This window comes from Schistocerca cancellata, chromosome 2, assembly GCF_023864275.1.
Source record: "Schistocerca cancellata isolate TAMUIC-IGC-003103 chromosome 2, iqSchCanc2.1, whole genome shotgun sequence".
NCBI classification, from domain to species: Eukaryota; Metazoa; Arthropoda; class Insecta; order Orthoptera; family Acrididae; genus Schistocerca; species Schistocerca cancellata.
The window spans coordinates 476,900,343-477,188,700 of NC_064627.1; the positions used below are offsets into that span (position 1 = coordinate 476,900,343).

The 288,358-nt window shown below is 41.4% G+C and overlaps 2 protein-coding genes, 1 long non-coding RNA gene and 1 other non-coding gene across 7 annotated transcripts; 2 read left to right on the plus strand and 2 right to left on the minus strand.

Annotated features, from left to right (window-relative positions):
• Nucleotides 1-10,648: 10,648 nt before the first annotated feature.
• Nucleotides 10,649-18,853, plus strand: LOC126146257 (uncharacterized). Its single transcript, XR_007529772.1, has 3 exons — nucleotides 10,649-11,035; nucleotides 11,294-11,445; nucleotides 18,312-18,853. It is a non-coding gene; the product is annotated as an uncharacterized LOC126146257 (long non-coding RNA).
• Nucleotides 18,854-55,146: 36,293 nt separating this feature from the next.
• On the minus strand, nucleotides 55,147-55,220 carry Trnaa-ugc (transfer RNA alanine (anticodon UGC)). The gene has a single exon. It is a non-coding gene; the product is annotated as a tRNA-Ala (tRNA).
• Nucleotides 55,221-57,186: 1,966 nt separating this feature from the next.
• LOC126161997 (N-sulphoglucosamine sulphohydrolase) lies at nucleotides 57,187-176,710 on the minus strand. Its single transcript, XM_049918200.1, has 11 exons — nucleotides 176,573-176,710; nucleotides 158,789-158,918; nucleotides 158,531-158,667; nucleotides 150,956-151,106; nucleotides 129,843-130,081; nucleotides 112,422-112,541; nucleotides 104,046-104,246; nucleotides 103,063-103,232; nucleotides 73,537-73,683; nucleotides 71,615-71,824; nucleotides 57,187-57,350 (listed from the first exon to the last, which is right to left on the minus strand). The coding sequence occupies exons 1-10, from the start codon at nucleotides 176,679-176,681 to the stop codon at nucleotides 71,681-71,683; spliced, it is 1,548 nt and encodes a 515-aa protein (XP_049774157.1). The 5' UTR covers nucleotides 176,682-176,710; the 3' UTR covers nucleotides 57,187-57,350; nucleotides 71,615-71,680.
• LOC126161998 (phosphomannomutase) lies at nucleotides 176,694-204,394 on the plus strand. 4 transcript variants are annotated; one of them, XM_049918201.1, is made up of 6 exons: nucleotides 176,694-176,824; nucleotides 177,113-177,206; nucleotides 179,703-179,820; nucleotides 179,900-179,976; nucleotides 192,816-193,083; nucleotides 203,898-204,394. In XM_049918201.1, the coding sequence occupies exons 1-6, from the start codon at nucleotides 176,724-176,726 to the stop codon at nucleotides 204,119-204,121; spliced, it is 882 nt and encodes a 293-aa protein (XP_049774158.1). In that variant the 5' UTR covers nucleotides 176,694-176,723; the 3' UTR covers nucleotides 204,122-204,394. The 4 variants fall into 4 exon arrangements, with proteins under 4 accessions (XP_049774158.1, XP_049774162.1, XP_049774161.1 ...); XM_049918205.1 differs by having other exon boundaries at nucleotides 176,810-176,848; XM_049918204.1 differs by lacking the exon at nucleotides 176,694-176,824 and adding an exon at nucleotides 176,907-177,040.
• Nucleotides 204,395-288,358: the final 83,964 nt, after the last annotated feature.

Below are 288,358 nucleotides of genomic sequence, written 5' to 3' on the forward strand. Positions count from 1 at the left end.
TGGATGCTGGAGCAGCGGCAGTGGGAGTGGCAAGAGTGACAGCAGCAACAGCTTCCCACACTTACACGGTGGAGTGTTGCCTCACTGGATCCTGCTTTGGCGAAGGAGGCTTCACCACCTCCAGTACCCACGTTATGGCGCATTATGGGAATTGTTCCCCTGATGCAGCTGCTGCAGAAGAGAGAGAGAGAGAGAATAATGAGAAATAAGTACATAATTCCCGACATCCCTTGCTGCTGCAAGAAAAGAAAGAATTCTGGTTTTTTGTAAGTAGAATAAGTATATATATATATATATATATATATATATATATATATATATCACTCTGTCGAATTGGTATTTCCCTATGGTGACTGACATCTCCTCATAGCAACACAGCTCTCTCCATCTCCTCCACCCACTGTGGCATTTTGTCCTCGGATGAACTGGTGTGGAGCCCCAGATCGATCTCATTGATAATACCTACAACATCAAAATATTGATTTAATAAAAAAAGTATACACACAAAAAACTACGAGAAAAATATATTTTTTTAGAATATGCTCTTACAGGAGATCAGCGATGGCTCCTGTATATCCTAGCACATGGCTCTCCCTGCAAGGCATCCCAGATACGTTCAATAATGTTCATGTCTGGGGAATTTAGTGGCCAGCAGAAGTGTTGAAACTCAGAAGAGTGTTCCTGGAGCCTCTCTGTAGCAATAATCGACGTGTGGGGTGTCGCACTGTCCTGCTGGAATTCCCCAAGTCCGTCGGAATGCACAATGGACATGAATGGATGCATCTGATAGGACAGGAGGCTTAGATATGTGTCACCTGTCAGAGTCGTATCTAGACGTACCAGGGGTCTCATATCACTCCAACTGCACGTGCCCCACAATTACACAGCCTCCACCAACTTGAACAGTCCCCTGCTGACATTTGGGGTCTATAGATTCATGAGGTTGTATCCATACCCGTACATGTCCATCCACTCAATACAATTTGAAACGAGACTTGCCTGACCAGGCAACATGTTTCCATCCATCAACAGTCCAATGTCAGTGTTGACGAGCCCAGGTGAGGCATAAAGTTTTGTATTGTGCAGTCATCAAGGGTACACGAATCGGCCTTTAGCTCTGAAAGGCCCTATCGATGATATTTTGTTGAATGGTTCGCACACTGACACTCGATTCTCTTAAGTCGTCGTTGGTCCAATTCTTGGAGGATTTTCTTCCGTCTGCAGCGATGTCGGCGATTTGATGTTTTACTGGATTCCCGATTCTCACAGTACACTCGTGAAATGGTCGTACGGGAAAATCCCCATTTCATTGCTAGCTCCGAGATGCTGTGTCCTATTGCTCATGCGCCAGCTATAATGCCACACTCAAACTCACTTAAATCTTGATAACCTGCCATTGTAGCTGGACCAATGCTAAGATAATAAGATGACATGTATTCAAAAATATGTTCTTTGTGAAAAACAGTTGCAGTTTTGTATTTGAACCTGTACTTACCAGGTAATTCCCTATCCTCCTCTAACAGTCTCTGCCGCTTGCCACCACTGGCACTGCTGCTGCTTGATGCTGCTGAACGCTTCATGTTAGATCAGGGATGAACCAAACTAACGATTAACGCACACAAGAGAGAACAAGACAGTCGACCTCACACAGTGGCGGTGGATCAAAACAAAATCAGACTGGGAGTGGAAGGGATAGCGTTTATATACTTCTCTGATTCAGTGTCAACCAACACGAATACAGTATTCTGGAATGCATGACTCACCATTAGCCCATAGGTGCGCAGTATTCTGAGTCACCCTGGTCTGCTGGTTCAGGTGCAGTTGCTGCAACCAGAAACAGTCACTTGAAGTGGCAAAGGACGCCAGTGTGAACAAAGTAGTCGCAACCGTGGGGTGGCCTGGCTGCTGGACGGTCAAAAAAATGTAGCTTTTGTCTTCTGTTGTGGGCCGCGGAACTCTCTGGATATCAGACATGCATCATTTAATTTTAACTGTTATCATTAAGTCATGTTGTCACACAAGTAACAAACAAAATCTTTGTATCTACATCTACATCCATACTCCGCAAGCCACCTGACAGGTTTTATTTTGATAAAAACTCATTTTTTCCACCTGTATCAGATCCCTCTCAGAGTATTCCTCCTCCAAAGTGTTTAATAGGTACAGTGCTTAGCAAGAGGAATTTAAAATATGTGTACACTTGATGCAGAATAGTTTTGCGATATGCAAACATTTCTCTACCTGTGTGCTTGCATCCTGAAAATTAACCCGAAATATATGTACTCTAGTATATTGCACTCACAGTGATGTATTAGTTGAGAAATTTGTATGATCCAGGTGTTATGTCTACGATAGTTGTGCATTTAAAAATGGCATAAGAGTCAAACGCACTAACACAAACTCCAACTTGGCGATCTGAATATATATGACACTATTGTCTTGTCTGCATTTACAGGTACCAAAAATATTAAAGGGTTTTGTGGAAGTGGCGAAATCGTGAAAATAACAGAGGCAAGTGCTTTTTTAGCTGGAATTACACCATTTATGTGATAACCACAATTGCTGGGGGGTTTTGCTACTGGGCCATGCGAAATGATACGCAGCTGCTGTGAATGTAGACACACTGTAATTTTTTTTCTGACACTATACGCCTATAAATGATAATAGGAAATATGCTGAAGTTACTGTGGCTTATGTTCCTGAGATTTCAAAAAAACAGATTATGTCCAGTCATAAGGGAGGTATGAATTTGATGTGGAACACTGCAAACTTCAGTGCATCGATAGCTGCAAGAGGGATGAAAGATATTACTTGGAAAATTATGCAGAGTCTTAAGAAGGATATCAATTCACGTGGGCAACTGATATTTCCAGAGCCACAGCTATCAGGAGGAGGTATTTCTGATACTTTGCTCATTGTCAAATGTCACAAGACTGACTCCAACTGTAAATTTAATTGAAATTACACTGATAAATATGTAGTTGGTTTCTGAGCACGATTCTGACTGTCATTCAGGTGAGTGGCGGAGCTGGCTGGTGAGTGGAACGAATAGACAGTTCCAGCTTAGGATACGAGCCTGCCGAACTGGACAGGTTGGGAATGGAGATGCAGTTGACCTCACCATGTGACCCTCTTGGCAGGAGAATAGAGAACTAATACTCAGTACACATTGGTCGGTTTCCTCAATCTCTTGTGTTGCAGATATTCTCAGTAGAAAATTGAGCAATTTGGTATTGATCACTGACAGGTTTGGCACTGGAGGTATTGATAACATCCGAATTCCTACCACCCCAGTCATCTCCAGATGCCCCCCACAGCTGGGGTGGTGCACTCTGGTAGACACATGCGTCCAGACCTGCAGTTACAGACAGAGCAGCAGTTTTCTCCAGCCTCTGACCATTGGCCCTGGTGGTGTACAAGGGGGTGTGAGTGCTGCACATGGACATCTGGGAGGTGAGTGGGGTGTACATTTTCAGCCATCTCAGGTATCTAGCAATGACAACTACTAGGATCGTAGTTTAGTGCTTCTCAGTACCCTGCAGTGCATTCTGTCTTGCAGTGGTATTTGTTATTGTTGCTATCCTATAACATGGTAGACTCTTTCCTCCTCCTTCTTCGTTCTGGTGCAGCTGAGAGAACAAACATAGGGATTCTACAATGCTTTGTAAAAAACACTTAACAGACCTGTAAGGGTTAGGAATTCCTCAACTACGATGGTATAAGTTCACACCGAAATTTGATAGTCCATCTCTCATTTTATACATCACTACTTCCAATCAAGATGTTAAATTCCCACTGAAGTATACCAGTCCTAGTATTCACCATCAGGCTGCTTGGAGAAACTGTCCCACATATAGGTTATCGATTTGATTAATTAGTCAATCAGTGTGATAGAGTGAGGGAATATTTCCAAGACATCATCCTCAGCTCGGCATTTTCAGAAGGGCTGGGAATTTCCCAGGTATCCGCTGCTTTTTTCAGGATGGTTAGTGTAGACCACGACATACACTACCTACTTCTTCTCGAATGTCTTTGTTGATACCAGTGGAAGTGTGAGAGCAAAGGGATGCACTGACTACCAGTACCAGGTCAGCATGAGGGGCGAGGGAAGGATGAAAGGCAGGAACAGTGAGGAGGAGATCTTGGTCTATGTCTAAACACACATGTTGATCCACACAAACAGGAAGTAACTGCTTGAGACAGAGAGAGGGAGGAACTGAGCCTGGTATCAAATTTCACAGGAAGCGAACATCCCATATCACTTGTTCCTCAGGTGGATTAAGTTTTGAATGTGACTGATGCCCCCTGTACAGCACTCAGGACTCAAATGGCTGCCGGCATCCCTGTGCATGAGGTACAGATTGGCACAAGTACACAAAAAAGCGACCAGCACCACTCCGAATCGAGCCGGTGTACCAGCTCACCTCAGTGCATGATCTTCCAAGCAATGCATGTTTCTTCTTCTGGGATCAGAAAGAAGTGCCATTGCACGCTGTATCTGAGACATGTGTGATTGTCAAACTTGTAAGATCTCTATTTCGCCAGATAAGTTTTGCATGATATCTAAGGAATAGGATCAAGTCTGTCAAACAAAAGAGTGTATTTGAAGATGGTGGAAACCAAGGGATCGAATCCCAAGGCAGTACTCTAACATAACGAATTTTGACCTAACTGTCTGAGGTGGATGAGCTATTACCTACCAATGATTGATCAGTTTAGCTAATTAGTCAGTTAATTATACATCTGAAGTGATGCAGGATTTCCAAGAGGAGAGGGATGGGGTCCTGTGTCGTTCCTCACTGACAGTTCAGTGACATGTCCCTCGAATTTTTTCTGGAAGGGGTGTAGGGATGTGATGATGGGTAGAACATCCTCTGGTGGTGGCATTGTGCACTAGCTCCTTCGAACTCTGCATATCAAGGTGAGCACACACATGTGAAAAATTTTCCAACAACACAGCACCTTTAATCTGCAGAAGTGTAATTATATAATTAGGACATGTAGTTACTGGACAGGGTAATACTTGCATCTTCCACACTGAAAGCTCTGCACAGACTGAGCAATTTTCCCGCCAATTTTTTCTGGGTGGGGATGGGGAAGTGCTGGGGTTTCCCAGGAGGGGGTAATTAATTGATCAATTTAATTAATTAGTCAATAAATTTGACATCAAAAGTGTGCTTGTATTGGTGAGGGGGAGATTTAGTGATTTCTCAGAGAGGTGGGGGTTCTCAGATGGATGGATTACTACCATGGGGTCATAAATCTAACCCAAGGGTCATAAATCAATTAGCATAACAACAGGTTAAGGGGAGAGGGTCATAAAGTTGCCCCTGAATGTATGCAACCCACACTAACAAAAGGCACCAGAAATGCTTTTACCTTTTAACTATCTGTAGCTTCAGTTTGCTGCAGAATCCTTGAACATATTCTTGGTTTTAATACACAAAACTCTCTTGAGACTGAGAAACTTATGTTCGCAAAGCAGCATGGTTTTGGAAGGCATTGCTGATGCAAAACTCAGCTTACCCTTTCCTCACATGGTATAGTGGGAACTTTGAATGAAGGGCAACAGGCAGATGTCATACATATAGATTTCTGGTTGTTTGATATGCAGGCTGTGAACGAAGGTACAAGCATATAGAATAATTTCACAGATGTGTAAGTGGCTCGAAAACATCGTAATTATTTTTTGCAGATGCTTTCATTGAAACTTCAGCACCAGAAGAGCATGCCAAACCAACAATCACAGAACAGGAGCAACCCTTACCTGCACCAGCCATTTTCCCCAGAACTGGCATACAAATCAATTATAAGTTCTCCAATATTCCAGGGGCTCAATTTCGAAAAAGGGGCCTGATATGGCGACATCACTAATCCACTTCACAACAATAACTGGGCGAACTTATTGCTGACTATGCAGTAGTATCTTCACTGCAGTTGTAATGGTTACAAGTATTTACATTTGTTTACTCTTGTTTCTGTTTTATCTGACCAAAGTAAATTGGATGTTATATGTTCAATAACTGAGCAATTAGTTTATATGGATAAAATATAATATATGAGTTTCCAGAGAATTATTCTCTTTAAAAATTATTCCTTGCTGCACTTAATTGATGATATAATTAGCTTCTGTGCCTGTTTCACAATCAGATAGAGGAGGCGTAACATTGATGGTACAATCTTCTTTAGGAGCGTATATGTCAAATATATATATATATATATATATATATATATATATATATATATATATACACCTATTGTTATCACAGATAGGTAACCTATCCATTGGAGATAACATAAATGCAATCTTCTAAGTAAACTGGAGTATTTTCAGGTAAGTCGCGTTTCATGCTTAAGACTGTGAGTAGTTCTACTGAGTAGTGACTTTGTACTGGGAAGGAGAGCTATATAAACTGAGAGCTAAAGGGCGTACCTTTCGCACCGGTACAGTTTCTTTCGAATTTGGTTTTGATTGTGGTTACCATGTGTCATTATATATAAAATATTTAGTTAATGATAAAGAATCACTGGTAATGTTAATTACATTTACTGTTTTCCCAAGTTTGATTCAAACTGGATGTCACAGAATAGAGTGGAAGGGACATCAAAAGATGCTACAGTTTATTTCAAATGACAGACTCTCAATAAAAAGGAAGGAAATGGTCCTTCATTGAAAAGGATTTGTAGGGGAATGGTGGTGGTGTCTGTTAACATTGAGAGTTCCCAGTAACGTACCCTCATTGTGGTTCCTTGTGTTTAGTATTGGAGGTAATACTTTCGTTATATCTCAGTTTTTATTTTTAGTGTGATATTTCAAAGATTCCATGAGGACTTGCATATGTTCATGACATTTCCTCTGAGTGTTCTTGCACAATAGAGGCCTTATGTCTGAAAGCCAAAACCGGTTTAAATTTTACATTACTTTATATAAAGTAAATTCCTCCACTGCACCTAAATTAAAACATAAATCGATGAAACAGTTTCCATGTAAAAGCCTTTTTAACAGTGCAGATATTAGAGCTATTGAAGGAGAAAAATGTAGACTTTTGGACATTAGTAAATATTGCACAATGGATATGTCTGCCACCAGCAATCATCATTTTTTAATGGACACTATATGAAAGAGTCATTTTACAAATACTAATGCACTGAATTCAAAATAAAGAGTTTATTTATTTATTTATAAGGTAATAAACATGTAATACAACTACTACAATACTTATTTACAATGAACACATTACTGCACTGAAATGGTGCAGAAGTTAGATTGTGCTTACACACACACACACACACACATATATATATATATATATATATATATATATATATATAATAGAAAGAAACATTCCACATGGGAAAAATATATTAAAAAAGATGTTGAGACTTACCAAACGAGAAAGCACTGGTAGGTAGACACAATAAAAACACACACACAAATTTCAAGCTTTCGCAACCCACAGTTGCTTAATCAGGAAAGAGGGAAAGAGAGGGCAAGACGAAAGGATGTGGGTTTTAAGGGAGAGTTTAAGGAGTCATTCAAATCCTGGGAGTGGAAAGACTTACCCTAGGGGGAAAAAGGGACAGGTATACACTTGCACACACAAATATCCATCTGCATCTCCACATATACAGACACAAGCAGACATAGCTTGATACAAGTCTCTTTCCTAATAACACCCTTTGTTTCCTGTTACACTATAATATTCTAATTTAGTTACAAGGATATTGTGATTTACACAGTCAAATACCTTTGACAGATCACAAAATATACCAGTTGCCTGCAATTTTTTGTCTAATGAATTAAGCACATTTTCACTGTAAGTGTAGACAGCCTTCTCAATATCAGAACCCTTTAAAAATCTAAATTGTGACTTTGACAGTATGTTATTTGATATAAGATGGTTATAAAGCCGACTGTACATTACTTTTTCTAAAAAAATTTAGAATGCTGGCAACAGTGAAATTGCATGGAATTTTGAGGCTATTTATTTATCTCCCTTCTTAAACAGTGGCTTAACTTCAGAATATTTCAACCATTCAGGAAATATTCCACCGATAAAACACTGGTTTCACAGATAGCTTAATATGTTATTTATTTCAGAATCACATTCTTTAATTAACTTTGTTGATATTTAATCATAGCCACTACATGTTTTTGATTTTAAAGATTTGATGATGGACATTATTTCTGCTGGAGCAGTGAGGATCGAATTCATATTATGGAAGTTACTTGAAATGTATGGTCTGAGGTATTCCATAGCAGCATCTACCAAACCTGACAACCCCATCTTTTCAGTAACAGTTATAAAATGTTTGTTAAAAAAGTTCTGCAACACTATACACATCTGTCACCAATGTATCATTTACCCTTAATGCTATTTGTTCCTCTTCATGTCTGGCTCTACTGGTCTCCTCCTTCACTATATCCCATATTGTCTTTGTTTTGTTATCTGATTGACTATCCTTTCCTTGCAATATATTTGCTTTGATGTCCATATTACAGTCTTTAATATTTTGCAGTATTTCTTGTAATGTGCTATAGCATCAACATCGGAACTGCTTCAGATTGACAAATACAGTTTTCTTTTTGTTTTACAAGATACCCGTATTCCTTGAGTGATCCATAGCTTCTTTGTAGACTTTGCTCTAACCTTTGTAAGTTTTGGGGGTAAACAATATTCGAATAAGATAAGCAGTTTATTAGCAAAAGTGTTATATTTTTCATTCATGCCATGAGCACTGTAAACATCAGTCCAGTGAATGTCTCTGATGAGTGTCCTAAAATAATCAATTTTTGAGCTCAGATTTAACAGATTTTATACCATGTTCAGTATTAACATTTAACAGAAGGAACTGCATGTCATGATTTGAAAGGCCATTGACTATTGATTTTGTAATATAATTTTGTTCATTGGACTTTTCTACAAACATATTATCAATGGCTGTTTGTGAGCAATTGGCTACCCTAGTGGGGAACTTTACAGTGGGAATTAAGTTGATTGATTGTGTTACTAACTCAAATAAGTTCTTATTTGGAGAGTCTTTAAGGAAATCTACATTTAAATCACCAGCAACCACTATTTCTTTGTTTTCGTTTGTTAAATGGGCCAGTACAGCTTCAATGTGGTTTACAAACAGATTAAAGTTACTTGCAGGTGCTCCATATACACTTAATATTATGAAGGATTTTTTGTGAAATTCTACTTCTGTTGCACATGCTTCCATATGCTGTTCTAGGCAAAATTTATGAATGTCTATGTTCTTAAATTTGTGACAGTTCCTAATGAATGTGGCAACTCCTCCTTTCTCCATTTCTGATCTACAAAAGTGAGATGCTAACCTAAACCCTGTAACACTTAAAAGTTCTATACCAGTGGTCACATGATGTTCAGAGAGGCAGATTATGTCAGATGGGTTTGAAGACTCTAATTCATCTACGCAGATAGTTAATTCATTAATTTTATTTCTTAGTCCTGGAATATTTCGATGTAATGACAGAGAATTCCACACGCTATACAAAGAGCTCAAGGAAGAGGAACCTGCACTTCAGATTTTAAAAGTCGAAGCATCAGAGTTTCACTTGTTACATCAAATTGAATGCAGAATTACGAAAAGAAACAAAGTTTTATGAGCTACATTACACCCAAGGAAAAACTGCTTTGTTTAAGTCTAGTTGCTAACCCAGTGGACATTTTTGTGCAGCAATCATATCTCCCTCAATACCTTTCGCTTCAAGATTTATAGGTTTCCTTCATATCTTGTATTTGGCCTTATTTGTACTGGGCTCATCTAGTGAAACCTCACAAATATTGACCACTGATGCTTGCAAAACTGTTTCACACACAATACAGAGAGAAACTTAACAATAAATATGCATGTACAAAGCCATTTAAACAGACAACTTGCAGTATCTGAAGGTTTCAGTCTATTTCTTTATGAACAAATGCCTGTCAACACACAAATAAATTCCCCCTACTAACCAATCTTATTCTACCCACTGTACTTTTTTCACTTCAAGTTGCAGCCATATTGCAATCTATTTCATTGTAAAATATTAAATAAGGTACCAGTATGTTTAGAAATCCACTTTATAAATGTAGTGCGGGGAAAGTAATTTAGTATGTTCACGTCATACAATTCAGACTGCTGCCTCACTGGTTCAATTAATCGTTCGTCACTTACTATAAATTTAAAAAAATAAATAACAAAACGAAACAAACAAGTTATAACAAATAACGAACAACTGATATCAATCACGAAAACGCCGTCGAAACGAAATATGGAGTTGTGCGTATTATCGTTACCAAGAGGGAATGAGTTGGGGGCACGTGATCAACAAAGGACAGATGACTTCAGCCATCAAAATTTCTTCCCAAGAAACCTCGACAGTGCCGTGACGTGACGGCCAGTGTAGGCATCTATGAGACTTTACATTCTTGAAGTTTACAGAAGGGAAATGATAAAATGTAAAATATGAACAGGTGTACCTGGAGATGGCTCGACAACATGAACATCTTTACATGGAGTTGGTTGTATAGCCCACAGACTGAAAGTAAAAAATGAAATGATAAAAAGCACTGGTCGATCCGCTCCACCACGGACATGCTTCGACCAGTGTTAATAGTATCTGTGGAAGCTCAATTCGGTGTTAAACCTCTTTGCCGTTAGTTGTTGTGAGATATTGTTTACTATGGTTTGATTAGTTGTGCAAAGGGTTGCGAAGGATGTCCGTGTGTGAAGTAGTTGACAGACGGCGAAAGATTGAAACGTTAGATGAAGTGTCATGAGTCAATGCCTCGAAGAAAACGGCTGATATTTCCTTATAAAGTAGGCGAATAAGGAGTAAAGCAAACAGTTGACTGGAATAGCCCAGTAAAAATGTGGCATCGTCGGCACAATGTTTTTGAGACGACGTTTACCCAACACCCTTTCCATTTTTCTGGTATCTTGTGGTTTCACTGTATTAATATTCATGTTAAAACACCTTTATGACATGCATCAGAAATGCCACAGACTAGAAACTTACAAGCAGTACGTAAGTATGCCTCAGCAGTAAGATGCGGAACAGATTCCCTGCATGTGATGTCATTTCTTATAACAGTCAGTTTGAAATACATCTGGTGTTCTCTTTATACCTCGTAGTTAGTTATTAACGTAATGCTAATACACGTCATGGAGACGAGTTTCGTACTCATGCCTGTGTGATCCGTCTGCATTAAAAGTTTGTTCCGGTTAGAACAAAAGAAATAGTGATGTGACGATGCCATTTTGTAGCAAGCACTTTCCAATGCAGGTCCAAGAACTTTCTGAGTACATGCAGAACGTTGAACAATCTGCCAACAAGTCCGCTCGAAGTCTTCATCGCTTGAGTAGTGCTCTACAGCAGCGGCTCAGCATTCTAGCTGATACGGAAGTTCACAATGAAGCTGGGAGGTAGCAATGAAGGTTTGTGCCTCAATTTAGATGATTTATTTTAAAGGTTTTATTGGTGTATAAAGCATAAAAAACGAAAATTATATATTATTAACTATCTACTCCATTTTGTTCTCGTCGTAGGATTGCATTTAGTAGTTATTCCCTGTAGGTGTGCAGTGAGTGTTCAATGAACAGGTGTAAATATCAGCCCCAAGACTTGTTTATTATGAACATGCTTCAGTAACTACCATTGTGCACTCCAGGTAAAATGTTCTTTATTCAGAGAATTCGGATAGTGTTTTAATTCGCACGTTGGCAAGGATGAAAAAAATATTAATTCAGGCTTGAGTTGCTCATTGAAAACTCAAGTTGCTTGCTAGCAAGTAACATCTTGGTTAGCAAACGAGCCTCAGTTGTATAGACATCTACACAGAAGTAATTTTACCTTTTGATTCTCATAGGAACAAAGTAGTTCCCACTTTTGCAGCTGAAAATTCTCTCAGAATGATGAGTGGCTTAGTAGACAGCATTTTCCTTTATATATCTCATTCTTAATAGGTGAAAGGCCTGTTCTGTCATTTCATTTACTTATTGCTTATTAAGCCTGACCAGATTGGAGCTTTAAGGCCCTCACTGAATTCAGATCAGGAACAACAAATCCAAAAAATATTAGATAACAATCACAGTAATAATAATAATAATAATTTGCATTATTAATAAATGATAATAATAAGGCTATTGAGGCGTTAAGAATGATACTGATTTGTTGATTTTAAGAGACTTAGTAATAATAATTTGCTACAATATGCATTCACATGGCAAATTAATTTGTACATATAGTTACATGCTGAACATTTCAACCCCCCCCCCCCCCCCCATTATCCAAGTTCCAAACATGAGTAGTGCAACACTACAAACAAATGCTTTCACGATCTGTTTCCTTATTTCCAGCCTGGTGTTCTTGCTCGTAAGTACTTCCTTGATTTATGCAGTTTTAGCCTGTTGTAATTTGCTTACAATTTCTTTCTGGCTTCTGTCATCCCTTGTGTTCCTGCTTTCCAAATAGGTAAATTCTTCTTATCATTTCTAGCTCCTCTCTTCCAATTCTTACTCTTAAACGTTCACACTCTTATGCAGCACTGCATACCATTACTTTAGTTTTTCATGTCATCTTCATCATCATCATTCATACCCATTATGTGTGGAGAAAGGCAACAGCAAACCACCTCCATTAAGACCTTGCCTAATATGGCAGTGCACATTGTTCCCCTACACTCTGTCAAGAAGCGTGAGGCCTCATTTCCATTCCATTCTCATACCATGCCATCTGCAGAAAATCCTTTCTATTGTTTTGAAGACCTTCTCTAGATCTTGTTTCATGTCCTTGATCACAGCAATATCATCTGCATAACATAGCTTGTGTATCTTAGATTCTTGCCTCAGCAGTATCACAGACTTTGCCTATAGCTTCCTGAATGCAAGCATTGATTATATGAGGAGAATGAGCATGTCCTTGTCTCATTGCGTTTCCAATTTTTGCTTCTTGTTCTGATGAAAATACTTAATCACAGCCGCTTAGTTCCTATAGAATCTGTGTGTCATCCCAAAGTCTTAGACCTGCTTTCTTTAATAGTCTGCATATTTCATGGCAGATAAATTATCAAATACCTTTACTATGTCTGCAAAGGCAATATAAGTGGTTTACATTTCTGTATTTGTTTTTCAATAATAATCTTAAGTGCCAGAATTGCTTCTCTTGTTTTCCCTAATCCACTCCTGAATCCAAACTTATCTTCACTCAGTATATCCCCTACCTACTCTATAATTCTCGTCAGAATTATCTGTGTAAGAATTCTTGACATGTGATTGTAGGTGTAAGGATCAGTACCGTTCATGTTTTACAGCTGCTGCCTTCTTCAGTATAGGAACCATGATGCATTTGTGGAAGTCAGTTTGTATCTCTCCTGTGCTATAGATGGACCTAATCAGTTTCGGCAGCATTGTTTTGATGTTGTCACCAATATTCTTGATTAGTTCTGCAGTAATGACATCAGCACCCATTGCTTTGTTCTTCTGTAGATCTTGAAGAGCTTTCTGAAATTCTTCTTCCAGAATGTTGTCTCCTTTGTCATATTTGCTACTTGCTCTTCTTTTTCTGTAGCATCATCCTGTTCAGTCATACTGCTCCACAATGTGTTCTTTCCATCTCTTCACTAAACACCATTTTTCGCTCTTTATCTTCTACTCTACCGAAGTTTGTTGTCTTGCATTTGTTAAATTTATTTGGTGTTCTGTAGGCTATATCAGTTCTGCCATTTCGCTTATTTTCTTCCACTTCTCTGCACATTTCCTCAAGAAAATTTTCTTTTCTTTTGCTAGCTTCTTTGTTGACTAAACTCCTAAATCTTCTGTATTCAGTTCATCAGTTGTATTTTTGTGTAGTCTTCTGCTTTCGATGAGCTGAATATCTGCTGTGATCCATTTCTTTTGGTTTTTGGGTTTCATTTTCCCAGCTATCTGTTCTACTGTTTTATATATGCCAAATTCAGTTTGTTGCTAATTTTCTTTTACTCTGACATGTTCGAAATTTTTAGTTAGGTTGTGTGTTTCTTGTCATAATGCCTTGCCAGTTCTTCAGTTTTTCTATTTCCCATTTTTGTTTCACTGTTCTTTCTTCAGACATTTGAATTTGAAAAACTTTTTATCAGGACCAGGTTGTGGTCACTGTATGTCTACATATGGATGACTCTTGCAGTCTTTTACTTGGTTTCTGAAATGCAACTAACATGGTGTCTCCTTCAGTCTTTTGGGCCCTTCAATGTGTAACTTCTTTGCTTGTGGTGTTGGAAAAGTGTATTGCAACAACTAATTGGTGCTTGGAGCAGAACTCAATTAGTCAGGCTTCTTTTATTTCTTCTTCAAACTCTGTAATTGACCACAATCCCCTATTCAGATTCTCCACCCACTCTTGCATCCCAGCCCCCATTAAACTTGTGTTATCACAGTGTCCTTTTGTTTGGTTTCAAGTTTGACCACTATTATCTTAGAGCTGTATTGCACGTATCCCATGACAGATGAGCCAGTGTTTTTTTCTTAAAATTACTTCATTTCCTCCCACTCCAGGTTTGTCTTGATCAGTTCCAGTGGGAATGACTCAGTATATCTGGACCAGATGTATCCTGATTGGGGCCATTTCGTGTCCGATGTGCTAAGCCTATTGACTTCCAGTTGTTCCATTTCAAGTTTAAGGTTTTCTAGTTTTCTGCACTGCAGCAGTGTTCTTGCATTCCAAGTGGCTATTTTAAATAAAATTGAGATTGTTTTTCTTAACTGTGTCTGTATCTTTTGCAGCCCCACCCCAAGATCCAATGGTGGGGAGGGGGGGGGGACTTCTTTATCTCCAGGAAATTTTACAGAACCCTATGCTGTTTACCATAAATTGGTTTATCATATCCAGAACAAGAGGGTGCCTTGCCCAGCAAATGCCGTGTTGAGGACTTGCCCAGTTACTTATCCTGGGACAAATACCTTAGGAAAATACAGAAAAACTGCGTGTGAACTGATTTTGTCTATTATAACTTTTTTTTTAAGCTTCTGACTGTGAGAACAGTGGGTTTATTTGTAAATAACTTTTGTAGACTGATTTACATTTATCAAAGTCTACCTTCTTTACCCATGACTGAGGCTATGTGATTGTTTCATTTAATATCACCATAGAGTTATATCGATTCCAGCTATGACTTGTTGATTTTATAGTCACAATGTACTACATTTTTCTGTTTTGTAAAGTGCACAGTTTCGTATTTATGAAAATTTAAAGCTAGTTGCCAACCTTTGCACCAATTTGAAACCTTACAAAGACCTAACTGAATATTTATGCAGCTTCTCTCAGACTGTACATCAGTGTACATAACTACATCATGTGCATAAAAGTCTTAGATTACTGTTAATATTGTCTGTAGGGTTGTTAATATATTACATGAACAGCAGAGGACCGAACATACTTCACTCGAGTATTTCTGGAATTAATTCTGCATCTGTCGATGTCTCTCCATTCAAGATAATGTGTTGCATCCTCCCAACCAAAAAATTTTCAACCTAGTCATAGCTTTCGCTTTAGGCCCTATACTACATACAACTGTACTTTCAGTAATAACTGTGAATGTGGTATTGAGTAAAATGCTTTTCAGCAATTGAGAAATATTGCATCTTTCTGACTCTTGATCCATGGCTTTCAGTATGTCATGTGAGAAAAGTGCAGGCTGTGTTTAAAGTGATAATGTTTTTTTTTTAATCTATGCTAATTGGTATGGGGGAGATCATTCTGCTAGAGATACCTCATTCTGTTTGCGCTCAGAATACATTCTAAGATTCCACAACTAATGGATGTCAAGGCTAGTGAGGGCTAGTTTTGCGAGTTCTGCTACCCATCCTTCAGATTGGGTAATGAATCTGACAGGAATTCCATTGTGGCCCATTTCTCAATGACATTGACACTAACACCTATCTCACTCATCTTTTCAGTGCTGTGAACATTATATTGGGGCAATAATCTTAGATTTTCCTTTGTAAAGTAGCATTTGGGAACACAGTTAAGCATTTCTGCTTGTTCTCTACTCCTTTCAGTTTCAGTTCCTGTTTTGCCCATGAGTGACTGGGTGTTAATTTTAGTGCCACTAAAAGCCTTCACACAACGATCAAAAGTTCTATAAGTGTTTGAAAATTTTTTCACTATATTCTGCTACAGTAGTCACTGCAGGGTTCACACATTGCTCTCTTGACAACCAAACACACTCCATTCAACATCTTTATATGCATAGTGTTATGCTTTGCTTTATACCTATTACACAGTAGTCTGTTTCCTTAGAAGTTTCTTTACACTATATCCTGGTGGATCCCTCATCATGAACTGTTCTATGGGGTATGGTCATCTATTCTTATAAACTTGAGCCGTAGTTCTCCTATACGCTCATATCCTGAGCTGAAAAAGAGTAGATTGTGACATTACTGTTTCTTCGTCTTGTATGCTGAACAGGTAAATCTTTCTACTTTTTTTAGTTACCTTTTGTACTTTGTATTTATTGTCCCTGTAATTGCCTGGTAGTCACTGATACCAGTTTGGATTGGCATCCTCAAAGAGGCCAGGTCTGTTCGTTACCATTAGATCTAATATATTTCCATCATGAGTAGGATTCTGAACTGTCTATTCTATGTTGTTTTCAGAAAAAGCATTTAGCAATGTTTCACAGGACGTCTTGTCATTCCTACCACTAACAAAAGTATAATTATCCCAATTGATTATTGGATGATTAAAGTCTCTTGCAATGATTGCACTACAATTAGGGAACTTATGCACAAGTGAACTGATGTTTCCTTTAAAGTTTTTGGTTACACCAGGAAGGAAGTCTGTCGGTCAGTAGAAGAATCAAGTTATAATTTTGTGTGAACCAGTGATACTGAGTCTTGCTGAAACAGTTTTGCATGCAGCTTCAATTTCTATCTCACTGTGTTTGAGTTTCTTCTCTACTGCGACAAATACACCATCTCCTTTTCCTGTTAGCTTATTTTGGTGCCTGCTTAAATTTTCCTCTGAAATATCACTACTGTCAAACTCAGTTTTTAACGAGCTTTCGGCGCGTAGTATTGCATGAGTTTCGTTGCTTCTGAGGAGTGCTTCAAATTCTGGCACTTCATTGCAAATACTTTGGCAGTTCACCACTAGTATTTTAACACTCTCACCTATGGAGTATTTCTGTAGATCTGCAACTGTTATTCCTGAGCTATCTTGATTGGATGGAGAGTCACCTACATTTATCATACAGATGGTAAAGGTTCTGTCTGGTCATTCTTTTTTGTTACAAATATTGGAGATGGGCTGGATTTTTATAAACACCCTTTGTGGTGTTACCATGATACTCATGTTTTTGGATTGTTGGTCATCATAAATCTCTTCAGATAGTTGACATGAAAAACCATTGGAGACTTTTGCCTATTAGAAGAACAGACAAGTAAGTCCTTTTGATGCTAGTTGAACAGAAAGATGAAAAGATCTTAACAGTGGCTTTGTCGAGATCCTCTTAGTATTTCTCTGAGATGAGTAGGGAAACCCAAATTAACTGTGTCAATTTAATGGAGTGTTCATGCAGAAGTTTTAAAGTAAGGAAATGAGACCATGTTAACCTTTTCTAGGAGGTGTTAAAATTATTCTGAAATTACCTCCTTGCCGCTTTAGTAGTTACAGTGGAAATAACCAAATTTTACTAAATTGCAAGGGTTAACCTGTAGCCATTACTGAATTGCTCTGCTACAACATTCAAATGTGCAATGTATACATCTCACTTTGTGTATTCATTGTAACATTTATCTTTCCTACCTGTTGTTTTTATTAGTTTCAGATTTAACTCTGTTATTTAGATTTGGAAGCTTTTGTTTCCGATTTCTGTAAAAAAAAAAAAAAAAAAAAAAAAAAATTATATGAAGTAGATAATGAGGAAAGAAAGTGAAGGGATGGGTGGAAATTCATTACTTCCAACCCTACAGGGCATTGTTTTAATGTAATGGCAAAAGTTAAAAATTTGTGCTGCACCAAGACTGAAACCCAAATTTACTGCTTCTTATGAACAGTTGCCTTAACTGCTTTGGTCAGCCAGAGAGTTCCTGAGAGACTCCAGTTTCCAACTTAGTGCATGCTGCAATGCAATGTCCCTCATCCTAGTCCGGCACAAATTTTCATCTTGATTTGCGTTACCACAATGTCCTTTGCAGCTGGAAGTCAAGAATGCCTACGTCACTCTCTATTTCATAGAAATGTATGCATCAGCAGTGCCATCATGAGTGGTAGAACACACACCACTCAAATATTTAGATACATTTTTAATAAAGCCTCTCTGTTCTAGGAGGTGAGATGCATTCTCCAAGTTACCATATCAGCGAAGTTCTCCAACATACCGTCTTATGTAGAAAAAGAGGCCATGCATTTATTAACCAGCAGGAACTGGGTTTTTTCCTAAATTAAAGTATGCATGAAAGTGTCAGGCAGATATTACTCAGTTTGAAAACCTTTTACTCAAGTGTTCATGTTCTGTCATTGTGATGCATTATGGTATGGACCACACAATTCTACAAATACCAATGTATTTATAGTGAGTTCAAATATTTGGTACTATTTAGCCTGTCTTGATTCTATCCTTGGGATTATGAGTTAAGTGAGTATATTTGTCACTAATTCCTAGTCATTTCAGCTGTAACAAAAGAAATATTTTTATATAAAAAAGTATTTGTTGAAGATCTGAGTGTATAACATTTATGTCAATAGAACTACTTTGCAATGTTAAGTTTCTTGAAAGTTAAAGATGTTGATAGCAAGTATAAACATTGTTTGTCTAGTGTTGTTGTATTAGTTGGTTGTTTCCTGAATAAATAAGAGTATTTTTGTTTCCTTTGTGGTTGTTGTTGTTGTTGTTGTTTTCGCAATGTTATATTAGGAACTCACTGTGGGAAATATCATTAAGTTTATGACACTTTTCGTTTTAAAATATCCATGTGATAAAATAATTGCGACGTTCATAAGAAAGATTACTCTCTTGTTGGAAGGAGAAGATTGAAGAAACGCAGATCTCCACAGTAAAATACCCAAGTTTATTTTATGTGAACATTTGCCTTCTGAAGTTTCACTTAATAATTCACAGTTGAATTATACTGTAAGACAATCATATCTGTTATTAAATCCATAGTAAATGACTTGTGCAGAAGGAAGACAGTTGTGTCACAGCAAATTGTAAAGTTGCTGGTAGGTTGTCACTTGTCTGGAGAGGTGCCAGCCATAAATGCATTTAACAGTTGCTAGAGATGATGAGGTAGATGATACATGAAGTGAACTGAACAAATTGTTTTCTCGGCCAAACCCACCTAAATAATCGCACCAGAGAAATATAGTGGTGAAGCAGATATACAGAAGTCTGTTACATGTTTGTGTGGTTAGTAATGTGTTTCCACTCTTAATATTTTGCGGAAGATGGTGTCAGCATCTGGGAAGATAATCATTGTAGGTGTATGTCCAAAGTGTGTGAAGTCAGTGGGTTCCAGATCTGATAAAGAGCCCAGCAATTTATATTATAGATTACAGTTTTCTCATTACCAAATTACTTTTATGGGTATGTTAATTGTTCTATTGACAGATTAATTTTTCAGCTTTTGCAATCCTGGCTGCTTCTCAAACACTTTTACATCCAGCTGCCCCAGAAGAGTTAGTGATATTTTTCAAATATTGTGTTATTATAATTAATAACAAAAATCTGTTTTGCATCTGAGGAAAAAAAAACTGGTCATAACATTTGTGGCAGATACTCTACTTCACCTTTTATGGCGCACTGCCACCAGTTTTCACCTACAGCCTTGATTAGTGTTCATTGTTTGCATAAGGTAACAAATCAGAGTAAAGCTTCAGTTTCCTTTTCAAGTGGTCCAAGTGTTTTTAAGAATTTTTTTTCACATTTGCTTTTGGTCAGCTTTCACCATACGCACATCTGCGTTGCAAAAGAGCTACACTCTATTCTGGTGTGCCAATGGCTTTGACTCTTTGTCACCTTTAACTGCCAATTCTTTACCACCACTTTATTTGCTTTCTTGATGTTTTCTCATTTCTTTGCAGTTTTGGCACTCGGTTGGTTCATTTTTCACACATTTGAATTTAGCCATCCTCGTTTCATAATTATTGAAAATTAGGAGGCAGACCCTTATAAATCTCTACTATCTTACAGTGAATTATTGTGATAAACTGCCCACATATATTGCACACAAGCTTTATTATCAGTCTGTCCTTTCTGTATCTCTGACTTAATAGCAATTTCTAATGCATAATTTTTCAGACGTCTGTTGCTAGCATTTTATTTTTAATCTCTCTCTCTCTCTCTCTCTCTCTCTCTCTCTCTCTCTCTCTCTCTCTCTCTCTCTCTCTCTCTCTCTGACTTTTACTGTGCCAGTTTCACTTATTTGTTTAAAAGATGGCGTAAAACTGAAACTGCTGTCTTACGTAAGGCTAAGGCTATTGATCCAGCGAAGACAAATATCCGATAGAACATAATCTAAAAGAAAAATTCCCTCGGCAGTTCTGAATATGTCATCGTTTTCTAAGGAGAGAAAAAAAGCAGGAAGGAAAACATGAGAAACACAATAGTTAATGAAGGAAACAGTTAATTTTGCTCACTATTACACAGTAAAAATATGCCTGTTGAACAAACAGCACATTCAGGGTCATTCTATCATTTACCTCACCTTCACTTCATTTGTTATAGGTACTGTTGATTGGGAAGTGATTACTTCACTGCATCTCCCTGAAACAACAGTACCAGAGGGTTTACATCCAACGTGAGTCCTTAGTAAGGCAAACTGGACTTCACATCACCAACTGTGCATCCAAACAACAGAACAATATCCAGAACTGGACGTAGCACTAAACCAATGTAATTCAGAGGTGTCCATATGGAAATCTTAAGGGTGGCGTAGAACAACTCCCATCCCTTGATGAAATGAGCAACATCATGCTGCAATAAGAAAAAGCAGACAGTGCTGAGGAGAGTTACAAAACAGTTCATCTACTGAGACAACCATCACTCCTCAGCCATTCAAACAGCAATGGAGAAGATCTGTAGTACAGTATAATCAAAGATAATATGAAGTCATGGTACAATTTCTTAGTGTCATTAACCACTCTACTTCAGCTGATAGTGTGGGAGGCAATAATGAGAATTTCAGGAAATGGTTGGACAGTTTTATTGAATACCTGTGTGTTTAGAGAGACACCACAAGTGGCAGCCCAGACAGTGGCGAAGTATTTCTGCAGTATAAGATCTTAGAACCAGAAGGAAATTTTTGCATGTGCTGTGAAGCCAAGGAGAAGAATAAACCTAATTATATGTCTTAAAACACCAAGGCCTACAACCAGACATTCCGCCTGTAAGCTAACAAGTTCATGGTGCATTACTGACCTCTCACAACACGTAGCAGCAGTAGTGAGGTAGCTCCCAACATTGGCCACAGAAAGACCCTTGGGTTATCTAGTCTAATCTTGCGAATAAGAAACTTTATGAGCTGTTTTCAGTCTGGATCTAAAAAGTGCCAACTCACTCTAGACAATCTAGCATTACTGTAAGTTGCTATACGAGACTTGTTCTTATGCAAACACTGTTCTATGGAAGCTATGCTAGCATGTTGACTGCTTTATGCATTGTGATGGATAGAGACCAGACTATATGCATTTGCATATTTCACTCCTGTTCACTGGTTATTGCAGACTTCAACTAAGAGCTAGTGACGGTGCATATTTTCACTCTGTTTACAATATTTTAAAAATTTAGACGGGTGATCTCTAGATCGATCTAGTTTTGATGTCCCTCAGTTTGCCCCCTTGCGGGTCCGGAGGTTAGAATTGGCCCGAGGTATTCCTGCCTGTCGTAAGAGGTGACTAAAAGGAGTCTCGCACATTTTGGCCTTTATGTGATGGTCCTCTTGTAGGGCTTGACCTTCATTTTTCAAAATTTTCCCAAAGAGCGATCCAACTGGGGAAGGGCATTGAGATCTTTACCCAATTTCTCGTCATCGCATTGCAGTCCTGCTGCATTGAGATCTTTACCCAATTTCTCGTCATCGCATTGCAGTCCTGCTCATTCTCCATCTGTTGGGCAAGGACACCTTCCTGGGTGTGTTTTCCACCATGCACTATGCAGTGTCACTTTCTGTGCCGACGATGACCATGGACTTCTTTGCACCTCATATCCAGCACAGTCACCAGTCTGTTGTGGTGGAGCTGCCATGTACCCTGTTCGTTGTAGCCCCCTGGCAACATGGGGATTACTCTGCTGATACCTGCGCCGTTAACTCCCCATGTATGCCAAGGAGTAGATGCCCGTCACCCTGGGGCATCGGGACTCCCAACAATGGCCTTCCTGCCAGGTGGCCTGTGCTGTGGCTGGATGGCGCATGTGGGGAGGTCCCCTGGTCGGAGTAGGTGGCATCAGGACAGATGACACACCATGATGCATAGTACATCATCTCTTGCTGGTGGTCTGCCACCAGCAGTCTCTAAGTGGGCAGAGTCTAACTTCAATGCTAAGAAATATGACCCCAAGTCTTTTCCCTCCCGGGCCACACCATGGGAGGAATGCCAGGCTAAGGATGGCAGTGAAGCTTATTCACCCCAGTACCTCGTATGTACAAGAGTTGATAGGGAATCTTTCTTGTCCATGAAGCCTCAGTTTTTTGTGGAGCATTTGGAGGACAAGTTTTGGGAGGTGGAGGGCTTGTCCAAAATGTGCTCTGGGTCAGTTATGATAAAAACAGCATCCTCTGCCCAGTCGTGGGAATTACTCACTTGTGACAAGCTGGGGAATGTTTCTGTTACCATCACGCACCATAAGAACTTAAATATGATCCAGGGTATTATATTCCACAGGGATTTAGGGATTTAGTCTGGCGCATCCATCAAGGTCCGAGGGATAATCAGGTTGCCACGGGTGCCTGCATCTTGGCCTTCAAGGGTGATACATTGCCCGAGAAGGTCATGGGGATAGTATACTGCTGTGACATCAAGCCATAAGTGCTGGAAGTTTGGCCATATATCTTCTCGCTGTACTTAAACAGCCCCAACTGTTGAGATTGTGGACGTCCATCGCATCCAGCTGCGGAGAACATCATTCACCTTGCTCGCCAGACTGCAGGATTTTACAGAAAGAGAGGAAACTCGTGGAATATAAGACCCTGGGCTGACTGACCTACACTGAGGCTAAGAGGAAATTTGAGCGCCTACATCCTGTGGCTATGACCACTTCATACGCCGCCACTACGAGAACAGTTGCCGCCCCATCAGTTCTAATTCCTGTCGCCTCTCAGAATCGGGAGACTACACCTGCCCCCTTGATGGTGGGGGACACTTCCTTCCCTGTTGCTCCTGCACAACCTATTTCAAGAGCAGCAGACCCTGGGCTGACTGACCTACACTGAGGCTAAGAGGAAATTTGAGCGCCTACATCCTGTGGCTATGACCACTTCATACGCCGCCACTACGAGAACAGTTGCCGCCCCATCAGTTCTAATTCCTGTCGCCTCTCAGAATCGGGAGACTACACCTGCCCCCTTGATGGTGGGGGACACTTCCTTCCCTGTTGCTCCTGCACAACCTATTTCAAGAGCAGCAGACCCTGGGCTGACTGACCTACACTGAGGCTAAGAGGAAATTTGAGCGCCTACATCCTGTGGCTATGACCACTTCATACGCCGCCACTACGAGAACAGTTGCCGCCCCATCAGTTCTAATTCCTGTCGCCTCTCAGAATCGGGAGACTACACCTGCCCCCTTGATGGTGGGGGACACTTCCTTCCCTGTTGCTCCTGCACAACCTATTTCAAGAGCAACAGCCCCCCCCTCCCCCCCCCCAACCCCCACCCCAACCATCGGGGATGTCAGTCGCCACTTCTCAGCCAGAGAAGCATAAGCCTTCTTCGGCTCCTCTCGCTAGGAAGGGGCCCCTTGCGTCACTCCCTTCCCAGGCTTCTGCTAGTGGGAAAGGTGACACCCAACAGTGGCTGAAGAGCCCAAAAGCAGCTGGTCGTAGGGCTTCATGCTCATCCTCATTCCCACAGACTGATTCAGTGAAGTCCTCCCAGCCAGGGAAACCCAAGGAACAACACAAGATATCGGAAAAGACCACCAAGAACAAGGAACTTGCGGTGGCACCCAGACCACTGCTATCTACAAGCGCTGCATCTGAGGATGAGGATGGTGTGGAGATTCTGGTGTCCGCTGAGGACCTTGATCTCTCTGGACCCTCAGACACAATGGATATAGACTGCTCAGGCAATAAGTCGGTGGCAGCAGGTGACCCTGAGGCATAAACTGCCTCTTTGAATGTTCCATGCCTTCCCAGTCTCACAATGATGTCATCCTCCAGTGGAATTGTGACGGTTTTTTCCACTGCATGGCTGAGCTACAGCAACTGTTAAGCTTTACACCTGCTTTCTGCATTGCCATCAAGGAAATCTGGTTCCTGGCAATGTGGACCCCTGCCCTCTGTGGACATAAGGGATATTACAGGAACCGTAGTGACTGTAATCGAGTGTCAGGTGGAGTTTGCGTTTAGGACATAAACTCAGTCTGTAGTGAAACTGTGTCCCTTCAAACCAATCTTGAAGCTGTGGCTGTCAGAATATGGATGATGCAGGAAATAACTGTATGCAATGTATATCTTCCTCCAGATGGTGCAGTACCCCTGAATGTATTAACTGCACCGATTGATCAACTCCCTAAACCTTTCATACGTCTGGGATATTTTAATGCCCATAACCCCTTGTGGGGTGACACCGTGCTTACTGGCCGAGGCAGAGATGTCGTAACTTTACTGTCTCAGTTTGATCTCTGCCTCTTAAATACTGGGGCTGCCACACATTTCAGTGTGGCTTGAGGTAGTTACTCAGCCAGTAATTTATCAATCTGCAGCCCAGTACTTCTCACATCTATCTACTGGAGAGCCCATGACAACCTGTGTGGTAGTGACCATTTTCCCATCTTCCTGTCACTCCCTGCCCAGATGGGCTTTAAACAAAGCGGACTAGGAAACTTTCATCTCTGATGTCACTGCTGAATCTCCCCCACATGTAACATCGATGTGATGGTTGAGCAAGTGACTACCACAATCTTTTCTGCAGCAGAAAGCGTGATCTCTCACTCTTTAGGGTGCCCCTAGCGAAAGTCCTTTGGTGGTCACAGGAAGTCGCTGATGCAATTACAGAGCCATCAGTGAGCTGTACAGCGCCATAAATGGCACCCTTCCCTAGAGCATCTGATGGCCTTTAAGCAGCTCCGTACCCATGTACACCAGCTTATAAAACAGGAGTGTTGGGAGAGGTACGTGTCGACCATTGGGCACCATATGTCACCTTCCCAAGTCTGGATGAAGATCAAACAAGTTTTTGGGTACCAGACCCCAACAGGTGTCCCTGGCATTACCATCAATGGCATGCTATGTACTGACGCAAACACAATTGCCCAGCGCTATGCTCGAGCCTCTGCATCGGAGAACCACCCGACAGCGTTTCGCACCCTCAAACGGTGGATGGAAAGGAAAGTCCTCTTGTTCACTACACACCACAGTGAACCCTATAATGCCCCAGTTACAGAGTGGGAGCTCCTCAGCACACTTGCACATTGTCCCAACACAGCTCCTGGGGTGGATCGGATCCACAGTCAGATGATTAAACATCTTTTGTCTGACTACAAGTGCCATCTCCTCATCTTCAACCGGATCTGGTGCAATAGCGTCTTTCCATTGCAATGGCAGGAGAGCACCATTGTTCTGGTGCTCAAAGACAGTAAAAATCCGCTTGATGTGGATAGCTATTAGCCTCACCAACGTTCTTTGTAAGCTGCCGGAACATATGGTGTGTCAGTGGTTGGGTTGGGTCTTGGAGTCACAAGGCCTACTGGCTCCGTGTCAGAGCGACTTCCACCAGGGGTGCTCTGCCACTGATAATCTTGTATCCCTCAAGTCTGCTATCTGAACAGCCTTTTCCAGATGACAACACCTTGTTGCTGTCATTTTTGATCTACACAAAGTGTATGATGCCACTTGGCGACATATATCCTTGCCGCATTATAAGAGTGGGGTCTCTTTGACCTGCTCCCAATTTTTATCCAAAATTTCCTGTCACTTCGTACTTTCCGTGCCCAAGTTGGTGCCTCCCATGGTTCTCCCCATATCCAGGAGAATGGGGTCCCGCAGGGCTCTATATTGAGCGTATCTCTGTTTTTAGTGGCCATTAACGATCTAGCAGCAGCTGTATGCAGACGACTTCTACATTTCGTACTGCCCCACCAGTACTGGTGTTGCTGAGCAGCACCTATAGGGAGCCATCCACAAGGTGCAGTCATGGGCTCTCACCCACGGTTTCCAGTTTTCTGCTGCAAAGTCGTGTCATGCACTTCTGTCGGCGTCGTACAGTTCATCTGGAACCAGAACTTTACCTTCGTGATTATCCACTCACTGTAGTGGAGACCTATTGATTCTTAGGACTGGTGTTCAAGGCCCGATTGACTTTGCTACGTCACCTTCATCAGCTTAAGCAGAAGTGGTGGCAGCACCTCAGTGACCTCTGCTGCCTGAGCAACACCAACTAGGGTGGAGATCACTCTACGCTGCTGCAGCTCTACAGAGCCCATGTTCAATCCCGCCTTGACTATGGGAGTCTGGTTTATGGTTCGGCAGCACCCTCAGCATTGCTTATACTGAACCCAGTGCACCACTGTGGTGTTTGCTTAGCGACAGGAGCTTTTAGAATGAGTCTGGTGGAGGACAGAGTCCCTCCATTGCAGATCTGACGTGCACAACTGCTCGCCAATTAAGTTGCACACATTTGTAGTTCTCCTGAGCATCCGAATTACTGTCTCATTTTTCCACTTGCGGCAGTTCATCTCCCGCATCGGCGGCCCAGGTCAGGGCTAAAGATTGCGGTTCGCATGCGGTCCCTACTGTCTGAACTGGAGTCATCCCCTTTACCACCTCCCATCCAGTTCCGTCTGCATACTCCATGGTGTACACGTAGGCCACAGATTCGTCTGGACCTTTCGGAAGACCCTAAGGACTCAGTTAATCCTGCCGCTCTCCACTGTCACTTCCTCTCAATTCATGATGTGTTCCGGGGCTGTGAAGTGGTTTACCAGGTGTACTGGTATGAAATGAGTGTTAAGATACAAATGTGAAAGAGCCTAAATTTTTTTTTGTAAGGTTGGTATGACCTCTGTCAAAGATATTTAGTATTCATCAAGTCGTGGAAAAAACATCATCATATGTTTTCATCGTGTTAACAACGTTGAATTTTGTACCAGAAAGTGATGATTTGCGGAAAGCATTAATTTTTTGTTTTAATTTGAAAAAAAGTGCTGCAGAGTCGCATCGAATGCTTGTCGAGGCATATAGTGATCATGCTCTATCAAAAGCAACATGCAAAAGATGGTTTCAATGGTTCAGAAATAATGATTTTGATGTAAGAAATGAAGAACGTGGAAGACCACAAGAAAGTCCAAAGACGCCGAATTGCAAGCAATATTGGATGAAGATGATACTTTGAGTCAGAAGCAAATGGCAGCAATGCTAAATGTTGCACAACAAACAATTTCTGACCATGGGAAAGACTATGGGAAAGATCCAAAAGTGTGGAAATCCGAAAAACCATTTGTCAAATTTTGCTTCAAAGACATGAAAGAAAATCAATTTTGCATCTAATTGTTACTGGCGATGAAAAATGGATTTATTTTAAGAATCCTAAACAGAAAAAAATATGGTTTAATCCAGGACAACCATCAACATCGACTGCAAAACCAGATAGATTCGGAAAGAAGACAATGCTCTTGTGTTTGGTGTGATTAGAAAGGTGTGGTGTATCATGAACTTCTAAAACCCAGTGCAACTGTGAATACTAATCACTACAGACAACAAATGATCAATTTGAACCATGCATTGATCGAAAAAAGACCAGAATGGGCCAGAAGACATGGCAAAGTAATTTTATTACAGGACAGTGCACCTCCACACAAAGCAAAAATGATTCAGGATACAGTCAAAACACTTGGCTGGGAGCTGCTACCCCACCCACCATATTCACCAGACTTGGCCCCTTCCGTCTACCATATGTTTTCATCAATGGGACACGCATTGGCTGAGGAACAGTCGAAAATTGTGTGTCTGATTGGTTTGCTTCAAAAGACGAACATTTCTATTGGCATGGTGTCCACAAATTGCCAGAAAGGTGGTCAAAATGTCGCCCAAAAAAAAGAAATGTTGTTTAATGGATAGTTGATCGTTCTCCAACATTTACATATGATGGAATTGTTTTATATTGTTGAGTTTGTGAGAAAAACGTTTTGTGCAAAAAAAGTTTCAAATAGACCAGCATGTCAAGTCGTCATGTCGCAGAAATGCAGAAAAAAGGACCACAACAACAACTTCTGACAACAGCAAGTTGCTGTAGCAGGCATTTGTCCAAAGGTAACCAAAAAATTCCATTTAACATGGATCTGTGTGAAGCATTCATTGCAAGCAATATTCCTCTTCACAAACTTACAAACCCTACTCTCAAAGGTTTCATGCACAAATATTGCGTAAATCAAAATATAGCAGATGAATCAACATTTCGTAAAAAATACATACCGACAATTCACGTAAATGTTCTGGAAGAAATACACAATGAACTCAAGGACACCATTATCTGGATTTCAGTTGACGAAACTAGACACGTGTGGCCATTACATTGCAAAATTAATTGTCGGTGCTGTAAAAGAACCACCTTCTTCCTAATTAGCAGCCTGCAAATGACTTGAAAAAGTAAATCATTCTATGATAGCCAGATTTGTGAACAAGGGTATTAGAAAAAGATTTCCAGAGTCTTTTGCAGATGAAAGTGTTTTTGTGTTTATTAAAGCAGGAGAAGCCCTCAGAGTATTTTATCCCAAATTTATTCATGTGGCATGCGTTGCTCATGGCGCACATTGCCTTGCTGAAAAAGTATGTTTCACATTTGTGAATACAAATAAACTGACTTCATCCATAAAGGAAAAATTTTTAAAGCCTCCTGCTCGCATCAAGACCTACAAAGAAAAACTACAAAATGTGCGTTTACCTCCCGAACCGGTGGTAACTCGGGTACATGGGTCGAAGCTGTGTTGTTCTACAATGAACATTTCAATGCCATTAACAGGGTAGTAAATGACTTAGACAGTGCAGACACTTTGGTAGTTTGCCAGTGCAAAGAAGTGTCTAATGATTCCAGTATTAAAAAGGTACATTGCCATGATTAACACTCATTTTTCCCCCATACCTGCAAGTATTAAAAAGCTTGAAACTCAAGGTTTGGCGTTTAATGAATCTATTCAGTTAATGAATAAAATTATTCTAATGAACTCCTCATTGCTGGAAGTATTCCCAAGAAAACATAAAGAAAAGAATGAAAACTTTTTAAACAATGACCCAGGCTTTGATCCCTTGTGCCAAATTGATAGTTTTATTAATGGGACAGATGAACTTTTAATAGAAACAATAAGTGCCAACGTAGCACCCAAATTCAAATACTGCCCATTTACCTCAGTTTCCTTTTCTGATTTGTAAAGTTATGAGTGATTGAAGACACAATCTTACTGCTGAACATTTGGAACAGTACTTGGTTTTTTAATATTTACAATAACAGAAGAATATAAAATGTCAATTAAAAGTTAATGCTGTTTAAAAAAATTGTGATTGTATGTTGTTTTTTAAATAAAATATTAGGGTTTTTCAGTGTGCCCCTCTGTGTTGGTCCTGTACATATCGAATGTTTTGCTGCAACTCCCTTGCAATTCGTCTGCTTGTTACCAGCAACAGTAGCAAAGAAGGAACAATTCTTGAAACACAGTATGCGTCCCCATTTTGCAAATTTTTAGAGAATAATTTCTACCAGAAAGTATTCAGAATATATCAGCGTTCTAAATGTACTGATTTTTCGCGTGGCCAGCACTCTTGCTTCTAATTGATATGCACTTGATTGACTTCGAGGAATAATGCACGCAGTGACGACCATGTTCTATTATTATTTGATCTTGCATGTTTTGACACTTTTCATGCATTTTTAAGCATTTTTCATGTGTATTTTAAGGTTTTTATGATACACATAATCCGGTCTCTAGTGATGGATGTTTCACGTCCATGCCAGGTATACCATGTCAGGCGTGAGGCCCGGCTATTCTCATTGCAATCAAATGTATTGAACATTACCAAGCATACAACACTGCATGGTAGTACTGCATCATACTGCAGGTATGTGAATTGGGCTTTTGTGGTCATTTTCCTAATTACGTGAGAGCCTTCATCAGACTCTTATTTTTAGGTAGATCTGGGCAACAGCGCTCAGGCAGTTTACATTGTCCACATCAGACATTCTGTTTGCAAATGACTTCTTTACTTTAGTCACCACAGAAATCAAAATATGGTGTGTCCTCAGTGTTTCCAACTTGTGCCAGGTGTGTAGAGATACTAAAACTTTGGAAAATTCCTTATTGTCTCTGCCACCAAATCTTAATCTCACATCATGGGAGCTGAAGAGTGCAGTCAGTATAGAATGCAACTAATGGGAGAGGGTGAAAAGGGAGTACCTTAAAATGGAGGCACCCTAGCTGGGAGACTTAAGGTGGCAGCTTCACTACGTGAGTACATAGCTAGAAAATGATAATCTTTGTTGGTGAAATCTAACTCCTTAGAATTCCCAGTCAAACCTGGATGGACCTTAAACATGATGACCAATGCATGGTAAAAGATACGGAATTTCAGATGTGTTGGAAATGGCCACATGGAATATACAAGAAAGGGAAATATGAAATGCAATGTATTAGGCTACTGAACGATAGAGGGTGTTAGCATAGCAGTTGTGACAGAGACAGAAAGAAATTAAAAAGTGCAAAAGAACTACATCATTACCTAATGATATATAATGATGTACACCTGACAAAGAGAGTCCTTCTAGCCAATAAATGGAAAGACAATATACAGTGTTATACATACATACATACATACATACTACATATATACATAACAGTAATAACAGTAAGAATGAAAATAACCAGTGGGTTTTTAATAGTAATAGGTGTGTATGCCCGGGAGACAGAAAGAAGCTCTTAACATGATGAATAATTGAAAGACCAAATCAAAATTAAAAGATTGACTACTTTTTTTTTAATTGGTGGTGATCTAAATGCAAGAAAAGGTAACTCATCAATAAGAGATGCAGTAGGACAATTTGGGGAAAACAGTAATGGACATGAGTTAAGACACTTACCATGGCTTGAAGATAACAAACAGCTTCTTCAAGTCTGTTTTGTTAAGCCCTTTAGTCTTAGGTGCTGTTTTTTTTTTCTTTTTTTTTTAACCTTAAAAATGCAGTACCTGTTTTGGTTATGGCAAAGTAAAACACGTGAACTATTCAGTGAAGCAAATCTCATAAAGATGTTGCAAAGTATTTTAACTCCTTAATGCCAGACATAGCAAATTTGCATATCACCTATGCAACTCTAATAAGCGGAAAGGTAACTGTTTTTGAGTACCACTGCCAGTAGGTGCAGATTCTTCAAGAAGCTACCAACACTTCTGATGTGCTGTGTTCTGTATACTTCTAGAGTGACATAATTTGAAATTTTTTCTTTCATGAAGAAATTTATTCATGTACTAAGGGGTTTATTTAATATTTACATCTTTTGTCTTTAGCACATTGCATAATATCATATCACATGGACCAAATAAATAGTAGTTTGATAATACTGGGTTGCAATAAATGTTCCATTCATTTTCAGAGCTCTATATTTTCCAATGTATTACATATGCAAATATGATTGATTCAGGAACAGAACCATAAACTTACCAAGTTTGCATGTTGTACCCTACAAAAGTTCTATGAAAGCCCATGTAGTCACATGACACACATCCAGAGTCAATTCCGTTCCATATCTCATGTAGCAACATTCTCTCAATGGTCGGCACAGCAGTATTGATGCTTTCTCTGAGCTGTTCCAGTGTTCTTGACAGTGGAGTACATAAACATGGGCCTTAATGTACCCACAAAGGAAAAAGTCGCGAGGCACTAGGTCAGGCAAATGGTGGCCAAGGGAACACAGCCAGGTGATCACCACTATGCCAAGTCCAGTGTGGTGAAAGTTATAGTCATTTAGGTAGTGACTAACATTGGTGCTCCAATGAGTGGATGCTTCAGCTTTTTGGAAGGTGAAATTCTCAGAATCGGCAGTCACTTGTAGAAACAACTACAACTGCAACATTTCAAGGTAAGAGGTAGCCATCACACTCTCTCACAGAAGAAATAGACTCCATACAGCTTTGTCTGTAACACTGTGTAGAAAACAATCTTTGGCGAATCTCATCCATGCACTACAATTTCATGAGGAGTTTTCAGTTCGGAGATGAAATGTTCATCCTCAAGTGGTTCCTTCATTGTGATGCAAAATTTACGGCTCCAGACATAATCTTCCAGTTTAAATTGTTGCACGAGCTGAAGACTGTACAGTGTGAAATGTAACCACCATCACAAATTCTTCCACACAGTTTGCTGCAGTATTTCAGGTTCATCGCTTGCACAGGCCGTTCATTTTTTTAAACTGCTTATGAAACTCCCTCACCCCTCCACTGTTGCATCTGGCCCAAAGAGTTGACCGGTACTTTTCTGTCTAAGGAGACAACGAGTGTTCCTGAATTATCAATACCAGTGCACAGCGCTTTGTCTACAAGGCAGCTCTTTCCCGTAATTCTTTCTGAATGCTTGATGCGCCACTGTAACAGATAAACATCTCACCTATTTCATTGCACAAAAACTTTTTTGTTGCTTTGTCTCCATTTCGTTAAGGCATTGTACTATTAACACCAACTGGTGGGCACAGTGCAAACTTGGTGGATTTGCGGTTCTATTCATGCATCAATGACACGTGTATATGTAATAATTTGGAAAACTTAGAATCCTGAAAACAAATGAATCATTTGTAGTAGCCCAGTAGATTATGGTTAATAAACTGCTAATTTGCTTTGTTCAGGATGCAAGAGTCTACAGAGAAAGCAACATCTACTCTGACCACTTCCTGGTAATTGGAATGATACTGTAGGTCTCCTCTCCCAATGGAAGAACACCAGTCAGAGACCATTAGTTGATGAAATCTATGAAGTATCTTTATTGCAAGGTGAAAGTGTAAAACATCTTTATCAAATGCAACTAGAGGTGTACCTAATGAATAAAGTGGTGAGTTATAACATCAACAAGAAAGTGTAAGAGAAATTATCGAACAAGCACCAATGGAGGTCCTAGAAGAGAAGAAAATGAATTAAAAATAGAAGTCTAAGAATGTAAAATGAAGAGGTCAACAGCTCAAACAAGATGAGTGCCGTGCAGCCAAAGCATATGGCTGTGTTAAGCTGCCAGCCTCGTGACAGTCAATGTGTTAAAGGAAAAACAAAAGGCATACTTCAAAAATGTACAAAGTAAGACAGAGGAGGCTAGGTACAAAGCAAAGTGTAAATATGCTGAGGAAGAAATCAGACAAGCCTACGATGAGTCCTGGGACAAGTTTAAATAACAGAGGGACTGATATACAGGGTTGGTAGGGAGCAAGGTTACAAACTCGTGAAGTAGTTGAACAAAGCAGAAAAAGAAAATACTCAACTGCACAAACTGATGAGGGTACTTGGATTGTATTGAGTATATTCTTAGTTTTAATACAATAAATTCCTTGAGACAGAGAAGTTCCCATTCATAAATCAGTTTAGATTTAGAAAGCATTGGTTGTGCAAAACTGAGCTTGCCCATTTCTTGCACAATATCCTGAGAACTACAGATGAAGGGCAACAGGCATTTTCCATATTCCTTGATTTCTGGAAAGCATTTGACATAGTTTCTCAAAGACTTCTTGAGTAACAGAACCTAGTACATTGTCCTGGATGGAAAATGTTCATCAGAGACAATGGTATCATCAGGAGTGCTCCAGGGAACTATGGTAAGACCACTCTTGTTCTCTATCATTTTGCAGTCATGATAGACATAAATATAAAGACTAGTGATTCAGTGCAGAAGATATGGGAGATGAGAAGACAGAACTACCCACATAACATAAATCTGCTAAAAAACATGTTAGAGGCAGAAAACTGGGAAACAATATATGCAGCTAAAGATGCAAACACCAAATGGAACCAGTTTTTTTCTTTATTCAGTTATTATTATGATGTTACATGTCCTGTTAGTAAAAGGCTTGTCAGACAGCAACAAAAAAAGAAAAGCTGGGTGACTGGAGAAGTAACCAATGCCAGAAATAATCTGAGAGTGTATTATGACCTCTCCAAACAAAAAAATACTGAGGCCTACAACACACTGTATAAAATAAAAAAAGAAAGAGTACTGTAGTTTTATCAGAAAAACTAAAGCATCATTCATCAGGATGTCTATAGATAAGGGAAAGAACCACTCAATAGGTTTATGGTCGTTCATTAATGAAGAGAGAGGAAAAGTAACAAATCGGGCGGAGGACATCTGCCCACTGATGAGTGGGAAAAGCAACGCAAACCCTCTAAAAGTAGCCCATACTTTTAACAGATATTATATTACTGTAGCAGACGAATTAATAAGTCAAAATAAAACAAATGTAGCAAGTAAATTGTTAAACCCCCCACATACAAATCATACTATGGTTTTCATACCTACAACGGATGCAGAAGTGTCAATCCTAATAAAACAACTTAAAATTAAACATTCATCTGGCTTGGATGGTGTCACATCACATCTCATAAAGGAATGCAGAGAATGTATATTAAAACCATTGACACACATGCTGAATGCTGCGATAGAAGAAGGTATATTTCCAGATTCACTGAAAGTAAGTAAAGTGAAGCCAATATTTAAGAAAGGGAACAGGGATGAATTAGGAAATTACAGGCCAATATCATTGATCTCAACATTTGCTAAAATCTATGAAATGATAATAAAGAATAGAATTGTAAGTTTTATAACAAAGTACAGTATACTGCATTCATCACAACATGGTTTCAGAGAAGGGAAGTCAACAAAAACAGCATCAACAGATATAATTGAGCACATTCTTAATTTACTTGACAGGCAACAAAAGACTTGTGGGATTTTTATGGACCTATCTAAGGCATTTGATTGTGTGAATCACTCAAAATTAATGATGAAATTATATCAGTATGGAATTAGAGGAAAATGCTATGACATACTTAAATCATACATTACAAATAGGAAACAATGTACAGAAATCACACATACTAGTGGGGGAAATATAACAAACTACAGATCAGAATTACAAACAGTTAAACATGGTGTGCCGCAAGGGTCTGTGCTTGGGCCAATACTATTTATACTCTACGTAAATGACTTCCCTAGCTATATAAATCAAAAACTTATAATGTATGCTGATGACACAACAATCATTTGCACAGCTGACACAAAGGAGGAGCTTGAGAAGGAAGCACTCGTGACTATCGAAAATGCAAATAAATATTTAACAGAAAACAACCTGTTTATGAATCAGTCTAAAACAATGAATGTAGTATTTCAGACCAAGCATAGTGAAAATTATAATATAAATGTTAATATAAATGGAAAGACTATTAAAGAAGTAACCAGCACAAATTTTCTAGGAACTATAATAGACAAACATTTGGCTTGGGGGGAGCACATCGATGCACTGTGTAAAAAGATAAACAAACAGATCTTCATCATGCATAAAACAGCTAAGACTGTGGATGATAAAGTCCTCAGATCAATGTATTATGGACTTGTCTTCCCACATTTGTCTTATTCAGTTCATATATGGGGAAGTGCACAAGCTGGCTACCTAAAAAGAATATTCACAATTCAGAAAAGGACAGTGAGATGCATTGCAAAAATACCACCAAGACAGACCTGTAGGCAAGCTTTTGTATACTATAATATTATGACAGTATATTCACTGTACATATACCAAAGCATAATGGCGGTAACGACAAGTGATAAACACCTCCTAAATAAAGATATACACAAACACGGTACAAGAGGAAATGAAAATTACTACATGATAAACAGAAATCTAAAACTGTCTATGACTGCCCCAGAAGAAACAGGCAAAAGGTTTTTTAATAAACTCCCCAAAATCATTAAAAAAGAAACAGACCTAAAATGTTTTAAAAATCATTTGAAACTATATCTCACAGAGAAATGTATATACAGTTTGAGTGAATACTAAGATGGTGTTCAATATGTTATATCATTAAAATTATCATGTATGTTGTTTGGATTTGTATGTACATATAATGTGAAACATGTAATACCTTTGTATGATTATGGACTATTTCTGTTTAATCATTTGTTTCATTTATATATAATGAAATCAAGTTTGATGTTAATAGCCTATTGTATGACACACCCAATACTCTCAGCTGGATTTTCAGCTGGAGTCCATGGGCAAAGAATAAATAAATAAATAAATATATTTATACAATTTGACATGGGGTGAGCAGCAATCTGTGACTGTGCTTATGATGCTGTAGTCAGGTACATAATACACAAAGAAATTACATACCTTGGCTCTAAGTGGGCATCGATTGAAATCAAGGGGGGAAATCTAAAAATTTATGCCAGTCTGGGATTCAAAACCGGTAGGAGACCCAGGTTGGAATCCTACTCCTGCATGAATTTTCAACTTTAACCATTGATTGCAATCACAGCCCACTTGCAGCCAAGGTATGTAATTCGTTATGTATTATTTCATAATGGCTGCTGGATCAAAACATTGTGTCTGTTCTTTTCAGGCATATGCAAAAGAACTGTCACCACATATATGTATGGGAAGGTCACTGTTGAGTGACAGAGTCTACAGTATGACTTAAACAAAATTTCTGTTAGGTGTGATGAATGGCAGCTTGTTCTAAATGTGAGAAACATAAGCTAATGCCGATGAGTACGAAAAAAATCCTTTAATGTTCAGATACAGTATTAGTAGTATGTTGTTTGACACAGTCACATCGATTAAATATTTAGGCATAACATTGCAAAGCGATACGAAATAGAATGAGCACATTAGGTCAGTCGTAGGAAAGGTGAGTGGTTGACTTTCGTTTGTTGGGAGAATTTTAGGAAACTGTAGCTCATCAATAAAGAAGGCTGCATGCAGAACATTTGTGCGACCCATTCTTGAGTGCTGCTCAGGTGTTCGGGAACACAACCAGGTCAGATTAAAGGAAAAGATAAAAACTATTCAGAGGCAAGCTGCTGGATTTTTTGCCAGTAGGTTCACTTAAAACACAAGTATTATGGAAGTATTCCACGAACTCAAATGGGAATCTCTGGAGGGCTAAGATGATCTTTTCACAAAACACTATTGAGAAAGTTTTGAGGACCATCATTTGTGACTGACTGCAGAACTATTCTGCTGCCACCAATGTATATCTCACATAAGGACTGTAAGGACAAGACATAAGAGAAATTAGGGCTGGTATGGAGGCATATTAGACAGTCATTTTTCTCATGGACCATTATTTGTGAGTGGAACAGGAAAGGAAATAAATAGCAGTGGGTTTAAGATACCCTCTGCCATGTATTTTATGGTGACTTATGGAGTATATGTGGATGTACACCGCCACTAGAGACTATGCAATGAAGAAAATGAACTGGTGGATGCAAGAAATACCTCTGAATGAGCAGTGAAATTTTCCAAGAAGACGAGATAACCATGGACAAACAACAAAAAGCCCTGTAAAAGAGAAAATCTAAAGTACTGGGTGGAATCAACAGAGTTGCTAAAATATGGAGGACCACTGTTGGAACTGTGAAAGACTCAATGAGGAGGCTTCCATGCCAATCTGCCAGTATTCATTCAGTCATATTAATGGGACCACATACAGCGCATTGAATAAACATGTGAGGAAGGCTGCCCTAGCACGGTTATACAAAACAACAACAATACTATCTATATCAGAATCACTATTTTTTGGGCACTACTATGAAAATAGCTGCTCTGCCACAGTAGTTGCGAGAAGCCACAGGAGCCAAAACACCATCATATAAGTTATGGCAACTGGCCTATTTACACATTGCAAGCAGAGACGAGCCAAGCATCGCAATACTGATGACACGGCAAAAGGACAGGACTACTGCAGGACTGGCTGGCTGGCTGGCTGGCTGGCTGGCTTCCACACCTACAAGCAACGACTTCTTAAGCTGTATGTTGTTATAAATGGTACACTGCCATAACAAATGACCACCTAGCCAGTATAAATCCCTGTTATTTCTAACCAAAGGTGTTCCAGTCCAGCAGTGCCAACAACAAGATGAAGGCTATGCCAGGCATGGGGCAACATTGTCCTGAAAGCAATCACCACGAGTCTTGGCCTTCACCACAATCAGTCAGACTGCAGGATCTGAGTCCAACTCATTGGACTGGGCACCTTGCCACTGGTGAGCCAACTTCCAGCTCACTCTGGCCACAGCACACTTCTGCCCTGGAGGATGGCCATTCGAGACAAGGGCACTGCTGCCACTCACCCTCCCATTCTGGTATGAGTGTCTTGGTACCACACACTTTCACCCATTGGCGAGTTCCACTTCTTAGGGCTGACATCCGCGTCAAGAATTACAGTAGGCCTCCACACTGCTGTTGCACCTCACTGCAAGCAGCCGCAGCATGCATAGGTGGTTCACGTACTGCTGAGCGAACTCTGTGTGCCAGCATTCCTTCAGTCACTCATGTCACAGGAGACCTCTCATTGCCTGCTATTATCAGCTCTCCTCCACATGCTGTCTTAGCACCCACCAAAGAGTGGGATAGTACCCAAAAAGCAGTGCTAAGAGTGTGTAACTTGAGTCTGAATATAATGTTTGACTACTGGTGCCATTTTTGTGTGTTATTGACAACCAACATCCTGACAGTGACACACTGCCACAACCAAACCCCACCATCATATAGGTGATCCAACACAGGCCATTACACATCTATACTTTATGGCAGTGAGACTTTGACAATAAGAGTTGGAAATGAACAAAGATTACAGGCTGAAGACGTGAGATTTTTAAGGGCGGCTGGCTATAATCTATCTGGTACAATAAGCAATACAACAATCACACAAGAACTGGAAATTAAAAGCATAAATGAACAAATGAAGGGTTATAGAAATAAACTGAGGGACCAGGTCACAAGAATGAATAAAAAAAATAGAATGTTTAAAATAATAATGACTTTTCGACTAACAGGTTCAAATGGCTCTGAGCACTATGGAACTTAACTTCTAAGGTCATCAGTCCTCTAGAACTTAGAACTACTTAAACCTAACTAACCTAAGGACATCACACACATCCATACCCGAGGCAGGATTTGAACCTGCGACTGTAGTGGTTGCGCGGTTCAAGACAGTAGCACCTAGAACCGCTCGGCCACCCGAGCCGGCCTCGACCAACAGGGAAAAGAACAGTAGGTAGACCAAGGTAGAGGTTGTTGTTGTTGTTGTTGTTGTTGTTGTTGTGGTCTTCAGTCCTGAGACTGGTTTGATGCAGCTCTCCATGCTACTCTATCCTGAGCAAGCTTCTTCATCTCCCAGTACCTACTGTAACGTACATCCTTCTGACTCTGCTTAGTGTATTCATCTCTTGTTTTCCCTCTATGATTTTTACCCTCCATGCTGCCCTCCAATACTAAATACTTGATGCCTCAGAACCTGTCCTACCAACTGATCCCTTCTTCTAGTCAAGTTGTGCCACAAACTCCTCTTCTCCTCAATTCTATTAAATACCTCCTCATTAGTTATGTGATCTACCCATCTAATCTTCAGCATTATTCTGTAGCACCACATTTCGAAAGCTTCTATTCTCTTCTTGTCCAAACTATTTATCGTCCATGTTTCACTTCCATACATGGCTACACTCCATAGAAATACTTTCGGAATCGACTTCCTGACACTTAAATCTATACTCAATGTTAACAAATTTCTCTTCTTCAGAAATGCTTTCCTTGCCATTGCCAGTCTACATTTTATATCCTCTCTACTTCGACCATCATCAGTTATTTTGCTCCCCAAATAGCAAAACTCCTTTACTACTTTAAGTGTCTCATTTTCTAATCTAATTCCCTCAGCATCACCTGATTTAATTCGACTACATTCCATTATCCTCATTTTGCTTTTGTTAATGTTCATCTCATACCCTCCTTTCAAGACACTGTCCATTCCGTTCAACTGCTCTTCCAAGTCCTTTGCTGTCTGTGACAGAATTATAATGTCATCAGCAAACCTCAAAGTTTTTATTTCTTCTCCATGGATTTTAATACCTACACCGATTTTTTTTTTTTTTTTTTTTTTTTTTTTTTTTACTGCTTGCTCAATATACAGATTGAATAACATCGGGGAGAGGCTACAACCCTGTCTCACTCCCTTCCCAACCACTGCTTCCCTTTCATGTCCCTCAACTCCTATAATTGTAAAAAATCCTGTTGCTCCCTGTATTTGACCCTTGCCACCTTCAGAATTTGAAAGAGAGTATTCCAGTAAACATTGTCAAAAGCTTTCTCTAAGTCTACAAATGCTAGAAATGTAGGTTTGCCTTTCCTTAATTTATCTTCTTAGATAAGTTGTAGGGTCAGTATTGCCTCACATGTTCCAATATTTCTACGGAATCTAAATCGATCTTCCCCGAGCTCAGCCTCTACCAGTTTTTCCATTCTTCTGTAATTCATGTTAGTAGTTTGCAGCTGTGGCTTATTTAAACTGATAATTCGGTAATTTTCACATCTGTCAACACCTGCTTTCTTTGGTATCGGAATTATTATATTCTTCTTGAAGTCTGAGGGTATTTCGCCTGTAGCGATGAAATAGCAACTCACTACAGATAACAATCGAGGAAGAGGCAAATGTCTAATACTTGAAGAAAGAAGAAGAATTGATAAAGCTCTGTCTGTTAATTTTGAGCAGGAAAACGGAGCGCATCAGGGAAGTATCTTAGTTTTATTCTCTTATCCATAACCATCTATAGTATAACAACCATAGTAAGGACTCCTGTGGAATGATCATTATTTGTACACAATTTTGTAATTAACTTTGTTCTTCTCCAGCATCACAACAGCAACTCATCAGTTGCAACTCACAGTTATGGGATTGGAGGAGTGTGTTAGGCTGTGACTGCACAGTGTACGGGCCAGTGAAATTATTTAATTCAAGATTTGTGACACTACTCACCATGAGAAAATCAGGTTTGGTTCAGCTGTCTACAGGACCAAGCCCTGTTCCCAACCTCAGCTGAGGCTGGGGATGGGGCATCATCTTGTTGCTGCTCTTCATGGCAGACCAGGCTTGTAAGGTTCCTAATGTTTCACCATCACCTTCATTGCCAAATAATTGCTTGTGAGACTAGTTTTCATCAGTTTTCAGCAGTCAGTGAGACAATTTGGGGTCCTCAGTTGAGACTGTACTAACCTAACTCAGGGTTAGAATTGACTACCATCCGGGTCATTGAAGGTCCCCAGAATAATTTTAGATTTAGTTTTTAATTTGATGCACACTGCCTGACAAAAATGTGAAGTACCCAAGAGACATGTCCAGATGTCAGTGCAGTTTGGAACACTTATACTCCATTGGTGGGCATATAATTGATTAGGCTTGCAGTTCTCCAAGACAGATAGAATGGCCACCACCAGAATGCTTTAGTTTTGTTCATGTTTAGTGTTGTTACCAGGCCTGGTAGAGTGTACAGGGGACATAAACAGCATTAGATGTTGAGTTGTCACTGAAGGACATGTGATGCTGCTTACTTATGTGGGAAAGCTATGTCAGCAACTGGCAGAGTTTAAAATAGACCTTATTGTGAATCTCTGTCTGTCCATTTGGTTGCATTGTGTAATATCCAGATTTGTAGGTATTTGGATGTGAAAGTGGCCCAGTGTTGGACAACATAAGAATATAAGGACAGGTACACTGTTAAGGTTCTGGTGGACTACATCTGACCAGCACAAGGGAGAACTGCCATATTGTGCACTAAACCCATTGTAATCCCATTGCATCAGTGTCTGCCATTCAAGAACAAAGACTCTGTGCAACATTCCTGTGTCGTCCCATACCAATGGTCCAAGACTAGCAGCAGGCAGATTAGGGAATACCAGTCCATGCATAGGCTGCTGCCAACAGCACAATACAAATGCCTTCATTTTTGCTAGTGCCATGACCAGGAAGAATGGGCTGCCGATGAATGGCATTGCATTGTATATGGCGGTAACCTGGGAAGGGGTCCCATTCTTCCAATGTTCTAGAGAATCGCAGTGATTTTACTCCTGCCATGGTTTGGGGAGCCACAGTTATAACTTTAGGTCACAGCTGGTAGTGATTGACAGAACTCTTGACACAACGCTATGTCACATACTGTGGCGCCCCCCCCCCCCCCCCTCAAATATTCAAACATGCATTTATCACTGCTCTCACCCCCCTCCCTCATCCTTTACTGGGAAATTCGTTAAAACTTGCACATACATTTTTGCATAATAGTATGTAATGATTATGTAGAAAAAAATACCACTTTTACAAGCTATTGCGTATTCCTTTCTGCTACTCCTCCAACCTCTGCATATGACGAACTGTTGTGACAGGGTTTGCACACTTTTACTGCACGGAGGTATGCGGGGAACGAAAGCTCACCATGAGCTCGCAGCACTTTGGCTGCTAGGATGAGCTCCACTTCCTCCCACAGCAGCCTGCTGGCAGCTTATAAAAGAAACTAATGAGCAATAGTGACACCGAATTTGACGGTGATCACTAGAAGGACTAGGTAACGTTAAAGACTCTTCATTCATTTTTGTAAATTCTATTGACAATCACTAGGAACAACACCACACAAATCAGCATCAGCTCTAGGGATTTTGCCGCACCGCGCGAATATGTCAAGTGCCCCCCATCCCCTTTTTCGACATAGTCAACTTTTCCCACAAAATATGATGCCTTATTTTCACACATCACACTCATTCGTCTCTTTTTTGTGAATATCTCTTTAAGATCAAAGCAGCAGTCAGTGATACATTTACAGTGCAATACATTTTACGCCATTTTTGTTGGAGGAAACGTTTCTTTTGTAAATCAGAGCACACTGTTTCTGTACCATAGATAATTTTCAATAAGACCCTTGATTTTATGAATAATTTGTATTTCCAGTTTATTCTCACATTTGTTCATTTACGCAAGATGGATATGCCGCCCCCAAAAATCTGCCACCCTGGGCGATGGCACGGTCCCCCCGCCCCCCTGACAATAATCAACACTATTGTTACATGGCTACTTCTTGTTAGGCGCACAGTACTGTTACGCAGGCCACAGCTAATGTTGGCAGCGAACGTAACTATACCTGAGCTGGGCATCACCAGTGGTCAGTTAGTGTTACTGTGACTCGGTTCAGTTGTTAATCTTTAATCCTTTACTGTCCAGTTTAAAATGGACAAGTTTATAATTAGGAAGAAATGTGACAATGTAGCAAGTGTTAGCAATGGCGAAGCTAGACCCAGTGTTAGTGGTACTGTGTGTGACAACAAAGACACAGATAGCGACAGAACTGTGGCAGTGACAAAAAACACTGTTCCCAGAAAAAAACAACGCTGTTATCAGCCCTCTTGGAAACAGCAATTTGCTTGGCTCGATTACAATAAGGTAAAAGATGTTATTTTTTGCAAAATTTTCAGATAAATGTTTGAAGAAAATCATTTTCAGTTTTCTCGCAAAATGGAAAAAACTTTCATGGAAACTGGTTTTTCGAACTGGAAGAAAGAGGTAGAAAAGTTGAAAGCGCATGAAGCATCGGGCTGCCACAGAGAAGCTGTACTGAAATTCAAATCCTTAAAATCGAATGTCAATGTATTTAGCCAGATTTCCGAAGAAAACCTGACACAAATGAAAGAAAACCGAGGTGGTTTACTAAAAATCATATCTTCCCTCCGTTATTTAGCAGTGCAGGGACTTGCAATACGTGAGCATACAGATGAAACAAGTAACTTTGACAATTTATTACGCCTTCAGTGTGAAGATAACCAGCTACTTTTAGTATGGCTACAGCGCGAAACTTACAAATGGACATCCCATGATGCGCAAAATGAAATTTTGGCCATTTTAAGTCATACACTTCTTAGAAAATGATTGGAGGATATCAAGACTACAGAGTATTTTGCAATAATAGCAGACGAAACAACAGACATAGCCACCAAAGAGCAATTTAGTATCTGTATAAGATTTGTTGATGCTTTGCTAGAGATAGAAGAATATTTTTTAGGGCTATACTCAATACAAAGTACCACAGCTAAGGCTCTGTTTGATATTATTATTGACATTTTAAGACGATTTGATTTGCCTACATCTAATTGTAGGGGCCAATGCTTTGACGGTTCAGCTAACATGGCCGGATTATATAATGGTGTCCAGGCAAAGTTCATGGAAATGGAGAAGAGAGCTATGTTTGTGCACTGCCTTGCACACTGTTTAAATCTAACACTACAAGACACTGTGAAAGCAGTTCCAGAATGTAGAAATGCATTGAATGTTATGAAGGACTTAATACATTTTGTTAGAGATTCACCTAAAAGATTAGATCTTTTTGCTGACCTGAAGGCCGATGCCTCTACAAATTTGAAACCACTCTTTCCTACAAGGGAAGGGAGTGAGACAGGGTTGTAGCCTCTCGCTGATGTTATTCAATCTGTATATTGAGCAAGCAGTAAAGGAAACAAAAGAAAAATTCGGAGTAGGTGTTAAAATCCATGGAGAAGAAATAAAAACTTTGAGGTTCGCTGATGACAATGTAATTCTATCAGAGACAGCAAAGGACTTGGAAGAGCAGTTGAACGAAATGGACAGTGTCATGAAAGGAGGATATAAGATGAACATCAATAAAAGCAAAATGAGGATAATGGAATGTAGTCGAATTAAATCGGGTGATGCTGAGGGAATTAGATTAGGAAATGAGACACTTAAAGTAGTAAAGGAGTTTTGCTATTTGGGGATCAAAATAACTGATGATGGTCGAAGTAGAGAAGATATAAACTGTAGACTGGCAATGGCAAGGAAAGCGTTTATGAAGAAGAGAAATTTGTTAACATCGAGTATAGATTTAAGTGTCAGGAAGTCGTTTCTGAAAGTATTTGTATGGAGTGTAGCCATGTATGGAAGTGAAACATGGACGATAAATAGTTTGGACAAGAAGAGAATAGAAGCTTTCGAAATGTGGTGCTACAGAATAATGCTGAAGATTAGATGGGTAGATCACATAACTAATGATGAAGTATTGAATAGAATTGGGGAGAAGAGGAGTTTGTGGCACAACTTGACTAGAAGAAGGGATCGGTTGGTAGGACATGTTCTGAGGCATCAGGGGATCACAAATTTAGCATTGGAGGGCAGCATGGAGGGTAAAAATCGTAGAGGGAGATAGAGAGATGAATACAAAAAGCAGATTCAGAAGGATGTAGGTTGCAGTAAGTACTGGGAGATGAAGAAGCTTGCACAGGATAGGGTAGCATGGAGAGCTGCATCAAACCAGTCTCAGGACTGAAGACAACAACAACAACAACTTTCCTACAAGGTGGGCTGTAAGATACTTGGCAGTGTGTTCAGTTTTGTCCAGCTATACAGAACTTCAGGAATTTTTTCTAAATGTTTCAAGAAATGACAATTCAGACACTGGGGCCAAAGCAAACGCCTTTTTGATTAATATGCAGATATATGATTTCTTTTTCATGTTATCACTTTTGGTAAAACCGTTTGGTCACATTGATACTGTAAACATAGCAGTACAGAGGAAATCCCTACACTCAGAGGAGGCCAATAAGATGATTTCCACTCTTGTAACTTCTATTAAATTTATGAGAAACAATTTTGAATCATTCTGGGGTGAAGTAACTTCAAAATGTCAAGATATGGATGTTGATTCCCCAAAATTACCCTGTAGAAGAAAAGTCCCTAAGAAATACGACGACTCCATCAATTCATTTGTAGAAACATTCACTGAAGTATGTGACGACTGTAGAAGATTGTATTATGAAACAATGGATACGTCCATCAGCTTCTTGGAATCACGTTTCAAAACTCAGTCATCCATGTTTGTAAATCAAATTGATCAATTTCTTCTTGGTGATAACAAACATTCATTCGATATTTTATCTTTCTACAAATCATATATAGACAAATAGACAAAGAACGCTTGTTTGTCCACCAAAGCATGTTTCATGAGATTATCCAAAGTAGTGATTCTGTGAATATTAGTTAGTTGGATGACACAGTGAAATACCTAAAACAGGAAAACCACCTGTTTGACCTACTGCCTGAACTAGTGAAATTCATACTTGTAGTGCTGACGATTCCGGTAACGTCCTGCACCGCTGAGTGATCGTTTTCTTGTCTGCGGAGGATGAAAATGTATCTTCGTTCTATAATGGGGCAGGATCGCCTTAATGCCATTGCCCTTCTCAACGCCCATAGAGATGAATCGATGAAACTTGACCTTGATGCCCTTTATGACGAGTTCATGTGGAGTACATTTGCCATCAAACATGAAGGTATGTTTCTTCAACTTTATTTATGTATTTGTTTTGTACCATTACTGACCTATACTATGACTGAAATGACATTGTGATTGACGTTCCAGCGAGTCGAGGGGTAGGGACTAATCGCCAGCCAATCGTAGTTTGCATGATTTTCAGCTGTTTGCATTTTTCATTATCCTCACAATCTTTTTTTTTTTTTGTTTCTTGAAAGTTGTTATGCTGTGAGGGGAATTTCCTCAGAGTATGATGTCATAACTCAAAAGGGAAAGTGTGCATGCATAATATACAGGGTGTTTCAAAAATGACCGGTATATTTGAAACGGCAATAAAAAAATAAACGAGCAGCGATAGAAATACACCGTTTGTTGCAATATGCTTGGGACAACAGTACATTTTCAGGCGGACAAACTTTCGAAATTACAGTAGTTACAATTTTCAACAACAGATGGCGCTGCAAGTAATGTGAAAGATATAGAAGACAACGCAGTCTGTGGGTGCGCCATTCTGTACGTCGTCTTTCTGCTGTAAGCGTGTGCTGTTCACAACGTGCAAGTGTGCTGTAGACAACATGGTTTATTCCTTAGAACAGAGGATTTTTCTGGTGTTGGAATTCCACCGCCTAGAACACAGTGTTGTTGCAACAAGACGAAGTTTTCAACGGAGGTTTAATGTAACCAAAGGACCAAAAAGCGATACAATAAAGAATCTGTTTGAAAAATTTCAACGGACTGGGAATGTGACGGATGAATGTGCTGGAAAGGTAGGGCGACCGCGTACGGCAACCACAGAGGGCAACGCGCAGCTAGTGCAGCAGGTGATCCAACAGTGGCCTCGGGTTTCCGTTCGCCGTGTTGCAGCTGCGGTCCAAATGACGCCAACGTCCGCGTATCGTCTCATGCGCCAGAGTTTACACCTCTATCCATACAAAATTCAAACGCAGCAACCCCTCAGCGCCGCTACCATTGCTGCACGAGAGACATTCGCTAACGATATAGTGCACAGGATTGATGACGGCGATATGCATGTGGGCAGCATTTGGTTTACTGACGAAGCTTATTTTTACCTGGACGGCTTTGTCAATAAACAGAACTGGCGCATATGGGGAACCGAAAAGCCCCATGTTGCAGTCCCATCGTCCCTGCATCCTCAAAAAGTACTGGTCTGGGCCGCCATTTCTTCCAAAGGAATCATTGGCCCATTTTTCAGATCCAAAACGATTACTGCATCACGCTATCTGGACATTCTTCATGAATTTGTGGCGGTACAAACTGCCTTAGACGACACTGCGAACACCTCGTGGTTTATGCAAGATGGTGCCCGGCCACATCGCACGGCCGACGTCTTTAATTTCCTGAATGAATATTTCGATGATCGTGTGATTGCTTTGGGCTATCCGAAACATACAGGAGGCGGCGTGGATTGGCCTCCCTATTCGCCAGACATGAACCCCTGTGACTTCTTTCTGTGGGGACACTTGAAAGACCAGGTGTACCGCCAGAATCCAGAAACAATTGAACAGCTGAAGCAGTACATCTCATCTGCATGTGAACCCATTCCGCCAGACATGTTGTCAAAGGTTTCGGGTAATTTCATTCAGAGACTACGCCATATTATTGCTACGCATGGTGGATATGTGGAAAATATCGTACTATAGAGTTTCCCAGACCGCAGCGCCATCTGTTGTTGAAAATTGTAACTACTGTAATTTCGAAAGTTTGTCTGCCTGAAAATGTACTGTTGTCCCAAGCATATTGCAACAAACGGTGTATTTCTATCGCTGCTCGTTTAGTTTTTATTTCCGTTTCAAATATACCGGTCATTTTTGAAACACCCTGTACCTCTCTCCTTCAGCACTTGTGTTATTCCATATAATTCTCAATGCATAGGTCATTTTAGATAGCTTAGACTTTAAGAATGTGATGTGGGAATTCCATTTCAGATTGTCTTGTAAGTAAACAAAGCAATTTTGTTTCAGTGACGCTTAATTTTTTTTGGTTTTCCAAATAAATATTTGTTTTTAATGGATTTTTAATTTTGCTGTGTGTGGAATTGTATAGTGGCAGTGTTTTTTTTAAAAAAAAAGGGTTAATCAGTAGCTTATTCCTCACAAACCACTCTGAAATCTTTTCATTTGTGACTTCAGCATACAGCCTAAGAGCCTTTCTATTTCCACCTTCAATCAATACACTGGGTCATCTGCAAATAGGACTGGTTTGGAGTGTCGAACATGTAGATGGAAATGCAAAGCTATCTGTCAAAATTAGTACCTAATAAAATGATTCTTGCCCCCCCGCCCCAAAAAAAAAAAAAAAAAAAAAAAAAAAAATTTCATGTTGGTGCCTCTAGTCACATACATCCTTCATCCTCATGTGTGTTACTATTCATGCAATAGTATCATGGTGACATTTTCCACTATGATAATGCTTATTCACATATATTCATGGACCGACAAATTGTCTGTGTGTTGTTGAGGTTTTCCCATGGCCAACAAGATTCTGTGATCTTTCCCTGATAGAACATATGTGGGACCAGCTTAAACATCAACTCCATCCTATTGTCAGAACCCAAGATATCAAGGGCCAATTACAACAGTTATATGCCAGTGTGCCTCAGGAGAGAATATAAAGACCTTATGATTCCGTTCCCAGAAGAATCGGTGCATTGATCCAGGCCAGAGAAGGTGCAACATCATATGGAAATGTGGGTTCATACTACCATATTCTTTGTAAATTTGATTTAATTTTATCATAAGTTAAATAACATCACATACCCTCTCAACCTGTGAAGATTCATTTGGTTTCCTGTTCCACTTCAAGGTACTTTACTTTTTTGTCAGACAGTGTTTTGTAAAATAAGCTTTATTCAGAGACAGATCAGAGCAAGGGCATTCTTTTTGTTATTGTATAGTCTTCCCCAAATGTGCCCTCAAATCTATCTACCAAATGAATTTACCATGTTTGATGAAAAGTTACATGTTATCTTGAGGATACTGGAGAATATGAAATGTACATGTGCAGAGAAATTCTTCATCTGCTCTGACTCCCAAAGTGTCTTTCAATCTACAAAAAGCTCTTACTCAGCAGATTTAGCAGTCTAGAATATTGAGGGCATCTTTCACTGTGTACAAATACTGAGGAAGAAGATGTCATTCTACCAGCTACTAAGGCACAAGAGAATTCGGATGAATGTATTAACAGATTTGGCAGCCAAAGAAGTATGTACTGATAATCCAGTGTCCAGTGTGTCATTCTGCTTCATGCTATGATCTAATTGTAGAAGTACAAAGATATATTTAAATGGGACGAAAAGTGGCTGGAAACTTCAGATAGTAGACAAAACATTTACTTATAAGGCGTAGTCTGATAATTAAAGGGCAAATTTACCAGAAGATCTGAATCTTATTTAAGCTAATAATAAGATAAACATGGCACAATACTGAGAAATGTCCATCTTGTTCCCTAAAATACGAGGAATGAGTTTTTAATGTATTATCAAGGTGGCTGGCTCATTCATGGTTCTGTTTTTAGTGTTTAGCCAACCATATATCACTGTGTATTTATTTTAGCCTCCTTGTTACATATCTATGTTTTAATATGACTTTAGAACATTTTATGAATATTACAGTCATTTGTAGGATTGAGTGATAGTGTAAATGTGCAGGCGGACATGGGTATGAAAGGGACAGAGTTAGTGCAATTTCACCTGTGATGGTATTTTACATTTTTTAAAAGTTTTTGACATTTTATCAACATTCAGCACTATTTTAGCAAGGGCACTAATGACTCCACATTGTTAACTGGCTACGCACACAGGAGATTAGCACTGATTTCTCAGTATGGGATTTTTTTCAATGCTACTTTTTCTTCGTCTGTTTAAGGCTCAGGCTATTAATGAGGACTTTACTCTTCTCAGGAGGCACTCAGTTTTGATTGCAGTGTTTCATAATTTAGTAGCTTATTCACATAGAAATATTTGGCCAGCCACAGAATTCCCTATTTATGACAAATTGTACAATGGAGACTAAATTTTTCAAAACTTTTCCAAGAACTCAAAGTTTCAGTTTTTCTTTGAATGCATTTTTCAGTTTACTTTGTTGCTGCACATCAGTATACCACAAACATAAAATATTTCGATCAATATATTCTTCTCTTTCCTCCTCTGATAAATCAAAAATCTACTTTTGATGTCTTGGAAATCAAACTTATGAGTGTATGAAAGGACAGATTGCTACTCACCACATTGAGGAGGCATTGAGTCACAGACAGGCCCAATGAAAAAGACTGCCAAATATTTAAGCTTTCAGACAAAAAGTGATTCTTCTGCAATAGAAAACACACTCAAAAATTCACGCAAACACAACACCCTCACTCATGGCTATTGTCTCCTGGCACTGCGGCCAAAGTCCATACTGGACTCTCCAGTATTCGAAACTTACAAGTGTCTTGTCCAGCTTAATATTTCAGCAACAGCTTCCTTACTTTGAACCACAGACTGCCTTTTCAGTATGTGAACATGTAACTTTATCTGTTAAAGAGAATACACAGATTTCTAGAATTTTAACATAAATAATTTTATTAAAGTTGCCTTGAATAAATACAGTAACTATGTCTACATTCTCAATAACCATATGATACCACAACTATTCAATATATAAGACATATTTAAAAAAAGAAGGGCCATTTGCCTGGTTCTATTTGCTTGATTTTTTTAAGTTGCACAAATGCAGCAACATTTAATGATTGTTATTATGCCACATAAGACATTTTTTTTCATTCAGTAGTCACTTGACTATGGATGAAAGCAAACAACAATGGTTTCAAGAATCATTGCCCTCTCAGTTGCGAATTGCATGTTGTAACGGTCTCTTTTGGATGATTTCATGGAATGTAAGTCAGAATTACAGCAGACACTCAGCAAACTGAGATTTGCTGTCCAGAATTGATGGAGTGTGAAAACTGTATTTTCTTGTACAGAATTCCTCAATGAGAACACACATCCCCACAACCACTACCCATACAGAGGTAACATTTAGTTTTCCGTTTGGAACTTTTCAACAACCCACCTGATCTTGCATCCTGCAGCTGTTTCCTCTTATTGCACTTAAAACAATATCATGGTGGACAACAGTTTAAAGAAGATAAGCAACTGAAGACTGCCATTGTCAACTGGTTCAATTCTTTATGCAGAGGCATTGAAAAAGCTAGTGCAACATTATAAATAGTGCTTAGAAGTGACCAGAAAATACATAGAAAATTGAAGTAGGTTTGTAGGAACCCACTATCAATAAAAGTGTTTTCTTTTAAAAATATTTTTTTGGCCAAGCTGACTTTACTTTTCAAATACGCCTAACACAATAAGCGCACATTTCATGACAATCAGTTACAATGTACAATGCATCCTTTCAAACCTTTTTGAGTTTAAAAATCTGAGGAACATGGACAGCTTTCTTGGAAAACCACATTTTCCATTCATTATATGCTTTTGTTGGTGTACTGTAAATTGTTATTGTAATGCTTGTAGCCACTCATCTTCACAACCTTGTGACTGTAATGCTTCTCCCAATGTCAACAGATCTACGTGAGGTAATTCTTCAGTGTGTTAGGAACCATGTTCATCTCTTATCTTCAGTCCAAGTATATTGGACAATTCTATTTATGAATGACTTCCACATTACCACTGTTGGGACAGACGAATCAGTTTCTTTTGTGGCAGTCTCATTTGACGCTGTGTCTAAAACATTATTCTTGTGCAGTGGTTTTCAGTTTTGGTTCAGTTTCTTCTGATATTGTTTTAGGTATTAGATCTTAGACCTTTATTCATAAACAGATTAAATACTCAGTTCTGTTCTAGAAAATTAATGGAGCTATTACATTTACGAGAGTCTTTTCTTATGAATGGTAAGAATTGTTTGTGTTCACTCCATCCTTATGAACTATTTCTTTATTAGCAATATTCTCTCTTCCTTTTTTGTCCATGGAGAAGTTTACTAAAGTAGTTCATACATCATTAACTTGATTCTGATCACACTCTCGTGGACTCTTGAATGCCATGGTAGTGTGTTTGTGTGTCTTTTCACTTCTGCAAACTCACATAATATTTGTACCCATGACTGTTAGGCAATGCTCATTTTTTTATTTCTTCATGTGTTGTTTCACCAGCCATGTTCAGATGGTTACTTTCATGGTTTCATGTCATGCTAATTAATTCCTGCCACATCTTAGTTATAGATGGTGATAATATTATTCTAATTCTTAACACAAATAGTAGATTGATATGAAGTGTAAAGTGGTGCAAATTATTCAACCGTGGCAACTACAATTGCAAACACTGCAAGACATTACTCAACAGCAAACAAAAGTGTACACTAAGATTATAGTGTAGGTACTTAGTGCATCATTTCACTCACAACTGTTGGCAGTAAGCCCAGCCACACCTATGTCTCTCTCCATTCACTTCAAGAGGTGAGTCAAGACTGAGGATCTCATATATACGAGGGTTGAAACTTAAGTAGTGGCAACTATTTATTCAAAATCGATACAAAAGAGTTACATGTTTGCACCTGTTACTGTCCTTCAAAGTAGTCACCAGTGTTGTGTAGAACCCATTGCCAGCAATGTGGAGGGCCTAGTATACCATTAGCAGATTCTGTTCTCTTGATGGTGTGAATGGAGCGGTCTACTGCCTGTTGAATCTCTGGAACAGTTCTGAAGCGAACGCCGTAAAGTGGTTCCTTTATCTTCAGAATCAAATCAAAGCCACAAGGACTTAAGTCATATTATTGTTCGTTTTTGGAGCATCACCTGCAACCAGCTTTGCGAAAGAAGCGGCAACACTTTCTGCGCAACCCACCCATCATTTTGCACGACAATGCGTGGGCGCATACAGTGCAAGTTGCGGCTGCTCTGTTTGGTCGATGGGACTGGGAAGTACTGTACCATCCACCATACTCCCCGGACTTAAGTCCTTGTGACTTTGATTTGATTCTGAAGATGAAGGAACCACTTCGTGGCATTTGCTTCAGAACTGTTCCAGAGATTCGACAGGCAGTAGACCGATCCATTTGCACCATCAACAGAACAGGCTCTGCTACCGGTATACTACACCATTCACATTGCTGGCAACAGGTTCTACACAATGCTGGTGACTACTTTGAAGGGCAGTAACAGTAGCAAACATGTAACACTCTTATATTGCTTTTATATTGGTTGTGAATAAATAGTTGCCACTATTTAAGTTCCGGCCCTCATAACAATTATATCTGTACCTTGAGGCTCATATTTGCGTGATCTGCATACAAAAAAATCTTTCTTTGCATAATGGATTGGTTTGGAAACCAGTAGCTAAAGAAGTTTCCTCTGGAAACATTTGCATTTCATTCAGTTTGTGTTATTTCAAGAAGAGACAAATTTTTGTAGCCAGACTAGAGCTCAACCAGATGCAAAAGGAATCAAGACAGGTATGCAAGACCTGGGTCATTGACTGACATTCATTAAGCCACAAGTGCAATTTTGTTTAAAAATAAATTGTCATTATTCATAGACTGACCTTCTTGTATGTGTCATTGTTGTCTGTTCTGCTTACAGGGAAATTCATGATGAAGTCTTATGATTCGATAACCCTCCAGTAGATGATTAATGGCTATATGTTTGATAACTGAAGTGTTGTAAGCAGCAGATCAACAGTTTGAATCTTTATTCAAAGTAGCAGCAGAATGTTCCACACTGTGGCAGTAGGAACAGTCCTTGATGGTCAATTTACTTACAATATGTGGAAGGAGCATTAGCATATTATTTCTACTGTAAATGTGTATTATTAATTTTTGTTTTTCTGGCAACTTTTGCAATCTTAAATATCTCATTGCGATGGGTCAAAAGTGAAAGTTGATTTCCAGTTAGATAAATGCTTACATAACTGAGTATCTGTTCATTTAGGACTTGTTAAGCTATAGGATACTACTACTCCAATGAAAAAATTACAACATAGTTAAAATTACAAGTGAGTGTTATGGTTGCAAATCGTTTCTTTTAATTAATAAGTTTCAAAATACCCCAAATTATCATTTGCATTACTTTTCACTACTGTGTAACACAATAAATTCCTTAATGGAAATCTGAAGATTTTCTGTTGGTGCAGTGTATAATGTAGTAAGTTCTACTCAGTGGCAGCAGTTCATAATCACATGCTGCTGTGTGTTGGTCCATTCTAAATGTTTCAGTAAAGTCACATTGTGGTTATTTTTAACATGTACATATCACCATTACCCACATTTCTCCTTCAGGTATAAGTTGCTAGTTTATACTAATCTATACACTACATGTAGGTTCAATTGATTAAGTGTCATTCAGGCAGCCACAATTAATCAGCTTCCTGTTGACCCACTACTTCATGCAAATGGACGAGAGTTAATGAATTAAATCTTTTGAGCCTCCTATATTAAGACACATTTTGTAAAACCTTCTTTTGTGAACATTGTATTTAATATAATCTCATGTACTCTATCTCAATGAAGTGTTAAGCATAAACAAATGATGCAAGGCTCACTCCAGTAATTACATGAAATTACAATTAAATCCAGACCATTAGCTGCATACAGGCATTGATATATATCAACGGGGACAGTTGAAAATGTGTGCCCCAACCAGGACTCGAACCTGGGATCTCCTGCTTGCATGGCAGATGCTCTAACTGACTGAGCCATTGAGGACGCAGAGGATAGTGCGACTGCAGGGGCTTATCTCTGGCACGTTCCCCATGAGACCCACATTTCCAACTTACTGTCCACACACTACATTTGTAGTGCCCCTGACTACAGCAGTTAATCTCACAGGGAGCGTGCCAGAGATAAGTCCCTGAAGTCACACTATCCTTTGTGTCCTCAATGGCTCAGTCAGTTAGAGTGTCTGCCATGTAAGCAAAAGATCCCAGTTTCAAATCCCGGTTGGGGCGCACATTTTCAACTGTCCCCATTGATATATACCAATGCCTGTAAGCAACTAATGGTCTGGATTTCATTGTAATTTCATTCTTCGAGAGCTAAAATCACCAATGGTATCTGTTCTTTCATACAATGCCCATCTTCATATAGTAATTACATGAGTTTGACTGCTTTTGATAATCTCCTCCCCTTTTTATGCATATTTTTACTTTCAGGTATCACTTCTGCTACTATGTATATCTCCCCGTGTTGTTAGTGTATTCTCCTTGTAGTAATGTGTAAAACACAAAACTGTGTGAAGTATACGTACATTGAGTTAGCTCAAAATTGGCAGCTGCTCAAGATGGCTGATGCTGTAATATAGAAACACAGTTTGCTTTATTGGTCTACCTTCAGGTGCTGCAGTGTGAGCTTCTAATCATTACAGGTCATTCAGCATATGTTTCCATCTATAACTTCTAGAATGAATGCATAAATATACACTCATGAGCTAAAACATTATTACCACCAACTATTACTTAATAGTGTGTTGGAACAAATTAGTATGCAATACAGCAGTGATTCTATGTAACATGGATTCAACAAGTTCGTGGTAGGTTTCCAGAGGTATGTGGCGCCAGATGTCTCTGCATTGGTCAGCGTAATTTCCAAAATTACATGTCAGTGGTTTCTGGTCACTGAGCTGGCACTTGATAGCTTCCCAGATGTTTCCCGTGGGGTTCAGACTAAACGAAAATGGTGGCTGAAACATCAGTGTGAGGTAATTATAATTCTACTCAAAGCACTGCAGCATGATTCTGGTCTTGTGACACAGATAGTTACCCTACTGGAAGATGCCATCAATGGCAGGGATGACATTAAGTGTGAAGGGATGCTGGTGGTCCTCACTAATGTTTACATTGTCCGCAGCTGTCATGGTAGTTTTAGTCACTATTGTATATCCCATTGAAACCTAGGTGTCCTTCATATTATAATACTGCTCCATCTGCCTGCATCCCTGGTGTGCTGTATACTACAAGCAACTGTCCAGCTGTATGGTAACATACCTGGACATAACCATTGACCAGGCTTAACAATTCATCATGATGTCTGATCAATTTAGGAACACATTGGGGTCATTTGCTGCATAGCCCCGTGTTCAACAATGTGGGCTTAATGGTGTGCTGCAAAACATTTGTTTATGCTCCAGAATTATACTTTGTCATCGGATTTGCCACTGATTGCCACTTACCCTGCTTTGTAGAGCACGCAAGCCTCTAACTTCTACATTCCGTAATGATGTGTGGATTCCAACACCTTGTCACCTACTCATGGTTCACTATCCTTAGTCCCTTCCCACAAATTCTCATGACAGTGGCACATAAACAGGCAAACAGCTTTGTCATTTCTGAGATGCTCATTCCCAGGCACAGGGCCATAGCAATCTGCCCTTTGTCAAAGTCAGTTATATCAGTTTTCCCCAATTAGGGCCCATATTGTCACTAGAATAATTCCCTGTTTGTCTCTGCTCCATTTCTGTATTATCCTTACTGTGTCATGTGTCCACATTGCCACCAGGTGGCATTCGGTCTCTTAGAAGGCAGTGTGTTTTGGCTGTCAGTGTATGTCATTATTCTGTGTTTAAAGAGCAATGATGTGAATAGTGTCACATTAATGCTATACATTTTTACAGCCTTTGGATCAAGGAATACTAATATTACAGAAACTGCAATTTCAAAATGTAAATTATATAAAATGTGGTTTGAAACTTTTCACATCATATATTTTCAATTGTTTTCGTGATATTCCATTCTTAACATAGTCAGCTCTCACTCCTCTGTTGTATTTCAATTTAATGTCATGGACAAATCCTCTGGATTCAACTTCCCAGATGCGTACACATAATCAGGTAACCAGCACCTAGAAAATATGGAACAGAAAGATCACTGTAGCAGCAGCGTTTGACATACACATTGATATTAATAACATCTGGTACTCTAATCTGTAATCTATATCAACTCATGGATATCAAAACACTGAATGTGCTATCTGCTAGGTTCCAGATATAGGTTACTGAATGTTTTAAAGGAGTTTAAGGAATCATTTTGTGTCTAGTTATTAATACCATGCTTTAAAATGTTAAGATAGGAGATTCATAGCTGTGCTTCTCCCCAGTTATAAAGACTTACTGGATTTTCACATACATATGACAACTAAATCATCAGACATACTGGCTGCCAGTTTCAATTTATTTCTTCAAAATCCTTTTTACAGTGTGAAGAATCAAGGGAGGCTACAAATTAAAGAGTCACTCAACAATTACACTGTAGACAAAAATTGTAATTCACATAATACATTTACTTTGCATCAGTCTTCAACAGCTGGTTTAGGTAATGCATCATACACAGTTCCATCATGCAATAACTGTGGTAGCATTCATGGGATTCCCTTATAATCATCTTTTTCCCCACACACTGAGAACAGATCTTTCAGTTTTGCTGTTGCTGTGTTTTTGTGTATGTCTTGGGAACAAACAGATACACTAAAGATTGCCTCTTTCTTTTCAAGGGTACTTCAGCAATACTCCCACCATATTCTGTTTTGTTTCTTTCATAGTGGATTATGCAATCATTGTACACTGGAATTTTGGTGATGCCCTGGTCGCTTTTATAATTGAGAAAACTGTCATACAGCATACTGTGGATGATAAAAGAGAGAGACTTTCTCCTGTCACTTTGAATTATTTGCATCTTTAAGGAGATACCTAGCACATACCTGATTTTCTTCTTTATATTGGAGCAAACAGAGTCACAATCCATTTATGTGTGGCCTACTTCAAAAATTATGTGATCAATAGGCCATGTTTGGATGTTTCGTTCACAGGAAAATACACATATGAACATACATAAAATTGTTCTGCTTACCCCCACATCCATCTGAGATCATTTTCACTTGTGTGACGCCTGATAATACTATAACACAGTCACAGACACATGTTATGATTTCAAGTGGGTTTCCTTTACTCCCTGTCTTATTTCACAAGTAACAAGTGACATTTTGATTTCCAATGTTGTATATGGCTACTTTATTCAGTGCCAATTTTCTGTGGTAGAATATTTGGCAATAAGGTTCTTTTGGCATGTTCAGCACTGTGTGTAGTTCAAAATTTTACAGCTGTAAGATTTGAATCACTACATGATAGATTTCTGTCTTCAATACTGTTCTTTTGGGTGAGATTCCTTCTCTGTAAATGCTTGTCATGATCTTCTCGCTTCAGCATCTTCTACTTTTATGTTAGCAAAATAAATGCAGAGCATTTATAACACTGATCTTTCTTCTGTTTAACACGTTCCATGCCCTGTCCCGTTGGGTGTGGTAGCTCAGGGACTGGCAGGTAGCCAATGTCACACCCAGCATGTTCTGACTATCGGCACCGTCAAATCTAAGTTTTATTTACTGTGCAGCTCAAATTTGCCTCAGTCCATTCCTGGGCACTCTGCAGTGAATGTGGGCTGAGATTTAGCAGTTGGTTTATCTTTCTACATTATGTGGTGAAACTTCTGCAGGTAAGTGTATTTGTTTTCAATTTATCATTCTTTAACTATAAAATAATTATTTTTAGAATAATTACACATAAATTTTATTTTTATGGACATGTCTCAAAACAGGCAATGATGTAAGAGGAAATTAATTCCTGTTGAAAGTAATTTTAATTTGTAATTATGCTGAAAAAAAACACAGAATGGTAGAAAGATAAACCAACAGCTAAACTGCAACTGACATTCGCTGCAGTGTGCCCGAGCATAGACTGAGGCAAATCCAATCCACACAGTAAGCAAACCATGGACCAGACAGTGCCCATAGTCAAAACACGCCAGGTGTAGCATCAGCCACCTGCTGTTCTCTAAGCTACCATGCCTGGAATTGCAGGGGCACCAAATGTATTAACGAACCGCAACTTGTACTTGTGGAATATGTGGCTGTGTTTTGGAAGAGATACTGGTTTGCAATTTTCCTTTTCATATTTGGCTTTATAGCCTTTGTATGGTACGTTACTGTAATAATCCAGGTTTGATTCAAAATATGTTCTTGATCATTTATATCTACAGTTGTGTGATTACAGTGGAAGAATAACTCAAGATGTGCTGTCTTAACATTACTGTGTAACTTTCTTACAGTTTATGTGGTTGGGGTCTGTCATGTTTGTCTTGCTCAGTAATACCATCACAGCATTTTGGAAGGGCACTTATTAACATAACTCATGTCACATTTATGATAGCTAAGAACAAAATCACAGCAAACACACATTTCTTCACCTTTTATTGTCAGGTAATAGGAATGAATGAAGTTCCTGCAAATATGTCCTGTATTCCTTGTTAGATGATCTTTTAGCCTCTTTTGGATTGATTTTCAATAAACTGGCATTGTCAAATGAACCTTCCATGTTCCTGAAAGCACTGCATATCTTGATTCAACCAGCTACTTAAATCATTTGTGTGCATCTTTAGTCTGGCATGGACCACATAGCAAGGGCCATTTAGTCACTCTGGATCTAATTTATTATGGTTCTCCATTCTGCTTCTTTTATTTCCTCAAATTTTACTATCAGTTTATACTTTCAGTTTTGACTTATGGCAGCACAATGTGAAGACTTAATGCTAAAGCCATTCAAAAATTGATGGTTTTTCAATGAGCAAAGGAGAGAAGTATGTTAGAAATTACTAGGAAAGACAGGACAACAAAGAAGTAAATCAGTTAAACATGGATTGGAAGACATAATTACAACTGTAATGAAAATTAAATCAAGGTGAATGGACATGTTGCCAAGCAGACAGGAGGTAGGCATTCCATGCTGTAATTCAAGACATAAGAAAAGACCAAGGCGGTGATGACCTAATGAAAGATGGGTAGATGCCATTAGAAAAAATACAGGGGCAATATTAAGAGATCTAACTGAAAATCACCATTGTGGAAAAATCAGGATGAGACCTTAGTCCAGAAATAGCTGTTAAATGGCTGATGACAATGGTTATGAAGATGATATATAATATGTTTATTTGTCAGGACAATTAATCAATGTGTTTAGCACACTCGTGCTTGTGTAATATTCCAAGGGCATTCAAGACAGCACCAAAAGAACAAATGTGGCTCTATGAGCCAGAATCATTAATATGCCACATTGGTGGTTGTGTAATTACAAAGTTCACTTCTTTTAAACATTTGTAATAGTGAACTTTGCATTTTCTCTTGCACTATTACAATACCACATTCAACATTTTGCCATAAGAAAGAAAAAAAAATGAAACCTGCCAATGTGTGTTTTGGGCAATATATTTGTAGAATGGCTGTAAATAAACATCATACTTAAGTGGCAGAAATGCCACAGTTTTTGCTAAACAAGAGAACTCAGTGAGTTCATAAAAGGGCACTCAAGTTATTCATTATAAATACAAATGTGCAGTTGTGTTGCAGTACATCATATAAATGCTAGCTGTATGTAATTAATCTTACAAGTATTTCGATGAAGACAATGATGATGATCTGTTCATGTGAAGGCAGGCTTCAGCTCATCACCTCACTGATGCCCACACACGTGTTCTAGATGGCTTGGCAACCATCCACAATCCATTCCCAAGTTCATAGACAATATCAACAAGGCTTGAATACAACATAGCATTTAGATACCACACACAAAACAACCTAACAGGTTCAAGTTGGGAAAGGCTATGGTAATGGCGAGCCATGACCAATACCAATGTCGTCGAAAAATTATTTACCAGTATTAAGGTATCTGAAATGATGATAAAATCAAACAAGAACTGTTTATTACTTTGTATTTTACACCTCACTTTAGTTTTTCAAAATAAATGTAGCCTTAGTAGTAGTGTTGTAATACTGACATGACTGCATCTGTGCATATGTCATATTGGGGAAACCACTGGTTTCCAGACCATGTGTATGAGGATTACTTGGCTGTTTCATTGTCTTCTACTTGCCCCTTTCATCTGTACCTATAACAGTCAAACCTCCTGTATAAAATCAACCACCAAAACACAATAAAAAGTAAAACAATATCTAAAAGAACTGTCTAAGAAACTAAAGAGGGGAAGCGTGTATGAGTGGGTCATTCCCAAAATGCACTAAAGTCTCACTCATAACAAATTTTGGACTGAGATCAGAAATCACACAGAATCTTAACCACACAACATTCATAGCATCATCAGTTGAAAAAAAGATGTGGATCTGTAAACGACACCAAGACATTTTCTCTTCAAAATATGAGATTCGTGATATTTACACAGGGAATTGCCAAAAGTAATATGGCACAGTGTGTCACTCATTTGCCTGTTGTTGTTGTGGTCTTCAGTCCTGAGACTGGTTTGATGCAGCTCTCCATGCTACTCTATCCTGTGCAAGCTTCTTCATCTTCCAGTACCTACTGCAACCTACATCCTTCTGAATCTGCTTAGTGTATCCATCTCTTGGTCTCCCCCTACGATTTTTACCCTCCACGCTGCCCTCCAATACTAAATTCATGATCCCTTGATGCCTCAGAACATGTCCTACCAACTGATCCCTTCTTCTGGTCAAGTTGTGCCACAAACTTCTCTTCTCCCCAATCCTATTCAATACTTCCTCATTAGTTATGTGATCTACCCATCTAATCTTCAGCATTCTTCTGTAGCACCACATTTTGAAAGCTTCTATTCTCTTCTTGTCCAAACTATTTACCGTCCATGTTTCACTTCCATACAGGGCTACACTCCATACAAATACTTTCATATATGACTTCCTGACACTTAAATCTATACTCGATGTTAACAAATTTCTCTTCTTCAGAAACGCTTTCCTTGCCATTGCCAGTCTACATTTTATATCCTCTCTACTTCGACCATCATCAGTTATTTTGCTCCCCAAATAGCAAAACTCCTTTACTACTTTAAGTGTCTCATTTCCTAATCTAATACCCTCAACATCACCCGACTTAATTCGACTACATTCCATTATCCTCGTTTTGCTTTTGTTGATGTTCATCTTATATTCTCCCTTCAAGACACCATCCATTCCGTTCAACTGCTCTTCCAAGTCCTTTGCTGTCTCTGACAGAATTACAATGTCATCGGCGAACCTCAAAGTTTTTATTTCTTCTCCATGGATTTTAATACCTACTCCGAATTTTTCTTTTGTTTCCTTTACTGCTTGCTCAATATACAGATTGAATAACATCGGGGAGAGGCTACAAACCTGTCTTACTCCCTTCCCAACCACTGCTTCCCTTTCATGTCCCTCGACTCTTATAACTGCCATCTGGTTTCTGTACAAATTGTAAATAGCCTTTCACTCCCTGTATTTTACCCCTGACACCTTTAGAATTTGAAAGAGAGTATTCCAGTCAACATTGTCAAAAGCTTTCTCTAAGTCTACAAATGCTAGAAACGTAGGTTTGCCTTTCCTTAATCTTTCTTCTAAGATAAGTCTTAAGGTCAGTATTGCCTCACGTGTTCCAGTATTTCTACGGAATTCAAACTGATCTTCCCCGAGGTCGGCTTCTACTAGTTTTTCCATTCGTCTGTAAAGAAGTCGTGTTAGTATTTTGCAGCTGTGGCTTATTAAACTGATTGTTCGGTAATTTTCACATCTGTCAACACCTGCTTTCTTTGGGATTGGAATTACTATATTCTTCTTGAAGTCTGAGGGTATTTCGCCTGTTTCATACATCTTGCTCACCAGATGGTAGTTTTGTCAGGACTGGCTCTCCCAAGGCCCTCAGTAGTTCCAATGGAATGTTGTCTACTCCGGGGGCCTTGTTTCGGCTCAGGTCCTTCAGTGCTCTGTCAAACTCTTCACACAGTATCGTATCTCCCATTTCATCTTCATCTACATCCTCTTCCATTTCCATAATATTGTCCTCAAGTACATCGCCCTTGTATAGACCCTCTATATACTCCTTCCACCTTTTGCTTTCCCTTCTTTGCTTAGAACTGGGTTTCCATCTGAGCTCTTGATGTTCATACAAGTGGTCCTCTTATCTCCAAAGGTCTCTTTAATTTTCCTGTAGGCAGTATCTATCTTAACCCTAGTGAGATAAGCCTCTACATCTTTACATTTGTCCTCTAGCCATCCCTGCTTAGCCATTTTGCACTTCCTGGCGATCTCATTTTTGAGACGTTTGTATTCCTTTTTGCCTGCTTCATTTACTGCATTTTTATATTTTCTCCTTTCATCAATTAAATTCAATATTTCTTCTGTTACCCAAGGATTTCTACTAGCCCTCATCTTTTTACCTACTTGATCCTCTGCTGCCTTCACTACTTCATCCCTCAAAGCTACCCATTCTTCTTCTACTGTATTTCTTTCCCCCATTCCTGTCAATTGTTCCCTTATGCTCTCCCTGAAACTCTGTACAACCTCTGGTTCTTTCAGTTTATCCAGGTCCCATGTACTTAAATTCCCACCTTTTTGCAGTTTCTTCAGTTTTAATCTACAGGTCATAACCAATAGATTGTGGTCAGAGTCCACATCTGCCCTTGGAAATGTCTTACAATTTAAAACCTGGTTCCTAAATCTCTGTCTTACCATTATATAATCTATCTGATACCTTTTAGTATCTCCATGGTTCTTCCATGTACACAACCTTCTATCATGATTCTTAAACCAAGTGTTAGCTATGATTAAGTTGTGCTCTGTGCAAAATTCTACCAGGCGGCTTCCTCTTTCATTTCTTAGCCCCAATCCATATTCACCTACTACGTTTCCTTCTCTCCCTTTTCCTACACTCGAATTCCAGTCACCCATGACTATTAAATTTTCGTCTCCCTTCACTATCTGAATAATTTCTTTTATATCATCATACATTTCTTCAATTTCTTAGTCATCTGCAGAGCTAGTTGGCATATAAACTTGTACTACTGTAGTAGGCGTGGGCTTCGTATCTATCTTGGCCACAATAATGCGTTCACTATGCTGTTTGTAGTACCTTACCCGCATTCCTATTTTCCTATTCATTATTAAACCTACTCCTGCATTACCCCTATTTGTTTATAAACCTGTAGTCACCTGACCAGAAGTCTTGTTCCTCCTGCCACCAAACTTCACTAATTCCCACTACATCTAACTTTAACCTATCCATTTCCCTTTTTAAATTTTCTAACCTACCTGCCCGATTAAGGGATCTGACATTCCACACTCTGATCCGTAGAACGCCAGTTTTCTTTCTCCTGATAACGACATCCTCTTGAGTAGTCCCCGCCCGGAGATCCGAATGGGGGACTATTTTACCTCCGGAATATTTTACCCAAGAGGACACCATCATCATTTAATCATACAGTAAAGCTCAAGGTGTCTACGACCCGGGACAACCGGGAGATCCGGGAAAAACCCGGGAATTTTTTCATCCGGGATAAAACCGGGAAAAACCCGGGAATCTTTTTGAGTTCCGGGAATTTTTCATTGTTTTAGTTTTCAGTTAAATTTTTGTGATTTTGACTGGTAAGAACCAATACTCTAACAAAAAAATTTACCATATCCCGCTTCTGCAGAATAATACTGCAGCAACAAAACATGAACGAGAGAAAAAAACGAAAATAAAACTTACGTCACAAAGAAAATGCGCCATATACAACAACAAAACACAGTGCTCTTACAAGCATCTGCCAACAGAAAAGTGTGTCAAAGGCTTTAGGAAGACTGTGCAGTGCTTCTTAACAACAAATTGCCTCCAATGAGCGTGACGTGACAGTTTCTTACATTAGATTCGTTTTAATGCAAGATCTTTTATGTTTCACACGCACGAACATGCGGGCTTCCTGCGTCATCGTAGCTGCGCAAGCGCAGTGACGCCTGTTATCTGGCGCTCTCTGGCAACTGCTGAAACGTACCTTTCTAACAAGTCACGGAAAAATATTGCGAATATTGCTTTGAAAAGCGTTACTTTCAAAGTAAATTTCCTTTTATGTAAGATAAACTATTTGAGAGAGTGTACGACGAATTTCTTAAATCACAGAGCGTTTGACTCTCATTTAAAAATCAACTGTTTGGGGACGACCATATGAAGAATTTCGAGCCCAGAAGATCAGACATTTACGTCGTTATTAAAAAAATTTACTGGCACATTTATGTGATGTATGACGCGCAAAAAAGATCAACAATACATGTGGAAGCTTAGCTTCTCTTGCAGCTTATTAATCTTAGAGACCAATATTATATGTGATACCTTTGCTTTTCGTGTAGCAACAATTGTACATTAATTTAATCCATTAATTTTTCTTATTTGTGTGTTCACGCTACTTCAGAATGATCTGAATACATCATGTGTCAAATGCTGTCATCAGCTGGCGAGATCAGGTGACATGAGCTGTGACTCGCTTACAAAAGCGCGTCGCAATCTCGATTTTAATGCTTTGGAAAGCAACATGCGGTGTTTGATGGAATTCGAATTTATACCTTCGTAACACGGAAATATGCAGTGCATATGTTGCTGCACATCAAAGATCTTTCCAAAACGTGTTTTTTTTCCCCTGAGTTTCATTTTCTAAAGTGCCGGGAAATTCTACACAGGTGTATAAAACCATAAACCATAAAAGGACTGATAAGTGGCGAGAAAAAGTATACTGTCACTTAACACGGAAAAAGTGTATTTTCACCCGGGAGAAAGTGTATTTTCAACCGGGAAATCCGGGAAAATCCGGGAATTATTTTGCCTTGTCCATGTAGACACCCTGAAAGCTGCATGCCCTCGGGAAAAATTACGGCCGTAGTTTTCCCTTGCTTTCAGCCGTTCGCAGTACCAGCACAGCAAGGCCGTTTTGGTTATTGTTACAAGGCCAGATCAGTCAATCATCCAGACTGTTGCCCTTGCAACTACTGAAAAGGCTGCTGCCCCTCTTCAGGAACCACACGTTTGTCTGGCCTCTCAACAGATACCCCTCCGTTGTGGATGTACCTACGGTACGGCTATCTGTATCGCTGAGGCGCGCAAGCCTCCCCACCAACGGCAAGGTCCATGGTTCATGGGGGGGAGGACTCATTTGCCTGTTTAGACCTATTGCTCATCAACAGGAAGGTAACACGATGCAAGTCAAGCACAATGAATCATGCTGTCAAGATGTTGATGTTGATGTTGATGTTGATGTTGTCTTCATTCCAAAGACTAGTTTAAAGCAGTTCTCCACACTTCTCTGTCTTGCACAAGTCTCTTTCTCTCTGCAAAGATATGGCAACTTACATCCATTTCAATGTGCTTACTAAATTCAAGCTTTGATCTTCCTCTACAATTTTTATGCCCTCCCCCCCCTCCCTCCAAGTTCCCCCATTAATAAACTGATGTTTCAGGATGTGTCCTCTCAACTAACCTCTTCTTTTCTTTTGTCAACCAACCTCTTCTTTTCTTTTGTTCAGGTTGTGCCATTAACTTTTTTCCCATTTGATTCAATAACTCCTTACTAGTTATTCGGTCTACCTATCTAATCTTCAGAATTCTTCCATAACACCACATTTCAAAAGCTTTTATTCTCTTCTTGTCTGAATAATTTATCATCCACATTTCACTTCTGTATAAGCCTATACTCCGGACAAATAACTTCAGAAAAAGACTTCCTAACTTTTGAATTTGTATTTGATACTAATGAATTTCTTCTTTTTTTCCCATAAACGCTTTTCTGCTGTCCTCAATCTGCATTTTACATCCTCTCTACCTTTAGCCATCATGTGTTACTTTTCTGCCCAAATATCAAAACTTGTCTACTGCTTTTAGTGCCTCATTTCTTAATCTAATTCCCTCAGCACCATCACCTGATTTAATTCAACCACATCTCATTACCACTGTTTTTCCTTTTTTGATGTTCATCTTATAACCTGTTTTGAAGACATTACACATTCCAATCAACTGCTCTTCCAAGACCCTGACATCTCTGGCAGAATTACAACATCATTAGCAAACCTCACAGGTTTTACTTTTCTCTCTCTCTGGACTTTAAATCTCTTCCATATTTCTCCTTGGTTTCTTTCATGACTTCCTTAAAGTACACAGTGAATAACATTAGAGGCAGGCCTATACTCCCTTCTCACTCCCTTCTCAAAGACTGCTTCCCTTTTAAGCACTTTAACTCATATAAATATAATAGAGGGAAACATTCCACGTGGGAAGTGCGAGTGTAAACCTGTCCTTTTTTCCCCCTAAGGTAAGTCTTTCCGCTCCCGGGATTGGAATGACTCCTTACCCTCTCCCTTAAAACCCAATCCTTTTGTCTTTCCTTCTCCTTCCCTCTTTCCTGACGAGGCAACCGTTGGTTGCGAAAGCTAGAGTTTTGTGTGTATGTTTGTGTTTATTTGTGTGTCTATCGACCTGCCAGCGCTTTTGTTGGGTAAGTCTCATTATATTTAACTCATATAAAAGCATTCTGATTCCTATACATGGTGTGAATAACCCGTTGCTCCCTGTGTTTTAATCCCTTTCAGAATTTCAAAGAGTGAATCCCAGTCAACATTGTCAAACACTTTCTCTAAATGTACAGAAAAATTGGTTTGTCTTTCCTTAATCTGTCTTGTAAGATATGTCCTAGAGTCAGTATTGCCTCACATGTTCCTATACTTCTTTGGAACCAAAATTGACACCCCTGGGATCAGCTGTTACTAACTTTACATCCTCCTGTAAATATAGCATATCAGTGTTTTGCAACCTGATTTATTAAACTGATAACTCAGTAGTACCTACACATCTTTAGACACCTGCTGTTTTTGGAACAGGAATTATTACATTCTTATTGAAGTATGAGGATATTTCACCTGAATCATACATCTTTCACACCAGGTGGAATATTTTTGTCATGGCTGGCTCTCCCAGAGTTCTCAATAATTCTGAGAGGATGATATCTCCTCCAGGGTTTTTGTTTTGGCATAATTCATCAAGAGTGAGAATGAATCATGCCATGGTCATGCTGTCAATTCCCCACCAAGTGAAGCTTCTTGTACCTGTCAGCAGTTCAGTGATTCTATTATTCATACATGTCACCAGAACTTACTTTACCTTTCAAATTCAGTGATTACTACCTCAAAGTGAGAGCAAATGTTCCTATTGCAGACACTTCATGCATCACTAACAGACATTAAATTCAAAAATAAATCAACTATGGAAATTATAAAATTCACTGGATTGCTAGAAAGTAATCATTCTACAGGCTATAATGGTGTTTCTAGGCTAACATTAAAATAACTGTACTAAATTGGTATATTCTGTGACTCATAAAATTCTAATTGGCAAATCAAACTGTTATGGCATTAATGGCATTCATTTTTCATGGGCAGAATCTTACCTACACAACAAAGAGCAGAGGACCTTATTAAGGGATTGTATTTGTAGACTTAGAGAAAGCTTTTGACAATACTCTCTTTCAAATTCTGAAGGTTTCAGGGGTAAAATACTGGGGGTAAAAGGCTATTTACAATTTGTGCAGAAACCATACGTCTGTTATAAGAATCGAGGGGCACGAAAGGGAAGCAGTGATTGAAAATGGAGTGAGACAGGATTGTAGCCTATCCCCAATATTATTTAATATGCATATTGAGCAAGCGGTAAAGGAAACAAAAGAAAAATTTGGAGTAGGAATTAAAATCCATTGAGAAGAAATAAAAACTTTGATGTTTGCCGATGACATTGTAATTCTGGCAGAGACATTAAACGACCTGGAAGAGCAGTTGAACAGAATGGACAGTGTCTTGAAAGGAGGATATAAGGTTGAACATCAACAAAAGCAAATGGAGAATAATGGAATGTAGTCAAATTAAATCAGGTGATGCTGTGTAAAATAGATTAGGAGATGAGACATTAAGGTAGTAGATGAGTTTTGATATCTAGGGAGCAAAATAACTGATGATGGTCGAAGCAGAGAGGATGTAAAATGTAGACTGGCTCTGGCAAGGAAAGTGTTTCTGAAGAAGAGAAATTTGTGAACATTGAGTATAGATGTAAGTGTCAGGAAGTATTTTCTGAAAGTATTTGTATGGAGTATGGCCATGTATGGAAATGAAACATGGATGATAAATAATTTAGAAAAGAAGAGAATAGAAGCTTTCGAAATGTGGTGCTACAGAAGAATACTGAAGATTAGATGGGCAGATCAAGTAACTAATGAGGAGGTGCTGAATAGAATTAGGGAGAAGAGAAATTTGTGTTACAACCTGATTAAAAGAAGGGATCAGTTCGTAGGACACACTCTGAGGCATCAAGGGGCACCAAGTTTAGTTTTGGAGGGAAGTGTGGAGGGGAAAAATGGTAGAGGGAGACCAAGAGATGAATACACGAAGCAGATTCGGAATGATGTAGGTTACAGTAGTTACTCAGAGATGAAGAAACTTGCACAGGCTAGATTAGGAAACTTGCACAGGCTAGAGTAGCATGAAGAGCTGCATCAAACCAGTCTCTGGACTGAAGAGCACAACAACAACAACAACAACAACAACAACAACAACAACAATAAAACCCTCAATTTCAGTTCCTGTGCCATCCACGAGTGCCTAGACACTAACTTTTGTCACCTTTACATATGACAGAATTTATTTCAGATCTGTTATATGTCTTTCAATAAGTTTCTGCTAAAGTAGTTGTTGAAGGCTTCACAAATTTTCCTTTTGATAGCCAAATGCTGTCTGTTTACATTGAAATACTCCCCAATGTCATTATGTGTCAGGAAGTAGTAACAGGCTAACTGAAATTAATGGTGCTGTACTGATCAGATTTTATAGCATATTTACTGACTGATAATCTTTCAGTAACAGTAGAGCCTGGTAGTCTATCAGTGTATCACAAGAAAAGTTCCACTCAACATTTTTCAACAGGCTTCTATTTCTCTTCTATATGTTCATCTTTTAGTTATTCATTCTGTCTCTTCATGAATATTCACAGGCTTTCAATGGAAGGCACATCATGTTACTATTGCACATCACACACAGTCTATATTTAATATGGAGTACCTGTTTTCTGGATTCCATACCATGAACGTTGATTCACAATAGCCCACCAAAATGCCTGGATAAAGTTTACAAAACTGTGGTTCAAACATGACTATTGGTTTCTATGATAATGTATGCATAACTTCAACACCATTTACCTCCTAATGCATTATTAAACTTCAGTTATGAGATTTTTAGAGAGATTTATGGCTTTACTGTACTACTAGCTACAATTCTATTAGTCTTGTTCTGTGTGACGTATGCTGTCCATATCCCACACAACAATGAGCACTGAAACATGTTCAGAATTTACAGTGTTTGGCTATACCTCCCAGACATCACTTGAATTTGCCAAATTTGTACCCCATCAGAAATGGTTGCTCTTATTAGGTTGATTGATAATGCATGCAGTAATTGTTAACTGGGATATGTGTTCAAACAAAAGAAGTATCAAAAATATCAAGGAGTGAAGGGAGCAGGTATGAGTTAATACCATACTTGGATAAACCAGTATAAAATCTCATCCTATGAGTTCAAGCCTAACACACAGTTTTAATCTGTTAGAAAGTTTCATACAGCACACACACCACTGCAGAGTGAAAAATTCATTCTGAAAAGAATCCCCTAGACTATGACTAAGCTATCTCTCCAACTTATTCTTTATTCTAGGAGTGCTTGGAATGCAGGAGACCTTCCATTACATCTGGAATGTATGGGAGAGGTACTGGGGGAAGTAAAGCTATGAAGGCAGTTTGAGTCGTGGCTTGAATGTACAGATGATAAGTGTCGGGCCATGAAAGGCAAGCTTCCAGTTTTGAGTCACAGCCCAGCACACAGTTTTAAGCTGTGAGAAAATGTCTCATCCTAAAAAACACAAATCAGAATTGGCAATGGTAACAGATCAAAATGTCATAGATAAAGAAAGCTTTCATGATAGTGAACAGTAGTAATGTGTTAGTATTAGCAACAACCCAATTCTCAAATCTTTCTCTATGAACAGCTGTATTATATGCCCACTAAAGAGTATAAACTAATTTTATTTTGAATGCCAGCAATAAAGGATATCTCAAATGAGCTAAAATGAAAATGTTAATACCTGACTGAGCTACAAAAATGGTGTCAAGAAAAAGAACAAAGATGCTACACAAGAAGTCCATACAAAGGTATTAATAGACCAATTCTTGCAGCTGCAAATGGTTCAAGGTACTTCTTGGACTTAATAACTATAATTTTATTACCTTTGTGTTGTTTCTGGTCTTGCAGCTCTCTCATTTGCTACAAGTCTAAAATCTGAGAAAATCGGATTATAAGTTGTATAGTGGTAGGCACTGTGGATGTTGCTGATAATCTCCTTTGTCTTCAAGAACCCCAGAAGGTGCACAGATCCATGGATCAGCTGTATGCTTTTGCCAGTTGAAAAGATCCTCTTTTAGCTGACTAAGGATTTTCTAAAAATACACAAAAGTGAAATATGTTATACCAGCAGTAAAGGTTATAGATTTATGTAATATTACTTGTTCTCCACAAAAATTTTTTTTACATACACACTGTACTTACAATAGTATGTCTAAACAAAAATGTGTCTTGCTTAAAAGGGTTAAGGATGTTAATGGTTAAACTAGTAGGTGCCAGTGACTTCCATTGACATATATGAAATATACTGTGAAGATCTAACTGTTGCATGGGCTAAGGTGTATGGGATACAGTTCAATCTTATCAATTAAAATGTCTTTTTTTCTGTGTTCTTCAGCTATTTTAAAACTGGAGTATGGGTAATGTTAAACACAAGAGCAAATAAACCTGTGATTTAATGAAGTGATAAAATAATTACTTTATGTGACGCCAACAATCTTCAAATTGCAAGGTGTTGTATTTAAGATCAGTTAATCTTCTTGATGTTTGCATTAAGTAATAGCTTTGTAATGAAGTAGCAAAAGGTCACAGCATTGGTAAAAGTGTGCTCAATACAAGACACTACGCACTTGCAATGATATCAGCTGTTCCATGGAGCTAATAATTAAATGCTGTGTAACTAGTGGCTGGCCACATTAGAGAACATGTAAACAACTTGCAGTTTTCGCTACTTTATATGATACCTTACTAATTATGACGAGACAGCTGTTAATTTTAAAGTAACCATCACCTATGACAGTTTTTGTTTGCCTACTTTCAAGTCCAAGTTAATTGTGTCAGTGTTGTTTTCTAGTACAAGGAGGACTGCTTGCAGTGACACTAACTTTTCCCAGCTGAGCTGTTTCTGCACATATACAAGTAGCTCAAAGTTGACTTAAACTGTAGGTCACTTATAACTGGCAGGTAAATCAGTTCAAAGGTCAGAGGAAGACAAAGGCATATCACCTCCAATAGGAGCACGGCTGGCTCAAGCGCTGCTGAGATCAAAGCAACCTTCAGGTAATTAACTACAACTGAAAGTGTGAACTAACTGACTATTTAATCTCTATCATTTCAAAATGAAAGCTTTAGCAGCAAATATAATGACCCTTTTTAAGTGGTGGTTCAACTTGTTTCATGCTTAATAATCCTCATATTTACATTTTGATACTGTTCAGCTTGTTCTGAAGACTCAGCATTTTCACTGCTTTCTTTTTACACAAAAAATTCGTACTGTCTCATTTTGCAATGAGAAGGCATTTAGCTATCTATCTGATTTTGCAGTATAATTTTAAAAGTCAGTACTTTTCAAGGCTTACAAGTGTCAAAAAATGTTAGTTCTCTTTAATATTCACAATAAATTAACAGCTCGAACAAACTAACTTTGTAATAAGAAGATAAAGACCACGTGATCGCGACCAACCATCATATCATTCTCTTCCAGAAGCATCCTTGGCTGCAGTATGGAGCACCATATGGTGAACTTATCACTCTCCCATCCACTGTCTGCTATCCTACCCTTGAGTACATCTCATTCAAGTAGCTCCTTAACTTTTCTCATGGGACTTATCCTCCCATGAGGGATAACTTCCTGGCACTAACAAAACTGAACTTTGGTCCTCAGTATGGCAGTCTAACATGCTATCTTGTCTGCTTTGGAGATTGCACAGATTAACAGCTGCACTGCTTAAAATTTTTACAACAGGTAATTAAAAACTGAAGTTCTTGCTTGATAGCAATATATGTAGTTGATTTCATGGTAGCTCACCTTATACTGCTTTTTCTTAACCACATTTGTTCTCTCCTCTGGATCCATTTTGAGATCATATAGTTCCCATTCATCACGATAATAATAATCATTCAAAGATTTATACCATCCAACTGGCTCCTTTTTATGTGTTCGGTTCAGAATATCCTGGAAAAAAAAGGAAAAGAAGAAAAATGTGGTACATGGACAATTCTAAAACATATTGATTGACTTAACATTTTGACAGAATGAATACTATAGCATATTTTTCAGTTAGGTGCAGTCGAGAACACATGAAGTTCTCTTATTATCACAAACACTTGAACACATGTTAAAACAAATAATAAGTGTGAACCTTTACAGAACTTACCTACAGACAAAGCATCACAAAATAGTGCATTTATCTATAACACACATGGTTGCAGTGATTACTCTATGAATACCTTTCATAAACATACCAGAACTTAAATACAGTCTGACAACTCACTTACAACTTCCATGTTTAAAAAAAGAGGTCTACTGAAATGAAGAATTTAGTCTGCGAGTAGCCGTGTCATTAAACTGCAAGAGTCAGGATAGGAAACACATTGCACCAACAACAACTGGGCCACTCTGAATTCATTGTTCAGAACATGTTGCAACCAATGGACAAGTAAGAATACTTAGACACAATGAAATGACTATGAACAAACTGATCATAGAGCCAGGTTTGGGAGAACCATCTGATGGACAAACATTGACAGAGTGGTGGTCTTGTTTAGCACCCAAGATAAATAGTCCTCAAACAAAAGAACTGTGCCCAGTAGTTGGAAGAGAGCACACATCTCACACACTTACAAGAAGGTTTGGAGCAGTGACCCACAACACTACTGTCCAATATCCTTGAAACTGATTTGGTGTAAAATCTTAGAACATATTCTGAGCTCAAACATAACGAGGTCTATTGAACAGAATGATCTCCTCCATGCTAGCAAGCATAGAGTCCAAAAACATTGGTCATGTGGAACCCAACTCACATTTTCTTGCATGACATACTGAAAGCTTTGGACCAAAGCAGTGATTGATGCAATATTTCTTGATTTCCAAAAAGCATTTGACTCAATACATCTATGCTTAATATAAAAAGTATGATTGTGAAATTGAGTGAAATTTGTGACTGGATTGAGAATTTCTTGTTAGGTAGGACACAGCAAATTACCTTGGATGGAGAGTCATAAGAAGATGTACAAGTAATTTTGCCCCAAGACTGTGTATTGGAACCCTTTCTGTTCATGCTGTATATTAATGATGATGTGTACAATTATTTATTTATTTTATTTACTCATCAAATTCTGTAGGACCAGATTGCAGAGCAAACATTCAAGGCCGTGGAATGTGTCAATATATGAAATTACAACATAAAAGTAATAACAGATAAAAATAAAATGTTTATGAACCCAAAAAAAGAGTTAAGGAAGTCCGATCCAAATGCAGGTTTAATTTCTGCCAAGTATTAACTGAGTGAAAGCTGCTTATTCTTAGGAATAAGCTAATATTGTTAACAAGAAATGACAGTAAGGTATATATATATACTACTACTACATACTACTACTACTACTACTACATACTACTACTACACACACATATCCATCCACACATATACAGACACAAGCAGACATTCAAGGCCGTGGAATGTGTCAATATATGAAATTACAACATAAAAGTAATAACAGATAAAAATAAAATGTTTATGAACCCAAAAAAAGAGTTAAGGAAGTCCTATCCAAATGCAGGTTTAATATGTCTGCTTGTGTCTGTATATGTGTGGATGGATATGTGTGTGTGTGCGAGTGTATACCCGTCCTTTTTCCCCCTAAGGTAAGTCTTTCCGCTCCCGGGACTGGAATGACTCCTTACCCTCTCCCTTAAAACCCACATCCTTTCATCTTTCACTCTCCTTCCCTCTTTCCTGATGAGGCAACAGTTTGTTGCGAAAGCTTGAATTTTGTGTGTATGTTTGTGTTCGTTTGTGTGTCTGTCGACCTGCCAGCACTTTCATTTGGTAAGTCACATCATCTTTGTTTTTAGGTATATTTTTCCTTCGTGGAATGTTTCCTTCTATTATATATATATATATAGAAGGAAACATTCCACGAAGGAAAAATATACCTAAAAACAAAGATGATGTGACTTACCAAATGAAAGTGCTGGCAGGTCGACAGACACACAAACATACACACAAAATTCAAGCTTTCGCAACAAACTGTTGCCTCATCAGGAAAGAGGGAAGGAGAGGGAAAGACGAAAGGATGTGGGTTTTAAGGGAGAGGGTAAGGAGTCATTCCAGTCCGGGAGCGGAAAGACTTACCTTATGGGGAAAAAAGGACGGGTATACACTCGCACACACTCACATATGTGTGTGTGTGCGAGTGTATACTGTTCGAATAGTAAAAATGATAGCATTAAGTCTTTGAACAAGATCCTGAATGTGGGCTTTCCATGACAGTTTACTATCTATCTGAAAACCTAGAAATTTGAACTGTTCTGTTTCACTAATCATATGCCCATTCTGCGAAATTAAAATGTCAGGTTTTGTTGAATTGTGTGTTAGAAACTGTAAAAACTGAGTCTTACTGTGTGTGTGTATATATATATATATATATATATATATATATATATATATATATATATATATATACAGGAGTACAGGAGTCGACAATAGGTTCGTGAACTTACACCACTTATTGCCCGACCGCCTGTTCCTAAGCCAAAAATATCCTTTTAGAATGGGAGGAGTTACCCCAAAATATAATACCATACAACATAAGCGAATGAAAGTAAGCAAAGTAGACTAATTTTTGTGTTGAACGATCACTCACTTCAGATACTGTTCGAATAGTAAAAATGATAGCATTAAGTCTTTGAACAAGATCCTGAATGTGGGCTTTCCATGACAGTTTACTATCTATCTGAAAACCTAGAAATTTGAACTGTTCTGTTTCACTAATCATATGCCCATTCTGCGAAATTAAAATGTCAGGTTTTGTTGAATTGTGTGTTAGAAACTGTAAAAACTGAGTCTTACTGTGATTTAGCATTAGTTTATTATCTACAAGCCACGAACTTATGTCATGAACTGCACTATTTGAAACCAAGACAATGTTGCACACAACATCGTTTACTACCAGGCTAGTGTCATCAGCATACAGAAGTATTTTAGAGTTACCCATAATACTAGTGGGCATATCATTTATATAAATAAGGAATGGGAGTGGCCCCAACACTGATCCCTGGGGCACCCCCCACCTGACCGAGTCCCATTCAGATCCCACATCACAGCCATTCTCAACACTGTGAATAATGGCCTTTTACTGTCTGCTGCTAAAGTAAGAGGTGAACCAATTGTGAGCTACTCCCCGTATTCTGTAATGGTCCAACTTCTGGAGCAATATTTTGTGATCAACACAATCAAATGCCTTAGTTAAATCAAAAATATGCCTAGCATCAAAACCTTTTGTTTAACCCATCCAGTACCTCACAGTGAAGAGAATATAGCATTTTCAGTTGTTAAATGACTTCTAAAGCCAACTTGTACTTTTGATAGCAAACTGTGTGACATGAAATAATCAATTATCCTTACGTACATAGCCTTTTCAATGACTTTAGCAAACACTGATGGCATTGAAATAGGTGTAAAATTGACTACATTATCCCTTTCTCCCTTTTTATAAAGTGGCTTTACTACTGAGTACTTTAATCATTCAGGAAACTGACCGTTCCTTTAGGAATAATTACAAATATGGCTAAATACAGGGCTAACAGATGCAGCACAGTATTTTAATATTCTGCTAGGCACTCAATGATATCCCTGAGAGGCCTTAGTCATCAGTGATTTAATTATTGACTCAATCTCACCCTTGCTTGTATCACAGAGGAGTATTTCAGACATCAGTCTCCGAAAGAGAGTTATATGATTTCCTGTAGAAACTAAACTTTTATTTAATTCACCAGCAATGCTCAGAAAATGATTGTTAAATGCTGTACATATATCTGATTTATCAAAAACAGGAATATGTTTACCAAGAACTGACTTTATATCGTCAACCTTGTGCTGCTCATCAGGCACTTCCTTCACAACTGACCCTATGGTTTTAATTTTATCCTGTGAATTAGCTATTCTATTTGCATACCACAAACTCTCTTCCTTCCTAACAACATTTTTAAGCACCTTACAGTACTGTTTGTAATGGGTTACTGTACCTTGTTTGTGACTACTTCTAACATTTTGATATAATTCCCACTTTGTTCTACATGATATCCTTATCCAATTAGTCTGCTACCCGGGTTGCCTTTTACTTCTAGCACTCTGTTTAGAATGCTTTGATGGAAAGCAACTCTCAAGGAACATGAGAAATGTGTTAAGGAAAGCATTATATTTGTCATCTATGTTATCGACACTATAAACATCTTGCCACTCTTGTTGCCTGATGAGGTTTAAAAAACTCTCTATTGCTGCTGGATTAACTTTATTACATAGTTTGTAATTATATGTGACATTTGTTTGGGTACAAAAGCCTTTTAGTGTTAAAATTTGTGCCTCGTGGTCTGAACAGTCATTCACCCTTTTACTAACAGAATGCCCTTCTAGTAATGAATAATGAATAAAAATATTGTCTACAATTGTGCTACTGTTCCCCTGCACCCTAGTTGGAGAAAAAACAGCCTGCATCTGATCATTTGAATTTAGGAGATCCACCAACATCCTTTTTCTTGCACCATCATATACAAAATGTATATTGAAGTCGCCACATACAACTAATTTCTTGTACTTCCTATAAAGTGAATCAAGAAATCTCTCTAGCTTGAGCAGAAATGCTCTGAAGTCAGAGTTACAGGACCTATAAACAACAACAACAATTAGAAGTTTAGTTTCACTAAATTCAACTGCCCCTGCACAACATTCAAATATTTGTTCAGTGCAGTGCTGTGATACATCTATGGACTCAAATGGAATACTGTTTTTTTACGTACATGGCCACTCCCACGCCCTGCAAGGAACTCCTTGAAAAACAGCCAGCTGATCTGTATCCTGGTAAAGGAAGCATCTGAACTGACAAACTATATTTTGATGAAATATGCCAATTCTTCTCTACTTGGAGACATGACATCCTCTGAAGGTGAGCCCTTAGTTACAGGGACTTCCTTTATGCAGGTATACCTATCAGCTGATTTCAATATAAAAGTGCAGCTCTAACACCAACTACTACAAGAATTTTTATATTCCCCGTCCCTATCAAGACTGTTCCCTGCCCCACCCACTATCACTACCTGATTCTCCTTCATAAAATTCCTACATAACTTCCCTATGCTGTCAGTCACCTGAGCCAACACTGCACTAAGCTTCACAATGCTGTTGACCTGGTATTCACTCCCCAACACTTCCAGTAACTGCTGGCCCACACCTCTACTGTGCGAACTACCTAGCAGCAGAACTACCTAGCAGCATCACCCTTCACCCTCCTCAACCTCTCTAGTTTCTCCTTTGCGTGCTATAAGTGCACCTGAAGGGCGCAGATTTTGCTCACCTGCTCCTCTATCAACTTATTCCTACTACAGATTCTGCATTGCCAGGAGAGGATCTTGCTAGAATGCACGCTGGCTTCCCCACTGCATTCCCTCCTATAAAAATACTTTGAACAAATCCAACAACATAACCCACTACTTACAAACCTATGACAGAGCCCACATTTCTCACTCAGGGTAAAATTTTACAGTTACTGAAAAAAACTATATGTCTACGTTACCTAAGTTCAGTTACACCAGAACTACACTTCTGGAAATTGAAATAAGAACACCGTGAATTCATTGTCCCAGGAAGGGGAAACGTTATTGACACATTCCTGGGGTCAGATACATCACATGATCACACTGACAGAACCACAGGCACATAGACACAGGCAACAGAGCATGCACAATGTCGGCACTAGTACAGTGTATATCCACCTTTCGCAGCAATGCAGGCTGCTATTCTCCCATGGAGACGATCGTAGAGATGCTGGATGTAGTCCTGTGGAACGGCTTGCCATGCCATTTCCACCTGGCGCCTCAGTTGGACCAGCGTTCGTGCTGGACGTGCAGACCGCGTGAGACGACGCTTCATCCAGTCCCAAACATGCTCAATGGGGGACAGATCCGGAGATCTTGCTGGCCAGGGTAGTTGACTTACACCTTCTAGAGCACGTTGGGTGGCACGGGATACATGCGGACGTGCATCGTCCTGTTGGAACAGCAAGTTCCCTTGCCAGTCTAGGAATGGTAGAACGATGGGTTCGATGACGGTTTGGATGTACCGTGCACTATTCAGTGTCCCCTCGACGATCACCAGTGGTGTACGGCCAGTGTAGGAGATCGCTCCCCACACCATGATGCCGGGTGTGTTGGCCCTGTGTGCCTCGGTTGTATGCAGTCCTGATTGTGGCGCTCACCTGCACGGCGCCAAACACGCATACGACCATCATTGGCACCAAGACAGAAGCGACTCTCATCGCTGAAGACGACACGTCTCCATTCGTCCCTCCATTCACGCCTGTCGCGACACCACTGGAGGCGGGCTGCACGATGTTGGGGCGTGAGTGGAAGACGGCCTAACGGTGTGCAGGACCGTAGCCCAGCTTCATGGAGACGGTTGCGAATGGTCCTCGCCGATACCCCAGGAGCAACAGTGTCCCTAATTTGCTGGGAAGTGGCGGTGCGGTCCCCTACGGCACTGCGTAGGATCCTACGGTCTTGGCGTGCATCCGTGCGTCGCTGCGGTCCGGTCCCAGGTCGACGGGCACGTGCACCTTCCGCCGACCACTGGCGACAACATCGATGTACTGTGGAGACCTCACGCCCCACGTGTTGAGCAATTCGGCGGTACGTCCACCCGGCCTCCCGCATGCCCACTATACGCCCTCGCTCAAAGTCCGTCAACTGCACATACGGTTCACGTCCACACTGTCGCGGCATGCTACCAGTGTTAAAGACTGCGATGGAGCTCCGTATGCCACAGCAAACTGGCTGACACTGACGGCGGCGGTGCACAAATGCTGCGCAGCTAGCGCCATTCGACGGCCAACACCGCGGTTCCTGGTGTGTCCGCTGTGCCGTGCGTGTGATCATTGCTTGTACAGCCCTCTCGCAGTGTCCGGAGCAAGTATGGTGGGTCTGACACACCGGTGTCAATGTGTTCTTTTTTCCATTTCCAGGAGTGTATTTATAGAACTAACAATAGTGGTATTGAAATTCTCTCTCTACTAAGAAAGCAACTACTTGTATTAATACTATTAAGCCACAACTAATCCCAATACCAACTGAACTACACAAAATTATTAGCTAAAACCAAAAATTCAAGTGGCCACTAGAACACTCAACAATGTTAAAACACTGAATGAAAATTTTACTGAAATATTTTACTTGAAACAATAAGAAATGTCAGCTGAAAACTAAAACACAAAATTTACTAAATGACTTCAACACACAGAAAACTCTAAAAAAAACACAATGAGCAAACGTTTCCAAAAGTTTATTAAATTGTTATTTCACCACAAGCAGCATGAAACACCACTGAAAACTATTACATTTAATAACTGTATAACAGTGCATTAATAACTTTGGCAGTACTTAGCTTTATAACCACTACAGCTGCAACTGCACCCCACAAAATGTATACACATTACAATATTAATAGTAACCTCCGGTATTTTTACAGATGATGCATTTATCTTTAATGAAGTACTGTGTGAAAAAAGTTTCATAAATATTCAGTAAGATCTTGAAAAGATTTCAAAATAACATAGTATTCCATGACTATAGTATCAGTGAGTCATGGTTGAAAGTGGTCAACTCACACAAATACATGGGTGTGACATTTTGTATGACTATGAAATGGAATGATCACCTAGGCTTAGTTTTGGATAAAGCAGATGGCAGGCTTTGGTTTACTGGCAGAATACAGCTCTGCTTTCCATATCATTCATATTCTAGTGATGTAACTTCTTTTTGTTACCAGCACTCAAACTGGCTGGTGCCATATTGAAACTGAGTGAGGTGGTGCAGTGGTAATACTCTCAACTCAGATTCAAGAAAACAGTGCTTGAAATTCCTGTCTGACCATCCAGATTTAGGTTTGCTGCAGTTTCCCTAAAATGATAAACAAAATGCTGGAATAGTTCCTCTGAAAATGAGACAGCCAAATTTCTTCTTTCTTCTTCCCTCGTCTAAACTTGTGCCACACCTCTAATGACCTCACCATTGGCAAGCTGTAACCCCAGTGCCGCAACACTGTGACTATGTTCCCTCACTCATAAGAAATGTGAAATCACACCTGTAATTGGCATAACATTCTGTCGGGGACTACAAATTGCACTTCTAAGTAACCAAATCATTAACATTTCATTATTTTCTTTGTGTATCACTCCTGCTACATCTTAGCTAGTATTTGAGTTCTGTTTACTCATATAGAAAGCAGTTTTTGTGTGGGCTTCTAGCTCCAAGGTGAAACCCTTAGACAATTGTATATTACTTTGGTAATAGTTTTACCTCTATCTTTCTATCTTTAGCACATCAACAATAGTGCATTCATAAATACTGTTTCAACTTTGAAAAGGTGTTACTATGTTCTGGATATATGAAATTTAGTCACTATAAGTTCCATCTACTATTATTCATAAGGTGTGTAAAAAGGATTATAGTATTTATCTGCTTGACATCATCACACACATAGAATGAGTGAATATATCAAGGTACAGTTTTTACTAAGTTATATTGGGCAAAGTGGCTAGTTTTCTTATACAGAAAGAATTTTTACCTCTGCAGTGGAGTGTGTGCTGATCTGAAACTTCCTGTGTGACTGGCTGGGAATCAGACCTGGGACCTTTGCCTGATTTTCCACTACAGAGTGAAAATTTATTCTGGAAATTACTTCTCAGGCTGTGGCTAAGCTATCAGCAGAAGAGTATGGTGTACAGTCCTCTCAGTATTGAGCAAAATTGCATAGGTGGGCACACCTGCCGGTTCGAGTATAAATCTGACAGTGCCCAGATGACAGAAGCAAGGAGGTGGTCTCTTTACTCAGGATGCAGACAATGGTACTATCATGTGTCTCCCCAGAATGATTTGCTGAGAGACATGCCTGTCAAATTAACAGCTCAGGAGGTAGCAAAGTTCCACAGGAAATATGTAGTTTGCTCCTTTGGGTGCACAACAGCCGAATGTAGTCACCTAATGGATGGTTTGAAACCACAATCATAATACCATGTACATTATGAATTAATGCCTCTCTTCAAGACAAAACAGATGAGCCTGAAATGTAAGTTTCGAGAGTGTCTTTGACTTTGTGTCCTTCAGCACATAACATTGTTGTCAGCAGTTTTTGGAGGTCTAACACAGCATGAACAGCCAGAAACAAATATTTTCACAAAGTTGTGTTACTGTTGCTATTTGTAGAGTGTAATTTTGTGTTAGTGAGAGGTGGCAATAAATAACTTTAGTTGAAATTTAAACCTGGGCTTGATCTTTCACTCTGTTGATGAGCGCAGAGGGAATGATGGGCAGTGAAATTATATTTGAAGTGGATAAGCTAGCAACAATATTAACTGGTTAGTTTACAAGCCCTTGCCAAATCTTGTTGCATAATTAGTTTAGCAGATGCAGAGCTTGAAGGATGTACCCTTTATCACAAATTTAGAAAAATTATAACTTTCATTGTACTAACAAAGCAAAACAAAAAGGCTCAAAGAACACTAATCTAACTAATCTAATCTAATCTACCGTAAAAACATATTTAATTTTTATTTATGTTTTACTGGAAGTTTTCTGTATTTTGTATATAATTTTAGTAAAAACATCATAAACACAAATTACAATTAAAAACCCATGGCAGCCTGAGGAAAAAGATATTAAGGTAGGTCAATGGAAGTACTACAACTTACACTATGTGATCAAAAATATCTGGACACCTGGCTGAAAATGTCTTACAAGTTCATGGCGCCCTCCATCGGTAATGCTGGAATTCAATATGCTGTTGGCCAACCCTTAGCCTTGATGACAGCTTCCACTCTCACAGGCATACATTCAGTCATGTGCCATAAGTTCAGTCAGGTGCTGGAAGGTTTCTTGGGGAATGGCAGCCCATTCTTCACAGAGTGCTGCACTGAGGTGAGGTATCAATGTAGGTGAGTGAGGCCTGGTATGAAGTTAGCATTCAAGAACATCACAAAGGTGTTCTATAGCATTCAGATTAGGACTCTGTGCAGGCCAGTGCTTTACAGGGATGTTATTGTCATGTAACCACTCCGCCTCAGGCCATGCATTATGAACAGGTGCTCGATTGTGTTGAATGATGTAATTGCCATCCCTAAATTGCTCTTCAACAGTGGGAAGCAAGAAGGTGCTTAAAACATCTATGTAGCTCTTTGCTGTGATGTGCCATGCAAAACAATAAGGGGTGCAAGCCCCCTCCATGAAAAACACGACCACACCGTAACACCACCGCCTCCGAATTTTACAGTTGGCACTACACATGCTGGCAGATGACGTTCACCAGGTATTCGCCATACCCACGTACTGCCATCGGATTGCCACATTGTGTACTATGATTCGTCACTCCACACAACATTTTTCCACTATTCAATCGTCCAATGTTTATGCTCCTTACACCAAGCAAAGCGTTGTTTGGCATTTACTGGCGAGATGTGGGGCTTATAAGCAGCCACTTGACTATGAAATCCAAGTTTTCTCACCTCCACCTAACTGTCATAGTACTTCCAGTTGATCCTGATGCAGTTTGGAATTCCTGTGTGATGGTCTGGATAAATGTCTGTCTATTACACATTACAACCCTCTTCAACTGCCGGCAGTCTCTGTCAGTCAACAGATGAGGTCGGCCCGTACACTTTTGTGCTGTATGTATCCCTTCATGTTTCCACTTCACTATCACATTGGAAACAGTGGACTTAGGGATGTTTAGGAGTGTGGAAATCTCGCTTACAGACATATGACACAAGTGACACCCAATCACCTGACCTCGTTCGAAGTCCATGAGTTCCACGGAGTGCCCCATTCTGCTCTCTTGCAATGTCTAATTATTACTAAGGTCGCTGATATGGAGTACCTGGCAGCAGGTGGCAGCACAACGCACCTAATATGAAAAATGTATATTTATGGGGGGGGGGGGTCCGAATACTTTTGATCAGATAGTGTATATTGCATCTCAGCCTGGCAATCTACCCTCCCTTAGCATATAAGAATGTAATGACCATGTAGTAATTTTAAGTAAATTGTCTTTGTGTCAACATGTATGTTGTTAAGAATCTATAATCTTTAAAATAAGATTGTGGGTGGAGTAATAATAGCAGATAATTTATAAATGCCTAGCAAGATGCACTCTGGGAAGACATTCATGTAATGTAAGATCCTTAGATTTTGTACAGGAGCATGTGATACAAGATCTTTCATGAATTACTTGAAACATTGTACCTTTTATTGTTTAATTTTATACTCACAATTGTTTTTATTCGTTTCACAGTTCTTACTCATTATCAAAATGCTATTTGGAACAATTGAATGTTCTGTAAATCATCAAGTTAGGTGTACTATTTCATTTGCAAGTTCATGAAACTGGATAATTTGTAATTCTGTGTACACACGTTTCCATTCCATTTCAAACAATAATTTCAAATCCAAGAAGATAATAATGTACTAATGTAATACAGTTTACATATGCAGATCACAAAATTACTGAATAGAAAAACACTACCTATTGTTGTTACAGTTATTCAAATTGTAAACAGTCCAGTGGTTAATAATCTTTAACGTGGTTTTCAAGGTATGTGATTGTATCAAATAATGTAACTTTAGTACTGAAATCTCTGTAAATATTAATAATCACAATAATTAAGCACTTAAGCAGAAATTTGCACATTCCATTAAAAAAACTATGTAAGAAAACATACAATGTTGAATAGCTTCTTAATTATGAAACTTTCTGTTTTCTTGAATATGCAGGTACCCATTATAACATTACAAAAGCATTACTACTAATATTGAATATGTCATCACTGACCCATTTGGATAGTTACATGTGTCAGCACGCCACTTCCAGGATTTGAGGATGTGCACCTACCCCGAACTGAATCTGCATCGAGGATTAACGACGAGGGCCATTGTATGCCGGCCTGCCTGTCTGTGGCTTTTAAATGACTTACCACATCCAGCTAGGTGTGTATCAGATTGATACCCAAGTCCTTCTTCAATTACATGACTCACAAACATTTTGAAAAATTCTCCACTCTTTCACATGAGATAACATTACACACAGACAGATGGGGTATACAAATTTTGTCTCTTGGGCGAGGGACTGTGACCAAAAGCCATCTGACTACCCTCTGTCACTATCACAGTCAAATCCAGATTAACTTCCTAGGCCCCTGAAGATGCAGGAAAAAGTCACAAAACAGAAGAATGAATTTTTTTCAATGGTTCTTGGGTGTTCTGTCATGTCAAATTGTCGAAAGCCAATGATATTTCAGCGGACAACCATTCCCGCCATCATCAGGTGGTGCTGATGGAATGAAGTGTCTGCTGTGGACTCATGGTATTCATATCTTCTGCTACAGCCCCACACCATACATTGTTGTGGGGCCACGTGCAGCTGCCACGGTGGAGGGGAGAGTACCAATCGCATTCTGCCCACTGTCCTTGTTGCATCTCAAATCCAGGTGTCACATTTTGCTTTGATGGAGTATAATATTGCTTCCAGTACCTTGCTCAGATGGAATCCAGTGTCCCTGTTGCTTAAATTATCAGTCACACAAATTTAAATTCCTTCTTTGAAAATGCAGTCCCAAAATTTATTAGTGGTGGCCAGGACTCTTGTTCTCTGGTAGTTCATTTTATGTCCATTTTCAATGCAGCAGTCTGCTAGTCCAGACTTGTTGGGCTGCAGTAAGCAGGTGTGACACTTACGTTTATACAGTAAGCTCTTCAGTTGTTCCTATCATTTGTCCAATGTAAGTCTTTGTGCATTAACACAGAACTCAGTACACCACCATCTTTTGGAGACCCAGGTCACCTTTCATTGTTCCTAATAAAGCTGATGTTTTGGCTGGTGGGCAGGAAACTGGCATTATATGGTGTTTTGCAGTAGTCTGCCAATATTTGATGATATATTGTCTGCAAATGGTATGAAAGCAGTCTTATTATCTTCTGCTTCTGTGTTTTAATCTTCTGTGTTATTCTTGGGACTCTTGCACTGCAGAGGTATCCATATCTGTTGGTGCTATATCCATTCTTGTTGAACACAGATTCCAGGTGCTGTAGCTCTGCACTCAGACTTTGTCTGAGGCGGAAATGCCCTGTGTACTAGAGTGTTAAACTCACTGTTCTTCTGTGAGGGATGGTTGCAGCTGGAGACAAGGAGATAAAAATCCGTTAGAATTGGCTAACAGTATACATTGTGGGTAAGGAAGCCATTGGGCCTATGCTGAACTAGGACTATGTATGGATGTTCTAAGAAATTATGTAGTTTTTTGGGTCTATGTAGCCAAATGACAAAAGTGTCATCAACATACTGAAAGAAACAAGCAGGTTGTAGTTCAGTAGTATCCAGTGCTCTATCCTTGAAGTACTCCATGAACAGATTTGCTACAACTGGCACCAAGGATCGGCTCATAGTACTGTCCATTGAAAACAGTATAAGAATGGCAGAACATGTCTAAAGCACTACATCATCTCAGGGCCGAACTTTTCACTGATTCGTTTTATGAAGTCTTCCAGAGGGTCTTAAGTGAAAAGTGAGATGACATCAAAGCTGATCATCATGTCAGACTCCCAGAGCCTTAGCTTCTATAGCCAGCAGATGAATTCACTTGAGTATCATATGTGTGGGGATTTTCCAGTGTGAGGGCCCAAGAGATAAGCCAGATGCCTCACCAAGGAATATGTTGGTGCCCTAATTTTGTTCACTATTGGTCACATGCCTTCTGTTTGGGTCTTTGACAGGCCCTACACTTTGAGTTGTACAGCAGTGTGATGGAAAAGTGATTTGGTGATGTCATCAGTGAGCACCCGATTCTTTAAGAGGGCAGAAGTGATTTCCTGCATTTTCTTGGTTGAATCTGCTGATATTTTCATGTATGCTGGATCACCCAGAAGCTCTAGCTCATAATAGTTGCACTGGAGGAGAACCACAGCATTTCTCTTATCGGTTGGAAGGAAAACAATTTCTGTGTCTTCTCTGAGGATGTAAAGTGCTGTCCTCTCAGTTTTGGAGATGTTGCTTCATGGTGGACTGGGTTGTTTAGAATTTGCCAGGTTTCCTGATCCTTGGATACCCTGCTCCACAGTGTTAACAATCTCAGTGGATGGAAGAGATATAGTTGTTGGTTCAAAATTGAGTCCATTCTCCAGTAGTGCCTTTGCTGTGCCATCCATTGGTGTTCCCATGATACTGATCACAGTGCATCTGTTCACACCATCTTCTTTTGACTGTATAGCTGGAAACTGAGAAAACTTGGTGATTTGTCTCTCAGCTGGTTTCTTCTACATAAAATCCAATTGGGCCAAGCTGCACCATTGACACATTCCCATGAATCTGTAGAGAGTATAGAGGATATCTGCAAAGAAAGCATTAAGAGCTTTCTGGTGCTAATATTGAGCTATCATTGAGTGAAGCGAATCCTTTTCCTGACCAAGACCAGGCTGGCTCTTCATTTGATGTGGTAAGCTGCAAGGGTATGGGTGTGAGGCACCACTTTGGTGATTGTAGGAATGACCTTCAATCTGCCCCGGTCAGGGAAAGGATGTGCTTGACTCAATGACAGTTCGGTGGTAATGCCAGAGAGCTCTTGATACTTCATCTGCAGATTATCTCTATACTCTCTGCAGATTCATGGGAGTGGGTTGATAGTCATCTGGGCCCAGTCAGATTGGACATACAAGAAATCAACTGAGATACATATTGCAAAGATTTCTCTATTTCCAGCTGAGCAGTTGCAAGAAGATGCAAAAAATAGGTGCACTGTGATCAATGTCACATGAAAACCACTGGATGATGCACTAACAGCAACACTGGAGAGAGAGCTGAATTTTGAACCAACATATACATATCACAGAGATTGTGAGCACTGTGGAGCAGGCTATCCAATGAGTACCAAGAGATAGAACACAGGAAATTCATTGGAAACCTGCAGAATTCTCACCAGCTCAGCTCCATCACGAGGCAACATCAGGGTCGGCGTGGTTACAATGGTTTTGGCAGGTTAATTTAAAGGGGTGGCCAGATGCCCTTCCTGCCACCACCTCATAGCCCCCAGTATGGAATCAGTGTACCCCAGCTGTCTGCATCTAGTGTAAACCATGAAATAGTGCGGAAGTGTTACAAATGTCTGTGTTGTGTAACTGAGGCAGGGTGTGGGGACCAGCTCAGTATTTACCAAGCAGGATGTGGAAAACCGCCCAAAAACCACATCCAGGCTGGCCAGCACACCGGCTCACGTCATTAATCCGCCAGGCGGATTCGATCCGGGGCCGGCCGCCTACCCGAGTCCAAGAAGCAGCGCATTAGCGCTCTCGACTGACCTGGCAGGTTCAGTCTTGCTTCCATTATTGATTGCAATATCAGAATTGCCCCCCGGTGCCTTTTCCTTTCCTAAAGCCAAACTGATCATCATCTAACAGGTCCTCAATTTTCTTTTCCATTCTTATGTGTATTATTCTTGTTACCAACATGGATGCATGAGCTATTCAGCTGATTGTGTGATAATTCATGCACTCACCAGCTTTTGCTACCTTCACATTTATGTAGATGATGTTTTTCTGAAAGTCTGATGGTACGTTGCCAATTTCATATGTTCCACACGCAAATGTGAGTAGTCAGTTGCCACTTGCCCCAATGATTTTAGAAATTCTGATGGAATGTTATCAATCCCTTCTCTCTTACTTGATCTTAAGTCATCCAACATTCTAATATTAGCTCAACTATCTTTTCCCTGTTGACTCCTGTTTCTTCTTCTATCACATCATCAAACAAGGCCTCCCCCTAACAAAGGCCTTCAATGTACTCTTTCCATGTATCCAATCTCTCCTTTGCATTTAACGGTGGAACTCCTATTGCACTCTTAATGTTACCACTCTTTTGTTTAATTTCACTGAAAGTTATTTTGACTTTTCTATATGCTGAGTCAGTCCTTCTAACAATCATTTTTTTATTTCTTCATATTTTTCATGTAGGCATTTCATCTTGTCTTCCCTGCACTTCTGGTTTATTTCATTTCTAAGGGACTTGTACTTATGGATTCCTTAATTCCCTGAACACTTTTGTACTTCCTTTTTTTTGTTAATCAACTGAAGTATTTCTTCTGTTACCCACAGTTTCTTCACAGTTACCTTTCTTGTACCTGTGTTTTTGTTTCCAAATTCTGTAACTGCCCTTTTTACTGATGTCCACTTCTCTTCAGCTGAACTGCCTACAGATCTACTTGTCATTGAAGTACCTACAGTCTCAGAGAACTGCAAGTGTTTTCTCTCATTCCTTAGTACTTCCATAACCTAGTTCTTTGCACATAGATTCTTCCTGACTAGTCTCTTAACACTAGAAGGACTGAGGGGCCAAATTGGCCCCTTTTCGACCTTTTCACTTGTTTTATGAGCAAACCATAAGTTCAACTGACTTGATATTTTGTGACTTTTCATCAGTCATATGAAATATTAACCACCGCATTTTGGAGTGTCCGATTTTTATTAGGTTGTGAAAGATGAAGCTTACCACTAGAAGGACGGGGGGGGGGGGGGGGGGGGGGGGGGGCAATTTGGCCCCTCCAACATTTCTCTGTATTTAGAGGCTACTTCTTTGCAAATACTGCATATGAAATCACATCAACTGTTGTCCCTTTGTTGTTCAAATATGCGACAACAATGTCATTCACTCCAGCACTGATTGTTGGTTAGTTGACACAAGGATTTCAGTTATTGTCTGTTGTGACAGTATTTGAGAGTCGTCCCTGCAGTCATGAGCTACGAATACAAGAAGCAGCTAACAGACGCTGAAATACTAGTAGAACTGAGAAAAATAGAAGATGAAAGTTCCGGTGAAGAATTTGAATTTTCCGACAGCGATTAGGACAATGAAGAAAGTGTAGTAGTTCCAGTGTGTGCAGATGAAGAATGTGATTCATCCAACAAATGTGATGGTGTAACAGGGTGTATACATGGACAAGGAAAAAAAATTCCCGGATTTCCCGGTTGAAAATACACTTTTTCCATGTTAAGTGACAGTATACTCTTCCTCGGCACAGTGAAACTCATCAGTCCTATGGTTTTATATGTGGGAGTAGAATTTCCCGAAACTCAGAGGGGGGGAAAACACGTTTTGAAAGACCTTTGATGTGCAGCAACATGTACGCTGCATATTTTCGTATTACGAAGGTATAAATTTGAATTCCACCGAACACCGCATGTTACTTTCCGAAACATTGAAATCGAGATTGCGATGCGCTTTTGTAAGACAGTCATAGCTCCTGTCCTGTGATCTCCCCAGCTGATGACAGCATAGGACATGTGATGTAGTCAGCCAATAGCAGGATCACTCATAAGTAGCGCGAACACACAAGTAAGAAAAGTTAATGGTTTAAATTAATTCAATTCAATTTATTAGCGTCCTTGTAGTACATCATCAAAATGACATAGCATTTACATATAATATTGGTCTCTAAGATTAATAAGCTGGAAGAGAAGCTAAGCTTCCACATATAATGTTGATCTTTTTGCGCATGTTACACTTTAAGCTACATCACACAAATGTGCCACTAAAAAGACGTAAATGTCTGATCTTTTGGGCTCGAAATTCTTCTAAATGGTCATCCTCAAAGAGTTGATTTTTAAATGAGAGTCAAACGTTTTGTGATTTAAGAAATTCATCGTACATTCTCGCACATAGTTCATCTTGCGTAAAAGGAAATCTGCTTTGAATGTAATGCTTTTCAAACCACCATTCGCAATATTTCCCCGCGACCTGTTAGAAATAGGTTCATTTCAGCAGTTGCAAGAGAACATCAAATAACAAGCGTCACCGCGCTTGCGCAGCTACGATGACGCAGAAAGCCCATATGTTCGTACGTGTAAAACATTAAATGATCTTACATATGGCATAAAAGAAACAAGGTATCAGATGATACTTAAAGAGCGTCGGAATTTCGCGAACCATACTAAAACGCATAATTCGGCTTAAAATGCACATTCGTATGTAAATTTTCTTGGAGTAGCAGTACTGTATTATCCCATGTTTGGTTCTTTATTATGGCACAATGCCATACGTGCACTTGAAATGCAGCGAACAGTTGAAACTAGCCAATAGTGTGAAATTGAACACTTTGTTTGAAATAAATTGACTGCCTCAGCAGAAAAGATTAACTTTAAGCCAAATCTCTTTACCAAACCGGCAAAAATAACTTCATTGTTCTGTCAGAAAGGTGGAAATAAAATCTGAAACTAATAACATATTTTAGGCTTCTGTAATTATGCGAACGTATTTTAATTCATTTGATAGCTCCCGGCCATGAAATTCCATTTTGTTATCATTTAACGTGAGAGCAATAAACGAAGAGGAAACAACAAAATCACTAAACGTAAACACAGGTCACGTGGACGCTCCCCACCTCAACTCAGACTGCTCTGTGCATCAGCTCCGGATTTACTATATTTCCGAACCGAGGCAATATTAAGTAGTGGCGCCCAGCCAGACTTCTGTAACCAGAAGCGGGAGAAGGTACTACTCATACGTGTCTCAACTGCGCATTCTGAAGAGCCCGCTCGCGACAGCTCAAACGAATCTAATTTAAACAGTTGTCACGTCACGCTCATCAGAGGCAGTTTGTTGTTATAAAGCATTGCATAGTCTTCCTAAAGCCTTTGACACACTTCCCTGTTGGCAAACGCTTGTATAAGCACTGTTTTATTGTTGTATATAGTGCATTTCCTTTGCAACTTAAGTTTTATTATTTTCGTTTTCTTTTTTCTCTCGTTCATGTTTTGTTGCTGCAGTATTATTCTGCAATAGCGGAATACAGTAATATCCTTTGTTAGATTATTGGTTCTTACCAGTCAAAACCCCAAAAATTTAACTGAAAACTAAAACAATGAAAAATTCCCGGGTTTTTCCCGGTATTCTCCCGGATGAAAAAATTCCCGGATTTTTCCCGGATCTCCCGGTTGTCCCGGGTCATATACACCCTGTGTAAACACAGCCCAGGACAGTTTTCCGCTAAATTTAGGGGAAAATGAAGCTTCTACATCCAGCATGCCTTCTGATGTTCCAAATTCTAGCTCTATAAGAACAACAACCTGGACAATATTTGCTTCCCCCGGAAGTCAGTCGAAAACTGATACTGGGCAACCTACTGAAGAAAAAGAAACAGCAAAAGATGGGACTGTGTGGAAAATTGTATCAGTGGGTTCTAATACAGGTCAGTAATATTTCTGCTCTTTGTGTAGAGTTTTAGTTTGTAAAATTACAAGAACAGATATACTCATGTATCAGTACATTACATGTTCTGAAAATACTGTTCTTTTTTCATATGTTTTCAGATTGTTTACAAAGTCATAACATTTTGCGGGAGAGCTCAGGACCAACATCATATGTTAAAAGGAAAATTCAAAGTGGGAAACTTCTTAGTGCTTGGCGGTTAATTTTCAGTGCTTCCATGATGCGCCACATCAAGCACTGTACTGAAGCTGAGGCTCGTCATCGAACACAAGACGATTCCTGGACAGTAGACACTGAACAACTGGATGCTTTTGTTGCCATAATGTATGCAAGAGGAGTGTATGGGGCAAAGAATTTTCCTCTCAAAAGCCTATGGTCAACAATATGGGGTCCTTCGTTTTTCAGACAAACTATAGGACGAAACAGAGTTATCGAAATAATGAAGTATATGAGGTTTGACACCAAGTCCATTAGATCTGAATGCCTCAAGGCTGACAAATTTGCTTTTGTCTCAGATACTGGGAAAGCTTTCATAGAAAACAGTGTGTCATGCTATAAAGCAGAACCTTATCTCACAGTTGATGAACAACTTTTGCCGTCTAAAACAAGATGCCCATTTACATAATATATTTCAAGCAAGCCAGATAAGTTTGGCATAAAATTCTGGTTACTTGCAGGTGTTTCTAGTAAATACATACTGAATGGATTCCCATACACTGGTGCTGATCCCCTTCGACCAGCTGACCAAGGTGTAGGTGAAAATGTTGTTCTTAGGCTTATGGGACCATACTTAGACAAAAGTTTGAATGTCACTACCGACAGTTACTTTAATTCACTAAGCCTTGCAAACCATCTGAGGGCAGCATCCACAACTTTAGCAGGTACTTTGAAGTGTAATCGAAGGGAGGTACCTCCTGCTGCAAACACCAGAAAACAGCCACTGCACTCGACTATTGTGTATAAAAATTATGATGGAACAACACTAACAGTTTATTGAGGGAAAACAAATAAGAATGTCTTGATACTGAGTTCACTTCACTCTCACGTATCCCTGTCCGATAGTCAGAAGGAGACTCCTGAAACAGTGCATTTCTACAATGAAACAAAATTTGGGGTCGACGTTGTCGAGCAAATGACAAGGATGTACTCCACAAAAGCCGGTACAAGACATTGGCCAATGCATGTATTTTACAACATTCTTGATTTGGCTGCCATAAATTCCTGGGTGTTGTATAAGGAAGTGACTAGTATGCGACTTAGCAGGCAGAAGTATGTTTTCAATTTGTGTGAAGAGCTTTGAGCACAGTATGTATCGTCAAGAAATAAAGAGCCAGACCAGGATCATGCAGATACTAAAGGTGGACCACAGAGAACAGCAAAGAAAGATAAGTGTAAAATTCATACCTAATGTAAAGGAAACCATACTGCTACTGTTTGTTCAAGTTGTGAGAAAGCAGTATGTGGTAAATGTGAGAAGAGAAGACGAGTGTGGTGCGACAAGTGCAGCAGCAAACAGCAGTGAACTACAGTGGAGAGAGAGAGAGAGAGAGAGAGAGAGAGTGTGTGTGTGTGTGTGTGTGTGTGTGTGTGTGTGTGTGTGTGTGTGTGTGTGTTACATTCCATTACCTGTCACAATCTGATCAAATAAACAAAAATAAACATGGGGCAAATTTGGCCCTGTCGGTCCTTGTAGGTAGTAGCCTGCTTGCGGTCCTCCTAGTGTTAAACTTCAGACTACTCTTCAGCATTACTAAATTGTGTCTGAGTTTATAGCTCCTGGGTATGCCTTACACTCCAATATTTGATTTTGGAATCTCTGCCTGACCCTAATGTAATCTAACTGGAATCTTCCTGTTTCTCCTAACCTTTTCCAAGAATTTTTCCTCCTTTTGTGATTCTTAAACAGAGTATTCTCTGTTATTGCTTGAAATTTATTGCACAACTTAATTAGCCTTTCTCCTCTCTCATTCCCACTACCAGACCCACATTCTCCCATAACCCTTTCTCCTACTTCTGCACCTACAACCGCATTCTAGTCTCCCATGAGTGTTAGATTTCCATCTCCCTTTATATACTGAATTATCCTTTTGATACTTTCTCTACCTCTTCATCTTCTGCTTGCAACATTGGCATGTATAACCCAACTATTGTTGGTGGTGTTAATTTGCTGTTGATTCTGAGGTGAACAACCCTATCACTGAACTGTTCACAGTAACTCACTCTCTGCCCTATTTTCCTACTTATACTGAATTTGTGATATCCACACCATGCAGTAGCATGCTCCATTACTCGCGCCCGAGAAACTCATCTTTGGCTGTACTTCTCCATGCATGGCCCATTGCTGGCATCGCGGGCCATCTTCATGCAAGCATGCTTCAAGCCACAGGGATCGACAACCCAGAACACACACTGACTGACCACCCAGAATATATAGCGAACTCAGCTGCTTGGAGCCTTATTTAATGCTGCCACCAACATCTACAAGCCAGTTCTCATTATTCTGTGTTTTGCTCCACAACTTGGAATAGCTACATTGCCGTGGACCGTTTGGTCTCTTGGACCAGTACACCTTCTCCTCGATGTTGGCTTGGCTGCGCTCTGGACTTAAATCTGATTGCCATATTGGACTTGGATTTCCACATTCACTAGGCTTACTAGACAATGGACTTGTGATTTTCACTGTAATTCCACATTCCACTTGCAGTTCCTGGATGTTGATATAACCACCATCAATTTATATTATTTTTCACCTACTACTTTGCACTTGGGGATGAAATTATTTGTATCAGTGTTGTGCTAATAAACTGTAGAGCCATGATATATTTATTGCGTTATTCCTGGTTATAATACAATAAAATGGTGACAAGTCAGCAATTATCTACATTGGAAGCTGTACTCATGCAACTTAATCAGAAGGACGAGAACCAGAAGCTGCTACTGAACACCCTCCTGCCACTTCTTCAAGGCTTACTGGAGGGTTGCAAAGCCTACGAATCAAGATTACTGGAGCATTTCCATGTATTCAACTTAACTGATGCCATCCTCATGAAATCTTTGTTTTCATCTTGGTCAAAACCTGACATTTACTTACTGCTGTACAAACTGGCCCCCTCATCTAAACCTTCAGAGCTCACCTTTTCAAATATTTGTTCATTGCTGACTAAATATTGCCAGCAGCATACCCATGTTATTTCATCCTGGGTAGCCTTTTACCAATGCAGAACCAGCCAAACCAGACTCATAGAGAATGAGCTGTGGAGTTGCAAGGCTTAGGGCAGAAAAGTCATTTCATACCCCTAAAAGTAAGGAGTCCTATGCAGAAGAAGCAGTCAGGGACATGATAGTCCAAAGTACTCCAGATAGGGATTTCTGGCATGAGGCACTTCAACTCAAAGACCCATCATTAGGGAAAGTTTTGGACTTAGCACAGAGTTTCAGAATCAAATGAGCAGCAGGTAAGAAGCTAGAGTTGTGGGTTGATGTAGCAACCATTAACCTATCTGATCCAGAAGCCAATGGCCACATCAGTGGACATAGCAGCAGTACAGGTGGGACGCCATATCATTATCCAATGTTTAAAAAACATCAATCCAAAGATTATCCTGACAGATGGGCCTACTGCCAAAAATGTTTTTCCAACAGCCATTTAGTTCTGTATGTCAGAAGTTCCATCAGGCAAGAAAACCTCCTCTCAAACAGATGGATGTTAATATGGTAGTTGCTATACACCATCAAGAAACCTCCAATAAGCTTTTCGTAGAAGTTAAAATTACAGAGAAACCAGTTCAATTACAAGTAGACACAGTGCAGCCACGAGCACCCTGAATTATGCTATCTATTTGAAACTTGAAGCTCCTCCCTTGCAAGAAACAAAGAGACAACTAATGGCATATAATAAACATACCATTTCAGTATGTGGTCAAGTCGAACTGGCAATGACATATCATAATGTCACCCACCACATTACCTTCTTAGTCGTTAACAGTGATTCAGCTGAAAACTTGTTGGACTCTTTTTCAGAAATTTGGATTTTCAATAGACAATTCTGTGAATTTAGTCTCCGAAGATGTTCTGTACTCAGACCTAGAGAGACATTGCAAGGATTATGAGGACTTGTCCACCTCAGAACTTGAGGATTTTCAGGTGCACATCGCACTGACATGTAATGCATGGTAATGGTACTTTCCAGCCTGTGGCGTTCCATTAGTTCTCAAACAAAGGAAGAGTTCAATCACCTAATTGCAACTGGAGCTGTACAACCTATTCCTTCTAATCAATGGGCTACCCCATTAGTCATAGTGCAAAAGCCATCGGGGAAGATCTGCCTGTGGGGCAATTTTAAAGTAACCGTCAACATTCAACCAGGGACTGAGACATACCCCATTCCAAAACAGGAAGAATTATGGTCCAAATTAGAAGTGGAAACTTCTTCTCTAAAACATACCTAGCAGGTGCATACCTCCAACTTCCTCTTGATGCAAAAGCTCAACAGTTTCTTGCCATATGGGCTGTGCAGTTTGAAATGCCTAATGTTTGGTTTAGCAAGTACCCTCGCCATTTTTCAGTGGTTTTTGGAACAATTAGTACTCAAAGTGAATTGGTGCATTAACTAATTAGATGACATCATTGTCACAGGGGGAACCACAGATGAACACCTTCTCAATCTGAAATCTTTATTTAGTGTCTTAAGGGAGGCTTGCCTAAAATGCAGAAAAGAAAATTGTCATTTTTTAAACCTGAGACTGAGTACCTCAGCCACATCATTTCCAGCTCTGTCATTTGTCCACTGGACAAACATGTTGAAACCATTATCAAACTCCCCCGAACAACACCACTTATGCAGCTTCATTCCTTTTGCTTACACTGCTTCATTCCTTTCTGGAGAAGTTATCATACTGCGGAAAGTTCTTACCCCCAGCAACAACAGACACTACCCCCTTGTGCCAATTATGTAAAAAAGGGGTGCCTTTCCAGTGGACACCAGCTTACCAGCTTGTGAGTATTCCTTCCATTGATTGAAATCCCAGTTGTTGATGGCCCCAGGCCTTACACAATTTGATCCAACAAAGCATATAGTCATTGCAACAGACATGTCCCTGGCACACAGGGAAGCAATGGCTCTGCACACCCTTTGGCCTATGCATCAAAAATATTGACTGACACACAATGCAGGTACTCCCAAGTAGAAAATTAATTGCTGGCCATCATCTTCACATTAAAGAAATTCCATGCTTTTGTGTATGGCACTACTCGTAAGTGTTGCCTCATCATGGATCATAAACCACTGATCTCCTTATTCAATCAAGCAGCAAAAATTCCAGACCGGACTGCCCACTGCCTCCACAGCTGGACTTTATTTTTGGCATGCTACCAGTATGAGATTCACTTCTGCAAAACAACTGAGCATGCAAATGCTGATGTCCTCTGCCACCTCCCATGGGGACGTGATCCAGAGTTTGACAAAGAAAACATTCTGTGTTTTCACATCAACAAAGAAGCATAAGCCACCAATGGATTCTTTGCTGTTAACAGCTCCCAGGGAAGCAGAAGGAACTGGTAACAATGAGGTCCTCTAACAAGTCTGCAATAACATACTTCATGGGTGGCCCTAACGGCAACCCCCCAGGGCTTCCACTGCATTATGTAAGTTCTTTAGTGTCTGCCATCAACTCATGACGATTGATGAACTAATTCTGCTCATTTATGACAAGGGACACACATGGGTAGTCATTCCTCATTCTTTACATCAGCATGTCCTGTGACTGTTGCACCATGGTCACTGGGGGGGGTATCCCGAATGAAACTCCTGGCTCATAGGTTCTCTTACTGGCTAGGCATGAACTAGAAGATTAAACAACTCACCATTCCTCATTCCTTACATCAGTATGTCCTGTGACTATTGCACCATGGTCACTGGATTGGGGGGAGAGGGGGGGGGGGAGATTAAACAACTCACCTGAACATGTACATCCTGCCAAAGCCAGTAGGCAGTCCCATGACATTCATTTGCTTCTTGGCCACCATGTGCTTACTCTTGGAAACAATTACATTTTGATTTTGCTGGGCCAGTGCTTAACACCCTCTTCTTGATAGTCATTGACACTTCCTCTGGATTTCCATACATTGTCTGATGCAATGCCATGTCAAGCACCAACACCATCACAGCCCAAGAAAAAATGATTGCAGTTGAAGGTCTACCGGAAGTGCTCATAACTGACAATGGTCCACAATTTCGTAGCGAGGAGTTTCATGCTTTCTGTGCCCAGCATGGCGTTTGCCACTTTCCAACACCCTCCCTTCCATCTGCAATGTAATGGAGAAGCTGAGAGGATGGTCTGCACGTTCAAAAAACTCATATAAAGAAATACCTCCAGGATCAATCCACCGAGGCATCACTAACTCTCTCTCTCTCTCTCTCTCTTTTAGCAGCTATAGATCCATGCCCATGAGGGACAAAGATCCAGCAGAAATTCTCCATGGGCAGCAACCCCAAACCCTCTTGAGCCTGCTCATGCTGATGCCATGGCCAGCTACACCACTGCCCACTTCCAAGTTCCACCCTGGCACCCTGGTGTTCATGAAAGGATTTGGCCAGCAAACAACTTGGATTACAGGAACAATTATCCAGTACTGGGACCAGAAAGTCTTCAGGATGCAGCTTCCAGACCAGGAGGTTCTGTGACATGCCAATCAACTTCGTCCCCAACTCGTTTCCCAACAATCTATTTCTTTCCCCCCTCTCCTCAGCAAACTTTGACGTTCCACATCCTGACTCGTAGAACATTCTTATTTTGTTATTTATTTAATCTTTTTCTCATTGTCACCTCCACTGGCAATCTCTTACAGAGATCTGAATGCAGGACTAGTCTGGAATCTTTTGCCTATGGAGAGATCATCACGGCACTTTTCAATTACAGGCCACATGTCATGTGGATAAATATTATGTGTCGTTAATACAGTGGTTTCCATTGCCTTTTGCATCCTCATCCTGTCGATCATTGCTGATTCTTCCTCTTTTTAGGGACAGATACAGATTTCCTGTGCCTTGTCTCTCCAGCCACTTACCACTCCCCACATTCCCAATATCTGGCCACAAAGGAGCACTCCTCTCGTGACCCTGTAGCACCCAGGACTGGAGCAACTGAATTACATTCTTTCAAATGATAGAGCATTGCAATTAGTTATTCTTTTCTTGCAGGTTTTATTCAGCAACTCTAGGTTTCAGCTAGTGCCTAGCCATTATCAGTGCACCATTCCATAGTATCAATACATTTTCTAGTTCATTGTCCCCCTGTTGTTTGGGTTTCTGTCACAGTTCATTCAAGACTACTCTACTAGCCTGAAAAAAAGGGGGCTAACATACTAGAAGATGCATTGATGCTATGAAATGGAGCACTGATAATGGCTAGGTACTAGTCAAAATCTAGAGCTGCTGAATAACACTTCCAAGAAAAGGATGACTGATTGCAGTGCTCTATCATTTAAAAGTCATATCACAGTCATTCGGTGCATCCATGTTCTTAATGGAAGGTAACTTGATGAATTATATTCTCTGTCAGGGTTGTGACTGGCTCTCATCATGCCCTGAAACGAGGAATACCCCACCCACTATCCTTCCCACACCTCCCAGAATGGTATTCTGCCACCCACCAAACCAACATAATATCCTTGTCCATCCCTACTCTACCCCTGTTCCAAACTCCTTGCTTCATGGCTCAGAGGCCTAAACGAAATACTTGTCCCATATATCCTCCCAACATCACTTATTCCAGTCTGGTCACATGGATCACCTATCATATCAAAGTCGGGCATACCTGTGAAAGTGGTCATGTGATACATGAACTAAACTGCAACCACTCTGCTGCTTCTACATGGATATGACAACCAACAAGTTGTCTCTCTACATTAACGGCCACCATCAAACTGTGGCCAAGAGACAACTGGACACCAAGTTGCTGTACATGCTGCCCAACACAACATGCTTACCTTTAATGACTGCTTAAAAGTCTCTGCCATCTGGATCCTTTCTGTCAGCACCAGCTTTTCTGAACTGCACAATTGGGAACTCTCCCCACAATTGTAGTGCTTCAAGAACTTTGGGGTAAATTCTAGAAACACTCGGCTCTCCACAGTCTTGAACACCTGATATTTTAATGATGAGGGTGAGAGAGCCTTTTTACTGTGCCACACATACCTGTGTGTGCAGGAGAGACAGCTGTCACGAGAAGCCAGGAGATGCGTCAGATGAGTGGCCCCGACAAGTGGTTACCAGCAGCCCCTTGGAATTTATATCAAAAAGTCAAAGAGTGTTTGTATAATATTCTGTGGTTTGTGGTGTCATGAGGATTGTTACAGAGACAGATGAAGTGTGTATTGTATAGATACTCTTACTTCATGTCTTGGCTCTGCATGGGGCAGCATGTATGTAATTGTTGATTATGACATTTGTCTTGAAACCAATTGGCTTGCTGGAGCTTGTACAGAATAATTGTTACTTTGGGGACGAGAGTTGAAAATATATTGTTGTTGAACTGCAAAGATTCTACGAGTACATGATTTATTTCAAGAATAGAGAGTTGGTTAATATTATTCCCTTTAACCTGATACAGTCTTCGGAGAAGAATTAAACAGTGAGAGTGACGTAACTGATGACCCAAAGAAGAGGGTCGGCTGCACGCACAACATATGAGTCACTTGGAAGAGAGATGTGAGTCATGCAACCCAACACAGCACTGTCTCTTGTCATCCCAGAAAGCATCAGAACATGGTGACCAAGTGACAAGGATAATTGTAAGCCAAAAATGGGAAGAAGATATTTGAGTTGCCATAGCAACCAAGCATAGCAAGACTGAGAAACTGTTTCAAGTAATTGCGTTGTGTTTATTGAACCAAAGGAAGAAAGTTGCAAATGCAACACAATATAAGACGCGAGAAGCTAATAATGTCAAAAGAATGGAGGGAAGATCTCAACTTTTTGTTTAAGAAGATTTGGGTGTAGGGAGGAAGCAATTCTCACACACGCAATAACTAGCCACCAACATCGATGCAGTAACCAGCCAACGCCGATGTAGTAACCAGCTGCCGACACCAGTGCAGTAACCCACCACCGTTACTGACTGCAATGGCTGCCATTCACTGTTGCTGATTTTGCGTCTGCTCGCTGATGCTGATGCCGCTACCAAGGTGCGATGCTGCCAGCGCCTGTGCTATTCACCGGTGTCAATTCTACACCTCGCTCGCCGACGCAGCATAAAACTCTATGTAAATTTACATATGTCTGCCTGTGTCTGTATATTTACGGATGGATGTGTGTGTGTGTGTGTGTGTGTGTGTGTGTGTGTGTGTGTGTGTGTGTGTGCGGGGGTGTATACCTGACCTTTTTTTCCCCTATGGTAAGTTTTTCTGCTCCCAGGACTGGAATGGCTCCTTACCCTCTCCCTTAAAACCCACATCCTTTCGTCTTTTCCTCTCCTTCCCTCTTTCTGGATGAACCAACCAGGGGTTGCAAAAGCTTGAATATTTGTGTGCGTGTTTGCGTTTTTTATTGTGTCTATCAACATACCAGCGCTTTCTCGTTTGGTAAGTTAAAGCTTTTTTGTTTTTTATATATATGTTTTTCCCATGTGGAATGTTTCCATAAAACAAAGGTGCTGTGATTTACCAAACGAGAAAGTGCTGGTAGATAGACACAACAAAAAACACACAAACACACACACAAATTTCAGGCGGTTTGTTTGGCCAAAAGCTTTCTTTGACAGTCTTCTTGTTGTGCCCATATGCGACTCAGCTCTCTGCTATATGGTGAGTAGCAGCTATCCCTTAATAAAATTGTCATTATTCCATGCTGGATTTTCCATTGCAGTCTTTTTCTTGTTCCTGTCTGTGGCACCATCTATATGGTGAGAAGCAATCTATTCTTTTCATAATATCAAAAGTAATATAAGCTGAACATAAAGCCCAAGTGCATAAACACAAATAATCAACATGTGCTAAAGAGTAAAATATTAATCCTCAGCAGGAATATAGTGCCCTGAATGCTTTATACAAACCTGGAATGTTGGTGATAAATAGAAATCTTGATCAATTGGAAATGGCATCTTGTAGTTCATATTATGTATCAGTTTATACCGCTTAGTCCTCACTGCCCTCATTGGATAATACATGGTGACTTCATGATGTGAATGACTTGCAAAAATGGGTCTGTCAGTTTCTGGTGGCTCTGGAGAAAACAAATATAATATATTTACATGAATAAAATTCATAACAATGGATGACTCTCTGTAGGCTAAGTAATTGTGAGGAATATACAAAGTTAATAAAGATTTTTACACTTATCTCTCTTCTAACAGGAGACAAGGCTACAGGTAAATGCAGGATGCAAATATCTGTATCTGTAGAACAGAGTTTTATATTGTGAAATGAAGTAGGAGAAAGAAGAAGTTGACTACAATCTATAATAAGAATTCATGTGATGTCCAGAAAGAGACAAATTCACTATTCCACAATTTCTTTCAATACGAGGTCATTACATCATCACTACATCTGAACTTGCTGTAAATTCTATATGAGAAGGAAACAGGGTCTCTGCACTGAAGGAATATAAAAATAAGGTGCTAGTACAATCTGAGTTTGCCTCACTTTAAAAACATTGAATAATCTGAAAGAAGACCAAAATCAGTGCAATAAATGCTACAGAAATTAGGACAGATGCTCAACCACCACATCAGCCAAGGAACATGAATGCAATAAGTCACTAACATATGCTCTGGACTTATTGAAGACTCTGGCAGCTCAAGAAATCAGTAATAATCTAGCTGATAATATTTGTATCATAAATAATATTTAAATTATTTGTTTGCCTTGATGCCTGATGATGAGCCCAAGCGGCTAAAAACACATTGTTAATTAATTAATGTCATAAGATCAATAATCTTAAATATTGTGATTGGTTGTGGTACATACATCTATCTTTTATCCATTTATGATTACCATAAGTTACAGACTTTGCTTAGTTTAACAGATAAAAACTAACCTGCATGGAGAAGGGGCAGCAATGATTGCCCAGTAAACTGTGAATGGCAAGAAATATCATTATTATTCTCATCACAATGGCTAACTCCAAACCAGTCAAGAATTGTTGGAGTTATATCCAACAGACTTGACATTTTATATGTAACTTCATTTTTTCTGTCTCCAGGATTTGGAGATCTGATCAGCAGTGGTTCCGCCATACCTGTGGAAATAAAGTAATATAGTATATTAAACTTGTTAATGACACACACCTAGTGTTTGATTTGTAAAAAAGGGGGTTGGACATGTTAGAACATTATTTTACCACTTTTTTTTTTTTCCTTCAGAGATACTGGTGCAGCATACTGGCACCTACCGTCACAAATCAAGCACTGCCCATATCAATTACTATATGGCCTGTAACATTAATAGTCAAACAATGGAAAATCCAGGATGGAATGTAACAATATTATGAAAAGGAAAGTTGCTACTCACCATATAGCAGAGATGCTGAGTCGCAGATAGGCACAACAAAAGACTCGTACAATTAAAGTTTTCGGCCATTAAGGCCTTCATCAGCAGTAGACGACACACACACACACACACACACACACACACACACACACACAAAACTGGCACACATGACTGCAGTCTCAAGCAAATGTTGCCTGAGACTGCAGTCGTGTGTGTGCGTACCATCTATTGTTGACGAAGGCCTTAATGGCTGAGAGCTTTAATTGTGACAATCTTTCTGTTGTGCATAATTGTGACTCAGCATCTCTGCTATATGGTGAGTGGCAACTTTCTTTTTCATAATATTGTTGGTAATAAATAGGTTTTCTAACTATAGAAGTACAATACAAAAGTGCAACTATCAGGTAGCATTAACTGAATTGAACTAAAATAAATTTCCCTTAAATTGTACTATTTTCTGTTTTGTTGTTACTGAAGTTCTTAACAAAATAATTCTAAATTTACTAATATTTCAAGAGAATTATGTTTCATAAATACTGCAGCTCTCAAATAACTCGCACTTACACTTTACAAATGGAAAACACTCAAAACCGTACAGATTCTTGTGCCTGTCACCATGCATAATACATAAAAGGTATTTTGTCTTCTTTACAAAATATCTCACTGTTGGTTTCAATGGCTATTTGTTACAGAAAATTTAACACAAATAATAAAATATAAAAAACAAAATGTAAAATCATAAAGAATAAAGTACCCAACATAATGTTTTTGTACACGAAGATTAATGTAACCTGCTATATATTATGTCTCACTTTTTACAAATAACACTGATCAAGAATGAAAATATTTCAGTCTAAAAATAGCTTATTCTTATTTATTTCCATTTGCTGAATTCAGACATTACCATAAAATGACTGATTAGCTCTTGCTTTGTAGATACAATGACATGCCATTTTTTCCAGATTTACATTTTTAGTTTGAGTAAATTTTTGAAAGTTCTCACACCCATTAAATGACAAAACACAATATTCTCCAGCTGTTTGTAGGGTATAAACATTAGTACTGTTGTTGTGTCTGGGAATTTCATATTGTTGACATTGCAGTTAGTACAGAATTTTGGTTTTCTAGCACCTTTCAAGTGTAGACTTTGTTAAATTAAAATGCTATGAAAATGTGCAAATTCAGTGACTAAGTTTGGTTATATTTGTGGTAAAATAACATCTCAAATGCAGTCTGACACCTGTTGTAAAGATAGCCTATCAGCATTATTTTGATCTGAAGGCAAGGGACCAAGATAAATCATAGCTCCACATATATGTTGCAACTCTTTGTTCAGTTAAACTATGAGAATAGCTGCAAATAATTTAAAAAATGATCTATCGCTTTTGTAGTGCCTATGGCTTGGCAGTAGTCTAAAAACCATAGAGATAACTGCAGTTTCTGCTTGACTACACCTATAAATGCAGGGTTGTCAATGAAGAAATTAGAAACAGTTCAATACCCTAATCTTCCATCCACTATTCAACCAATTCCACATTCAGCTAGTTTATTGGTTCCTTTCCCACCAAACAATTATGAGCCTTATGTAGAAAATGAAGATAGTGTGAAATAAGAGGAATCCAACAAGACTTCCACATCCCATGAATCTTATTTTGATAAAATAATATGGTAAATTGCAAAGACTGAGTCAAGTGGAATTAAGTGCTTTCTTTTGAGACCTTGATTTGTTGATGGAGACTACAACAATGGAATCTTTTCCAATGTGATGTCAGCGTCTCACAGTACTGACATGGTCACAGCGACTTGATTCCCATTTTTCGGAAGAAAAAAAATCTTGCTGTTTGCTGTGACATTAATGGCTTGATGAAGTATTTGAATCTGAATCATGATTCAACTAATTGGAGGTCATCTAAAGACTCCTCCAAAGCTTAGTTTAAAGCTGTATTACTTCACAATGGCAACCATCTTCCTGCTATTGGTTGGTTGTTTGGGGAAGGAGACCAGACAGCGTGGTCATTGGTCTCATCGGATTGGGGAAGGAAGTCGGCCGTGCCCTTTCAGAGGAACCATCCCGGCATTTGCCTGGAGTGATTTAGGGAAATCACGGAAAACCTAAATCAGGATGGCCGGACGCGGGATTGAACCGTCGTCCTCCCGAATGCGAGTCCAGTGTCTATCCACTGCGCCACCTCGCTCGGTTTCCTGCTATTCCTGCAGTTCACATGGAGAAGACTATGCTCAATATGACAGGCCTCAACCCAATCAAATATGCTGATCACAGGTGGTAAATCTATGGCCATGAAAAAATCATCATCATATGCTTAGGAACGTAACTGTGATAGACTAAATTCTGTTGAATTTTATGTATGTGGGGAAGTAAGGATATGAAATTACATTATACAGTGCCTGACAAAAAAGTAATCAAATATTAATGTAACTTCATACACATACATACCATTGGTGCATATGCAAATGATTGGAGCTCCAATTATTTTTGACAGTTAGAATGGCCATCAGAGTTTATTAGTGTTGTTTCTGTTTAGTTGTTACTGGGTCTGTTGGGGTGTGTAAGGTATACGAACAGTGGGAGATGTTTAGTGATCACTGTGGAGAACTGAGAGATGCTGCATACTCATATGAGACAGAATTACCAACACCTGACAGAGTTTGAAAGAGACGTCACTGTGGGTTTCCATTTGGCCAGCTGGTTGAATCATTAAATATCCAGATTTGTGGGGATTTGGATAAGACAACATCCTTATGTTGGGCTGCATGGGAATGTGAAGGCAGGCACACTTCATATCAAGGTTCCAGTCAACCGCATCTGACCACTATAAGGGAGAACTGCTCTATGTGGATGAAGCACATTGTAACCACTTCACATCTGTGCCTGCCATTTGAGAACAGTAATGGACTCTTTTGTGTTTATGAAGGGAGGAGCAATGTGCTGCGAATGAGATGCACAGTTAGCAGAGAATAGCTGTGCTTTTACTGAGGCTACTGAAACAAAATACAATAACACAGCTGTAGTCTGTGGGCCCTTGGTCAGCCAACAGTGGTAGGAGCTTGAGGGCGAGCAGCAGTCAAGGTCCAAGATGGCAGTCCTGCACAGTTGGAGACAGCATCCAGTGAGACAACAGTCCTGGACTGTCAGAGTCAGCGTCCAGTGAGATGGTGTACAGCAAGATGGCAATCCAGGACAGTTGGAGATGTATACAGTGAGACGATAGGAGAGATGCATCGAGGAGAATGACAGTTCTGGATGTATGAAGATGCATCCAGCAAAATGGTCGCCCTGGACAGCCAAAGATGATGTCCACCAAGTCATGAGCCCTGGATGATCAGCAGTACTGAAGTCCATCAAGGTGACAGCCCTGGACAATTGTAGATGACATCCAGTCAGATAAGAGACCTGGATGATTGCAGATCACATCCATCAAGTGAGAGCCCTGGACGATCTGTGATCTTGAAGACAGGCCGGAGGTGGAGTCCAGCAAGGCAGCACAGAGGAGGCACTCAATGATGGCCTGATGACTCAGATAGGGTGGTGACTGATCTTCCACCACCCAGGCATGATACACAGTGAGCACACACCAAACACACTGCCAGTTATCAGCCAGTTGTCCTAAATACCTGCCTGGTGAAAGAATACAGCAAGCATGTAATCTCACAGATGGGAAGACATGCTTGTGATTGCAGCACTTTGTACAACAACATGCACAGTACCGGCAGCCCACCCAGCACCGCCCAGTGCTGTGATAAAAGCAGGAAGATTGATAAAAATCAGTCCAAGCTCTTTATATTGTTATCAGGCTGTCTGTATACATTCTAACATGGTAGTGTTGCCTGCAGATTGAGGATTTGGCAACCCACAGCCCATGCCTGTATGGTTGGTTGCAGCATATGTGACTTCCCCCGTAAGAAGAGATGGCAAAGCCTGCTGCGAAGCCATGACTTCGGTGCTAGATGATTGGAGTTGGCATCCAGTGAGATGACAGTCCTAGGTGGTCAGATATGACATCCAGTGAGATTGCAGTCCTAGATGGTCAAAGATGGTGTCCAGCAAGATGGCAGTTCTGGATGGTCGTAGACTGCGTCTAGCAAGACAGTAGCCCTGAATGGTCAGAGTCAGTATCTAGCAAGGTGGCAGTCCTGGATGGTCAGAGATGCTGTCTAGGAAGATAGTGGCCCTGGATGGTCAGAAACAGTGTTCAGTGAGATGGCAGTCTGAGACAGTCGGATATGTGTCCAGCGAGATGACAGCCATGGACTGCCGAAGATTGTGCCCAGTAAAGCAAGAGTCCTGGACATGGTGGTGACAGCCAAAGAGGCAACAGCTTTGGACAATCACAGATGACATCCAGTTAGGTGAGAGGCCAGGACAATCATAGATGACATACAGCAAGGTGAGAGCCCTGTGTGGTCAATGGCGAGCTGGAGGATGGACCAGAGGTGAAGTCCTGCAATGTGGCATGGAGCAGGCACTTGATGATGGTCTGATAAATTGGACATGACAATGATTGATCCTCAACCATCTCAGTGATAGACATGGTGAGCACACACTAAGCGCATTGGTGAGGAGTGGCTGGGTGGTGCCCTAAATACCAACCTATGGAAGAATACAGGCTTGCATACAGCAGGCACGTCATCTTATGGATGGTAAGAGATGCCCACAATCCCAGCTCTGTATACTGTGATATGCACACTGCCAATGGCACAGCTGGGGCCATTCAATGCTGTGGTGATAGCAAGAAGATTGGCTGAAAACAACCCGGGCTGTTCATATTATTATGGAGCCGTCTGTGTACCATCTCTGTGGTAGCGTTGCCTGCAGTTGGAGGATGCGGCAATCCATGGTCCACACCTGTATGGTTAGTTGTAGCACAAGTGACCACCTGGGGCTACAATAGACTCCCTGCAACATCCCACATCATTTGTCAGAGACTAGCAGCATCCGGACTAGGACATTATTGTCCCATGATTGGGCTGCTGTTAACATCAAACACAAATGACTGTGTTTGAAGTGGTGCTGTGACAGGGAAGCATAGACTGCTGATGAACAGCACTGCACTGTGTTCAGCAATGAATTGCAGTTCTATCTATCATGGAAGAACATCACCGGCTAGTGTATGGCAGTGACCAGGGAGCGGTCTGATTCATCTGATGTTTTGGAGTTGCACAGCAGTGTTACTCCTGACATTATGTTGTCAGGAGCCATTGTATATGACTTCAGGTCAGGGTTGGAAGTGATTGACAGGATTCTGAAAGCACAATGATATGTAACATACATCCTGGTACTCATGTGTTACCTCTCTTGCAACAGCATTGTGGTGATGTTTTTCAACAGGAAAATGCTCATCCACACATGGCATGTTCTCTATGAACTGTCTGTGTAATGCTGAGTTATTGCTGTGGCCCACAATATCCTCAGATCTGTCCCTGACAGCACATGGGTGGGACCATCTCAGACATCAACTGAGACCTCAGTTCAGACAACTTCACATCCAGACTATCAAAGACTAAAGTCAAGTCAGTGTAAGAAGATCCCTCACAGATGTATGTTCAACAGAAAACTTATACGCAGTTCAATCATATGGATGTCTCGTCCACTTCTCCTACTGAAATGAAGAAAATTATATATTCTCTCAAAAATAAAAGATTGTCTGAATTCGATGGGATTTCCAACAGAATGCTAAAGACTAATAAGCATTGTATTTTGTGAAATATGTAATGCATTACTAACTCAGGTCATTTTTCCACAGATGTTGAAATATGCCATTGTTAAATCCCTCTTACAAATCTGATTTGGAAAAAATCTGATAGAAGATTTCAAGAAGGTCATGTGTTCTAGAATAGTATCCCACCTGAGCAGGAATAATATCCTCAGTAAATCACGGTTTGGATTTCAGAAGAGTTGCTTAACCAAGGATGCCATTTGCACATTCAGTTGCCACATTTTACAAGCACTAAGTGGCAAAATAGCACCAGTTGATATTTTCTGTGACCTTTCTAACTCATTTGACTGCGTTGATCACAATATTGTCCTGGATAAACTGAGGCTGTATGGAATTTATTGTATAGAAAACCAAAGGATAATTTCACCTCTAACTACATCAATGCATATGTGAGTGTAAGCTTCATTGCCAAATTACAATGTTAAAATCATCTCAGGTGATCAGCTGAATGGTGGAATTGTCTTGTTGCAATATTTCAGTGAGTATTGTACTCATCATCTTCAGGTAAATATGATGATGATGGGTCTTTCACTTCGCTGATCACCCAAGGAGATTTCATCATTAAAACAATACAGAAAGTTATACTTAATAATTCAACCAATGTAAGTTTCCAACTGGGGAGAAATAATTCTGGGGTTCCACAAGACTCAATCATAGGTCAACTATTGTTTCTTATACATGTAAAAGACCTTCTGTCAAATACACAACAAGCAGAATTAGTTGTTTTTGTGTATAACACTAGTACTGTAATCTCTCAAAACACACACACAGCAACAGAAGAAATGGTAAATAATGTCCTTAAGCATTATTGAATGGTTTTCTGTGAATACTGAATGATTTTCTGTGAATTGTCTCATTCTCAATTTCAAAAAGGCACAATGTATTCATTTCTGCACATCTAGTAGTACTACACTAATGTTAAGTGTAACACTTGGTGAAGAAATAATATCCAGGATGGAAATGCCATTTCTAGTGTACATATTGATGAGAATTTAAACTGGAAAAAAAACACATTTGGAACTCCTAAAACAACTTAGTTAAGCCACATTTGTATTTTGAATCATTACATATCTTGGGGAGGGACAAATCATTAAGTTGACATATTTTGTGTATTCTCACTCAATAAAATTTTGTGGAATAATGTTCTGGAGTTACTCTACTTAAAGAGAGTGTTCATTGCTCAGAAATGTACTGTAAGAATAATACATGGTTCTCATCCATGATCATCTTTTACATATCTGTTTAAGATCAGCATGTAGCCATAATTGGGTATGAAAGTGCAATTTGAATGTAAAATGACTCTTTCCGCATCATTACTATTAATTGCACAAATGATCCACAGAACATGACACTAACTAAGATGCAGTGGACTTGGTGCACTAGCTTCACGTTCCTACCTCAACCAATCACATAACACATTTCTGTAAACATCTCTGTGCCAATGTTTCAGTGTTGCACAGCAATAGAGATTACTATTGTTTTCAGCTGCAGCCAGTAACAGTATGTAACTGAAAGCTAGCAACAGCACTTCCTATAGCAACTCGACTATAGTTACAACAGTTGTGAGCCAGCTTACCTCAGGAGAGGATATTATGGCTTTATGACACCACTCCCGAACAAATCAGTGCATGCATCCATGCCTCAAGGGGTGTAACATCATATGGATAAGTGGCTCCCTCTACAAAGTTCTATCTAAATTTGACTTGATACAGTAATCACTGAAATAACATCACATACTCTCTCAATTCATGAGGTTTTACTTCATTTTCTCTTCCCCTTTGTGGATCATGAGGACCCAGGTTCAATTCCCGGCCAGGTTGGGGATTTTTTTCTGCCTGGGGACTGGGTGTTTGTGATGTCCTCATCATTTCATCATCATCATCATCATCATCATCATCATCACCACCACCACCACCACCACCACCACCACCACCACCATCATCATTTGTGGCAGTGGCTAGATTGGACTGTGTACAAAAAGTTGTGCTGTGTAAAAATTGGGACCCTGCAGCTGAGTGTCCCACAAACCAATCATCATCATCATCATCATCATCCCCTTCATGGTGCTGCCATTCTTGTTTTTTTTATTTTTTTATTTTTTACATCTTCCTCCACTTATTGTAAAAAATATGCACTAACAGTAACAGAACTTTTGAAGATTATATATAAATACTAAATTTCCAACTTACCAGGATCATACAGATTTGTGCGTCCACTTGGAAATGGAATTCCATTATCAGAAGAATATATAACAAGTGTATTGTCTTCAAAACCTGCATCTTTGAGTTCTTTCAATACTAGACCAACACCTATGCAGAAATTTTCCACATATTTTAGTAACTACAACAGCTTTTTCTGCAAAAAGGCTGCATTTTCATGTATAAAATGTCATTGATTAAAAAATATGATATCATACTACTCTTTGTTTCCAGAGTCACACAGTGTAAGATGATACACATTAGCTTACAAATTCCTTAGGGTTAGCTAAATACTAATTAATATAGCACTTGTAAATTTTGAATATAAAGTTTGAGCTTTAATAATCCCCAATACATACCCTCAATAAGAATTTATGTTGTAATAAATTAATTCTACATATTGTTAATGAAATTCACTACTCAAAAAGCATTACTGTGTAGTAAGTATATTTATTAATCAAGTCAGCTATTATGAAGCAGAATATAATTAAAGCAAACTAAAAGTAAAATAATCATATTTTATGTAACAGATACATTCATACTTTCAAATTATAATAACAGAAACAATCAGTTGCTGATTTCATTAAAATTCTTCCAAGTTTGTCACATATCACATAAACTGAACCACATGCACACATTACTAAATCAGTTCAGCTTCAGTACTATGTCCCTCCCTACTCATGTTATTAAATCACAAGAATGTTACACAGTATCAGGAGTGAAAAGGATGGAAACACATTTTTACTGAAGGAAATTCTTATTTGAAGATCGCTAGGTGACAATGTCAAATTAGGGAAAAATTGCCACCATGACTTGATTTGTTACTATGATGCCCAGTAGCTGTTAAATTGGCACAGTTCGTTTTGCATCTTTGGTGGTATTTAATGTGGAAATCTCAAAAGCTCTACTGGCAGTCTATAGGGTGACTACTTTTGGTAGATGAGGAGAGAAAAGAGTAACTGTTACAATGGCTCATACTTCCAGTTAACTTACTACTTCAGTTGCTTGTCATATTTTCCTTTTGAAAGTAAGTCTGTGTTACACAAGTACACAAGCTCCCTCAGACTCCTTGTGCCTGTCACAACATTCTCAGATCATTATACTTAGCCTGAGTTTTGTACCCTTGTTATTGTTCTCAGTGCAAAATCTCTCCTATGCACCCTTCCACCACCATGTACATACTGCAGATCCACCTTTCATTAATCCTACAGTATCAAAAGCAAAGCAACTTGCAAAACCATGTTTGTTGTTTACCAATTAGCACGTGCCTATTGAACAGCATTTTGTATAGAAATGAACACCACCAAAATGGCTGAGTACATGAACAGGCATAGAAGAACTGTCCAACTTGGAGACACCTAATCCCTAACTCTAACATGCTCTACAGCATAACTTAAGGATCTGATACTTCTTACATGACATGGGCTATTTGGATTATCTCATCGCATACCGGATTCCCTGAACTCTAGAACAGGGAACTGCTTTCCAACAAATCATCCTATCCTGCCCTGGACTTAAAGTTCATTATCATACATCTTTTGTAATTATTATTACTTTTTTCATTATTATTATTTTTTATTTATTATGTATATACATATACATGATTACTCTGCAATTCACATTTAAGTGCTTGGCAGAGGATTCATCGAACCACAATCATACTATCTCCCTACCATTCCACTCCCGAACAGCGCGCGGGAGAAATGAACACCTAAACCTTTCTGTTTGAGCTCTGATTTCTCTTATTTTATTTTGATAATCATTCCTACCTATGTAGGTTGGGCTCAACAAAATATTTTCGCATCCGTAAACCAGATGCTTTCATCTTACGAAAGTTTGAGTTTGGTTTCACAATATTGTAAACTGGTCAACTTCTTTTCATTCTGGTTGTGACTTGTTCTTCATTGTATCAAAACGAAATTCACCTGTGAAAATTATAAACCATGGAGACAACATGGCTGGCTAGTAATAAACTGAATAGTAATAATAATAATAATAATAAAGTATATCCTAACAAAAATTCTAGTTTTCAGAACCATTAGTTTATTCCTCAGGGTGTGATATGTCAATTGAACTCCTTAAGCTTAAGGTTGTTTCTTTCAATCTTCCGATGAAGATAATGGAATTTATTATTTTATTGACTGAAGAGGCTCATGTTGGATCTAGTGTCTTAACCATTAACTTTCTTCCATTTATCACAACCAGCTTTTTGGCCACAAATAAGTTCAGCAATGTCAGACTTACTAGGTATGTTCTGTGTTTTTTTACACAGGAAAGCTTTGTTCATTTAGTAGTTTCTCTCTGTGAGAACTGTGTGTAATGACAATTGCAGAAATTTTAAAACAATGTATTCCTCAAAATTTCTTTAAAAATGTGAGATTATTCAGTAATTTATCTTTCTTGATCTGCAGTGGTTCTGCCTACAGACTACCTGTCTGTATAAGTGGCTGACATATATGCACTTCTGCTTGGTTTGCATCTCATCTCATCAGTTTATCACATGACAAAGGGCCCTTTAAAATTAACCCCATGACTGAGAGCTGGGAAGAGTAGAGCTGAGATAATTTACTGATGGTAATATTTATTGGAATATTAATGAGCCACACTGTCAGACCATACAGAAGCCACAGCCATAACCTGATGCTTCTCCTGTGATGCCTAGAGGCAACTGAAACACAAAGAGAATTGTGTGCCTTTGGTTTCAACCACTGAACAGTTCTCACCAAGCAAAAGGAACACCCCACTGATTATCATCAAAGAGCTCATTGGCAAAGTATTTCAGATCTTATCCCATCCTCCATCCTTCCATGGACTAAATTTAACATGTCAAAACTACCAAGAAATCCACTACATTGATAAAATATGCTGCTTTCACAGTTATATTACATAGCTAATCTATTTCCAACTGCTAGTAGACCACATACATAGTCACTTGAATGCTTGCCCAAGAAGAACAGTTATCTACATACACTCCTGGAAATGGAAAAAAGAACACATTGACATCGGTGTGTCAGACCCACCATACTTGCTCCGGACACTGCGAGAGGGCTGTACAAGCAATGATCACACGCACGGCACAGCGGACACACCAGGAACCGCGGTGTTGGCCATCGAATGGCGCTAGCTGCGCAGCATTTGTGCACCGCCGCCGTCAGTGTCAGCCAGTTTGCCGTGGCATACGGAGCTCCATCGCAGTCTTTAACACTGGTAGCATGCCGCGACAGCGTGGACGTGAACCGTATGTGCAGTTGACGGACTTTGAGCGAGGGCGTATAGTGGGCATGCGGGAGGCCGGGTGGACGTACCGCCGAATTGCTCAACACGTGGGGCGTGAGGTCTCCACAGTACATCGATGTTGTCGTCAGTGGTCGGCGGAAGGTGCACGTGCCCGTCGACCTGGAACCGGACCGCAGCGACGCACGGATGCACGCCAAGACCGTAGGATCCTACGCAGTGCCGTAGGGGACCGCACCGCCACTTCCCAGCAAATTAGGGACACTGTTGCTCCTGGGGTATCGACGAGGACCATTCGCAACCGTCTCCATGAAGCTGGGCTACGGTCCCGCACACCGTTAGGCCGTCTTCCGCTCACGCCCCAACATCGTGCAGCCCACCTCCAGTGGTGTCGCGACAGGTGTGAATGGAGGGACGAATGGAGACGTGTCGTCTTCAGCGATGAGAGTCGCTTCTGCCTTGGTGCCAATGATGGTCGTATGCGTGTTTGGCTCCGTGCAGGTGAGCGCCACAATCAGGACTGCATACGACCGAGGCACACAGGGCCAACACCCGGCATCATGGTGTGAGGAGCGATCTCCTACACTGGCCGTACACCACTGGTGATCGTCGAGGGGACACTGAATAGTGCACAGTACATCCAAACCGTCATCGAACCCATCGTTCTACCATTCCTAGACCGGCAAGGGAACTTGCTGTTCCAACAGGACAATGCACGTCCGCATGTATCCCGTGCTACCCAACGTGCTCTAGAAGGTGTAAGTCAACTACCCTGGCCAGCAAGATCTCCGGATCTGTCCCCCATTGAGCATGTTTGGGACTGGATGAAGCGTCGTCTCACGCGGTCTGCACGTCCAGCACGAACGCTGGTCCAACTGAGGCGCCAGGTGGAAATGGCATGGCAAGCCGTTCCACAGGACTACATCCAGCATCTCTACGATCGTCTCCATGGGAGAATAGCAGCCTGCATTGCTGCGAAAGGTGGATATACACTGTACTAGTGCCGACATTGTGCATGCTCTGTTGCCTGTGTCTATGTGCCTGTGGTTCTGTCAGTGTGATCATGTGATGTATCTGACCCCAGGAATGTGTCAATAAAGTTTCCCTTTCCTGGGACAATGAATTCACGGTGTTCTTATTTCAATTTCCAGGAGTGTATAATGGAAGTATACAACAGTTCACTCTGAATATTCCTACGTGTCCAATAGTCAACAAGAATTTACAATTCCTCCCCCCACCCCCCTCCCATGGTTCATGGACCTTGCCATTGGTGGGTAGGCTTACATTTCTCAGTAATACACATAGCCATACTGTAGGTGCAACCACAATGGAGGGGTATCTGTTGAGCGGTCAGGCAAACATATGGTTCCTGAAGAGAGGCTGCATCCTTTTCAGTAGTTGCAGGGGCAACAGTCTGGATGATTGACTGAGCTGGCCTTGTGACATTAACCATAATGGCCTTCCTGTACTGATACAGTGAACAAGTGAAAGCAAGGGGAAGCTACAGCTCTAAGTTTTTGTGAGGGCATGCAGCTCAGCTCTACTGTATGGTTAAATGATAATGGCATCACCTTGGGTAAAACATTCTGGAGGTAAAATAGTCCCCCATTCAGATCTCCATACGGGGACTGCTCAGGAGGATGTCATCATCAGGAGAAACAAAACTGGCATTCTATGGGTACGAGCATGGAATTTTAGATCTCTTAATCGTGCAGGTAGGTTAGAGAATTTGATTGGAAAATGGATGAGCTAAAGTTAAATATAGTGGGAATCAGTGAGTTCAATACCAGGCAAAACAGTTGAATACAGGGCTATAAGTACAAAATCAAAAAAGAGTAAAGCAGGACTAGGTTTAATAATGAATAAGAAAATAGGGATTCAGGTAAGCTACTATGAACAGCATTTTTGTAGCCAAGATAGACACAAAGCCCACACCCACCACAGTAGTACAAGTTTATATGCCAACTTGCTGTGCAGATGATACTGAACAGATTGAAGAAATGTATGACTTGATTAAAAAAAAGAAAAAGAAACCACTGGTTGGTCACTTTCCAAGAATTCCTTACCTCCAACTTAGCCTCACTGTCCTTCCCCCAAGTCCCTTCCTCAGAACACCAACTTTTCAATAGAGGAAATAACAGCCATACACAATCTAAAAACAAATCCTGACCTAATCATCCTACCTGCAGACAAAGGTTCCACCACTGTTGTTATGAATCACAGTGTCAATTATCTGACTCCACCACCTATAAATTCTGCCACAGAGATCCCATCCCAGAAGTCCAACACAACTTTATTCCTTGCTAAGCCTTAGGCCCTTCCCAGAACATCTCCCCTACATCCATTTCCTACCTAACCCCTATGACACCCCACACACACATCTTTTACATGCTCCTGAAAATCCACAAACCCAACAATCCTGGATGCCCCATTGTGGCTGGTTATTGTGTCCCCATTGAAAGAATTTCAGCCCTCATTGACCAATGCCTCCAACCAATTGCCCATAATCTAGCCTCCCACATCAAAGACACCAACCACTTTCTCCACCATCCCCACCTCTATACCTCCTGTATCCCCACTCGTCACTGTTGACTCCACCTCCCTACACACCAACATCCCTCATGCACATGGTCTTAGCACTATTAAACACTACCCTTCCCAATCCCTTTCAGACTCCAGACCCACTACCTCATTCCTCATACAACATACTAACTTTATCCTAACCTACAACTACTTCTCCTTTGAAGGGGACATATATAAACCAGTCTGCAGCACAGCCATGGGCACCCACATGGCACCCTCCAATGCCAACCTTTTTTTGTTCTGTCTAGAGGAGACCTTCCTAGCCCCCCAAAACACCAAACCCCTTGCCTGACACAGATTCATTGATGATACCTTCATGATGTGGACTCAGGGTAAAGACCCCCTATCTTTGTTCCTTCACAACCTCAACACCTTCTCTCCCATTCACTTCATGCGGTGCTCCTCAACCCAGCCTGCCACATTCCTAGATGTTAACCACCTCCTCTCTGATGGCTCCATCCGCACCTCTGTCCACATTAAACCAACCAACCACCAACAGTACCCCCATTTTGACAGCTGTCATCCCTTTCACACCAAAATATTCCTTCCATACTGATTGGCCACAAGGGGACAGCACATCTGCAGTGACAAAAATTCCCTTGGCTGAGGGCTTCACCAAGGCCTTCACAGACAGGCACTATCCCCCAGACCCATCCCACAAAAAGATCTCTGGTATCATTTCCCCTCACATCCCCAATTCTCCCACCACACCAAGAACCAGCCACAAAGGAGTGTCCCATTCATCACCCAGCACCACTCTGGACTGGAACAACTGAACACCTTCCTTCTCCAGGGCTTTGATTATCTATCATCATGCCCTGAAATGAGGGACATCCTACCTGAGATACTTCTCACTACTCCTACCTAAAGTTTGTGTTCATCACTCACCCAACATCCACAATATCCTAATCCATCCCTATGCCACTCCCAATCCCAACCCCTTGCCACAAGGACCATATCCCTGTGGAAGACCCAGGTGCAAAACTTGTCCAAGTCACCCATCCAGCACTTCCTATTCCAGCCGTGTCACAGGTATCATACTCCATCAGGGGTTGGGCCACCTATAAAAGCAGCCATGTCATTTACCAGCTCTGCTGCTTTTTCTATTGGTGTGACTACCAACTACTAGCTGTCCACCAGCATGAACAGCCATCGCCAAACTGTGGTCAAGAGCAAAGTAGACCACACTGTGGCACAACATGCAGCTGAACATAATACATTTGATTTCAATGGCTGCTTCACTACCCCAGCCATCTAGATCCTTCTCTCCACCACCAGCTTCTCTGAACTGCGCAGATGTGAGTTATCCTTACAACACATTCTCTGCTCCCATAATTATCCCAGCCTCAAACTATGGTAACTACTGACCCCACTCTGTCCACCAACAGTTTCCACTCCCCTCTGTCCTATCATCTCCTCCCCATTCTCATCTCCAACCACATTGATTTGCTCACCCTCTGCCAATGCATCTGCCCGTCTTCCCCTGCTCCTCTCCTTTCTTCCCCACCTCCATGTCCCACAACCTCCTGACACTGTGCCTGTTGGCATTCTAGTCCCTGCAAACTCCACCACACAGCATTTGTCTCAGTCCCCACCTGTACACTTCTAACCCTTCCCCTTCCCCTCCCCTCCAGATTGCTACCTGCATCCCACATGACAGTTGGATTCCAGCCCGAGATTCTGGAGTTGGCGGACATGTGTGCATGAGGTGTGTTTGCTTGTGTGTATGAATGGTGTTTGTCTCTCTTTAACTGATAAAGGCTGTGGCTGAAAGCTTTATGCAAGTGTCCTTCAATTACGATTGTCTGCAACTTAACATGCCTTCTTTGCTGCAAGTAGCAATCTGTCTTTTTCCTACATTGCTAAAAGAAATTATTCAGATAATTAAGGGAGACAAAAATTTAAATATGGTTGGGGACTTAAATTTGATTGTAGGAAAAGGAAAAGAAGGAAAAATAGTAGGTGAACATGGACTGAGGGAAAGGAATGAAAGAGAAAGCTGCCTGATTGAGTTTTCCAGTGGCAGAGGCCTTGAGACACTGAAAGGTATCAGACTGATTATGTAATGGAAATGCAGAGATTTTGGAACCATATTTTAGACTTTTCCAGGAGCAGATATTGACTCTGACCACAATGTATTGGTTATGAACTGTAGATTAAAGCTGAAGAAGTAGTCAAAAGGTAGGAAGTTAAGGAGGTGGGGCCTGGATAAATGGAAAGAACCAGAGGTTGTTGAGAGTTTCAGAGGAAACACCAGGCAATGACTGACAACAACAGGGGAAAGGTATAAAGTAGAAGATGAATGGGTACTTTTGAGAAATGACATAGTGAAGGCAGCAGAGGATCAAATAAGTAAAAAGACAAGGCCTAGTAGAAATCCTTGGATAAAGCACTCCATCTTCAGGCCACAAGTGGCCCATCGGGACCGTCTGACCACCATGTCATCCTCAGTTGAGGATGCGGATAGGAGGGGCGTGTGGTCAGCACACCACTCTCCCGGTTGTTATGATGGTAGAAATCCTTGGATAACACAGGAGATATTGAATTTAACTGATGAAAGGAGGAAATACAAAAATGCAGAAAATAAAGCAGGCAACAGGGAATACAAATGTCTGAAATATAAAATTGACAAGAAGTGCAAAATGGTTAAGCAGGAGGACTAGAGGTCAAATGTGAGGATTCAGAAGCATATTCCACTAGGGGAAAGACAGATTCCATGTGTAGTAAAATAAAAGCACCTTTGGAGAAAAGAGAAGCAGCTCTATGAGCCTCAAGAGCTCAAATGGAAAATAAGTCCTATGCAAAAAGGGAAAGGTGGAAGGAGTATACAGAGGGTCTAACCAAGAAAGATGTACTTCATGTCAACATTATAGAAATGGAAGAAGGTGAAGATGAGATGGTAGATACAATACTCCAAGAAGAATTTGACAGAGCACTGAAAGACCTACACTGAAAGAAGGCCCCAGGAGTAGAAGATATTCTGTCAGAACTACTGATAGCCTTGGGGCAGCCAGCCATGACAAAACTCTTCCATCTAGTGTGCATGACGTATGAGACAGGTGAAGTACCCTCAGACTTCAAGAGGAATATAATAATTCCAATTCCAAAGAAATCAGGTGCTAACAGGTATGAATATTACTGACCTAACAGTTTAATATGTCATGGTTGCAAAATACTTTCATGAATTCTTTACAGAAGACTGGAAAATCTTCTAGTTCCTGACCTCAGGGAAGATCAGTCTGGAGTCCACAGAAATGTCAGAACATAAGAGGCAATACTGACCCTATGACTTCTGACTTCTTTTACAAGATAGGTTAAGGAAAGGCAAACCTGCATTACATCATTTGTAGATTAAAGAAAACTTTTGACAATGTTGACTGGAATACTTTATTTGAAATTCTGGAAATAGTAGGGATAAAACACAGGGATCAAAAGGCTATTTATAGCTTGAACAGAAATCAAACAATGGAAAATCCATGATGGAATGTAACAATATTATGGAAAGAAACTTGCCACTCACCATATAGCAGAGATGCTGAGTCGCAGATAGGCACAACAAAAATACTGTCACAAATAAGCTTTTGGCCAGCAAGACCTTCATCAAAAACACACACATAAATTTTACTTGACATGACTACAGTATCTGGCAACTGAAGCCACACTGCGAACAGCAGCACCAGTGCATGATGGGAGTGGCAACTGGGTGGGGGTAAGGAGGAGGCTGGGGTAGGGAGGGGGAGATACGTATGGTAGGGGTGGGGGACAGTGAAGTGCTGTTGGAAAGCACACAGGGACGAGGTGGAGAGATGGTAGGGCAGCTGTGTGCAGTCGAGAGGTTAGATAGAGGGCAGGGGTGAGGGGGAGTTAGTGGAAAAGCAGACAAGTAAAAAGAGTTGGTGCGATGGTGGAATGAGGGCTGTGTATTGCTGGAATGGGAACAGGGAAGGGGCTGAATGGGTGAGGACAATGACTAACAAAGGTTGAGACCAGGAGGGTTACGAGAATGTAGGATATATTGCAGGGAAAGTTCCCACCTGCACAATACAGTAAAGCTGGTTTTGGTGGGAAGGATCCATATGGCACAGGCTGTGAAGCAGACACTGACATGGAGAATGTCATGTTGGGCAGCGTGCGTGCTCTGCAACAAGGTGGTCAACTTGTTTCTTGGTCACAGTTTGTCATTGGCTTGGTTGGTTGGTTGTGGGATTGAAGGGACCAGACTGCTATGGTCATCGGTCCCTTGTCGGTGGCCTTCAAGTGGACAGACAGCTTGTTGGTTGTCATGCCCACATAAGATGCAGCACAGTGGTTGCAGCTTAGCTTGTACATCACATGACTGGATTCACAGGTAGCCCTGCCTTTAATGGGATAGGTGACGTTTGTGACTGGACTGGAGTAGGTGGTGGTAGGAGGATGTATGGACAGGTCTTGCATCTAGGTCTGTTACAGGGGCATGAGCCATGAGGTAGAGGGTTGGGAGCAGGGGTTGCATAGGAATGGACAAGTATATTGTGTTGGTTCAGTGAATGGCAGAATAACACTGTGGGAGGGGTGAGAAGAAAGTGGGCAAGACATTTCTCATTTCAGGGCATGATGAGAGGTTTTGACAACCCTGGCAGAGAATGTATGAGTAATTCGGTTGCTCCAGTCATGGATGGTACTGAGTTGCAAGGGGAATGCTCCTCTGTGGCCAGACAGTGATACTTTGGGAGGTGGTGGGAGACTGGAAAGATAAGGCACGGGAGATTTGTTTTTGTACAAGGTTGGGAGGATAATTATGGTCTGCTCCAGCTCCAGAGAGACCCTCAGTATATTTAAAGAGGGACCGCTCATCACTGCAGATGCAATGACCACAGGTGGCTAGGCTGTAAGGAAGGGACTTCTTGGTATGGAACAGGTGGCAGCTGCCGAAGTGGAGGTATTGCTGATGGTTAGTAGGTACTGATGGTGCCAAGCAAGATCGTAAGAGATGGAAAAGAGCCACCGTGGTTCAACAACCGAGTTAGGAAACTGCTGCGGAAGCAAAGGGAACTTCACAGCAAACATAAACATAGCCAAAGCCTCGCAGAGAAACAAAAATTACACGAAGCGAAATGTAGTGTGAAGAGAGCTATGCGAGAGGCGTTCAATGAATTCGAAAGTAAAGTTCTATGTACTGACTTGGCAGAAAATCCTAAGAAATTTTGGTCTTATGTCAAAGCGGTAGGTGGATCAAAACAAAATGTCCAGACACTCTGTGACCAAAATGGTACTGAAACAGAGGATGACAGACTAAAGGCCGAAATACTAAATGTCTTTTTCCAAAGTTGTTTCACAGAGGAAGATTGCACTGTAGTTCCTTCTCTAGACTGTCGCACAGATGACAAAATGGTAGATATCGAAATAGACGACAGAGGGATAGAGAAACAACTAAAATCGCTCAAAAGAGGAAAGGCCTCTGGACCTGATGGGATACCAGTTCAATTTTACACAGAGTACGCGAAGGAACTTGCCCCCCTTCTTGCAGCGGTGTACCGTAGGTCTCTAGAAGAGCGTAGCGTTCCAAAGGATTGGAAAAGGGCACAGGTCATCCCCGTTTTCAAGAAGGGACGTCGAACACATGTGCAGAACTATAGACCTATATCTCTAACGTCGATCAGTTGTAGAATTTTGGAACACGTATTGTGTTCGAGCATAATGACTTTTCTGGAGACTAGAAATCTACTCTGTAGGAATCAGCATGGATTTCGAAAAAGACGGTCATGTGAAACCCAGCTCGCGCTATTCGTCCACGAGACTCAGAGGGCCATAGACACGGGTTCACAGGTAGATGCCGTGTTTCTTGACTTCCGCAAGGCGTTCGATACAGTTCCCCACAGTCGTTTATTGAACAAAGTAAGAGCATATGGACTATCAGACCAATTGTGTGATTGGATTGAGGAGTTCCTAGATAACAGGACGCAGCATGTTATTCTCAATGGAGAGAAGTATTCCGAAGTAAGAGTAATTTCAGGTGTGCCGCAGGGGAGTGTCATAGGACCGTTGCTATTCACAATATACATAAATGACCTGGTGGATGACATCAGAAGTTCACTGAGGCTTTTTGCAGATGATGCTGTGGTGTATCGAGAGGTTGTAACAATGGAAAATTGTACTGAAATGCAGGAGGATCTGCAGCGAATTGACGCATGGTGCAGGCAATGGCAACTGAATCTCAATGTAGACAAGTGTAATGTGCTGCGAATACACAGAAAGATAGATCCTTTATCATTTAGCTACAAAATAGCAGGTCAGCAACTGGAAGCAGTTAATACCATAAATTATCTGGGAGTACGCATTAGGAGTGATTTAAAATGGAATGATCATATAATGTTGATTGTCGGTAAAGCAGATGCCAGACTGAGATTCATTGGAAGAATCCTAAGGAAATGCAATCCGAAAACAAAGGAAGTAGGTTACAGTACGCTTGTTCGCCCACTGCTTGAATACTGCTCAGCAGTGTGGGATCCGTACCAGATAGGGTTGATACAAGACATAGAGAAGATCCAACGGAGAGCAGCGCGCTTCGTTACAGAATCATTTAGTAATCGCGAAAGCGTTACGGAGATGTTAGATAAACTCCAGTGGAAGACTCTGCAGGAGAGACGCTCAGTAGCTCGGTACGGGCTTTTGTCAAAGTTTCGAGAACATACCTTCACCGAAGAGTCAAGCAGTATATTGCTCCCTCCTACGTATATCTCGCGAAGAGACCATGAGGATAAAATCAGAGAGATTAGAGCCCACACAGAGGCATACCGACAATCCTTCTTTCCATGAACAATACGAGACTGGAATAGAAGGGAGAACCGATAGATGTACTGAAGGTACCCTCCGCCACACACCGTCAGGTGGCTTGCGGAGTATGGATGTAGATGTAGATGTAGATGTAGATTGGGGTTAACATCTAGGAAGGTGGCTTTTTGGGTTCAGTAGGACTAGGTGAAGCAATTGGGGGAGAAGCTGTTGAGGTTCTGCAGGAATGGGGATAATGTATCCTCATCCTTGATCCAGATCGCAAAGATGTCATCAGTGAATCTGAACTAGGTGAGGGGATTAGGATTCTGGGTGTTTAGGAAGGATTCCTCTAGATGGCCCATGAATAGGTTGGAATAGCATAGTGCCATGTGGGTACCCATCGCTGTACCCCTGATTTATTTGTAGGTAATGCTTTTGATGGAGAAGTAATTGTGGATGTGGATATAGTTGGTCACGTTGACTAGGAAGGAGGTTTTTGGATTGGAATCCATCAGTCATTGGGAAAGGTAGTGTTCAGCTATGGTAAGGTCATGGGCATTACAATGTTAGTTTAAAGGGAGATGGCATCAATAGTGATGAGCAGGGCACAGTGTGGTAAAGGGACAGGAACTGTGGAGAATCGGTGCAGGAAATGGTTGGTACCTTTTATATAGGAGGTTAGGTTCTGGGTAATTGGTTGAAGGTGTTGGTCTACAAGAGCAGAGATTATCTCAGTGGTGGCATAGTGACTGGCCACAATGTGGAGTCTTGGATGGTTGGGTTTCTGGACTCTTGGAAGCATGAAAAGGTAGGAGTGTGAGGAGTGATAGGGGTGAGCAGAGAGATAGATTATGGGGAGAGGTTCTGGGATGGGCTTAAGGATTTGAGCGACTGTAGATCCTGCTGGATTTATGGAATGGGGTCATAGGGGTGAGGTTTGTAGGGGATGTATCTGACAGCTGGCTGAGTCCTTCTGGCAGATAATCTTTGTGGTTCAAAACAACTGTGGCGGAGCTTTTGTCCACAGGTGGGATTATACAGTCAGGATTAGTTTTTACATGATGGACTGCAGTTCTTTCTGCAGATGTAAGGCTAGTCTGCATGTTGAGGGATTTGGGGAATAATGGTGAGGTAAGGTTTTGAGGCTAAGAATTCTGGAAAGTTAACAAGGGGTGATTTTTGGGGGGGGGGGGGGGGATCACTGTTGGAAGGAGGAGTGAACTAAGTCTGGCAGGGTTCAACATTTGTCTTTGGTTGAGCCTGACTGGTAGTGCTTGTGGTGAAAAAGTGTTTCCACCTTAGAAACCAGGAGAAGGAGATATCTTTAACAAGTCCTGCATAATTGAATTTGGGAATGAGACAAAAAGTGAGGCCTTTGGAAAGGACTGATATTGCTGTGGGCTAAGGCTTCTGGAAAAAAAGGTTACTGACTGTGTTTCAGGTCTGTTTATGTTCTGGATTCAGTATTGTGGTTGGACTTTTGGAGGGTGTAGTAAATGTAGCAGATCTGCCAGACAGGGTTTGTCAGCTATGAGGGGACACGGGAGAGGTTGAAGGTTTGGAATTTGTGGTAGAGGTGGTGGATGGAGGTATCCCAATATGGGAGTAGAAAGAAAACAGGGTGGAGAGAGACTGTGGTCATTTGTGTGCAAGTTGCGTGTGTGTGTGTGTGTGTGTGTGTGTGTGTGTGTGTGTGTGTCTATGTTTTCGACAAAGGTTTTGTTTGGCCAGAAGCTCACTTTCCAACAATCTTTTTGTTGTGTCTATCTGCAACTCAGCATCTCCAATATATGGTGAGTAGCAACTGTACTTTTCATAATATTGTTATGTTTCATCCTCAATTTTCTACATGAATCATGTGCCAAACATATTCCAGGACCTCATCAACAAGATAGGAGTATGAGCCGTGAGGAAATTCTTTAGTTTAGACTTGAAAGTGCATTGATTACTGTTAAAATATTTGTAATTCTTTTGGCAGCCTACTGAAAATGGACGCCACAGAATACTGGTTGCCTTGCTGCACGTGGATCAAAAGGAACAACCCAAATGCAGATTGGATTTCTGCCTAGTATTAACTGAGCAAAAGCTGCTTATTTGTTAATAGCAAATGACATTAAAGAAAATATGTATTTTGAGACCAATATCACCATGTCCAGACTCCTGAACAGGTGTCAAGAAGAGGTTCACAATCTTACACTACACAGTGCTTGAGCTGCCCATTCAGAGCCAAAAAAGTTACCCCAGAATATAATGCCATATATCATATCCAAATGAAAATAAGTGAAGTAAACTAATTTTGTGTTGGACTGTCACTTATTGCAGGTGCTGTTCTAATGGTAAATATAGCAGCATTAAATTTTTGAACAAGACTTCATGACAGCTTACCAACTATCAAACATTACAGATTTGGTCTGCTCAGACTCCTCAGTCACGTACCCATCCTTCATAATCAGCATTTCAGTTTTAGTTGAATTATGTATTAAAAAATATAAAAACTGTGTCTTAGTGTGATTTTATTTTCTACAAGCCATGAACTTATATCTTGAACTGCACTATTTGAGTCCTGAGGCACCTACACTTAACCATCCCCCCCCCCCCCCCCCCCAATCAGACTCTATGTCATACAGCATTTTTGAATAACTTTATCAAACATTGATAGCAACTAATACCATTATGGAGAAATGTACTGAGGAGTGACTGAAAGAATTCTGAGCTTTTTAAAGCAGCCTGTGAAAGATTGGTAGCTGCCTACTTTATACAATTTTCTTACTTATTTTTTGTATTCTGCATTGCATAGAAGATAATTCCTTAAGACAGCAGGAAATGAGAATATGCAAAACAAGCTAGCTCATGTGTCTTCAAAATAACACAATGCAAGACACTTCTAACAAGGAAAGTACCTAAGCATGAGGAGCCAAAAACTGAATAACAATAGTTTTTAATTTTGGAGATATATCTTTTCTACCACACTTTGAAGGTTGTTTATCTGAAAATGGGTATAATTAATGTTTGATGTCTAAAGAATAAAAAACCATGCTGAGGAATAGTTCACTGTAACAGACAATTATGACCAGCAGATTCATAATAGATATAAATGAGGTATTATGTGGCTAAAAGCTAAAGATTTCCAGAATGAATTTTCACACTGCAGAGGAATGTGCACTGATATGAAACTTCCTGGCAGATTAAAAACTGTGCGTCAGACCAGGACTCAAATCCAGGATTTTTTGCTTTTCATGGGAAAGTGCTCTACCAACTGAGCTGCCCAAGCGTGACTCATGATCCATCCTCACAGTTTTACTTCTGCCAATACCCCATCTCCTGTCTTCCACATTTCACAGAAGTCTTTTAGCATAGATTGTGGTACTAGCAACCCCGAAAGAAAGGAACAGTGGAGACATGCTTTAGCCACAGTGTGGAGGAGCATTCCCAGAACGTATTTCACTCTGAAGCAGAGTGTACACTGATTTGAGACTACATGGGGTGAAACTTCCAGGACAACTAGTCCTGAAAGTTATGCTGATGAACTTCTTTGAAGTTTAAAACTAGGAGATGAGGTACTAGTGGAAGTAAAGCTATGAGAATGGGTTGTGAGTCTTCCTTGGGTAGCGTACTTGGTAGATCCCTTTCTCATGAAAAGCAAAGGTCATGGGTTTGAGTCCCAATCTGACACACAGTTTTGAACCACCAGGAAGTTTCAGCTAAAGATATGCTTGAAAAAATATATGTTAATACAAGCATTACATACAGAATCATATTTTTCCAAAATATGAAGGTTGTCATACTTCTTCTCTCATTCATTATGATTAAAACACAGAAGAATGGCACATTTGACATGGGCAACATGTACATATGCTACACCATTTTCAGTGTTTGTGCATTGCTGTAGTCTGATATCAAAACCCACAGTGATCAAATTATCAAATAATGCAAGAGGAATATCAACTTTGTAAGCATGTCTTTGCCACGTATATTTTAACATAGCTCTGTATCTTGATGCACTTATTAGAGACATAATTGTTTTTATAAGCTTTTCTGCAATCCTCCTTTTGTTCACTCTTAGAGATTTCTTTACCTGTGCTTCAATTTCTGATGGACATGTTACACTTGATATACATGTTCATAGCATATATGCTTCTAAATAAGTAAAATATGACTTATGTATATCTGCTAGCATTTTGAGTGTACCCCAATTAGTAAGGAACTGCATTGTTCCTTAAAGTTATGACATGACGTTCGGCATTCACAGCTCAATAAAGTATTCAAACAATAGTGTTGATCTGATCATACAGGTTGAAATGGCAGATCATACAGCCATGTCATGATAATTTGAAGGTCTTAATTTAATTTTTAGTGTTGATGCCTTTGAAGCAAAAGGACCTAGGTTCAATTCCCAGTACTTCCTCAAATTTTCCCTGAAGTAGTCAGGTCTCATAAAGGGGCCACTCAGCCACCTTGTGAGGCCAGATGAAGAGCTGCTTCAATAAAGAACCAGCATCAGCATCATCAGGATTCATCTACTGGCAATAATGGCTGGAAGGTTTGCTGACATGCTCATCATGTGTCCCATGGTCATAGACTGCTCCTCATATTGCCCTATAGGCTGCAGTCAGTCAGTCAGTTGGAACAGGTCCAAGGCCTAATCTGTGAGCAGAATTTACTTAAAGTCTTCTTACTCTGACTATTTCTACTATCATATTTCATACTACAAATAGAGAGAGGAGAAGAAGAAATAACAAGTATTACACAAAGTGATGCAATGGCTGTTCTGGTTTCTGCAACAATAAATGATTCTTACCTTAATGAGAAAGTAGACCTACTGTAACTGTAACAAAGCTGTACCTTGGTCTAGGCGAGAAATAGTTGTGTACTGGGCTGCAATATCCTCACGAGCAGCAATAGAATCCTGTACAAAATATGGAACTGTAACTTGATCTGGTTGATAATATATTGGTGACCAGTCAGGAATTGTACCCATGCCAGGTTCAGAACTTCCAAACTTTTCACAAAACGCACCATATTGTGGTGTACTATGACCACAACGATGAGGATCATGGAAAGCCACATACAAAAAGAATGGCCTGCAAGGAAAAATTTGACAAATTTTAATGTGGTATTAAAATTATTAACAAAAAGTCCTGCATGGAAACCAAACAATGAAAGGAGTGCAGTTAACTATTCACTGTATAGATGAGATTTTGAGAGGGTGACAGGTGCAAAAACAAGGATATCGCTGCTGAGCTTTCAGACACTGTACTCCTTTAGAATTAACAAACAAGCAAAAGCATGCGCGCGTGCACACACACACACACACACACACACACACACACACACTCTCTCTCTCTCTCTCTCTCTCTCTCTCTCTCTCTCTCTACAAAAACAAGGATATCACTGCTGAGCTTTCAGACACTGTACTCCTTTAGAACTAACAAACAAGCACAAGCGCACAGCCCCCCCCCCCCCCCCCCCCCCCACACACACACACACTCACTCTACAATGTCCTAGCCACCTAAACTGTGCTAGTGCTGCAAAGGAGCAAGAAACAGGGGGGAGGAAAGGATGAGGTGCACAGAGGAGAGGCTGGGGGGGGGGGGGGGAGGGGCAGCAAGGGAATGGGACAGAAATGTGCCACCAGTGAGCCTATTATTGGCATAGGCATGGAAAGTTTGCACATGACTATAACAAAGTGGTGGACAGGGTGGAGGGAGGGAAGGGGAGGGGGAGGTAGGGAGTTACGACATAGGAAGAGAGAAACCACAGAAATTACACTGTGACTGTAGAATAATGAAGTGGCAGGCATGAGCCAGGTGTGGAGGTGGATTTAAGACTGGAGCTTGCACAGATTGAAGGCAGGAGGACTGAAGGACCAAAGGATATATTACCCTCTATGTGATACTAAGAAGCTGTCTGGGGATGGCAGGGGGTGGGGGGATACAGATAGCAAAAGTTGTGATGCAGACACTGGAGTTGAGCAAGTATGCTCAGAGGTATGTTCTACCACTAGATGTTTAACATAACTCGTGGCCACAATTTGACTGTGACCATTTATTTTGATGGACATTTGGTTTATGGTCACACCCACATAAAAGGATGTGCATAAGTACCAGCAGAGTTGGTCAATCAGATGACTCTCCAATTGGGTAGGGTACAACTCTGTAGATGCTGGAACACAATGTGCTGGGTGACTGAGTGAGTGCATAGGACAGATCTAACACCTGGGTCTTCCACAGAAATATGATCCAAACAGCAACAGTATTTTGTAGGATGGGACAATGGTGGAATACATATTTGGGAGTGGTGGAAAGGTTTTTGGAAATGATGGAAGGTAGTTGCAGGATGTGCTAAAGTTGCTTAAGTTGATCCAGTTCAGGATGACATTTGGTAATATGGGAAAAGGGGGGAGGGAGGACTTTGTATCTGCTTCATGAGAGTGTTTGGATAATTAGAGGCATGTGTGGATATCTACATCTAGATACATAGTCTCCAGACCTCTGAGAAATGCATTAATTAAAAAAGCAAAGATTAAGGCACAAACTATTTGAAACACTATTAAAAATCAAACAAACAAACATAGTGAACAAAATGAAATTGAGTTCCCAGAAAATAGTTCTGCCAGCTATTGTGCATCTTTCAAATCGTTGCCCACCAATATCAGTGACTTCTTCACAGAAGCAGCAAACATTGCCCTGACTAATAAGCAACCAGATATAAATTCAGTACACTTGCTTGTGTGGATGCTGCATGCACCACCAACAGATATTAATTTAAAAAATATGACCTCTAACAAGATTACAGAATTATCAGGTCACCAAAAGCACTAATTTCATTGCTATGACAGTGTATCTAGTAGAACATTGAAATCTTGTATTAACTTAAAGCTATCAGTTAATGACTCAGGACATATTTCCTGACACAGTTAAATATGTTGTAGTAACAGCCATTTACAAAACTGCAGATAAGCAAACCACCACTAATTGCAGACCTACAGCACTTCTTACACTTTTTTTGAAAGTTTTCCAGAAACTGTTCTATGATAAAACATTGACACATTTAACAAGCAGAACTTGTTAACTGCCTCCCAGTTTGGCTTCCATACAGAACTCTCCACAGAGAAAGCAATACAAAACTTCACAAATGAAATGCTAGCACAGCTAAAAAAATAAATAAATAAATAAATAAATAATGCCTATTGATATCTCCTGTGACTTTACCAAAGCCTTTCATGGCATGGATCACAAAGTTTTGCATCGAAAAGTACAGTATTATGGCAGCAATGGCATTCAACTTGCATGGATAAAATCTTATCTTCATAACACAAAACAGACAGACTCACTAATAAGGTGTGTCTCAGGCATGAAACTAGCTTTGTAATAGAACATACCATGTGGGATCCCACAAGGACTGGTACTGGGCCCACTTTTGTTCTTAAGTCATGTAAATTATCTTCTGATTACTTTAAATGGCAGCTCAAAAACTGTAATGTTTGCTGATGACACAAGTGTAATACAGAAGCCAAACTCAACCTTAGCAAACAACTTAGAAGACAGCTCTATAGGTCTACAAGTGGTTCACAGGTAACAGTTTAAGTCTTAATCCCACAAAGACTCACATTATGTGATTTCAAACAAGCAAAATAGATCTACTATCAGCAGAAGTAGACATTAATGGCCTTATACTAAATGAAACATGCTACATAAAATTCCTTGAGTTCAGCAGGATAACAAATTAAGATGGAGTCACCACACAGCTAAAGCAATGAAAAAGTTCAGTTCAGCATGTTATGCCCTCAAAAGCCTCTCTCACTGGGTTGATTTCAAGGTAAGAGTGCTAGTTTATTTTGCATAATTTCATTCTTTCTTGTCTTACAGAACTATCTTTTGGGCAGCACACCTTAAGAAACTAAAGTGTTTATTCAACAGAAACAAGCAGTGCATACATTGTACAAACTAGATAATCACTTGTATTGCAGAAGCATCTTTAAGGATCTTGAGATCTTAAATTCATTTCTAAATACATTTCCTAATTAATATTTTCAGTTGCTGACAATTAAAAGCAATTTCAGCTGAACTGTTGTTTACACAGTCACAGTGCATTTGGCATCAAATGCAAAACAGTGGAAATAGGAGTAGCACAAGGTAGTATTTTAGGTCTTGTATTATTTCTTTTCTATATAAATGATATACACACTCCAGAGAGTACCATCCTAATGGAAACATGTGCATATTAGAATAATTCCAAACCCTGGAAAACTCCTAACTCATACAGATCTATCACATTACTTCCAATAACTGGCAAAACTTTTGAAGCAATAATTAACAACAGACTACAACAGTTTGCAGAAGACAACAGCATTTCCCCATTGAACAAGTTGGTTTCAGCAACAGTCACAATACTGCTGGTCCTTTATTAAAACTAACTAACAAAGTAGCAGAAGCCAGCAACTTAACAGATATGACTGCTGCTCTCTTACAAACATAGAACACATCTTTGATAATGTGGGGCATGCAGGATTTCTTCACAGAATGCTAAAATGCAACTTCCCACCTGAAAGAGTAAATTAATAGCTAATCCCAGAAGAAATAGAAAAATACAAGTATGAGTTGGGGATCAAAAAACATGTTACTTCACATCCAAAGCAAGAGTCCCTCAGGGTGCTGTTATCTCCCCACTGTTATATACGGTATATACAGCTGACATACCAAGACCCAAGTGGTGGAATGAAAACATAGCTCTGTACGTCGATGACACCAGTCATTGGTGTCCTGCACCCACTTGCAATGGAATCAATGAACAAGCTAACAGCTATAACAACAAACTTGAAACCCAGCTAAGTAAATGGAAATTCTGAACTAATTCAACCAAAAGTCAGCTTATCCTATTCAGACATAGTAATCTTACTAATCACCAACAACAGGAGGCCCACAAGCTCAACATTTGACTTTTGGGACAAGAAATTACTCCACAACCAAATGTCAAATATCTTGGAATCTATCTAGATGAACTCTTAAACTGATAGAAAACCATGACTAAAAAGATTAAACAAACTGAAAGTTGACTTAATTTAGTATGCGTCAAGAAATACCAAACATGTGGAGTGGAGCAACCTGATGCCCATCTTACATACAAAATATTTGTCTGACCCATTCTTGAATATAGACCTCAAACAAGGAACATGTCATCTAATCAAATAAAAGAAATGTATCTGCTGACTGTAGGATGTTTTGAATAGCTGGAGATCTACACTACAATTTTCTGACTAACTCCCTTCATGAAATACTTAAAACCAAGAACATGCTAGACAGAATAAAAGAACAAATCACCAGATTTGAGCTCAACAGACTACATAAAAATGGACTTACAAAATCACTCTTGCAGCAGAATCCTAGAATGTTTAATTTTCTGAAATTCAAATACACATTTCCTCCCTACATTATTCTCGAAGCAGTATCAATTTCACTCCTACAGAATCCTCTGAAAAACGAAGAAATCAATGACACTGTCAACAGACCAAGAATACCTACAAGGATTTGAGATGGTGTGCATCCTGATATAGAAAGAACAACTCATTGTGAAAAATTACTTAAATGAACTCCTATAGAAAAATACAATATTTTCTACATCGACAGAATTAGATGGAAATTTTCTACATTAACAAAATTCCAAGATCACAACGTAACATTGTCAAAACCACTGAGATAATATGAAGATGTGCAAAACAAACAACAGGCAACTGATCCCAGATGAGATTTTTTTGACCAGTAGGTTTTCCTCTCAGCAGTAAGGCAAATACCAGGATTTGGAACATAGGAAGCTTAATGAACAACATCTTCCTTTCAATTACACATCTCTGTGGCGACCTCATCATTGGTAGTGAGATAATAAGACTCTCTGGTCACTGGTTGAGCTCCCACCGTCTTTGATACTTGGAGTATGTTGTGAATAATTGTCTAGTGCACACATATTCAAGTTTTAATAAAGTGTTTTATACCAGTGTTCGTAGTTACAGTACCTGAAACAGCACAGCACTCCTTACACAATGAACAAGAAAAACTAATACACAAAGGCATGTGTGCAATACTGGTGTTTAATTTTACAACAGACTGCCAGTCTACGTTGAAAAGGTGTAAGAAAAAAAATGAATTTAAAGCAGGATTTAAAAAATTTCTATTTGAATAATGTTTTTACTCAGTAAGTAATTATGTTGGTCAATAATATTTTTCTGCTAATGTTAACATTAAGCTAAAACTGAAACTACTCTCTTTTGCCACTTACAATTTTCATTACATTTGCATGTCTAATGGGACTTCATCATTGTGGGGACTTGATCGCTGACAATACAAAATATTTCATAAATAAAACTCTCTGGCAGTGATATGAGTTTAGCCTTCCCACAGGGATGAATATCTTTGGCACTCTAGCCACTATGAACAATTGTTTTATGTGCACATGATCTTTCTGCACATTTCCTTATTAGTAATAGAATTGTTAACTTCACTCACTGGCTTTCAGCTTCATTCTGCAAGCCACCCACACCACAATTTCTACAATGGTGCACATGATCTTTCTGCACACTTCCTTATTAGTAATAGAATTGTTAACTTCACTCACTGGCTTTCAGCTTCATTCTGCATGCCACCCACACCACAATTTCTACAATGGTGATCCCGCAATGAACAGCAGCATCTACTGTGACTTAACAAGTATACTTTGTGTTATAATGTTAGTTATGAGAATGGATTTGTTTCACAGTTGTTATCTTTTTGAACAATTTTGACAGAATCAAGACTTTAAAACTGACTTGCATAATATCTTCCATCCTGATCAGCCTATGATTTATGTGATACACAAAAGTGCCATTCTACCATACCTTACCATCAACAGCAACAATGGTGAACATTTTCTTGAACAATGTGTAACACATTTTGACTTTCTCAGTCATGAGTCAAACCTTGCCTCACATCAACAAAACAGTATTCATGCAACAAATGCATGTCTCCAAGACAACACATCTATATCAGGAACAATCCAGATTAATCTGTTTATAATCCAATGTGGGACCCACATGGCTGGACCATGTAAGAAGACACTCTGTTTTCTGTCCACATTGGGCACGGTCCATAGGATCCTGTCCATCAATAACCATGAACTGAGTGTTCCACTACATCCTCAACAGAACTTCAATTGAGAATATATACAACCAGGTTCTCAACCTAAACTATTGACCTTTCAATCGGAACACCCACCCACATGGTTCACGATCATCAAATTCATACTATACAGTTTTGGAATTATCAGCAATACCTACAAGTTCATAGCCCTACTAAGCAACATGGAGGATTCTGTCCACATAATTACTGATATCATCCAAGTACCCCCAGCCAAAGACAAATACAACACTGTAAAGGAAGCACTGCTCCACCAAGACACCAGAGTAACAGCTACAATAAGTAATTTATGAGGAAAGATTGGGCAGCAGGACACCTTCATAGCTGTGGAGACATGTCCGGGAATTGATCAACCCAACTCATTCCAGATAGTATGCTGTGGATGCTCTGGTTTATTAAACTACCACCTCAGATGTAGCTGGCAATGATTCCACACAAATACAATATGAGTAAAAACAAAATATTCCTGGCTGACAGACTTTCACAATCCCACAGCAATGACAGTTTGGATAACGCATTAAACAATGAACACTGCCAGTAGATTCCTGGCATGGCAAACTGGTTGCAGGCATGAGCAGATGTCGAGACCCAAGCTATTACATACACTCATGCGAGTGACATCATGAGTGATCATCCCAGGAGTGGTGATCTTCAGCTGGCCACAACTGCTACCTGCTTGACCAACAATAACAATCCTCACAGTTGCGTGTTGCCATGGCTGTGGCTGTGTTGGTTTCCCTCACATTTTGGTGACCACACATGTTACTGCACCACACCATATAGCCACACAAATTCAAAACACGGTCCACAACAGGTGCACCAGAACACAGCACACAACAAAATCTCTTACAGCTCAAGAAAATGGGCAAAACTAGTTTTTCCCCATCTACAAATGATGGTGGCAGACTGTGTGTGCTAGACAACAAATCAATACTTCCTTATAGAGACAGAATCTGAAATGATCACCATTCCCTTAAAACCGCTACAAATGGAACATACAATGCCTGTCATCCAACTGCATGCTGCAAACAACACTTGTATCAGCATCTCTGGAACTGTCATGTGCACTGTAGACCACAGTTTGTACAAGAAATTTAAATGGCTGCTTGTGGTCACAGTGTCTCAAGTTGTTGCAGATACAGGCAATATAGACAACAGATAATGTTGTGAGGAAGGCAAACAAAAGATGGCATTTTCATTGGCAGAACATCTAAAGATGCAACAAATCCACTAAATAGACTGCCTACTCTAAGCTTGTCTGTCATCTACTAGAGTACCGCTGTGTGATTTGGTATCCTTAAAAGACAGAATTGAAGGTGGACGTCAAAAAAGTTCAAAGAAGGGCAGCTCTTTTCATACTATCATGGATATAATACATAATCTCAGATGGAAATCATTAAAAGAAAGGCTTTCCTCCAAACGTGAAAATATTTTGTTGATGCACACAAACATATGGAGAAATGATCGTCATAATGAAATAAGACAAATCACAGCACACAGGGGAAGTTTTAAGTGTTTTTTTCTCTTGTGCATTTTTCAAGAGTGGTACAGTAGAGATATAGTGTGAAAGAGGTTCCTGGTACTTAAATGTGAATTCCAGAGTGGTCATGTAGATGTACATGTAAATGGATGCAGATTTTCACCATTGATTTCACCTCTCCCGTGACCTAACACTAGAGATCCTCAGGTGAACTAGCAGAGGAGATTCTGTGCCCAATACCACTGGTAGTCCGCTAGCATATTCAGATGCAGCTTTTGAGGAGACTATTTCGGTACAGTCCCCTTCAGACACTACATACGTTATCCGCACATAACTGCTTAATGACTGTCGGGATCTAGAGTCTGAACGACAAATGATAAAGAGGAGTTATAAAGAAGAAAAAAGGAGACATGCAGGATACACAACAAGAATTTTGAATTAAAAGCCCAGGCATTTTCATTATGTAGGGAACTGGATGTTATGCAAGCTTATCTATGACAGAACACAGCCATCTGCAAATTTTTCATGCGAAAGAGACAGCACCCACCTTTACGTCAACAAACTGCACACATGGACAGTCAGTGTATACTACATCTCACACCTCATCAAAAATACAAGTCATTATGTTAAATGTTCTAACAGTGTGCATGCACCCGCTACATGTGTTTCCTGTGTTTCCCACATGAGATGCGCAATATAAGAAGAGAGAGGTGTCACTCATAGACAGTGCATAAAATTAACACCATGCTGGGAGCACTAGTCTACCATAAAGCATGCAGGCTGGCTCCAGCCAGATTATGAGTAGATAAAGTTGTTTTCAGTGAGTTGCTGCAGGCAGGCATAGTCAAGCCATTAGACAGTCCATGGGCTTCGCATGTACATTTAGTTCCCAAGATAGAAAAAGCATATAGACTTTTGTGATTACCAACCCCTGAATGTCCACATGGTACCTGATTGTTACCTCATACCAAATATCCATGACTCTAAATCACACTTTGGCAGGTACTTCTCTGTTCCGTATGCTAAAATGCACACCTGCACATTCCTGTGGCTATTGATGACACATCCAAAACTGCAATAATAGCACCATTCAGACTCTATGAACTCTGGTTCAAGTCTTTTGATTAAAAAAAAATTCAGCCCAAATGTGGCAATGCTTCATAGATAAAATTTTTCTCAAATTTTCATTCTGTTTCTCATACTTGAATGATTTTTTAGTTTTTCAGTGTTTCTGGAAGAGCACGAGGAACTTCTTTGACTTACTTTTGAGACATATGAACATTTCAGGGTAGTGTTGAATGAAGACAAATGCCAGCTGTGACAAATGGAAGTAATATTTCTGGAACACTCCTTCAGTTGGGTTGGTGTTTGACCCGTGATCCAAAGCACAGAGCTTATCCATCAACTCCAATGGCCAAGGAACTATTAGGAGTTATGGCAATTTCTCAGCATGATCAGTTTCTACAGAAGTAACATGCCATATGTGGTAGCCATACAGGCACCATTGATGGATGTTTTGACTAGAATGTGCCAAACAGGCTCTAACTACAACCAAATTAAGCCCAGCTTACTACAAGCAACAACATTATCCCATTCTGTCACAGCAGCCCCTTGTCTGTTACCTGTGAGTCAAGTGAAACTGCAATCAGCAAAGTTCTTTTGCAACAACAATTACATAGATTCTTACAGAAACTAACCAAGAATAATTGCAAGTGTTTGGCATGTGACTGGGAGCTGCTAGCTGCGTACGAGGCAGTGCATCACTTCAAAGAAGACATAGAGGGTAGGCTACTAACAATGTACATGGACAACCAACCACCAGCTGATTCCATACACAGTTTTGGAAAACACTGTCCTCCACATCGATTCTGCACCCTCAGTTGTGTTATACCTCAAGGACACAGATGCTGACATGGCAGATTACCTATCCCAAGTCAATGCACTGTTGGTTAACATCATCTATGACAATCTCAGCAAATCTGTGAACAAGATACTACAACTGGATGGAAACTAGAACAGCACGCCACATCCATGCAAGTTTGGTGTGCCATATTGCAAAACAGGCTTCACCACTAATTCTGCTAAGTATGAGGAAGCCTATGTTTAACAGCTTACACCGAATTTCACACCTGGGAGTATGCCATAACACTAAGTCTGTTATGGATAGATTTATCAGGCCTGATGTGAAGCGAGACTGCAGACTGTGGACTCAAACCTGCAGAGATTGGTAGAGCTGCAATAACAGTCAACACACACATTTAAAGCACGTCAGTATGAAATACTGACTGAAAGGCCAGTTAAAACATGTCTGACCCAATCTGATCAGCTCACTACCAGTCAGGAAATTACCAGTACATTCTTCCTGAACTCAGTCACATCACTGGCTGGGTTGAGGTGACATTCTTGCCAGACATAATGGCAGAAAAAACATTGAAGGCATTTGTACAACTGTGAATATCAAGTTTTGGCTGCCCAGCACCCATGACTACTTGGGAAGCCGGTCATTGTGTCAATGCATTGCTTCAAACTTGCCTGAAGTTTGCAGGGTACAGACAGAAGACAACACACGTGTTCCAACGAGGCACAGTAAAACAAAACATTCAGAATACTGAGAGTGGTTTGAAGGTGAACCTTGACATGCAACAATTCAAGCTAGAAGGAGTAAACATAAGAATGACCGACATTTTTCACATTGTTAAAGGAAAGCTTGAGGAAAGGCAGGAGGAGCATAGTTTTATTTCCAGACACTCTACAAGCTACTCTAGGATGTTGAATCACAGGCAGTAACATCAAAGCTGTAATCTGATGGTGTTCTTATCATTACAGCTCCTAAGAAATAACTGCTTCCAGTGAACTCAGAAGGGAGGGATGACATCACATCACCTCATGCCATTATTGCCACAAGTGACTCTTCTTCTGCTGCCACAACCTGAGAACTGTGACACCAACCTGCAATCTCACTACGCGTGTATCTGATGACCTCTCCCATACCTTAGCTAGTATCTCCTGGACTGCAGGAGAGTTGGAGGGAGAGGGGGGGGGGGGGGGAAGAGGAAGGGATGGTGCGGGTGGCACCACCACTGCATTTCTACACTGAGAAATGATGCAGTCATGTTCTGCCTCATAGCCCCACATGGCATGGCATGGCATGGCTAGTCATACCCAGCTGAGTGAAGAACACATGAGTGCCTGGGACCTTCATTGGCTTCATCTTGCCAGAGCTCAGCACTGAAAGAAGGAGGTCTTTGTGGGGACCTCACCATTGATCACATGAAATAATATACATAAATAAAACTCTTCCAAAACTCACAACCACAGGTGAAACCACAGGTGGCCAAAGACACTGTTAGCTAGGGCACAACCACTTATGCAGAGCTAACAAACACTCACAAGTGACAACATCTGCAAGCCCCTGCATATCAGCAACATTGATTGGATATGCCAGCTGCTATCAAAGCCAACCAACACGTTACTGCAGGGAAGCCAATAAGCTCGCACACTGATGCATAAACAAATTGCCAATATATGACATATCAGACACTAAACAATGATGAACCCAACTGTTATAGGTGTGCTGATGCTGACCAAGAAGCCAACATCAGTACCCAGCTGCAGCCACCAAGTAACACTGCTCCACAATGTCAAAGGTATCCACCTGCATGATACTACTAACAAAGCTTACCCTTGCATGACCTGTTGCAAGCAGCAAGAAAACTACTACTGCTCTTACAACCCGAGCCAACTATTTCCAGAGGTTTCTTTCTCATGGCTGTTGCCTTGGCACTTTTTTTTCCTCTGCTCTTCAAGCTGCTACTAATCAGAATCAGACATATGCAAACATCACAGTACAAACATCCTGCAAGACCTCACTTAGTGTAAACTAACCAATATGCAGAGATGACAGTACCCCTTTTGTGTTGGCCATCATGCTAGATGCTAGTGTGGACATGGAGGGGCTCCACCCTTTAAAATAATAATAATAATAATAATAATTCACAGTGATATGGGTTTAGCCTCCTATAAGGAGAAATATCATTAGTACTCTTGCCACCCTCAGTTCACTGCGAACAACTGTTTTGTATAAATCTCATCTTTCTGTACATTCTATTACTAGTAATAAAAGTTTTGTTAATTTCACACACTGGCTTCCAACTTCATTCCAGAGGCCACCTGCTGAGAATTCCTATACATATATGTACATAAATTTGTGCTACTCTCTTTTGTATCTCTTAGCATTGTTTTGTGTGTATTACTTTATGTATGTATTTGTATGTTTCATTTCCTAGGAATGATTTCACATAAAATTTACCTGTACATTTTGATAATATCCATACAATATTTATTGTCTACAGATAAAGAAATAAAATACAAGACACAAAAATAATTTTCATGTAAACTTTGACTTCTCATTTAGAGTTCAGAATAAAGTTATTTTGTCTGGTGATAAGATTTCTAACACGCTCATGCCTCACATAAGGTAAGAAATTGTGAATCTCTACCAATTCAACAAAAAATTAAAAACATATACCATTAACCACTCATCCTACAATTTATTTGGGTACCTAGATTCAGGGAATAGATAGTTCTGTTGGCTACATGGTAAGTTGAAATGTTTGTTAAAGCTGTGTGGCAAGTAATAATATACTGAAATAGGACTATACTTTCTTTGAAAAATACAACTGTAATCTAGTAAATATTAAGCTACTAATAGCAATTAAATAGCAGCTATATAGTATACCTGCTTTATCAGAGTATCAGTTTTCTTTCTAATGTACTCAATTAAATTCTGCTGGCATAAGTGTGAATAGCAGCAAGCAATATTGTGACAGATTATTGTCTTTTGTGAAGGCATAGCTTGACGCATGCAACATCCCTGAAGGTTCTCATTCTTAATGGGTTCAACAGAACATGATGAATGAATGAATGAATGAAGGAGTGAATGAATGAATGAATGAATGAATGAATGAATGACCATATCTCTTCTTAGAATTCCTTCCTCTTCCAGTGGTGTATGAAATGTGGGAAAAATGACTGTTCAAATGCCTCTTTGTGTGCTACAATTAGTCTGCTCTCCTCCTTGTGATCCCTACGGGAGCAGTAGGTGGAAGCAAAAGTATATTTATAGATACCTCATCTAATACCGGTTCTTTGAACTTTGTAAGTAGATTCTCACAGGGTAATTTGCATCTATCTCGAAGTGTCTTTTAATTCAGGTTTCTCAGTACTTCTGTGACAGTCTCCCATGAATCAAACAAATCTGTGATCATCCATGCCGTCCTGGTATGAACACAGTCAATATCTCTTGTTAATTCTGTTTGGCATGGGTGCTATTGTAATCCTCACTTTAGAGCCAGTGACATAGTTGTTGATGGAGATTGATACAAGCAGTAATTCCTGATTGAAACTAATAAGCCATAGTTTCTTAGTGAAATTGGTGTACGTTAAAGCATTACTTAAATATTATGAAAATTATAGATCTAGGTTGCTACTCACCATATAGAGGAGAAGTTGAGTCACAGACAGCACACCAAAAAGACTGCTATATATTTGAGTTTTTGGCCAAAAGGTCTTCTTCTAAAGTAGAAAACACACACACATTCATACAAGCACAACTCACATATACTTGAACTGTTACCACTGTCTCTGGCTATTGAGACCAGAGACAGAAAGAGAGAGAGAGAGAGAGAGAGAATGAGAGAGAGAGAGAGAGAGAGAGAGAGAGAATGTGTTTTCTACTTTAAAACAAGGCCTTTTGGTTAACAGCTCAAATGCATAGCAGTCTTTTCATTGTGCCTGTCTGTGACTCATTGTCTTCTTTATCTGTTGAGTAGCAATCTATCATTTTCATAATATTGTCATTATTCTATCCTGGATTTTACATATTTGAAGCATTGCTACTTTTTTATGTACATGTACTGAAATTATAATACTAAGCAAAGTCCTACTAATCCTTGCAGTGGTAGAAGCCACATGCTCACAAGCTGAAGCACTATGCATCTCTCACTTGGTCCAGCTGACAGCAGCAGCAGCTGTAGTTCACCTGTAGAGGCAATTTCGGATCAGATGATAACTAAGAGTGAGTCAGCTGCTATGTGCCCTTATACAGGGAGTGGCAGAAATACGTGACAGTTTTCGTTTGTGCACAGTATGGCAGTCACACAGAATGAGGTGGTGAGGAATGTGGCGTTCTCAAGGTTACTCAAGGCAGTTTCAGTTGCAATGGGGCAGTGGCCCAGTAAACATCATGCATTCATTGATGGGACATATTTTAAAAGAGTTAATCTGTTGTTGCCACACAACATCAGTTTCACACACATTTTCAGGTGAGTAGTAGGGGACAAAATCCTTCCCATAACACAATTAAGTTGTGGGTCAAGAACTTCAGATCAACTCGTTCAACATTAAAACAAAAGCCTAAAGGACATCCAAAGTCAGTCAGAACACCAGACTATGCTGAGCGTGTAAGACAAGCCATGCTGACTATCCCACATTGACCTGTGCACTAGAGAAAATACATTTTCACTGGTATAAAACTGCAATTGTCCAAAAGCTTGAGCCCCATGACTATACTAAACATCAGAAATTTTCAGAACGAATGAATAATCTGAGGGATGATGACAAAACTCTTGTAATGAGTGATGAGGCTCATTTCCATCTTGATGGATATGTTAACAAACAAGATTTTTGCTCCTAGTCAGACACAAACCCACGAGAGGTACACGAATGCCACCTGCCAAAGTCACAGTGTGGTGTGAGATTACTAAGAAAGGTATTATTGGGCCATACTTTTTTTGAGGAAGGAGGGCGAACAGTTACAGAAAACAAGAATGTTACCTAAGAATGTTGGATGCTTTCTTAATTTCTGAATTGAAAGGAAAATGTCATGGCATGAAAAAGATTTTGTTCCAAAAGGACAGAGCAACTGTCCACACAGCAAATGGTGTAATGGGTTACTTGAGGAAGAAATTTCATGGCCATGTCATCTCTCACAATGTTGACTTTGCTTGGCCTGCTCTTTCTCCCAACCGCATTGTTTGTGCCAGAATGAGATTTTCACTCTGCAGCGGAGTGTGTACTTATATGAAACTTCCTGGCAGATTAAAACTAAGTGCCAAACCGAGACTTGAACTCAGGACCTTTGCCTTTCGCAGGCAAGTGCTCTACTGACTAAGCTACACAAGCATGACTCACAACCCACGTTCACAGCTTCAATTCTGCCAGTACCTCATCTCCTACCTTCAAAACTTCACAGAAACTCCTGCGAACCTCACAGAACTAGCACTCCTGGAAGAAAGGATACTGTGGAGACATGACTTACCCACAGCCTGGAGGATGTTTCCAGAATGAGATTTTCACTCTGCAGTGGAGTGGGCGCTGATATGAAACTTCCTGGCAGATTAAAACTGTGTGCTGGACCGAGACTTGAACTCAGGACCTCTGCCTTTTGCAAGCAAGTACTCTACCAACTGAGCTACCCAAGCACAACTCACGGCCCATCTTCACAGTTTCAATTCTGCCAGCACCTCATCTCTACTTTCTGCAAAGTTTGAAAGGTAGGAGACGAGGTTCTGGCAGAATTGAAGCTGTGAAGATGGGTCGTGAGTCATGGTTGGGTAGCTTAGTTGGTAGATATGATATGAAACTTGCTTGCCTGTGAACGGCAAAGGTTCAGAGTTCAAGTCTTGGTCCGGCACACAGTTTTAATCTGTCAGGAAGTTTCATACAAACCTACACACTATAAGATTTGAAAGAAGCTATATGACAAATTACTGCACCTATATCAAATGAGATGTTGAGTAAAGTGATTGACAGCTTTGCTGCAAGACTTGAGGAATGTATGATGAGGAATGACCACCACTTAAATAATGTAGCCTTTATGTTTTTCTGTAAAAGGTTACATTTATGTTTTTGCAGTGTTTTTATTCATTACCATTTTTTGCAATTCGTAATAAATAATAAACATGCAAAAATGTTTATAAACATTTGAGTTATTTTTATTTGAAAACTATTAGAAATTTCTGTCACTCCCAATATTTGTCTGCTACAGAAGTTCAAGTGACCAGCCTGTGAATTAGCCATTTCCTCACTAGAGGCTGGTTATGGAAGATGTAAGGCAAACTGATATATTCGTATGTTCTATTTGCACCTCCAGCTGCTAAAGGTCTCACAAATGTGAACAATAGTCTAAGACGGGACTCAAAAATGTTTTGTAAGCAGCTTCCTTTGCAAAATGATTGCGTTTTTCCAGTATGCTACCAATGGGCAGAAGTTTGTCACCTGCTTTACCTATGACTAAGTATATGTGATAATTCATAGCTATGCTAATTGTTATACCCAGGTATTTGTATGAGTTGACTGTTTCTAATTTCCCTCACTTACATTGTAATCATTTTGAAATGCTTAATTTCACTTTTCTGTTCATTAAAACAAGTTTCCAGTCCTTGCATCACTTTGAAATCTTATCAATATCAGACTGTTTTTTTGTGCAGCTATTTTCTGATAGTACTTCATTATAGATAAGTGCAACATTTACAAAAAAAATCTGAGTTTACTATTAATATTGTCTAGCAAGTCACTGATATACAAAATGAATGTTGAGAATCTTAATAATTTCCCAGAAGCACACAAGTGTCTGCTACTTGTCGCTATGACTCTCGACCCGAGATAACATGCTGCTACCTCCCTACCAACTGTGCAGATGGGAGTTATCCTCACAACACATTCTCTGCTCCTGAAATCGCCTTGGCCATAACCTACAATAACCTATTGTCCCCACAACCTCCATCCAACTGTTTCTGCCCCCTCTGTCCAGTCACCTCCTCACAATTCACCACCTCCCCTCACCCTCACTGTGCACTGCTCTTTGCCAGTGCATCCACCTGTCTTTTCCCCTTATCTGCTCCTCTCTTTTCCACTCCCCATTATCCCCCTCCTCTCCCACCCCCACAGCCTCTGACACTGTGGCTGTCAACCCTGTCCTGCTGCCACTAGTCACTACATGCTCTGCCAGACAGTGCTGATTCCTCTTTCCTCATCCACACACTGCTATACCTCCCCCTTCTTTACCCCACTCTTCTTCAGATTGTTGTAGTCTGTGTAGAGTTGCTAAAGGCAGTGGTCATGTATGTGTGAAGTGTGCTCATTTGTGTGAATGTGTGTGTGTATCTCGTTTTTGAACAAGGCTTTGGCTGAAAGCTTATATGTAACAGCTGTTTCATCATGCCTGTCTGCAACTCAATTTGTCATCTTTATGGTGAGTAGCAATCTATCCTTTTCATAATATTGTTGATATTCCAACCTGGACTTTGCATTGTTTGATTTTTTCCTTTGTCAAAAGTGCTTGTGTCAGTGAATTTCATCATTTGCAGCCCATATCATTACTAGAATGATTCTCCATTTGTCTTTGCTGTGATTATATACAGGGCGTACATAAAGTCTGGGAACACTTTCAATTATTTATTGCACAAAAACCAAACATTATACAGATAGCATACATATGTCATTTTGAAGAGAAACTGTAAGTTTTTTTCATGTACACTGCCACAGCATAGTTTGGTAATTCACCAATAGTCAGCACTAGTCGAAAAAATGGCGTGTTCAGGTGCAGAGTGAGCTTTCTGTGTGTTGGAGTTCGACAAAAATCCATCGTTACGAATTTGTTGTGCCAGTGGTAAATGGTCTTCCTCGTTGGTGACTTCTTCCTGTAATAGGTTCTAAACATCTGTTAAACAGCTGTAGGACACTTGTTTTTGTCAAATTCCAACACACAGAAAGCTTGCTCTGCACATGAACTCGCCATGTTTGCGACTAGCGCTGACAATTGGCAAATTACAAAACTACGCTGTGGCGGTATACATGAAAGAAAACTTTCAGGGTTTCTCTTCAAAATAACATATGTATGATATCTGTACAATGTTTGGTTCTTGTGCAATAAATAATTGAACATGTTCCCAGACTTTATGACGAACCTGTACTTTCCTTATGGCAAGTGCCTGCAATGCCACCTGATGGTATTCAATCTTAGAATGGGCAGTGGGCACAATGTTGTGGCTCATCAGTGTATTTTCCATCTTGTATGGGCTCTCAACCTATTTCTTCTACGAAGCTGTCAGAGAAAGCATTTAGTATTATTTCACAGGAGTCTTGTCACATCAACCACTTACCAAACTGTGATTGTCCTTATTGATTTTTGGGTGATTAAAGTTTATACCAATGATGACAGTACAACTGAGGAACATATGTGTTAGTGAGTTGAAGATTTCACTGATATCTCCAGTTACATTAGAGGGTGAGTCTGGTAATATGTAGAAGAAGCCAGTTATAAGTTTATGTTCACCCTTAATATTGACTCTTGCTCAAACAGGCTCAGACGCAGCTCCGGTTTTGATCACAGTGGGCCTCAGTTTCTTGTCTACAGTGACAAATACACTGCCTCCATTTCCCATTAGCTGACCTGCTTGACCTTCACTTAGATTTACCCCAACAATCTCACACTGGCAATTTTAGGTTTTAGCAAGCTTTCTGTATCTAGTATTAGAAGAGTCATCTAAGGTAAAAAATTCTTTTGTTCACTCTGCACACAGTTAACCTTGTGAGCAGCAGCCTCTAATGTCTAGTCCATCACTACAGTCCTCAACCCTATGGTGTAAGTCCAGGAAGTCATAGCATAGCTTGTCACACAACCTTCATGGTCTTTTTGGAAACAATGCCGTGAGTTATATTGAAACTTGTCATGGGAAATTTGGTTGTGGACTATGTTTGGAATGTTGTACCAGTCTGTGAAGGTGTTAATTAGGGCAGTCACCCAAATATCTACACTGGTGTTCTGTTACTTCATAACTTCTTGAATAATTCCATAGCACCTGCATGTTTGGAGACAATTAAACATTCTTTTCATATGCTAAGACAAATTTGGCTCACAAACTGTATAATAGTAACCATGATGAAGCCACTGCTCCTGACTTTAAAGTAGTTTTGAACTGATTAACTACAGACACCCATCCACATTCAAACCTTTCTGTGCATAACTCACTCCTTCCACTGATATACCGAAGTCTGAACTTGTCTTTGCCTTTCCTTAGCACTGACGCACATCCCTGCAATGTCAATTTCCTGCACACAGTTAAAACTTAACAGAGTATCCACTTGCTCTCACTCCCAGGGTAAAGAAATGTTACATTTTCTTTTTGGCCATTTACTTTCAGCCTACCATCACCCAGTAAATATCAAAATTACTTCATAGGTTCTATTTTCCAATTATATTATCCAGACAATATTTTCTGTTTTGAACATTCCTATGGTCTAGTTAGTTTCATTCCAGTAATTTTATTTTACAACAGAGCTTGATATTTAAAATTTAATAGTGCCATGTTAATTAAAAATATTAACTCCCTTAATAATTTCATATAAAGTGCTTAGTTTCTTAGTTTCATGTGTATTAAGTTTCTGGGTAGTTATATACTAATGTCCATATCATTCTCAATAAATGTCAGTAAAAGGTAAATATTATTATCTATTACTTACAAGAATTCTTACCATACAAATTAACATTACTTATAGGCCCAGAATATTACTCACTTCTTCTCATTCTCATAGCTACATGCATCTTACTGCCATGTTTCCTTTTCCTTTTATGCTTCTCAGGCCTCACTGTCACTGGCATTAGTCTAGCAACAGCGTGCCTTACTGATGGATGACACTTGAGTTTCAGCATCAGACTTTCCAGTGTTCTGTTTACTTACTTGTAGCCTTAATTTTCGTCATACCACCCTTACATTCATAACCAAACATGAAACTGTACTTGTTTGTATCTTTAACAGTCTGTGTGTGTGTGTGTGTGTGTGTGTGTGTGTGTGTGTGTGTGTGAATATACACTATGTGATCAAAAGTATCTGGACACCTGGCTAAAATGACTTACAAGTTCATGGCACCCTCCATCGGTAATTCTGGAATTCAGTGTGGTGTTGGCTCACCCTTAGCCCTGATGACAGCTTCCACTCTCGCAAGCATACATTCAGTCAGGTGCTGGATTCCATCTTGGGAAATGGCAGCCCATTCTTCATGGAGTGCTACACTGAGGAGAGGTATCAATGTCAGTTGGTGAGGCCTGGCACGAAGGCGGTGTTCCAAACATCCCACTCAGGTCAGGACTCTGTGCAGGCCAGTCCATTACATGGATGTTATTGTCATGTAACCACTCTGTTACAGGCCGTACATTATGAATAGGTGTTCGATCATGATGAAAGATGCAGTCACCATCCCCAAATTGCTCTTCAACAGTGAGAAGCAAGAAGATGCTTAAAACATCAATGTAGACCTGTGCTGCAATAGTGCCACGCAAAACAACAAGGGGTACAAGCCCCCTCCATGAAAAACATGACCACACCATAACTCCACAGCCTCTGAATTTTACAGTTGGCTCTACACACGCTGGCAGATGAGTTCACTGGGCATTCGCCATACCCACACCCTGCCATCGGGTCACCACATTGTGTACTGTGATTCGTCACTCCACACAATGTTTTTTCACAGTTCAATCATCCAATGTTTATGCTCCTTACACCAAGCAAGGCATCATTTGGCATTTACTGGCATGATGTGTAGCTTATGAGCAGCCGTTCGACCATGAAATCCAAGTTTTCTCACCTCCCACCTAACTGTCATAATACTTGCTGTGAATCCTGATGCAGTTGGAATTCCTGTGTGATGGTCTGGATGGATGTCTGCCTATTACACATTACGACCTTTTTCAACTGTCGGCGGTCTCTATCAGTCAACAGACAATGTCAGCCTGTACGCTTTTGTGCTGTACGTGTCCCTTCATGTTTCCACTTCACTATCACATTGGAAACAGTGGACCTAGGGATGTTTAGAAGTGTGGAAATCTCACATACAGATGTATGACACAAGTGACACTCAATCACCTGACCACATTCAAAGTCTGTGAGTTCCACGGAGCACCCCATTCTGCTCTCTCACAATGTCTAATGACTACTAAGGTCACTGATTTGGAGTAGCTGGCAGTAGATGGCAGCACAATGCACCTAACATGAAAAACATATGTTTTTGGGGGTGTCCGGATACTTTTGATTACATAGTGTATCTCATCTGGTGCCACATATCTGGTGATTATGTTAGTAAATGGTTATTATGCACATATTATGTTTTATCTCACTATCACTACTTTCAGTAGAAGAAAAATGCCTTTTATTTGCCCTGTATTTAGGTAATTTACTGAAGATGGATGAAAAACTGTTACTAGCATCCAGTTTAAAATGAAATTCCAATGTTCCAAATATATACTACTTACTGAGAACCACTGTGATTCAAGAACTCTCTCACAAGAAGCTTAATCTTTGTAATATTTCTTCCAACCTGAAGAATAGAATTATTTTCTTCTGTTTGCTCATAATCAAATTTGTATACCTCTTTTGGGCCAACATGCTTCTTGCCAATTATGCCTGCAACAGAAATATTTGAATATAAATATTTGAATGAATAGGACACTGTAAGAAATAGAATAAGTCCTAAGAAATAAGAGCAAATATTCTCCTCTCACATTGCAGAGGTGACAATAGTAATAATTGACAGTGAAGTGAATAATGAATCTTTCAAAATGCTTCACAGAGATATAAGGTTCAAAATGGTAAGAATGTTTATTAGCAGTATACATACAACTAGCCTTGTCAAGATGTACAGTTAATAGTACAGCTTTGCATATATACAGACGCTTAAATCTAACGGAACATTAATTATATATATCAGGGTCAGCGCAAGGCACGTGTGAAACATGCGGCCGCACGGGGTGGCACTTTCCGAGGTGCGGCAAATCTGCCCCCGCCCCTCCCCCCCTCCCCCCTCCCCCCTCCCCCCTCCCCCCCACACACACATTTTTTTTAGGACAAACTCAACATTCATACCCAAGAGGGGATTCGAAACCAAACCTCAGAGGGAGTGGCTTCGGGAACTGTGGCATGGCACCTCGACTACCTGCCGGCCACCCCTGTTGAACAACGGGTGGGAGGAGGACTAATTTCTTCCTCGCCACTGTGGCAGGACGGTCGTGTTTATGCCAGAGAAACAGAGAGGGGGAAGCAGTCTGGCGTACATGCCAGCATTCTTATGAGTGGAGCGCTGCCAGCCTGTTATGCGCTGTGCATTTCCTCACAACTAATTTTGCAGAAGACTTAATCTAATTTGGAAATTCAAATGCAGTGTTCAATACTGCGGTTACATGTTAAGCCTGAAGCAATTTTGCTAAGCCCTGCAATGGTAGTTTCCAAGTGTTTTACTCTTCCCGCATTATGGAAAAAAATGGTTGAACGTTACTACAGTCAAACATATCCAACACCTACAATGGCTAGAAGTATTCTGAATGGGTAAATACATTTTTTGAAATGAACAACCGCAGTACAGTGAGTTAACATATTTCAACTAGCATTAGTACCCATTGATGCCCGGATGTGTATTTATTGCAGTATTATGTTACTCCATCTTCTTATTCTTCCTCTCTCCATTGTCCTCCGCCCCACTATTTGACAGTTTCACCTGCGTCTGTAGTGAAATTCAGCCTGAAATTCAGTTTCACGTGGCTCAATTCTTATGACTTCATCCCCTGAACAGTGTATCCTACAGTAATATAATTTTCCATTTATGTGCAGTGGAATATCAGGAAATTGTGTGTGAAGTGTGTTGCAAATAAAGTTAGTACACTGACATCAACAGTTAGTTCCACGTAATCATTCTTTACAGGCTGGATTGAAACATGTTCGACAGTAGAAAAAGACTGTCTGGCAGTGAATATAGGAAAAGACGGGTTCTGAAGGAAGATGAGGATAAGAAGCAAAAGGATGCACTACAACAATATTTCAAGCCAAAGAGAGAACAACCAAGCAGCAGTGTGGGTGGAAAAATAGATCCTGAAAGTACAGTAACTAGTGGAGCTACTGCAGCTACATCTTTATCTTCAGGACATGAAAAGAAAATTGACGAACACAGTATTGTGACCACCGTATACTGTAGCAATGCTGACGGTGGGCCATCCATAACGTGTTGAACAGACCTCATCTGGACTGAAGCTCTGAGATTGAAACATCAGGCAGAACTGAAATTAGGCGACCAGATTCGGAAAATACCGGAGGAACATCAGCTGTGGTACACACCATCGGAGAAGGGATTGAAGGTGAGCATAAACTGGAAGACACAATTGACTCGGATCCCGGAAGATGGCCGGAAATTATTACAGACTGCATTCGAACGACTTTGGTCATGTGAGGTCCTCCCGAGCGCATTAAGGAAGCTGAAGAATGTCCTAAAAACATGGACAACCAGCGTTTCAGCCCTGTGCACTACAGCTATTCTTTGAAGAATTTAGAAGAAGCAGACAGACATTGGTTGGTGTACTCAAAGAGCAAGGATGCTGTGCTCTGGTTTTGTTGCAAACTTTTTTCATCATCTACAGTAAAAATTGCAAAGAACGGTATAAGCGACTGGCGTCACCTTGCTTCGTATCTCGAAAGTCATGGGAAGTCTACTGAGCATTTGAATTCACATAAAAAGTGGATCATGTTTTCCGAGGGACTGAAAAAGTTACGAACTGTTGACGCCCATCATCAAAAGCTTCTGAATACTGAAAGCAAACATTGGAAAAATGATCTTGAGCGCTTAATAGTAATAATTCATTTCCTGGGTCGGCAATGTCTGGCTTTGAGAGGAAGTACAGATACACTCTTTCAGCCTGACAATGGAAACTTCTTGAAACTCGTTGAATTATTCGGAAAGTTCAACACTGTGATGATGGAGCACCTGCACAGAACAAAGCAAGGTGAGAACAGGGGTCATCATTATCTTGGAAAAGAAACACAGAATGAAATAATTCATCTTACTGGATCACCTATAACCATCAACATTCTATTAATGATGAAACCTGCAAAGTATTATATATAATTTTGGACTGCACACCAGATATTTCAAAAGTTAAGCAGATGACAGTTGTCGTACATTTCATCCAGGAGACAAGACCCGATGGAGTGTACGATGTCCGAATTTGGGAGCATTTCCTGGGATTTCTTCCAGTGCCCAATTCTTCAAGCTCCACTTTGATGCAGGTCGTACTCAAGTTCTTGGAAGATAAAAAAATCCTATTGTGTAATGTGAGAGGGCAAGCATATGACAATGGAACAAACATGAAAGGAAAGTAGTCTGGTCTCCAGAAAAGAATTTCAGATATGAAAAAGCGAGCATTTTATGTACCATGTAGCAGTCACTCATTGAATCTTGTTGTAAACGACGCCACTATGTCTTCTAAATATGCTGTTTCCATGTTTTCGACTGTGAAAAGCTTGTACGACTTCTTCTTGTCTTCCATTTGATGTTGGGATGTCTTGAAGAAGTATCTACCTAACCTGTTGCTGAAACCAATGAGCGATACTAGATGGGAAAGCTGCATCAATGCACTTACTCCACTGAGGTTTCAAATTGGAGGCGTTTATGATGCACTGGTTCAGATATCAGAAGAATTCGATGGCATGATCACTCACGAAGCAACATCACTTGCGAATCAAATAAAAAATAATTACACCTTTCTCACTTCTCTGGTAACCTGTGGCGACGTTCTGCTTCACATCAGTGTAGTCAGTAAGACCCTCCAGACCACTGACATAAATGTTTCTGAGGCTGTGGAAATTCTTGAAGAAACGAAAGCATATTTTAAGACCTGCAGAACAGAAGAAAAGATGGTGTCTTTCTTGATGGATTCCAAAGAATTGGCTACAGAATTAGAGCTAGAACATCTAACATTACCATGGATAAGTGTTTCCCGGTGACACGTAAGAACCCAATACACTTTACCTATGAAGGAAGGGATGAGACAATAGATGACCCAACAAAACGTTACAAGACAGAATTCTACTATTATCTTTTAGATATAGTAACCACTTCAATCAACCGAAATCTCATTGTTATTATTTTGATTTTCTCTACGACATCGGCGAGCTGAAGAGTGCACCTCCAGACAGCCTGGACACAAACTGTAGAAACCTCACAGCGATTTTGCAACATCATGAGTCATGCGACATTGATGCACTGGAGTTGAGGGAAGAACTGAAAATTCTTCCAACATTGTTGAAACCTGTAATAGGTCCAAAAGAGACTCTGAAGTTTATAGGAAGACATAATTTTTGCCCTTATGTTAACATTGCTCTGAGAATTCTCCTAATACTCCCAGTGACAGCTGCAAGTGGAGAGAGGAGTTTCTCAAAACTGAAATTGATAAAGACATACCTCCGATCAATGATGAGCCAAACTCGTTTGAATGATCTTGCAACAATATCGATTGAGCATGAGCTTGCAGAGGACTTAAGTTACACAAATTGCATTAAAGAGTTTGCACAAGCAAAAGTCAGGAAAGTTCAATATGTCTAGTATTTTTTTTTTAATTTTTATATTATTATCACTGTCTTGGTTATTTACTGTGTTGTTTCTTATTTTGTTCAACATTTAATTGTTACTGTAAATATTATTGTTCAAACCAAATTATCTTTAAATTACAAATATATATTGCTTACCATTGAATACATTATCTGTTCACAACCACTGAAAAATGTTTATTTACGTTAAATGTAAGTTCATGGCACACGAAATTAGCCAAGAGGTCTAAGGCGCTGCAGTCATGGACTGTGGCTGGTCCCAGCTGTGGTTTGAGTCCTCCCTTGGGCATGGGCATGTGTGTTTGTCCTTAGGATAATTTAGGTTAAGTAGCGTGTAAGCTTAGGGACTGATGACCTTAGCAGTTAAGTCCCATAACATTTCACACAGATCTGAACATTTTTGTACATTCACAAGGCTTATTAAAATTAGCTAGATTTCTTCAATCAGGTTTGACTCCATTTTTGAGCTGGTACCCAGCGACTGTTTTGTGCAACTCTGTAAATGTCACCAATCAGTCGCAATTTTTGTTTTTATTTTCCAGATTGACATATATTTCGGGCACAGTGTGGCTATTCTCAATGCTTTGAGTTAAGTTTACTTCTACACCGTCATGCTGAACGTAACTGAAAAGTAAAAACAAAAATTGACATTGATTGCTGACATTTCTTACAGATTTGTTTAAATAAAATTCCACAAACGTTTTGTAAAAAAAAAAAAGTGGGGGGGGGGGGCAATTTAGCAGCTTGCACGGCTATTTTAGGCAAGTTTGTTTAACCTTGTGTAAGGGAATCAAATGTGCTGTTTTTGGTAATTTGGTGACTTATTCTATGTGCATGTGCTTACAGCTATTGCGTGTGTGAGAAAGTCTTGAATTTGGTAAGTCTATCCTGTGACTATTTCTCAAATTGTGCAAATGAATATTATTTATTAGTCTAAGTTTGTGTAAATTTTCTTTGGCATAAATTAAAGAACTATAGATGTAAAGGCTGGGGATTTTCATTATTCATCCTCAAAGAGGAGTCAGAGACTACACATTGTCACAAGAAAAAACAAATTTGGCACTTCAAGGGTGAGAGCTTGGAATGTTGGATCCCTAAATTTGGTAAGTAGGATACATAATTTATTTTGTGTAGGTAGTGCTTTACGCCTTTAATATACTTAAAGAATGACATCATGAAACTGTTTCCCACTTTTAGTGTTCCTTCCCTGCAGTTGATTCTCTTCATTGTCTCATGTTTTATATATCTGTAAGTGAGCAATAGTAAATTGTGATATTTCACTTTTAGCAAGTCTTTACTGTTCTTATTGTAGATTGGCATTTCCCACAGTTCTGTGAGCATCCATATATACACTCCTGGAAATGGAAAAAAGAACACATTGACACCGGTGCGTCAGACCCACCATACTTGCTCCGGACACTGCGAGAGGGCTGTACAAGCAATGATCACACACACGGCACAGCGGACACACCAGGAACGGCGGTGTTGACCGTCGAATGGCGCCAGGTGGAAATGGCATGGCAAGCCGTTCCACAGGACTACATCCAGCATCTCTACGATCGTCTCCATGGGAGAATAGCAGCCTGCATTGCTGCGAAAGGTGGATATACACTGTACTAGTGCCGACATTGTGCATGCTCTGTTGCCTGTGTCTATGTGCCTGTGGTTCTGTCAGTGTGATCATGTGATGTATCTGATCCCAGGAATGTGTCAATAAAGTTTCCCCTTCCTGGGACAATTAATTCACGGTGTTCTTATTTCAATTTCCAGGAGTGTAGATTCACCTCATTGTTACCAATTGCTTTTCATCCACTTGTTTGAGAGGACCTATATGCCACATTCTATCTTACCAAGAAGGCTTTTTTGGTTTTTACTGTTAAATCTTTACTGTCTGTCATAGTAAGTGTACTACTGAGACTTTCATATTCTGGTGTCTGTATTGATTTTGCCATTCTGAATGTGTGCTTTGACCCAGATAATACATCAGTCTTATCTAAGACTGACATCAGTCTTTTATACATAATTTTCTCTATAACTTTGAAGACACTGCTTGACATGCTGGAGGTGGCAGTCATGTGAGCATGAGGAGTGCTTGCTTGTGTGTACAAATGGTGCATGTTTCCCTTTTACTGATGAAAGTTGTGGCTGAAAGCTCTGTTGCCTGTCTGTAGCTTAATGCGTCTTCTTTACGGTAAGTAGCAATCTGTCTTTTGCTACATTGTTGATATACTGGAGGAAATAGTCATGGGACTTTAGTTATTAACACTATCTTTTGCATCCTTTTTAAACACTAAAAGGACATGATTTAAGCTGGTTTCAACACTCAGGAAAAGTACAATGAAGGCTCCCACAACTGGCTGTCTTAGTTTCTGGTGAATCTTAGGGATTGTGTGGTCATGGTCCATGAAACATAAATACCATGAAAATTGACATGTATTTTATGTCCCTCTCCAACATACACCCTCTCAGTTGACAATACTCAGTGTGCTCAGGAGCATCTCTGAAGACACACAAGATAGCTTTAGATAAAATGCTGGGCAGAAAAAAATTCATAAATCAGGACCATATAACTCAGAAGATTCAGAAGCAACTCAGGAAAAATACCAGCTGTAAGCTTTCCACTAGGAGTGGATAAAATGTATTTGGTAGGTATTCAACCTAGACAAATAATGTCTAGAATACATTGCAGAAAGTTTCCACTTTGCACTGGCAGCTGGGAGCAGGAAAAAGCCAATTCATTATACAATGAGTTATTTGCAGCTGCCTAAGGAGATTCAGTCATTAGTAGGATATATACTAGCTCAGTGCTATAAGTTATGGCAAACAACCAGGCCTCAATGACTACAAGAATATAAGAAAGGCATATTGATCTCTGAGAATGCTTCCATGATGAATAAAGGAGACCCAACTGGAAACCTACATGTGAATATCACATAAGCTACGTCCATCTGCCTTCAAAGTATCTAGGTTGAAATTAGGATACTTAAGATCAATTGTGAGACAGATTAAATTAGATTAGATATAATTTTCATTCCAATTGATCCATAGTGGAGATATCTTGTGAGATGTGAAACATGTCAGAAAACAAGACTAGACAATAAATATTTACAAAATAAGAACAGATATGATAATGTACCTTCCACAGATCCCAAATGAAATTCCCCTTGTGGATGTGGAGTTGATCAGCCAGCAGAAAAATATTTAATCCTAATCAAGAAATCAGTGAGCAAACTTATTAGTAGGAATTGATACACTACAACAGTTTTACAAGACAATCACAGGATCACGGCCTCAGAGTGGTTTGATGAAACCTACTCTTATTCATAAAGTCAGCCACAGTGTAATCACACAACAAGGCATAGCTGACACAAGAGCAAAAGCAGTAGTTTTCTAACACAAACAATTTAATTTGTAATTGCCAATTAAATACAACAAATAATGTCAACGTATGTATTTACCTGTACGGATATTTTTCTCTCGAAGCAGAGTTGGAAGGCTTTTTACATTGTTAAAGGAATTGAAGTGATGAATACCTTGGTGTAACCCATACATTCCATTTTGATGGCTTGGCTTTCCAGTTAAAATTGCTGAACGGCTGTAAATCAATGATATTATATAGAGTATATAATATATATAATTATGTATACTATATAATTAAATAATTAATATGTAATTAAATTCCATGATAGTTTCCATCAGACAGACTTATTGTTTACCTTGGAGAACAGCTGCTTACAGATGTGTAGGCATTATTGAAAATCAAGCTTTGTTTTGCTAAATTGTCAAGATTAGGTGTTTGGCAAATTTTGTTTCGGTATGCTCCCATTTCAAACCCAGCATCATCACCTGTTGAAAATAGTTTTTAACCCTTTATTAATTAACAGTAGTATGTGATGCCAAGGTAGCATATATTTTTAGTTGTTGCTGTGATGCAAGCAACACCTGTAAGATATGTACACATTAATGCAACGCCATGCTAGATAATACTGTGTAGTGGACTCTTATTTATTTCTTCACATATTGTGTTCTGTGAATCCCTTTATAAAAAAGGAGAACTCTCAAAAATTTTGAGTGAACCAAAGTGTATAATTAAAACTCAATGTAGTAGAATTAGCAGGCAATAAATTTGATATAATCTGAATAACTACAGTCAATATAATTCTTACTATTACTCCTATTTTATGCTTATTAGAAGCGAAAAACAGTTTTTGTCCACCATTTTGATGACATTGTGGGTCTAAGCAGAAGGTTGGTATCAGTAGGTTTAATATTTCCTTCCTACTTTACCAGACGCGTTGTGTGTTTTCCCATTACATTTGATGTCTTCCTACCAATCTTTTTGGGCAATAGCTCACACATTTTCTTACAAAACCTAAGAAACCTATTTACAAGTAAATTTGATAGTATCATTTCAATACTGGTACTTCGGAGCTGAATATGAAATTATAATGTATGAGCAAAAATTATATTAGGCAACAAGGTAAATGCAGCTGGAAAACTGAGAAAATAGTTGTAGCTTGAAATCTGGTTAAGCTTTCTGTTACGTTACACTTTCCTATGGAACATCAATGAACCAGTTGCTTGTGAGTGGCTGGCTATCCTAAATTTTTGTTTTTGTCTCTTTCCTGAAATTTCCATTACTGATATAATAATGTGGTATTATTGACAAATGGGTGAATATAAAAGATTACATAAGCCATGTTTGGATGACTCAGTGGTAAAGGGCCAGCCCACAAATCCAGAAGCCTTTGGTTTGATGCCCAGCCAATCCTCTTATTTTTACCTTGATTTATAACTTATTTCACCTCTGGCAATGTTTGACGATTTAAAGAATGCTGAGTTACAACAGGGTTCAGATTCCATGCTAAACTGGAGGTCCCCCTATAACTGACTGGGTAAGTCAGTTCGAACTTCAGAGGACTTTGTCAACCTTGACAGGGAGGACAGCATCAGAAGTGGAAGTATTCACATCAAGAATGTATGAGAAGATCATTACTATTCAAGCCACCTAAATGACTTACAATGTAATGCACACAGTTCTGTGAGACTGTTTTGAGTACCAAGTGTAATTTCATAGCATTGTTGTAAATGATTGTGAATGTAAGAGATCTTGAGATGTGCAAGTGACTGATGCATAATAGTGAGTTGACTGTTGATAGAAACAAATGTAAGGGACTGCATATAGACAGGTGAAAGTATTCTATACTGTTTGGCTATCCTATTAGTCAAACATTATTTGAGTTGCCTGCTATGTTTGTGTCTCACCATAAGCATTTGAATCCAGTGAAACCCTCCCTACTTACATGTGTGTGAAACCCTGAAATCACAGTCACTAACCTACTAAACAATCTATTTCTCCAGAGTTTTACACATTAGGAGGGGCCCTGCTAAAGAAGGCAGAAATAATCTACTTTGTATAATATCTTAGCCTCTTGTGTCAAAGTCTCTGGCAAAAATCAACATAGAGGGCACCTCTGAATGAAATATACAGACTCTCTCTCCAAAAGAGAAATTAGACAAAATATGGAGTTAAGAGAGTCCAACAAAAGCTCATCAGAGAAGGCTTTTGCTGGGTGCCAGAATGTTAGTCATGGATTCCAAGAACCATTTATCCTTCTCCTACTCTCTATAAGTCATATTCCCATTTGCTTAAAATATCCAGTAGTACTCAGTATTGCCATCCTATTTTCCTGACAAGAGTTCTCACTGAATGATATTTTATATCACAGACCTTCGTAGCTGCAAACGTCAGACTGCATTCACACTATCCTCACTACTCATGCTACAACACAAAATTTATTTGCTGTTTATATTTATTTATTTGTTTATTTATTAGTCCTTCTTAACTATAAACAGCACACACATACTGGACCTGACAAATACAATGAAACTGCACACAGCCTTTGCATAAGTAATTTCTTAAATTGCTACATAAAGTAAACATCTATCATAATCCACTCAGCTCGTACATTTAAATAACCTACACATGGGTAAAAAAACTGAACACAAAGGAGTACTTTACAATATCATATATCCACTGACTGAGAAGAAGCAATGGCACTGTAAATATGACTTTAAGGATTTTTTTAATGACTTTATGCCCTGTATCCCTGATGGTTCTATGTTCTCGTGGATTTTGTTAAAAAACTTCAAACTCCTGTTAAACCTGCACTTTTAACATGGTACAATATTTGTGTGAGTTAATTGGAGGTTATTGTTCAGTCTGGTTTGTGAATTTCTCAGTTTCTTTGTAGTCTTTCATCTTTGTCAGTTAAATGTACCTGAAAGAATAAGAGTGCTTCTTTGATGTAAATACATGGTAGAGAGAGTATATTAAGTACTGTGAAAAGAGAGTTGTATTGTTGGTTTATTTTACTTCCATTCCTTATTCTAATGGCTCTCTTCTGCATTCTAAAAGTACTGAATATTATATCATAATTTAGGTGGGACTGACTGTAGGGTATAGTAAGTACTCAAAATTATTTCCATACTGGTGCAAGGTTTCGGATCATTTAAGACATATCGACCTCTCCTAAGCTTACCATGAAAATACTCAATATGCATAATCTATTTTTGTACATCTTGCAGCCATAAAAACAGGAATTTTTCAAGTTTCTGAGCTACTTAGTGCTGGTTCATTCTTAATTGAAACACTGGGTTTATATGGATCCCTATTATGGTGAGCACAAAACTCAGTTATTTATTATTAACTGCCAACTTGCTATGTGACACAGTTTACACACTGCTGTAACTTCTCGCTATTCTCACCATTATGTAGAACTGTTGTTCATCAACAAATAAGACAGTTCTGTGGTGGTACAATTAATTAGTAAATAAAGATAATCACTGAAAGAGTGAAAAATATAATATCTTTTGTATTATTGTCTCTGTCTTCCTACACTTTGTGTTCCTTCCAAGCAGTGGATTCTTTATCTTGTCTCTTGTTTTACGTACCCGCAAAATAGCAAAAATAAATTGTGATATTTCATAGTAGTAAGTATATGCTTTTCCTGTGTGATTTAATGTTTCCCACAAGTGGGGACCCCACGGAAAGCTAAGATCATGAGAAGCACATCAGTGTGAATTTACATCACCAGCTACAACAAATGTCTTCTTGCCAGGACATTTATTGAACTGCCACTATGGAGTTATTACTACTCTTGATTCTCAAGCACTTCCAATTGATGGACATTCACTGGTACTTTTGAGTAATATATAGTCTATGAACATTTTACTGGTTAGCTGTGTTGCACATTCCACACTGCATAACAAGATTGTAATTCTGTCATATATGCCACAAAGGCCTCACCAGTGGTTCAAAATGCTGGAACTTTTGTCTACTGCCTACAGTATATGTGTTGACGCATTATAGTTTGTTCTCACCATTGGTGCCTTGGACACCCAGGCTCTTTTGTAACTGTCTGACATTATTCATGACATGTCCACTTTGTGAAAATATGAGCACATGAATGACGAAGTACATTGCCATGTTTGTAAATCAAGAAACCTACACATTCAATACGTGTCACATAATGAAGTTATCCATAACACTGGCTACAGAAGCTGATGTTTCAGGTGCAACACTATGACACACGTGCTTATATCAACTGCCATTCACATTTTAAAGTGCTATGAATTCTAACGACGTTGATGAATTGTCTTTGCAATTAAATGTTGCTGGTGATGAAATGACAGTTTGGGTGTGACTTCCCTAAACTGTAATGGCATCACTACATTAGTTTCACTGGACACTACTAGAGTCACCAGTGTCCAGACCAGATCTGAACCTACAGCAAAAGGTGAGTGCTCTCCTGTAGCAGCTCAGTCAAACGTCATCCAGAACGCTGGCTCATGCCTGCTCAGAAGACAATGTCCACTGCAATAACTGCCATAGAGCCCTTGAAGATACTTCACGTTTGAGTTGGCACCACACACATTTTGACATTCATGCAAGGAAGTGCATTTCTCCTTATGCTCTTGAATGACAACGGGAACCAGGTTTAGTTGTAGCCAGCTGCAGTTCTTTGTAATTTGCAATTCTTTGTAATTTTCTAATGCTTTTGCCAACAAATATGACCAACAAACAGCTGTCACCAAATCTGTCAATGGCTCTACCTTCACCTTCGTGAAAATGAGAGCAACACAAAATTTTCACGTCTGTCACTTACATGCCACAGACACTCATGTTGCATCCATGTATCCTGTTGACCCGAAATCAGATGTCAGTGTACAGCCAGCAAATCATTCCAGAATTCCCACATTTGGTAAATAAACCAAGGTTGTGAACTAGGCTTCAGAAATCATTACCATGGATTTTTCTGATGTCACAGAACCCATTACTGCCATTGATTTCATGGGGAAGATAGATGCAAAAGCAGTAGAGACAGCATGTCAAAAAGAACTACTATCAGCTACACAAGGGGAAAACAATGCAGGTTACAGAAGCTCCCATTCTCAAATGCAGAAACAAAGAACAGAGGACAACTATTCAAATGCTACTACAGACTGTTGTTGTTGTTGTTATGGTCTTCAGTCCAAAGACTGGTTTGGTGCAGCTCTACTCTATTCTTTGCAAGCCTCTTCATCTCTAAATAACTAATGCAACGTATATCCTTCTGAACCTGCTTACTGTATGCATCTCTTTCTCTCCCTTTACAATGTTTACCTCCCACACTTCCCCCCAATACTAAATTGGTAATCCCTCAATGTCTCAGAATGTGGCCTAACAACCGATCCCTTCTTTTGGTCAAGTTGTGCCACAAATTTCTTGCCTCCCCAATTCTATTCAGCACTTCCTCATTAGTTACATCAACAACACTTCTAATCTTCACATTCTGAAAGCTTCTATTCTTTTTTTGTCTAAACTGTTTATTGTCCATGTTTCACTTCCATACATGGCATCACTCCATATAAATACTTTCAGAAAAGACTTCCTAACACTTAAATCTATATTTGATGTTAATAAATTTCTCTTCTTCAGAAATGCTTTTCTTGCCATTGCCAGTCTACATTTTATATCCTCTCCACACAGCTACCATCAGTTACTTTGCTGCCCAAATAGTGAAACTCATCTACTTCTTTAAGTGTCTCATTAGCTATTTTAAACCTGTTAGTATCCCCTGATTTAATTCAACTACATTCCATTATCCTTGTTTTGCTTTTGTTGGTGTTCATTTTATTCTTTCTTTTCAAGACACTGTCCATTCTGTTCAACTGCTCTGCCAAGTCCTTTGCTGTCTCTAACAGAATTACGATGTCATTGACAAACCTTAAAGTTTTTATTTCTTCTAACTGAAATTTAATTCCTACTCCAAATTTTTCTATGCTTTCCTTTAGTACTTCTTCAGTTTACAAATTGAATAACATCAGGGAGAGACTTAAACCCTGTCTCACTCCCTTCTCAACCACTGATTTCCTTTCAATCCCTCAACTCTTATAAGTGCTATTTGGCTTCTGTACAAGTTGTAAACAGCTTTTTGCTTCCTGTATTTTGCCCCTGCTACCTTCATATTTTCAAAGAGAATATTCCAGTCAACATTGTCAAAAGCTTTCTCTAAGTTTACAAATGCTAAAATGTAGGTTTGTCTCTCCTTAAACTATCTTCTAAGATATGTCATAGGGTCAGCATTGCCTCATATTTTCGTACATTCCTCCGTAATCCAAACTGATCTCTCCTGAGGTCAGTTTCCACCAGTTTTTTCCTGTAAAGAATTCATGTCAGTCTTTTGCAACTGTGACTAATTAAACTGATAGCTCGGTAATTTTCACACCTGTCAGCAACTGATTTCTTTGGAATTGGAATTACTACATTCTACAATGGAAAATCCAGGATGGAGTATAACAATATTATGAAAAGGATAGCTGCTACTCACCATGTAGCACAGATGCTGAGTTGCAGATAGACACAACAAAAAGAAAATGAGCTTTCGGCCAACAAGGCCTTCATCGGAGATAGAACACACCTATGCATGCGTGCGCATGCGAGCGCACACACACACACACACACAGACACACACACACACACACACACACACACATGACTGCAGTCTCTGGCTGCTGAGGCCACACTGTGAGCAGGTGCACTTGATGGGAGAGGCTATCAGGTGGTGGGGGTAAGTAGGAAGCTGGGGTGGGGATGGGGAGGAGTAGCAGGGTAAGTATGGGGGACGTAAAGTGCTGCCTGTGGGAGCATACAGGAGATGAGGCGGAGAAAGGGTAGGGCATCTAGGTGTGTTAGGTAGGTTAGGCAGAGGGTGGGTGGAAGGGAGGGGGGATAGTGGAAAAGGAGAGAGGTAAAAAGACTGTGAGTGCATTGCTGGAACAGAGGACTGTGTAGTGTTGGAATTTGAACAGGGAAGGGGCTAGAGGTAAGGACAAAGACTAATGAAGGTTGAGGTCAGGAGGATTACGGAAACGTAAGATATATTGCAAGTAGAGCTTCCACCTGTGCAATCAGAAAAGTTGGTGCTGGTGGGAAGGATCCATATGGCACAAGATGTGAAGTAGTCATTATCTGAAGAACAATGTGTTGGGCAGCATGTTCAGCAATGGGATGTCAGATGTTTCTTGGCCACAGTATGTTGGTGGCCATTCACATGGATAGACAGCTTGTTAGTTGTCATGTACATGTAGAATGCAGCATAGTGGTTTCAGCTTAATTGTGGATCACATGGCTGGTTTCACAGGTAGCCCTGCCTTTGATGGGTTAGGTGATGCTTGTGACTGGACTGATGTAGACAGGGAGGATGTATGGGACAGGTCTTGCATCTAGGTCTATTACAGGGATATGGTCCATGAGGCAAGGGGTTAGGAGCAAGAGTTGTGTATGGATGGACAAGGATAGGATAGTGTGTAGGTTCAGTGGGTTGCGGAACATCACTTTGGGAGGGGTGGGAAGGATACTGGGTAGCACATTCCTCATTTCATGGCATGAAGAAAGGTAGATGAAATGCTGGCGGAGAATGTGTTTCAGTTGCTCCCGACCTGAGTGGTACTGAGTCATGAGGGGAATGCTCCCCTGTGAGCAGGACAATGGGACTTAGGGAGGAGAAGGGTGATGGGTGAGATAAGGCACGGAAGATCTGTTTTTGACAATGCTGGGAGGGTAATTTCAGTTTGTAAAGGCCTCAGTGAGACTGTTGTTGTATTTCAAGAGGGACCACTTGCATTTGTAGTAACAAGTGGTCCCTCTCAAAGTACACTGAGGGTCTCATTGAGGCCTTCACAGACCAAAATTACACTCCCAACATTGTACAATCTGGCCATGGAGGAGCATTCCCCTCATGACTCAGTACCAGCCAGGACTTGAGCAACTGAATCAAAATCTCCACCAGGGTTTTGACTATCTTTCGTTATGCTCTGAAATGAGGAACGTCCTACCCACTATCCTTCCCACACCTCCCATAGTGGTATTCCACTACCCACCGAACCTACACAATATACTTGTCCATCCCTACACAACTCCTGCTCCCAACCCCTTGCTTCATGGCTCATATCTCTTTAATAGACCTAGATGCAAAACCTGTCCCATACATCCTCCCACCTCCACCTTCTGCAGTCCAGTTACAGGCATCACCTATCCCATCAAAGGCAGATCTGTCTGTGAAACCAGTCATATGATTTGCTGGAACTACTGTGCTGCATTCAACATGGGCATGACAAATAACAAGCTGCCTGTCAGCATGAATGGCCACCAACAAATTGTGGCCAAGACACAGCTGGACCACCCCATTGTAGAGTATGCCACCCAACACAGTTGTCTTCATTTCAGTGACTGCTTCACAGCCTGTGCCATCTGGATCCTTCCCACCAACACCAGCTTTTCTGAACTGCACAGGTGGGAACTGTCCCTGAAATATATCCTACATTCCCATAATCCTCCTGGCCTCAACCTTTGTTAGTCTTTGTCCTTACCCTCTAGCTTCTTCCATGCTCTCATTCCAGCACTACACAGTCCTTTATTCCACCAACACACACACAGTCTTTTTACCTCTTCCCTTTTCTGCTAACCCCCCCCCCCTGCCCCCCTCCCACTCTCTGTCTAACCCCCCAACTGTACCTAGTTGCACTGTACTCTCTCCACCCTGTCCCTGTATGCTTCCACAAGCAGCACTTTACTGTCCCCCACCCCTACCTTGCTATCCCTCCCTCCAGCTTCCTCCTTAGCCCCACCACCAGTTGCTTCTCCCATCATGTGCAGTTGCTCACAGTGGAGCCTCAGGAGGCAGAGACTGTAGATGCATGTGTGTGTGTGTGTGTGTGTGTGTGTGTGTGTGTGTGTGTGCGTGTGTGTGTGTGGTGTATGCCTTGCTGGCTGAAAGCTCATTTTTCGACAGTCTTTTCGTTGTACCCATCTGCGACTCAGCATCTCCACTATATGGTGAGTAGAAACTATCCTTTTCATAATTGCTGCATTCTTCTTGAAGTCTGAGGTCATTCCATCTGTCTCATACATATTTCACTCCAGATGAAAGAGTTCATCTCCCTTACACAGAACCTCTATATACTCCTTCCACCTTCAGCTTTTCCTTCTTTGCTTAGGACTGGTTTTCCATCTGAGGTCTTGATATTCATACAGTTGCTTCTCTTTTACCCAGAGGCCTCTTTAATTTTCCTGTAGCCAGTATGTCTCTTTCTCCTAGTGAAATATGCTTTTACATCCTTACATTTGTCCTCTAGCCATTCCTGCTAAGCCAATTTGCTCTTCCTACCAATTTCATTTTCCAGATGTTTGTATTCCCTTTCACCTGATGCATTTTTTTTAATTTTCTCCTTTCATCAATTAAATTCAATATCTCTTGTGATATCCAAGGATTGTTAGTAGGCCTTGTCTTTTTGCCTATTTGATCCTCTGCTGCCTTCACTGTTTTTTATTGTAGAGCTACCCATTCATCTTTTACAGTATTCCTTTTCCATGTTCTAGTCAGTTGTTGTTTAGTGATCCTTCTGAGGCTCTCAACAACCTCTAGTTCTTTCAGCTTATACAGGTCTCATCTCCTTAATTTCCTACCTTTTTCCAATTTCTTAAGTTTTAATCTACAGTTCATTACCAATGAATTGTGGTCAGTGTCCATATCTGCCCATTGGATTATCTTACAATTTAAAATCTGGTTCCTAAATCTCTTTCTAACCATTAAAAAATCATTCTGAGACCTTCCAGTCTCTCCAGGTCTCTTCCATGTATACAATCTTCTTTTAGGATTCTTAAATCTAGTGTTAGCAATGTTTAAATTACACTATGTGCAAAATTCTACCAGGTGGCTTCCTCTTTCATTCCTTTCCCCCAGTCTATATTCACCTATTAGTTTTCCTTCTCCTACTATCAAATGCAGTCCCCTATCACAGTTAAATTTTCATCTTCTTTAACTATCTGAGTAATTTATTTACCTTGTTGTATATTTCTTCAATCTCTTCATCACCTGAGGAACTAGTTGGCATATAAGCTTGTACTACTATCGTGGATGTGGGCTTGAAAACTATCTTGGCCATGAGGAGGCATTCACTGTGCTGTTCATAGTAAATTACCAGCATTCTTATTTGCTTATTCATTACTAAGCCTACTCCTGCATTACCCTATTGACTTTGTATTTATAATCCTGTATTACCTGGCAAGAAGTCCTGTTCCTTCTGCCACCAAACTTCACTAATTCCCACTATATCTAATTTCAACCTATCCATTTCCCTTTTTAGATTTTCTAACCTACCTGTCTGATTAGGCGATCTAACATTCTGCAGTCTGATCTGTAGAATGCTAGTTTTGTTTCTCCTGATCATGACATCCTCCTGAGTAGCCCCCACCTGGAGATCTGAATGGGTGACCATTTTATTCCTGGAATATTTTACCCAAGAGCTGTACAGTAAAGCTGCTTGCCCTCAGGAAAAATTAGGCTGTAGTTCCCCTTGCTTTCAGCTGTTTGCAATACCAGCACAGCAAGGCTGGTTTGGTTAATGTTACAAGCCCATATCAGTCAATCATCCAGACTGTTGCCCATGCAACTACTAAAAAGCCTGCTGCCCCTCTTCAGAAACCACACATATGTGTGGTCTCTCAACAGATACCCCTCCGCTGTGATTGCACCTATGGTGCAGCTATTTGTATCACTGAGGCATGCAAACCACCCCACCGATGGCAGCATCCATGGCTCGTGAACTATAACACAAAAGTGAAAATAGACCACACAAACAGAAGCTCAAGACACATTGATGTGCAGGTGATGTAACTGTAAAGTAAAAGAGAGACTAAGGGCAGGTATATGCAGCCAGTGGTATCATCCAAGACTCAAGGGAGCATGTGTTAAATTATAATACACCAGACATGTAAATGAAGTGAGGATTCACTCCTCCAATCTAGAAAAAAATGCCTCAATAGCATAGTTAGGTGTTTAGACCATCAAAATCTTTAGGGCAGAGAAATTAACAACTGTAATGACCATGCAATTATCTCATTCTGACATTACTTTAACACTAGACTGCACACAGAAAGGTGATTATCTGGAACCCTTTAGCCCATGGAGCACAAATGTAAGACTAAACCCATTATTAGAAACAAGAACACAACTGAGTGTAATAAAATGCAGCAATTTTATAAACCACATTGATCAATAAAACTGACAGCAGGAAGATTAGAGGGATGTCAGAGGATGTGCTATGTATGCAAGGTACCAAACCTTTTACATGACCCAGACCCTCCATTTAATTGGACATAAGGTGGCTTTACACTTCAATACATTAATTGGATGAAACTTCTTTATATAGTGCAGAATTATAGTAAACTACAGCCACAGAAAAATATGGATCAATGTGTAGTGTATCTTGGATAATACATAAGTAAAACAGAATTCAGTTGGAACCCGAAAGAAAGGGGAAAAACGGAATTCCTTAAATAAGATTTCTTGATATGGAGTTAGATGATGTGGTCCCTGGAAGCCTTGTTCAAAACTGAAACCATCTACAATCAAATCAAAGAAGTGAGATGCAAAACTCTGTACAAAGGATACAACAAACTCTGAGAAGAATTAGCAGAAAAAGAAGAAATCTTGGACATGAAACTCATGCTGGTCATTAAAAAAATAATGCACTCATTAGAAACAAAAATGGAGTCAAGGGCATTTTGTGAGCAGTACTATTTCTTAGGGAATAAAGGAATTCAAGAGATGTAACAAATCTAAATACTCTGAAGGAAGGCCTAATCATCAGAGAAAAATACATCATGAGGTATACTTAACTGACACTCGGATATGAAAAAAAATGGGGCATGCCTCAATGATATCCTAAATATTTAAGAGGCCAAAGCAGCTTCATAGCATGAAGTAGTCAAAATTAATGAGAGAGAGTCAGTTAAAGGATGTACATAAAAAGAATGTAAATATGTTGTTCAACACATGATGCAAAAATCAATCATATTCTGAATAAAAGAAGCTCTCCAGGTTAAATCATATGAATTGAAAAATAAAGGCAATTCATTGTAGGATATTGTACAGCTTATCAACTTAGATATATGCCACCAGACAACAAGTGGACATATACGGACTGTGTCAAGAATCAACATTTGCTTTCATTTTCATGTTGGCACAGTGCTGTTTATGTGTCAGGGCTCTGCTGAGAAAAGCTCCCAAGTATTTTGAATACAGAAAGTGCTCCAAGAACATTCCTTTCCAAGCAACATGGAGTCCTCTGGATATATGTCTGTTTCACAGATGAAAGGCACAAACCTGGGTTTTTGTGGTGTTAGACTGAAGTTGGTCCCACACACAGTATTGTTCAAGTTTCTCTATTGTTTTAGAGACCCTTGCTTATACCTCATCAGACACACTGCTTTGGATGGCAACAGCTCATTCATCAGCATGAAAGAAATTATTTTAGCCATGTTGGATATTGTGAGCTCCATGGCCATTACTAATTGTTGCTGAATAATCCAACCAGCCACAAATTTGGCTAGTTGTATTATCAGCCAACAACAAATGAAGTTTTTGCTGTCACCAGGTAGTGGTCAGTCATTGTTGTTAATGTTGTTTTTGCTGTTGTGGTATTCAACCCGAAGAATGGTTTGATGCAGCTCTCCACACTAGTCTACCCTGTGCAAGCCTCTTCATCTCTGCATAACTACTGGAACCTACATCCACCTGAAAGTGCTTACTGTATTACTCTCTTTGTCTCCTTCTACAATTTTTCCCCTCACACTTCCCCCCCATTGCTAAACTGACAATTCTTTGATGCCTCAGGGCATGTCCTACAAAGCGATCACTTCATTTACATAAGTTGTGATATTAATTTCCCTTTTCTTCCATTTAATTCCTCAATAGTTATTCAATCTATAATCCATCATCTAATCTTCAGAATTCTCCTGTAGCACTGCAATTCAAATACTTCTATTCTCTTCTTGTCTGAATTGTTTCTCTTCCCCATTTCACTTCCATACAATGTTACACTCCACACAAATAATTTCAGAAAAAACTTCCAAACTCTTTCTTTTTTTCTTTTTTAGATGTTAAGAACTAGCTTATTTTCACAAATGTTTTTCTTACTATGACCAGTCTGCATTTTATACCCTCTTTAGTTTAGCCATGACCAGTTGTTTTGCTGCCCAATAGCAAAACTCATCTAATACTTTTGTGTGTCATTTCTTAATAATTCCCTCAGCATCACCTGTTTAATTTTACTACATTCCATTACCCTAGTTTTACTTTTGTCAATGTTCATCTTATCACCAGACGAAGTCATTCATGGGAGGACAGCCAGATGTCAGTGCCCAATGGGCACAGTATTTTGGCAAGTGACTACATTGCCATCATCACGTGCACTGATGAACTGACTGCCTGGGAGCTGGTATGGTGCTTTTATCACTTTAGCCCCCACTCTAACCTGTTGCTCTGTCTGCAGTTCGCACCCAGGAGTGGAGGTGCATACAGGATTCCCCTGCCCCCTCCCTCCCTCTTACCAACACGCTGCTCTGCTCCTGGACACAAGGATGCATTGACGGTGTCACATGGGCCACAGGAGCCTCTGCACAAAGGAAGGCCTCCAGATGTCAAACATCGAAATCCGGCCATATATCAGAAAGACAACCTCATGATGCTCCCTGCAAGACTATCATCAATCTCACAGCCAAAAAACTAGATGAGGATGCAGTTGCAGTTCTTGTGAAAGGATTCAGTTTTGTGCCAACTCATAAATCCACACCTATCATGGACATCATCAGCACAGTAAAACAGGCAGCTCCATGACTTCTACCTGAAACAGCTGAAGAATTATGTTGCGAACTCCATTTTCCTCTTACACAAACAAAACTAAACATCTCTACCATGTGGAGGGCAGCCACATATGAACTAAGAGAAGATCCAGATACTGAGGTCTTACCAACCAACAAAGGAAACACAACTATGGTCCTACCTCACCAGCATTACACTGACAAATTGTGGAGCCTGCTACGAAACAGTGCATAGTGCAAGATCAAGACTGATCCTATCAAGAGGGTGCATGGAAGACTGTAGCACTTTTCAAACAATATATATTGCTAGATACAGTAGTTAACAAGCTTTGAAAGAAAGTAACTAGTTCCACTGAGACATTATGGACTTCCAGAGGTTCACAAAGAAAGGGGTCCCTTTATGCCACATTGTTAGCAGCACATACCCACTCCCCAAATATTTGAAGGACATGCTTAGCCCTTACATCAGGTAATGTCCACATCATATTCACAAGCCCATGGATTTTGTTGGATGCCTTTACATCTTCAAGCCTATGGATATAGACATCCTTATGAGGTTAGACATTGTCTGTCTTTTCACTAGAATGCCTTCACAAGAATCCTTGCAACTTATTGGGCAAAACATGAGATACAGGCAGTCAGCCTTTTTAGGCATGTCTTGAAGTCAACATAATTCCTTTTTGAAGGTGTTTACTATGAGCAGATGGAAGCAGTAGCCAAAGGAAGTCCACTTCCACCAGCTGTCACCAACATGTATACAGAACATTTCCAGGAGGAAACCCTGGAATCAGCTCAATGAAAACCTACATTTTTTTTTTTCAATGAAGCTTTCATCATATAGCCTCATGGAAGAATGATTTCCTCATACATCTCAGTTCCATGCAACAGAACATCAGTTTTACCACAGAAGTCAAAGTGGATGGAGTGTTCACCTTTCTGGATGTTCCAGCAATACAAAGAGAGAATGGCATGTTGGGCCACAATAGATATTATAAAAAGATACAAACCAACCTTTATTTACATACAGACAGCTGCCACCAACTGATGAAGAAGAATGGGGTGCTGTACACACTGAAACATAAGGCTCACATCCTCTCTGACAATGAGAGTTTCAATCGTGAACTCAGACATCTGAGAAAAGTGTTCCAGAGGAATGGCTAAATGGAGTGGCAAACTCAGAGAGCTAACAGGAGAGGAACCTCGTGAGATGCAGCCATTGTGTTATTCCATTTTATAGCGCATTATTCAGAAAGGTATGATGAATTCTCCAGAAACACCAAGTGAAGACAATGTTCCAGCCACCAACAAAAATATGGATCTGCTTGATAGTACCAAGGATGACCTCAGACTACAGAAATCTGAGATCTGTCAGATACCTTGAAGTGTGGTATGACATATACAGTAAGAGCACGCATACTGTCGAAGATCATTGGCAAGAACACTGATACCACACCTGACTGCAGCAACCTAACATGTCAGTAATCATGAAACATTGCCTAGTACAATTACATGGAACAGATTATGGACAGACTATGGTTCTGAAACATATATTGAACTTCTGGGACTGTGTCATTAAAGAATCTACCAAGATTTGTGTAAGGGAAATGCTGATCAGCCATGGTGGGGCCTATATCCTTAGTAAGATCTAGGAACCTGCACTTAATCTGATTAAGAAGAGGAGGGAGATATGCCACAAGAAACTGACTTTAGGAGCAGGTGGAGCAACAACAGAGATGCTGCCAGCACACGTCCATGGTTACAAACCATGGATGAAGTAATATGTTGGTGGGAGGAGGAAGGGGGGGGGGGGGGGAAGGGGAGAGATGCTGGATGCACCTCCATTACTGGCTGTGGACCACTTCCTTCTTGCCCTCTGCTTTCTTTTCATGTCCTTCAACTCCTATAACTGCAGTCTGATTTCTATACAAGCTGTAAATAACCTTTCACCTCCATATTTTATCCCTACTACCTTCAGAATTTCAAAAGTGTATTCCAGTCAACATTGTCCAACACTTTCTTTAAATCAACAAATGCTATAAATCAAGGTTTGCCTTTCTCTCACCTATCTTCTGAGATAAGTTATAGGATCAGTATGGTCTCACATGTTGCTACATTTTCCTGGAACCCAAACTGATCTTCCTCAATGATGGCTTTTCGTAGTTTTTCTATTCTTCTTTAAACAATCTGCATCAGTATTTTCAAGACTGTCCTTTTCAACTAATGGTTTGGTAAAACTCGCACCTGTTAGTGCTTGCCTTCTTTGGGATTAGAATGATTACATTCTTCTTAAAGGTATTTTAGTTGTCTCACATATCTTGCACATGAGATTGAATAGTTTTGTCATGGCTGGCTCTCCCAAGAATCTCAATAATTCTGAGGAAATGTCTGCTCCAGGGGCCTTGTTTTGACTTAGGTATTTCCTTCCTCTGTCAGATACTTCTCACAGTATCATATCTACCACCTCATATCATTTACTTCATAACTTAGAGCCCTTGTTATATATTCCTTCCATTTTTCAGCTTTCCATCCTTTGCTTAGTACTGGTTTGCCACCTGAGTTCTTGATTTTCATACAGCTGATTCTCTTTTCTCCAAAGATCTCTGATGTCTGGCCTCTACACAGCTAATCCTCTGTTTTGGTTTGCAGGTGAAGCCATCTCACCTCTGCAGGATCCTTTTGTTCATGAAGAGTGGTCATTGGTATAAAAACTAAAATGTGTTGGTGTTAGTATGCTGCCATTAAGTAGACTATTTTTCTGTTGCCATTACCAGTGCCTTCCACCCTTGAGTTCTGCACACTATGTGGTCATTTTGTCATCTTAAGCGTGAAACCTTTTGTTTTAATGTTGATCTTGTGCACCAGGTGTCTGATGTTAACCCATTCTAGCTGGCAGAGATATCTATGAGTGGCAAACCCACAATGTTGTTATTGTCCACGGCATTCTTAATAAACAGCGTGAAGTTTAACATTTGTGAAGATGTATTTTTTCCTGAGCAGAAACCAAGCTTGCCTTCCTGTTACATCATTTACAGCACAGTTTACTGAACTGAGTTTTATACTTTAAGTAAGTTTTTATCAGGGTAGGCAGCACAGTAGTTAAAACACTAGGCTTGCATTCAGAAGATGTGGGCTCAAATTTTTATTCGGCCAACAACATCTTCCTGTCCCATCCTTGCCTGGTCTGAGCTTGTGTTCCATGTTATCTTCTTATCAATGGGATATTAAACATTAATCTTTTGTGCTTCTTTCTATCAGCTTTTTGGAGTTGTTGACAAGTAAATTAACCCTACTTTTTCCCCTCTTGATACACTACACATATGTCTTGCAGTACTGCCAGGTTTTCTGGCTAGAGTAATAATTGTTATAAATAATATACTGCCAAGATGTATAAACTATTTTGTATACTATGTGCAAAGTTTCTAACAAGTTAAAATTCTATACCGCAAACGAAACTCATATTCAGACTTTTGACCAACATAGGCAATACCTGTTCGATGTATGTTGCTGAGGGATCACTCATTTCGAAGATTCAGTATTACACTATCGGTACTGGTGCTGCTAGTCTAAATTCGTTTCTGCTTGGGGCATTAGTTTAGTGAGATATTCTAACTGCCCCTGCTGAGTTTGTAAATTACGACAAGAGTGATTGTTGACGAATGCCATTCAATGCTGGGATATTACTATTTCATGTGGATAATAAGAATAAGGCAGGGGCTACTGCAGATTGACAATAACTAACTTTGTTGCGTTACACATATTAAGTGTTACTGTTTAGGTCATAAACATGTATTTACATAACAAAAAAAAAAAAAAAAGAATCGTCATTCATATCTCGCAGTTGCTTTTCTGCGTGACAAAATAGTAATCTTTGGCGCTCCTAGTTAAACTATCAACTGCGCTAGCAGAGATGTGAAAAAATATAAATCATACAATAATTCAACTGCAATCTGCTAAATAAATTCATCTTCCTTTCTTTTATCACATCTACTGCATTCTATATTTTACTTATGAAACTTGAAACCAAATCTTAAGTTACATACCAGAAAGAATTGAAAAAAAAAAATGTCTTTGGATACGGTTCGTCTATGCCCGCAGTTTGTATTTCTTTTCTTTTCTTTTCTCTTTTTTTTTTTCTTAACAGACCGACTAAGAAATGTACATCGAATCACGACACTTGTGATTCTATGAATCTGTAATCTGCTCAGAGCTTCAAACCATTTTCCTCATTCTGTTACATATGACAAATCATTAACAATGTAGTAAATCGACATGCGTATGTCCTTTTAATACCAACCAACAAGTAGTAACACATTTCTGTTGCACACAGCGTTGTCTATGAGCACAAACACTATTAAAACAAAGTGAAATATTGTGGGTGAACGTGTGCCAGAATAAACCCACATCTCGCAATTTCACTGAAAGATTGTTTACACTTGACACGTCACATGTACTGTAATGCCAAACTGGCAATAGTGCCAACTACGTTTGTTTACCGCCGCGTGTGCCGGTTATGGTTCAGCGCCAGTTGTTTGAAGAGAAAACAAATGTAAAGAACACATACTTGCCGATTGTAAGGGTTAATTTCAGGAATAAGTAATTGACAACAGAAGAAAAACATGACCTTACAGTATTTTTGCACAATACAATGTTGTCTACATTTGTGGAAAGATAAAGTAGCATGAGATGTCATCAGTAGGTGCTCTGTCAGCGGAAAAGTTTATTAACACGCTGGCTAATTTCTCTCAAGTGGCTAGGTCATCGTGTCAGTAGTAACCCGACATAAAACAATAGTATCCAATACAAACCAAGTGTTGATTAAATGTTTTCTTTGTAGGTCACGAGAAGGCGTCTGCTGCAAAAACATGAGCGGAAGAGATGAAATCCTGTGCTTATTTGACGTGGATGGTACACTTACTGCACCAGTGCAGGTATTACAATTTGATTAACTTCTCGGCTGTCACCATCACATAAAATGTGAACAAATTAAAACAGTGTCAAGTGCTCAGTTTGTGTGTTTTTATCGAGCAGTTTTATTTGCGTGTACGTACTTCTCCCGATCCTCTTTATCAGATTTCAACATTTCTTCTAATATTAGCCCAGAATAACAAATCACCGAATAACATATTATTTCTGTACTTATTTGTCTCAATGGTTACTTACTGAGGACAGGGTTTTATAAAGTACAATTTCGTCATCTTAAAGAAAGAACATTCTCCTTTGTCAAAGTATATGAAGAGTTGAGACATTTATTTTATAGGTTCATACATTATGTGAGTAAAACTCTTCTAAACATTAGAATTAATTTACACACACAAGAAGACTACTGTATGCATAAGCAAGTTTTAACTGGTGCTTAGGAAAGTGCTGCAGAATGCAGTTAATCAGGATTCACATCAGCAGTTTATGATGTAGCCATCCACTGATCAAATAATTCTAAATGCCTTTTGTGCTGTCAAAGGCTATATATTGGTGGAGTTTCAGGAGAGGATTCAAACTGTGATTAGTGCTCATTACAATGACATGTTAGTAAGGCACTTCAACCCTGTCACACAAGAAGTGCTTCTCTGTGATAGGCTGCTCTCTCGTATGACTGCATATACAACAGATCCACTGCATGATCCGAAATTTGAAATGATGAAACATGTTCTTCACACTGTTAAATTTTAACTTGTCTGGATGTTTAAAAGACCACTGCAAAATATGCAGATCACAATGAGGTCATCCAGACTATGCAAAGGTGATTGCGAGCCATGCTAAACACCTTCTTTTCCTGAGCACATTTGTTAGTTTGTGACTAAGTGGATCAGTTGTTTTGCAAAGCAGACTGGCTGTCAGAATAGGCAACTATCATTATTGTAAGTATCTAGGGTCTTGTGGATGGTGCAGTCCCTTAGTATATTTGTAGACGTATGATGCCTATCCTCCATAACACATGCACTTATTTGTTTGTATGTTTTAGCTATAGATATCCTTCACACATTCTTGTGTATGCAGTGACTATTATTTTGACTTTGTGGTTGACACATACTTGACTTGCCATGCATTTTTTAGTAAAAGTTATTTAAGTGTTACTGCTACAATGGAGCCTTTTAACAGTACTAATAACATTTATCATGTCAGTTACCCTTCTTGTAGGATAGACTGCAGATTGCAGAGACTGCTGGGGAAAGAGGAGGTGGGGGTGATTGCTCATCTCAGCAGCTTGTTTTTAATTCATTATTTGTAACTTACAGGAATGCAGTCGGTAACAATATTTCAGCTGATGAAAAGCCCCCCTTATTTTCAAGAAACAAAACGTTGTTCGTTAGACCTACATAAGTCTAGTGGAGCTGATGGTTCATCTATTAAGTCATTAACATATAACTTGAACAGAAATAGCCCATCACACATTTTTTCGCGTTACCTAAAATTAACTTTGTGTCATTGGATAATTTTCCACACACAATAACATGGCATGCTCAACATGTCAAGAAGTTTCAAACATAATGGTAATCTTAGCTAGATATATCACAGAAACATTTTCTTTAGTAGGTGTAAGTTTGGTATAGAGTCAAAAGCTTTTTGGAATTTCACAAACACTGAGTGAACCAGCTTGTGTCTATCTATGATTGTCAAGATATATGTGAAAAGCACAAGTTTCACAGGACTAGTGTCTGCAGAATTCTTGCTGGATATCATCAAGATGGTCATTTTATCCCAGGTAGATGAGTATGCTTGAAAAGCAAACAGTTGATGTAGTATAGTAGTTCTACGTATCAAGCCTGTGCTTTTTACATGAGGTGGGTGTAACCTGTGTTATTTTTTAATCATTGAGAACAAAAGTGATCTGTGGCAAACTATGGTTAAGAAAAAAGCAAATTGTCTTTCTACTGAACCTTAGTGCCTTGTTGAATTTTAGTGATTTTCATTGTCGTTCATCACGACTAGCATAGATTACTACATCAGCCAGCTTTTATTTGAATGACAACAGCCTTTGAATTTCTTATAAACAGTAATGTTTCAAGACTGAATTGATCATGTTGTGTGTTTCAATTAAATGCATCATTCATTTATACTGCTGTAAACCTACAGAAACAGCTGTGAAACAGACCATTTGTATGTGGTGCCAGACTCTTCTTTTGAACACAAGCTCTTGAAACTGTAATGGTTATCTCCACCACACACAATGCCTCTCATGAAGCACATACAGAATGGTTTCCTACTTACTAACAAACCAGTGATGAAATGCACTGCTCTTCTCTGGAACTTATCTACTTCCTCAATTAATCATGCCTGGCAAGAGTCTTAGACTGGCATGCAGTACTAAAGAATTGGTCAAGCTAGTGTTTTGTAAGCATCTTCTTGAAAGTTTACACATGTGAAGTGTTAATTCAGTTTTAAGAAGTATTTGGCAATTTTCTCAAAAAGGCTTTTTTATCTTTTAGATAATTGAACCTGATATGGAACAGTTTCTTCAAACACAAATAAAACCAAAATGTAACATTGGTGTTGTTGGTGGTTCAGATCTGTCAAAAATTCTTAGACAGCTGGGAGGTGAAAGTGGTAAGTGAGTGAAAAAATATTTTATGGCATATATCAAAATACTTCATGCAATTAATAGGAGATAATTCTTAAATTCCAGCACTTCAGAAATATGATTATGTGTTTGCTGAAAATGGATTGCTCGCATACAAGAGAGGACAGGAAATTGGTAAACAGGTAAAGTCATATTTTACCTATTTTGTTCTATGGCTGCTTGTATTTGCTATGTCTCAAAGTGAAGCCTTTTGTCAGTAGTAACAAGTTAATCAATGAAGATACTGTTGTTTCTAATAATTTTTGGCGCTGTTATGGAAGTTACTTTATAGTCACATTTTCCCACACACAATTATTCAGTTGAGGAAAATAATTAAAGGATTGAAACAAAAGAGTGTCTCTCTCTCTCTCTCTACTTGTGAGAAACATTTTAATAATATATTACAATACATTTTCTGCTTTGATGATCCAATAATATGTGGATCTATAAAATGCTTTCTTCAAGTGTGACATTGGTTCACACCTTACGCTATTGTAATGTTCTCGTTGCTGAGAATTTTGATACTATATTAACAGTTCTAGGAAGAAGAAAAGAGGAACATGGAGCCTCTTATTTTGTTTGCCTTTTAGTTGACATAAGAAAGGTAATCTATAATGCAGTACAAACCTAATAAGAAACAAAGAAAACGCAAGACTAGTTTAATCTAAAGTGTACACATCATTTGGGAATTCATGAGACCAGGTTTGATTTCAAATTCATAATTTGTGCTGTGATGAAACAAAGAGGTTGTATCCTAAGCTGCTTGCTGATAAGCAGTAACACTCATTACACATAGAGAATAAATGAATTAGCCCCCAGCACACTCATCATCAAACTAAGTGTTCGGAAGATTTACTCCATACCAAAAGCTTGACAATTTTTTTTAAATAATAGGGTTGGTCATCAAAGGTTCTCTTCCTGCAGAGTTTTCACCTTGAGGACACGCCATTCAGCGCAGATGTTTATTGTGAGGTGTTACAATAACTGAATCGTGCAATTCAAGAAAAATAGGCAAGAATCCTGTTTATGGGAATCTGATTTGATATGAAATTTGCAGCTCTTTACTTAAGTAGAAAATAATTCTAGTATTTAAGGGACCACAGAAATGTGGTACAAATGAGGCCTGGAAATGTGGTTCTACATAAGTGAGAAAAAATGCTACTTGATTTTCGCAATATGAAAATCCAATTGAACAACACACAACTTGCTTGTGATCAGCTGGTGAAATCTGACAGTCAATCCCAGTTGTCTTCAGGGCTTTGAGAAGAGTGTCAGACAAGTACAGAAGCTTCAGAGGGGTAATTACGGTCTTGAGAACACTTGCCATTGAAGTTGCTCTACATGACTAATCATTGAAGAGAATGGAGCTACAGGATGGTAACTTGTGGAGGAAGACAGTAATTCATCATATGATTATTTCACTCATTGGGTGTGCCCATACCTTGTATCGTGTCCAATTCTGCAATGCCTCTTTAAAGTGAGACAGCTTTGTTCAATGTTGACACCATACCCCTTAACAGAACAGCAGTTTGTCTGTAGTATCTTGTATTCTAAAGAAACACTAACAAGTTTGAAAAACATTTCTTTGTGGAAGTAGAGTGCCAGTAACTGACAAAGCCTGGTTTTATTACCACACTGAAGTGCCAAATAAACTGGGATATGTATGCGTGTTCAAATACAGAGATATGTAAATAGGCAGAATACAAAACTGCAATTGGCAACGCCTTTATGAGACAACAAGTGTCTGGCACAGTTGTTAGATCGGTTACTGCTGTTCCAGTGGCAGGTTATCAAGATTTAGAGTTTGAAGTGGTGTTACAATTGCACATAAGTGATGGGAACAGCATCTGTGAGGTAGTGATGAAGTGGGGATGTTCCTGTATGACCATTTTATGAGTGTACTGTGAATATCAGGAATCCGGTAAAACATCAGATCATTGACATCGCTGCGGCCGGGAAAAGATCCTGCGAGAACGGGACTAACAATGACTGAAGAGAATCATTCAATGTGACAGAAGTGTAACCCTTCCATAAATGTCTGCAGATTTCAGTTCTGGATCATCATGTCAGCATGTGAACCATTCAACAAGACATCATTGATATGGGCTTTTGGAACCGAAGGCCCACTTGTGTAGCCTTGATGACTGCACGACACAAAGCTTTACACCTCGCCTGGGCCTATCAACACTGACATTGGACTGTGGATGACTGGAAACATGTTGCCTGGTCAGTCAAATCTCGTTTCAAATTGCATCGAGCAGATGGACATGTATGGGTTGGTGACAACCTCATAAACCCATTGACTCTACATGTCAGCAGGGGACTGTTCAAACAGGTGGAGGCTCTTTAATGGTGTGGGGTGTGTGCAGTTGGAGTGATATGAGACCCTTGATATGTCTAGATATGACTCTTGACAGGTTGCATGTACGTAAGCGTCCTCTCTGATCACTTGCAGCCTTTCATGTCCATTGTGCATTCCAAAGAACTTGGGCAATTCCAGCAAGACAGTGCAACACCCCAGATTTCCACAATTGCTACAGAGTGGCTCCAGGAACACTCCTCTGAGTTGAAACACTTACGCGGCCACCAAACTCCCCAGACATGAATATTATTAAGCATATGTGAGATGCCTTGCAATGTGTTGTTCAGAAGAGATCTCCACCTGCCCATACTCTTACGGATTTATGGACAGTCCTGCAGGATTTATGGTGTCAATTCCCTTCAGCATTATTTCGGACATTAGCGGAGTTCATGTCACGTCATGTTGTGACACTTCTGCATGCTCACGGGGGTGCAGAGCGATATTAGGCAGGTTTATCAGTTTCTTTGGCTCTTCTGTCTATTTTATTCCTACCTGTAAAAACAAGGAGTGAATATATATAGATGAAAGTGTCATTGCCACTATCGGAATAGCCCAGTCTCTCTAGAAGAGGATGGTAAACACTTATCGTTGCAAGAAGAGGGCTGAAACGAGTGACACTCAGCTGACGAAAAATGATCACTTGGACTTGCTACTTTGCTAATGACAACACGTAAGCACACTAGTCAACAATTTGTGCTATTGATGAACTTGAAATGGTTTCAAATTTTTTGAATATTTGATGCCACCACATGTGATTTCACTTTATTTCTGTATCTGAAAGCATGTTGGTGATGATGAACCCTTGAGATGGGGGCCAATGAATATGCCAAACTATCAGAAGACATGGAAAGGGGGAGGAGTACAACTTTAGGAGTGATTTCAAATAATGAAGAAACCTATGAAAGCAATAGAAATTATTTTAGGATATTAAAATAAAGACGTCTATACTGCAGAACTTTCCTAGCACTGTACTTGTCTTATAGTGGTGAGAAATGGCCTGTATTCAGAAATAGTGACCTGCTCTATGACAACAAGCAGGGTTCCCAATAGTGTTCCTTGTGCAAACCCAAGTCACACTTTTTACACATGCTATCCCAAACACCATACTGAATTACAACCAGGTATTTTAATTATCACTTGATTCTTCTACATTTTTTATTCAGTTCATTATCATGGATGGAGACACATCAGCTGTCATAGATGTAAATTTTCATCTTGTCATACAAAAATAGTAATTGTGCAATAATTTCATGGCAGATAATATTAGCTGTAACTTTTAAACAGTGGGGATGAAATGTTACCAAGGAGAAGGCAAAAAATACAATGTTCAGTCAGACCTTGACAGGACTTCCAGTGAGTTGTGTTCTTCGCAAAATGTAAAAATGTTGTAGCATTTGGCTATCGTTGTGTCATAGCTGAAGTTAGCTGTGTGATAAAATCATCGAGAGTAATTATTGTTGTGGCCTGAGCCTCAGATAGACCACCATAGTCGTGCAACGGATACGTGGACCTCCAACCAGTGTAATTCTGCAGCCAAGCACTGCAGTATTGCAGAAATCAAAAGTGTTTTGCCATTAGTGGTTGACTGGGTTGCTACGTGGTGTAGAACAACATGGTGTGTCCACAGTTCAGTATGTAGTCCAGCCTGCGACATACCATTCATGGCCAGAGGAAATATAAATGCTCCAAGATCAGCTTCTGGCATTGTGGATTTGACCAATATAATCTCCATGTCAGTCTTCAGTTGAATGCATGACTAAGTTTCATCAAGCAGTGTCAACAAGTAGGCAAAGCTGCTGATCTATGAGCCACCAGCTACCTCTGATGATTTCAGGCTTCGAACAGGACTCGTTTGGGTGAGGCCATTCATTGGCTAGCATTGTCTGATACACCAGCTGGGTTTCCAGGGCACGTGAGTTCAACTTGGAGCACTTGCACATTTCTACTGGATTCCATGGAGTGTAGGCAGAAGACACCAGTGGCTGGCCTTTTTGCACAACAGAGCCACTAAACTACTTAGTGAGGGCGCTGTCACTGCCAGCTGCTGTTGTGGTGCCTCAGCATTTCACTGGAGACGTCACCTGCTGCGTAATAGCCATGATCAGCCCCTGAGCCACCATCATGGATGTACTGTGTGAGAGTCATTAAATAATAATGTATGTTCCTGTTGAGTAAGTTTTCTTGACTCTGCACTTGCCATGGTACTGGAGAACTCACTCACATCTCCTCAGTCAAAAAAAAAAAAAAAAAAACTGCCTGTAACATAGTATTTGGCCCATACAAAACAAAACTGTCAGTTAGGTTGCTTTGTTGCTAAAATTAGGTGTAGACTACATTTCATTGTTAATCCATTTCTGCCTGAATTAATTTTCATTTCTGAATTTTACAAATCAGATATTTATTTGTTTATTATCATTAATGAAACTTACAGCAGCAAACTAAACAAAAAAGTAATTAATAATGTGAGCAAAATATGTTGTGACATATATATCACGCTAGGCAGATCATACGTTATAAGTGAAATACATGACAGTAAATAAGATAAAGCAGTGCATGCCATTTACATTATGTTTAGGCAACAGCATTCATTTTCTGTGATACATTACAAAACGCTCTATGCACTAACCTGCATTACATTTGCTGCATATTGTTCTTGGAGTTCCTTTGCAGTTTTGTGCAGCACAGTCTCTTCTTTCTTTCTGTGACTCCATAGCTACCAGAAGATTTATTTCATCATATTTGATGTCTTGCAGCACTCTGCCTTGATATGGATTACCTACAGGACCTCTAGGGATCGTTACATTGGAAGTCAGATAACATTTCACAGTGTAGCATGGAAATTGCAGTTGTTGCATATTCATATCTGTATTTCTGTAGAGAAGCCATGCATTATGTACAGACACATATAGTAGCCACATAAAAATTGGCCACCACCATTTCTTATCTCTGATGCTCACTGTACGTAATGCTACATTTTCATCCAATCGATCAGTTCCCCACATATTTTTGTTGTTTTCTCTGATAACATGTGGTCACAGCACAACTTTTCTTTTCTTCTTTTGTCTTGAATATCAGCTTACAGAGCTCACTGGATTGATCCCATGGCTGGTCAAAGCAGCTGTTGCTGCAGAATTATCTAGCCATCTACTAATAATCATATCACTCTCCTTGCTGCTCTTGTAATCAAAATCTCTTCTCTTATTCCTTTTGGTCCTTGTCTTAGAGGGTATAAGTTGACATTCGTTAGGCAGACAGTTGTCACGAATAGTGCCAGTTGGGCCATAACCTCGTTCTTTTAAGTGAACCAATAATGTTGGCGATGTAAACATATTGTCAAAATAAAACCTGTAGGGAATATTTTTACTTTTATCAGGTAGTGAATCAATCATTTGAACCAGAGATGCAGCACATTTTCCAAGTGCTTGCTCGTACACTTTGTTCCTTTGTGGATCGGTTCCTTGGTATATTTGAAAATCCACTAGATAACCCATGTTTGTGTTTAGGCACCATGGTTTTTACCTAAATATAATGGGTTTACCTTTCAGAAATTCTTTGCATCCATGCTTCGCAAAATGCTTAATCATGTTCTCATCATAATCCAAATCTTGCCCAGCCCGAAAGTGGAGAGAGAATACTTTTCTTAACATATTTGTAAATGGATGAAGTTACCAAATTTTATCATTTACATCGATTTGTGTGTTATCACATGAGTGAATGAATTTCATAATTGTTTCAAATCTCTCTCTTCTCATCACGTTGTGCACCATTTCATCTCTCATGTGCAACCCTGAATCCCAGCAACATCTTCTGATAGATAGAGGATTATAGCCTGAGAGAGAATTCCTAGAAAACTTTTCATCTCTTCATGTGTTATTTTGGCATCTGGGCAGTTCTTGAACAAAGAATTTTTTTTTATTCAATTCTGAGAAATTTAATTATATCATATTTCCAAAACAGTTCAAAGTAGTGAACTGGAGATAACCTTCTGTATTTATTGTGATCACTCTCAAGAAATAACGTGTTATCGCTTTGCAGATCCTCCCTTCTCTAATTTCTTGTTATGGATTTTGGTATCTGTAGCTTTTCTGTTTAATTGAAATGAGATTTCCTGATTTATGATCATTAGAGAAAACAGTCTCAGGTTCACCAAATAACCTGTTTTTGTTGCTGGATACTGCTTCTGCACCAGCATGAAGTTGCCTTTTTTTAAGATTATCTATCTTTCCACTCTATCTTCTTCACCAGAATTTTCATCCAACTCCACATTAGCTCCAGCAAGCTCAGTACCTCCTCCTCCTCAAGACTAGCCAGGATTTCATGCACAGACAGGCTTCTGAGAAAAAAGGAAACATTATATTGACTGTTCTGCCTAGTGTATCATACATGTGACACACATATAATAACTGAATTTGGAGCCATAACAATGAAGTGAGTTTTGTGGATAACCTATAATATAAATTTCAACATTTTTAACATTATAATTAAGCAAAAATTTTAAAAATTGTGTGGTATATTGCTTCAGAAAATAGTTCTTTCTTCTTATCCCAAGACATAATCTTATTCAGTAGGCTAAAAGTTTTCAGCAAATGAACAACCAGACACTGTCCTCTGCCTGCTTTCTACTGGCAGAAACCCGCTTAAATATCAACAGTAGAGCTTCCTTAACTGAGAGACATGCAACAGTCGACATTTCAAATGCATGTATTGTTTGCCAACAAGAGAAAAAAGCAATGGTAAAATGTTGTGTGTTATACAGACTGATTATAATTAAAGTTAAACTTTCAAAACACTGTAGAAACCACTGGTCAGAATGACATCCAATTGCAATGGAATATTATTGGATATTCAGGAAAACATATGGCAGAAGAAGAAAAAAGTGTGAAAATTGATCAACAGATTGTAATATATGTGTCAGAATACATAAATGAAAACACCCGCCATGCGCACGACCCATTGAAGTTGCGCAACACTTTCTGAATGTGACCCCAGAAACACTTCAGTCAGTTTTGGAACATGCTGTTTCTCGATTTCAGCTTGTTGCAGAAAATGGTGCACAGCATATTGAACATGTTTTGTGCCAATCACATAGAAATTAATAATCCAATTTGATTTTAATTGATGCTTTGTATGTGGTTTTCGGCCTCAGGACAATTAAAAACCGATTTTGCCCTTCCGATGTGGATGGGCTTATGTCACTAACAGTGTCACACCTGTACACTCATGCACACTGAGTAGTACAGTTTGTAAACATACATCTTACTCATTGTTGTATAATTCATTTGTCATTTGTAGTTGACCACTATTAAATTATGATGCTTAGAGCACCATCTATTGCTATTTTCCCCCTTCTCTGATAATATTCCATTGATGTCATTCTGACCAGTGGTGTTACTTCTACAGTGGTTTGAAAGTTTAACTTTAATTGTAATCACACATGTCACACTAGGCAGTAATGGGTTAAGTTCTTGGAAAACTACAAAAATTATGTGACAGAGTATGATTATAAACAGCTGTATAGTGCAGGTGTAACAGAGCATCATGGTCAGTGACAAAAAAATTGAAATAAATGGTAATGCAGATGTTCACCTACTTAGCAGAATTGTGTAGATGGGTAAATGTGTTATAAAAATGGTCTTATACCATAAATAGCAAGCACTCGAAGAAGAACCGTCTTTATGTATACTGGGAAACATGACCTGAATAATTAAACACTTATTTTTATTTCAGATATAATCACATAATGTAGCATCAGTCATAACTAGTTTCAGCCATGTATTGCCCATCTTCAGATATTACATATATGTTTTAAGGGCATTAGTGAACAACAACGTACAGTTCACCAAAGACCTGTAGAATCTGAAAATGTAACGTAATTATGTCAGTGTACTGTGAGGCCTTGAAAAAAACTGAAAGCATGTGAATTGGAAGAATTTTTCCACACATGGAGCACCTTCTTCTTCAGTATGACAGTGCCAGACTACACATGAGCACTGCAACATCTATAACAGTCCAATGTCTTGTGTTCACTGTCATCGATCATTCTCCATAAAGTCCCAACTTGGCCCCATCCGATTTTCATCTATTTCCAGAACTTAAAGAATACCTTCGAGGACTTCACTTTGATAGTGATATAGCGGTGCAAGCAGATGTGCAGTGACTGCATCAACAACTGGTCTCGTATTTGGAGAAACATGTTAATCACCGGGGTGACTGTTGATAGAAGAAGAAAGATATAGAATGTTAATGAAGTTTGTTTTATTTAAAAAGCTTCAAGAGTTTTCACATTAAAAATTTAGAGGCATTACTTTTCAGCACATCCTCATAAAATAAGTGGTTTGCAGTAAGAAATCTTAGAACATCTAGGATCCCATACTTACCACCTCTTCAAGAATTGTTACGTACTCACCAACATAAAAGCAGTCACTGTTTACCAAGCCATGTATGAATTAAATGAGGAGAAACTTCAGTGTCTCTCAACATACAAAGTACCTTCTGGCGCAAAGATTGCAGAGTAATGCAGCACTCCATGTCTTTATATAATCATAGAATTTATGTTAGGCATGTCCAGATGATGTTGCACATGACCTTCCTAATTTTGTAATTCCTTGAACATATCTCCATTATGTGAAAACTCCACAAACTGGGGAAATATGAACACTGAGTTACCCTGCAAAGTCAATTTGGCTTTGGTCTACTTTGATTTCCTTCCATTTCAAAGTAAAAGTTATGTGATTATGCACTGTCAATGTATACATTGAGAGAGATGTCAGGTCGTACGTTGCCCTTACATACACAACAGTGTATCTCTCTTCATTTTTCTCTGGAAATGAGTAGCAAGTATATGCCAGTGTGCAGTTAAGATTCTAAAGTTTTTTGTTTCTAATATGGACAATGTGAGACAAAGTCAGATCTGTGAACTCTGGTATAACAGAGTGACAATTACTGTATTTGCTGACAGAGTGTAGCTATAATGCAGAGACAGTGAATACCGTATGCAGTGCCAGGTCCATAGACATTAAAAGCTAGCAGCAGACCCTTTGAAAGAATCTGACAGAGCTAAGATAAACAAGATTTAAGAGTGTATTAAGTGACAATGAAGCAATTTGGATTGGAGAGCAACGGACTGCTCTGAGTAATGTAACAGTATTATTGGGAGGAGGGGGAAGAAAGGTAGAGGAACTTGCATAGCAATATGTGAAGGAATCATATCAGTAAAAACAAGACTTTTTAAGTGGTCTAATTACCAAAATTTAAGCACAGAAAAATTGTGTTGTAGGTTTAGTTACAAGATTAGTATTTCAGTTTGTATTGTAATGAACAAGAAATATTTAACTGTAGTTGTACCGAGCTGTTAAGTAAACAGAAATATTTTCTCTAGGATACAAAATAAGTATTATTGCTGCCATAATTCCTTTACAGTGTCACTACAATCATTGGCTGACTGAACAACATACAACTGCAAGAGGCAGACTGCCAAAAAGTAGCACCTGGTGGTGTGGGCACTATTTGTATGTGTTAACTATGGTAGATCCACTAATTAATACAGAGTTTTTAAATATCTGTCTCGAATTGTGATGGAGAGAAGTGCAATGCTTTGCCAGGAAAAAGTCACAATTTTTTTCAGAAGCCTTAGACTATATTAATCTTGATACTTACATGTCATTTGGGTGGGACAGCTCGCACATGTCATATGAGATTTAGATGCTCCAATGCCAATGGAGGAACTGTGATAGTGCAACAAATTAGTGACACAAATATACGCTTTATTTTGCCGTGGTACTTAACTAAAGTTGTAGAGCAGCTCATTGGATGTGCTTGTGGACTGATGGCAACTAAGCAGTGGCCTGAATACTCTGTCCATCCTAGGCACCACACTGTCAATCACTGTAGTAAACACTTCTCCCTATGCGAAGGCTATAGGCGACTCCACTTGTAGACTGTCTCGCTGCCTGATCTCCACTACGAACTGTAGCTATGAACAGCAACTCTGGAACTGTGTACTAGAGCTGTCTGTTGCTGCCTGTGGCCATTTAGAAGTCCAGCTCATTGGCAGCAGTGTGGAGGTTGCTGTTTGGGCTGCGCTTTTGGTTGTAGGTGAACTTCAAAGCGCTGGCCGAGGCACCAGTCTGTTTCAACGTGTCAGCTTTGGTTGCGTCCAGTGGCAAGGACACAACAAATCTGTCATTAACTTCTTTTTAGTTTATATAGTAGTGTCCTTGTTCAGTTAACTTCTCTTTCTTTTTCAAGTAATTAGTTATTTTGCAGGAATTTCAGACTTTTTGTCATGCAACAGCCTATTGCTGTCACACATGATCAAAGTGAGCATTACCTGTATGTATCCTGATATTATTTACCAATGATTACTGTGATAAAAAACTTATGCTCGTAGTTAATGGAATCCCATGATTCATCATCATCAGCAGCAGCAGCAGCAGCTCACAGCACTTTAAAATTATAACTGAGTCACTTGGTAAAAATGAGAATCAACAACACTGTTGAACACCCAAAAAGCACACCAGTAACCAGTCACACCAAGAAATGCTGAGAGATCACTCTTGATGATGTTTGAAGTAGAACTAGTGCACATATGTTGTTCGATGAAGAAATTTGCCACCGTAAAATGTTTTGTGTCCTAAAGGAAAGATACACCATTAATCAAGATACATGTGTTATGATTAAGGTGTTATATTTAGAGTCAAGACTCATTTCAAAATATTTTGTATCCTGAGCATATATAATAATAAAATATTTATTTCAAACATAGTAAATTTACAGACAAGTATTAATTCTGTGGTGTCACCGCCAGACACCACACTTGCTAGGTGGTAGCCTTTAAATCGGCCGCAGTCCGCTAGTATACGTCGGACCCGCGTGTCGCCACTGTCAGTGATTGCAGACCGAGCGCCGCCACACGGAAGGTCTAGAGAGACGTCCTAGCACTCGCCCCAGTTGTACAGCCGACTTTGCTAGCGATGGTTCACTGACAAATTACGCTCTCATTTGCCGAGACGATAGTTAGCATAGCCTTCAGCTACGTCATTTGCTACGACCTAGCAAGGCACCATTATCATTTGCTATTTATCTTGTGAAGCATGTACCGTCAGACCGATGTTCACCAATTATGGATTAAAGTTAAGTATTCCAACAGCTACGACCTTTTTTGCTAAAGCCTAACTTCCTTAAATGTTCCAGACCTCACGCCAGCCTGCGTGAGCTTAACGCGTGCCTTTCGGCTACCAGTCATAGTGGCTTGGTTGTCTTGCCAAGTCACAACAAATTCCTTTAAACATGTGGAAATGACAATGAAGCCTGATTGACAAAGCGAACCATAGTTCTGGTTGTAGAGGGAACAAGCTTGACCACATGATTAAGCACAGCTATGTTCAGTTCCAACTAGTACTCATTGTTACCTTGCAGTTCAAGCACAAAAAGCAATCACAGAAGATGCCTTTGTGGGCAGCCATGATGACCTGCTGTTAAAGTCATTAAATTTACAGACAATGAGAGGGAGGATGGAGTGACAGTGCTGATGGAAAAAAGTATCAGAGCATGGAATCATTTGTTAAAGTTGAGTAAATCAAATATGTACAAATTATAGTGGGAGAAAACAGTTAGCAAATTGCACACATCAACCCACTGACAATGTGCATGCATATCCAATGCTTCGCAGCAATTACTGAGATATGAACAGTAAAAATTTATACCAAATTTCTAAAAATTTCACGGCTTTTGTCACACGAAACTGGACACCAAAGACAGGGAGGAAATGCTGAGAAAAATTATTTGATCTGTGAAATTTGGTGTTAAAAGGTGCCAGAATGAATGAGTTGTCATGTACAAACAATATGACATAGTTAAAAAAAATACTACTTTACTTTTTTTGTGAAAAAATGAAACATCAGAATTAAACCTTTTTTTTTTTTTTTTCAAATTCTGGGAAAATGTGGATTCATACATATTACAATATGAATAATTGTTGTCAAAATATGGGAAGAGTACTGTTGAACAAAAGCACCGGTGAATATTAAATTTTTGGGGTATGCAGGTCACTGTCATATGGAACGTAGCATTTGACAGCGCTCCAGTTGTAAGAAAGCTATGCCATTATCTCCTCCCCTTCATTTCTGTTGGGTGTAAAAATGGCAGTGCTTCCACCGTGCCAGGGCTTTAGTTTGCTTTGCTGTGCAATTACTGTTGCTGCACTAGGGACAAATCAGAAAAAGGGTGAAATAAACTACATACTGCACTGGAATCCTAACCTGGGCCCTTGCCTTTTTCAGTTACCTCCTTAGTTACTTACACATATACCTCACATGTACAGTTCACCAGAATGAAATTTTGGACTACCACCATTGAGCAGAAGGATACAGTGGATAATGGCTTAGCTGCAGCCTAAGGATTGTTTCCAGAATTACTTCTTCAACCCGCAGAAGTAAGGATGGGTTTCAGCACACAATGTTAGTCTGTCAGAAAATTTGATAACAGTTTGTGCACTTTGCTGAATGGAGACAGATTCATTCTAAAGAAACTTTGTCAGATATGTAAACTATATTTCAGTGATACAGCACCAAGTTTAATAAATTGTGTAATTGAGTGATACCACGTACCCTTTTTTTCCAGAGCATTCAACAGCATATGGGTGAAGAAAGACTACAAACCTTTATCAACTTTGCCCTGCGATACATGGCAGATATAAAATTACCTGTCAAACGAGGTACATTTATTGAATTTCGCAATGGTATGATCAATGTCAGTCCTGTGGGAAGAAGCTGCAGTCAGAAGGAGCGAGAGCAGTTTTTTGAGTATGATAAAGAGCATAAAATACGTGAAAAATTTATTTCAGTACTAAGAAAGCAGTTTCCTGACTTGGGACTGGTCTATTCCATTGGTGAGTTTCCGTAAATGCTGCTGTTTATATACATTCTAGAGTTATGTCAATCTGGATGCACTACTTTCAGAAATATGAGAAAATATTATCGTATTATATTCATCTTTTAGTTTCAAAAGTCTGAGTAATCAATACATACTCAGCTAGCTAAGTGGGGATGTAGATGTGTAACAATACTGTTAGTCTAATCAGCCAAAACTTCGCTGATGGTACTATTTTGACAAAAATTTTAGAATCTAGCATAGCAACTTATGTAATGTAGGTTATTGCAGTGTATAACTAATTTCCTATCCGATGAGTCTGAATGTTGCAGAATATAATAAATTCAAGTGCATGACCCTAAAAATTGCACACAAAAAACTGTCTCTTTCTTACCACTTTTTTTCTTATGTTTAGTATAAACCGAGAAGTTTCTCAATTGTCCTTTTCACGAGTCGAATAAAAAAAATTTGTTCCCAAACAGGCCATGAAGGCCCAACAGTACCGAGCAGCCGCTGTTTCATCCTCAGCCCACAGGCATCACTCGATGCAGATATGGAGGGGCACGTGGACAGCACCCACTCTCCCGGCCATATGGCAGTTTACGAGATCGGAGCCGCTACTTCGTGATCAAGTAGCTCCTCAGTTTTTCTAACAAGGGTTGAGTGCATCCCACTTGCCAACAGCAGTTGGCAGACTGGATGGTCACCCATTCAAGTGCTAGCCCAGCCTGACAGTGTTTAACTTCGGTGATCTGACAGGAACCGATCTTAAGGGGCCAATTGGGGATGGAGAACTCGAATGAAAATGAAAATGAGTGGAGCTACAATTATATGTCTTAAGTTGTTTGCAGAAAGTAATGCTCAGTAGTAAATGAATTCATAATTAGATTCAACTCTTTCCAAAACATGATTTTTTTTTTTAAGCATTTCAGTCTCTCTTCACTGTTTCTCAGTTCACTATTTATAACTTTATTAGAGATTCATAGTTTCTAAGTCATGTGCCTGCTTTCCATACTTAGCCCTTAATGGGCAAAGTTGTTAAGGTCCTCATTATGTGTGGAAGTATTCTTTCTCATACATCTGCATTCATCAGACTAGGGAATATCCTGCTTACTGAATTCTACAACATAACACTTTTGTTTTTTTAAAAGATAATGATTCACGTGGTAGAATGCCATGAAAGGACAAAGTTTTATCAGTAACAAAGAGTGCCCCCATTTCCAGTGTCTCCTAACTGTTGATTATATATACAACTTTTGTACCAGCAAGCTATTGACATGGTGCTATTAAAACATTGCTCACAAGACACTGTAGTGAATTTCTATTTAGTTTTATCACTGATAATCTTAATCTCCCCCTACAGGTCCAGGGGTTAGAATAGGCCGGAGGTATTCCTGCCTATCATGAGAGAGGACTAAAAGGAGTCTCTCACGTTTCAGCATTTATGTGATGGTCCCTTGTAGGGTTTGACCTCCATTTTTCAAAATTTTCCCAAAAAGCAAGCCAATTGGGGAAGGGCGCCTTACATGGTGCATAGTGTCCATCATGCGCTGAGACGTCTCCCATCCTTCGTTGACATGGATCTGCACTTCCGCTCATTCTCCAGCTGTTGAGCAAGGTCACCCTCTTGGGTACGTTTTCCTCCATCCTCTGTGCAGTATCGCTTTCTGCGCTGTCGACAATAATTGACTTCTTTGCTTGTTTGCGCCTGATATCCAGCATGGTAGACAGTCCGTTGTGGTGGGGCTGCCATGTACCATCTTGGTTGTAGCCCCCTGACCACACAGGGATTGTTCTGCTGATGCCTGCGCTGTTAACTCCCCACGTATGCCGAGGAGTAGGTGACCGTCACCCTGGGGCATCGGGACTCCTGGCAATGGCCATCCTGCCAGGTGGCCTTAGTTGCAGCTTTGTGACGCCCTAGGGGAGAGCCCCTGGTTGGAGTGGGTGGCATCAGGGCAGATGACACACCATGAAGCATAGTATGTCATCTCTTGCTGGTGGTCAAACACCAGCAGTGTCTAACTTCAGTGCTAAGAAATATGCCCCAAATCGTTCCCTCCCTCCCTCCCTCACTCACTCACTCACTCACTCACTCACTCGGAATTGCGGTGGTTTTTTCCACCACGTGGCTGAACTATGGCAGTTGTTAAGCTTTACACCTGCTTTCTGCATTGCCCTCCAGGAAATCAGGTTCTCGGAAAAGCGGACCCGTGCCCTCTGTGGCTATAAGGGATGTTATAGGAACCATAGCAACTATAGTAGTGTCAGGTGGAGTTTGCGTCTATGTCCTGAACTCAGTGTGTAGTGAACCTGCACCCCTTCAAACTCTCCTGAAGCTGTGGCTGTCTGAATAAGGACAACGCAGGAAATAACTGTCTGCAGTGTATATCTTCCTCCAGATGGTGCAGTACCCCTGAATGAACGGGCTGCACTGATTGATCAACTCCCTAAACCTTTCTCACTTCTGGGAAACTTTAACAAACATAACCCCTTGTGGGGTGCCGCCATGCTTACTGGTCGAGGTAGGGAGGTCGAAAATTTACAGGTGCCCCCCACACATTTCAGTGTGGTACATGGCACATATTCAGCCATTGATCTCTCAGTTTGCAATCCTGGCCTTCTCCCATCTATCCACTGGAGAGCACAGAATGACCTGTGTGATAGTGACCACTTTCCCATCTTCCTATCACTCCCCTGGCATCACACCCATGGACGCCTACCCAGATGAGCTTTAAACAAGGCAGACTGGAAAGCCTTCACCTCTGTGTCACCGCTGAATCTCCCCCACATGGTGCCATTGATGTTGTTGTTGAGCAGGTCACTACAACAATCGTTTCTGCAGCAGAAAACATGATCCCTCACTCTAGTGCCCCTAATAGCCTTTAAGCAGCTCCGTGCCCGCGTTTACCAGCTTATAAAACAATGGAAACGGGAGTGTTGGGAGAGGTACGTGTCGACCAATGGATGCCATACATCACCTTCCCAAGCCTGGACGAAGATCAGACATCTTTTTGGGTACCAGAGTTCAACAGGTGTCCCTGGCATTAACATCAATGGCGTGTTATCTGCCAAAGCAAATGCGATTGCCGAGCACTATGCTCGAGCCTCTGCAGCGCAGAACTACCCCCGAGCCTTTTGCACCCTCAAACAGCGGATGGAAAGTAAGTCCTCTCCTTCACCACACACCACAGTGAACCCTATAATGCCCCATTTACAGAGTGGGAGCTCCTCAGCACCTTTGCACATTGCCCCAACACAGCTCCTGGACCAGACCAGATCTACAGTCAGATGATTAAACATCTCTCATCTGACTACAAGCGACATCTCCTCATCATCTTCAACCGGATCTGGTGCAATGGCATCTTTCCATTCCAATGGCATGAGAGCACCATCATTCCGGTGCTCAAACCCGGTCAAAACCCGCTTGATGTGGATAGCTACTGGCCCATCTGCCTCACCAATGTTCTTTGCAAGCAGTTGGAACGTATGGTTTTTCAGCGGTTGGATTGATCCTGGAGTCACATGGCATACTGGTTCCATGCCAGGGCAGCTTCCGCCAGGGTCGCTCTACCACTGATAATCTTGTGTCCCTTGAGTCTGCCATGTGAACAGCCTTTTCCAGACATCAACATCTGGTTGGCGTCCTTTTTGACTTATGTAAAGCATATGACACGACCTAGGGATATCGTATCCTTGCCACATTGTATGAGTGGGGTCTCCGGGGCCCGCTCCCGATTTTTATCTGAAACTTCCTGTCACTCTGTACTTTCTGTGTCCAAGTCGGTGCCTTCCATAGTTCCCCCCCCCCCCCCCCCCCCTCCCCCCGTATTCAGGAGAATGGCATTCTACAGGGCTCCATATTGAGTCTCTCTCAATTTTTTTGTGGATATTAATGGTCTAGCAGCAGCTGTAGGGCTCTCGGTCTCACCATCTCTGTATGCGGATGACTTCTACATTTCGTACTGCTCCTCCAGCACTGATGTTGCTGAGCGTCGGCTACAGGGAGCCATTCACAAGGTGCAGTCATGGGCTCTAGCCCCCGGCTTCCAGTTTTCAGCCGCAAAGTCATGTGTCATGCATTTCTGTCTGCATCACACCATTCATTCAGAACCAGAACTTTACCTTAATGACAATCCACTCACTCTAGCGGAGACACATCGATTCTTAGGACTGCTTTTCAATGCCCGATTGACTTGGCTACCTCACCTTCATCAGCTGAAGCAGAAGTGCTGGCAGCACCTCAGTGCCCTCCGCTGTCTGACTAACACCAACTGCGGTGCAGATCGCTCCACACTGCTGCAGCTCTACAAAGCCCTTGTTCAATCCCGCCTTGACTATGGGAGTCTGGTTTATGGTTTTGCAGCGCCCTCAGCGTTGCGTTTACTCGACCCAGTGCACCATTGTGGCGTTCACCTATCGACAGGAGCTTTTAGAATGAGTCCAGTGACCAGTGTCATGGTGGAGGCCAGAGTCCCTCCATTGAAGGTTAGGTGTGCACAACTGCTCGCCAGTTATGGTGTACATGTTCATAGTTCTCCTGCACATCCGAATTACCGTATCCTTTTCCCAACCACGGAAGTTCATCTCCCGAATTGGCAGCCCAGGTCGGGGCTTACGATTGCGGTTCGTGTCCGGTCCCTTCTGTCTGAACTGGAGTCCTTCCCATTACCACCTCTACTCGAGGTCCATTCACGTACACCTCCCTGGTGTACACATAGGTCACAGATTCTTCTGGACATTTCACATGGTCCTACGGATTCCATTAACCCTGCAGCTCTCCGTTATCACTTCCTCTTGATTCTCAACATGTACCAGGGCCATGAAGTAGTCTACACCGATGACTGCTGGTCACGTAGGCTTTGCATATGTTCATGGAGGACATATTGAACAGCATTGCTTGCCAGATGGCTGTGTACTGACTCCTTGAGCAGCCTACAAGATATCGACCGGTGCTACTGTCGCCATCTTTTGGTAGTGTCCATTCAGGGGTCCATCTATGCCCTGGAACGGTCCCGTCATTCAGTGGTGTTTTTGTGGACCCCAGGACACGTTGGAATCCCAGGCAACAAAGTTGCCAACAGGCTGGCCAGACAGGCTACACGGAAACCGCTTCTGGAGATGGGCGTCTCCGAAACTGACCTGCATTCTGTTTATGTCGCAGGGTTTTTTGGCTTTGGGAGATGGAATGGCATAACAGAACACACAACGAACTGTGTGTCATTAAAGAGACTACGAACGTCCTCTTGCAGGGAATCAGTTGTCCTCTGCCGGCTCCGCATTGGCCATACGTGGCTAACGCATGGTTACCTCCTCTGTTGTGAGGACCCACCTCAGTGTCGCTGTGGCTCACAAATGAAGGTCGTCCACCTCTTGGTGGACTGGTCACTTTTAGCCGCTCTGCGACGGACTTTTAACTTTCCCAGCACTCTACTTTCGGGGTTGGGTGACAATGCCTCAACAGCAGCTTTAGTTTTACATTTTATTCGTGAGGGTGGGTTTTATCATTTGTTGTTAGTTTTAGCACATGTCCTTTGTCCCTCTGTGTCCTCCATGCTGGTACTTTTAGGGTGGAGGTTTGAATGTGTTGCATAGTGGCTGGCTTCTCCTTTTTATTCTCATGGTTGGCCAGCCATGGTAATCTGCTCTCTTGTTTTGATCTCTTCTACACGTTTCTCGCATCTCTCTGTGGTTTTCTTGTCCGATTTTGTCCATTTTAGTGTTTGTTACCCTTCTGTCATTCTTGTGGTTTTCTCCTTACTTCCAGCTGTGTTTTGTATGTTTCGATTATTTTACTCCCACCGTTGTGGAGCTATTTTAATCGGAACAAAGGACCGAGACCTAGCAGTTTGGCCCCTTCCCCCCTCTTTTAAACCAACCAACCAGTCTTAAGCTTTTCTCTATCTGAAACAAAAGACAACCATTGTACACTATTTATCTTTATTTGTGAATATAGCAGTTAGTTTTGCATCATGTTAACAGTGAATCATTCTTCTTTTCACTTCAGGATTTAAGGCTGAGGTAAAATGCCAGCTTCTTCCATGAACTCCACCCAAGCAGTGGTATATTTAAGCATTTGTCATAGAACGTGCATATTTCTATCAGCAGAATAGCATTTTCATTCCTCATCTCCATTCAGTGACTGTCAGCCAGCCTTTATCACAACACCTGTCAGAACAGTTAAAGTTATTCATAGCAACAGTGACCACAGAAATCAGTTTTACTGTGAGGAAACAAATCCATGTCTGGTTGTCACTGGGATAAAAATAGACCTGAAGACAAAGTCAGTGGAACCACACTTCAGTAGTGAGAAAATTTAAATTAAAAGAAAGGTATAAAATTATGGCAGTTGTTTGATTTGTGACAGCAAAAGAAACAGCATAAACGATGACCAGAGTAGTGTGTTAAGTTTGTAAATGCAATTTTAAATTCCTATGACCTGCTTTCTATGCATTCAAGCAGCTGCAGAACCCAGCACTACAGACAATAAAGTTGAGTCTGCCTCTGAGAACTATTGTAGCTCCTGTAGTATTTAATGAAGCTCAGAAGGTATCTTTTTTGGGTCATCAGTCTTTTCACTGGTTTGATGCCATCCAGCTCATTTTCCTACAACAACAGCCCACCTCTTTGTGTCATAGTGGCACTTACACTGAAGCGCCAAAGAAACTGTTCTAGGCAAGCGTATTCAATTTCAGAGATATGTAAACAGGCAGAATATGCCACTCCAGTCGGCAAAGCCTATTGAAGACAACAAGTGTCTGGCCCAGTTGTTAGATGGGTTACTACTGCTACAATGGCACATTATCAAGATTTAAGTGAGTTTGAACATGATTTTATAGTCAGCGCTCGAGCGATGGGACGCAGCATCTCCAAGATAGCAATGAAGTGGGGATTTTCCCATACAACCATTTCACATGTACACCAAGAATATCAAGAATGTGGTAAAACATCAAATCTCCAACATCGCTGCGACTAGAAAAAGATCCTGCAAGAACGGGACCGATGTCAGCTGAAGAGAATCATTCAGTGTGACAGAAGTCCAACCCTTCTGCAAATTGCAGCAGATTTCAGTGCTGGGCTATCAATAAGTGTCAGTGTGCAAACCCTTCAGTGAAACATCATTGATATGGGCTTTCAGAGCTGACAGCCCTCTTGTGTACCCTTGATGACTGCACAGACACAAAGCTTTATCCCTCGCCTGGGCCTGTCAACACCGACATTGTACTGTTGATGACTGGAAAAATGATGCCTGGTCAAACGAGTCTTGTTTCAAATTGTATAGAGCAGATGGATGTGTATGGGTATGAAGACAACCTCATGAATCCATGGACCCTGCATGTCAGCAGGGATTTGTTCAAGTTGGTGGAGGCTCCATAATGATATGGCCCAGTTGTTGGAGTGATGTGTGACCCCTGATATGTCTAGATATGACTCTAACAGGTGATACATATGTAAGCATCCTGCCTGATCACCTACATCCATTCTTGTTCGATGGACATGGGCAATTCCAGCAGGACAATGCGACATCCAAAACGTCCAGAATTGCTGCTGAGTGGCTCCAGGAACACTCTTCTGAGTTGAAAACACTTCCGCTGGCCACCAAACTCTGCAGACAGAAACATTATTGAGCATATCTGAGATACCTTGCAATGCGCTGTTCAGAAGAGATCTCCACTCCCTTGTACTCTTACGGATTTATGGTATCAATTCCCTCCAGCACTACTTCAGACATTAGTCAAGTCCATGCCACGTCATGTTGTGGCACTTCTGCATGCTTGTGGGGGCCCTACAAAATATTAGGCAGGTGTACCAGTTTCTTTGGCCCTTCAGTGTACGTCCAATGTAATCAATTATTTCTTGGATATATTTCAACACTGGTCTTCCACTACAGTTTTCACCCTCTACAGCTCCCTCTACCATTCCCTGATGCCTTCACACACTTCTTGTCATCCTGTCCCTTCTTTGTGACAGTGTTTTCCACATATTCCATTCCTATTTGAGTCTGCAGAGAATCTCCTGTTTCCTTATCAGTCCACCTAATTTTCAACAAGCTTCTGCAGCACTAGATTCTCCTCTTCTCTGGTTTTCCCACAGTCCACGATTCACTTCCATACAAGGTGCTGTGCTCCAAACACACATTCTCAAATGTTTCTTCCTCAAATTAGGGTAGTTACTTGATACTAGTAGACTTCTTTTGGCCATGAATGCCATCTTTGTCTTTGTTAGTCAGTTTTTTTATGTCCTCCTTGCTTCATCCATCGTGTTATATTGCTTCGAAGGTAGCAGAACTCCTTCACTTCATCTACTTCATGGTTCTTAAGTTTGTTGTCAAATTTATCACTAATCACAATCACATTCCTGCTATTCCTCGTTACTCTTGTCTTTCTTCAGCTTACTATCAATACATATTATGTTCTCAGTAGACTGTTCATTCCATTCAACAGGTCCTGTACATCTTTCCCACTTAAAATGAGGACAACCAGTATCATCAGCATGTATTTTCATTGATATTCTTTCACCCTAAATTCTTTTTTCACTCCTGAACTTTTCATTTTATTTCCATCATTGTTTCTGTGATGTTCAGATTGAACAACCAGGGAGAAAGACTGTGTTCCTGTTTTACTCCCTTTCTAATCGAAGCACTTCATTCTTAATTGCTCATTCTCATTGTTCGCTGTTGGTTCTTCCCCATAGCTGACAATTACTTTCTAAAAAGTTCAAACATATTGCACCAAGGGACAGACAACTAACTTTTACAAAGATTTATGTGCTGTCCATCCATATATAAATTAATTAATATGGAGATTAAAGGATTAACTTATGTTTCTAACCGAGTTTCATGAGTGTTCGGAGTAGTTTTCACTTAGAAGACCTCTATGAATAATACCTGTTGGTTTCATAGGTAAGGAATTAGAAAAACTTTTTGCATACTGGTCGTCATGTATGTCACATAGGTCAGGCTTAGAAAATAATAAAACATGTAATTACTGCAGAGAAATTTGGAGTGTGGGTATGAAAGGAAAGCAAGATTTTGCTTAAAGGACAACGGTAAAATGAAGCCATAGTAGTGAACTGAACTTCCTTCATATAGTTAAAACATTTTGTGTGTGTGTGTGTGTGTGTGTGTGTGTGTGTGTGTGTGCATTTCAGAACACTCTACATGTAAAATTTTATAACCAGTTAACTATATCTATATCATATACATATGTTTTAGGAGTTGCCCACTCCCAGGCTGGAAACTGTTACTAATTTGTCAGGGTATGTGGCCTTAGGACTTGTCAGGTCTCATTTGATGCAAATAAATCGTAGCTTTGGCCTCAGCATGGACCATTGCTGCGTAGGCCATAGAGAAACCTGCTGTCATCAATTGCAGATACAAGGTTGCCCAGAGGTCGCTGCGTCAGCTCACAGCATAGATTGGCAACTCGTGGTCTGGCAAGTTGCCCGCACACCAATCTGCATGTGCTTCCTATGTGGCATATCTGTTGAAAAGGAGGCATGATTGCAGTGCATGTGTGATTAATTCATACACTACCTTGAGAGTGCTCCATCCCTCTCTGATCACTGCCTTTGTAGTCCCATCAGGTGGGCTGCAGCATTTGGTGCTGGGATGTCTCATGTCATGTTGTCTGCTGATCCTGGCCCACTGGTTTATCCAATTCCAAAGTATCAGAGTAGCTCATGCTGTGAACTGGAATGGTAGTGGTGGACCCACGGATGACCCATCAATGGCAGTTTCAATCCTGAACTCTGACATCAGTTATCTGTGGTTATGGAACGGTTGTCATTGCACCACACAGCAAGAGTATGACTGGCACAGTGTGACAATAGTGGAACAATCTTACATAAGATGTTACAATACTATAATCTTAGAATCGAGTGTGAACAGTATGGTCGATATTGAACCTGCCGATCAACTGCCTCTAAGTTAGCTGGTAGGTGTATTTATATTGAACAGAAGAGAGGCTTTTCTGTGTGATATGACTGAATCGTCCAGTTTATTATAAATGGTCAGCGGTCTCTATTTCTGCCACATTTGCTTAACGGGTTTGTTACAGTACCATAACAGCTCTGTCAGATCCCTTATAGGCATTGTTGTATCCTACTTAGTGCTGCTCAGTATTACTGAGCCCACTCACATTCGTACACCGAAGTGTCACTGTCACTTTCTTGGTGACCGACTAACTGTGTCAAAATGTTTATGCCTTTCGGCTAGCTTGAGTTGACACATCCCTGTGCTGAAGAAATGCTGGGCTGTGGAGGCTTAAAAAAAATTGTGCTCCCACTCCTGTACTGTTTTGGTGCAGAACACTGTATATATGAGAGAGAGAGAGAGAGAGAGAGAGAGAGAGAGAGAGAGAGAGAGAGAGAGAAGTAGTGTGGGGTGTAAGAACCACGTACCTCCATAGGGAATGGGAATGGATGTGAAAATGGTTGGTAAGACCTTATGTCTAGGTTGCCTTGCATGACAGACACGTTATGCAGGTTGTATCACGATGCTTTCCAGGGGATATATATATGCAGATGGATATTGCTTAGCAGAGGAAGGGGATAGAGGGAGATAGTGAAATGAAATGGAGGGGAAGTCGTAGTTGGGTGAAGGGTAGTGGTATCTCTCTCTCTCTCTCTCTCTCTCTCTCTCTCTCTCTCTCTCTCTCTCTCACACACACACACACACACACACACACACACACACACACACACACACACCATTCACATTGTCTGATAGTAGTGCCTGTCTGCAACTTGACAAGCCATCTTTACGGTAACTGGCAATCTGTCTTTTACTACATTGTTGATATTCTTAATCTTATACATATGTGTGTGTTTTAGGTGGTCAGATCAGCTTTGATGTGTTTCCAGAAGGATGGGACAAGACTTACTGTTTACAACACCTCATGAAAGACAATTTCAAAGAAATTCATTTCTTTGGTGATAAAACATACAAAGGAGGAAATGATTATGAAATATTTAGTGATGAAAGGACTATTGGCCACTCAGTGAAGTCGCCTCAAGATACAAAAAAGCAGTTGGAGGAGCTGTTTGCTTTAACATAGTAATAGGCTTATTTAGGAATCCTCTTATCTGTGATACTTGTTTGGGGAATGTTATAGTTACCACTTTGAACTCGTGTATTGGCTTATATTTGTCTGAAAAAAACTTTAAATATTTTGGACACCAGTCTGCCAAACAAATTAAAAATTATTTAGTATATGTGTATGTCATTTTAATTCAATAAATGACACAAAATGTACTTAATGGTAATGAAATGAAATGCTGTGTCTATTTCTATTTCACTTATTTCTTGAATGAAAAAAAAGTTACAATAATGAGCATCATAAGAGCTATCTTGTTCCGAAGCATATATCGGCATCAGAATAACAATGTGATTTACAGTTTATCATGGAAGGGGATGTCATCATCTTGCCATCATGTGCAACTGTAATATGGCTTCAGTTACAACAGCTGTGTGGTTCCGTACTGAGTATGTTCATTCATTTTGTATTATTGTATAGTATTGAGTTCACTTTGCAGAATTCTAATACTCTTATCATTATCCTAATCAATTTTGACACTAGCTTCATGCATTCCATGAAAGAAACATCCCACATGATCAGCAAAGCATATGAGGACAAATTGCAGCAATTGTGTCTATACCCTGTAATTGTCAATTGTAGGTGAGTGAGCAGAGCAATGTGACAACTGTGTGTAGGACAAAAGGTGTGCTCTGGTTGGTTTTTACTATGGTAGTTGGCCTGTAAACAACTACCTGTTAGTCACTTTGTTATTCTCACCTGTATATATGAGGTGTGTTTTTTAAGTAACGTCTATTTTGTTATAGACACTAGTAGTTTGTGCTTACCGCAACGAGCATGTGCGTCATGTACCAGCATGCCTCAGGAACAACTGGGCTCAGTTTCAGCTCTGTAGGCCGGCCAGTGTGACCGAGCGGTTCTAGGCGCTTCAGTCTGGGACCGCGCAACTGCTATGGTCGCAGGTTCGAATCCTGCCTCGGGCATGGATGTGTGTGATGTCCTTAAGTTAGTTAGGTTTAAGTAGTTCTAAGTTCTATGGGACTGATGACCTCAGATATTAAGTCCCATAGTGCTCAGAGCCATTTGAACCTTTTTTTTTTTTTTTTTTTCAGCTCTGTAGCTAACCTGTACGGTTCTGTTCTGTGCTTTCAAAATGTTTAAGACTATCAACTCACCCACGGGGATTGAGGTTCACTCAGTGAAACAGTTTTTGTCAGCTAGGAACCTGTCCGCTGCAGAAATTCATCGACAGATTTGCGAAGTGTACGATGATACTGTTACGAGTGAAAGCAAAGTGCATAAGTGGGTACAAGAATTCAAAGATGGCCGTGACTACATCCATGATGAGGTCTGCTCCAGTCGCCCTTCTTTGATTACAAACGATTTTGTGGCATCAGTTGAAGTGAGGATTCGTGAGAACAGGTGCTTCACAGTAACAGATATCTCAAACGAATTTCCATGTATTGAGATCAGTGCTTTACAACATTATTTCTGAACACCTAAAGTTTGGGAAACTGTGCTCCCATTGTCTCCCAAAACTCCTAACAGAGGACCACAAAAACCAAAGATTTGAGTGTATGATGAAGTTCTTGACTCATTATCACGAACAAGGTGACGGTTTCTTGAGTCAGATCGTAACTAGAGACGAAACATGGGTTTCAAATATCACGCCCGAATCGAAGCTACAGAGCATGGAATGGAGACACATACACTCGCCCATAAAGGTGAAGGCCAAACAGACTCTGTCCCAGTGCAAAATCATGGCATCAGTGTTTTGGGATAGGCATGGTGTTTTGTTGGTCAACTTCATGCAATGAGGAACCACTATCAATGCAGAAGCATACTGCCAAACCCTGAGAAAGCTATGCAGAGCGATTCAAAACGAAAGACGTGGCATGCTGACAAAGGGAATTGTCCTTCTCCATGACATTGCAAGACCTCACACTGCAGGTCAGACCCATGATTTATTGGACAGTTTTGGCTGGGAAGGTTTAGACCACCCACCCTACAGTCCTGATCTTGCGCCAAGCGATTACCATGTGTTCCTCCAGTGGCAACCGTTACAATGACGACGACGATGTGAAAAAGGCAGTGAACTCATGGTTATTGGAGCAGGCGGCAAGTTTTTATGAAGAGGGTATTTTAAAATTGGTTGAGAGGTATGATACGTGTTTGAACAAACTTGTCAACTATGTTGAAAAATAGAGTGAAGTATGTACTTTCTGAAAATAAATTCACTTTTTTGAAATAACCTATCGTTGCGTACTTATGATCAAATGGACCTTACTTAAAAAACACGCCTCATAGCTATATTCATCTGTTTATTTCTTATTTGTGGAAGAATGTTTCCCTCATTAAAAAATATCAAAATATTTTTTTTTTTTACAAAGTATCAAGCTATTTGAAAGGCATACTTATCATCTTCCATTTAATACAATATTTATCAATGCCACAATTTCATTGTGTAATGTATAGTTGAATTAAAAGACAACTGATGAATTAAAATTGTTAGCAATGCGGTTTGCCTAAATTTTGTGAAACACTCATTATAGATTCCTTTTTGTGTTTTGTGATTCACCGTTTAGTACACATGCAATGCATCAGGCAACTGCCACAGTTTAAATTCATAACTCTGATGAATACTTCACCACGTGGAAAAGAAGATAACGAAAAGATACTCCATACAATTTGACTCCACATTCAGGAGCAACAGCATTCAAATGTGTCTGATTATTCTACAGCATGTTTTGCATGTGGTCCCTAAATCAATCAAGGTGAATGCCAGAAAAAGACGAGGTAAATTTCCACCCTCATGATTGTTCTATTTGCAGTTGTGCAGCATCTGTAAATGAGATCCTTATCGACTGGTCACTAATCACTCTAACAAAACAATGCTGTCAACTCCAAAATATCAAACCATTTTCTGGCTATCGACACACAAGAATGATTTCTTGAATCAAATCTAAACTATATTGATTGCTAATTACACTCGGCACATTACATCAAGTCTTCTGATCATCATCTTGGACGGTTTCTAGCCTCTGGCCAAGTCTGTTCGGAACATAAGCCTCTCTATCGTCTTCTGTCTTGCCACCATCTTTTCCTCTTCGCCTTGGTCTCTTTCCTTCCAGTTTCATCTCATGTATCCTCCTTGGTACCCTCTTCTCCTCCATTCGCTTAACATGTCCATGCCATCTCATCCTTGATTTCTCTATCACCTCCTGTAATGGTTCCACATTCATTAACCTGTCTCTCTTTGTCACTCCAATACTGTTACTCAAGAATTTCACCTCACTAGCGTGTACTTTATTTTTCTCTCTTCCTTTCATGACCCAGGTTTCGGATGCATATGTCATGATCGGGACATAGTATGACCAGTATAAAACCTTTTTACTGGTTTGAGGTACATCCTTGTTCCATATCAGGCTTCTGACACTCTTCCAAAATGCTTCTGCTTTTTTGCCCTGCTCGTTTATTCCTCTGTTGTTTTTTTCCATCTTACTGTACCAGGCCTCCTGGGTACTTGAAACTCATCAGTCTCCTCAATCGTTCCCCACCATTTGTTATTCCACTTGTTCCTATCTTCTTCATTTTTGTCCTATTAATCATCTCACTCTTACTGATACTAAGTTTCATCCCATATTCTTGTACTGTTCGTTCCCATACGTCCAACTGCTCATGTACTTCCCCCTCCTTATTCCCCAAATCATCAGATCATCTGCAAACACCATAGCTTTCATCTTGCCTTCACCAATTACTTGTGCTACTGTATTCATTATATCATCCATCACTACAATGAAGAGTAGTGGTTAAAGTGCACTTCACTGTCTCAAGACATTGTTCTGTTCAATCAAAGCTGATCTCTCTCCTCCCACTTTCACACAACTCACACTTCCATGGTACATTTCCCTTATGTACGAATGCATGCTTTTGCGACAATATCCGTTGACACGGCTTGAAACCCAAGAAAGTTTTATTACATTTCCCTTATCCTCCAAATAATCTGTTTTGCTACTCCTCTGTTCTCCAGGGCTTTTCACACTTTGCTTCTACGTACACTATCATACACTTTTTCAATGTCCAGGAAGGTCATCAGTAGATCTATTCCATATTCATAATGCTGTTCCTGCAGTTATCTTACAGCAAAAATTAGATACACCGTAGACCTTCCTGTTCTGTAGCCATGTTGCTCTTCTCTCATACCTCCTCCTAATGTTGCCCGAATTCATGCGTCACATTCTTCTTTCCCATCTGCTTCTGCATTTCCTCATCAAACTCTTGCTTCTCCTCAGAAGTGCAACCCACCTGCAGCGCACACACTTGTATAGACTCTATTGTTGTCCCCTTGAGTGATATTTTTGACCTTCACCATCCTATCACTTATTCTCTTCACTTCCTCTTTTAATCCATCTCTTACTACTATTCCCACTCCATTTCTCCTTCCCTCCTCATTTCCACTCCAGTGCAGTCGGTAGCCTTTTCTCAGTTCTCTCCTTCCTTCTCCTTTCCATCTCGTTTCAGCTAACCCCAATAGGTCTAACATCCCATCCCTCATGTCTACCATCTCATCCACCTTTCAATTTAATGTTCCAAATCTTAGTCCTTGTTTATAGCCACTTTGTCGTCGATTAAATCTGCCTTTTCCGAGGCCTATTCTATTTTTGAAATCCACTACTGTCTTGTTGGGCCTATTGTACCTTCACCAGATCCCCGTTAGCCGTCACTTTACAGGGTTCCTGCAGGTCCTTCACAGGTACCGTAGTGGTCCTGGGGCGCATACAGTCCCCACTATACCTCACTCCTACAGGCAATCCCCTACTTCATGCCATTGCCCATCTCCCACGACTTGGACGAGGGGTTGGACTTGTGGGTCAAGTCTCGTGATGAAAGATTAAATATTCCTTTCCTTAGCTGGGGGTGTACCAGCCTCAATTGGAAACACGTTCATACCACATGGTGGTAATCTCCGATAGCCTGTGTCCCACAGTCAAATATTTTCTCAGTCAACACCATATGTTATTGTGTTGGTTGTAATTATGGCCACGTTAGTACTTCCTTTGTACATTTATTAGTAGCCACATGTACTTACTATATGTTAAAACATTTATTAATCAGATTCCTGCACTGAGTAATGGAATGAAAAGGGAGATTTCAGCTTGCTTAGCACTACAATAATCATATAGACTTGAAATTAAACAAAAATTCAAGTGGAATTAGACATTTATTATACATTTAAATTTAAATATTGAGCTCCAATAATACTCTAGTAATTATACAGCTAAAACTACATTACACTTTTTTGTGTTTGTAACTAAAACAGGTGATTCGCTCACTAGAGACGAAATGAGACTTTAACTTAATCTTTCATGTCCCCTCTTTTCAGACAATAATGTTCCTGACTAGTTGACAAAGGTCACTGCCTTTCCTTCCTTCCTGCCTGTTTAGTTCTTGAATTCCTATTGAAAGACAATTTTGGAAGCTCACTGCTGTTCAGACAACCATATTCGTAAATTACTTTTAAAAGTTTACTTCATTTCAAAAACTATATACTGGTACATAAGTTACTCACGAAATCCACCTGTAGTATTTATTCTCTCAGGAGCTGCACTCTGTTGATAAATGACTTAACTGTTTCCTACATTCTGTTTTGTCTGTGTGTTCACAGAGCTCACTTCCTTCACCTTGTAGAAAGCTCTCACAACAGCGGCTCATTACATATTAGAAACACAAAGCAAACTTGACAGTTTTATTTTGTGTCCTGATATACATTCGTATTCATCATCAATCATTTAGTAATAAGATACTAAAGAGTAAAATGAAAGAATGAGAAAGAGTAAAAAAATTCATAACCTCTAAGTATGACCTTGTACCAATGTGACTGCTTTTACATTTCTCATGGGAGAGCCTTTGGTTGTAGTGTTTGGTAGTAATAGTAGGGGAAACCTAAGTGATATTGAAACTTTGAGATCGTTTTGGAAGTTGCTTTAATGAATGTGGCTCAATGGTTTTAAAAAAAGGAAAAAAAAAAGTGGTAAAATGGCATAGGGCATATCCAAAAGTAGAGTTAACCCCCCAGTCGCTCTTAGGATTTTTGCCTGACATACATCACTCCTTTTACATCTGACAGGGTTTGGTGATGTGAAAAATGCTGAGATGCATTCTGGTCAGGAATCCACATTCATCTAGAGGTCCCCTTATAACTTGCTGTGTAAGTCAGTTCAAAGCTCGGGGGTGCAACGGAATACCATCTCCAACAGGACCATGCCTAGTAAGACACTGTGGTGTTTGAAACAATCTTTGTATTGATAATTGCTTTCCTTTTTTATAGGCTGAGGTGTCTTCTTATGAAAAGCAGGAGATACAGCTTCTAAAATGAGTCTGGCACAAATTTTCAGTTGTCGCAATGAATTAGCGACATTGTGGTAACTGTGTTAGTGAACAAAAGTCTTTTGTTTCAGTGTTTCCCTATGTATCAAGACATAGATCCCACTACATGTGATAAGTTTTGATTATGGAATATGGCATTCATTCTGTGTGGCAGAATTGCTGTAAATCTGTCAGTGGGGAGTCTATGGTGGAATACAAAAAATTAAAAGTAACATCTCACCAAATAGTTGAGGCACTGAGTCACCGTTAGCGCATAAATGAGGCTGAAGCCATTGCCGGATTTCAGACAAATCCTCCTCTGGGCTTTAAAGTGCACATTATGTGGCTCTTAGCTGTGGATAATTTTCCTAAAGGAAATTCTGCATTTACATTCTAATCCTGTCCCAATCATTAACAAAGAGACAGATGTGTAAAATTTTTCCTCAGTCAGACAACTAATAAGTGATCCTTAAAAGCTCAAAAATAAAATACACATTGATTAATTCAATTCAAAATATGTTACTTTTTCTCTTCTCTACAATTTAATTTCACATTCTGAAAGAAATTTTTGGTGATACATCAAAGCAACAGCAGCATTTGCTGTAATAAATTACAAAGTAAATATTCCAAGACATTTTCTAAAAAAAAACATGAAACACACTTTTTCTTTACAAATTCTGTTGTACCAAGCAAGCATGATTTGAGCAGACAACATTTAACATTAATTTTTGCCCAAGATAAGATTCGTAACAGCTGGGTATCTTTTTATGATCTCCATCAATGTTTGGTAAAAAAAACTTATTTCTCAGTTATACATTTTGTGAAAGTGTAGACTTGGATGAGTTTGTTGCCTCCTCCTACACATACCAAGTATATTCAGAACTTTTTTTAATTCCAGTTTTTAAACTAAGTTCATAGCATGGCATGGGAATTCACATTTCAGATACCCTGATCAGCTAGTATCTTATGACCTCTGACATACTATTGATATATACTGGTCCATGCGATAGCATTGCCACCTGGCAAGGAATGGCTGCTTGTCAGACACACACACAGGGTGGATGTAGTATCGGTAAGCATGCTGTCCATGCATAGAATGGGGAAGGCACATGACCTATCAGTCTGATCGAAAGCAGATTGTGATGGCTTGGAGGATCAGCACGACATTTCGGAAACTACATGACTTGTCAGGTATTTAAGGAGTGTTGTTGTGAGCATCTTCAACATGTGGAGAAACCAAGGTAAAACCACGTCCACATGCTGTGAGGTTGGGCAGCCACCCCTCATTACAGATGTCGGACATCATAGGCTGGACAGACTGGTAAAACAGGACAGGTAGTGAACTGCACAGCAGCAATGCATTGCATGGTCAGATGAATCCTGATATATTCTTCATCATGGTGATGGGAAGGTGCAAATCCATCATCTTCCAGGGGAACAGCACCTTGACACCTTTACTGTGGGATGGAGACAAGCCAGTGGCAGCTCTATTATGCTCTGAGGGTCATTCACTTGGGCGTCCATTGGTCCAGTGGAGTTCGTTCAAGGCACCATGACAGCCAAGGAGTATCATGCTCCCCTTCTTGACAATCATGTTTCCAGATGGCAATGGCATTTTTCAATACGATAATGTACCATGTCACAAGACCAGGAATGTGACAGTGTGATTCTAGAGGCACAGTGGTGAGTTCCCATTGATGTTCCGTATCTATACTAACAATTTAGGGGACAATCTGAGCAGCTGTCTTAGGTTGTTTGCGGATGATGCTGTCACTTATTGTCTAGTAAAGTCAGCAGATGATTAAAACAGACTGCAAAATGATTTAGAAAAGATATCTGTATGGTGCAAAAATTAGCAATTGACCCTAAGTAATGAAAAGTGAGAGGTCATCCACATGAGTGCTAAAAGCAATCCATTAAAATTCAGTTACATGATAAATTAATCAAATCTGAAGGCCATAAATTCAACTAAATACCTCAGAATTACAATTACGAGCATCTCAAATTGGAAAGAACACACAGAACATGTTGTGGGGAAGGCAAACCAAAGACTGTGATTTAATGGCAGAACCCTTACAAGGGAACCTCCCCATCGCACCCCTCTCAGATTTAGTCATAAGTTGGCACAGTGGATAGGCCTTGAAAAACTGAACACAGATCAATCGAGAAAACAAGAAGTTGCGTGGAACTATGAAAAAAGTAAGCAAAATATACAAACTCAGTAGTCCATGTGCAAGATAGGCAACATCAAGGACTATGTGGGCTTAGGAGCGCCGTGGTCTCGTGGTTAGTGTGAGCTGCTGTGGAACTAGAGGTCCTTGGTTCAAGTCTTCCCTCGAGTGAAAATTTTACTTTCTTTATTTTCACAAAGTTATGATCTGTCTGTTCGTTCACTGACGTCTCTGTTCACTGTAATAAGTTTAGCGCCTGTATTTTGTGACCGCACCACAAAACCGTGCGATTGTTATTGAAGTCGTGAGCTATATTTGCTGGATTCATATTGCCCATGGGATACATCTCATGTATTTAATGCACTCTCGTCCAAAGTAGTGAACAGTCAACTGCCAGCCAGGGAGCCTCGTTAGCAGGAATACTCTCTCTTCCGTGCGCTGTAGTCGACTGACGTCGTGTGTTTCGATATTTGTTTAGGTGTGGCGTCCCCACACTACGGCGCAGTTACCTCGCATCGGACAGATGGACGGACAGATAATAATTGTCTGAAAATAAAAAATAAAAAAAAAACTTTTCAGTCGATGGACCACTTGAACCAAGGACCTCTCGTTCCGCAGCCGCTCACGCTAACCACGGGACAACGGCACTCTAGAGCTCACGTTGTCCTTGATGTTACCTATGTTGCGCATTGACTACTCAGTTTTTATATTTTGCTTATTTTTTCATAGTTCCACACAACTTCTTCCTGTTTTCTCGATTGATCTGGATTCAGTTTTTCAAGGCCTGTCCACTGTGCCAACTTATAACTAAATCTGAGGGGGGTGCGATGGGAAGGTTCCCTTGTTAGAAGATGAAACAGGTCTGCTAAAGATACTGCCTCCACTGTTTATGTCCATGCTCTTTCCGAGTACTGCTCCATAGTGTGGGATCCTTACCAGATAGGATTAATGGAGTACATTGAGAAAGTTCAAAAAAGAGCAACACGTTTTGTATTACTGAGAAATAGGGGAGAGAATGTCACTGACATGATGCAGGATTTGGGGTGGAGATAATTAAAACAAAGGCATTTTTGTCATGGCGGGATCTTCTCATTAAAATTTCACTCACTAACTTTCTCCCCTGAATGCAAAAATATTTTGTTGATGTGACATGCATAGGGAAAATGATCAGCATAAAGTAAGGGAAAATAGAGTTCATGCGGTAAGATGTAGGTGTTTGTTTTCTTTCTGTGCACTGTTTGAGACTGGAATAATAGAGAATTATTGTGAAGGTGATTTGATGAACACACTGCCAGGCACTTAAGCATGATTTGCAGAGTATCAATGTAGATGTGTTGGCCTCCAAACTTACCTGATGTGATCTCCCTTGATTACATCTGTAATGTGATTGAACTTTGTGTCAGAGGTCAACGCCCCCTGCCCAGAATTTATGGGAGTTAGATGGTGTGTGTGTGTGTGTGTGTGTGTGTGTGTGTGTGTGTGTGTGTGTGTGTGTGTGTGTGGTGCAGTCTCCCTCCAGCGACCTACCAACGCCTCATTGCTCCCACGCCATGATGTGTCATCACTGTTATCCATGCCAAAGGCAGACATACTGTCTATTAGGTAGGTGATTATAATGTTCTGGCTTATCAGTGTACATTTGTATTAAACCGGACAAAGTTTCATTCTGAAGTCAGTGGCAACTCATAACTACACATTCACTATTATCTCGCAAACGGCTCATCTGCAGGTCTATGTTTACTGGAACGTTTTTGTTTCTCTTATTGTACACTTCTGCAAGTTTCAGTTATTAATATTAATTGTGATCTATCCTGTATACATAGAAACAGAATTTTTCTTATCTTACGTTTATAGATCAATAAATCTAAAGTGGCCCACATCTTCGTGCTTATATTTCCATCTGATACCATCTCATTAATGGACATGTCAATTTAAATCAGTACTGACACCAATAATCAAACCCCAGTTTACAACATGAAAAATGAGAATGCTACTGATGTGTCATCCAAATAATACACAGCCAGGACAAAAGCATCACAGGCACAAAGATGCGAGCTGGTGCTAGTGACATAGACTTGCCACTTGTGCAAGTTCCATCAGCGTCACAGGCGGTGCTGAGGATGAAGATATCGACTTTGCCTTGGCCAATTGCCGGCTGAGTATAATCCACCAATGGCTGGACTACAATGGACAGAAGCCTACTGGGAAGATAGAAGAGAAGCTTTCACAGACTTGGGTATAGATCATTGTCCAGGGCTGACTTAGACAGGGAATGCCATTTAGTGAACTCTTAGAAGTGAATGGACAGTTGTTGTAAATTGCATTTGCTATGTACTGTGAAATTTGCCTACAGTTATTTGCATGTAGCCATTGAGGGCCTTTCTTGTGTTATATTACATGCAGTGTTGCAGACTTAATAATTCAACAAGTCACAAAGATTAGTAAATCTTTTTAACTCATTTGTGTGACTTTGTTACTAATTTGTTGGAGTGTTGTAGAACCTTTGTTCTCCTATCCTGTTACCTGATGCTGGGGCATAGCTGCGTAATAGTGGCAAGGAGAAATTGTCTTAGTTGTGTACTGCACCAGAAGCCATTACACGAACTCACTAAATCGGCCTCCACAGCAGTAGCAACAAGACCTTTACGAAACTGGCAATGAGGGTTTACTGAAGCTACTACTCAGTTATGGAGCAAGATTATTATATTTATGACATGAGTAAAATGCTTCATATATGTGTACACATCTTGCGATGCAGAACAGAACTAAAAAACAAACATGGAGGCTCGGCAGAGCAATCAGAGTCCAAAGGTCGATACGACCTATCGACGCCACACAGATCTCTCCCCCCTTACCACCCAGCACAGAGTACCACCGGTGAGGCTTGAGCAGAGGTCATGTGGGTGTCGGCATCCATAGCCGGTTGGCGCACGACTGGGATGTCCATCTCGGTTGAGGCAGAGGTGGAGTGACTGGCGGCAGGTCCACCTCATAGTCAGTTAACCAGCAGGGGCAGACGATGCATCGACCAGCCCGAGAGCAGGTGTATGGAATGGCCTGAGGCATGGTGCAAGCGTGTCCGCCCCGTATGCAGATTGAGTCAACCAACGAGATGAACGTGCTGATTTCTGACTGGTCGCACTCACGGGGGAGGGACAGGCTATGTACCACACTGACATTTGACTGCTCATTGGATGGTGAGGCCATGGTGTCTGTTAGAAGCATGAGCACACGGTCATTGAAGGTGATGATCGACTCATCATCCTTGCAGTGTGGTGACAATTTGCAGCACAGGTTGAATGTGGGAGAACAAGTCTCCACAGACGGTGAAGTGGTAGGGAAACCCGTGCATGAGGGGGATGGCAACATGCCTGGCAAACCTGCAAATGGTGATGATGAATCATAGGTTGGAGAAAACAACACCGTGGGATGAGACAAAGCATTTTCAGGCTCCATGGTGGAAAAGTTGACAGGAGGGTCTGACTGAGACGGCAGAGGGGCATCGGAGTCCATGAAAGCAGGTTTGAGCCTGTGCAATGAAACAGTTTGAGGATGATCTTTAACCATAATGTTGAACGTTGTCTTGCCCTGCCGGAGTACTTAAAAGGGGCCGAGGTGGGGCAATTGCAGGGGTTGTCTAATGGAGTCATCCCTGACCATAACATGGGAGCAAGTGTTGAGCGCAGTTGGCACGTAAGTGTCCGGCGGGGAATGGCTGATAGGCGGGTGTAGCCGTGCATGTTTGAAGTGAGTGCACATGCGACTAATGAAATCTGGAGAGGGGGAATAATTCTTGGGTGCTTGAAGCAGGATAAGTTCCCCTGGTAGGACTGGGTTCTCCCTGAAAACGAATTCAGAGATGGTTCCCTGTAAGTCTGGTTTAAAAGTGGAATGGAGACCGAGTAACACCCATGGAAGCACCTCACACCAGAGGCAGTCGTGGCACCTGAGGACAGTTTTGAGAGTGCAGTGCCACCATTCAGCTAACCTGTTGCTTTGCGGGTGGTAGGCTGTTGTATGAATTTTTTTAATGCCCCAGATGTTACATAAAATGGTGAACAGGGCAGACTCAAACTGCCGACCTTGGTCGGTGGTGATGGTAGTCTGACAACTGAACCTGGCAATCCATGAGGAGACAAATCCCTCACGGTTTCAGTGGGGATGTTGGGTAAAGGGACAGCTTCCACCCAGCGAGACATGCAGTCGATTGTGGAGAGAATATATCTGTGGCCCTCCGACAGTGGTAGTGGACCGATAAGGTCGATTACATTATGAAATCATCCTTGTGGAATGTCAAACTTGCCTAGTGGAGGGGTGGTGTGGCAGCCGATTTTGTTGTGTTGACAGGGGATGCACCTGCATGCCCCGGTGTGACAGTCCCATTTAATATTTTTCCAATCGAAAGGTATTAATTCCCATAGTGCTGAGGGCCATTTGGACCATTTGAACCAAACGAAAGGTGATTTTAGTGAAGTTTTGATATCCATAATTTGTAGATGTTATGCTTCTGAATTTCTTTGTGCAGTCTGCATATACCGTATTTACTCGAATCTAAGCCGCACTTTTTTTCCGGTTTTCATAATCCAAAAAACTGCCTGCGGCTTACAATCGAGTGCAAAGCAAGTGGAAGTTATGAAAAATATTGGTACGTGCCGCCACAAATAACTTCTGCCGTCGAATATATGTAGCGCTACGCAGGCATGCTTTGTAGGCACAAAGATAAATACTGGCGCCAAAACCTCTGCGCCAGTAAATAAATTTTTTTAAAAAGAGTGGAAGACGAGCTTTTTTTTCTCCGCCGCGAGTTTCGACCACTGCATTTTCATACATTATCCAATGAAGTAAATACATATTCCGTATTGTTCATCTTCGAATGTAGCACAATTTCAGTGTACTACGAAAATCTGACTGGCAAGACTGTTTGGGATGTTTGTCAATATGGCCAACTCTACGTTCTGAATTTTTTCCTATCTGTGAGAAGAGATGGTTGCTAATAGGAACCTGATGAAATCTGAATCACATACAGTATTCTCTTCACCATAAGAAGAATACGAATATAAACATTTTGCCATGTATTCTTTCGTGTTTGCTGCTATCTCATTTAAATCCTGTATGCCTAATAAACTACGAAACTAGAGTGAGACAACAGAAAACGCGGAAGAATATACATATCATGTCATGTTTGTATTCATATTATTCTTATGCCTAATAGTGATACGGCAATTGACTAGATTTTTAAATCTAAGATGACTCTAATTTTTGTGCAGAATCTAATGTACAAAAGATGTGTCTGTGAAGATTTTCAAATGGCGAAAAATTATAGCTAAACTCTCGTTCAGAACATCATCTATCATAAGCAGTCTATTATTTGGTTCTTGTTGATCATCGGAAACACACATTATCAGAATGCGACAAACAATGCATGACACAGTACAATAACACATTTTCAGCTTAGAGTGATGTAAACACCTATAACAAAGAGAACAGCACTTATAAGATCAAAGAAAAATAAGCAATCGATTCAAACCAGACGAAGCACGTGAAAAAGGAAGGGTACCCGTATAAATACGGACGGAGCGCCTGACGCATAGCAATGGCTACGTGGTAAAGCTTAACTGCTAAGCTTACGACTCGAACCAAACTACTGTAGCTGTATCGTCATTCATTCGACCTAAATTGTGTCTCATATTACAATGGACCAACTTTGTTTTGATTTGGAGGTGCAGCCTAAAACTTTTCTCTCCCCTTGAATTTCGAGTCTCAAATTTCAGGTGCGGCTTAGATTCGGAAAATTTTTTTTTCCCTTTATTTCGAGTCTCATTTTTCAGGTGCGGCTTAGATTCGAGTGCGGCTTAGATTCGAGTAAATACAGTACTCTGCATGGTTGTGAATTTCCTCTTTTAAGTTAATGTGCTATTTTTCTCGTTGTGATAGATCTCTGTGTAGTCATCAATAGCTGGAGGACTAGACTGCCTTCTAACTATGAAACAGTGCTGTCAGAACATGATGGGATTTCAAGAGAATTAGTGGTGGTCTGTGACTTAGCTGGGGGTATCAGTCCTTCCTGCTCTGGCCAACACTGGATATCATGCAAGAACATATGTAACATAAATAAAAAACACAAGGGCTTTTTAATTATAAATACGCCCTTTATTCCTCGATAAACATGAGATAACGATGATGTGGCAGAAAGGTTTTGCTGCTGGGAAGCTATGGTAGGCCATGTGAAATAACACCTAGCTAGTGTGAGTTTGGAAGTACCATAATTTTTTATATGCTATGCACCTACAAATGATAATCACGCTACTTGTCAGAAATGTTATGCTGTTGGAAAATAATGTTACCTTGGTCAATGTTCTGATGTGTGAAAAGAGAACGACTATGCCCAGTCATAAGGGAGATATAAATTTGAAACAGACAATTGCGATTTCAATGCACTGATAGCCATAAGGGTGATGAAAGATTTTACTTGGAAAGTTATGTCCAGTCTTAGGAAGGATATTTCCAGAGCCACAGTCATCAGGACGTGGTATTTCTGATACTTCCGTCATTATTTAATGTCACTAGATTGGAGCTAAAATAATAATATTTGAGTCTAATTACACTGATAAATATGTGACTCATTTCCTACAACAACTCTGTCGGACGTGCAGGCGCATGATGTAGGTGGCTGGTATCCATAAGAATGGAATTTCTGACTTAAGGTGTGAGCCGCTGCTGAGTCACCCAAACTGGTCAGGTGGGATATTGGGATGCAGTTGTCCTCGCCATGTCACCCTCTGGAAGGGTGAATAGTGAACTAATACTCATAAATGTTGGGTAGCCTTCATGATCATCTGTGTTGCGAGTATTCTCTCATTTTTACATGGATATTTGAGAAGATTCAGTATTGATCAGTGATAAGTGTTGGCGATGGACATATTGGTAACATGTGAATTGCTACCACACTGGTCCTCCTGGACGCCCTCCACAGATGGGCAGTCCTCTGTGGTGGGCTGAGTCCAGCTGCAGACTTGGCACAATTACTGAAACACACATCCACAGTGGCAACTAGCACTGGGCAACCTCTGGCCAGGGGCACTGTGTGTGGACATCGGGACATGAGTACATGGGATGTACGAGTGTTTCAGTGATCTCTGACTTCTAACCGTGATAGTTACTGCTACAAAATGGAATTTGGAAGTGTGTGGTGCTTACTGATTCTGTCCAGTGAACTCTGTCTTGCAGTGGAAAGTTGGGACTAATTCGTTTTTGTTACTATACTATCATGTGAATAGACCCTTCTTCCTCATCCTCATTATTCTTCATCCTGGTGTAGCTGAGAGAACCAACTTAGGGATTATATAGTGCTTTAAAAACCCAACCGCAATGTCAAATTATAGATTGATCAATTTATTGCTTTTGATAGTGGTGTTGCGAGCACACCCCATGCCCTGTCTTCCATAAATTGTTTAAGGACACTGCATGCATCTGAGCTGAAATTTGTAATTTTCAGTAACCTCCAGCATAGTGGATTTCCTGCCAAATGACCTACTTGTGCCTGTATCCACCAATAGGAGGTAGGGGAAAAATCCAGAAGGGGTAAGGGTGGGGCATGTAAACTGGGTAGTTGCAGAATCGAATTACTTGCCGCATGCTAGTATCCACCAATAGGAATCAAGGAAAAACTATACCACACAGAGGGTATGAATTTACTTAATCAATCAATTTGATAGAGTAGGGGTAGCATGAATGGATTATTTCTAAGACATCCACAGCTGGGGATTTACCAGGTATCCACTACTTTATTCAGGACAAATGAGGGCTTACTTGGGAGCAGATTGAGTAGGTGCTGCAACCAGAAGTAACCACTTGAGGTGGAAATTCCCCAGCTAAGGACACCATAGCAAACAAAGGGGACTGTGGCTGTGGTGTGACCTGGCTGCCAGATCATCACAAAACATGTATTTTGCATCCAGTGTCACAGGCAGCGGAGCTCTCTGGGTGCTCAGTACGCATCCCATAATTTCAATATTGATTAACAGTCAATGTGCTAATATCAGGAGATGTGTACTTAACAGTAGATGGCTGGCAGTCCCTTGTGGTGTGGTGGAGTGTTGCGAGCCTAGTCGTGCCCCAGCTTCCAGCAGACCCTGAGTGCGGACCTCTCACCCAACCTGCGCATCTAGGAAAACATCTGCCCTGCAGTCAGTGTGAAGTTTAGATTGGAAGATTTTTAAAAATTTAATTAAATGCGGTGAGTTATGTTGACATCTATTTTGTAACAGTATTCCTTGCACGACTGTAAAAAGCCATCTATTTAATTATTTAATTGCTTCTTTTCAATATATTTTACAAGACCCGCATCTTCCAAAATTAAATAAACAGCAGAGAATGTTGAGTTTTTCCCTCAGAATAAAAGAGAGCTTCAACACCTGTGAACTGAATATTATAAATAAATGATATATGCCTTGCTGTGTAACCGACATTGATTTAAATTTTTTTATCATGGGAGCCTTCCTCATCAGCACATATTTTATTTCTCCCACTAGTTTCTAGGTGGATGGTGAGGAGGAGGGAGTGGGGGGAGGCGAGGCGTGGGCTGGGGCATATCCCAGAGGGGAAGGGGTTACTTAATTTATTGATTTAATTAATTAGTCAATTTTATATCAGACGTGTGCTTGTTTGTGTGAGGAGAAGTCGGAGATTTCTTGGCATGGGGGGGGGGGGGGTTTGAAGGTGGAGGGGCAAAGGGGTGATTAGTTTTCCTGAGAAGAACAGATTCTGCCCAGGGGGTCATAAATCAATCAAGTTGGCCCCTGAATGTATGCAAGCTGCACAGAACATACATTACCCTATTATTAGTACGATATCATTTCGAATAACCAATGTGGCTTCTAACAAGGTAAAAGCACCGTAGATGCTGTAAATGAGTTTATTAAAAAAATTACTTCATTATTAGATAGGAAAACTAAAGTTACCAAAATATTCCATGATCTTACAAAAACATTCGACTCCATAACCTATGCCCAGCTGGTTTTCAGACTCAACAGGGCTATTGCTTCAAAATGGTTTGAATAATCTCTAATGGAGTGGAAACAAACAGATTACTTCTTAGAGTGAAAAACTGTGTCACAAGCTGTTCCTCAAGGCCCAATCCTTGGACCAGTGTTAGTCCTGTTCTATATAAAGGACTTGCCTCTCAGCGTAAATACTCCTGTAACATTGTTTGCAGATGATAAATCTGCCCTAATAAAAAATGAAAATGCTGACAATATACCTCACAGAGTCAAGAATACTTTAAAACCAGTCAAAAACTGAAGTCTGTGTTATTCATAATACTCAAAAAATGGAAGAACTTAACTCAGTCAACTTTCTAGGAATAAAATTAGATAGAAATTTGAACCTAACTATGCATGTAGAATAAACAGCAAACAAATTAAACAGCCGTGCATTTGCAATGTAAATTTTAGCCTGTACCACTCATATGGACACAAGGAAAGTAGTTCACTATCGCTATTTCGAATCCATTATTAGATCTGGCATAATCTTTTGGAGAAACTCAGGAAAAGTTACACAAATCTTAAAGCCGCAAAAAAGAACCACTTGTATCATACACACTGCTGCCAAGTGCATCATGTTGACCATTGTTCAAAGACATAAATAAATTAACTGACCCCTCTTTACACATCTCTGAGGTGATTCTTTTCATATGCAGCAAAGCTGATGTATTCAAAAAAATTACTTTCAGCACTTGTACAAGACAAGACATAAAGAAAACTTTATGACCATCTCACATCACTTAAAACTGTATGCTCAGAATCCTCAATGCATAGCCATGAATATTCACTACAGAATAGAAGGATGTGAGATAATAAATATGAAGCTAAATATTTTAGAAAGCAAGTTACATGATTTTCTGATTGAAAGATGCTATTATGTAGTGGATGATTTCATGAAGCACAAAGTGAACTTAGAGCTGGATTCTTAAAATTAAATAAAAGTTTATGCTAGTTACAGTGGATGCAAATTCCGAAATAGCATTAGAAATAACCTCGTACAAATTCTTCAGTGAGTTATATTGTTAGTTTGACAAATTTTAAATAAGTAAATTAATCAGCAAGTAATATTCTTAAGGTTGACAACATTTTAAGTAAGTAAACTGTACCCTTGACATGTCTTCTGTACATCAGACTTATGTTCTGAAATTCTGTACATAATGAGATAAAGAAAACACATTTCACAGGGATGATTTTAGTTGTTTTCTAGAATATGGTGCAGCAAAATCCCATATTACACTCATTTTAGATGCATCAGATTTACCTTCTGGAGTGCTGATATGTCCAATTAATTTGATGCTAGTATGCATGAATTTATATTTTTGTAAATTGGCTGTTATGCCAGTGTACTTAAATTTTTGTAGCACCTGCTGCAGAATTTCGATGTGCTCTTTCCAAGGAGTGGTTGCAATGAGTAGGTCATCCACAAATATCTAGCAATGTTGGTACTAATTCTGTATCCAGGGCTGATATAAAGAAGCTGGAACTCACATTGAGTCCAAAGAGTGGTACAATGAAGTGAAAACTTCAGCCCACAAATATATAATGTGGTATGCTTGCAAGTCTCCCTGGCTAGTGGAATCTGCCAGGAGCAATACCAAACATCAATACTAGACAAGTACAGGATGATTATAATTAGAGTTAAACTTTCAAAACAGTGTAGAAATAACACCACTGGTCAAAGTGACATAAAATTGCAACAGAATATTATCAGAGGAGGAGGAGGAGGAGGAGGAGGAAAACATATCGAAGAAGAAAAATAAAGTGTGAAAACTTATATGCCTCAGAATAAATAACTGAAAACACCTGTCATACACATGACCCATTGAAGTTGGTATAAACACGCGGGCTACATGGTTTTTCCTCCTTTCACATCTGCAACGTTCGCCATGACTGTCTCAATGCAGGATTGCGCTCTGCTTTTAAAGCTGTATTACAAGAATGATGACTGTGTACGCATTGTTCTGCAGAAGCTCAGGACACTGAAGCATTTGAAAAAAGGCGTTGGTCCTTTGACTGCTGTGGGTCTAGAAAAAATGATTTGAAAATTTAAAAAGCAGGGTTCTTTTGGTGTGCAACGTGGCAGAGGGAGGAAACAAATTGATTAAATGTCTGTGGGAGTAGCCACAGCACTGCAGGAGGAGACAAGTGGTGGTGTGCTAACATGTAGTGCATGGAGAATTGCCCAAACAGTGGACATACCCACGAGCATGGTGCGGAAAATCCTATGAATCATCATCCTTTGCTATCCATTCAAATTTATCCATGTGCACAAGTTGCTTCCTGTTGACCTTGCTTGCTTGAAAGTGGACAATGACTGGTCATGGAAGATTTTGTGGACAGACAAAGTCCACTTCCATCTGACAGGATATGTCAATACAAAGAATTGTTGAACATTGCAACAGAAAATCCACATACAAATCAACCGGTACCACTCATCCTGGAAAGGTTACTGAGTAGTGTGGGTTTATGGTACCATTTATCATAGGGCCATATTTTTTTGAAGAGATAGGTGCTTCTGGTCCTGTTACCTGTACTATCACTTGTAAGCGCTATTAGTGTCTTTTGCGCAATCACGTCATTCCACCTCTCCAACAGCATGGATGTGTGAATGGAATGATTTTCATGCAAGATGGCGCACCTCCGCACATTGCAAATCCAGTCAAGCAGCTGATGAAGTGCCATTTTGGAAATGCTAGAATTATCAGCCACCATTTCCCTACAGCCTGGCCATGCCGATCACCTGACCTTAATCCGTGTGACTTCTGGCTTTGGGGCTATCTGAAAGATGTTGTGCTCAATGTTCCAACTGTAAACTTAGCTGCATTGAAGGCATGCATTGTGCAACACATTCTGAACATGACCCCAGAAACAGTTCGATCAGTCATGGAACATGCTGATTCTCGTGCCCGACCGAGACTAAATCGGGACCTTTGCCTTTCGTGGGCAAGTGCTCTACCATCTGAGCTACCGAAGCACGACTCACGCCCAGTACTCACAGCTTTACTTCCGCCAGTACCTCGTCTCCTACCTTCCAAACTTTACAGAAACTCTCCTGCGAACCCTGCAGAACTAGCACTCCTGAAAGAAAGGATATTGTGGAGACATGGCTTAGCCACAGCTTGGGGGATGTTTCCAGAATGAGATTTTCACTCTGCAGCGCACACTCCGCTGCAGAGTGAAAATCTCATTCTGGATGCTGATTCTCGATTTCAGCCTGTTTCAGAAAACAGTGGACAGCACATTGAACATGTTTTACACCATTCACACTGAAATTAATAATCCAATTTGATTATGACTGATTCTTTTTATGAGGTTTTTGGCCTCAGGACAATTAAAAACCAATGTGTTTGATGCTTTTTTTATCTGGTTTTTGGCTTCAGGACAATTAAAAACTGATTTTCTCCATCCAATGTGATATGACCTTGCCATAGTGGATGGGCTTACATAACTAACAGTATCACACCTGTACACCCATGCACACTGAGTAGTACAGTTTGTTTAATGTAAAACGTACACCTTAGGCATTGTTGTATGATTCGTTTGTCATTTGTAGTTTACCACTATTAAATTATGATGCTTACAGCACAGTCTATTGCTTCATTTTTTAACTATTTATTTTTCTTCTGCCATACATTTTCCCCATTCTCCAATAACATTCAGCTGCAATTTGAAGTCATTCTGACTAGTGGTGTTATTTCTACAATGATTTTAAAGTTTAACTTTAATTATAATTACCCTGTACTTCACACCATTAAAACATTAAATCTTTTCTACTAAGTTTTCCAGTGAAGTTCTGACCAGCACTAAAGTTCAATTATTGGATACTGGTAAATAATTTGCAGTTTAGAAGTGTCAAATGGTGATTATTCAAATCCGAGTTGTTTTGCTATTAGCAGTTGTGTTACTGGAACTGGTATCACAGCCCAATTGTATGTTAAGCATTTGTGCCATTATGGCCAACCTAAATAATAACAATTAATCTGAGGGCTCCTTCCATGTTTTTAATGGAAAAATTTATAGTATGTTTTGGAGCAAAATTTTAAAATCTAGCAGGGGCACTTTAATTCATTCCTGCTAAAGGGTTTTATGCATTGCGGGAGGTGTTACTATACAGGGTTATTACAAATGATTGAAGCGATTTCACAGCTCTACAATAACTATTATTTGAGATATTTTCACAATGCTTTGCACACACATACAAAAACTCAAAAAGTTTTTTTAGGCATTTACAAATGTTCGATATGTGCCCCTTTAGTGATTTGGCAGACATCAAGCCGATAATCAAGTTCCTCCAACACTTGGCGCAGCATGTCCCCATCAATGAGTTCGAAAGCATCGTTGATGCGAGCTCGCAGTTCTGGCACGTTTCTTGGTAGAGGAGGTTTAAACACTGAATCTTTCACATAACCCCACAGAAAGAAATCCACCACGACCGATCCATCGGTTTTCCAATCTCCTGTTTAAGAAATGCTGAACATCATGATGGAAGTGCGGTGGAGCACCATCCTGTTGAAAGATGAAGTCGGCGCTGTCGGTCTCCAGTTGTGGCATGAGCCAATTTTCCAGCATGTCCAGATACACGTGTCCTGTAAAGTTTTTTTTGCAGAAGAAAAAGGGGCTGTAAACTTTAAACCGTGAGATTGCACAAAATATGTTAACTTTTGGTGAACTGCGAATTTGCTGCACGAATGCGTGAGGTTTCTCTACCGCCCAGATTCGCACATTGTGTCTGTCCACTTCACCATTAAGAAAAAATGTTGCTTCATCACTGAAAACAAGTTTTGCACTGAACGCATCCTCTTCCATGAGCTGTTGCAACCGCGCCGAAAATTCAAAGCGTTTGACTTTGTCATCGGGTGTCAGGGCTTGTAGCAATTGTAAACTGTAAGGCTTCTGCTTTAGCCTTTTCCGTAAGATTTTCCAAACCGTTGGCTGTGGTACGTTTAGCTCCCTGCTTGCTTCATTCGTCGACTTCCGCGGGCTACGTGTGAAACTTGCCCGCACACGTTCAACCGTTTCTTCGCTCACTGCAGGCTGACCATTGATTTCCCCTTACAGAGGCATCCAGAAGCTTTAAGCTGTGCATACCATCGCCGAATGGTGTTAGCAGTTGGTGGATCTTTGTTGAACTTCGTCCTGAAGTGTCGTTGCACTCTTATGACTGACTGATGTGAGTGCATTTCAAGCACGACATACGCTTTCTCGGCTCCTGTCGCCATTTTGTCTCACTGCGCTCTCGAGCGCTCTGGCAGCATAAACCTGAAGTGCGGCTTCAGCCGAACAAAACTTTATGAGTTTTTCTACGTACCTGTAGAGTGTTGTGACCATATGTCAATGAATGGAGCTACAGTGAATTTATGAAATCGCTTCAACCATTTGTAATAGCCCAGTATTTTGTGATTTGCTCTTAAGTTGATAGTATGTGGAGCCTGCTGCCATTCAGGGACAGGGCCAATTGGTAGTTGTGTTGGACCACAATCTAACTAGTCTAAAGTGTAAAGCAGCACTTGTCTGGGTGCAAGGCACTGATTCTGTTTATTTGAATGATTTAAAAGATGTTGGCCTGTGGAAGACATTTGTGTATCAGTGTATCATGTGCCTTTTGGAAGCTCATAAGAAATTTTTGTACAAGGAATTTTAAGAGCTTAGTTGACTATGAATATCATTGTATTATGAAATTTGTGTTTTGAAAGCTTATAAGAAATCTTGAGAACTCTATTCTATTTAAATTGGTGTAAATTTTTTTAAGAATTTAATAACATTCTAAGGTGTTAGTTAACTTTTCTTCAGAATTTTAGCTGGACAATATTTGAAAATTGTCTGAATTTTTGTGAAGGGAGTTTCTTTGGTTTTGATATCCCATGGCCTGGGTGTTTAATGTTCAATAAAGGTTTAAGTGAATCTATTTACATGTCAGTCATTCTCTAGCATCTTTCCTACTATAAAAAACTAGCTCTACATATACCAGTCAATAAATGTTGTTACTGTGTTTCTCTAAATCTTTTACTTAAAGTGAGTATTGAGCATTTGACTGTTGACCACAAGGAATGAGTGTTTACACATAATTTCCACAAGCCTGGATTTCCAATAGTGCCTGGACCTGCATGGTCGTTGATGTTGGGCTAATAGCTCTAAGAATCTTGCAACCTCTAACTATTAATGTCAAGAGTTTTTCCCATTCATTTATCCCATTAAATAATCAGGCTGACATGGCACTTAGCTGTGCACCTGTGTCCAAAATGATGGTTACAGGTAAATAATTTACTTTAGTGTAAACAGCTGCTTGAAAGTCATATTTCACACAGTGGTTACAGGTATTGTGCTCATGACACAGTTCATCCAGCATGCTCACACTTTTGTTATTATGTAGTGACTGTAAGTTAGTGATCATGCCACCAAAAACTACTGAGACCAAAGTATTGGGGCCCCATGCCAATGTCAATGTCAATTAATGTAAATGTAAATGTCAATGTCAATTAATGTAAATGTAAATGTCAATGTCAATTAATGTAAATGTCAATGTCAATTAATGTAAATGTCAATGTCAATTAATGTAAATGTCAATGTCAATTAATGTAAATGTAAATGTCAATGTCAATTAATGTAAATGTCAATGTCAATTAATGTAAATGTCAATGTCAATTAATGTAAATGTCATGTGACTAGGGCCTGCCGTCAGGGAGACCATTCGCCAGGTGCAAGTCTTTCGATTTGACACCACTTCAGCGACTCGTGCATTGATGGGGATGAAATGATAATGATTAGGACAATACAACACCCAGTCCCTGAGCAGAGGAACCCTCTGACCCAGCCGGGAATCGAAACCATGCCCTTAGGATTGACATTCTGTTGCGCTGACCACTCAGCTACTGGGGGTGGACAATGTCAATTAGTTTGGCAGTTTAGTGTGAAGATTGTCAGAGGGAACCTCTACTATGTATTCATGGGTGCATGAATGGTTCTGAAGTCTTTCCATATGGTCGTCATGCCCCCATTGATTTGGTCATCTATTATTGTAGTTACAGTCATGGTGTTGGTCACACTTATTTTGGTGATCAAGATTGTGATGATTTTCTTTCCTATCATGATGCTGCAGGTGTAGCTATGTGTGAGCAGGACCAGATGTTAGATCTCTGCCATTCACGTGTACGGTGGCAATAGTCAGATGATTGGTATGCTAATTGTTGTAAGTTTGTGAGCTTCCACTGTTCAAATGGCTCTGAGCACTATGGGACTCAACTGCTGTGGTCATAAGTCCCCTAGAACTTAGAACTACTTAAACCTAACTAACCTAAACTGTTATTCTGATGCCAAGGCTGCACACTTTGCACTGCTCATGTATCTCAATTAATTACATTTATATTCTGTACTAGAGAGAAGACTCATCCCAATCCTCATCTGGAGCATTTATCAATTTTTGTGCATCATGACCAGCAACTTAGCCTGAAGATTCACAGTAGGTCCTTTTTTGTTGCTGCCTCGTCCCAATACTTGGTCTTTCTTACATATTTTTCTATGTATCAAAGAAGGCTTCGAGTTCTCTCAGTATACAGTTCCCTGTTAAAGGCTTCTTTACACAGATAACCTCATATGCCCCTCAACCAATACTTGGTCAGAAATGCGTGCTCAATGTCTGCATATATCTGACATGTCAATGGTGTCTGTAACTTGTCATTTGTCACAATCCCTATCTCCTGGATTTCACTCCAGAATCATGGTAAAATTCCACTGAAGGGATGCAGGAAAACTACAGGGTAAAGAGATTTTGTGTCCAGCAAGGAAACACTAAACTGCCGATGTCTAATCATATTTTCCTTGCGTATACGATTCTCCAGCATGTGAGTAGTTCCTGCATCATAAATAATGTTTGTGGATGACTAGTGTTGGGCACAAAAGTTGTCACAGGAATGCCAGCACTCATCACAGGAATGATGGTGGGCATACAAGCTTTGCTCTCTGAGGTTACTGAAGAGATTTCACTCTCAACTGCTTGGTTTATTTTCTCTATTTCATTCTTTATTTTGGTAATCTTGGTAACCACAGTCTGTTCCCAGTGTTTCAGTTCCTTGGACACAGTTTCCTTGTCATGGTTTTTTGCACTATTGATTGGTGCTCCTTCTCTGTCTTCTTTAACTGCACCAAAATAATTTGTCTAACACATTGGTCGGTTTCTTGCATTAAGAAATGTAGCACCATTTCACTGTGTGAATTATAATTCTGTTTGCAATGGGAGAACTTTTCATTGGAATAGAGAAAATAAACCAAGCAATTGAGAGTGACAGCTCTTCAATAACTTCAGAGAGCAAAGCTTATTACCATCAGCACCACTGTGACCAATGCTAGCATACATGTGATGGCTGTTGTGCCAACACCAGTCAGCCACAAACATTATTTCATTGTGAACCTCCTTTTCCTTTAGCCAATTGGCCATATTGCCTCACATGGAGTGCTGGTGGTTCATTAGCTGTTCCATGATTTTTCTCTCTTGCTCTGTTGCAAGAGCACTTAACCTGTCCTCCAACATAGCCTGCAGGTTTTATTTGTGCTTGCATGCTCACAATTTTCTATCGCGCTTCAGAGATGTCATTTATTTGTGCAACCAAGCTCACTTGTACTTGCATCTAATCACCTTAATTTTGTGCAAGCTCACTCACTCCACAATCAATTCTCTTTCTGTCTGACCTTGTGTTCACAACACTGTTCCCACTGCTGCTGTAAGCATTTACAAGTTCTGCAGCTCCTGCAGCATTTCATCTGTTTGATTCGTGGGAGTGGAACAATTTGCTTTTCAATAACTTTCTGCTCTATTATAAAAATTTTCCTCACTTGTTCCAGAACACGTAATGGATGACTACTTTCACAAATTAATTTGACAGAGCAAGAATAATGATAATAAATACTAAGAATGTTTATTACTACTTCTATTTATAAGAACACACTATGCAATACTGCTGGAATCATGTGCTTTGGAAATTTCCACTTAGTTTCCAGTCACCATGTTAATGGTGCATGAATTGACTGACTGATATACTGATTCATTTAGGGGGGTATGGGACTAAACAGCAAGGTCATCAGTCCCATGATTCCAAAGTTACACACGGAAGAGAGAGGGTCCACTAAAAGTGGAGAGGAGTCACAGTATAAAATGAGGAAGTTAAAGCACCCACAGCAGAAAGTAGGAAAGGGTAGCCCAAGTCTAAAAACTGGGAGAACAGAGAAATAAAAGAGCAGTTTTTGCAAGTGGGATTGGTCATGGGCCCCAGACTGAGAAAACATGAAGAAGGGCCCCAACCACAACCACTCTGCCCCTGTTCCGGGAGTAAAGCAAAACCTTATATTTGAAAATGAAAACCACTTTCATAGAGGAAATTGAGGACCAGTTCAACTATCCATGAATCATCTGCCAACATTAGATTTAAGGAATCTGGAAGACTTTACTTAGTACAAAGGGCCAAAAGAAGGGTAAATTTCACCAATATATGGGATACTGTCAGTCTGGCTTCAAAACTACTTTGTGGGGGTGGTTCATTACACAGGAGGAAACAATGAGGGAGCCTGGTATGACCAACGCGTAGATGGCATAAGACAGTGGATCCTTCAAAGAGGAGTGGAAGGAAGAGCACCAAACTGCAGTAGACTACTTGACTGTGTGGAGTTTAGTACTGTGAGCAATAGTGCACTAGATTTCATTCCACTTTTGGGGAAAGAGAGATTTGACGTAGATCCACATATCCACAGCTGAAATCATGACAGGGAATGGGGGGTAAGTATCTGCATCTCTAGCCAAACAGTCAGTCAGTTCATTCCCTTGGGTGCCAGTGTGTGTGTTTGGACCTGATGAGGTCATCAGCACCCTTACACTTATGAAAACAAACGAATGTGGAGATGAACTAATAGTGGTGTACATACATGAACTCCGAACGACCACATAGTCACTCTGTATCACATGCACTAAAACCTATTAGAAGGGAAGAGAGCTAATCAAGAAATTAAAACACAGAGAAAACAAAACACAGAAGAACTAAAAGAAAAGCACAAGGACATGTGACTGGCTGACCATTTACTAAAAACTAGGGTGATCCACCCACCCTTTGACACATTAAGAACATGTCCCTAAAATCTTGTTAAAATGTTGGACAGTTCACAAAACTTTAAAACTCTAACCACATTTATTTTATCATTACATATGTAAAATAGACAGCAGACCCGCTGGCAAATCTGGCACTGTTCGCTGGTTGGCAAATAAAATGCACTCCAATAAAATGTGGCACACCTTGCTCTACACACCACAAGGACCACATATTGGAGAGTCCTCTCACCAGAGTAAGAGTCACTGTGGCCTATGCAAAGACAAGTAAGAAGGACCTCATCTCACTGATTTGGTTGGAAGGAAGTACTCAATAGCTGAGTGTGGCCTTGATGACATGAAGCTCATTATCAGCCACTGCCAGCCACTCATCTTCCCACTGACACATGACTTTGTAACTCAACAGTGAGGTGATAGCATGCAGGGGACAGCACACCGAAATACTAGTGGATGCCTTCTTGGCTGCTCGATCGACCCTTTCATTCCCTGCAATTCCAATGAGCCCAGGTACCCAGAAGAAAGACACCTCCTTCCCCAGTCATCGTAGTTGAAGGAGGGCATCCTGGATATTTTGGGTTACTGTATCTGCTAGGTACAAAAGTGGGAGAGAGTAAAGGGTGTTCACAGAATCTTGAGCAGATGAGAAATCCAACACTGGGAGAACGTCTCATCTGCTCCAGTGCTCACAAGATCACATATAATTCTGCATTGAAGATGTTAAATTCTGGAGGCAGTCTGACCTAGAGGACATGATCTGGGAAAACGCCAGAGCAACCAATAAAGTCCCCCTGCTTAGAGCTATCCATAAAAATAGTACATGGTCGTGGTACTCAGATAAAAAATGAGAGAATATCGCATTAAAAATGGAAGCAGGAGTGCTCTCTCTCCTGTGTTGCACCAAATCTATAATCACTCTTGGCCTATCCAGTAACCAGGGCAGCAGACAGTTAAAAGCCTGGATTTGGGGTTGTACTGCCTCCACCATACCAAGTGACTCCAGCACACACTGCACGCAGATCCCAAATGGCATCATGGCTTGTGGATAGTTGGAAAAAAGGCGTTCCAGAGGAGGATGAAAGGGTCACATTGGAGCTGCAAAGAACTTACACACCTGACACACCGTGAAGAGCTGGCACCAGATGGTAAGTGGGGGCCCCTTTGCCTTAGCACAGATGCTTGCTATGGGACTGGTCCGATAAGTAGCCGTGGCCAGCTGAATCCCCTCATGATGGACAACATCAATGATCCACAAGCCACGAATGCACAGAAAGCCGATAAAACTGAAGGAGGCATGCCCTGACTGCTCCCAAAGATCTGTGGTAGGGCATTTGATGATTTTCAGTGCCTTCAGGGTTCTGCCTTTCAGGTCTCGCTGGTGTGGTAAACACAACAATCAGGAGTCGAAAATGAGGCCCAGAAAACGCAGTGTGTCTCTAAAATGTAGGATGGTGTCCACCATATTCAACGCACGCAACTTAAAAACACGACGAGAACAATTAAAATGAACACACACACACACTTATCTGCAGGAAACTGAAAATCCGTCTTTGCAGACCACTCATCTAACTACCACACTGTAAGTTGCAACTGACATCTTGCCGTTTCAACACTGGAAGAGGAACAGAAAACAGCAAAACCGTCTACAAATAAGGGGCACTGAGCAGGACTCCTTACTATAGATGTGATACTGTTGATGGCTATGGCAGAGCGTAACACTTAAAACACTGCCCTGAGGAACACCACTCTCTTACTCAAATCGATCACACAGCAAAACTGGGGTACTAAACAACGGCTGAGACAGGAAAGACCATATGAAGATGAGGAGGTACCCACAAAAGCCCCATTGATGCAGATGTGTGAGAATACAGTGTCTCCAAGCAGTACCGTATGCCTTACTTATATCGAAGAATATGGTGATATAGTGATGCTTACGGAGGAAAGCCTGCTGAATAGCCGCCTCTAGGAGGGTCAGATTGTCGACAGTGGACCGAAATCTTCGGAATCCACACTGAGAGCGGCTAAGGAGTTGCCTGGTCTCTAACAACCAGACCAGAAGATGGTTAACCATTCACTCCAGGGTCTTTCCTACACAGCTCGTTAAGGTGATACTCTGATAACTACTGGGACATGTGCAGTCCTTTGCTGGTTTGAGGAGAGGGCTCAGAATTGCCTCCCTCCATGAGTTGGGGAAGTTGCCTGTCTGCCAGATTAGATTTAAACATTAGAGGAGGTCTTCCTTCGATGCCGCTGGCAAATGCCGAATGGTGCAGTACCGGATTTGGTCATGACCAGGTGCAGTGTCGCACACTGAGTGCCGATTCGAGCTTCCACATGAAGAGAGGTGATTTGTAGGCCTCATAACTGTTGGACCTAAAGTCCAACTTTTCTGCCTCTACAGCCGCACAATAGCAACGAAGCGACATATCCTGGCTTGCATTGGCAGTAGTTTGTGTAAAATGCTTGGCTAGTGTCTGAGCAATGTCTCTGGGTGTTTACTGGAAATCCTCTGGATGGCTTCTCATACTTTTATAGAAGAAGTGGAATGATTGATGGAGTCCAGGAACGCTTGCGTGACCTTTTCTTACTCCCCCTAATGACGCATTGAGCCTTGGCCCTTACGACTCTAAAGGCCCTAAGGTTGTCTGCTGTCTGTTGGCATTTAAAATGTCGAAGAGCCACACGCCTGTCCCAGATCACAGAATGGCACTCATCTGTCCACCAAGGTACTGGTTGCCTACTAAGATGACCAGATGACTGTGGGATGGAGAAGTCAGTGACATGATGGATCACTCGCGTGATGTGGTCCACCCATCGTTGGATGCTGTCGCAGTGTTCAAACACAGCCAGCTGCTGAAACACGTCCTGTTAGCCCTGATGACCATCCATTTTGGGCGCTTAACTTCAAGTGGTTAGCCATTTAGTAGGTGAAGGCAGATTGGGAAGTGATCACTGGAACGAAGGTTGTCAATGACTTCCCACTGAACAGAGTCAGCGAGTGTGGGAGAACAGAAAGAGAGGTCGATGGCTGAGAATGACCCAGTAGCAGTAGAGAAATGTGTATGAGTACCTGTGAGACGTCATGACACCCTCCAAAACCCGATCCTGAGGGCAAGTATTGGTGAAGCCCCACAGCACATGATGGGCACTGGAGTCTCCCAGGAGGAGTAATGGTCCCAGGAGCCGTGTGATAAGATCAGTCATAGCCTCAGAGTCTAGTGCATCTTACAGAGGTAAATACAGTGAGCAAACAGTGACCCTTCGACACACACTGCAACTGCTTGCAGGTCAGTAGCCAAGGGGAGGGCAGAGAAGTGGTGCACATTAGTGACAAACACTGTAACGCTTCTCTTGGCTCTTTCCCCCGATAGATGCCTGTAGCAATGGGACATTTGTATCTTTAAAATGCGTTTCTGTAAACAAAAGCACAAGGGATGAGCCTATGCTAGGAGTTTCAGTTCCTCCATATGAGTCCTGCACTCATCATGTTCCACTACAGTATGGAAGCCATGTCATCGGTGTAGTTTTAATTTACCCCTATTTTCGCACTGGGGAGGTGAAGCAATAAGAGCGAGGGGAAGGGAGGGGCTGCCTGGATCCAAGGCATCTAACTCTATGATATCTGCCTCATCTGTCAGACAGAAAAGAATGGTGTCTGACGACACTCGAGACAGCTTTTGACCTGAACTTCATGAGCCTGCTCCTTCGAGGATGAGGGGGAAGCGGGGCATTGAGAGGCACTCTGCTTTTCTTCTACCTTCTGGATGCTCGCTGTGGAACTGTTGTTGGTCTTTCTTGGTGCAACTGCCTGGATTGCTTTGTCCTTACGCTTTTTCCCTTGACATGTACACGTGCAAGTATAGGTGCATGTGGTGAATACAGACATATTAGTCATCATCTGTGTCGATGCTTCTGCCATGGGAATAGGTTTCTGCACCATGGAAGACCATTAGGTGCAAAGACAAGGGGTTCCGTCGCCTTATATTCTTATAAGGGATCCGCTTGGTCACTTTTATCTCCTGTATTTTGCGTTCTTCAGCAAAAACAGGGCTGTCTCGGCTCCAGACTGGGTGGTTAGCAGAGCAGTTGATGCAGATCGCTGGGGATGGGCAGTCGGTCCCAGCATCATGAGCGGCTTTTCCGCAATTCCCACAGATCGCTTCACCTCCACAACTTATGGATGAATGGCTGAAACTTTGATATTTATAGCATAGCATAGCATAGGGTTTGTAATGTAAGGCCAAACATTAAGTCGAAGGAACCCTGCCATAAGTTGTCCAGGCAGGGTCGGAGAATTGAATGTGACAATGAAAGTGGCAGTCTTTTCAGTTGCTCAATTATTACTGCGCGTTTGTTGCTCCACATCGACTATTCCCTGGGATGCCCATTCTTGCTTCAGTTATGCTATGTCCATGATATCTTGGCATGAAACAACACTGTTACTGGAGTTGAGAGAGGTGTGCATCTCAACAATGATATCATAGTCCCCCAATTTCTCCAATTTCTTAAGGAGGTCTACCTGCTTTGACCTGTTAGTTTCTATCAACAATGAGCCATTGTACAATCATTTTATAGATTTTAACGTTCCAGTAAAGCCTTCCAAATCTTTACGGATATAAAAAGGGAACACCTTTCAAATGTCCCCTCCTTCCCCTTTATCACCAAAAACACATTGTTATTCAAGACTCCATGAGCCCTCTTACTGCAGTCCAAAGTATTCTTATTATCAGGAGGACTAGCCCCTCTCATTCTTTTGGATGAATGGGTGTGGATACTTCCAGGTGGGAGGAGAAGAAGATTTCAAGGAGTATATCTTGGTACCACACGCAGCTAGGGAAATAAGGGTCCACTCAGACAGAGCCCCGAATGCCTGAGTAAGCCTTATACAACTGAGGTGCAGTAGGTTCCTTGGAGGTTGCCCACTAACAACTGTTCCGCCTTAACACGCATGAATGCATGCCATCAGTGCACAGCACACCTTGAGACTGAGGGACTTTTTAAAGAGGTTTATTCCATCCTCGAGATCTGGGTGGTCAAGCCAAGATCCCCATTCCCTGAGACACACAACGTTCCACCCTTATGCCCCACAGTGCTCATTGAAGCATGCCCAGAACTTATGGTGACAGGGGATTGGCGGCGCTTACCAGTCCCCAGCTAAGGAACCATGGGGACACCAAGCCCATATCCAGCAAATCAATGCTGAGCCCCTGAGGGCCTGGGACGCCCAAATGAACTGGAATCTAGAGAAAGACAACCAAGCAGGCATCATGGCCAAGGGCACAGAGAGGGTCGTGGATAGTAGAGACCAGAAGGTGATGACAGTAGCATCAGTTGATAGCCTGCAGGCTGCTCATTGCGTCGGTACAAATTAAAACACTATGGAGGGAGGCCTGAGAAACAAAGTGGAGGGCTCTGTGAATGGCTGGGAGCTCTGCTGTGAACACACTACATGATTCCATCAATAAATTGTATTCAACGCCAGCAGCAGACATGAAAGAGTATCCCACTTTATCGTCTTATAATCGTTAGTGCAGAATATGGTGGCACCCTGGAATTCTGCAAGGATGGCACATACAAGATGCCAGATAACCATAGGGGTGACAGAGACCTTAGGACCCTGGAACAGGCCAGTCCTAATCCGTGGTCTAGGCACCATCCAAGGAGGGGTGTGAGAGGAAACACAGGGGATACATGCCAGTGAGTGGAGATGGAGATCCTGACACAGGGAAGTGAGATGCACTCCAACCAGCAATCCCACCTATGGGTGGTTATCAGGAGGGAGACATCCGCTCATTTGCAAAGAGGACAGTATACATGGAATGGTCAGGGAATTAGCGAATGGTTATTCTGTAAGAACCCCAGAGTTGGCTCCACTGTAGAGGGGGAATTCCCACTTCTGCGAGGAGACTGTCAATGGAACTAGTATGAAAGGCACAATTAGCCAGATGCATCCCACAGTGGTGAACAGGGTCAAGTATAATATTTTGAGAGTGGAACGAGCCGCTGACCCATAAACCTGACTACCATAATCTAGTCTGGACAAGACCAGAGCACAGTGAAGATGGAGAAGAGTTTCATGGTCTGCACCCCAAGATGTGTGGGCCAGGAGGCTGAGAGCACAAAGCTTCTGCATTCACATACTCTTTAGGTGGTGATTATGGGTCCAAGAAACGGTGCCATGCTACAACTTTGAGGAGCTGGTCGCTTAAATAAAGTTCTGGCTCAGGTTACTGTGAGTCGATGACAAAAATGCATAATCTGCATTTTGGAGGGAGAAAACTGGAAGCCATGGGAGATGGCCCACACAGAGGTCTGTTGTAAAGGCGCCTTTGGTGGTGGGTGGTGGTTAGTGTTTAACGTTCCGTTGACAACGAGGTCACTAGAGACGGAGCGCAAGCTCGGTGTAGGGAAGGATTGGGAAGGAAATCTGCTGTGCCCTTTCAAAGGAATCATCCCGGCATTTGCCTGAAACGATTTAGGGAAATCACGGAAAACCTAAATCAGGATGGCCGGAGATGGGATTGAACCATCGTCCTCCCGAATGCGAGTCCAGTGTGCTAACCACTGCGCCACCTCACTCGGTCGGCACCTTTGAGCCGATGCCCACCAGATGCTGTCGAGTGGGAACTGAAAAGATGCAAAAATCGTCGATGTACAATGCTGGGATAACCACAGGCCCAACAGAGGTTACAAGCCCATTGATGGCTAAGAGGGCGAGTGTCACACTTAACACACAACGCTTTGGGATACCATTCTCCTCGACCTGACAGGTACTTAGTGAAGTGCCAACTCGAATCCAGAAGAGCCTGTAACGCCGGAAATGCATAGCCTCCTATTTCCATCTATTGTACTATTTTTTTTCCTGCTTTGTTACCTCAAGATATGACATTTCTGTCTCTTTGTATATTGTAATTGTTTTACTGTTTGTATATATATATTTATACATTTATGTCGATGTATAATTGGTTTGTTTCGTAAATATTATTTGTATTTTTACGCTGGGTCTTGCCTAGGGAAGACTGCTATCGAACGATTACATCGATAGGTCGTGTGAAGAATCAAAGTGTGTAGGATCTTTGGTAGTGTGAACTCTGCCGCGTGGAGCGCGGGCTGAGCAGGAGTCTGGCTGGAGTAGCGAGTGGGGCAGGTGGGTTGTGTGAAGCTCCCGCGAGTTGCCGCGCTTTCGGGGTTTGGCAGCATGTAATTGCGCTCGACTTGCGATGATAGTTTCTGACATGGTGTCGCGGACGGGAAGCATTAGCTGGCGCACATCAAGAGCCCGTTTCGTCTGGTGACAGTGTCGAGAAGAAGGCGCGCCAACATCCAGCTTCTGCAACAGCGACGGCCGACAATGAGTGACTGTCGCCACCTCCTCGATCGACGGCTTCAAACCTTCAATCAACCAACAAGGAAGACTGGACGCACGTAAAGATTTAGAACTGTATGGCAGACCTCAGCTTTTCAAACTGTACCATTTTCGTAACTATAATTACAGCAACTTAGCATGAACCTTTGTTGCTCATTGTCCCAATTGCATTCCCAAGCAGGGTCCCTTCCTTTTCCGGAATGAACCCGAGTGTCGTTGAAATTCAGACGCCAGCATTAAAGTAACATCATTTCACTGCTTTAATTTCAAAGTTAGATTACACTAGCACAAATTAAGAGTGCGAGTTTTGTTACCGTATTTTAGCTTACCTGTGACTGCAGCTCAGCTTGGTACGTACTAAATTTTACTATTGTTAATTGTTCAGAATCATTTAATTTAAGTTCAAAGTTAAATCTCTTATTTCTAAATTGCGTAGATTCAAGTAGCCTTTGAAATGATTGTTGAGGTAGCCCAAGACTAACCGTATTTTACTGAATTTCGATTTGCTTCAGAAACAAAGCTCACTATTAACTTCAGTCACTAAATTAACTTTCGATTGTCCGGTTTTATTAATTCTTTTGCTAAATTAAGTCAGAGTGTAGCAAAATTTATTACTTCTGACAAACTTTCAGTTTTCACACTACACGAGTCAACCTTCAGTTGCCACACTTCTAGTGCTAATTATATGTGTAGTAACCTTTCTTTTTCAGTTACTATAGTAATTGTCCTTAGGACTGGCGACCGTGATTTCCCCCAAATCTCAAATACCTAATTACCGCTAGTTAATTGTTAACGTAACGGCTGCACATTTACTTTCTTTATTAACTTTACCCCTTTTCAAAATTAATTTCCACCAGTTTCATTAGCACATTTCCTTTCATTTAGATGTAACCCTTTCCTCCCTCTTTACCGACAGGTTAACTTCGGTGACGATTGCTTTTCCAAAACTCCCATTAGGTACACGCGGTTTCATTTTTCACTGTCATTAAGGTTGGTAAGTGAGGGGGAGGTTACAAGCCGGTGAGATAAAAAAAAGATAAAAATTGGAATGAGGCCACGGAAGCCTCAGTCATGGAGGGTAATTAAAATGTGATGGCACCAAGTCGTGTTGTATGTCTTATGTAGGTCAAAGAAAACTGCGACAAGGTGCCAACGGTTAGTAAAAGTCTGTCAGATTGCCACTTCCAATCCGTGTAAATGGTCAGTTGGAAATCGTCCTTTCTGGAAGACAAACAGATATGGGAACAAGAGGCCTCAAGATTCGAGTACCCAATGGAATCTGAAGTTAACCATCCTCTCGAGCAGTTTACAAAGTACACTCATCAGGCTAATTGAGTGGTAGCTGTCGAGAGACGTTGGGTTCTTCCCAGGCTTAAGGATGGGGATAACTATACTTTCTCACCCGTGTGACAGGAAAACACACGAGCCAAATGTGGTTGAAGATCCTGAGAAGATGCTGCCTCTGGGTAACATCCAATTGTTGGATAAGTTTGTGGATGGAATCTGGGCTTAGGGCCATGTCACATGAAGAGGTAGAGCCTGCAAGAATTCTCATCCAGTGAAGAATTCATTATAGGGCTCAGCATGGTCCTGGATGAAACAGAGGGAGGTCTGTTCAACTTCGTGTTTCTGCCAGAGAAAGATAGCAGGATATGAAGAGGATGCAGATGTCACCACAAAGTGTGTCATGAGGTGTTCTGCAAGGACCAATGGATCAGTGCACAGAGCACCTTGGAGGGTAAGACCCTGGACATTTGACTGTTGCTGGCGGCCCAGGTGGTTACAGAGCTTATACCAAACCTGTAATTAAGAGACATACATCCCAATGGAGGAAACATAGGCCTCCCCACATCCTTTTTTACTCTGCGTAACAAGGTAACAAGCCTTAGCACAAAGAGGAGGCTGATCTGTGAAGGGTGTTGTTTAAATCGCTGCAGCGCCTGTCGGTGGTCCTGGACAGCGACTGCTAGATCCTTGATTCATCACAGTACAGTCAACGACAAGGGCGACATATGGATTGCGGGGGGGGGGGGGGGGGGGGGGGGGGGGGGGGCAGCATGAAGAATAGTGGCAGAGACACCCTGCACGACCCCATCAATGCAATTCGAGAAGGAGGTGTCTAAGTGCACGGCAGACATATATAAAGACCAATTGTCCCTGAAGAATGCCAAATGTGGATGGCCTGTCTGCCTGGCGGCAGCAGGGGGACGATAGAATCACTATGAAGTGGTCACTGTCACAAAGATTATCATGGGATGACCAATGTAAGAAAGCCGCAAGAGTAGGGGAGGAGATCATGAGATTGGTAACAGTAAAGGTGCCTTGAGCAGCAATGAAGTGGGTAAGGGAACTGTCATTGAGGAGACACAAATCGAAGTCTGTACGAAGTTGGTCAATTAGGAGGCCCATACCTGTTGAAGTGGCACTCCCCCTCAGTAGGTGGTGGGCATTGGAGTTCCTGAGGAGGAGAAACGGCGGCAGGATTTGCTGTATTAAGGTAGACAGTTCAGTATAAGGAAGTGGCCTACTTGGAGGGAGGTAGACGTCGCAAACAGTGATTGCTGGAGTCGTTTACACACTGACCACTATTGCGTCCATGTCGGTATGAAGGGGGATCCAGTCACTGATGACATGGGAGCGAACCAAAGTACAGACCCCGCCAGGTGCTACCCTGGGGCTGGCATGGTTCTGACAGAATGCCTGATAACCACGAAACATTGAAGAGTGGTCATGACGGCAGTGTGTTTCTTGAAGAGTAAGACAGCATGCAGAATAGGAGTGTCTTGGGGCTTGTGTTTCTTCTTCATCTCTTTAATAGGTGGAGGGGGGCAGGGTGCTGAGGGAGTATAGGCACCTGCAAGATCCAGAACTGAAAAAGAGTGAGTAACCTTGGAGTGCACAGGTGATGCACCTCATGGCGGAGTTGTAGTAGCAGTCTTCCAGCCTGAGAGATGCTGGGGACAGGGGTCCCAAGGGGAGCCCCATCATCGGCAGGTGCCGAAGATGGGAGGGCACTCCTTTGGCCAGGGAGAGGGACTGGCTCCCAGAGGAGAGGTCATGGGAACATGGGAACTGCAGGGGAGGAGCAATAGGGTTGGGGTAAGAAAGAGGTAGCAGGGGGAAAGGATGTAACAGAGGAAAAAATTGAAGAAAGTGACACTGGATGGCGTCTCATACTTTTGGCAAGTCTCAGAACAAGACTCTTTGGTCTTCTTTTCTCTCTTGTAAGCTCAGCGGTCTGGTGAGCGAGGGGAGTGGCAGTCATGACAATCGACGCGCACACGCGCGCGCGTGGCTGAACACAGGGGATTTCTACATGGAGTGGGTATCCACAGTCACCACACAGAGGGTCCACCATACAGCAGGAAGATATATGCCCAAAATGCAAGTACCAAAAGCACATCATGGCTGATGGGACGTATGGCTTCACTTCACATCACATCTGTAGCTCATAACCTTTACCTTCTCTGGAAGGGTATCCCCCTCAAAAGTCGGAATTAAGGTACCAGTATCAGTGCAGTCATCTTTGTGACCCTTCTACACACGTCTAATAAAATGAATGCTGCATTGCTCCAGAGTAGCCCGGAGTTCCTCACCAGTTTGTAGCATGAGGTCCCTATGAAAAATCACTCCCTGGACCATATTCAGAGATTGGAAAGGGGTAACAGACACTGGGACATTTCCAAGACAACCACAAGCATGAAGAGCTGCAGATTGGGCGGCAGAAGCAGCTTTGATCAGGGAGCCCAACTGCATCTTAATGAGTGTCTCCACTTCACCAAACTTGTCCTCAATACTCTCCTCAAAAACCAATGGCTTTGCAGTGTGAATGCATCCCCATACGTCCTAGTACAGATGTGGCAGCAGGTGAAGTGTTTCATCCCAAGGCAGCGAGGCTGGCCCCGCTCCCATGGTGTAGCCAGGGAAGGGAAGGCTGCCGGGTGATATGAAGTAGCATTCAGTGATCCTTACCAAGGAGATGGTCATTTGAGAATGGCCAGATTTTTGCAGCTTGATACACTTCATGCGCCAAGCATCCGCTCTGATGCCACCCACTGCAGTCAGGAGGTTTCTCCATGAGCACCATGCAGCCACAGCAAGGGCTGCCTGGCGTGACAGCCACTGTTGGGAGTTCCGATGCTCCAGAAAGATGAGCAACCACTCCTTGGCATACATGGAGAGGGAACAGCTCGGGTATCCATATGTTATCAGGAGTCTCGGCCAGATGGGTACATAATAGCCCAACCACATGGACTGGCTACATGTGCTAGTGACCAAGCAGGGTGGAGGGGAACTATGGTGGGAAAGAAGGGGGTAACGAGGGAGAACCATGGTGAGAAAGGAAGGGGGAAGGACGTAGGGAGGGAGTTTTCCACAAATGGCTCACATTGAAAACAGAAAATTTAGAAGTGGACGTCAAACCTGAAATGGAGGCCTAAATACCAAAAAGGATGAAAGGGAACAAGCATATGGGGAACAAAATTGCTAGCAATACAGGGAATCAGGTGGATAGTGAGGTTCATATAAATCAGAATACCAAGAAGGTGGGGGGGGGGGGGGGGGGAATGAGGGGCAACGGGGAAGGAGTGAGGATAGGGAGGGAGGGCAGAAGCTCTTGGTGAATCAAATTTGATGTTTGAAGGAATAAAAGAATGGTTCATCATAAATAAAATGAAGATCAATGAAGAGAAAACCCAACATTTGATATGCAGTCTAACCAACATTGAAGAGCAAGAAAACATGGAAACTGTCAGACTACTGGGCTTCAAGATTGACAGCAAACTCTCCATGAATGATCACACTGCAATTGTATGCACCAAACTTTCTCATGTGATATACCTCCTGAGGAATCTGAAGAAGGTTATAATTGACCAGTTTCTCACAATAGTCTACCATGCACTCTTCCACAGCCACATTAACTATGGACTGTTGTTGTGGGGACACTCCGCAGGCTGCAAAGATGTGTTGCTATTACAAAAAAAAGCCATCAGGATCATATCCTCTAGTCAAAGACTGGATCACTGTAAGCCTATTTTGACCAGGCTAGGCATAATGACTGTTTTGAGCCAGTATGTGTTTTTCTGCCTCATTTATATTAAAGAAAATCAAAGGAATTTTAGTATAAGACAAGAAATACATAATCATGACACTCACTGTAAGAAGAACATTGAAGTGCCAAGGTGTCGCCTATCAGGTACACAAGACAGCTTTCTAACAGTAGCGCTAAAAATGTACAATCAACTGCCTCCAGAAGTGAAGTCCCTGTCACCCGAATTATTTCGGAAAAAAATTGCTCGGGACTTGAAACAACATCCACTATATTCCTTGGAAGATTTTTTCAACAGTGAGTCTAGTGAATGGACAAAATAATAAATATTGTTATGTTTTATATATAATTTTGCCTAAATTTAATCTTTTTATGTTCTCAGTTAACTGCACATTTAATTGTGTGTTTTACTTAAAGTACATATTTTGCCAAAATGAAACTTTGTGTGTGTGTGATCTACATTGTTTTGTAAACATTTTGCTTTATGGTATTTTCATTTGCTGCTATGACGTTTTACTTTCCTGTTTATATTATTTTTCATTTTCTCTATATTCTGTGTGTTGCATAAATATTTTCTTTTATTTGTAATATAAATTTTGTATATGATGATGTATAAATGTTAGTTGATAAACACTGTATTTGTGATGCAGTCTGTCCAGTTGTGGGCGGGGGGGGGGGGGGGGGGGGGGAGGGACGCATGAATTACTTCTACAATTTTTTATAATTTTTTTGCTAATTCGTTCCTGGATCGAGACCATCCAATGTGTTATAGTAATGAATATCAAAAATATTTTATACAACTCTCGGCGCTTGAGTATGGCTTTTTTTGTTAAAGATCCGTTCATGTATTTTTAACCATGTTTCTTCTCACTGTTTTTCACTAAAATCGGAAACAGCACCCGAAGAGGACGGTCGATCGAGATGGACAACTTTTGCTTAAAAGTACGGAACCTTTTGCCATGCTGTCACCCAACAATCTCCCAATGACTAAAGATACAAAATGAAACACATACAGGTTAGTAATAACAGTATATTCTGAAATAAAAACACAATTTGAAAGACACTTACATTGTGTGATTACGAGTGCCCTTTGGTTGCAGCTCGTCAAGTATTAATAAAATAATGTAGTATTAATGGCGGTGCGCCTAAATACGTGCCTCAGCGATACAGATAGCCGTACCGTAGGTACAACCACAACGGAGGGGTATCTGTTGAGAGGCCAAACAAACGTGTGGTTCCTGAAGAGGGGGCAGCAGCCTTTTCAGTAGTTGCAAGGGCAACAGTCTGGATGATTGACTGATCTGTCCTTGTAACAATAACCAAAACGGCCTTGCTGTGCTGGTACTGCGAACGGCTGAAAGCAAGGGGAAACTACGGCCGTAATTTTTCCCGAGGGCATGCAGCTTTACTGTATGATTAAATGATGATGGCGTCCTCTTGGGTAAAATATTCCGGAGGTAAAATAATCCCCCATTCGGATCTCCGGGCGGGGACTACTCAAGAGGATGTCGTTATCAGGAGAAAGAAAACTGGCGTTCTACGGATCGGAGCGTGGAATGTCAGATCCCTTAATCGGGCAGGTAGGTTAGAAAATTTAAAAAGGGAAATGGATAGGTTAAAGTTAGATATAGTGGGAATTAGTGAAGTTCGGTGGCAGGAGGAACAAGACTTCTGGTCAGGTGACTACAGGGTTATAAACACAAAGTCAAATAGGGGTAATGCAGGAGTAGGTTTAATAATGAATAGGAAAATAGGAGTGCGGGTAAGCTACTACAAACAGCATAGTGAACGCATTATTGTGGCCAAGATAGATACGAAGCCCACACCTACTACAGTAGTACAAGTTTATATGCCAACTAGCTCTGCAGATGACGAAGAAATTGAAGAAAGCATGATGAAATAAAAGAAATTATTCAGATAGTGAAGGGAGACGAAAATTTAATAGTCATGGGTGACTGGAATTCAAGTGTAGGAAAAGGGAGAGAATGAAACGTAGTAGGTGAATATGGATTGGGGCTAAGAAATGAAAGAGGGAGCCGCCTGGTAGAATTTTGCACAGAGCACAACTTAATCATAGCTAACACTTGGTTTAAGAATCATGAAAGGAGGTTGTATACATGGAAGAACCCTGGAGACACTAAAAGGTATCAGATAGATTATATAATGGTAAGACAGAGATTTAGGAACCAGGTTTTAAATTGTAAGACATTTCCAGGGGCAGATGTGGACTCTGACCACAATCTATTGGTTATGACCTGTAGTTTAAAACTGAAGAAACTGCAAAAAGGTGGGAATTTAAGGAGATGGGACCTGGATAAACTGAAAGAACCAGAGGTTGTACAGAGTTTCAGGGAGAGCATAAGGGAACAATTGACAGGAATGGGGGAAAGAAATACAGTAGAAGAAGAATGGGTAGCTTTGAGGGATGAAGTAGTGAAGGCAGCAGAGGATCAAGTAGGTAAAAAGACGAGGGCTAGTAGAAATCCTTGGGTAACAGAAGAAATATTGAATTTAATTGATGAAAGGAGAAAATATAAAAATGCAGTAAATGAAGCAGGCAAAAAGGAATACAAACGTCTCAAAAATGAGATCGACAGGAAGTGCAAAATGGCTAAGCAGGGATGGCTAGAGGACAAATGTAAGGATGTAGAGGCTTATCTCACTAGGGGTAAGATAGATACTGCCTACAGGAAAATTAGAGAGACCTTTGGAGATAAGAGAACCACTTGTATGAACATCAAGAGCTCAGATGGAAACCCAGTTCTAAGCAAAGAAGGGAAAGCAGAAAGGTGGAAGGAGTATATAGAGGGTCTATACAAGGGCGATGAACTTGAGGACAATATTATGGAAATGGAAGAGGATGTAGATGAAGATGAAATGGGAGATAAGATACTGCGTGAAGAGTTTGACAGAGCACTGAAAGACCTGAGTCGAAACAAGGCCCCCGGAGTAGACAACATTCCATTGGAACTACTGACGGCCTTGGGACAGCCAGTCCTGACAAAACTCTACCATCTGGTGAGCAAGATGTATGAAACAGGCGAAATACCCTCAGACTTCAAGAAGAATATAATAATTCCAATCCCAAAGAAAGCAGGTGTTGACAGATGTGAAAATTACCGAACAATCAGTTTAATAAGCCACAGCTGCAAAATACTAACACGAATTCTTTACAGACGAATGGAAAAACTAGTAGAAGCCGACCTCGGGGAAGATCAGTTTGGATTCCGTAGAAATGTTGGAACACGTGAGGCAATACTGACCTTACGACTTATCTTAGAAGAAAGATTAAGGAAACGCAAACCTACATTTCTAGCATTTGTAGACTTAGAGAAAGCTTTTGACAATGTTGACTGGAATACTCTCTTTCAAATTCTAAAGGTGGCAGGGATAAAATACAGGGAGCGAAAGGCTATTTACAATTTGTACAGAAACCAGATGGCAGTTATAAGAGTCGAGGGGCATGAAAGGGAAGTAGTGGTTGGGAAGGGAATGAGACAGGGTTGTAGCCTATCCCCGATGTTATTCAATCTCTACATTGAGCAAGCAGTAAAGGAAACAAAAGAAAAATTCAGAGTAGGTATTAAAATCCATGGAGAAGAAATAAAAACTTTGAGGTTCACCGATGACATTGTAATTCTGTCAGAGACAGCAAAGGACTTGGAAGAGCACTTGAACGGAATGGATGGTGTCTTGAAGGGAGGATATAAGATGAACATCAACAAAAGCAAAACGAGGATAATGGAATGTAGTCGAATTAAGTCGGGTGATGTTGAGGGTATTAGATTAGGAAATGAGACACTTAAAGTAGTAAAGGAGTTTTGCTATTTGGGGAGCAAAATAACTGATGATGTTCGAAGTAGAGAGGATATAAAATGTAGACTGGCAATGGCAAGGAAAGCGTTTCTGAAGAAGAGAAATTTGTTAACATCGAGTATAGATTTAAGCGTCAGGAAGTCATTTCTGAAAGTATTTGTATGGAGTGTAGCCATGTATGGAAGTGAAACATGGACGGTAACTAGTTTGGACAAGAAGAGAATAGAAGCTTTCGAAATGTGGTGCTACAGGAGAATGCTGAAGATTAGATGGGTAGATCACATAACTAATGAGGATGTATTGAATAGGATTGGGGAGAAGAGAAGTTTGTGGCACAACTTGACCAGAAGAAGGGATCGGTTGGTAGGGCATGTTCTGAGGCATCAAGGGATCACCAATTTAGTATTGGAGGGTAGCGTGGAGGGTAAAAATCATAGGGGGAGACCAAGAGATGAATACACTAAGCAGATTCAGAAGGATTTAGGTTGCAGATTCAGAAGGATTTAGGTTGCAGTAGGTACTGGGAGATGAAGAAGCTTGCACAGGATAGAGTAGCATGGAGAGCTGCAACATTTTGGAGACCCAAGAACGAACTGCAGAAGCACGTGTTCGGCAGAGGAACTGTACATAGAATAGCGAACGGAAGTATGAGAGCTGTAGAAATCTCAGGAAAATCTGTTTTCGTATCACCTGGAAAGCATCAAAATCGCAGGAAACCTGTGACACAAGTGGACGCCTTTGCCAACGATGTTTTAAAACGCTGTGTGTTTGAAATGTATATAAGCGGAAAATACTTATCAAAAAAACTTGTGTAACAATTATGCATGAGCAGATTGGCTTCGTTAATGCAAAGAATTTTAAATGACGTAGGTTTTAGATACGTTAAGAAGAGTGTTTTTAATTGAAAAAATGTCGTAGGTGCAGCACGAAGCAAACCCCTTACAAAGACGCATGACAAGAGCAAGAGGTAACTTTACAATGTATTACCTAGATGAAATGTTGACGAATCAGAATCATTCCATGAATACCTGCTGGAGAATGAATGATGACGCTGGCAGTTTTGACGTTCCCATAGGAAAGGGTTCTGGAATAATTATTCTAAATGCTGGTCTTCTTCTGATTTTGTCCCTTAGAGTGAACTTATATTTAGACGGAAGAAAAACAGAAGTCAATACTATTTGGAAATGAACGCTGTCAGTATTACGTAGTAGTTCACTGGTCAATTCTTGCATATCTTGCTTCGAAGTCGATCATTGTAATTACCATGTGAGTCATCATTCAGCTGTTGCAGAGGAAACACCAAGTACGAGCACCAGGAAAGCGGATAGTGTGCTATGCCTGAAAAATAAAAGTATTCCGTACAGTATAAACCACACTCGTGTCGAACTCCTGCGACTCGTTAATTTATACAAGTCACGCAACAGAACGTACAAATTTGACTTTCTTGCATGTGAGTGTGCTCACTCGATTTTGCGTTTACCAACATCGCTGTAAGTATAACCCGATAGAATTAATTTGGACACAGTTTAAAGGCTACGTAAGGTGGAAAAATTCAAGTTAAGAGACACTAAAACGCTTATGCATGAAGCGATAGACAATATCCCCCCCCCCCCCCCCTTCAACACGTGCACACTGCGTGCGGCACACTGCAAAGTTTCAGAAAGAAGAGGAATATAAGCCTTGAACCTATCAGCCTAAATTTGTAGTCAGATGGTTCGCACATGGACTCAGACAGCAGTGACAATGGTACGAGGGTCGTCCACGAAATAAGTTCCGTTTGGTTATACAAAACAAACGTGTACAGATACAGAAAAACTATTTATTGTACAAAAACCTACAACTGTTAAACTACTTTTCTACACAGCTTCCGAAATTTTGTAGGCATAGTGTGACAAGTTTTTGCATGCCGCCTGTGTATTCAACCATGTGGCAATATGTTCTTTCAGCTCGTCATCATCGTTTAAGTGTTGACCACCAAGGACAGATTTTAGGTGTAAGAAGAGATTAAAGTCGCTAGGAGCGAGGTCCGGGCTGTACGGAGGATGATCAAACGCGTCCCAGTGAAATTCCCGTAAGAGTTGTTTGGTCACATTCGCCATGTGAGGTGTGGCATTATCGTGGAAAAAAAAAAAACTTTTGATAGTAATCCTCGGCGCTTGTTCTGTATTGTGCGGCGCAGTTTCTTAATGGTCTCACAGTAACTATGTGCATTTGTTGTTTGGCCTCGTGGAAGGGGAAGAGAGGAGAGCGATAGCATTGGAAACCAGGAGCTGCGACCTCCAAATATAAAGAGTAGGGATCCCAGCATCAACGAGAAGACTATCGACAGGGCTAGCACAAAACGCACCTGTGACAAATCGGATACAAGGAGCAGCGTGGAAGGTGCAGCAGATCCATAAACTTGACAACCATAGTCCAGACAGGACTGAAGTAACGACTAGTGAAGGCAGAGAAGGGTCGAATGATCTGTGCCCCAAGAGGTGTGGGCAAGGAAGCAAAGAACATTGATTTTATAAAAAGAGCCAATCTTCAGATGGTGGATATGGGGCAAACAAGTAAGCTTGTTGTCAAAAAGACCCAAGAAAAGGAACTGGGGGACTATAGGAATTGGGCACCGGGTTAGAGCTCCAGATCAGGATGGATCACAGCATGGCGACAGAAATGCACAACCCTGGACTTAAGGGAAGAGAACTGAAAGCTGTGCTAGAGTGTCCATGTGGAAGTGTACTGGATGCACCCTGGAGCTGTCTTTCTGCAGAAGCCACTGAGTGGGAGCTAACCCAAAAAGAAATCTTCCACAAACAGAGCAAGGGTGACCAACAGTCTGGCAGAGGCCACAAGCCCATTAATAGCGATTAGAAAAAGGACACTTAATATTGACTTCTGAGGAATGCCATTCTCCTGGGTTAGCAGAGGGCTGAGGAGAGTGCCAACGTGGACTCTCAACGACCTGTGGGACAGGAACTGGTAAATAAAAATCAGGAGGGAGCCCCGAAGTTCACACTCGTGGAGTGAAAGGAGGATATGATGGCGTCAAGCTGTGTCATAGGCATTACGAAGATCGAAGGAAAGTGACAAAATGGTGACACTGAGAAAAGGCCTGCCGAACTGCGGTTTCCAATCGAAGCAGACGATTGATCAGAGGTCATCTCTCTCCTGAAAGCCACACTGGTATGGCGATGAGAGGTCCCAAGATTCAAGGACCCAATTGAGCTGACAAATCACCATTCATCCTATTATCTTCCAGGGGCATTTGTCAGGCTGATGGACCAGTAACTGTCAAGGTACGACTGATCCATGCCAGGCCTAAGGACACTGTCTTTCCACTGAGAGGGAAAATGCCTTGGAGGAGATATTGTCTTTGTGGATGACTCAGGTGTTGAAACAATTGGTTATGGGTGGAATCATGCCCAGGATCAGAATAGCAGGAAGAAGCTACCATCCAGTGAAAGGTTCGTTGTAGGATTCCACCAGACAAGGTGTAAAACATACGCAGGAGGCTTCAGCCCGCTGTTTCCAGAGGAGGAAGGCAGCTGATAGGAGGCTGATAGGAGGCTGACTCCAATACTATCGCAAAATGGGTCGCGAGGTTTTCTGAAAGAACTGACGGATCTCTGCAAAGGCAACCTGGAAGAGCAGTGCCCAGAATGGAAGACTGTCACTGACAACCTTGGAGTGTGCGGAGTGTGACGAGGGATAGAAGAACCTAGAGGGCAGACATTTTTCACAGCACACCCATTTACTGTGTTTGATTAAGTAACAGACTTTGGCGTGAAGACGTTTGAAGGTATAAGACAGGCAGAGGACGAGTTCCGCTCAAGATGCTGCAAGATGCTACGAAAATCACGGACAGCAGGGGCAATAGCCGTGCTTCACCAAGAAACTTGCCGACGGTGAATGGATCCCTTCAAGTGGTGAATGGCAATGTCGGCAGCATGGATTATCTTATTGGACAGATCACGGATGACTTCAATACAGCTTGACAAAGGTGGAGACACGACCTGGGATGTATAAAGCAGCCAATCAGGGTGATGGAAAGCCCAGTGAGGAAACTTGCTCATTGGAAGACGGGAAGGGAACGAGAGAATCAACAGTAAGTGTTCACTATCACAGAGATTATGTGGCGACTAGTGTAAGGAAAGATGGACTGACGGTGCTGCAAATGCTCGCCAGTACAAGGCGAGAATTGTAGTCTCCAAGAGCTTGCTTTCCCTTCATCTGTATATCTCGTGGTCTGTCAGAGGATTCCTGGGGTAGGGAGGTAGGTGGTCAGTTCTATGTGGTCGCTTTCGGACGGTTGCAGTAGCAGGCCGAAGCGTGTCAAACGTTCTAGGTGCATCGTCTTACACCCCAACCATAGAAAGAACATTAACCATGCAGATGCACTGAGTTTAATTTCAAAGATAAACCAATGAGTGACATTTGAAAAAGGGACTAAGTTTTGCACCCTCTCCAAGGATTTTGCCCGTCAAGAATTTTATCAGTGCTGTTGTGCAAGATACCTTGAAACCTCCAAGTGACACTGCTGAAGAAATAAGGCGAGATACTTGTGTGGCTAATTCTAAGATGCCCACATCCAAGTAGGTCACTCCAGTGAAGAGAGAGAACTGTTCGTTAAGAGCAGAAATACAACGTCTTTTTGTCATGGTGACGGATTTACTACAGGACTCAATGTATCGTTACTACTACTACTACTACTACTACTACTACTACTACTACTACTACTACTACTACTACGTGAGCTCTGCTACTGTTTCGAGTAGTGATGGAGGAAACTAACGACACGAATCCTGCAGGGCTATTCATAAATCCGCAAGAGTACGAGGGGGTGGAGATCTCTTCTGAACAGCACTTTGCAGTGCATCGCAGATATGCTCAATAATTTTCATTTCATGTCTAGTGAGTTTGGTGGCCAGCGGATGTGTAAGCTCAGAAGAGTGTTCCTGGAGCCGCTCTATGGCAATTCTGGACATGTGAGGTGTCGCATTTTCCTGCTGGAATTGCCCAAGTCCGTCGGAATGCACAATGGACATGAACGGATGCAGTGAACAGACAGGATAATTACGTACGTGTCACCTGTCAGAGTCTTATCTAGACGCATCAGGGATCCCATATCATGCGAACTGCACATGCCCCGTACCATTACAGAGCCTCCACCAGCTTGAACAGTCCCCTGCTAACATGCAGGGTCCATAGATTCATGAGGTGGTCCCTATATCCGTACACGTCCATCTGCTCGATACAATTTCAAACAATATTCGTCTGATCAGGCAACACGTTTCCAGTCAAACAGTGCAATGTGGGTGTTGACAGGCTCAGCCGAGGTGAAAAGCTTTGTGATGTACAGTCGTCAAGGGTACACAAGTGGGTCATCGGCTCCGAAAGCCTGTATAGATGATGTTTCGATGAATGGTTCGCCCGCCAGACACTTGTTGAAGGCCCAGCATTGAAATATGCAGCAATTTGTTGAAGGGCTGCAATTCTGTCACCTTGAACGATTCTCTTCAGTCGTCGTCGGTCCCGTTCTTGTAGGATCTTTTCCGGCCGCAGCGATGTCGGATATTTTATGTTTTACCTGATTCCTGGTATTCAAGGTACACTCGTGAGATGGTCGTACGGGAAAATCCCCACTTCATCGCTACCTTGGAGATGCTGTGTCCTACCGCTTGTACACCGACCATAACACCACGTTCATATTCAGATTTTTATAACTTACCATTGTAGCAGCAGTAACTTCTCTGACAACCGTGCCAGACACTTGTCATATAGGCGTTGCCTACTGCAGCGCTGTATTCTGTCAGTTTACAATCTCTGTATTTGAATACGCATGCCTACACCAGTTTCTTGGGTGCTTCTGTGTGGCAAAACATCTGGCAAAACATCTGGCAAAACATCTGGCAAAACATCTGGCAAAACATCTGGCAAAACATCTGGCAAAACATCTGGCAAAACATCTGGCAAAACATCTGGCAAAACATCTGGCAAAACATCTGGCAAAACATCTGGCAAAACATCTGGCAAAACATCTGGCAAAACATCTGGCAAAACATCTGGCAAAACATCTGGCAAAACATCTGGCAAAACATCTGGCAAAACATCTGGCAAAACATCTGGCAAAACATCTGGCAAAACATCTGGCAAAACATCTGGCAAAACATCTGGCAAAACATCTGGCAAAACATCTGGCAAAACATCTGGCAAAACATCTGGCAAAACATCTGGCAAAACATCTGGCAAAACATCTGGCAAAACATCTGGCAAAACATCTGGCAAAACATCTGGCAAAACATCTGGCAAAACATCTGGCAAAACATCTGGCAAAACATCTGGCAAAACATCTGGCAAAACATCTGGCAAAACATCTGGCAAAACATCTGGCAAAACATCTGGCAAAACATCTGGCAAAACATCTGGCAAAACATCTGGCAAAACATCTGGCAAAACATCTGGCAAAACATCTGGCAAAACATCTGGCAAAACATCTGGCAAAACATCTGGCAAAACATCTGGCAAAACATCTGGCAAAACATCTGGCAAAACATCTGGCAAAACATCTGGCAAAACATCTGGCAAAACATCTGGCAAAACATCTGGCAAAACATCTGGCAAAACATCTGGCAAAACATCTGGCAAAACATCTGGCAAAACATCTGGCAAAACATCTGGCAAAACATCTGGCAAAACATCTGGCAAAACATCTGGCAAAACATCTGGCAAAACATCTGGCAAAACATCTGGCAAAACATCTGGCAAAACATCTGGCAAAACATCTGGCAAAACATCTGGCAAAACATCTGGCAAAACATCTGGCAAAACATCTGGCAAAACATCTGGCAAAACATCTGGCAAAACATCTGGCAAAACATCTGGCAAAACATCTGGCAAAACATCTGGCAAAACATCTGGCAAAACATCTGGCAAAACATCTGGCAAAACATCTGGCAAAACATCTGGCAAAACATCTGGCAAAACATCTGGCAAAACATCTGGCAAAACATCTGGCAAAACATCTGGCAAAACATCTGGCAAAACATCTGGCAAAACATCTGGCAAAACATCTGGCATCTCTTCTGAGCCCTTTGGTGGGAAAATGGGAACACCAGATTCGAAAGACAGAAGATGTAGTGATTGAAGAATTTGCATCTCTAACGAACTGACGTATTAGTGAGTTTCGATGTGGTCTCTCTGTTCACATGAGTATCTCTGCAGGATTCACTAAAACTTTTAGAATCTAAGCTGAAAGACGACAGCTTCACAGCTTTCCAAAGATGAGCTTACATCTCCCTACTTTTTATTTAACTAACAATATTGAGAAAACTGGCAGTGTTTGTATGGGTAGCCCTTTGCCTCCCATAGTAATTTACCTTTTTATAGAAGAGTTCAAGGACGAGCTACTTCAGTCGCCGATTTTGAGATCAAAATGTTTCTGGAGATACACGAACAGCACATTTGTGGTATGGCTTGTTAGGACAGATACGATTCCTTCGTTTAATGGACCACCCTAACTCTGTCCGAGCATTTGCTTCGCCATGAAAGTGGAAATAAATGAAGACCTGACGTTTTTAGAGGTCTTCGTTCATAAAAAGGCGACGGTATATTCCACCTTTATCTATGAGCTTCCATCACCCATCATAACGCAGTGGTGAATTAAGGGCTCTCATTCAAAGGGCTACGGTAATGTCGCATCGAGAGAGCTTATCAGCAGAGCTTAGGCATCTTCACTCTATGTCTGCCCTGAACGACTATTCTGATAAGCAGATTCGAAGTGCATTTAAACCAGCACACACAAACTGCAAGAACAGTCAGAATAAATGCCCCACGAGGATGGTTTGTCTACCTTATGTTGGTGACCTGTTGTTTAAGACCCGCAGGCTATTCAAGAAACGCACAAAACGTGTCTTCCAGCTCTCCAGCGCCAGTACGGACGATGCTGGACCCTGTTACAGTTAGCCTAGGTGTAAGGAGACCAGGAGTATAAAAAATCACATGCCAGTGTGGAAAATTGAGATTGGCCAGATGTTTCGCACTGTTAAAGATCGATTGACGAACACAGACCGTCACACCAGATTAGGTCAGCCAGGAAAGTGTTACTCAACACTGTCCTCACACGGGGCATTGTGACCTACGGGGAGAAAGATTTTTTTCGTCTGCCTCCACTTATTGGGTCTCCATCATGGAAGCAGCAGCTTAATGCGTGTAAGTAACGACCTGATTAATAGAAACATAAGGTTTCAACTTATCAAGTAATGAGAACCAGCACTGGCGGCACTAAGGCATGGTCAATCGCAGACGAACGAATTAAACGAATAAATCGACACGGAAACAGACAGCAAACAAATTGGGCGCCACGCTACCCGCGAGCGCTGGGCCGTAATTTACGGCCCCGCTTTTCCCGCGTCGCATATGCGAAGACTGTCGCATGTTTCTTGGCAGGGGCCTCTGGACGTGTATGTCCTCTATGAGTGGTGAGTCAGAGCTTAAGTTGGCGAGCAACTGCGGCAACTAGTCACTAAACACTTAAAGATGACGACTAGCTGTCTCGTTGAAATACAACTCACTGGTCAGTAACAACGATAGACCTAAGCATTAACTGGTAACACTCCACTAGTGTCATTTGTATGCAGAGTCCATGGCGTCAAAAGTGATAACCAGCTCTTCACATACATCAGCTATATTCTGGTGCTTCCTTTGTTTTGTTCCACACGAAACTGGAAAGGACATTTAATAAATTGGGGATGATTCGGTAGTGACCGAAGCATACAATTTGTGTAGCTCAGCAAGAGCACTACGCACCTAGGGCAATGAAACGTCTGTAAAATTAGAGAATCCAAGTCACTGTAAGGAGTCATTCATAAAACCAGAGGATGTACAACACGTTTGTCGTTCTTGGTGAATTGTTCCACACAATTTCAGTGCATTTTATTTTCCTTCTGGATTAAACAGTAATTAAACATCTGTACACGCGAGTCCATGTGTATGTGGTACCATGATCACTGCAGTGATTTTTGTTCCTGAGAGTCACTACTCTTAAGATATATTCATTAATAAGTACAGTTTCACCAACATGTCGAGTTACATATTGACTAGCTTCTCTCGTTACTGTAGTATTAAGTAGCACGATATACTTTCTAACCTGCAACACCTTTTGTCACAATATAATTATTTCAAAAATATTTCTGCCCTCACATAATGAAAAATTTAATGTTTTTAGTATTAACATTTCTTTTAACGCAAGTTTATGGACCTAATGAAAATGGTACGATTACTTCAATTTCTCATTGTGAATATGAATAAATATCCGTATCAGATCCACTTGTAATTTCAGTAGGAGAAATAGACAAAGTGGAATGGTATAGGTTCGGAAACAAGTAAAACTAAAGACTCATTAACACTGCATTTATTATGTTTTAGAAAGTAGTTCACAAATTCTACGAGTACACATTGTTACACAGTTGCTTTCAATACGGTCGGCTTATTATACAACATTACAGTTAAACGTTATTTTTAACAGCTGTTTAGGTCACCGCCTTGAAACAACCATCTAATTTCACTCACTGTACGTAAGACAAATTCACAGAAAGAATCAGCAAGAATTATGATTAGGTGTTATTTAATGCACTTATGACATTCAACACTGAAACGAAGGACAAACAAATATACAGTTTACATGTGCGTGTTTTCGAAACAATCAAGATACATCACTGTTTTCTTTCACGTTGACACTGCGTTCGTCTGCTAAACTTTGCAGCAGATTTTTGCAGTCGTTATTGGAATCGGGAAAGCAAAATTGCAATCTGTTCTCCATTTTTTAACGACTACCAACACCATTATTTTTTAATAAAGTGTTCCATAATTTCCCTGAAACTCCCAATTAAGTTGATTACTATAAAAATAAAATTTAAGGATCGCCACCTATGAGGGCGCACTGAGTATTTATTAGAGTAATTTTACGTTGTAAAATTTGAAAATCACTAGCTAGCGATCTTCGAATTATGTTTAAAATACAATCCACCACTAAAACCGATAAAATCTTTCGAGACTAAAATTTCGTGGTCATTTAGTATTGTGGAAACCAGTTTAACTGGCTCCTCTTATTTCTGTATTAAAACTTTACATGCAATAGTGATGTTTATGGACATTTTCAGAGACGTTATAGCACCCACACAGCTAATCACTTGCATCAGCATCTTTGTCTGTCCCAAATCTGACTGTTGCTGCCGAGTTCGCTTGACCTTCAGGCTCCGCATTCTGTAGATCGTTTGCCTGATCTACAGGTGTCTTCTCTTCTTGGATGTTTCCATGACCTGCAGTGGGCCCATTTTCTGGAGGATTTTCTTGGTCTGAAGGCTGCTCACTTTGAACATCTGACCCCAGTTGTGACAGCGGTCTAAGAGCATTTGTCGTTGCTGTCATTGCTCGGAGAGCGAACTGGGTTGTCCCGAACGCGGCCGCTACAACAGGGAACTGGAATGCGGCATCATCGAACTTTTTGACCAGTTGCTTCGTGACCTTGCTAACATCCTTCGCCCTTTTGACAGCGTGAGACAATGTGTCCATCATAGACTCCATTAGAGTGAGTTTATTTGCCAGCACGGCCAGATTACCGTTGGCTCTTTGGTCTAAGATCTGTTTTACGTCCTCCGCTTCCTCGCTGACTTCGCGAAGAGTGTGTTCTCCCAGCTCGTCGTCAGCCCGGATGTTAACCAGCGGCGTCATTACCTCTTCCAGGATACTGAAGGCATCCTTGTGGAGCTGGACAGCTTTCTCGCAGCTTGCTAAGGCCAGGTCTGTGTTCTGTGATGCAGTGGTGGCAGCCTCTCTCACAGTTTCGAGGTCTGCAATGCCTGAGGATTCTGCTATCTGCAGTGCAAGCTCGGCCAGTCCGTGTGCATGCAGAGACGAACTGCACACACACGCAGCGCATTTCACGCATGTAAGTAGGAAATGGCACGCAGAATTTAATCTAAATGCGCACGTTCCGACCGTAGCACTCATCCTAGACAGTGCTTCCCGCTGTCTCGTGACCAGCTTTCGTATTACCTGAGCTCTCTTACACGCCGCCTCACCTGCTTGCTGTTCACCAGGTACCGCCAGTCTCACTTCTTCCGGCTCGCTATTGCTGCTATCAGTCGTTGGCTGCCGATGACCCTCTTTGACAGCACCACCCTCAATGGCTTTTTCGATACCGGTGCTAGTTTGATGATCACGCTTCTTACCACCACATGCTGTCACACTCTCCCTCTCAACTCCACCTCTGTTTACCACATCCCGTTCTAGGGCCACCGAGTTTAATACGTCGTCAGCAGCACACTCTTCTGCAATCCCTCCATCAGTTTTTACTGTCATCGCGCGTTCACCACTTCTTTTCGTCTTTAAATCATCATCTGACCTCTCAGTCTTTCCGTCACCTTCACTGCTCATCAGTTTCGTCTCTTTGCGTGTATCTGTATCACCTCGATTCCCTACTGCACTCTCCATAAAATCTTTCCTGCTGCTTACTTTCATCTCTTCTGATGAGCTCCCAGTCTCTTCACTCTTAGCTTCCAAGTCTACCATCCTCGCATTCTCCTGCACAGCAAAATCTTGGTAGGCGGCAAGCAAGTACTCTTGAATAGCCTGCAATCTCTGTTTGTAGTCGGCAACACACTGAGGACTTTCATCTTCGTTAATGATCGACTGCACATTGACGTTACCAATGCAAGCACTGTTTAACACACTTATGGCGAACATGCGAAGCTCGCTACTCGCAGATCCTACTCTATCCAGACATTTGTCGATCCAAATGAAAGTGTTCCTTTCCTTTTGATTACCGAGCTCAAGTGCTTCCAACGCACTGTCGTGAGCTTCAATTAGATCCGCAGACGATGCTACAGAAGCTGTGTAGTCTGTCTCATCGACATCCGCGTCGAAGCCACTTCCACTGCTGCTCCCGCTGCCCTTTTGGCTACTGCCGCCGCCGCTGGAGCTGGCAGCTCCCTTATCCCCGACCGCTGCAGTTCCTTGCTGTTTGCATGGGTTGCTTGCGGAAGGTAGAGAGACTTCCTGCTCAGCAGGTTCCACCGCGGCACCTACCGCCGCCAGACTGCTGTCCAAAATCTTTCCAGCCTCCGAACGCTGCCTTTCACCAGCAGATTCCTTTTCTGTTAATTCTGATGGCTGGTTTGTCGGCTTGGTAACACTATCTTCCATTGTGGAGTGAATATCGTTGCTCTTATGGTTGCTGTCTTCGGCTGGTACTTCCTACGTCATGGACGGGAACCTGTAAATGAGACACACTCGTGAGCCATAAGGACATCCCATTTTCCCTTGGTTGTAATTAAACTTTCCCTATTTAACACGTTATGGCACGGAAACTAATTACTGCAAGAATACCAAACTTCGTAGCAAATAAATTTAATCAGTAATAAAATTTGTTCTCAGCAACATTGACCAGCTTAAAAACAGTGACATTCATGATTGTAATACCAGAAGAAAGAAAGACTAACACTATCCTTTACCTAACCTACCTTTGGCACAGAAAGGGGTAAAATATGCTGCTGTAAAACTTTTTGATAAATTACCAGATGAAATGAAGTGTCTGACAGACAACAGTAACAGTTTTAAAAAATACACTACTGGCCATTAAAATTCCAACACCACGAAGATTACGCGCTACAGACGCGAAATTTAACCGACAGGAAGAAGATGCTGTGATATGCAAATGATAAGCTTTTCAGAGCATTCACACAAGGTTGGCGCCGCTGGAGACACAACGAGCCGACATGAGGAAAGTTTCCAATCGATTTCTCATACACAAACAGCAGTTGACCGGCGTTGCCTGGTGAAACGTCGTTGTGATGCCTCGTGTAAGGAGGAGAAATGCGTACCATCACGTTTCCGACTTTGATAAAGGTGGGATTGTAGCCTATCGCAATTGCGGTTTATCGTATCTCGACATTGCTGATCGCGTTTGTCGAGATCCAATGACTGTTAGCAGAATATGGAATCGATGGGTTCAGGAGGGTAATACGGAACGCCGTGCTGGATCCCAACGGTCTCGTATCACTAGCAGTCGAGATGACAGGCATATTATCCGCATGGCTGTAACGGATCGTGCAGCCACGTCGCTATCCCTGAGTCAACAGATGGGGACGTTTAAAAGACAACAACCATCTGCACGAACAGTTCGACGACGTTTGCAGTAGCATGGACTATCAGCTCGGAGACCATGGCTGCGGTTACCCTTGACGCTGCATCACAGACAGGAGCGCCTGCGATGGTATACTCAACGACGAACCTGGGTGCACGAATGGCAAAACGTCATTTTTTCGGATGAATCCAGGTTCTGTTTACAGCATCATGATGGTCGCATCTGTGTTTGGTGACTTCGCGGTGAACGCACATTGCAAGCGTGTATTCGTCATCGCCATACTGGCGTATCACTCGACGTGATAGTATGGGGTGCCATTGGTTACACGTCTCGGGCACCTCTTGTTCGCATTGACGGCGCTTTGAACAGTGGACATTACATTTCAGATGTGTTCCGACCCGTGGCTCTACCCTTCATTTGATCCCCGCGAAACCTTACATTTCAGCAGGATAATGCTCGACCTATGAAGTAGCGAAGTCCACGATCGTAATCCGGCTGCCTACCTTTTCTTATTCTTCTACACTCTACCCTCCTCAATCAACCCTGATACGAACGCAGAGCACAATTTATCCCTTAATACGGCTCTGTTGCACTTGTGGTACACACATTTGATATTTTATCTTAAACCATTTCATTTAACAGTAAACATTAACTTTTTTAATACTACGCTATTTTTCAATTTCCTGCAACCTGGAAACTCAGTCTGAGAAAAAATGAATAGGATCTTATTTGTAGGAAATTTAATCTAATTTTATATTGGAATACATTTTTTATAGAATAAACGGTTCGAATTATTAAAGAAAAACAGTATGCTATAATGCTTCACCCTTCCCCCTCTGCGCTAACATCCACCAGTGCGAATTTTCGGCTGAAGAAAGTGCATGACATTAACAAAAGGACAGATGGCCAGGAGTCTGAATAGTCATTACACGTAGTTGAAAGTTTACCTAATTCTCACACATGACATAAGACGTACATTATTGAACGTATGCTTGATGGAGGCAGACACATGGCAACAGAATAATAAAATATGTTTGATCCTGCCCACTCGTCTAATACAGGGTGCCTAGGAAGCTGTTTCCTCGGACAGCTAGTTACGTGTTCCATTAACCAATCTCACGGTAGGAGCTTATTTCCGTGAAGGGAGGACCATTGACGATGCCAAAGGGACACCACCTCCTGAAAGATGGCAACACAGATTGGTTGGTTGGTTGGTTTGGGGGGGATTAAAGGGACCAGACTGCGACGGTCATCGGTCCCTTTTTTCCAAAAAAAAAGTAAAACCACCCAAAGAGAATAAAAAACGAACAACAGCAAAGACGTCAGACGACACAGGACAAGAAATACTCCTACAGAGATCAGACAAAACAAATTAAAATCACACAGAGTGTGACAGTGGTTGGCCGACCATAGAGATAAAAAGGAAAAGCCAACCACCGAGAACACATTAAAAACTCAGCGTAAAATCGTAGGCCAATGGCCAGAATCAACACAAAAGAACAGAACAAACACTCAGACTAAATAATAAAAACCCCCTGCCCGAATAAAACGGAAAACTAAGTCAGCCATACCAGGGTCATCACATAAGAGGGCAGGGAGCGTATCAGGCAGCGCAAATGTCTGCCTGACCACAGCTAAAAGGGGGCAGGCCAACAAAATGTGGGCCACTGTCAAAGCCGCCCCGCAGCGACATACAGGAGGGTCCTCCCGGCGCAGTAAATAACTGTGTGTCAGGTGGGAGTGGCCAATGCGGAGCCGACAAAGGACGACAGAGTCCCTGCGGTTGGCTCGCAGGGATGACCGCCACACAGTAGTCGTCTCCTTGATGGCACGGAGTTTATTGGGCATGATCCGAATGCGCCATTCAGCGTCCCAAAGCGCAAAAACTTTTTGGCGGAGGACTGCCCGCAAATCAGTCTCTGGGAGGCCAACGTCCAGAGACTGTTTACTCGTGGCCTCTTTCGCCAGGCGGTCAACATGTTCATTGCCCGGGATACCGACATGACCGGGGGTCCACACAAAGACCACAGAGCGGCCATAACGCGCAAGAGTATGCAGGGACTCATGGATAGCCATCACCAGACGAGAACGAGGAAAACACTGGTCGAGAGCTCGTAAACCGCTCAGGGAATCGCTACAGATAACGAAGGACTCACCTGAGCAGGAGCGGATATACTCTAGGGCACGAAAGATGGCGACTAGCTCAGCAGTGTAAACGCTGCAGCCAGCCGCCAAGGACCGTTGTTCGGAATGGTCCCCTAGAGTTAGCGCATACCCGACACGACCAGCAACCATCGAACCGTCGGTGTAAACAATTCCAGAGCCCTGATACGTGGCCAGGATGGAATAAAAGCGGCGGCGGAAGGCCTCTGGAGGGACCGAGTCCTTCGAGCCCTGTGCCAAGTCGAGCCGAAGGCAAGGGCGAGGAACACACCACGGGGGTGTACGCAGAGGCGCCCGGAAAGGAGGTGGAACTGGGAAAAACCCAAGCCCACAGAGAAGCTCCTTTATGCGTACGGCGATCTGACAACCCGACCAGGGCCGACGGTCTGGCAGATGGACGACTGACTGCGGGAACAGGACACGATAATTCGGATGCCCGGGCAAGCTAAAAACATGGGCAGCATAAGCGGCCAGCAAACGTTGGCGTCGGAACCACAGTGGAGGTACACCTGCCTCCACTAGGACGCTGTCCACAGGGCTGGTGCGGAAAGCACCAGTGGCAAGGCGTATCCCGCTGTGGAGAATTGGGTCCAGCACCCGCAATGCAGATGGGGATGCTGAGCCATAAGCTAGGCACCCATAATCCAGGCGAGACTGGATTAACGCCTGGTAGAGCCGCAACAGGGTAGATCGGTCGGCGCCCCAGCGGGTGTGGCTCAAACAACGCAGGGCGTTGAGATGCCGCCAACACGCTTGTTTAAGCTGCCGGATATGAGGCAGCCAAGTCAACCGGGCATCAAAAAGGACACCCAAAAACCTGTGGGTCTCCACCACAGCAAGAAGTTCGTCGGCAAGATAAAGCCGCGGCTCAGGATGGACCGTTCGGCGCCGGCAGAAATGCATAACGCGGGTCTTGGCTGCCGAAAACTGAAAACCACGCGCTACAGCCCAAGACTGCGCCTTGCGGATTACGCCCTGTAGCTGACGTTCAGCTGCTGCAATGCTAATAGAACTATAGTAAAGACAGAAGTCGTCAGCATACAGGGAAGCGGAGACAGAATTTCCTATTGCCGCAGCGAGACCGTTTATTGCAATTAAAAACAGGCAGACACTGAGGACAGAGCCCTGGGGTACCCCGTTCTCCTGGACGAGGGAGGAACTATACGAGGCCGCGACTTGCACGCGGAAGGTACGATACGACAGAAAATTTCTGATAAAGATCGGCAGAGGGCCCCGAAGACCCCATCCATGAAGCGTAGAAAGGATGTGATGACGCCATGTCGTATCGTACGCCTTCCGCATGTCGAAAAAGACAGCGACCAGGTGCTGACGGCGGGCAAAGGCTGTACGGATGGCCGACTCAAGGCTCACCAGATTGTCGGTGGCGGAGCGGCCTTTACGGAACCCACCCTGAGACGGAGCCAGAAGGCCCCGAGACTCCAGCACCCAATTTAAGCGCCGGCTCACCATCCGTTCAAGCAACTTGCAAAGAACGTTGGTGAGACTAATGGGACGGTAGCTGTCCACCTCCAGAGGGTTCTTTCCAGGTTTCAAAATGGGGATGACAATACTTTCCCCGCCATTGCGACGGAAACTCACCCTCGACCCAGAGACGGTTGTAAAGGTCGAGGAAGCGTCGCTTGCAGTCCACTGAAAGGTGTTTCAGCATCTGACAGTGGATGCGATCTGGCCCGGGAGCGGTATCAGGGCAAGCGGCAAGGGCACTCTGAAATTCCCACTCACTGAATGGAGCGTTGTAGGGTTCAGAAGCGTTGGTGCGAAAAGAAAGGCTCCGACGTTCCATCCGCTCTTTAATGGAGCGGAAGGCCTGGGGGTAATTCGCAGAAGCGGAACTCATAGCAAAATGCTCTGCTAAGCGGTTTGCAATGACGTCGGAGTCAGTACAAACTGCTCCATTCAGTGAGAGCGCCGGGACGCTGGCAGGGGTCCGATAGCCGAAGACCCGTCGAATCTTGGCCCAGACTTGCGATGGAGTGACATGGAGTCCAATGGTGGACACATACCGCTCCCAGCACTCCTTCTTGCCTTGGCGGATAAGGAGGCGGGCCCGCGCACGCAGCCGTTTGAAGGCAATAAGGTGGTCCGTGGAGGGATGTCGCTTGTGACGCTGGAGCGGCCGCCGGCGATCTTTAATCGCTTCAGCGATCTCAGGCGACCACCAAGGCACAGCCCTCCGCCGAGGGGACCCAGAAGAACGGGGAATGGCAGACTCGGCGGCAGTGACGATGCCGGCGGTGACCGATGTAACCACCGCATCAATGGCATCAGTTGAGAGAGGCTCAACAGCGGCAGTGGAGGATAACAAGTCCCAGTCAGCCTTATTCATAGCCCATCTGCTAGGGCGCCCAGAAGAGTGACGCTGTGGCAGTGACAGAAAAATCGGAAAGTGGTCACTACCACACAGGTCGTCATGCACACTCCAGTGGACAGATGGTAAGAGGCTAGGGCTACAAATTGAAAGGTCAATGGCGGAGTAGGTGCCATGCGCCACACTGAAGTGTGTGGAGACACCATCATTCAAAATCGAGAGATCGAGCTGCGACAATAAATGCTCAACGGTGGCGCCTCGACCCGTTGCCACTGACCCACCCCACAGAGGGTTATGGGCGTTAAAGTCGCCCAGTAATAAGAAAGGTGGCGGCAATTGGGCTATCAGCGCAGCCAGGACATGCTGCGCAACATCACCCTCCGGTGGAAGGTAAAGACTGCAGACGGTAAGAGCCTGCGGCGTCCACACCCGAACAGCGACAGCCTCTAAAGGTGTTTGGAGAGGGACAGACTCGCTGTGCAGAGTGTGAAGGACATAGATGCAGACGCCACCAGACACCCTTTCATAAGCTGCTCGGTTCTTATAATAACCCCGATAGCCACGGAGGGCGGGGGTGCGCATTGCTGGAAACCAAGTTTCCTGCAGAGCAATGCAGAGGAAAGGGTGAAGGCTGATAAGTTGGCGGAGCTCAGCTAGATGGTGGAAGAAACCGCTGCAGTTCCACTGGAGGATGGTTTTGTCCATGGCTGAGAAAGGCGTGCCGGGACTGGGACGGCAGATTACGCCGCTGGGTCACCTGCTGCCTCCGATTGAGCCCCCGTGCTAGTGCTATTGCTATTCACGGCGTCTGAGGGACCGGCGAGATCGAGGTCCTCAGCGGACGCCAGAATCTCCACCTCATCCCCAGACGCAGAGCTAGAAGGTTGCGATGGGGTGGCTACCACCGCGCGTTCCTTGGGCTTAGAGCTGCTCTTCTTTGATTTCTCACGCTGCTCCTTGGGTTTAACTGGCTGGGAGGGCTTCACCGATTCAGTCTCCGGGACTGAGGAGGATCGGGAAGCCCTTCGACCTGCAGATTGTGGGCACTTACGCCACTGTCGATCGTCAGCCTTCCCGCCGGTGGAAACCTGGGAAGGGAGGGACCCAAGGAACCCCTTGCGAGCGTGAGAAGCCGAAGAAGTTGGACACTTCTCCGGCTTAGAAGCGGGGACCGACGTCCCCGATGGGGGGGATGGTGTTGCTCCTGAGGTAGGTGGCACAGGAGCAACCCGGTGGGTAGAGCCCCCCACTGGCAAGGGGGCAGGAGGAGTTGTACCACTCGTCGATCCGGCCGGAAGGCGCGAAACTGATGGGGCTAGCACAGGTGTTGTAGCAGCGGCGTAGGAAGTTGTCATTCGCACAGGATGTAATCGGTCGTATTTCCGTTTGGCCTCAGTATAAGTCAGTCGGTCCAGGGTCTTATATTCCATGATTTTGCGCTCTTTCTGGAATATTCTGCAGTCTGGCGAGCAAGGTGAATGGTGCTCCCCGCAGTTGACGCAGATGGGAGGCGGGGCACATGGAGTATCGGGATGAGATGGGCGTCCGCAATCTCGGCATGTGAGGCTGGAAGTGCAGCGGGAAGACATATGGCCGAACTTCCAGCACTTGAAGCACCGCATCGGGGGAGGGATATAGGGCTTGACGTCACATCGGTAGACCATCACCTTGACCTTTTCCGGTAACGTATCACCCTCGAAGGCCAAGATGAAGGCACCGGTAGCAACCTAATTGTCCCTCGGACCCCGATGAACGCGCCGGACGAAATGAACACCTCTACGTTCTAAGTTGGCGCGCAGCTCGTCATCAGACTGCAAAAGGAGGTCCCTATGGAAAATAACACCCTGGACCATATTTAAACTCTTATGTGGAGTAATAGTAACGTTAACATCCCCCAACTTGTCACAAGCAAGTAACCTGCGTGACTGGGCGGAGGATGCCGTTTGTATCAGTACTGAGCCAGAGCGCATTTTAGACAAGCCCTCCACCTCCCCAAACTTGTCCTCTAAATGCTCGACGAAGAACTGAGGCTTTGTGGAGAGAAAAGACTCCCCATCAGCTCTCGTGCAAACTAAGAATCGGGGCGAATAACTGTTACCTCCATCCTGGGACTTACGCTCTTCCCACGGCGTGGCCAGGGAGGGGAACGTTTTCGGATCGTACTTCTGAGCATTAAATTGAGCCCGAGAACGCTTAGAGACTGCTGGCGGCTGGCCGCCAGCGAGAGATGATGTACCACGCTTCATTGCGGGTCATCCGCCCTGATGCCACCTACTCCGACCAAGGGCCCTCCCCACGGGCGCCACCCAGCCACAGCAAAGGCCACCTGGCAGGATGGCCGTTGCCGGGAGTCCTGATACCCCAGGAGGATAGGCATCTACTCCTTGGCATACGTGGGGAGTTAACGGCGCAGGCATCAGTAGAGCGATCCCTGTGTTGTCAGGGGGCTACAACCAAGAGGGTACATGGCGGCCCCACCACAACGGACTGGCTACCGTGCTGGATCTTAGGTGCAAAAATGGCCAAGGTCGTCGTCGCAGTTAAAAGAAACACTGCAGAGTGCAGTGTGGTAATCGCCCAAGAGATCGAAAACGAGCGGGACACCATTGCAACGACGAGAAAGACGGCTAAAGGTCTAATTGCACGACGGATACAGTGCACCATGTAAGGCGCCCTTCCCCAATTGGCTCGCTCTTCGGAATAATTTAGAAAGATGGAGGTCAAACCCGAGAGGGGACCATCACATAAGGCCAAAACATGTGAGACTCCTTTTAGTCGCCTCTTACGACAGGCAGGAATACCGCGGGCCTATTCTAACCCCCGAACCCGCAGGGGGGGGGCAACACAGATCATCGGAGGGAATATACGAACTAGGGGGCTGAGGTACGAGGACTACAGCCACGGCATGCAGTGTCAGCAGCCTTGTTTCCTGGGAGACTGACATGACCAGGAGCCAACAGAAACATCACACTGGCTCCACCGAGCGTGAGCAAGCGACAGTTTTCCTGGACCCACTGCACTAAGTGATGGACACTGTACAGGGCGAAGACTTTGAAGGGCGTTGAGTGAGTGAGCAGAGGGCGCAATTGAAAAGGCCATGTCTCCGGATGTACTCCGTGGCCTGATACAGGGCAAAGACCTCAGCTATAAATACTCAGCTGTGTGCAGGAAGCCCATATCAAAAGACACAGGTACCAATGACGAAGGCACACACGACCTCAAGGTCAGTCAGAGAGCCATCAGTGTAGACAAAGGTACTATTGCAAAGTTCCATAAGAAGGTCGTGAAACTGAAGGTGATAGACCGAATTTGGAGTATTGTCCTCAGGAAGTGAATGAAGGCCAAGGTTAACATGGGCCACTTCACGAAGCAAAAGAGGTGAAGGGTTCACATCCACTGGGAAGGTTGCGGGTAGTATGAAGTTCAGATGCCTTAGCAAGTGGTGAAAGTGAACTCTAGGAGGTAATACAGAAGATGGACGTACCCCATACTGGCGATCAAAGGAATCATTGAAGGAGGCATAGGATGGGTGGCCATACAAGTCAGAAGTACGGCATGTATACCTACTGAGGAGAAACTTGCGGCAGTAGGACAGCAGCTTTAGCATACAGACTCAACTGGGCTAGTGTAAAAGGCGCCAGTGGCCAAATGGATGCCACGATGGTGGCTATTGTTGTGACAGATCTAGAGGGATGGGTGTGCAGACACAAAGCACCCATAGACGAGTTTCTAACGGACAAGGGACCAGTACATACGGAGGAGGATGGTTCGATCGGCACCCTAGAAAGTACCATTGAGGAACCACATACAGCAGGCAGCCAGATAAGACACATGGAAGGACCAAGAGTGTTTCCTATCAAGCATGAGCCCCAGGAATCTATCACCGTACGGAAGGGCAACAGGCGCAAGATGTAGAGATGGTGGGAGAAACCATTTGCGCCGTCAGAAATTCATAAAGCCGGTTTTGTCTGTGGAAAAACTAAAGCCCTTGACGATGCTCGAGGAGTGAGACTATCAAGACATCGGTGAAGACGCCGCTGAGTGAGACAGGTCCGTCTAGAACTGCAATAGATGAGAAAATTGTCAACAAAAAGGGAGCCAGAGATGCCCAGCAGGAGACACGCCATTACAGGGTTAATAGCGATAGCAAAGACGACGACGCTCAGGGAGGAAGCCTGAGGCACACCGTTTTCCAGGATAAAAATAGTCCACAAGACAGAACCGACACACAGCTTGAAACCTCGGTCTTGTAAAAATGCCTGAAGGAAACAGGGCAGGTGGCCACAGAAGCCCCATGCGTAAAGGGTACAGAGACCAGTTCTCCAGCAGGTGGTGTTGGCCTTCTTCACATCGAAAAACACGGTCACATTCTGGGATTTCCTCAGAAAACCATTCACGACATGTGTGGACAAACTAAAGATATGGTCAACTGCAGAACGCCGCGCTCGAAATCTACACTGTGCATTCGTCAGTAAATTGTGAGACTCGAGCCACCATACCAGCCGGGCACGAATCATACGTCTATCATCTTGCAAACGCAGCTGGTGAGAGAGATGATGTGGAAGCTAGAAGTAAGGTGTTCGTCCTTACCAGGCTTAGGTACGGGTATCACGGTGGCTTCACGCCTACGTCCGGAAAATGAGGCCTCTGCCCAAATGCAGTTGCACATGTTAAGCAGAAAGTGCTTCCCGCAAGAGAAAGGTGCTGTAACATCTGAATGTGGATGGCGTCTGGCCCTGGGGTGGAGGATCAGGATGAACAGAGCATGATCTAGCTCCTTCATAGTAAAGGCGGCACTGTAACACGATTCTGAGAAAAGAATGGTATCGCACGAACCGTCTCCGCTCGTTTCCGATGGAGGAAGGCAGGGTGATAGTGGAAAGATCTCGATACTTCCGCAAAATGGCGGCCCAAGGTGTTGGAGATAGCAAAAGGGTCCACAATTACATCGTCTGCTATTGTCAGGACAGAAATTGGGGAATAGATCTTGGTCCCAGAGAGCTGTCGGGGGTAGGCTCACACAACAGAGGAAGGGATGGAACTGTTAAAAAACTAGGGAATGAAATCCATCTAGTTCTTTTGCTATCCTGAAGAATGCGACATTTTACACTCATCTGTTTATAACGAATGCAGTTCGGCATCGTAGGATGACGGTTAAGAAAGCAGAGAGCACGTCTCTAGGCGCAAATTGCGTCGCAGCATGCCTTAGTCCACCAAGGGACTGGGACACGACGTGGTAAAGAGTAAGTGCGAGGAATGGAACATCCTTCAGCAGTAAGGATAAATTTTGAGAGATACTCCACCTGGTCATCACAAGTGGGGAAATTTTTTCTTCGATGGTCGGCAGGGAGGAGTAATGCTGCCAGTCAGCATTAGCAAGCTGCCATTTGGGTGTGCATGCAGATGAGGTAGGAGTCGGCAAACAGATAGCACTCGTGAAATGGTCGCTTGAGTAGGTGTCAGAATGGGCCACTCAAGATGATGCACAAGCTGGGCAGTGCAGAAGGATAGGTCCAAATGGGAATAAGTCGGCAAGTAGTTGGTAAGGAAAGCGGATGCACCATTGTTAAGGCAGAAGAGGTTAAGTTGTTAAGGTCAGCCAAGAGGGCACCTCTCTGACAGGTCCTGGGAGAACCCCAAAGGGGATGACGCACATTGAAGTCACTGAGTAGCAAAAATGGTGAAGATAGCTGCCCAGTAAGTTGAAGGATATCTGCCCTGGTGACATGAAATGACAGATGGACATAAATGACACAGGGAAATGTCAAGTGGGGAAGGTTGGTTGGTTTAAAAGAGCGGGAGGGGGGGGGCGGGAAGGGACCAAATTACTTTGTCATCAGTTCATTGGTCCGAATAAAAATGCCACAAGCGGGAAAATAAAAACGAACGAGACGTACAACACAAAACGAAAGAAAGGAAAAACCACAAAGTAACAAAAGAGCACAAGAAAACAGACACGAGAAACAGAAGAGAGTAAAAAAGAAAGATTACAGTGGCTGGCCAACCACGGGAATAAAAAGTCAGCCACTCAGCTACACATTAAAACCTCCACCCTGAAATCGCTAGGCTGGAGGGGACAGATCAAATGATAAAACCCACCCTCACGAATAACATGTAAAACTTAAGCTGCTGCTGAGGCATTGTCCCCCAACACCAAAGGTAGGGTGCTCAGAAAATTTAATGTCCTCTGCAGAGCGGCGGAAAGTGGGCAGTCCAGAGAGAGATGGACGACTGTCGTATGTGAGCCACAACGACACCGAGGTGCATCCTCGTGCCGCAGGAGGTAGCCATGCATTATCCACGTATGGCCAATGCGGAGCTGGCAGAGCACAACTGATTCCCTGTGACGGGACCACATGGAGGACTTCCACACATTCATAGTCTCCTTAATGACTCACAGTTTGTTCTATGTACTGTTATGCCATTCCGTCTCACAGAGCCGAAAAACCCTGCGGCTTAAGACAGAACACTGGTCAGTTTCAGAGATGCCAATCTCCAGAATTGGTTTCCGCATAGCCTGTTTGGCCAGCCTGAGGGCAAGTTCGTTGCCTGGGATACTGCCGTGACGTGGGGTCCACACAAAAACCACTGAACGACTGGACTATTCCAGGGCATAGATTGACTCCTGGATGGTCGCTACCAAAGGATGACGAGGGAAGCACTGGTCTATAGCTTGTAAGCTGTTCAAGGAGTAAGTACACAGAAGAAACGACTCCACAGAGCATGAACGGATGTGTTCAAGAGAATGAGATATCGGCACCAGCTCTGCAGTGAAACACTGCAGCCATCGGTGCAAACCACTTTGTGGCATCAGTACATGTCATAAATAGACATTAAGTGGCAGCTGAGAGCCATGGGGTTAACTGAGTCCTTAGGGCAATGTGATAGGTCCAGGCGAAGTCGCGGCTTGTGTGACACCATGGACCTCAAGTACAGTTTGGTATAGGCAAGGACTCCAGTTTGGATAGAAGGGATTGGACATGAACTGCAATTTTAACCCACGATCTGGGCCGCTGATGCAAGAGATGAACCGCCATGGGTGGGAAAATGAGATGGTAATTCCGATGTGCAGGAGACCAACAATTGTGTGCAACGTTACTGGCGAGCAGTTGTGCAAGTCTAATCTTCAATGGAGGGAACACAGCCTCCACCAGGTCGCTGGTCACTGGATCGTCCTAAAAGCTCCTGTCGCTAGTCGAACGCCACAGTGATGCGCTGGGTCGAGTGAAAGGAACGCTGAGGGCTCCGCCGAATCATAAACCACACTCCCATAGTTAAGGCGGGCCTGAACAAGGGCTCTGTAGAGCTGTAGCAGCGTAGAGCGATCTCCCAGTTGGTGTTGCTCAGGCAGTGAATGGCATTGAGGTGCAGTCAGCACTTCTGCTAACTTGAAGGTAAGGAAGGCAAGTCAATTAGGCGTCGAAAACCTGTCCCAAGAATCGATGTCTCCACTACTGTGAGTGGATCGTCATTAACGTAAAGTTCTGGATCTGAATGAACGGTACGACGCCGACAGTAATTCGTAACAACTTTGCAGCCGAAAACTGGAAACTGTGGGCTAGAGCCCAAGACTACACCTTGTGGATGGCTCTCCCTGTAGGCGCCGCTCAGAAACACCAGTATTGGTGGAGCAGTACTAAATGCAGAAGTCGTCAGCACACAGAGGGTGAGACAGACGGCCCTACAGCTGCTGCTACACCATTAATGGCCACTAAAAATAGAGTCACTCTATATAGATCCCTGCAGAACCTCATTCTCCTGGATATGTGGGCAACTATTGGAGGCACAAACTTGGACATCTAAAGTACGAAGCGACAGGAAATATTGAATAAAAATCGGGAATAGGCATCAGAGAACCCACTCGCATAATGTGGCAAGGATATTATGTCGCCAGGTCGTGTCATACGCTTATTGTTAATCAAAAAATACGGCAACCAGTTGTTGGCCTCTGGAACAGGCTGTTCGGATGGCAGACACGAGGGACCCAAGATTGTCAGTGGTATAGCGATCCTGGCGGGATCCGCCCTCACATGGAGCCAGTAGGCCACGTGACTCCAGGACCCAACCTAATCGCCGACACACCATATGTTCCAGCAGCTTACAAACAATGTTGGTGAGGCCGATGGGCCGATAGCTATCCACATCAAGCGGATTTTTACCATGTATGAGCACCAGAATCTTTGAAACTTCCTGGTAGATTAAAACTGTGTGCCCGACCGAGACTCGAACTCGGGACCTTTTCCTTTTGCGGGCAAGTGCTCTACCATCTGAGCTGCCGAAGCACGACTCACGCCCGGTCCTCACAGCTTTCATATCAGCGCACACTCCGCTGCAGAGTGAAAATCTCATTCTGGAAACATCCCCCAAGGCTGTGTCTAAGCCACGTCTCCGCAGTATCCTTTCTTTCAGGAGTGCTAGTTCTGCAAGGTTCGCAGGAGACCTTCTGCAAAGTTTGGAAGGTAGGAGACGACATACTGGCAGAAGTAAAGCTGTGAGGACAGGGCGTGAGTCGTCCTTCGGTAGCTCAGATGGTAGAGCACTTGCCCGCGAAAGGCAAAGGTCCCGAGTTCGAGTCTCAGTCGGGCACACAGTTTTAATCTGCCAGGAAGTTTCATATCAGCGCACACTCCGCTGCAGAGTGAAAATCTCATTCTGGAACCAGAATCTTTGTTTTCCCGCCATTGCAATGGAAAGATACCATCGCACCAGATCTGGTTGAAGATGATGAGGAGATGTCGCTTGCAGTCAGACGAGAGGTATAATCATCTGACTGTTGATCTGATCTGGCCCAGGAGCTGTGGAAGGGCAATGTGGAAGGGCAATGTGGAAGGGCAATGTGGAAGGGCAATGTGGAAGGGCAATGTGGAAGGGCAATGTGGAAGGGCAATGTGGAAGGGCAATGTGGAAGGGCAATGTGGAAGGGCAATGTGGAAGGGCAATGTGGAAGGGCAATGTGGAAGGGCAATGTGGAAGGGCAATGTGGAAGGGCAATGTGGAAGGGCAATGTGGAAGGGCAATGTGGAAGGGCAATGTGGAAGGGCAATGTGGAAGGGCAATGTGGAAGGGCAATGTGGAAGGGCAATGTGGAAGGGCAATGTGGAAGGGCAATGTGGAAGGGCAATGTGGAAGGGCAATGTGGAAGGGCAATGTGGAAGGGCAATGAGGAAGGGCAATGAGGAAGGGCAATGAGGAAGGGCAATGAGGAAGGGCAATGAGGAAGGGCAATGAGGAAGGGCAATGAGGAAGGGCAATGAGGAAGGGCAATGAGGAAGGGCAATGAGGAAGGGCAATGAGGAAGGGCAATGAGGAAGGGCAATGAGGAAGGGCAATGAGGAAGGGCAATGAGGAAGGGCACTGAGGAAGGGCACTGAGGAGCTCCTACTCTGTAAATGGTGTTATAGGATTCATTCTGGCGTGTAGTGAACGAGAGGACTTTCCCTTCCAGCTGCAGTTTGAGAGTGAGAAAGGCTGGGGGGGGGGGGGGGGAGGGGTGGGAATTCTCCGACACAGAGGCGCGAGCACAGTGCTCAGCGAAGTGCTTTGCAATCGCTTTTACATCGGTATGTAACATGCCATTTATGTTAACACCAAGAACCAAGAACACCTGTTGGGGTCCGGTACCCAAAAACTCATTTCATCTTTGCCCAGACTTGGAGGCGACATTTGGCACCCAATGGTCGAGACGTATCTCTACCAACATTCCTGCTTCCGTCGTTTGGTAAATTGGCGAATGTGGGCACAGAGCTATTTAAAGGCTATGAGTGTCTCCATGGAAGGGTGCCGCTTATACCGCTGTAGAGCTCGGTGACGCTACTTAAGTGCTTCAACGACTTCCCAGCGACAACCAAGGGACTGCCTTTCGCCAGGGGCAACCTAAAGAGCGAGGGATCGTGTTTTCTGTCACATAAACGATTGTTGCAGTCACCTGCTCAACCATCACATCGATGTTTCCGTGTTGGGGAGATTCAATGGTGACAGCATCTACATCTACATGATTACTCTGCAATTCACATTTAAGTGCTTGGCAGAGGGTTCATCGAACCACAATCATACTATCTCCCTACCATTCCACTCCTGAACAGCGGGCGGGAAAAACGAACACCTAAACCTTTCTGTTCGAGCTCTGATTTCTCTTATTTTATTTTGATGATCATTCCTATTTATGTAGGGTGGGCTCAACAAAATATTTTCGCATTCGGAAGAAAAAGTTGGTGACTGAAATTTCGTAAATAAATCTCGCCGCGACGAAATTCGTCTTTGCTTTAATGACTTCCATCCCAACTCGCGTATCATATCTGCCACACTCTCTCCCCTATTACGTGATAATACAAAACGAGCTGCCCTTTTTTGCACCCTTTAGATGTCCTCCGTCAATTCCACCTGATAAGGATCCCACACCGTGCAGCAATATTCTAACAGGACGAACGAGTGTAGTGTAAGCTGTCTCTTTAGTGGACTTGTTGCATCTTCTAAGTGTCCTGCCAATGAAACGCAACCTTTGGCTCGCCTTCCCCACAATATTATCTATGTGGTCTTTCCAACTGAAGTTGTTCGTAATGTTAACACCCAGGTACTTAGTTGAATTGACAGCCTTGAGAATTTTACTATTTATCGAGTAATCGAATTCCAACGGATTTCTTTTGGAACTCATGCGCATCACCTCACACTTTTCGTTATTTAGCGTCAACTGCCACCTGCCACACCATACAGCAATCTTTTCTAAATCGCTTTGCAACTGATACTGGTCTTAGCAGATGATGCTGCAATTTACAGTCTAGTAAGATCATCCTAACAACCTGAAAGAACTGCTCAGATTGTCACCCAGGTCATTTATATAGATCAGGAACAGCAGAGGTTCCAGGACGCTTCCCTGGGGAACACCTGATATCACTTCAATTTTACTCGATGATTTGCCGTCTATTACTACGAACTGCTACCTTCCTGACAGGAAATCAGGAGTCCAGTCGCACAACTGAGACGATACCCCATAGGCCCGCAGCTTGATTAGAAGTCGCTTGTGAGCAACGGTGTCAAAAGCTTTCCGGAAATCTAGAAATACGGAATCAACTTGAGATCCCCTGTCGACAGCGACCATTACTTCGTGCGAATAAAGAGCTAGCTGCGTTGCACAAGAACGATGTTTTCTGAAACAATGCTGATTACGTATCAGTAGATCGTTCCCTTCGAGGTGATTCATAATGTTTGAATACAATGGAGCCAAAACCCTACTGCAAACCGACGTCAATGATATAGGTCTGTAGTTCGATGGATTACTCCTACCACCCTTCTTAAACACTGGTGCGACCTGCGCAATTTTCCAATCTGTAGGTACATATCTATCGGTGAGCGAGCGGTTGTATATGATTGCTAAGTATGGAGCTATTGTATCAGCGTAATCTGAAAGGAACCTAATCGGTATACAATCTGGACCTGAAGACTTGCCCGTATCAAGCGATTTTGAGTTGCTTCGCAACCCCTAAGGTATCTACTTCTAAGAAACTCATGCTAGCAGCTGTTCGTGTTTCAAATTCTGGAATATTCCATTCGTCTTCCCTGGTGAAGGAATTTCGGAAAACTGCGTTCAGTAACTCCGCTTTAGCGGCACAGTCGTCGGTAGCAGTACCATCGGCACTGCGCAGCGAAGGCATTGACTGCGTCTTGCCGCTTGTGTACTTTACATACGACCAGAATTTCTTCGGATTTTCTACCAAATTTCGAGACTGTTTCGTTGTGGAACCTATTAAAGGCATCTCACATTGAAGTCAGTGCCAAATTTCGCGCGTCTGTAAATTTTAGCCAATCTTCGGGATTTCGCGTTCTTCTGAACTTCGCATGCTTTTTCCGTTGCCTCTGCAACAGCGTTCGGACCTGTTTTGTATACCATGGTGGATCAGATCCATCTCTTACTAGTTTATGAGGTATGAATCTCTCAATTGCTGTTACTATATCTTTGAATTTGAGTCACATCTCGTCTACATTTGCATAGTCAGTTCGAAAGGAATGGAGATTGTCTATTAGGAAGGCTTCTAGTGACACTTCATCCGTTTTTTAAATAAAATTATTTTGCGCTTGTTTCTGGTGGATTTGGAAGAAACGGTATTGAGCCTAGAGGTGAAAGTTTCCCAGTCTGCCTTGTTTGAAGCCCAACTGGGCAGGCAAACGTAGGCCTGACGCTGGGGTAGTTACAGGAAGATGAAGTGGTCAATACCACAGAGGTGGATAGATGGGAGAAGTCCTGGGCTGAAAATTGATAAATCAATGGCTGACTAACTACCATGAGCCACATTGAAATATGTGGCGGCCCCAGTATTTAAGAGGCTGAGGTCTAACTGGTAGGCAGGGTGCAACCCCACAGAAGTAGAAAAGGTTTAGGGAGTTGATCAATCAGTGCAGTTAATACATTCAGGGATATTGCACCATCCGGAGGAAGATATACATTGCAAACTGAGTTTTGGACATGAACGTCAACTCCACCTGACACTATTACAGTCGCTACAGTTCCTGTAGTATCCCTTATAGCCACAGAGGGCAGTGGTATGCATTGCTGGGAACCAGGTTTCCTGGAGGGCAATGCAGAAAGATGTAAAGCTGAACAGTTGCTGTAGCTCAGCCAGATAGTGAAAAAAAAAACGCCGAAATTCCACTGGAGGGTGACATAAGACTGGGAAGGCATGGAACATTCAATGAGAGTGTGTATGCCTCAGGGTCACTTGCTGCTACCGACTTTTTGCCTGAGTAGTCTATATCCATTGGGTCTGAGGGTCTGGCGAGATATAGGTCCTCAGCAGGCGCCAGTATCTTCACCTCATCTTTAGACACACAGCTTGTAGGTAGCGGTGGTGTGGGTGCCACTGCAATTCCCTTAGTCATGGGAACATTCTTTTTGGATTTCTCTCGCTGTTCCTTGGGTTTCCCTGGCTGGGAGAACTTTACTGATTCAGTCTCTGGGAGTGAGGATGAGCTCTAAGTCCTACCATCAGCTGCTTTTCGGCTCTTCAGCCACTGGTGGGTGTCAGTTCCCACAAGCAGAAATCTGAGAAGGGAGTGAGCCAAGGGACCCCTTCCTAGCGAGAGGAGTCTAAGAAGACGTACACTTCTCCAGCTCAGAAGTGGGGACTGCTTTCCCCAATAGTCCTGAGGGTGTTGCTCCCAAAGTAGGTGGTGTGGGAGTAACGGGGTGGGAAGTGTCCCCCCACCAAGTGTGCAGGTGTAGTCTTCTGGTTCTGAGAGGCGACAAGAATGAGTGGAACTGATGGGCGACAACTGTTCCTGTAGCGGTGGCGTAAGAGGAAGTCACAGCCTCAGGATGTAGGCGCTCAAATTTCCTCTTAGCCTCTGTGTAGGCCAGTTGGTCCAGTGTCATATTCCGTCTTATATTCCACGATATTCCTCTCTTTCTGTAAAATCCTGCAGTCTGACGAACAAAGTGAATGATGCTCTCTACAGTTAACACAGATGGGAGGCAGGGCACATGGAGTATTCTGATGTGATGGACGTTCACAATCTCGATATGTGAAGCTGGAAGTACAGCAGGAAGACATATGGCCGAACTTCCAGCACTTAAAGCACCGCTTTGGGGAGCGATATATGGCTTTATGTCACTGCAGTAGATTATCACCTTGACCTTACAGGGCAATGTGTCACCCTTTAAGGTCGAGATGAAGGCACAGATGGCAACATGATTATCCCTCAGACACCAATAGATGCAATGGATGAAATGAACACCTCGACACACTATATTGGCGCGCAGCTCGCCGTCAGACTGCTAAAGAATGTCCCAGTGGAATATAATACCCTGAACCATATTTAAGCTCTTATGGGTCGTGATGATAACAAGCATCCCCCAGCCTGTGACTGGACAGAGGATGTTATGAAGAATGAGAGTGCATTTAAGGACAAGCCCTCCACCTCCCCAAACTTGTCCTCCAAATGCTCCACGAAAAGCTGAGGCTTCATAGACATGAAAGATGCCCCATCAACTCTCGTACATACGAGACACCAGGGCGAATAAGCTTCACTGCCCTTCTTAGCCTGGCGCCCCACCCATGGTGTGGCCAGTGAGGGGAACGATTTGGGGATCATGTTTCATAGCATTGATGTTAGACTTTGCCCACTTAGAGACTGCTGGCGGCGGACCACCAGCAAGAGATGACATACTACACTTCATGGAATATCCTCCACCCTGATGCATCCACTCCAACTGGGGGCCCTCACCACAGTCGCCACCCAGCATCACCAAGGGCCATCTGCCAGGATGGCCATTGCTGGGAGGCCCTATGCCCCAGGGAGATGGGCATCTACTCCATGGCATATGTGGAGAGTTAACGGCACTGGCCTCAGCAGAGCGATCCCTGTGTTGTCAGGGAGCTACAACCGACAGAATACATGGCGCCCACCCGCCCGCCCAGTGCCCCCCCCCCCCCCCCCCCCCCCACAGACTGGCTACCATGCTGGATATGAGGTGCTACGAAGTTCATGGTCATTGTCGGCACAGAAAGCGACACTACATACTGCATGGTGGAAAATGCACCCAGGAAGGTGTCCTCCTGAAGAGATGGAGAATGAGCGGGACTGCAATGCAGTGATGAGAAAGTGGACTAAAGATCTCAATGCGCTATGGTCACCCTTCCCCAATTGGCTTGCTCTTTAGGAAAATTTAGGAAGATGGAGGTCAAACCCAACAGGGGAGTATCACAAAGGCTGAAACCTGAGAGACTCCTTTTAGTCGCCTCTTGTGACAGCCAGGAATTCCTCAGGCCTATTCTAACCCCTGGACCCACAGGAGGAGAGGGGGGGGGGGGCGACTGAGGTACAAGGACTGCAGCTTTTGCAACAGTATCAGTAGCCTCGTTTCCTGGCAGACCGACATGACCAGGAACCACAAACACCATACTGGCTCCACCAAGAGTGAGCAAGTGACTGTTTTCCTGGACCTTCTGGACTAAAGGACGGGCAGTGTACAGGGCATAGACTTTGAAGGGCGCTGAGTGAGTCTGAGCAGAGGACATGGCTGAAAAGTCTGTCGCCGGATGTACACTGTGGCCTGATACAGGGCAAAGAGCTCGGCTCTAAATACTGACCAGTTTGTCGAAAGCTGATACTGAAAGACAAGGGTGCCAATGACAAAGGTGCACCCCGACGCCAAGGTCAGTCCGAGAGCCATCAGTGTAGACAAAGGTACTACCGCGAAGTACCATGTGAAGGTCGTGAAACTGAACGTGATACACCAAGGCTGGAATAGTGTCTTTAGGAAATGAATGAAAGCTAAGGTTAACATGGACCACTTCACAAAGCCAAGGTGGTGAAGGGCTCACACCCATTGGTAAAGCGGCAGGTAGCGTGAAGTTAAGCCGCCGTATCAAGTGCCGAAATTCGACTCCAGGAGGTAACTGAAAAGGGACGCATACTGGCGATCAAAGGAAGAGGCATAGGATGGGTGGCCATGCATTGCAGACAGACCGCATGCATACTGGCTGATGAAGTTATGGCAGTAGAACAGTGGTAGTTCAAGCATCTTCACCATACAGACTCTCAACTGGGCTAGTGTAAAAGCCACCCAGGGCCAAAGGGATACCACCATTGTGGACAGTGTTGAGATGGCATAAGCGGGATGGGCGAGCAGACACACGAAACACCCATAGTCTAGTTTCAAATGGACGAGGGACCAGCACAAATGGAGGAGGTTGGTTTGATCGGCACCCCAGGAAGTACCATCGAGGTACCGTGCCAGTGGGCTGCCAGATGAGACATGGGAGGACCAAGAGTGTTTCCTATCAAGCATGAGCCCCCAGGAATATCGCTGTTTCAACGAATGGAAGAGCAACAGGCCCAAGATGCAAAGATGTCAGGAGGAATCATTTGCGCTGCCAGAAATTCACAGACTGTTTGTCAGTGGAAAAGCGAAAGCCATTGTAGATGCTCCAGGAGAAAAGAATATCAAGACGTCGCTGAAGACGGCGGTCATTGAGAGGTTCGTGGAGAACTAATAGATGGCAAAATCGTCAACAAAAAGGGAGCTGGAGATGCCCAGCAGGAGACAAGCCATTATAGGGTTAATGGTGATAGCAAAGACGACGACTCTCAGGACCGAACCATGAGGCACACCGTTTTCCTGGATAAAGGAGTGTCCGACAAGGCAGAACCCACATGCACCTTGAAAACTCTGTCTTAAAAATGCCTGAAAGAAACAGGGCAGGCAGCCATGCAAGCCCTGCATGTAAAGATTATGGAGGATACCAGATCTCCAGCTGGTGTTGTAGGCCTTCCCCAAATCGAAAAACACGGCCACATTCTTGGATTGCCTCGGAAAACTATTCATGATATGGGTGGACGAAGTAACGAGGGTCAACTGCAGAAAGCCAGCCTTGAAATCCACACTGTGCGTTCGTCATTAAACTGTGAAACTGGCCACTATACCAGACGGGCATGAATCATATGTTCGATCACCTTGCAAACGCAGCTGTAAGAGAGATGGGGCGTAAGCTAAGAGTAACGTTTTTGTCCTTACCAGGCTTAGGTATGGGTATGGCAGTGGTTTCACGACAACTACCGGGAAATGCGGCCTCTGCCCAGATGCAGTTGTACGTGTTAAGCAGAAAATGCTTGCCCGCAGGAGAAAGGTGCTGTAACATCTGAATGTGGATGGCTTCTGGCCCTGGGGTGGAGGATCGGGATGAACTGAGAGTATGATCTAGCTCCCTCATAGTAAAGGCGGCATTGTAGCACTAACGATTATGAGAAGAGAAGGGTATCGCCCGAGCCGCCTCCGCTCGTTTCCGATGGAGGAAGGCAGGGTGATAGTGGAAAGAGCTCTATACTTCCGCAAAATGGCGGCCCAATAGGATCCAAAATGACCGTCTGCTACTGCCAGACCGGAAATTGGGGAATGGATCATGGTCCCAGAGAGCTGTCAGAGGTTGGCTCACACGACATAGGAAGTGGTGGAACCGTTAAAAGAACTAGGGAATGAAATCCATCTAGCTCTTTTGCTATCCTGAAGAATTCGGCGACATTTTACACCCATCTGTTTATAATGGATGCAGTCTGCTATCTTAGTATGACGGTGAAAAACGCAGAGAGCACGTCTCTACGCGTGAATTGCGTCGCAGCATGCCTCAGTCCACCAAGAGACTGGGACACAACGTGGTAAAGAGTAAGTGTGAGGAATGGATCATCCTGCAGCAGTAAGGATAACGTTTGTGAGATATTCCACCTGGTCATCACAACTGGGGAAATAAGGTTCTTCGACATTCGACAAGGAGGAGTAAAGCTGCCAGTCAGCAGTAGCAAGCTGCCATTTGGGTGTGCACATGGATGGGGTGGGAGTTAGCAAACAAATAGCACACAGGAAATGGTCAGTCGAGTAGGTGTCAGAAAGAACAGACCACTCAAGATGATGGGAAAGTTGGGCAGCGCACAAGGATAGGTCCAAATGGGAGTAAGTGTGTGAGGAGTCAGAAAGGAAAGTGAGTGCTCCAGTGTTAAGGCAGAAGAGGTTAAGTTGGTTGAGAAGGTCAGCCAAGAGGGCACCTTTCTGACAGGTCCTGGAAGAACCCCAAAGGGGATGATGCGCATTAAAGTCACCAAGTAGCTGCCTAATAAGCTGAATGAAGTCTACCTTTGTGACATGGAATGACAGAGGGACATAAAATAGTACAGAGGGAATAAGGAAGGTGGGGAAGGAAAAGGCGAACTGCAACAGCTTGAAGATGAGTAGTCAGTAATATGGGTTGACTATGAATGTCATCCTGTATGAACATCTTGACGCACCCAAGAGATGAAATGCCGCCCTCGGGGTTAACGTCAAAACCAATTGGTAAGAAATTTGGAAGCTCAAAGTGGTCGTGAGAGCGCAATTTTGTTTCCGAAAGGCAGAGTACAAGGGGATTCTGCGATGCTAAATGCGGCTGTAATTCCTCTGTGTAAATGTAGGCTAGGAACGTTCCACTGGAATAGACTCACGAAGAGATGTAGGGTTGTCACCTCAGTGGCTGCTGAGTGACAGCCGTTGACGAGTCGCCACTACAGGGCACAGAAATAGGAGGATCCTGCTCCATGGGGTCCACAGAAGCATTGGCATGCTTCTGCCGTCGGTCTGTGGAGTTCGACGCTGAAAAATGGTTGGTGGTGCGCACCAGCAACACAGAGGCCAGCTGGGCTAAGGTATCACATGGCAAACCTGTTTAAGAGGACCTTTGAGTTGGCGAAGGAAAAGACCGTTTGCTTTTGGTGGACTACTTCGAGTCGCTCTGGTTACAAGATGATTCAGGTGTTTGGGTGGAGGAAGTTTTCACCTGAGTACTCCCCCTGCCCTTCCAGCCTACTGGTTATGTAGCAGGCGGTTTAGCCCCTTGAGGCGAGAGTTTGATGGCTTGTTGCACAGCTGAACACTGGGCGATTTCACAACCTCAGAGCTGAACTGGAGGTCGCATGTCTACATGGCCATGTCCTTCAAGGAGCGGGGGTAACAAGAACAGAACTATAGGTGCCAGATGGGAGAATGCAGGGTTTGCGACTAGCCAATAACTTGTGAGCGACTGGGTATGGCTCTTTTTCCTTTATCGGGATCTCTTGTACAGTCCACTCGTTAAGATACACGGGACAATCTCAAGAGGCAACGGGGGGAGGGGGGGGGGGGCAGGAGGCGGACAGTCAACCTTGTGCACATCCGTCCCTCAATTTACACATTTTGCTGGGTGTTGACAAAACGTTCTAGTGTGATTGCATCGATGACACTGTAGCATTGCATCGGTTTCGGAATATACAGCTGGACTATGATAATTTCATAGCCTGCTTTGATCTTGGATGGAAGTACCACTATCAAAGATGAGTAAAAGTGTGGATGGGCACTAAGGAGGAATCTTCCTTTTTCATTACACAATGTACGGCAACGACACCCTGATCAGAGAGGTAAGATTGGATTTTGGCCTCGGTTAGACCTCGACATGAATGTGTAGCCATGGAGATGCAAGACAGAACACAGTTGTGCTTGAGAATCAGTAGTAGTCTCCAAAAGCAAAGTACCATTCTGTAAACGAGAGCAGGATTTCACAGGGCCAGTAGTTGCATCAACACCTTTCTTAATAAAAAAACAGATTTACTGTGCGCGAAGGACTGACCATCTTCAATACACAAAGAACCATGTTGCAGCAGGAAGGGTCTTTGAACCATTAGCCACATTATGTTTGTGTTTCATAGACACTGATTGTGAAGATGATTGACTCATTGTGAGGAAATCCCCATGATCATCAGCATCTCCGATGGCATGCTCCTTCCAACTGGGGGCCCATTTCACAAGAGGTTGCACCCAACTTAGGTTATTGTTCACACCTCAAGTCAGACCTCCCAAACACCTGACAGAGGGATCAATCAGCAATTTGGGAAAGCTGCAGCTGAGGCCATCACCCCTCCCTGGGCCTGGCCTGGTCTGCACCAGGAGGTACATGCGAACCCTACCTGTTGACCCAGGGCTGGGAATTACTGTTACCGAGTGACCTGTTACGCGTCAGATGCGTGGGCCGGCCCTCAGGAGCACAGAGGGAGGAAGAAAAAGAGGAACCTCAAACGCCAAAGAGAAGGAACGAGAGAAGTGAAACAAAGAAAGGAAAAGGGAGCGAAAAACAAAGATAAGATTCTTCTTACATCAGCGGCAGACAATGCAGAGCGTTCCCAATATCATCCCAGACATGTTACCAAGGGAAGGGCAAAAGAACAGCATGGAAGGGAATAAATGCTGGAAAGGCTGGGGACCCGTGGTAGCCAAGCAAGAATCCATCAAAGAGTGGTGAGACCTCTGGGGGGGGGGGGGGGGGGGGGAGATCCGAGGAGGTGATCACCCCTTTGCGAATGACAGACGATAACATTTCAACAAGCGTCAAAGGGAATTCAGCCTTTTTTTAATGATGATTCACAGTGACATCAAGGGAATCTAATTGGTAGATTTGTTTAAGGAGGCAATCGCAATTGAGAAATTAGTCATTGTGGAATACAAGGCTCCCATTTCCTATAATAATGATAACGAGTCTAAGTAGCAGACATGCTGACGCACATATACTTCCTACCCATCCAGCGCTACATGCGTCGCTGGAATAACATCTGACGATTCAGCAGTTTCAGAATCCACCCTGTAAGCCTAACAATTTTGGCTGCTTCCCGGAACATCTGCACCGCATCGGTCTTACACCATGCCTGCTGTGGAAAGCACAACCGTAACATCCACAGATGATTATTTCAAGATTTATTAAAATTATGTCCTACAAACTTCCGAAACATCGTTGCTATCGGCGAACTCTAACGTTAACAGACACGCGATATTGGAAATAGTAGCAATTTGTATACTTTGGCTATTGTGCTATTAACAAATGTTTATGTATATAGAATTTCAAATGCCATTGATGAGAGATTAAATTGGAAGAAACACATTGATATGCTGAAACGTTTGGGTTCAGCTACTTATGCAATAAGGGTCAAGTTTTGGTGATAAACATCTTAGTAAATTAGCTTACTACGCCTATTTTCACTCATTGCTTGCATATGGCATATTTTGGGGTAACTCATCACTGAGGAATTAAGTATTTATTGCACAAAAGCGTGTAATCAGAGTAATAGCTGGAGTCCACCCAAGATCATCCTGCAGACATTTATTTAAGGATCTAGGGATATTCACAGTAGCTTCTCAGTATATATACTCTTATGAAATTTGTTATTAACAACCAAACCTATTTCAAAAGTAATAGTGTGCATAACTACAATACTAGGAGAAAGGATGATCTTCACTATTCAAGATTAAATCTAATTTTGGCACAGAAAGGGGGAATTGTACTGCCACAAGTCTTTGGTCACTTACCAAATAGTATCAAAAGTGACAGATAACCAACAAGTATTTAAGAAAAAATTAAAATAATTTCTGAATGACAACTCCTACTCCAGAGGAATTTTTAGATATAAATTAAGAAGAAAAAGAAAAACCCAAAATTAAAAAATTAAAAACAAAAAATAAAGTTTTTATATTAACTTAATTATGTTGTTAAATTAACTTAATTATGTCATGTATTTGAAAATTTGACTTGTTCCACATTATTACTAAATATCGTACTCATGACCCATGGAACTAGTATTAATCTAATCTAATCCAGTAGCAGTAAAAAATTGTGTGAACAAAAAGGTGAATGTGGAAGCCATCAGGTTAAACAGGTACTATTTGCGACTGTGGGACGGTTTCTATACTAACCATGTTGCTGATTTAGTGAAAGTCTTCACCGCGGGGGTCAGGCAATTTAAGTAACACGTCAAAACTAAATTATTTTCAACTATAGCAATAAGACTTCAACGTTAGACCAGAGCCGCCTAAAGCTTAGAGGACAGGATTCATCGTATCTGCAAGCCTAGGTCTATACAGATCCCATCATTACGTCTGCGGTCTTCATATGCAGCTTATAACGGAAGTACCCTACGCCAAGTGGTTACAACCGAATGTAAAACATCACCCATCAAGGTCATTTACCTGCAGAACTTTGAATTTCTGTACAGTCTCACGTAACGAACCTAAAGCTTACAGAAGCTGAAGACCCTGAAGAATCATGTAGTCTTGCCCAGCAGAATACCAGTGTTATGAATGAAGCATTCTTTGCCAAAAAGTTAAAGATCTGCTAGCAACAACATTTATTAATATATGTCATACTTACGGAACCATCCTTCCCAGAACATAAATTGCATTGGTGTGTGTTGTTCCTTATTCGTCAACGTTGTGATTGTGAAATGAAACAATATGTACACTTTACAAGGGCACCAAACTGGCACACTATTTTACGGTATATCCGCAATGCAGTAGTCCAATATCACAAATCGCAGTGATCACTGCCATCCACTTGTTTACCACGAGCTGTTCCATTCTGCTACGTTTGAATCACTTCACTGAAATTTCACATCCACACAAGGAAAATTAGAGTTCTGCTTTCCAATAATTAGTGGAATTCTGTAAACCGTTTTAATCTCTAGTGGGCCTACGGTATGAGTGATCTGAGTTTTTACACAGTAATGCTTCAGCCATAATAAAAAATACCACCAAAATTGTGGACTTCGATTCTTTTATATTCATCAGAAACAAAGCGTATAATCGAAGAAGCGAAGATTATCAAAAATGCAGAGCATCTGCATCGATTGAGTACCATAATTCTGGTATTTGATAACATCTTAAAGAAACGCCACGTCAGGAAACGGCAGCTTTCGATGCTTTTCGAGAAACTCGCTTCGTCGCTATAAAACGTGCAGCTTCTGAGAATTGGCGACTGACGCAAAATTGCACAGGAGAGAAGTTTTAAAGTAAGAAAGTGTTTCTAAAAAGTCAAAGAGCGACGAAAACCTAGCTGGTAAGTATATAACGCGATTGTCGAATTACAAGTAACTCAAACAGTTATGGCCAACATCACCTTTCTATTTTCCATTAAATGAATTTTTCCAATATGCACTTTCTCGTTTGTTACTGGTGCATAATCCGTAACCTACGGATTAAGGAGATAAATTTCGAAAACTATGACATTAACGAAATACAGTATACATACAACGAAAACTTTAGTAACAATGGTATTAATGTAAAGAAATACGTTACGTTTATTATTGTATAAGAAATAAACGTAACTAACAATATATTGAGTTATATATGATATGAAATCTAAGTAATACAACAGAAAGCACGTTGTAAGACAAAAAACGACGCAACACGAAGGAATTATGTATCCGAAATCGGTA

Bases quoted from the DNA above. Each gene is read 5' to 3' on its own strand.
- LOC126161998 (XM_049918201.1), top strand. From the start codon at position 176,724: ATGTACTGTAATGCCAAACTGGCAATAGTGCCAACTACGTTTGTTTAC. The intron at 176,825-177,112 runs GTAAAGAACACA...TTTTCTTTGTAG, and splicing joins TGTTTGAAGAGAAAACAAAT to GTCACGAGAAGGCGTCTGCT. The intron at 177,207-179,702 runs GTATTACAATTT...TTTATCTTTTAG, and splicing joins CACTTACTGCACCAGTGCAG to ATAATTGAACCTGATATGGA.
- LOC126161997 (XM_049918200.1), bottom strand. From the start codon at position 176,681: ATGTGGGTTTATTCTGGCACACGTTCACCCACAATATTTCACTTTGTT. The intron at 151,107-158,530 runs GTAAATACATAC...TTTCTGTTGCAG, and splicing joins AGAGAAAAATATCCGTACAG to GCATAATTGGCAAGAAGCAT. The intron at 112,542-129,842 runs GTACAGCTTTGT...ATTTCTGCATAG, and splicing joins TATTTCTCGCCTAGACCAAG to GTGTTGGTCTAGTATTGAAA.